The following is a 288358-nucleotide window of genomic DNA, read 5'->3' as shown; positions in this document are numbered from 1 at the left end:
GTCACAAACTCCCGGAGTTGGTTAATCTAAGTTACGTTATCATTGTCAACACTTATCTGCTAGCTAACATTCATCCTTCTTGTTTGTCCACTCAACTCTGAATAGCTTAAGTGATATCCATTCTCGTACATTCTGCCTTATACACCTTCCGAGTTACTTCAAAAAATATTTAAATTTTTTGCAGGATAACATTTCTTACAAAAATTATAACAATGCTATTATTAAACCGGAAATTTACAAACACCACCTACCGGTAACCCTCTTGCAGGATATCGAAAAGTAAATCAGGAAATCAGCCGAAACGCAACTGTTCATCATGGTATTTTATCTTTGGCCGACATACTATCCATCGTATTTTCTCGTTCGTTGTTTTTCTTCAAATGTAAATGAAAGTAACGGTTTCATAAGGTAGGCTGATTTCCCGGTATTTCGAGGAGAATGGAAAGAGCTGGGATCTCAGAGCTGTATTGCAAAAAAGCACCGCGAATAATCTCCAGAGGTCGACTACGTCCTGCAAATACTTCAGCCAAAAAGGGTATACTTTTCAATTTTGTTATCTCAACTGTATATTTATTATTTTTCTGTTTCGAAATTCACTTAAAAAAATACCAGTTAAGGGGAAAAAGTGTGAAATAAAATAATAACAGATAATTCTGGCACATTTAGATCAATAGTTGATTGTTTATGTGAATTTCTAGAAAAAGAATGTGTTAAGAACGATTATGAAGTAGATGATGAAGTTGGAGAGGATTTCGTAGTTCGAGGTGGAGTGATGATGAAGATCGCTGATGTGAACAAAGAGCAGTGGAAATCAATGAAACGGTTTTATATCGATGTCAATCGGTCTCAGATTTACCAGCATGCTGAAGCTCATGATAGGATATCACTAGGTGATGAGGCTAACTCATCTCGTGTTACAGTTGAAGTTTCTGCGTTACCAGGTGATGGACGGATGTTCCATATTTGTGATAATCTTCCAGGCAAGTTTTTTTTTTTGATCTAATAGTTTCATCATGTAAACTTTACAATGTGTAAAAAATTGAGTTCTCCTTGCTAGATAATATGTAAATATCTGATACTCTGTTGTAGTGTAAAACATTTCGTGAAGATCATGATACCTTGTCAGGACTAGCGCAAATTTTTTCAACTATTTTTGAATAAAATTTTCACCTTTTGAAAAACTTGAATACTCCATTATTTTAGGTATAGCAAATGAGGTGGAGTCGTATCCTTGTCGTCATTGTCCTAACCGTATTTTTTTAACTTCATTCGGCCTGGAACGCCATACTAAAATAGAACACAAAACACACCTTCCTGAGGTTTTGGAAGAAATATCAAGGATTCGTAACGAGTGGAAGAGGTACAGTTACCTGTTTGTTTTTCTGCAACGAATTGCCAAGAGCGGTGCATTCAATTTTACTTTGTATGGCATGGAATTTCTCCAATGCTGTTATTTTCATCTGGCTTTTATGTAATTTCTATTCCATATTCGACATTTTAAGGAGAGAGACATTTAAAGCGATAGCCAAAAAGCGACGTGAAGCGTTAAAGAAGACAAGAATGTTAACGGAAATTGTTAAGCGATCGCGTAAGCTTCCATACACTTTTTGTTGTGGGATCATTAACGAAGGATAGACCTTTATATTAGGTGTTAAATAATACTGGAAACTTCGAATTTCTTAAATTAACCTAGAAATTTAGATTTTTTAAAAACAATTAAGATTTTTTGGTGTTATTTTTTTAGAAAGTCTTCGATCCGAACATCATTCTGCTAATAGGCATTACACAGGTGCTTTGAGCTGTCATATTTGTGGTCTTAGTTTTGAAGCTAATTGTGAATTTATGATGAATCATTTTCGTGCTCATCGGAAAAATGACGACTTAAGACGACGATTATTGGCAAATTTTGGTCCTTCAGTAGGTTATATTTCACATTTTCTTTTGGTTTTACACGGGGCTTAAATAAATCGCATTATTGCATTATTTTTAGATTAATATGTATTGCAGTACGTTGCACGTTGTACCTGTTATCAGTGTCATTTGGTTTTTGTTAATGAGAAGAATTTGATGCTGCATAAAGAGTCATCACATCTTAGAAAGCGAAAGTAAGTATTATAATTCTTTAATTTTTTTATTTTCAAGTTATCCTGCTGCTGTGGAAAAGATTATAAAGTATTGATTCATCGCATTTATCAAGCTTATTAAAGTCATCTCGCACTTATCAATTGAAAACTATGTACAAAACTTCGAGATGAAGATATAAAACATTTTTAATTGAGGCAGTGATATCAGTACTATTAAATTGCAGACAAACAGTTTTGATCTGTCATGACCCATTTCAATGGAATTACTGCATTATTACTCGATAGATTATAATGACTGCAATTATTTTTGAATTTTCAATTAATGAACAGTAAGACTGGTGTCTTCTGACGTGAATATTGAGTTTGATTTTTTAGTTCTAGGAAGAGATTTTATAGCTTAATATAGATTCTATACATTCTTGTATCAGAAAAAAAAAATTTTTTTTTTCAGGTATGTATGTAAATGGTGTGGTGATGTATGTTTATCAGTGAATGAATTGAATGAGCATAAAAAAGATGTGCACGGTGTGCCGTGCAGTCGAACGGAAAAATTGCCCACTACTAGTACAATTAGCAATTCGCAAAAGAATACTGCTAAACTTAATGATATCGTTGCTGATGATAGCTTAGCAGAAAAGCAGACATTGTGTGGAAACGGTTTTGCAGATACTTCTTCAGGAAATCGTACCTCTATGCTAGATCAAAGTCCATGCATGTGAGCAAATATTTCAGATAGATCTTTTTTGTACAAGTTGAATGAACATCGCACTATTGGATTCTTATTCATTAACTTACATTGTTTTGACGCTTACAATATATATCTAAACATATTGCACATTATAAAAGCTGTTTAATATTTTCTCAAGATCACTTAATTCATTTAATTTAGAGCAAAGTGTAGTGAATGTGGTTTGACTACAGTGAAGCCATCATTGCTTATACGTCACATGCAACGTGTACATAATAAGAACTGCTTCTCAACGGTAATTGAAGTAAAAGGTTTACCTAACATTAGGGTGGATATGGATCGTGGAAAAGTAACTTGGTGGTGTTGTGACTTCTCTTTCGAAGACAGGTTTGTTTTCGTTTCTTGATAACTAATCAGAACTACTTAATATTTATTCATTTGTTTTTCTTGATAAACAAAAATGGATACTAGTTTCAGGCATTAATTTTTAGGTATCGTTTTATCCATCATAGAAAAACTTGTCATCAACAAATGCTTGAACATGGCCATTTGCAAAATTGTGCAGTCAGTGCTGAAGAACAAGCTACCATGCATGAAACAAATGACAGAGAATGCATGAGTACTGCACAAATAGTGCAATTGATTAATCAGGACGAAATTGAAGATGATGAGTTGTACGTTTTTATGGCAGAAGAAGACCTCGGTATTTTTCTTGCCCTTTCAAAATTCATAAATTTTCTTGAAAAAAAGATTTAGAACTGTCTAATAAGACATATGCAAGATTGTGGTAAATTAAATAATCTTTAAATTTTTACGGAGTTGGAGTATTTTTAATTTAATCTGCAACGAGGTGTTCGTTACTAATAATCTGATATAAACAATTGTTTTAACTGGTTGTATTTTCCTCATTTTGCTGATGCAGAATTTTTATAGTAACATTCTTGCTGTCTGGACTTATCATTATGGATAAACAAAAAAAAAAAAAAAAAAATGATTTAATTTAATACCAAATTAGTCCTTCCGGTTAAAATTTCTTATCATGTAATTCAGATCAGGAAGTTTACTGATTTTCAGAACAAGAAGGAGAAATAATGTTGCGAGAAATGCGAACAAGTGAATCAATGGTAGAGGGTGCTCAGACTGTAAGAGCTAAGGAATTTTTACAGTTGAGGCAGCAAATAGGAGAAAACTTTGATCGTGGCATGGTTAGTTATTGCAAACTTCGTAATTCAGAAGTGTAATTTTCTTAAAGATTTTACCATTTTAGCTATAAAATTTGAGCAGTACATTTTTTAGCAAATTGTTCTTGTTGATGTCGTGAATGATGCACAGCGACAATCTCCAAATTCCGGAGCGGAGCCAGCAATTGATTTCATCGCCAATAATGTGGTAGATAACGATGTCCTAAATTCGTTACTTATATCAAGCACACAAATGCCATCCACAGATTATAAATATTATTCCAGGACTCAATCAACTGAGTCAGATTTTTCTGTAGTGAATGTTCCCGATTCTACGGAAGACAAGATATTACACAATGACTTACCTCTACCATCGGAAAGCTTGATTAACGTTGAAACAAGATCTTCACCCACACCGACTGCAACATTTAGTCGAGGTAGTTTGATAGATAATTCTCTGAGTTGTCATTTTCAAGTTCAGAGAAATACCCTTAATGATTTAGCAGTAGTTCCCACAGTAGCGTTCCCATACAGCACACAACAACATAATAATAATAATGTAACATGTTCTTCCACGATAGTATGCCCTGAGTTAGATGGAACACCAAGAATTCCCCACCCATTACTATAATTAGTAATAAAGAGACAGTTTCACTACCACCCAACATTGGTTACTGTGCTATGGAAGGTTCAAAAACTAGCAATTTTTTGGTAAGGTAAAGTAATAAACCTACTTCCGTCCTGGATAACATCTCCACTTTGTTAAATTTAGATCCAAGGGGTACTCTCACGACAGCAGCGCAGCTAAGACACTGGTTGAGACATCCTCTTTACAGCATTTATCAACACGGGATGATACCATTTCGTCTTAAATTGGTCAAGATACCAATTCAACTGTTACAAGAGTACATAATTCAACAATATATAATCTTTCACTAGGTGAAGCCAATAATGCTTGATCGAGCAGTACGACGTGAGGAGAATTACTTTTTAATGATTAAACATAAAGTAATATATATCATTCATTAATTTTTTATGTTCTTTTTAAGTTTTAAGTTGGTATTAAATGCAATGATTCTTTCATTCAGTTTCCGTACTAATGAATTTTGTTCTAACATATATTCATCACACATATCACATATGGTCAATTTTAAGTCTGGAAATTCCAATCGCTTTCAAAATTGCGTGATTAGTTGTATAGTGAAGTTGCTGTGAAATAAAATTTGTATACATTAATAGAAAATCAATTTAGTTTTATTAATGTTTTTTTTTTTTTTTTTTTTTATGTGGTCTGATGACGGTACTCGCTATTATATAAACTATAAAATGAATAAAATTTTTTAAAGTTGCGCTTCCATGGCAGAGCTCGTATTTTCATGCAAGACATATTCATATATTTCAAATCAGTTTTTGGAATCTTTCTATTTGCAGCAGATGAGATATTCTTTAATTGGTAATCACTTTTCGTTTTTCCTTTTCTTGGTTAGGGATGGCTTTAAAAAAAGGAAAGGTAACTTATGAGGCAGTTTGCATTGCCTTCAATTTATTTCGGTAGGCAAATGAAGTATCGCATTATATAAAATTGAATTGGCCAGCTGTGTACAGGAAGGACATTTTCATCAATGACAACGTTATGAGCAACAAAAACAACAAAATATACATATAAACAAGTGTACAGAATGATCACATTTCACATTAAATATTTGCTGTAATACCCTGTTTAATTTTAAAATTCATGATAGATCATTTCTTTGCATTAAAAAAAAAGGATTGAAAGAATGCTAAAGCGTGAATAATATATAAGATTTCTAAAATGATGAATAAATAAATAAGAAGAGCACCTGAACTTCTTGTCAAGAAATGGGTCTTCTCATGAATATCAGATTTTAATCCAATAATTTTCTATTATTTAATTAATTTTTTTTTTTTCAATCTGAAGATTTAGTGGATGTTGTGAAACTAGTCAACGAAGCGGTAGACTGTGTGATAGAGAAAATGCTTGAATAAACCGCTTCGTTGGTTAATTGTCACGGTGACTTGGATGAATGCTCTGAATTTGTTTCATCTTCTTCAGCTGATGCACGCATTTGTGCTAATCGTGTTTCTTGTCGATAAAAATGCTTAAAATTTGCTACCTGAAAGGAAGGTAAGCAAATAATAAAAGTAGTTCTAACAAAAGTATCTAGATTAGAAATGTTAAATAAGTCAAAAGTTTTTCTTTTTTTTTCAATATTATCAAGAAAAGATTTATCCATTTACTAAGGAACACTTACAATAATGGGTACAGGTAGGGCAAGTGTCAACACACCAATTAATGCACACAAGCCACCCACTAGCTTACCGTAAACTCCAGTTGGCGTTAGATCCCCATACCTTAAAAAAAAAAAAAAAATGATTTCATTTAAAAGTAGCTTTCTCGAAATTCTCGAAAAAAAAAAAAAAAAACATCCACTCAAAAATGAAGAAAGTAAATACAACACTTATAAGAATGACAATAAGACTCAAATTTCCACTTTAACTATGTGTTAACACCATCACAATTTTGTGTAAACATTTCAAAAGTAGGACGAAAAAAAAAATGGTTAAAAGAAAAATGTTGTAATTAGGTATCAGATAATTTGCAGTTATTTTCTACTTTTTTTAGCCTAAGTAATGAAAATTATACTTTGAGCACAAAAAAGGTATAACATGAAAGAGGTCAAGAGATTCATCAACCATTACAGTTTTTTTTTTTTTTTTTTTTTGGATAATTGGTAATTTGATAAGATTATGTGCTACTAATATGAAAGCTTCAATAAGTAATTCTTACGAATAATTAATTATTAGCGAAATTTGAATTAATAAACATCAATATAAGAGATACATGCACAACATATCTCCTCCCGAAAAATACAAAACTTACCCAACTGTAGTCATTGTAACCTGAAATAAATTGAAATGAAAAGATGATTTTATTAAAATTTGTAACGATATTTTCAATTATGAAAGTTAATTAAAAGAATAAAGTGATGATATAGAATAGTAAAGCCTACCAAAACAAACCAAAATGAAGCAGGAATTGAGGTAAACTTTGTATTTGGTTCATTCTGTTCAGCAAAATAAACACCGCTAGAGAAAAGTACCAGAGCAATAACCATAAAAAAGATAAGAAGACAAAATTCCTGTATGGATGCACGAAATGTTTTGCCAAGGATTTGTAAACCAACTGAGTGCCTGCAATAGTAATTTTCATAAATTCAAACTTTCATAAATAAATCATCGCATTTCTTCATCTTTATCTCATTTCTAAATGCATTATGTTATCAATAATCGATTTAAATGATTAATATATAAATAGAAATTCATTCATAATAATAAATGAAAAGTTCAACCTGCTAAGCTTAAATATCCTGAATACTCGTACTAATCGTAAAACACGTAATACAGCAAATGACATTGATGAACTGGATTTAGTTGAATCCATCCTAAAACTTATGATATCTCTTTGATGAAATTTAACTTTACATTATAGCTTTTCATTTATCAATGATAATTTATGAGTGAAATTAATTGATGATTATTTTAAAATTATTCCCATAATTGTTGTTTATAATTTCTAAATGAAAAATTTTTTTTTCAAAAAATTCATATGTTTAATTAGCTCATATACTAACATACCACATTAAATTACCAAAAAAAGGAGCAATAGCAACGAAATCAATGATGTTTAGAACAGAGCGAAGAAAGCTGAACTTATTTGGACAGCTTATAAATCGTAGTAGTAATTCTGAAATGATGCATATTTCCCTTTTTCATAAAATAATAAGTTTCAAATTCAAAAGTTTTTATTTATTGAGCATTAAAACTGCTATTTGTATGAAAAAGTAATTAGCATGCAAGTCACTTAAAGTTTAAAATAAATGCCTAACTCAGAAGTTTAAATTGGCTTGAATGACGTTTTTTTTCTTTTTTTCCAATCTATGCACTAATAAAAGTTTTGTTTGTCTCATGAGAGAAATTTTCTGTGATTTAGTGAGGCAATAAATGGTCCATTAAAGGAAGAAATTTTCACTTCTAATCGACCATCTCGAAATCAATACTTACATTTTATATAAGTGCATTCTAAAAAATAAGTGAAAAATTTTTTCAAATTATTAACAACGAAAACAAGATTTCTTTTCTAAAAAATTGAAGCTAAAACTGTGAATTTATATTAACTTAGTTACTGCAATATATAAAATGTAAAAGAAATAATAACCAACCAATGGTAAACCAAATAATACAGAATAATTCAATGTAGAAAAATGGATTAGACCAGTCGCGTACGTCACCTGGATTTTCTTTCATTGATGGTAGTGTTTCCAAGCAAAATGATATTATTGAGCTAAAATCTAACTAAATTATCGAAATTTCTTCCATTGATATATGAAAGTGACCTTAGTATGATCTCTTATAAAGTTATAAAGCTAAAAAATTTGAATGGAAATTTTTAGAAAATTATTAAAATTTTATTAAACTTTCAAAAATACATACATGCTAATAACAAAAATAGACAGAAGCGCAAATATACGAGCGAATAATGAAGAATCTGGATATTCTACTAATTCCCATAGCTGTCGCTGTAATACATTTTGAGGCATTTGAATTTCTTTTGGTTTCTCGTAACCTTCACTAATCCAAAATTTTTCTAACAATTCTTCACCCATCTATAAAAAAAAAAAAAAAAAAAAAAAAAAATTAATATCATAATCAAATGCTACAAAAAATTAAATAAATATATTTGTATCTTATATTTTTGGTAAGAGTTTTAGATCGAACAAAGTTATCATTAATTATTTTTATTGAAATTGAAAACAAATGATTTCTTCTTTTTAACTTTCTGTAATTTTGGATTTACTTCAAAAAATTTGAGCTCTTTGACGAACATATCGATTGGTACCGATTCCGGCCTTTTCATAATACCGCCACTTTGATATGCATACAGTATTGATTCAAAACTGAAAAATTACAGTTAGTGTCATATCAAAATACTTTGTACCATTAAAACATAGTCATTTTTAATAAAAATAGATAGTTTAGTAAATAAGATAATGTCAACAAAAAGCTTTGTTTGTTGATTCTTATAACAAATGAAAATAAAAATTATTTTCAAAGTCTTTCAAAACATTTTACACATTTTTCAATGATCGTTCAAGTATTAATGCAAACCACTAGAAAAAAAAAAAAAAAAAAAGAAATTCAAACTGGAAAAAAGTTAACCTTGTACGATGCCGATCAAAAAAATATTCTTCATTTTTGGGATCCCAGAAACGATTTCGTTTGAATGAATTACCAAGCAGTGTTAATGGATATCTATCAATAATGACAATGAAATATATCCGTCAAAAAGAATTAAACTAAGTAAAATTAAGTTAAGTAAGAAATGAGATAGCAATCCTAAAAGTTTAGTACCATGCTATTACACTGAATTGAGAAGTAAATAATAACAATAATAATATTTATTATAATTAGTAGTACTTCTGAACTATACTTTTGGAAGAAAAAGAAATTCCACTTCTCTTTTCCTAAAAATTATTTTAGACGATTTCTTATTCCATTTACTATTATTATTACTACTACTATTATTATTAACCATTATTAATACTATTACTATTGTTATTATTAAATGTTATTAATATTATTATTATTGTTATTGTTATTGTTCGGTATTTCCACTAATTATTATTGAACATTTCCAGTAAATTTCCAGTGAACAGCAAATTGAATGAGGGATTGCTTAAAGAAATTCTTAAAAGAAATAAAGGATGGATGATGAGTTAAGTGGAATTTCTTTTTCTTTTAAAAGTACAATTCAGAAATGCTTCATTTTCCAATTCTACATAATGGCAATGGCACACTTTTAGGATTTCTATTTCATTTTCCTAATGTAAATTATATTAATATTTTGCAAACTTCTATATTTTAAAGTTGAAATTTTCATAAACTTTGAAAAAAAAAGGAAAATGCAAAGAAGCTTTATAATGATACTTTTAGACGGATGAAAAAATTTATGTTTAAATTATTTATAACTTCAAAAGCACCATAATTAAGCATGCAAGCTCTAATTCTGCTTTGAGTAAATTGGAAGCTTAATCTAGCAGAAAGATTTTGCAATTGATAAACATTAAAAGCACTTATTTCACTTACCTTTCTAATGTTGATTCATAAGTTTGAAACCTTAGACCAGAAACATTAATTGTAATTAGATTTCGCTCTAGTTGTTTTGCTGATGACGTATCATTAAACATTATATTGTTTGGCTAAAAATATTCATACGTCAACAAAGTACTATAAAACTAAATACATGGTGGAAAAAATGAAACGAAATATATGATAAATTATTAAGTATCCGACAAAGAATAAGGTTAATAAATCAAATTAATAGATTTTCGAAAAAATAAATCTTGATTTAAATTCAAAAAAAAAAAATTATTGAAGACTAGCCTCTTCTTCTGTTATCATCGGGAAAATAGATCCATTGTTTGGTTTTTCATCACTTACCTCCCTATTTGATGGTGTGTCCATGATGGGTGACCTGTAGAAGCTTTGATTTGATAAATCAAAACAGTTAGACTGCATGGAATATTCGTTCATTTTTTTTTTTTATCCCATTAAACAGAAGTATTTTTTATGAATTGAAATGGAAAATTTTCACCTAATCAACCAGGTATAAAATTAATGGTACTATCGAGATAATTTAAGTAAGATGAGCGTTTTGTTAAATCATTCTAAAATAAGAGCAATAAAAGTGCTTAAAAAAAATAGTAAATGAGTACAAATTAGTCTCTCAGTGAGAGAGGTAAAAATATATCTCAAATATATATTTTTATATTTCATTTATTATTAAGATATTTTATTAAAATACACGATGTGCTATCATTAAAGCTTGTTCTCATCAAACTTCATGACGAAGAACTTCCATATTTTTAAATATATCATCCTTGATCTATTTCTAATTATTATTAGATTTTTGTATTTCGATAACAAAAAAAAAAGCATAAATTAATAGATGGAGAAGAAATAAAATATAATAAATCTAATTAAATTAGTTTTGTTTGATTGAAATACAAATTATTATTGAATTGCAAACATATTACATTCAATGTATGATTGACAGCTTTTCGTTTTAGCAAATTAAACACCTAATTCATTATTGTTTTCTTTTTTGTTAAACATTTGATATTTGTGAAGTTTTTTTTTTTTTAAAATCAAAAGAGCAAATCACTAAATGAACTAACTAACAGCATTTAATTAACGATTTATTCCATTTTTGAAGTTAAATTTTTCCTGCTGTAAAAATTATTTTAATGACAAATTTATGGAAGAAAAAGTGACAAGAAATAAGGAATAAAAAGAAGGCTAAGAGAGCTTTTCAAAATGTTTTAGCGGATGGATAGATAGACAGATAGATAGATGGATGGATGGATGGATGGATGGATGGATCATGTATGAAACACACGCCGGCCGGGCCGGGTCCGGTACTCATCAATTGCAGCAGCTGGCGCAAATAATTGGCATTTGTGTAAAGCTTCAATAATCTCTTCCTTCTTTTAGTATATTCATTCTCTCAGCTTAACTTAGAACTAACATTTGCTTACATACACATACACACATACAACACATATATAATTAGATAGATAGGTAGATCGATTCAATTACAGGTGTGAATAGACTTTTCTCGATCTGAATATACCAGTTTTTGAGTTACCTTGATGAACTAAAATCAAATGTGAAGTAATCATATTTGATTTTAAAAATTTATCATCAAATTACTGTTACTGTTGCGAATTATTTCAGCTTAAAAGTTATTAGTTCAAATTAGTCAATCGGTCGAGAATTCATGAAATGTCAAGAATTCACGAAATTTTCTTGTGAAATAAACTTTTTAGAGCTAATGCTATATCAAATAATTATTCCTAACTCATATATTATATATACTCTCGTTTAAAAATTATTGGGAAAATTATGTTTTTTGATGATGCAAAATTAGAATTAATAATAGTATGTCATGGAGGTATCGTAGATTTACGTTAAGTTACGTTACGTTAAAAATATTACGTTTGAATTAAAATTTAGACAAGCTATTGTTTGTGTTACATACATATAGAGAGAGTAAAGTTTAAAAGGAAAACTAAATATGCAATATAAATTTTCACTCATCAGCATACAATTATATTAAATAAATTTGGATAGAAATATATAAATCTAATTTTCGTTTTATAAATCTAATTTTTTTTTTCATTCTGAATTCAAATTATGTGTAAAATTTTGGGAAGAAAAGTTAGAAAAGCTTAAATTTTGAAATAATTTATGAAATTTTTTTACAGAAATAAAAAATTATAACATTTCCTCTGTCTATTGTTAAATAAAATTATCTTACAAAAAATCAACCGAACGTGATCGATGGCAATCAATATCATGTAAATTAATGGGTGTTGAAGTTCGTGTTGATCGACCACTTCGACTGCGGTATTTTTCTGGATGAACATTGAGTAAATGTTCTATTTGCCTGAAATTCATTTCAAGAATATAAATTATCTTAAAGAATTTCTGTTATAGTTAAAAAAAATTTTTTAAATTTACTATATAAATACATCAGTTATTTCTTTTATTTTGCCACACTTTTAAATATTTATGATAGATCGTTTAGAGAAAATAAAAAATGAAAAAAGAATGGAATAAATTTGTAAATATTTTTAATGAATAAATTAATTCATACTAATTATGAACAAATAACAAAATTAGCTTATTAGTAAATGGTATTAATTTATAATAATATTGCAAGGAATTGTTGCTTATTTTTTCACTGCAAAAATAATAAATTGTATTTTAAATATTATTCATACATCAATTGTAACATACTACAAATTGTATGAGAATTTGTATGACAATTTTTTGAAAAATTTAATATTTTCATCAGAAATACAAATATCTTTTAAATATTTGAAAACTTTTTATTTGTACCTTTTTCCATGAAATCGATATTTTCCAAGCATTTCTTTAACGAATTGCCAAAATTCAATTTCAAAAAATTTGTAAGAAAAAAGAAAAACAATTAAATATTAATATTATTTGTATAGAACGAGTAACATTAGCCGATTCGAATAAAACAGCAAAATAATAATTAGAGATAGGTGTGATTGTGAACGTCTAAAAAAAAAAAGAATGCTTAATTACTAAATGTTCAAATATCTGAAAGACACACACACACACACACACACATTCAATGATATATGAAAAAAGACACTTTGCAAGCATTATTATCAACTTAAAATTATTAGCGTAAACGTCATTCATTGAATGAGAAATAGTTAAACGATTTATGTATTATTTAAAATTAGCAAAATATGAAATAGAAAAAAAAAATTTGATCATTTTAAAATTTAAAAATGAGTGCTAACATTGATATCATTAAGAATGTTGCTATTTGAAATCATTTGCAATCTCATTACTGGGATACACGGAGTATATATATCCAAAGTTATTTACTTGTCACGAATATCAAATTTATCATCAATGTTTTTCACTCTTTTAATTAATTAATTTTAATTCGTTAGCTACAGTAAACTTATTTTCACTCATATTTACTTCAACTTTCATCGAGTTATCATGGTAGATTAGCTCGATCTAATTCAAGTCAATCTCTAAGTAATTCCTTCTCTAACATTCATCATTCTAAATCTATTAACTTTGTTTTTTTTTTTTTTTAATCGAAATATCAAATAAAAATTTTCTAATGAAGACACTATTAAATTGGAAATACTTATATTTACGAATGAGAAATATAATAGCAATTAATTATGAGTTAGACTAATTATTCAAAAATGAAGGAATTAAAGAATTGGTACTTGAATAAACTGTTCACCATTAAACACCACCATTTTGACATTATATATTTGCATTTAAATTGAATTTTATCCTTTTTCGTTTTGTAAGATCAGCTTAAAATAAAAAAAAAAAAACACTTTCAAGAAATGAATTTGAGAGCCATTTATATGCGACAAGTACTGATCTATGCAATTTTAACCAAATACTTTCTACCAAACTTTTTTTTAATTTTACCTCTGCATTTTTAATATTTTCAAAATTGGAAGAAAAAAATATATAGTTAAATCGAAGAATTAAATCCAAGAAAATATCATTATAAAATCTGTAAAATTTACTTTCTCATGATTTATAACAACATTTTTTTTGCCATGAATTAGACATTAGAATAAATTATTCTGATTCCCAAACTTCTGTTTTTATTTTTGACAAAGAGAAGGAAGAAGAAATCAAAGAAAAGCTAAAAGTTAATTTCAACAAAAAAAAAGAAAAAAAATGCTTTTAGTTTGTACATTCAATGATAAGAAGTGAGGCAAAATGTTTCTTCTGATAGAATTAATAAATAACAAAGATTAGCTATTTTGTTCCGAATTGAAAAAATAATTTTAAAATGTTAAAAATAATTGAACAAACCTTTTAGTTGAAGGTCGTCGACTAAATAATCCATAATTTGACCCTTCTCGCACTGCAACAGCAGGCATTTAAATCCAACGAAATAATAATTCACTGTAAATTGATGCCATATATTCAGAGAAATAAAATTTGCTTCCACTTGCTAAAATTTTCTGGAAGACTTCGTTGTCGTTTACGTCTGATAGAATAGTTCAAAACAAAAAACGTTTTTTTGAAAAAATGAATTGATGGATTTTTTTAAAAATCGCATTTCAAATTTAAGCTTGAATTCAAGCATAAAATTAGTGGTGGCATAGAATGAGGAAAACAAGAAAATAATAAATATTCATTTTTCCTTAAAGAAAATTTTGATTTAGACTGGAACAAAATTAGCAGCTGTTAGCATTTGCCTTTTCTCAATTGATTTAAATTTAATTTTTTTTTTTGCATTGATTTAAATTTACGACAATCATCGATATTATTTACATTTCTTTAACGATATAAAAATAATTCAAATATGCATAAACCATACAGTTGTCTTTCTTTTTTCATAGAACTAATTAAATGGAATAGTATCTCAATTTTCATTCTCTCAAATAATTTTAATTAAAAAAAAAAAAAAAAAATTATAGGTTAGTAATACTTTAATACTTTAAGATAACGTCTAAATTTTCACAAATCTTACAAATGAATTTATTCCGATCTTATTCAAACGAAGAATGAAATAAAATAAGATTCAATAATTTGCGAACGTTATAGAAATTAAAAGATTCTGGGATAAGAAGTAAAATTCCTAATCTCAATACTAAAACAAAGAAAGAGCAAAAATTTGAAAAAGGAAAAAAAAATTCTCACCTTTGAAGATGAGAAACTTTTCTCATACTGATGACATTTTAGTTATAATAAGAAACGAACATTTTTTTTTTTTAATTAGTAATACTAATTCCTTGTCTAGCATTATATGATTATATTACTCTTTCCGGAAAAATCTGTCTTTATTTTAATTTCAACTTTCTTCTCCATATGAATTAAAAAAAAACAAAAAGCAAATAACGAGACTGAACTCAAAGATTTTTTTATTTTTTTATTTACCAATTACTTTTTTTTTTTGATTTACTAAAATTACTCTTTTTTTCTTTTAATTTAATTTACTTCAATTACTATTAAAGTATTATGTCTATGGTTAAACATTTCTAATATTATTGGTTTCAAGTTTTTTTTTTTTTTTTTGTTCTAATATTAGTTAAATTTTATATAACTGTTAGAAATTACACTTATATGCATTAATAAAATAAAAATGTCTGAAAACATTTTTTTTTAAATTTTCAAATTCTGATAAAATTATTGTTCAAAAAACATAACTTTCTTTTTCAGAACCTAAAAAAAAGTGAGAGTTATATGAATTTATCTTTTGAAAAGTTGACAAGTGACAAGCATCAGAAAACTTCAATGATAATGACAAGAACAATGCTAACTTTTAATTAAATAATTGACTTGCAATCATAATAATTTAATTTTTTTTTCTAATATAATTTAAAATGTCTATAAATATATTATTGAAATAAGCACTATCAAATTTAATTTTGCTTTATAAGCAGAAAAATAAAGTAATCACATCAATCGTAATTTTGTTTCATTATTTAATATAATAGTTTATGATGTAAACGCACATAAATATAAATTAATTTTTTCTAGCAGTCAGATAAGTTGGTTTGACAGAAAATTTCTCATATATTTGAAATTTGAAAATTAAGTTTATTTTAAATGATCCATTCTTACATGCCATAATTTTAAATTAAATTAAATACTATAATTGTAGAATTAAATTCTTCGTTAAAAACAAAACAAAAGTAAGGTGCGCTTCAAAGAACACACATAAATTTGGACAAATTCAAAAAGTATTATTGCAAATAAGCGGAAATGTTATTTGCTATAAATTAAATTTGATTTTCTTTTTTTTTTTTTTTTTTTGCTACAAATAATTTACCTAAATTAATTGGTAGAAATAAATTTGATATTCAACAGATAGATATGACTTAAAAATTAACATTCATCGCGATTGAAAGTTAAAAATTTGTCACCGAAAAATTAATTTCTTCAAAAGGTTGAAAAATGAAATCATATTTAAATCTAATTGTTACTTGTAATTTCTTTTACAAAAAAAAAAAAAAATTCAGTCTATGAGAAAGAACAAACTTGACAATAAAATTATTCTTGAAATTCTTTCAGTTTATTTAAATCAATTAGTGATTTGATATATGCCATAAAAAATCTAAAAGACTGTCCATAAATGAATTCGAAGAATATTATCCAAAAAAATTTTACAATATTGCAATTTATCATCATTGTGATAAATAAAAATTGAATCTGATAACTTTCACATATAATCTGAGACAGTAAAATTTGCAATCAAAGAGAAACATTTAAAAAATCCACAAAAAAATGAAAGAAAAAAAAAAAAGCTTTTACTGAAATATAATCAATGACTAAACTTATTTGCTATTAGAACCACTTCAATTCACTTAAATTCCACGATGCATGCAAATCAAATTTCCTCCTTTAACATTTTTTGAAAGAAAAAGGCTTAATAGCATAAAATTTTGTCGCAAACATTTTCCAAAGGACTAATTCGTTTAATTTCAAATATTTTTTTTACTATTATCCAAATGACCTTTTCATTACTGCAATTTAAAAAAAAATATCGATTATTAAAAGAAATAAATGTAGACAGCTTTGCTAATTGCATTGTTCATTAATTTCAATCAGTTTGAAATTTTAACTTTAAAGAATGCATTTTAAAATAATATAACAGTTATGAAATTGAACATAGTTATAGATCTACTTTATCAGTGTCAAAGTAGCTGCACTAATTGATATTTATAATGTAGAAAAAGTGATTAATCAATCTTTGAAATATAATTTTGTTTAAATATAATTTCCACAGCGATCTTTCATACAGTTAATATCAGTAAAACGAAGTGAAGTGATATGTGATAGATTTGCAATGAAAATTTTTTATGAAAATGAACTAGTGATATTCTATCAAATAAATTTATAGCACTTAATTTTCAAAAAAAAAAATTGACAAATAAATTTTTAAGATTTCTGATTTTTTTTTTTTTGTTGTTGCATAGACAATTTCAATGATGAAAAATCTGTTTAGCTGTGATAATGTGAAAAAGAAAAGAAAGAGAGAGATGGTTGGAAGTAATGAAAAAAAAAATAGTTCAGTGAAATATTTCAAACAATGTTAAATGCTTTTCGTTAACTGAACAATTCATACTCACATTCATCACTAAATTTTTGGAGTAAACATTTAAATCGAAAAGTTCAAAATCAAAGAAGCATTGATGATTGAATAAAAGATTACATTTTCAACTATTATATAGTTAGAGAAAGGAATAATTGAGAATTGCTTCCAGTTTCAAATTTATTGCTAAAGAGATTTAAATTAATTTTTAATTTATGTTTCTTAACATTCCATTCAAATCATTTTGAAATTTAAATTAAATTTTCCATACGAAAAAAATTTTTAATGAGAAATGATTGGAAAAAGGAAAAAAAAAAAGAAAGAATTCTTCCAATATTTTTTATTGCAAAACTACTTCGAATAGTATAGCTATTTTCTCTGAGTCAGTAACTATTGACCAGTTTATTGGTTATAAATTTGAAAAACAAGGATAGAATAAAGATTGCTGAAGGAAAATTATTGATATATTTCAAATGAGACTTTAAAAAAAAAATCAAAACTGAAGAAGGGATATAGAAACAGGAATGAATATACGGAAACAGATGATCGGTCGAGACGGAAACAGATGTGATCGAAGAAAGATGAAAAGAATGAATCACTCATGCAAGTTTTGTGATTTTAGTGAGATTTTCAACTGTACCTGATAAACATTTGTGTGTTGCAGAGATTTAGATGTCTTATCATTTGCAGTGATTTACTCTACAGAGAGAGAGAGAGAGAGAGAGGGAGAGAGAGAGGGAGAGAGAGAGGGAGAGAGAGCAGTTGTTCTGTTTAGATTAGATCGGACATTGAAGAAATTTTTCATAGATATATTTTAGCTAACGCAAAATAATTCCTGTTGAATTGGAAATTATTGCAATGAAGAATCAATCGTTCGTGTTTTTGAATTTCTCTGATGAATGATGCATGCAAATAAAGGAATAAGAAATGATGCAATTTTGGAATGAATAATTAATTAGTTTTAGTTGGAAAAGAAATTAAATAAATTTAAATTGGTTATAACAAATTTTACAAAAGCATAATTTTTTTTTTTTTTTTGGGGGGGGGGAGAGAAGTAAAAAAGTGTTAAATCTATCGAATTTTATTATATTTAAATCAATTCATAAAATTAAGGTTTTTAATCATCATGATGAAAGCTATTTACAAAAAAAAAAAAATGATAATCTTTTTTTTAACTAGAATTGTTCTACAAAAAAAAGAAAAAAAAATTGGCATTTCAATTTTCTCAGAGAATTGAAAATTTAGCATTTCAGAGAATTGAAATTTATTAGGAAAATTAAAAATCGATGAGATAATTTTAGTAAAATGCAAAGAATTACTCAAAATTAGGGAAATTTGGGCAAAAAAAAGTAAGAAAACTAAGAAATGTTTAGTAATGTTCCATAATTACAGAGAAACAAAAGAAAAAAATAGTAAAATTAAGGGTTTACTTCTTTTTGATAATTAATTAGATAATTAAGGAGTGAAAGAGAAGAAATAAATTATGAAAAAGGTACATTTCTACCTTGAATTTATATTTTGTGGCAAATAGTTTCACTGACTTATCCATCTTCAGAAATAGACTTTACTTTTTTTTCTTTAGTTAATTAATTCGTTTTTTTTTTTTTAGTTAATTAATTAGCATCCTATAGATCTCAAATATACAGAAAATACAGGAATACAAAACAAAATGGATGAATATTTTTTGCATACATCGGACCAAGAAGTAACAGATAGTTTGTATTTCTCGAGATGAGTCATCGATGACTAATTGTATTGAATTTTCTGAATATAGTTTGTGAAATATTCTCTGAGGAATAAAAACTGACTCCTAAAGATTTCTTTTTTTGTTTTCATGAAGAGCTAACTAACATAATAATTGCTTTATGTTAATAATAACACCAGAAAAAGGGTTTCAAATTAAAGTTTTGAATTTGTAATCATAGCTTAGTTTATTGGATATTATAATCATTGATGAGATGAATATATTCAATTGGATATCCTGGTATTATACAAAAAAAATAAGATAAACAATTTCTGATTTACAGTGATAAAGTGATAAAATGATATGTAATAAGAATTAGTTTCCAAGTTAGTTAAGAATGATACGAATGACACAAATATTAGTTCTTTTATAGCAAAAAAAGAGATCATTAATTAAGAAATTAAATTTTTTGTGAATTTTTAATTCCGATAGAAAGAAGTAATTCGTAAAAATGTGAAAATACTAAATCTTAAATAATCACAAAAATAATAACTAAATTTTGATCATTCAATCATATCTCATCCATCATATTTCAGTAGAAGAAATAAAAGAAACTACTGAAGGATAAATTATTAAACAAACAGCCATATGTTTTCAATTTTTCGATTCCAATGTTCAAATGGTCACTTTAGTGGTCAATAATCAATGATTACCAATAGTAATTAATGATGAATTAAAATTTATAAATAATTTATTTCAAAGTTAAAAGGCAATGAAGTGGTTGCATTAGTATCATCATCCACTTCTAATGAAAATTGTTAGAAAATGATTTTATTCCAGCAGGAGATGCACTTATATTTTAGATATTCAATAAAAGAATCACAAAATCTTTCTTTCTTTCTTTTCTTTTTTTTTTTTTTAAAAAAAAAAAGATAACCAATTTTATAGGCTCATACATCTGAAAGAGCACATTTCACTTTCAATTGAATGTCCACAGCTTTGGCAAAGAAATTGAAATTTTTGAAGAGACATTTTTTTTTTTTTAATCATAAAAGAGAAAAAGAAATGTTACATTTTCATAATTCACTGAAAGTTAACAAAGTGTTAGAAAGAGTAGAAAAGCTGATACAGTTCACATATTTCAAATTATATTTGTGTTTATTCTTACTTATTTAAAAATTTGTTAAATTTTCATCGATGATATTCTAATACCAAATCTAATGAGAGATATATCTCATCGCTGTTTTGCTTATTTTAAGCATTAAATCAGTTTGTTTACATCTAAGCAAACAATTAAACTACTCTATCAGGAATGAATTTGACTAGAAGAGTCTAACAATAATTATGTCTGATATAAAATTTATAAATGCTGGAATTCTATCTCCAAATAGTTCTAAATATTTCAAGTATTCTAAGGCTTATAGCCAAGTAAATATAGGATTATTCTTGTTAAATTCATCTATTAATGGAATATGATTGAAAAAAAAAATCTACAACTTACTTATAACTTCCCATTCAACATTACTTTAAAGTTTCGAAAAGTAATATCGCTTAAACATTTTTGTAATGTAAAATGTCAATTGTTCTTTTAGAATTTGTTTGGTGGAAAATTTTTAAATTTTTTAAATTTTGCAATGAAATTTTATAGTCAACGGACAACCATTCATTACATAGTTTAAGTAAAAGATTTTTTCTTTTTTTTTAAGATTTTCGAATAATTTTAGAATTAATTAAATTGCAGAATCGGCAAAATATTACATTTTATTGATAATAAAGAAAGAAGGGAAAAGAATTAGTTTATATTCTTTCACTTAAAAAAAAAAACTCATTTAAAGTTCAAAATTTCATTATGCATAAAAAAAAAAATTTTATGCAGCTTCTATAAATTATTTTTTTTTTTTCGTTTGTCAAATTATTATAGGTAATTTGATTTGCATTCAGTATTATTCGTATTATTGATAGATTTTTTAATAATAAATGAATGTGTGTGTGTATGTATGTGTTATGACAGAATTTTATTTTCATAATATTATTGATCTTTATTTCCTTTTAATTTTATATTTCATATTTATAATTTTTATATATAAAATATACCGAGAAAATATATAGTGCATAATTTATGAGGCGGCAAGAGAGCAATAAAAAAGAATAGAAAATTCGGAGGATAAGAAATTAAGGAATGCTTTATAGTTATTTTCTGAATATAAGAATGAATTACTTATGATCAACTAACTATCAACCAGGGAATTTAATTGTGTTTACTTTTTCTAAAATGCTTTTTTTTTTTTTTTTTTTTTCATTTTATGTTCGATTACTATTTGCATTTAATAAAATATTTTGCATACAATTCATATAAAACATCATACAAGTGCAAATGTTATTCTTCAGGCGCAAATATTCAATAAATATCTTTCGTAATTAAATTAAAAATTTGCTAAGTAAATAAACAGAATTAATGTATGTAATACTGAATGATATTAGTAGTACTATATGCCTAAGATAAAAAGTATTAGAAGAGATAAACATTAATCCTTTCTTAATACTTTAATTATCCATTATTTGCGAATCATAAAAAAATATTTCAATTCATTCTTCCTTTATTCTAACATAACTTTTTTATTGGTAATTTTCTAAGAATGAATTGTGGATGATAAATTCTGAAATGAAATTTTAACGATTCTTCTTTCTCTTTTTTATCTCCAATTATTAACAAATTCCAGGTTAATAATTTGAGGAATTTAAATAATGTAATGTTAGCTGATGTAGAAATGGAAAAGCATTGTAATATTTTATAGTTTTCAATGATGATTGTAATAAAAATTTTCTCAAAAACATAAAAAATTATTATATAAATATTCTGACAGAACTAAGAGATCACAAATTAAACATTTTGTATATTATTTCATATTTTTCATGATATTAATTATACTAATTTTGCTGGAATTCAGATTAAAAATATAAATATGAAATAGTTCTGCTTATAAAAATATGCCTGACACGGAAAAATCACTTACGTATTGTTCATCTCATACGTCACGTTTTTTGCGATAAATGCAACTATAAGTTTGTATTACTATTAAACGTAACTGTTAAACTAAAGTTTGTATCACGTAACTATTAAACTAAAACCTACACTATAAAAATAATACTTACTTAGTAAATATGATTCTTGGAAATAAATAAGTTAAAGTTTAAGACATGAAATTCCTTAAATGGATTCATTTTGACTATGAATGTTTGGCAATATAATAACAGTTGTAAAATGGTATCTTAAATAGTTTTAACTTTCTTCAAAAATAATAAAAAGATTCGGTTTTTTTTTTTTTTTTTGTAACTCCGTACCTTATTTAAAATAAACTATGATTAGAAGTTATTGTTAAAATTTAAGAGTGAATTATGTAAAAAAAAATAATTTAAATATAATTGGAAAATAAAATAGAGAGGATTTATAGTGCAAAGAAAGAGAAAATCTAAATTTTTATCTCATCAGTATCAATTAAATTCTCAATTTGTTGAGAATGCTCTGAAAAGAAGAAAAGGACAATTGTCCATTCCATTCATTCCATAGTGGCAATTTGCGTGATATTAAAAGTTTATCATTAGCTAAAGAAGTTTAATTACATGGAGGAATTAAGATACTATTGATTTCACAGTAGAAAGAAAAATTTTAACTTAACATGAAAAGACAAAATGAAAATATTAATTTTTAAAATTAAAAGCGTCATTCAATGAAAATAATATCATATCTTAATATTGTGAAATCAAAATAGATAGCAATAAATGAAGTATGAAAAATTAGTACAAACAATTAGTGTAATTATTGTTTTTGCCAATCTTTTTAATTTTAAATTGTACAATTAAATTTGTACTGATCTTATGTACCTTTTCAGTATGATCATAGGATCAATTTGTTGTGTATTATTCAGTGTTGAAAATACAACTAAGTGTAATTAATTAAGAATAGTTAAAACTACGTATTTTTTGTTTTAATTTAAAAATATCGCTTGCACTATTTATGTTTTTAAAATTTTTATTAAAGAATAAAAAAATATAAAGGACAAAAATAATAGATGGAGTAATAAGTTATAATCGTATATTTGCATTGTCCACTTCTTCTGTTTTAAAATATTTATTCAACAACATTTTTCTTTTTTTTTTTTTTAGAAATTCTAAAACATATGTGTCAATTTTCTTCATTTTCAATTGTATTATATTCACTGAAAGGAATAATCTAAACATTTATGAAATAAGAAAAATTCGTTCTAAAATTTTACTTAAAGCAATATTCCATGCAGTCTTATTGAATTTGAATTATTAAATTGTCATCAAAAAAATACGATTAATAATGAATGAGCGAAAAATGAGGAATTATTTATTAGTAACTTCTGTCAAATATGCAAAAAAAGAAAGAAGAAAAAGCATTATAATGTAATTTCCTACCTGTAATGTGAGAAAGTGAACATAATTTGATGATAAAATTTTGGTGATACCTTGATGACCTCTTTCTGAAATTCAAAAGGTCACACATCAATACATGAGCATAAAAATTAAACGATTAACGTAAATATAATAATGATTTCACCGCTGAGACCAACTGTTAGTTAGCTTTTTAAATTAGAAAAAAAAAAAAGAGAGAGAAGTGGGAGGAATAAGCGGTAATTACATTTAACATTAACGGAAAATGTAGTTCAATTCTTGGATAACTAATTGATTCCTCAAAATAAATAATATCCGTTTGAAGTTATATTCTTGAAAATAATTCGTTTTTTTTTTTTGTTATTTTTCAAATTTTTATTATTTTTCAACACTTTCTTCAATACTTTTTCAACATCTTAAAACATATTCTTTCGTCACTATAATAAAACAAATTTAGGTAAAAAAAAAAAAAAGCAATTCAGTAAAATATGTAACTTACGAGTAATTTGACAAGCACTGCTTTTAGCAAAATCTTTTTGCTAAGTAAAGAGTTTCCATCCAATTTAAAAAATAATTTTCTTTAAATCTCTCTCTCTCTCTAATAGTATTAAAATCTTCTCTAAAAGTATTAAAGAAGAAGCCATAAGCCAATTTAGTTTATAAGAGAGTTTTTTTTTTCTTTTTCAATCGAGAGAGAGAGATTCTTCCATTCAACAGAAATACATTCTTCAGTGGAATATTTTTAGTGCAAAATACTTACATTCTTATCATATTTTTACTAACATAACAGTATCTACAAGAAAAAGAAAAATCTCCTATAATTGATGAAAATTTTAAGATAATTAAGAAAATTAAAATAGCTCAAAGAAAATAAGCAAAAGTAAGAAAGGAAGTAGAATACAGTACAAATACGATTAGATCGGATCGAGATCTACCGGTGGAGATTAATCACTAAATAGCATCACTTTTTTTTTATCATCACTTATCATGCTTCCATATAATTTAGAATTTTCATTTATTATTATCTAAATATTATCTCAAATATATCGAAATATTTAAGTTGGTATTTATCATCTAAATATTATCTTTAAATATCTAAATCGGCAATTAATTATTTAATAATATTTTTTAAATAAAAAAATTTGATGCCATCACAAATTCCCCAATCATTTCTGGCTGCACAATAAATAACTAAAATTAACTAATATTTTGAGACGATCGCACATAAAATCGGATAATTTGGATGATATTATTTGGGAAAATTTTCACTAATCAAAATAATGTGATTATATATTGTTGGACTGGGAAATTTTCTTTTTTCAAAATAAAACCTCTTTAAATGATTATAAAAGTTTTAGTGAACGTTAAAAAGATCTGCATTGCTGTTCAAAAGTTGACATCTGTATACTGATGAGGACAAAAAAAAAAAAATTCTCCTAAAAAAAAAAAAAAAAAATTTATTTCTCGATTGCATTGATGAATTTTAATAGTTCAAAATATTTGCTAGAAATGGTGTGGTAAATTTCAACGAAATCTGAATTTAGAAGTGAATGAGAGTATAGCTAAAGTTTTTTTTATTTTTCTTCATAATGAGTAAAATTAAAGTGGTAGCATATGAAAGCGAAAATTTAGTCAAATTGAAAGCACAATAAAGGTATCAATCAAAGGTGAGATATAGTAGTAGTAAAAAATTCATTATTATTTTAAAAATTTATAGGATATAGGAAGATATGGTGAAACCAATTCGAAGAACGACTATTTTATTTTAAAATGATTAATACTCATTCAATGAAAGCAAAGGACAAAAAAGTGGATGGTTAGGAGGAAATCAAGTAGATTTAGAGAAATGGAGATCCATATTCAAAAAAGAAAGAACGAAAAAGAAATAAAAGGATTTAAATTTAATATAGAGTTATGATATATTGTGTGATGTTAATTAACGACGCGTCATTCCTACTTCAAATTAATTATTAATAAGTCTCAAATTTCTAAAGATTTTTAGAGACGAAAGCAATATATAGTTGTGTAGTTGGAAAATGAAATCAGTAATGGTTTTTTAGCAAATTCATTTTTTTCTTTTTCAATTCCTTTCCCGAAATTCAAAAACTGATAAAACACTAATTAATAATAATAAAATTTAAGCATAAACTTTAACCTACCTCTTGTGAATTGAAATATCCATAAAGTATTTTATAAATGAGAAATGTACGCAATTGAATGAGTTAAGCAATGCACAGACAATTCGACATTATTAGCACAAATACACAAAGCATTCACATAATAATACATTTTATATTTATAATAGGATGAGAGGAAATGATGAGGTTTTCTGGCTAATGATTACTGTCGGTAATGAGATGAAGCAGCATAGCTTCTATAATCACTTCATATCACACTAATTCTGAAAATGGTCATTACAAATGCACTTCTCAGCACTTTTTTTTTTTTTTTTAAACTAAATGATGAAATTTTATGTTTACTTCTCAAGGTTTTATCTAGATGTCATCATGATAATGATTACTGGAATTAATGATGATGATGGTGATTCGCAGAATTGATATCACTAATTGCATTATCCAAATTTAAATTTTCTCCAGGTGTCATCATTATAATGATTACTTGAATTGCTGATGATGATTGGCAGAATTGATATCATTATTTGCATTATCAAAATTTACAGCGAATATTAAGAATTACTTTAATTTTTAACCTCAATACGAAGCATATTTTTGATTAGGGTTTATTATTACATTAACTAGTTCCGCTAATGATACCATTTGTTATCAGTGAAATAAATATTCCAGAATTATTTATTTACATGAAGTAGATTTATACATATCATCTGGTTGATCATAAAAACTATAAATGCTAGCATCTGCTAATAATACAAAGCATGAAAGATTATTCTAGACCCTTACAATTATTTCAACCTTAAGCATTAACCGCGAAGCAAGTTTTTAATAACAAACAGGAAAAATGACAAACACTGAACTTCATGTACATAGCAAAAGATTTAAATATACTGGAATAATTCTAGGAAACATTTCTGTAAAAGAAAAATTATGATGATTTTGAATTAAAAGAAAAAATATTCAAGTTGGTTCTTAACTCAGAAGTTCACTAAGTGGAAGCTAATTTGAATAACTTAAACAACAAGCAAGTAGAAGAGAAGAAACTTCTTTACTAACTGAATTGCAAAGCTTATTCAAAACACATGAAAAGATACGACAAATCAGTGAAAAAACTTCAGTCATAAAATTGAAAGATTACGGAAAAAGACATTAATGATGAGTCGATATTAATAAGTTAGAAGTGTTACAACTGTAAAAGAGAGAACTAAATAAGTCAAATGAAAACTTCAGAAATATAAAGCATTTGCATACTTTCAGTTATTCTGTTTTCTTTTCAGCACCAGTGATCCTATAATCATCGAAAGCAACTGATAGCATCCAACCAATTACAGGACATACCCAATATGTCAAAATAAACCAAATAGTATTTAACCCATCACATCCTTGTAAACGTGATGAAGCAACTGTTGGATTAAGTCCAGGAACACCAACAAATAGTAACGCTGAAAAAGTTATAAGTCTATTTAATTGAATAAATTACATGGTTAAATAGACGGTGATCAGAGACCGTTTAAATTATTGCTTACTGTTTAACTGAAACTGAATTATGATTGCAAAATTCCTCCTAAATTATAATCTTCAAACATAAGCAGCTTCAATTACATATTCATTTATAAATTAATTAAGCAGTGAGTGAATCTATGACCCAAAATGAAATATATTTTGCATTTTCCACTGCAAATAGCAAATTTTGCGAAACATTTCTATACAATCATTTTTTTGCCTACCTGAAAAAAAAAGACTGTAACTATAGAATTTTTGAAATCAACACGGCAAAGATATCATACAAAAATAAAGAACGAACAAAACGTTAAGAGTGTAGATACAACGAGTGGAGCCATATATTTCTTGAAATTTAACGGAATGCGACAAAGAATACAGCGCATTAGAAAACAACCAATGACTTCAAAGCAGGGTACAAACAGGAATGACACCTGAAGCAAAAAAAAAAATATATACAAATTTGATAATTTTCATCATTAGATTCCACTTTAGCACTCTTACTGCTAAAAGAACTAAAAATATTAATAGAAATGTTATATTTGTTACAGATACAAACCACATGGATTCCTGAAACCCAATATCACAGAATTTTAATCCATATATTTATTCCATAATCTTTATGCAGATTAAATTGATTTGGTAAGCAATAAAAACCTGATCTCCTTCTAAATCCCTGCAAAAATCACATTCCCTTTCATTTTTAGCAAAAAAGTCCTTCCCATCCTCAAAAATGGAAGACAAGTTCAAAATTATCAAAATTAAGTTCAAAACTCTTAACAAAAGGAAAACCTTAACAGAAAAAAAAAAAAAAAACACTTTCAGTTTTTCGAAAGGTTTCTGATGAATTCTAACCTTATAAGTAAGTTTACAACTTGTCAGCTCGTAGAAAAGAACATGATCAGACAATAAATTCAACGACCAGTACCATAGGCTACGGGCTAATCGATAAGCCGAATAACCACCAATCATTTCGCCAGCTATTGTTACTAATAATCTCTTCAACCTGTAATTCTTATGAATAGAATGCTTGTTTGCTTATTCTAATCAATACGACCAAATCTACAAAGGTAATAAAATCATTTAGCTTCTGAATAACTTTACTAATACCTAAATAAAAATAAAACAAAAAACCAACGGAAATATTCCTTTATAGTACAGCTCAATTGGTACTAGTGGAGAGACAAACGCTTCTCGATTCATGATACTGCCAGAAAAAATTAGCAAAGTAACGATGAAAAAGAAACCCAACAAACCATAATGTCGAATAATCACCGCTGCAACATCAAGTCGTATAATTCTCTTCTAGTTCCAACACCTATAGATACTCACATATCGCATAACATATAAATACTCACATAACACACAGCACATGCTAGCCATCAACAATACAAAAAAATATTACCATTTTCATAAACGCAAGTACACATTTGTGCTGTTGCTATTAGTTCCATTAGGAAACAAAATAGTAATGAACCATTCGTTCCATATCTGAAAAATCATCAAATTAATACTTTATGATAACAAGCAGTGAGTAAGAAATGTTTAAAGCAAAACAAGAAATATTATTCATCTCTTACAATAACTATGTATATTCAATGCAGATTCCGGGAGAAAAAAAAACGCTACTTTGAAATGGCTACCAGGTAGAGAAGATGTAAACAACTTACTTGTCAACAAGCTTACGAGTTAATTCAGCAATTACAAAGACTGATAGATAAAAGCATGTAGCTATGACGAATGGATAGAAATTAAGTTCTAAGATTGACATAATTTACTTCCACCTGAAATTGTTATAATTGTGCTGGAAGAGTAATGAATAAGTGATTACAATTCCTTTTTCTCATTCGATAAATTGTTAAACAAATTCATGTCTGTTGTTCTTTTCATTCAAAGGAATGAGACTCATTTCATTTCATGTAAACAATTAAAAATTACAAATATGATCTTAAGATAACCGAACTACTAATATAATCTGAAAGATAGTCTAACATAGAGTAAAGGACTTTCAGGATGCTTATAATTTGTAAATTACAATAAAAAAAAAGATGAAAAGTGTTAACACAGATAAGACATCTTTGCATTAAGAAGAATAGTAGTACTGGAGGAGTAGAAAATTCTCTCAACTATTCATTTCCATTTTGGACTGCTCAAATCGAAAACGAAAACAAACAGCAATAAATATTCAAAACATGATAAAGTCTGGATCAGGTAAGTAATAGCAACTCGAATATAAACCTATGACATTTATTAATACCTGTAAAGCAGTACTGTCCTCGGATACTTGCGGGGATGATGCGAAGGTGACAAAAGACTGTTTGTCATGTGATCGATGAATGAATGTGTGTGTGTGACTCTTTGCTTCAATATTATTTTATATTCCTTTCTCCTAATCAAATTTTATAATTTTAAATTAAAGGTTATCATTAGTTCATCTCCTTATCACATATATCAGAAGAACGTTATATTATGCTAATATATTGTCACTTCATCATACCTGTGAAGTTGTATTGTGAATCTCTCTTTAAAAATTTATTTCTTATTATTAAATCTTAATTTTTGTATCAAACTTCTTTTACTGCCATTTTTTTTTCTTTTTCTGTGCTAATTTTACCTATCAGTAATCGAATTCTGGCTAATTTTCTTCTTTTCCGATAATACAAAGTTTAAGTAAATTTATTCTTTTTATATTAGCAGTGTTCATTTGAATTCCATATGTATAAAACTATTTCATTTCTTTGTACAATCGCTTCTTCAAGTGTAAGAATTTTTCTTTTGCTTCTGCTAAACTTCTGAAATTGAATGCTGAATTTTTTCTTTTATGCTAAAGTTCAATTAAATATAGAAATTTTAAATTGAAGTGAAATAACATGAAAATACGAATCCTTCATTCTTTGTTTTTCTGAAAAGAAAAAACATTGAATGTTACGACTTTATGTATGGAAAGATACTATTCTCAAGATTTATTGCTTAAAAAGCAGAAGATGCTAATTTTTTAGATTTTTCTTTGTTTTGTTTTTTTCTTTTATTTTTTAAGTAATTCAAAAATATTAAAGTCATTTATGAAAGGGAAATTAAGGAAAGGATGAGTCACCAAAGAAGAAAAGTGAAGTATTAATTGTGTAGGAGAAAGCACGGAAGTAAGTGCCCACAACATATATTCTATGCAAAGATTCCGGTTTCTAACTTAAAACATTGCCAATTATTACAATATTTTGGGAATTATTTTTTCAAAAATTTAAACTCAAAGTATTAAGAGGAAAAAAAGATAAAATAAGTCTTAAAAGATGGAATAAGTATCATTCATAATTAATAGCTCACATACAGAAGATGGAATAACGAAGGACCGAGAGTTCCCATTGCTTTGAGAGGAATGAATTCTTTAAATTACTAATCTCATAATTATTACTTTTACTTCTTGATAGAATTGGTGGTGCAAGATTTAGTTGCCATAAGAGATAGTATGTTCAGGTCTCGAAATAGGTTAATGATAATTGGTTTGTTTCACTTAATTTATCTTCTGGTTCATCTACCTGTATTGCTGGTTATTTTGGGTACTTGCTAGCTAACAGGTTGTCACTACCTTATTGGCTGTTGAAAACTTCTGGCACGTGCTACTACGTCTTGGCTGCATTTTGGGGATATTTTATATTCACAAACACAGATCAAAACATATTCCTCAGCAAAAATATATCAAAATAACATATTCCAATGAGAAACAAGGATTTTTCACGTTAACTTTTCTTTTTAGATTAGATAGCACATGTCTTACTTTAGGTTATGAAATGGTTTCTTTGTAGCTATGAATAATATATAAGGACAGGGAAAAGTTAATGGAAATATCATTGTGCCAGAATAAATTTACCTGGGATTTATTAGAAATTCACGATGAATCGTATTCTAACTCGACTTTCTAATCTAAGTATTATTAATTCTGCAACAAGCAACATGGTTTGACGGAATGCAACTTGTTAGATTTGATGTTAAATATATATATTTATTTATTTAAAAAAAATATTACTGTAAAAAAAAAAAACTATTAAAAGTATTAACTGGTTGACTGATTGATAGATGTAAATTTAGAAAAAGTAAGATGTAATTTTGATTCAATTTTTTTGTTTGAAAATTATATCAGCAGGCAGTCTCACTGACTCATTCATTTCATTTAACCTTATGTCTCCAAGGGTCACTGTCAAGGTCATATTGTCGTCTTTTGCTGCTGAAGCTAAATAATGTGATATTATCAGTGTATGCCCATTCATTTGTTCTTCTATAATCACTATTGATCGATGAAAGGTTGCTTTGGTAAATTGCTTTGCTTAATTACACTTCGAATTTAAAATTAGGCATCTAATAAAGCAATTCTTAGGTATCTAATAAAATTATCTCGTTATTTTTTATCATGAAAAAGACGACATTTCTTATTATTTCAACTTTAAAAATATCATAAGAGAAAAATTGATTTACTTGGCAAATGTAAAACTATATGCCATAAAATAATTGAAATAATTTCTTTCGAATTTTGAATAATGAGATAATCATCCTACCAAGATTTTTATTCCATACAGAGGAAAAAATAATGAAAGTAAAAGTTACTGAAATTCTCAAAAAAATTTTCTAACAGTGCTTTTGATTTATTAACAAGATTTTCTGCAAATATTGATAAGGTAAATGATTTAAACTGCATGATAAAAAAAGAAAGAAAAAGAAAATCCGAAAATAATTTGATTTATTGCAGCAACAAGAAATGGATTAATAGTATTGACTTGTGCAATAATTTTATCTCTCTTAGTATTATTAATAACAAATTGGAGTTTTTATGATATTTATGTGGCTGATTTCAATCATTTGGACCGATTATCGGTGGTTCAAGTAACTCGAATTTTCCCTCAAGGAGGTCCTTCTTTTTTTGCCATTTTTTTTTCGAAGGATTAAATTCTATTTCACTTAAATAACCAAATTAATTCTGCTTGATTTAAACAGGAAACTTAGAAGTGAAAGTCAATATGAAATAGATATCGGATGACAAGGAAATTATTTTAGGACTGGCAAGTGTACAAGAAAGTCTTATTTATCATAATTAAACTGCCACTTTTATCTCATAATTTAGGTGATGATGTAAAATTTGATCAACCTTGGGCTTTGCCAAATATAAAAATAATAGAAAGCATAGAAGATATCAATGAAAGTGAGCGTTATGTAATAAGTAACTTTTCATGGAGTCCAGGTATTGTATACTTTTTTGAAAAAGAAAAAAAAAATGCTGTTAAAATGAAAACATAAAATTGCATATTGCTGAAGGTTTAAATTGATATTTTGTTTTTTGTTCCTTTTTTTGATATTTTAATAAGTAATAGGTTGAATGATGAGAAGCAATATGCAGCAAAATTTCCATTTAAAAATTAATACTTTTCTAAATTTTTTCCTTTTTTTTTTGTCAATTTCACTGCAAAATTATGTTAAATACTGATAAAAAAAAAAGATTCAAAAAAATTTTAACAATATTAAAAAAAAAAAAAGCACTTCAGGATTGGGTAACTTAATGTTTCAATATGCATCTTTACGAGCAATAGCTGAGCGATATAATGCGAAGTTAATTATCCCCGTGAAATGTACATTACGACGAGGGTTTAAATTGGATGCTATTATAGTAAACAATGAGCTAAATGATGAGCTAATTCGACAGTACAGCTCAAGTAAACGTCATTTTGCTGTTAGTTTGAATGTTTAAAGATTAATCACTTTCATATCTTATCAATAAAAGACATATATTTTCCGAATTTTACAACTTTAATGACGGAATTTTTAAAATACAATGTATTTTTTTGTCATGCTGCAAATATTATGGAAAAGAAGTTGATGAGTTATTCGTTGATCAAAGCTTCGAATATATTTCGGGATATCTTCAATCATATCGTTATTTTCATCCACAACAGGTAAACTCATATTAAGCATCAATTCTTGAGTTGTTTTTTTTTTTGCTAAAAAATCAAGAGCTGAGGTGATTAATAATTATTTAAATGATTTATTTTGTCTAATTTGTACATTGATAGAATATATGATAAAAATTAAAAGCTATAAAAGATTTTTAGCTTTTATTTTTTATCTATGTTATATTATTGTTACTGTCAGTTACATCTTTTATTATTTGCCTTTACATATCAAAAATATCACAAATTAAAGAACTGAATTTAGGAACATTTGATTCACAAACAATTCACCTTCTTACCAGAAATTGTCAAACTAGCGGATGATTATTTGCAAGAAGCCAAGTATGAAAAACTTCATGCAAGAGTTACTGATATAATACCTGCAGATATCGATCTTAGAAATTATCCTGATCATGTGGATATCAATAAAGACTTTTATGGTATCCTTCTTTTCATCTTATGATAACAACTAATTAGCCTTCCTATCTTATGATAACAACTAATTTAGTTTTTGTATCTTATGGTAACAACTAATTAGTCTTCGTATTTTATGATAACAACTAATTAATCTTTGTATCTTATGATTACAAACTAATTAGTCTTTCTATCATATAACAACTAATTGGTCTTTCTATCTTATGATGACAACTAATTAGTCTTTCTATTTCTACTGCGAACTTCGAAGCACTATTCATAGAACCAAACGATTAATATTCAATGTTAACCATTAATAATAATAGGTCACGTATACGTTGGAATACATATACGACATGGAATGGACATTACAATGAATAGTCGAAATATAAAATATGGCCATACGACCATCACAAAAGATTATATCATTAACGCAATGAATTATTTCAGGTCAGTAAGATAAAATCAATTTGAGAGAAATTATTTCAATTCAATATAGAATTAGTACTGTAAAGTTATTATCCACATGCTAATATGTTTCTATTTAATTTTAAATAAATATTATTTACGAAACTTTCCACAAATGCAAAGACTGAACACATTAATTAGCTAAATACTGTTAAAAAAAAATTAATGATAGTTATTTTCTGTTATTTTTTTACATTTTATCATAATTCTTTTTGTATCTCATTTATGGAAGAATAAAATAGCATTTTGTGGTATTTAGTGATAAGCAAGTGAATCCTTGTTACTTAAAACTGATTTACTTTTGTTCTTGAATAGTTCAAAATTTTTGTGACTCAAGAACACTTAATTTATCATAATAATTAATATAGGTCGAGATTCGAGAAATTAATATTTGTAATAAGCAGTGATAATGAGCATTGGGTTAAAACAAATATCAATCATACTCGTAAAGGTTGGTATTTATTCGAGAGCTCTTGCTAGATTTATGTTCCAACTTCCTTTAAAAACTCATATTTCAATGTAATTAATTTGTTAGTAATTTTTTTACTTTGTGTTTTACTTTTTTTAGTGAATTAATCGAATGGCTTTGAAATATTTTCATCAAGTAACTACTAAGAAAAAGAAAAAAACTTCAAACTTTTCCATTTAGCATTCAAAATTTCACACCAAATAATGTCATTCAATCATTTGATCACTTAGAATTAATATTTACCAAAGGAATGAAAATAATTTAAGGTGAAATTTACATCGTATCATCGGGTTATCGAGAAGTTGATATGGCAACGCTTATTCGTTGTAATCACACAATAATGAGTACTGGTACTTTTTCCTGGTGGATTGCTTACCTGACAAATGGTACCACAGTATATTACAATAATTGGCCAAAACCTAATTCAGTATTGGAGAAAATGATAAAAAAAGATGAATATTTCCTGAATAATTGGATACCAATATCATAATTTTCTGTCATATATCTTTTCATATTTCATATTTTTGACAATAAATTTCACTTTCAGTTAATTAAAGGGAGAGGAATTCAATTTAAAAATATTGGTGAAGTTTTTGGTTGAATTTTTGGCTAAATTCTAAAACCATTGAGAGAAATTTTGTTTTTGTTTTTTTTTACTTCAACAAAGTAATCTTTTTATTTATTTATAAATTTAAGAGTTGCAATGTGGAGTTTTTCAACTTTTCTTACATTCTTAAAAATTTCTATCACTGAACGATAAATGAATATGCATTAGCATATTGCATTTGCTTTCTTGCAATTTTTGTACTATAATCACGAAACTGCCAATAAGCTATTTTATAAAGTTAATGAATTTTTTTTTTTTGATAAAATATACGTATGTGAGCTATTAATTACTTTTTGGATGTATGATTTGTTCAGGAAAGTTATTCTCATATTACTTTAATTTCAGAGTTCATTTTTTGTTGCTCTCATTACTTTTCTCATCTCTTATTAAAATGATGGAATTCCTCAGCTGCAAAATTTTAGTCTTTTTCATCAGGACTTATCTGAACATAAGTATAACATAACTAAAACAAATAAATTTAATTTCACGATTTATTTATTATTTTTAATTTTATCAAAATTATCAAAGGCGTTCATTCAATTATTGCAATGTCACATTTGCGCTGTTATGTTCCTTTGTTCGCGTTTTCTTTTATTATTTGCAAAAATTTTCATTGCATTTGAGCATTTTTCAGATACACTATCGAATTTCGAGAAATCAGTGTAACAGTTTTATTATCAAATAATGATAATTGCATAAGTAGTAGAATGATTTGATAAAAAAATCTCTTCAATCGATGAAAACTTATCTTCATTTCATGATCGACTGTGCAAGTAAACTGGAAGAAATCTTTCAGAGCGAATCGAGATGGAATTTATGGAAGATTACATTTCAATTTTTAAAATGGTCTCATAGTTAAAGGCGTTTTAGGAAATATATTCATAAGTTTAGAAATACATTCATTCATAAGTTTATAAAATCTACAAAACTTTAAAATATAAAACTTATAAAAAACATAAAACTTTCCACAACTTTGAACTGCCTTCTTTGTAAAACTCTCAAAATAGATGTAATTTAGACGAAAGTAATTATTTTTTTCATAATGAGAAACAGGTAAGTGTCATAGTTTTGTCAATGAGTCGTTTATTGTTATATTCTCAATTTCGAGATGATAATTTATGGATTTCCGTTATCTATCGATTAATCAGGTGCTATTTTGAGTTAAATAATATTTTTAGTTATTCATTTTCCATTTAAATAATAAATACTATTGCAATTCTACTACAATTGAATCTAAATGAATAACATTGAATTTTAGCGAATTAACAGTTTTTTCAAAAAAAAAAAAAAAATAACAGTCCTGTCTAATTTATTTTCAATTCTAAATATATTTTTTTTTTTTGCGAACTAAAATAATTAGCCATTTATTCATCTTATCATTATCACTACCAATATCACTATATCATTCCATCTTGGCATTTAAACGAAGTGATGGTAGATCCAAATCAGGCATTATGGGATCTACATTAAATAATGTATCATCTTCATCTTCCTGAATTTCAACTTTTATACGATACTAGAAATTTTTAAAAAAATGGAATTTGATAATTTAGTTATTTGCGGGATTGACTATAGCTAAAAGATATTACTTACAGCGATTTATTAATAGGAAGCAATCTGAGTGAGCACTGAAACAGACTAACAATTTAATTACTGTCACTAATAACTGCTAATTTTTTGTTAAAATTAAAATATTAACAATACATATTTTCTATATTTTTTGTTAAAATTAAAATTATTAATAATGATTTATAAAATTTATATATATTTTTTTTTTGTTGAAAGATGAAATTTAAGTTTTTGATAAAATGAATATATTAACAATGCATACTTTTTCAGTTTTATTTTTTGATCTCTTTTCAGTCATATCATTTGATAATTTCAAATTTACATCACCGCCTTCCTTTTCTAGGCTTACTTCTGAAGGAGTACTGCAAGCAGATGCAAAATTTAGCAAATGGCTTCTTTAACTTTAATTTGATTGAAGTTATCCCTCACTATATATCATTTCTTCTATCTTTCGTGTTTTAAATAATAGAGAGAATCTAGAAGTATCACAAGGATTGAATATTTCAACAAGCTTAAAAGTAAAAATTAACTGTGTTACTGAAGCACTGATTCCAGTTGAATGATAGTTTGAAATTTCAATCTCCGAGTTTTCAAATATTTCTTGATGAGCCAACTGATTTCCAATTGTCTTTTTCTTCTTCTTTGACTAAAATTGAGAATAGTTGATAAGCAAATTGATATCCTACAAGATGCATACAAAAAATGAACAAATTAATTCAGCAAAAGTCTGCCATTTTCACTACACAAAGAGATTTGTTTATTCCTTAAATTTTTGTGAGCTAAAAAAAAAAAAAAGCTGCCACTTACATTTATTTTTCATGAAAGTCTATCAAATTCAAATTTTTTCAAAAATTCGAAAAAAAAATTTCGAAAAAAAATCAAAAATCAGTCACTTCAAAAGCAAATTATAAAATTTTCATGAAAAATAAATGTAAGTGGTAGTAAGCACAAGGAAAGTTTTTAAAATAATTCGTCTAAGCATATACCGCTATCTGAATATAAAATATCCCCAAAATGCAGCCAAGACGTAGTAGCACGTGCCAGAAGTTTTCAACAGCCAATAAGGTAGTGACAACCTGTTAGCTAGCAAGTACCCAAAATAACCAGCAATACAGGTAGATGAACCAGAAGGTAAATTAAGTGAAACAAACCAATTATCATTAACCTATTTCGAGACCTGAACATACTATCTCTTATGGCAACTAAATCTTGCACCACCAATTCTATCAAGAAGTAAAAGTAATAATTATGAGATTAGTAATTTAAAGAATTCATTCCTCTCAAAGCAATGGGAACTCTCGGTCCTTCGTTATTCCATCTTCTGTATGTGAGCTATTAATTATGAATGATACTTATTCCATCTTTTAAGACTTATTTTATCTTTTTTTCCTCTTAATACTTTGAGTTTAAATTTTTGAAAAAATAATTCCCAAAATATTGTAATAATTGGCAATGTTTTAAGTTAGAAACCGGAATCTTTGCATAGAATATATGTTGTGGGCACTTACTTCCGTGCTTTCTCCTACACAATTAAAAGTGTTATTTCAGTTTCATCCTTGTAACAATAACCGTTTCAATGTTTCCGGTGGTATTTCCGTGCATTGAGCAGGACTTCACTCGTCGCATGGAACCGGTCTTGCGCTCTTTTGATACCTTCCCGTCTACCGATGACTTCCTACATTGCTTTAATACTTCACTTTTCTTCTTTGGTGACTCATCCTTTCCTAAGTTTTTTAATATTTGTTTCGTTGTCGCACCCTTTTGTTGTTCCTTTTTTCTTCCCGCAAATAAGCTTAATTTTTCCTTCAATTCTTTCTCCTTCTTTTGCAATTCGCTCTTTGTTGTCTACAATTTTCAAAACTTATGAAGTTTTAGCTTTATAAGTTTTTTAAAAAAAAGTTTTAAAAGTTTAAACGATGAGTCATTCGTTTGTGTTATACATTCAATGGCTATAAATACTAAAGTATTACTATCGCAGGTCAACCATTCTACTCAAATATTTTGCTATCAAACATTTTTGATTTATTTGATTTCTCAAACTTTACATTTTTCTAAAATTTGAATGCTGAATTTTTTGGAAGCTTTCATCTCTTTCCGGATCCTATCGCTAATTAACAAAATGTTATTTTTTTTTGATCGGAAGAGTAACTGATAAGTGCTGGTAGATGTTAAAAATCAATATTATCACTTCTATTAATATCACATGAAATTTTGCAAGAGACATGCTCTTGTTGAAATACACAGACCATTGTAAAATTCGTAAAAAAAATGATGAAGAATCGAAAAATTGGCGACAAATTGGATTGAATAACGCCTCACAATTTAGTTAATATAAAAATAATAACTGATTGCATTACTGCAACAATTTTATATAAAAAAACGAACACATTGAATTAGTTATATTTATAATTTACATAAAATGTAAATTAATTAACTTCAAACACTAAGAAATATGCAAATCTTTTGAAATTTCAAAATCTCTGTGCTATCATTTGAACTGAAAGTGTTTAAGTTTGAGAAAATAAAAGTATTTTTCACTGAACGTTTTTTGGCTTTAATAAGATTAATGCATCTCAAAATTATTATTATCTTTCATCTACTCACAACGAGTTGAATTGTTAAATCCTCCTATGGAAATAATAATTAAAATGAAATGGAAAAGTAGGATTGGAACAGTTTTTTTTTTTTTTTTTTTGTTTAAGTAACATTAGTTTCAATCAAATTTAAAGTCAACAAAAGATAAATCGTGGACGAAAGATATCCCTTCGGCGAAATATTTGTTTTCTAAAATTAGTAAGTGTCAAAAATAAAATAATTAATTTTTATTTGAAGGCACAAAATGAATGGATGAATCAATGGGCACATACATTTCTATAAGTGATAATTAAAAAAGTACTAGCACAGACAGTTTATTGAGGATTTGTTTAAAAGTTGAATTTTCATCCTATAAAAGATTTTATAAATTTTTGAAATCAAAAAGCCAAATTGACCGATGATTGCTTTTAAAATGTAACACTTTCTCATACTAAAATGAAGGATTGGCTAAGCTAAATTTTAATTTGTGATAAAATTCGATATCAATTTCGATTTTCTTTTCAGTATCACACCTTTTATATATATTTATATATAGAAATTATCTTATCTTGCTAAAAAGTCAATTTAAAAAGTTAGAATTAAAAAAAAAAATGGATTATGCGATAAGAGTAAAATTTAAGAGAACATTTGATGGAAATGGAAGATCATTTACTTAATGAAAAGATGCACATTAAATTTAAATAAGTTTTAAATTTCTCTATAATGCTTAGAAATTTTTAAGTTATAATTCTGTTTTAAAATGTATTTAGCGGATTCTTCATAAGAATCTATTAATTAATTAATCTATTAATAAGCAAACTTTTAAGATGAACTTTTGATCACTATTATGTTATGCAGAAGATAATATTTGTTGTTAACAGTATCAGTGATCAAAAAAAAAAAAAATTCATCTAATAGCAGTATGAAATGATCTTATTAATTCAATTCTCTGCAAATAGATTCTTTCAATTCATCGCTTTATTAATTTTTTTTTTTTTTTTTAAAAACTATCACAGTTTGATAATTTCTTATGGTGCCACCGATAAAATTATTTATTATTTATCGAATACTAAAAATTTTTTATTTTTTAAAAAATTCTATTTGCATTAAAATGATAAACTTTTCCCATTTTATCTTTTTTTTTCTTGTTAAAAAAAGGAAAAGTATTACTAATTCTATCTTGAAATTAAATATGAATTCAAGTTTTAGAAACAGCAAGACAGATCGCTTCCAATTGTGTTGTTGTTGTTGTTGTGCTTGATGAAACGATCACTTTCATTTTGGCAATCTCTTGGGCAGCATTAGTCAATAAAACTTTGTCATCCCTAAATTATTAACATTTATAAAATTCAAGATTTATCAAATTTTAACTTAAAAAAATTCTAAACTTTTAAAATAAGAAAGTATAATACGTAACTTTGATAATTTTGTGATGCATTTATGAAGTGATTTAAACTATGGCATAGTTTCATTAATTAAATTGTAATACATAAAATATCGAACCGTGCAGAAATTTCTTTTGAAATTTTATTTTTGTCGCTAGCAATACTGGCAGCAACAATAGTATCAGGCGCAATTTGTTTCCGCCGGTATGTTTCTTTGCAATGAACAAATAATTTATGCCGTTCCAAGTCATTCAATGTTTGTCCCCTGAAAAATAAATTTTCTTTTTAAAATCATAGTACTCTTAGTTTTCTTTTTTTCCTTTCTTCAATTTCTTTATTATTATTATTTTTTTTTTTTTTGCTATAGGACTACTACTATAAGATATTTCACTTCAACTCTTACACATTTGGCTGTTTATTCATGAATGCTTTCAAAAAAAGAATTTTTAAGTAAAATAATTACGAATATTTTTAAAGAAACTTATGATTTAATAAGCACTAAAAGATTATTGAAAATTGTCAAGTGTTCAAATATTCAAATGCACAATAATATTTCAAATAATATTTCCCTCATGTTAATGCTAATGAATTTTGAAGGAGATCTTTGAGAGTTAATAAAACTATATCAACTGATTGTCCATAAATATTGCTGATATTTTCATTTAAGAACCAATTAATTTCTTTTTTAATTGAAAAAAATTATTTGTGCCATAAATTAAATACCTAAAAGCACATTGTGAACATTGGAAATTTGATATAGTTTGAGAATAACGTGGAAAGTGTGCTCGCGTAGCAGCGGAAGTAACTCGGTCTACGTCTTGCACGTGACGGCTTATATGTTTTTCTAACATTGCCGGACTTTTTGAGACATGACGGCAAAATGGACACTTCCGTGAACCTAAAATGAAAATCTTTTAGTTGAATCAACTTATCGTATTTTATATCATTTAAAGAATAAACAATCAAAATAAAATGATTCTATTTAAATTATTGAAGAAAGCTAACAACTGATATTAAATAACAGAATCTAATCAATCAAAAACAAAAAAAAAAAAAAAAAAAAAAAAACGCTAATTATTTTTTTACAAGTGAAAAATTAATGATAAATACCCAAATCGATATTATCTGGCAGAGGAATATGATGTCGATAGTATTTATGGAAATGAATGTATCGTGCTTCACGTGTCCTAAATGGACAACCTTTTTCGTCACATTTAATAGGTGAATTACGGTGATATATAGTAACGTGATATGATACTGAATTATAACGACCGTAAACTTTATGGCATACTGTACACATATAACCGTTTGCTACCTGTTCAATGTATTTTTTATTACGACACCAACCTGAAATTAAATACATTGAAGGTTAAAACTTGGCGCTTTTGTGGTCAGTTTAAGCTATATCAATTTTTTTTTTTCGAATTATCAGTTAATTTTTTATTTTTTTATATACTAATTTTCCCCAATTATCAAAAAAAACATATATATAATATTTATATATATGAATTTTTTGAATTGTCAAAAAAAGAAAGCTTAAGATAAAAAAAAAAGAAAAGATTTTAACCTTCCTTATCGCTCGATGGAAGTAAAAGCTCATTGAATCGTTCCGCATTTCCTGTTTGTACCGTCGAAGATGATTCTTTTGATGATGCACTAAACAAAGAAATTGATTGAACACTAAGTCATCACTGTATTACGAATATTAATTTTGGAATAAAATAAGAAATTAACATATATCTTCCGTTTTCGGATTTAGTAACATAAATTAATTGATGAAAGTTGATTAAATGAACAAACATTTCCAATTTATAAATTTTTAATATTTATTTATTTAATACTCACACAAGCGTTTCATTGTTTATTAAATCATTTTCAGCACAAATTTTTGAAGATTTCTGAATTTCCTTTTTCATAGGTATCGATAAGCAATGTCGTTGTTTTATTAAATTAGTTAAATTTGAATTTGCTGCAAATTTCAATTTGATCTTAATAAATATTTCAAACTTGATTATAATGTTGTTTAACCTATTGCAGACAATTAAATTACTCAAAAATGAGCTGTCAAAAGATTTTGGCAAATATTTCTTTGTGAATCCTCACTTCCCATAGCATAAAATTAGATGTCACAAGACATAAAATAAGAGAATTATTAATAGAAATAGCTGAAATTTTTAAAGATGACTAAATATTCATGTAGGTACTGTTTGTTTATTTTTGTAAACACTAAAGTTTAAAGAAATAAATGCCCACGGGCCATAGCATTGTGCTGCCTTATAAAACAATTGCTTCCGTCAAAATGAATGGACAGAAATAATTTTAAAAATTCCGCCACTTGCATTTCTACCATTGGAATTTGACATATCCGAGATACTTGTAAAACCTGCAAGTATTATTAAAATGTACTAAAAATTGTTAAAAAGTAATTTGTTGTTGAAAAAAAGAAAAAGGAAGATTAGAAATCACACCTGAAACGGATGTACAGTACCAAATGAAAGCACTCCGGTATAAAGATACCGTAGAATAATCCTGAAAGCTTGTCCGGCATTGGCAGTAGTACCAAGATGAAGCTCAATTGTTGGTATATTTTGTAAAATGCCATTGTTTCTGTCAATTGAATAAGCACCATTGAGGATCAATTCACGAATGTGTAACGAAAAGAATGCTAAGAGAAATTTATTCGCTAATATTTGTTCTTCTGAAAATTAAATTTCATATTTTTTGAAATGAATTTTTCATTTTCTCATATTAGATTTTCTCTATTCCTTAAATTGTTTTCCTTTTTTTTTTTTCAACTTCATCCAATATATTTTAAGTGTTAATTTTTTTTTTTCTATTAATTTTTGAAAAGACCAAAGATTTTGCAAATTAAACAATTGAACGTTATGTTTTAAAATGAATTAAAATTTAAAAAAAAAAAAAACCATTTCTATAACCATTGGCCAGATCAATCGTCACAATACGTATACAAATATCATTGAAAAATGGTGGTTGCATAAATGCTGTGACAGCTTGTTGAAATTGAGCATCTTTTTCTCTATCCAAGCCATTGCCATCCGAACTGTCACACATATCTTTAAGAAAAAATTTATTTCCCTCTTTAAACAAACATTCATTTTTGTGATATTCATGAATTATTCTAAAATTTTGCATTCTTCTATTAAAACGATCAAAATAACTATAAACAGTTTTAATCATAGTCTGTAGAAGCGATGACTAATTCACTGTGAGATTATTTTTTTCTTTTGTTTTTTTTTTTTTTTTTTTTTTGATGATTTTTTAGAAACGATGGAATTGGAGGAAGTGAATTTAAGATTAAAACTAAGATTTCAAAATTTTATTTCTAAAAGCAATTCACTCGATAAGCTAAGCAATATTTGATAAATTTACATGCTACTATTTTATGTGTTCATCTACTTATTTACTTGCAATTTAAATCATATCATAATTCTATTAAAATTGTAAGGTAATTCTTCCAAATCTATAAAATTCGAAGGTAATTTTTCCAAATCATACAATAACATATAACAAATACCCAATTTTGAATTACTATTGGAGCTAAAATCAATAAAATATTGAACTTTTTATTAATTTCACATAATCATTCCCTCGAAAAATATCCATTAATAACAACAAAAAGAAGAAGAAAATGATGAAGTTTAAAGGAAATCTACAAACCTCAATATGTTAACTAACTTAAAATCAATGATTTTAAGTAACATCCTCAAGCAAAAATAAATGTATTTCCAAGAAAAAGAAAGAAAAAGACATTTTAAAAAAGTAGCTAAATATGGCGAAATTTGTTTTTAATTAATTTTCAACAACAACAACAACAACATGAGCAAATATCACGCAGTAGGACGAGCAGGTTTTTGCGACAAGAAAAAAATGAGCTTACTCTTTGCTAAAAAGATGTTTTCATTTTTGTTAACAGGAAAATAATTTACTTAAAAGAGAAAAACAAGAAAAATAGGTATTCAAGACAATTGTGCATTCTATCTATTTCTGTGTATTTTGTGCACATTTGGAAATAAAAATTGCCATAAACAAACTGTTCAAAAAATATTCCTTTCTTTGTCGCAGAATTCTGATTTAAGAATTGAAACTCTGCATGAAATTTCTTTTCTTTCTTGCACAAGCGAATGCAATTAGAATGATGATACTATTCTCGACAATTTTATCATTGTGATAAAATGATAGCGATTATTAATTAAATGCTAAAAGTTTTCGAGTGTTTTTCGAATGTCATATAACTCGTTGTAATTAAATTAATTTTAAATTATTGAATAAGCTATATTATGCTTTCAAAGTTTTATACTCACAACTTTGTAATATTATTTTATGAAACCAATTTGAAGTTAAAACAATGATAATACCATGTCTAAAAATATGACAAGAAGCTTAGCAGTAAAATTTTAAGAAATTAGAAAATGTATAACAATATTCTTTACTTAAATTTCCTTTTATTCATATCACTTCTTCCGTGTTTTGCATCAAAGCAAATGCTTCTTTAGCTGATTTTACTTTTTTTTTTATCAATTTTATCACAAAAAAAATGAGAAAAAAGTTTAAAACGACGCGTGAAAAGAAAAAAAAAAGCAATGAAAGATAAAATATCGGAATTTTAGTTTAACCCAACAATTAATTCAACAAATTGCAATAAAAAAAACCGTTATATTTGCTAGTTGCTAGTGTCCTACAATAAATTTTATTTCAATTCCACGTAAATAAAAAATATGTAGTAAGACGAAGGTAATAACAAGTAATTTATTTTAAAAATAACAATATTTAGAAGCTTATTTAATTGAGAAATCCAAGGGGTAGAAAACTGGGGAAAATAACTACTACAGAAAGGAAAAAATAAGCAATTAAAGGAAATTAAGGAATTAAAAATTAAGAAATGAGTAGAAGTAAGTTTTTATTGCACTAAAATTTTATTTTTCATTTCTAAAGAAATTGCAAATATTTCGAATTAAAACAAGAAACTTAAATAATCATTCGCTACAGTATTCGATAGAAATTTTTCATTATATTCTTGAATATTATTAGGCTAAAAAATGTTTCGCAAACAATCATTCGATGATATAACAATTTAAAGATGATTTGATGAAATGTCCGAGCGGTCAGCTTTTGAAATCTTTGAAAAAAAGAAGTTTCCATTTGCATGCATTCCCACCAATATTTCTCAATTCACCGCCAAAGCGCAATTATGATCCCATAAAATCTTGAATTTGCTTTTACAGTACAATTTTTATTTTTTACTGAGGTTCAAACTTATATTCCACTTATTCTACAAAATTCAATCTATATCCATAAAACTCGATAAATCTTTTATCATTTTCTCGTTTACTACTCTTCAAACACTTTCATTTTTTAGAGTTTCAAGAGAAAGTTAAATATTTCAAAACTGACTTTTTCAAAGTTAACTAAATTCTAGATGTTGTACATAAAAATAAGATTTTGATCAATCAGTCAAATTAACCGAATTTTTATAATCAAAATCTCTAAGTTTCTTTTACACGAAGTTAAGCTTGAAGTAATTGCTAAAGACATTCGAGAATTTAAACAGTTCAAGTAATTGAGCTTTTTGAGATCTTTAACAATTTTGGCAAGTCTTAGACTTGTTCTTGATGACAAGTATTCTTTTTTTTTTTCATTTCCAATCTAACATTGTAATCTTTTTTCTGTCAATTGTAATGTGACAGCTTTTCACAAAATTATCATTTCATTTTCATCCTTAGCTTTCGCATTTTTTGAAATTAAAATTTTTTAGATTTTTCTCTTCTCTACAAGAAATAAAACAGTCAGACAGAACGAAATATCAGAAAATGAACAAAAAAATTTCTAGGATTAGGGAAAGTTTAGAAAAAATGTATTGCGATGATAACAACTGCAGCTGCCAACAGCGCTTCCTTGCTCTCTAGCGCAAATGACAGCATCATTGTAAAGCAAGTACCGTACTCCAAGGCAAGCAATTATCATGTAAGAAGAGAGAAAGAACGAAATATTTCCTATATGTGCCAAATAATCATTGTGTGACCTTCTGGCAAGCCGGAATTCAGGCGCTGATCATTGGATGATATTTTGATATCCGAAAATAGTGAAGAAACCTGTGAAGAGCACAAGTTTATGAATCATAGACGAGAATTTGGATCGGATTGGTATCATCTCGATGAAACAGTAAAAAAAATTCTTCTTGATGATTGGATGAAAAGTGCAAAGAAACAATAATTACGCGCTCTTGACCTTTATGATTTTTTTTTTCTTTATTCAGCAAATGTAAGGTATGAAAAAACTACAAACAGTTGTAAATTGATTCTTTCTTATAATTTTGAAAGAATAATCTATGCTAAATGAAGCATTCTCAAGAAATGTCCTTATTCTCGATCACATTCATTAAATTAATTCGTCAAGAAGAATGAAATGTTTCAAATGTTTGTATTAGGTAATTAATTGTTTTAAAAATGAAAAAGAATTTCAAACTTTACCTAATGTTAGGAAATAAAGAGAAAAATATGGCCTGTGTTAATGTCATTAATTAAAGAAAACAATTCAGATGGAAAAACAAATTACGTTGGTAGTAGCACCTAGTAAATTCAGTAACGTCAAATACTAATTAATTAGATGTTAGTAAGAGTTCTGCTTCCTTAGCAAAACAATGAATTGCTTCACTCATTTATTTACTCAAATGAATAAACTAGAAAGAAACAAGTTTAAATCTCAAAGCTTACTGATTTTGAGTTAAGTAAAAATATCAAAAAAGAAAAAAAATTATAAACCATAAAAAACAAAAGAAAATAGCATAGTTATATTCTAATGATTATCAAAGACTAGAGGAGATCAATTGGTGATATGATAATGATTAACTGAATAAAAAAACGATTTCAATCGCAGTACCGGGATGTGTCTGCTAATGGAAAGCACTGCTTAATGAAGCAGGAATGCATCGCGCAGAAAATCAAAAGCGGCGGTATTTTACTGCGGTAGTAAACTTCGTAAGCTCCAAAGCCATTAATTCCATCGCCGCTTTTTCGTATGTTTTCTCGTTTGCTTATAACAAAGTACACATTGTGAATATCTTATTGTTATAACAAAAATCTACGGTAAACCTATATGTGATACAAAGGTTTTTTACCAATCAGAAGCTGAGAAAAAAAAAAAAAAACGCAAACCCAAAAAATTATTCCTTTTATCTTGCACTCAACCATTCATACCTTTTCTCAATTATATGGCAAAAATAAATGAATACAGAGCAAAAAAATTTTTCTCAATACACCCTTTTTATGGTCCTTTTCCTTTTTTTTTTTTTTTTTTTTTGAAAAGTAAGTATAGAAGGAATGGAATGAATTCCTGAATATCAAATTTTTCATCTCACTATTTTTGCCATTTCATTGGAAGAAGGGCTCGTAAATATGAGAATAAGCTAAATGATTGAATGAAAATTTTGAGAATAAGAATAAGCTAAATGATTGAATGAGAATAAGCTAAATGATTGAATGAAAATTCAAAATTTATGCAATTTATATAATACAATTCTCTGGAATTTTTATAGTTTTACATTTTAACAAACGAAAGATGCATGAAATTTCAGTGCAAATTACTTATTATCTCAAAATTACTTCGAATTTTTTTTTTCAGTAATTTTATCAAAATGAAAAAATTTGTGATAAAAAAAATAAATGACTTGGATATTGATATTCTTTTATATATTAATTTTTCTTTCTCCATCTCATATAGTAAAATAATATTTCAATTGTCAAAAATAATTTTGATAGAATAGGAGAAAAGATTAAAACTACCTATAAAATTAGCACTTGTACAATTGTTAAATTTTCCAGGTACTCTAATTAGCCTAATTTCATTGCTTTTTTTCTTTCTCTACCGATGTACTCTGTCAACATTCTCATTATCACGTTATCACGTTTAGATATTTAATAAGTCAAAATCAACGTATAAGAAAGTTTTTCTTTCTCAATTTATTAAAATGTAAAAATGTTTCAATAAGCTAAAGGAAATCAAGTTTATTATAATCATTTCGAGACTGATTGAAGTGGTACTGTAGAAATGCCATTGAAATGCCATTAGTCGTCGCACCTTTTTTCTTTTATTTAATCCAAAAAAAAATAGAAGAATGAAAGTCACTCAAAGAAAACATTTTCAAACATTTCGATAAGCTTCCTTTTATTATGTAAATTGTTTCATTTCTGTAGCGTAATTTTACTTTCCAAAAAAAAAAAAAAAAAAAAAAAAAAAAGCGAAAGTGTAAGTTATTAAAATAAAAGTAAGTTGTGAGCAAAACCTTTGTCCTATTTTTCGAGATGAAAAAATTCATTCAAAATAATAGAAATTCATTTGAATGTGAAACTGTGACGTTTCCAATAAATTTGTGATCATTTAGGAAACAAATCGTTGAGATGAGCTTAACGCAGACAGAGTGTAATTTTTTTTTTTTTTATAGAAAATAGCATGAAAAAAAAAAAATCAATCCGTCATTTTACTATCTGTTAATTACGTTTGATTTTAATTAAAAATTCAGATTGTCCAATTTAAATGCTAAATTATGAATGAATAAAATTAAGTGTAGAATAGATGTATAAATTTGTAGCAAAAATTTTAAATAAAAAAGCTACGAGGAAAAAAAAAAATTTTTTTTGCACAAATATGAATGCTTAATTCTGTGAAATGCAAAATGATAACAACGAAGTGAGAGAGTGTCCGAATAGTGGAGAAAATTTAGATTTTATTAAAGGAAATGCATTATCAATGCTTATATGAGAAGCATATGGTCAAGCAAATAGTTAAATAATGTTTTGATAAAATCAACGAAAAAGACATCTGCAATTTAGCAAAGGAGAAGAAGGCGTATCATCATCACAAGGAATGGAATTTATGAATGATTTTAAAAGCTGAATATAGTTTTGACTTGATGATCAGTGCAATTAAATTCTGTGTTGATCACATTCTGTTATCAAAATGATATATGAATTCTCTCGAAGCATCTCCTCAATTCCGTTATGACTTCATTCGTTTACTGATGTCTCATACCGGAAATGATTGTTTTTTCGTGATGCATTGATGATGTTTTCGTGAATAATCAAACTGTAGCATCGATTAGTTTTAATGAATTTTGATTTTGCTTCGGAAAGGAATAAATTGTGATGTGAATACATACAATTATTTTACGTTCTTCTGTCTATGTATATATAGAATTTAAAAAAGAGAAAAAGAATATTCGGCATAAATTGATAGTACAGCTTAAAATTCATTTGAAAAAAGTTTATATCTTAGATACATCTGCATTTTTTTCCAATCAAATGAAAGCTTTATTTTGGAGAAAAATCTAAATTAATTTAGCAATGACAATAAAATTTTGGTGTAGAATTTTTTTTATCACTTGAAAATTCATCAAATTTAAAATTAAAGAATTGCTATTATCTTTGTGCTTGGCATCATATCTAAGATTTCTGATGTCACCATTAGTGTATTTCATAGAATTGATTAAAAATAACTTTAAAAAAAAACCCATCTCTCTTTTCAACTAAATTTTGACACTGATCTTTACTACTTGCACATAATTTTAATGCAATTTTCCATGCATAAGGTAAATTTAAGAACAAATTAATTTAAGGATTAAATAAATGTCAAACTGTCATCTGTTGTCTCAAGGAGAAAAGCATTGAAAACAAAACTTTATACAGCGTTAATAATTTTATCCTTCTGTAACAAATACTTCCAAGCACCAAATAATTATTTATTGCATTTCTGTTAACAATATAAAATTACTTAAAATTTGCTAGACAAATATATTTTTCATCCATATTTGAGCTGTTAAAGATGTAAGCAAAGTTTCAAAGTAAACAAAGTTTCATAAGCAAATTTTCAGTAATAAAACTTAAAATTCTGAAGGTACTCATCTATCTGTCAAACAAAAAAAAAAAATATAAAGTCTGAAGTTATTAATATTACTGAGGCATTAATTTAGCTATGTAATGCTAAATGGATAACAAATCAATTTTCTGCTCAGCAAAAAAAAAGTTTCTTTTTCACATCTAAATTAATATTTTCATTTCTTTACATTTAGACGAAAGTAAAATAAACTTAAAACTGCAGCAATTTTCTCCAAAAAAAACGCAAGTATGCAAGGCTATTAGTTGTCGAACAATGAAAAGTAAAATGAAAATTCTTCAAACTTTCATTTAATCAAAAAATTGCATTAATTAAGAACAATTATGAATCATTAATAACAATTAAATTTATGAGAGAATGAGATAAATTTTCTGATAGCGATTGATCCACAGAACTGAAAAAGTGATTTTATAGATCGATCGATCAATTTGGAAAAAGGATAATTTTGCCATTAAAGAATTAAATCTAATTTACCAATGTTTTTTTTTTTCTATTTCCAGAATTTCAAGCGAAAAAAAAAGAATAAATATGTGTTCTAAGCTATATGAGTAAGACTGTGAATATATTTTTTTCTTTCATTTATAAATTTATTCCAATCTAAATTTTATATCTGAGCAACGTTTTACAACTTTAAACGATTCACTAAAAACTTTCAAAGATGGAAATATTTTGCATGAGAAAAAAAAGAGGTTTATCATATATGGAAAGTGAGATGAGCTATAAAAAAAGCAAACATTTGCTTGTGAAAATGCAAATTTTAAAGTTCCAAAGTTTGTACAGCTCAAATATGAAATTTGCAAATTTTTCTAAGCATAAAAGAACCAAAAAAAAGAGACGTTTATAGAAGCGAAAATAAAAAATGAATTAATTATTTGATATAATTTTCAATTCAGAATTTCAAATTATAACAATATAAACTATTACATACTTTCAAACGAAATTATTTGTAACTTTATCAACGAACTGTGATATAACATATTATTGTTTTATATAATCAAATAAGATTAATTTTGATAAATTATCATGAAGTAGTTTGACGAAGTAGAACTATCTATTTGATAAGAAATTTAAATTGAAAATGCACCTTTGACAAGTGAATTCATGTAAACATAATTCATCTAAAAGTTGTTTTAATCTCAGTTCTTGAGTTATCTCAATTCTCATTCATACTTTCATCATTTTTCATGAAATATTTTCCCTCTCAACTTCATGTGACAAATAATTTTTTCTTTTGGATGTTTATGAGATTTAATAAATACCTCATTTTAATGTGATACCCGTTAACTTCTAAACAATAACTCACATAGTTGAGCAATTCCGATGTGTCAAACTTCAAACTTCAGTTTTGTAAAATTTCTGAAAAACGTGAAACATCTTGTGAAAAGTATGCAAGATTAACTGCTTTGGTACCATTTTTATAAAAATTTGAAAATCCATCTATCGTCTTTATGCTTGAAATTTTATTTCCAGCAAGAAATTCTTGAAATCACCGGATACTTTAGTTTATTTATTATTTTACTATGTCGCCATTATATTATTATTTATTGTTACTAGAGATTATTATTAATGTAATAATTATAGTTATTATTTATTATTAATACTAATATTATCATTATTATTTAATATTATCACTATTATTGTTATTGTCACTTACTGCTATTATTATTCCTTTATCGACCGACCTACATTATCCATTATCGTATGCTGCTATGCTTAATTTGAGTTATTATCGAATTAGAGAACACTAAACTATAAAGTGCTGAATTGAAACTTTTCAAATAAACCGTAAATTCAGCAAAAAAAAATTTTTTCTGAATGCACTAGAACTTAAATCGATAAAGGGATAATAATAAATTTATTTATTATTTTCAAAAATGAAAAGAGAGATGATTAGTTAGACATATCTCTTTATTATTTTAGATGAGTTAATTAATAGTTTATTTGAAATTTCCTTCTTTCACAAAATTTACTTTAGCTTTTTTGTAGTGGAAAAGACAGTGATTAATTGCAAATAAATTAACCAAACATTCCCCTTCCATCTTTTCGTTGATACTACTTTCTCCTTTCGTTATTAAATTCAACTCGAAATACCTATTCTGTTCTAATCTTCCTTCGACCAAACCAATAATGAATTCATTACAAAAAAAAAAAAAAAAAAAGAAAAAAGAAAAACAGTTTTAGCTTATCTAATATAATACATAATTATCAGACTTTTGATATATTTTAAAGTGAAGTACAAGAGATTTCTAAGAGAAATAATTGCTGTTTAAAAAATAACAATTTGAGATGGATGAAATTTTATCACTTCTTCCATATAAATTAAAACAACAAATTTAGTAATGATAATAGCACAGTAATCATATACTTCTTTTATACATTAATCGTTTTTATTACCATCCGAAATATTGTTTTTATTGTTCATGCAATGATGATGGCTTTTACTTTTGGTTGATTGTAGATTAGCAGTGAAATCTGTTGTCGGTGGATACATCAGTAATGGAGTGGTAGCAGTTAAAGCACCCAGCAAATGTGACGAATGAATTGGTGACACATTTTTGTGAGCCAAACTGTTGAAAAGTGCTATGCTTGCTAATCTTCCAACCATTGGTTTAATTTCATGTGGTTGTAAAATACGCCGTCGCTTTTTCGGTAGTTTCGACCTAGGAGGAATTTATGAGAATATTGAGTGTTTCATAGATGAGAGAGAGAGAGAGAAGGAGAAAGAGATCATTTTATTATTCAATCAATCAGAGAAAAATAAAGAAATTAAAATCTTACCGAGCTTGAGCATGTGAATAAAACATTGCAAAATTGGAGACGATGACCGGAACTGGAAGTGCAATTGTTAATACTCCCATTAGCGCGCAAAGTGAACCGACCAACATACCCAAATATGTTTTTGGCACCTAAATCAATTTGACCACATTTTTTTTTTTTTTTGTTTTAAATAATTTTATTACCAAATTTGAGTTAAACAGAATTAGTTAAAGTGCATGTAATATTAGGGCTTAATAATAAGTAAGGAAATGAATGGAATTTCGATGAACGAAAATGGTTGAACTCACTTAGTTGACACTGAGATAAATTTAGTAGTTTATGCACTTCCATTAATAAAAATCAACAAAATTATACATTTTTATTAAAAAAAAAAAAAAACAAAAATTGTGCATTCCTAATTCTATGCACTTCTAAGTCTAATTCTAAGCCTAAAAACCAAGAAAATTATTTATTTTTATTAAAAAAAAATCCAACAAAGTTACACACTTCTATAAAAAAAATTATGCATTCGTAATTTTATGCACAGGTACTAATTATGCACTTTGATTAATAAAAACAAACAAAGTTATGCACTTCTAAGTCTAAGCCTAAGCTTAAGCCTAAACATAAGCCTAAGCCTAAGCCTAAACCCCAACACAATTATGCATTTCCATTAAAAAAACCAACAATGTTCCAAAAATGCCTACGAATATCGTGCATTTCCTCAGCGTAGCAAATTATAATCAGTTCAGATCGGAGTCAGGCTTGACTAAGTTTACTAGCATATGCAATTCTTTAATAAAAAAAAGAGCTTAGCGATTCTGATTTTCATATTTAGTAAAACAATTGACCAACTTTCATTTCGTCAAAAAATTCCTTTCAAATTTTGTTAAATTATTATTTTTTACGTAAATTCTGAACAGAATATCAAAAGTTGGGTAATAAAACTGAGTACTTACCATATCTCCAAAGCCAATTGTACACATAGTGATGATTGCCCCTATAAATATAAAAAGGTGACATTTCCAAAAAAATTGAACTTCGCTTTGTGAATTTAGGTTTGAGCAAATTTGAATCATATTTTGAATCTGTTTCCGAGAAGTCCTCTCAATTTTTTTACACTATTTAATAAGATATTAAGCAACTAGGATAATTCATTAAATTCTAGTATTAAATAAATAAACTTATGCTTTGTACATGGGCAATAATTAGTTTTATCCTGGGAAAACACAGCACACCACGTTTGACCGGAATGGAGTGAAATTGATTGTCCGGGTTTGTTTCTACTCGTTCCGCATAGTAAATCAATGCGGCGAATATTACTATACCAAGTAGTACAAAAAACACTCACACCATAGTCCGACCGGAATGGAGTGAAATTGATTGTCTGGGTTTGTTTCTACTCGTTCCGCATAGTAAATCAATGCGGCGAATATTACTATACCAAGTAGTACAAAAAACACTCACACCATAGTCCGACCGGAATGGAGTGAAATTGATTGTCTGGGTTTGTTTCTACTCGTTCCGCATAGTAAATCAATGCGGCGAATATTACTATACCAAGTAGTACAAAAAACACTCACACCATAGTCCGACCGGAATGGAGTGAAATTGATTGTCTGGGTTTGTTTCTACTCGTTCCGCATAGTAAATCAATGCGGCGAATATTACTATACCAAGTAGTACAAAAAACACTCACACCATAGTCCGACCGGAATGGAGTGAAATTGATTGTCTGGGTTTGTTTCTACTCGTTCCGCATAGTAAATCAATGCGGCGAATATTACTATACCAAGTAGTACAAAAAACACTCACACCATAGTCCGACCGGAATGGAGTGAAATTGATTGTCTGGGTTTGTTTCTACTCGTTCCGCATAGTAAATCAATGCGGCGAATATTACTATACCAAGTAGTACAAAAAACACTCACACCATAGTCCGACCGGAATGGAGTGAAATTGATTGTCTGGGTTTGTTTCTACTCGTTCCGCATAGTAAATCAATGCGGCGAATATTACTATACCAAGTAGCACAAAAAACGCCAGCAACAATAATTCCTGTAAACGAAATGACTGAAATGAATTTAGTGAGTTATTATTTCTTTATGAACAGTTCATTCTTTCAATGAGTTTAGGAAAGTGGAAGATGTCGAATTAATTTTATGAATTTAATTATGCGACAATACTTTCATTTTTCAATTTATTGCGTTACGCAAACATTTATAAATTATTTTAGTCAAATTATACTTGAGCAGATGCCCTAAATGTTTGGAACAGAATTTTAAGTCCCGAAAAATGTTGCGTCAACTTGAACAGTCGCAAAATTCGAATAATGGAAAAGAATTCAACAGTGTCGCGATTAGCGCCAGTTATTGTTCGATCCAGCGCCCAATCGATGTAAAACGATAATGTCGCTATTAAGTCTAAAAAAAAAAACTTAGAAATAATTGAAAACGAATATTTTAAATTTTCTTAAAAATCTATAAATAATTGTGCTAAGTACTCGTACCATTTTCAAAAAAAATAGCGGAAATAAATGCATAATTGTATTTAGAGAGAGAAGAAAGAAAGAATATTTTACCGATAATATTGACTGCCTGTCGGGTAAACTGTGATATTTTCGGGCAAAATACAAAGCGAATGAATAATTCCATTGTAAACCATATGTTACTGACAAATTCAATGTAAAAAAACGCTGGATGTGCTCTGAAATATAAATTTAAAAATAAATTTAAATTTTATTTATTTCTTTTTAATAGTTTTGTTATTATGCAGCTATCACTGGAATTATTTGTTCTTTTCTTAATGATTTACTGATTGATCGATACAAGTAAAACAAAATTCTCAATTTCAGCAGTTATAATTGAGCTAAACATTATAATCAAGATCAAAAACAAGATAAGTCAATTATTAGATCAAACTAAATGAATATTGATCTATTAGATGATCATGTTTGATCTTACATCCATCTCATCGATTAGGAACAAATAAATTACATTCCTTTTTGCTAGCCCAATAATTCAGCTAATTTTTAATCCTTTCAAAATTTTAATTTTCAACTCGAATTCATAGCAGTGTTCTAATCAAGTTCAGTAGTTATTGTTCATCTTTCTTCTTCACTTCTTCTTTGATTATATTTTATAAAATTGTGTATCATTGAAATAGCATCTCTATCAATAATATTGTGTGATTTGAACCTTTAAATCATGAAATTTTCTGATTTTGATTTTTGTTTCTGGATCAAGAATTCTTCAAAATGTTATGTTCACATAATCATATAGAAATCTTTCTCGAGAAACATATTAGAGCATTTTATAAACTCATAATTTTGAGAAAAATGTTGGAGTTGAAATTTTTGTATACCTTTTGAATGCTAGATGATGTAATTCAAATATGTGAAGACTTTTACCTTGTAGCGACTTTTGTTACAAGTAATGCATGAGTAGAATCATTCCTGAGTTCAATATCGATATCCGGAATACGGAAATTTGGATGTGTCTTCAAGCAGAAACAAATTATTGATGTGATCACAAAAAATACGGATATTACCGAAATCACCTGCAAATGTGTCATCTCATTTCACACCTTTGTAAATACTAATTACTTTAAGCATACTTTTACTTTAGCAGATCTGTATTTTTGTGTTTAAAATTTGCATTTGAATATCAGAACTGAATTTGCTGCGACATTCTTTATTCTTTGCTTCATCCCTTGAATTTAGCGTTACTCTTAGCAGTACTCTATTTTTACAATCCTTACTAAATATTCATAGTTTCTTCTTAGCTCATCTAAAGATAACTCTAGTAAGCCACAACAAATAATAAAAGAAATAATTGTTATCAGTTATAAAATCTTAGGATTTTGTTCCTAAATTGAATTATTTATTAATTAATTTGTTTATTAATAAACAAAGATCTCAAAAAACTAAAGTGACAATGTCAATAAATGTTATATTATCCCAAATATGGCAAAGCTTCCTTTTCTATATGAATAAATTAAAAATCAAACTTGTCGTCTTTGATAACAATGAGATATCTTTATTTTCGGAATTCCTTTCAAGTTTATAAAGAATTTAAATATTTAGTAATTAATTATGATCTCAATTATTCGTTTATTTCGGTTGGTTCAATGAATAATTAATTATTTTATTAATTTCTATGCCTCTTTTATGAATCTTCCATAAGTGCATGCATCATTTTGCAGGTTTGATAAGCTCTTGCATAATTATAAGAAAGGATTGATATGCGCATGCATGCATTCTAAAGATTTGATAAGCGCATGCATCCTCTGCAAGTCTGATAAGCGCATGCATTATTCGAAGGATTAAATGATAAAATTAAAATTTCGTATTTAGAAGCAATAATGATGTAAGGAATCATTTCATATTAAATTGATTCCTTAAAATTTATTAAAAACAGACTGCTATATCAGCAAAACTGCATATTTTTTCATTTATTTGCATTTATTTGTTAATTAATCGAAATTTTAACACATATTAAATTAATATACTTCTATTATACTTATTCTGTGCATTTAGATCCGTTGAAAGTAAGTAATAATGATTTCAATTCTTTAAAATATCAAATTCATTCTCTTCTTCAGTGCCATAAGCTTTTAACAAACAAACAAACAAAAAAGTTATCAACCACTGTACAAATGCATTAACAAGTAAACAGAATAAAAGCATAATTTAGGAATCTATAAAATCCCCAAAAACAGAATTGATAAATTGGTAATTGATTGATTTTCATAGCTGTATTCTAACTATATGTGCAAGTTTCATCTCTTATCAGTGATTAAAAGAAGATGAAAGACATCTTTAGATTTAAACCAAAATAAACAATTATCGAGAAAAAGCACACTTACTGACGAGAAAGAAATCAAAACGAATCTGTAAGCGGTGACAAACAAAATCACATTTAAAGCGCAAATGAAAAAAAAAAAACATTTTTAAATGGCATTGAGTGTTGTTATCGTAGAAATTAAATATAAAATGTATTGATTGATTTGTATAAGTAATTGATGACTGATTGATTTGTATAAGTAATTGATGACTGATTGATTTGTATAAGTAATTGATGACTGATTGATTTGTATAAGTAATTGATGACTGATTGATTTGTATAAGTAATTGATGACTGATTGATTTGTATAAGTAATTGATGACTGATTGATTTGTATAAGTAATTGATGACTGATTGATTTGTATAAGTAATTGATGACTGATTGATTTGTATAAGTAATTGATGACTGATTGATTTGTATAAGTAATTGATGACTGATTGATTTGTATAAGTAATTGATGATTCTCATTAATCCATCACTGGGCAATCATTAAGTTTTTTTTCAAACAAAAATTATTTGAGGAATGACTATAGGCTTCAGACCATGGAATTTCACTTTGGTGTTCGGTAACATTGAACTGTGTGAACGTCAGTGATTCTAAAAATGAAAATATACTTTGAATGAATTAATAAATTCATCATCAAAAAATCATTAGCAGAATAAAAAGCTTATTGAAGTAAAAAAGTAAACTATTTTTGATTACTTATAATATTTATGAGAATTATAAATAAAACTTGTAAATAATTAATTAAGCAACTTTACTTCCTTCTAATTGTGATTTCTTCATTGATTTAGGAAATATAAGTGATGTCTTAATTTCATGAGCTTGTAACACTCGCCTTCGCTTTTTTGGTAATTTTGCACGAGCCTATTAAAGTAAAAAAAAAAATCGATCAATTAAATGTCATTTCTAAAAATTGAAAAAAGATCAACAATCACTAATATATCACTTAAAGTAATTTTTATTTTTTTATTGCTTTTGGTTTTGAATTATTCAAAGCTTTCAAATTATTCAATGTTTTTGAAAATTTAAAACAATATGGATTGTGTTATACACCTCTTATTAGTTTTTACAAAAAGTAAAAGAAAAATTTTTTTTTAATAAAAAATTAAAAAGAAATGGTATATAATACATATTGCAAAATAATCCACAATTCATATTTGTCTTAAATCTTTAAAAACATCATTGAATAATTTAAAAGAAATTTAAAAAATCAATTTTTTTTTAAAATTCTTGTAGAAACTAATAAAAGGTATGTAGCATTTTAAAAAAAGGAAAATTTAAAACAATTTAAGACAAAATTAAAAAAAAAAAAAACTTACTTGTGAATGAGAGTAAAGATTGGAAAAATTAGCAACGATAACTGGCACTGGTAATGCAATAGTTAATACACCCATAAGAGCACATAATGAGCCAACTAACATACCCAAATAAGTTTTAGGTACCTGTAAATTAATGTAAACTAAATGACGAATTGTTCTTGAGAAATTTACAAACATTTAATAAATTAAATAAGTAGACGAGAGAGAGAGAGAGAGAGTCAGGGAGAGGGAGAGAAAAAAATCAAATGGAAAATGATTTGTTAATAATAATTGGAAAATAAAAGCAAAAAGAAAAAATCTCCGAAATATTTGAATGAAAATTTAAAAGTATGAATTTCATCTATAATTTCACTTTGAGATTAATTTTAAGGCAAATGAAAATAACATAACACAGAGAGAAACCTAATTAATTCATTTGAACTGTAGTAGATTTGACATTATACTAATTCAAAACTACTTACCATGTCACCAAATCCAATTGTGCACATCGTTACAATTGCCCTGAATGATAATTGAATTTTAAAGAGTGTATAAATCTGTCAAATGAAACGATAATAATTTTTCAGTGAAGGACAAAAAGAGATGAAATAAGAAATGAATAAACTTACCACCACAATCCGGCAGGTATAGAAGTGAACTGATTTTCCGGATTATTTTCAATTCGTTCAGCGTAATATACAAGTGCAGCAAATATAACAATTGCTAATAACACAAAAAATACAAGTAATAATAGCTCTTGTGCAGATGCCTATAGCAAAAATAAAAGATAAAAGTTAAAGAGAAAAAATTTTTGAAATATTTGAATGAAAATTTGAATTTGATGAATTTCATCTGTAATTTCACTTAAAAACTAGTTTAGATCATCAATATGGGATACAATCGATATTGTCTTTTTTGCATCAGTGCTAATTAGACGAATTGTTAGTAATGCTGAAATTAGTTTGTACTAAAATTTAATTTATGGAACTTTTAAATTGCCTTAAATGTTTGTATGAGTATTTTAAGCCCACTGAAATGTTGAGTTAGCTTGAATAGCCTTAGAACACATAATATAGATAGGAAATCGATAGAATCTGAGCTAGTTTGATCGCTTATAATGCTGGTCACCAGCCAATCCAAATAAAATGATCCTGTTGCTAATAGATCAACAACTGTTATCGGTGATTTGAAGAATCGTTGTAAAGATGGCGCAAATATCACACGAATAATCTAAAAATTTGCAAATAAAAATTAACTAATTTATTTGATTTTTACATGATATTCATTCAGCATTTGATAATTCATTAATATGAAAACTACCTTTTCTAAAAAACAAATTTTAATTTAAAATGACTAAGCACATTTCATACAGTAGATTGCTTTTGTTCATTAATTTCAATATAATCAATCTGATAATGTATTTTTTATCACAATCAAGCAAATGCTTCCTATCTTATCATTATTATCATATTATTGTTTATCATTATCACAAGCAGACAGGTAGATACTAATGCACTAACAAGTTCAATGCTAAAATATATATTGCATATGAGATCAATGTAGAAGAATGTAGGATGTGCACTGGTGCATTGCTTAAAGGTACCTATCGATTGGGTACCATCGCTACCAATTCCCATATTATAGGACACTGAAAATATTAAAAATTATTGCAATATAAAATATAAGCAAATGAGAGATTCAAATTTATTTAAATTGAATTTTATTATTTCTAAGTGTGATAGAAATTAGTTTAATTGCTCACTAAAATCTTTTTATTATAATTAAATTCTTTTTTTTTTTTCCTGAAATGCAAGAAATTTTTTGCTGACCTGTAATTGATGGTATCTGGAATGCAGGATGTGTTTTGAGAACAAATGAAATAATACTTGAAATAATGAAAAATACAGAAGAAGATGAAATCATCTGAAAGCCATTTCAGCACATTCATTTGATGATAACAACAAACTGTTAGAGAAAGCACTGCAGAAGTTAGTTAAATTTATCTAAGATAAGCATATTGCTTGTGAAAAGCTTGCATTATTCAAATTTCTTTCAATTTAAAACTTAAAAAAATTTCAATGAAATAAACTTGGAAAAATCATTCAGAGTTTTATTCTTTGTGATCTAAATAATATCAGTTGCAGTGTGAGCGTTAGCAACCGATGAATGATTTAAGTTTTATTATTTTTGCATTTAATGTAAGTAATTTAATTAAGCATAGTTCCAGTAAGCTTTCAACAAATATGTGGCATGCTTAGCATATCATTCAGCAATTTCAGACATGCAATAAAATAAATGCAACCCTTGAGAAATAAACAACAACAACAACAACAACAATAACAATAACATTTCTTTTTCACTATTACTAATTAAATTATCAAAATTGTACAAGGATGAGCAATCGATAAGCGTAAATAATTTTTGTTTTTTTTTTTTTTTTTTTTTTTATTGTTTACTTAAATAAAATAACTGAGAAAAAAAATGCCGCTGAAATATAATGAATTCAAAATTTCCATAAGTAAGAAAAAAACTCTTTGAATAAACTCAGATTATTTTAAAATATTTCATTCTTATGGCATATTTTTCTCTTATTTAGTTAATATATAAATTAAATTAAATCTACCTTAGCATACTGAGAAGACCAAGGTTCATCAAAGAGCGCCCATATCTGTGGTTTCAATTGCTGCCATTTTGATAAATTGCCTGAGTAATAATCATCTTCCCAGCCAAACTTTTTTGCAGTTTCTTCCTGGGTTGGTGGTTCGGCATCCAAATCTAAACCTTCGATAACTGCCAAAGTTTCTTGGGTATCTCTAAAAGCAATATTTTTGATAGATTTAATGAACCTGAAAAAATATATAGGTATATATATCTGATATAACTAATAAAATTATCTCAAATATTCCTTTTCTTCATTTTGTAGGCATAATTTTCTTTCAATCATTTTTTTCTTATATTTTATAGAAAATATGACAGAAAAATTTGGAGTATTTTGGAGGAGAAATTTTATTCTAAATTAAGTTAGCATTTGAATATTAATTACAGATTATCATTTTAAAACAATTACCGATGTTGTGTATAAGTCATCCAACAGCATGGCTCTACCTGATTTGCATCTAGACCCCAGAATTCTAATTCATCCTCGAATAAAGGACCACAAACATTGGTCGGATAATGTAGCTTTCCTTGTAGTAAACAAATTAATTAATTAAAAAAAAAAAAAATGTATGAAGAATGAACGAACTACAAATTTTGAAAGCATTTTCTAAATTTACATTTAAAAAATTGCTCACCTGTCCGATAATAATTTAGAATCATTGAAAAAACACCAGGATGACGATCAAAAAAATATTCATTCAGTACAGGGTCATAATTTGCTAAATTTGGTGTCAACCTAAAAATTAAGTGTATAACATTCGAAAAGATACTAAACATTTTTAAATTTTGCTTAAATCACATACTTATATGAATGAAAAATTATTACTCACATAAATTTGAATATTAAACATTTAAGAAAACCTAGAAAGTCTTGTAGCTGGAATTTTTTTAAGTACATGAGTATACGTTTCGTGTCGAATTCCTCCCACATTTAATATAACACGATGTTCGCAGTCCATTTAAAGACTGAAAATGAAGTAAATTTATCAGTAAGTGATACTATCATTTATCTAAAATTAATAGCATAAATTATTTTTTGGCTTTAAAAATGATTAATAAAGAAATATGTGAACAAAAATTGAAAGCACTAAAAATTCATTATAATTTATCTTTCTCAAAGAAAAAAAAAAACATATTTGAAATTTGAAGCAAATCTTTCTTACGAAAATTTCTAATGATGGCATCAATAAGACTATTCTTTTTTTTCGTATCTCAAAAAAAAAAAATGTTTATTTTATTTTATTTTTATTTTTTAATTCGATACCAATTAAACTGAAAATTGTGGCAAGAGTGAGTAATGCAAAAAAGAAAAAAAAAAAAACCCTACAAACTTCTTCGAGAAACGGATATTTACTTATTATTAGTTGAAATAGAAATAAACAAAATAAGATTTTCAGGATGGATGGAATTTTTATGGCATATTACTTTTCAGATATAAATTTATAGAAAAATAAATAATTCTGTGAACACTATGAAACTTTTATTCTTTTCTGAAAGGTTGCAATTTTTTTAAAACAAATAAAATGTTTTTGATTTCAGAGCTTTCAAGAAAAAATAAGAAATATTCTAATTAGCTATATAAGCAATTCTTATTTTGCATTGAAACACTTATTTTCAATGCAAATTCACTTACTTATCTATTATCAATAATCATAATAACTTTATCAAACAAATCTAAATTTTATATTTAATCAAGAAACTCCCCCCCACCCACAAATAAAACTGTTAAATTGATCTTATTTTAATTTTATTGCTTTTCTCAGTTAAATATACAAATAGTACAATATTAGCAGATGTAATCATTTTAACTTACAAAATTTAATGTAAAAGTTTTTTTCAAAAATGTGAGGCAATAAAAAGTGTTGTGTGAATGTACAATAAATATTATAATTTTAGCTATTTAAAATTTATTATTTTTCATCTTTTTTAATATAAATCTCTAATAATAATTACGCATGAAAAGTTCCGTTATAAGTGTTCTCGACGAGAAGCTATAAAATATTAATGCAAATAAGCTAACCAATGGATGGAACTATTTACTCGTAACAAAATTGGAATGGAAAAATTATCATTGAAATTCAAAAAATTGTCCCTTTGAGGAAAAGACATCACGGTGGTCCCTTTTGTTGCATATAATTATTAGTTGGGTAGAAAATATTTTTTAGTGCTTTTTTTCTCTCTCTCTCCCTTTCTCTTTCTCTTTCTGTTTTAAATGGTCGAAATTATATTTCATATTAAAATACAAACAAAGTAAATAATACATATAATTGTTGCAACTGTTATTGTCACAATATTTTGATGCCATATATAATAATTAAATCATAGAATTAAATTAAAAAATTTTTTTAGTCTGAAAATTTTTAAATTTATCACCGAACATTTGAAACTTCCAATGTTGTGATTTAAGAGTAAAGAATTGCGATTACTTTAAAAAATTTCTTACATAGTTATTTTCAAATAATAATAATACTTCAATTAAAAGCATACTAAAACATTTTTCTTTTTTCAAACTTCCCTTTTTCTTTTACATATTTTATTGATTTTTTATGCGCAAATGACTTGCCATTGTTAAAATTGACAAAACATTAATTTCAGTATCAAAAATAAACTCAAAAGTTCCATTCTAATCAATGTTTTAATTAAAATTATTGACTGGCACTGCTATACTACAAATTTTTTTTTTTTTTTTTTTTTAAAGCACACAACAACTTCAAATTATTTTCAACTTGGTGAATATATTAATTTAAAAATCGTTCTTAAAATATTTTACGAGCATTTTCATTTTTTTTTTTTTTTAAATAGTGAAAATGCCAACTAATTAGAAGCAGAAATTGTTTTCTGGTTCAAATAAATTGAAATGACAAGCAATAATTTTACTATCCTAGAAGCAAACTATTGTACCATAAGACAAATGCGCTTAACAATTTTTCTTTGCTTATAAACTTATAGAACCATTTATTTTCATGAGCAAAGCAAATGATACACAATGACAAATATTTTTGGGATATTTATTTATTTATTTTTTTCATTTGCTTTTTTCTTATTTCTGAGAAAGAAAAAAAAAATCATCGAACAAAATGATCAATAATTTCAAAAATTATTGATTAGTTCGATGAAATGAAGAACCTAAAATATCGATCATTCATTATTAATGACTATAATAATTATTGTAATTGTACTTATAATAATGAAAATAAACAAAAATAAATAATAATTTCATTACATTTAGGAAGAAATGGAAGAAATGAAAACAAATGTGACAAAATAATATTCAATGACAGATATTTGTGGACAAAGCCATAGAAAATAATTATTTTCAACTGCAAAATAAAAATGAAAAAGGATGGAAAGATATGTTTAATCCTTTATATCTATGCTGAAATTACAGCAAAATTGATATTTGCAAAAAAAAAAAAAAAAAAAAAAAAAAGAAAAAATTGGAATCATAATTTAGTTGTGTGTTCTTTTCAATATTTTCCTTTTATTTTCATATGATAAGTAATTTTCCGCACATCATATTAAATTATGTTTCTTCCAAATTTTCATTATTCATTTCGGCAGTTTTGTTTTTTTGGCTTAAAAAATTTTTTCTAAATTATCTGCTAGTTATAAAAAAAAATTATCAATATAAGAAATACAGTATTACGATATCGTCGAGTAATTTAGTGTTCTAATATGTTCGAGAATTTATTGGTATTTCAGTGCATTTTTTGTTTCATTTTGATTTTTTGAATGATTAAAAAATTTTGTAAAATATAAGAAAAAAAAATAGTTTGTTTCAACAATAAACAACAATTAAAAATTCCTCAATAAGTAACTATGAAGAAATTTTTAAAGTAGAAAATGATTTCAAGAAGGATTAAAAAAATTTTTTTAGCATTAAGTTTACTTTTCCTGTTTATGTCTTAATGATAAGTTTAAATGGAGCATCTAAGTACCGTTAATATCACTTGACCCCTCTCCTCCCCCCTCTCCCGTTTTTCCCTTTCTCAAAGTGTCTTTGGTCTTTTAATCAATACATGAAAATATGCAGGCGGAAAGAGTAAACAAAAATAATGGAAATTTATTATCGCATAAGGTTTTAAAAAGAGCGCAGCAGGCACTTCAATGAAGAGTGTACACTAAAGAATTTCATTTTCCGATTTTTCAAAAATAATTTCATTGTCTTCCCAATGTTTCAAAAATTTTAAAAATTAACAATTTTATCTATTTTCGAATAAAATTAAATCGGAATAATCAGCGAATGAGGAAAATGTCAATTTTGCATAAATATTTTTGTTATTCAAGTGTTTAGCAATAATTCTGAGAGAAGAAGTCACGAAATAATTCCGAGTGAAGAAATAAATTTTATAGTAGATCATCTCCTCTTTCTCTCTAGTAAATTATGTTTACATCAGTACTTTGAAAACAATTATATTCATTTTTAAAATTTATAAACCTAAAACAATGGAAACATTTTATCTGTTAAAAACTTAATTTCTTAATAATCAGCTATTATCAGGATGGCATTTCTCATATTGCTCAAACCTTTTTATGCATAACTCTAAAAAAAAAAGAAAAAGATAAGATAAATGATAAGTCAAGAAATAAAATATCTAAAAATTTGAAATCTATTCCAATCATCAAAGTCATAAATTCTTTAAATCTAAGAGTTAAAGAATAGTTTTATGATTTTGCTATAGATAAGAGACTAATGATGTCTGCTTAAAATAGTAATAAGACATACTAAGATTTTAATGAATCATTGTTTTGCAAAAAAAAAAAAAAAAAAAACTAAATTTCCTGAAGAAAATATGAGATGAAAGAAAAGATGGAAGAATTGTGTTTGTCAATGTAAAAGAAATAAACTATTCCATATGGGAAAATTTTTTTTAAATATTTTTTTTGATACAAAAATTTGTAATTTATATTATTACAAAATTAGTGAAAAAATTAGAATTAGTTATCACATATTAAAATATTCAAATGAAAATAATTTAATTAAAAAAAGAAAGGAATTATACCGCTGCTTTTTTCTTTGTTTTTTTTTTTTTTTTTTTTAAAGTAAAGCACTGAAATTTTAAAGTCTTTAATAGGAAATAAAGAGAAAATTTTAGGAAATCATTTTTTTTTTCCTTTTTTTCTTCAAACATCGTAAAAAGATTATTTTTCGTAGCTTTGAAATGCAAAATTTTAGAAATTACATTAAAAAAAATTGTGAAAATGAGAAAGTTGCAATTGAAAAATGAATGATTCTAAGATATATTATCATCTTTAGGATAAAAAATGAAATAAAAAAATAATTTAGCAGAATGTGTGCTGTTAATAAAATCTTATGAAGTAATCAAAATTCTTTTTTCTCGAACATTTTCTTTCTTTTTTTATCAACTAAAATTATTTAAAATCAATTTTAATGATATTTCTTCTGTTTGTAATTTAAAAAAAAAAAAAAAAATGTCTTTGAGTAAACATAAGGTATCATTTTGTCGAAGATTGGTGTGACGAATGAAAAAAATATGAATTGTGATTAAAATAAATTAATGTTTTAGTAAACAGTTACTAAACTGATAATTTGTTCAGAATTATTGCTTACACAGTTATTTTTTAAATTTTTTTTTTTCATTTTTGATTCAAAAAGCATATTATGGAAAAGTTATTTCGATATTTAATTGAATATTTGAATTTGTAAAAGATTTAATTCTAGGCAAAATTAGTTTTAAATATAAGGATTACTTGAGAAAAGATATAAAATTAATCTCATCTGAAGAGATTTAGGTTCAATTGAAATTTGCATATGGAAGAAACTGTAAAATTCTACGTTTAAATTTAATCAAATTTTTTCTATTAAAATGAAAGGAAATTTTTGGTTTTTCAAATAAAAATTTTTTAAATGTACTTTTATTGGTAATTTAAAGAAATAGCATTGAAAGAAGTTGTTACTTTTAAAATAAATGAACTACTGATGAAATAGACAATGAAATATAATGAAGTACAGTTCATTCGTACTTTTAAATATTAGCTATTGAAGCAGATCGGTGGTACAAATGTCCTCAAAGTTCTGAATGAAATAAGTTCAAAAAGATTAAATATTGGCTTAACTAACATTAGGCAATATTACTAGTCGACAGATTCATCGAAAGAATCTTACGATGGCGTTTTTGTCATTGTATGGCTTTTCTAAGCATTTATTGGCCAAGCTAAAAAAAAAAAAAAACTTTATTCTTAGAGTTAGAATAACAAATTAAATTTTCCGCTTATAAAATTCTATAAAAAAAAAAAACATTGGTTAACATTAGCTTATAATAGACACCATAGAGTATATAAAAACTTATTTGTCAAATCAATTATTCTTGGATGTATTTTGAGCAAAATATGTATATAAAATTTTTCTCGAGAAATTAAACTATAGCAAAAGACGTACATACAACTTTTCTCGAGAAATCAAACTATAGCAAAAAACTATTTGATAAAATATTTTAATGATAGATGCGCTATCTCTTTAATAATAATAACTAACATAATGAAACATCAAGAATAAGGAAAAAAATTTAAAAATTTAAATCAGTAACACGTGCAAAAACGAGAATTTCTCATATTTCTATAACTCTTTTTTTTCTTTTCGAATTTTTGTTCAATAAAAACTTTTTAATTTCTCATCAAAAATAAATTTTAGATTCTTACAAAATCTTTAATATCATTCTAATTCTTTTGTAGCTTTTAACTTTTTTTTTTCATTAATACCTTTATTTTGTTATTTAATTGACGCCATTATTAAAGAAAAAAAAACTCTTAACAAACTATTCACAGTGAAACATTTTTGAATTCAAACGCCAAGGATATCTTGAATTAAGCTGATATTGACGTAAGTGACGTAAGTATGAATACATAGAATAAGACGTATGACAAAAAACAAAATGCTTAACCTAAGTATGCGATAATTTTTCCTTTTTTCCCTCGTTTCAGCTTAATATCAAAGATAGTAACATTGAAATAATTTAAAATAAGATTTTAATTAGTGCAAATCGATTTTCTTACTTTGATATTGAGACGAATGACTGGGTGAATTAATTAATTAATGCAAAATTCACTCTGAAATAGTTGGAAAATGTAATGAAGCATTTCTATTCGATAAACTGAATGATTAGAGGAATTGCAAATTGAAATGTCTTCAGCTTACTTTCAAATTTTCAATAATTACATGTGCTTAAATTAAAGCGCAGACATTACAGCGGCAAAACTAGGCGCTAATTGGGGTGAATTAAAGTGTCAAACATTTGCGCTCATGAAACGCCATGAAAGGCATTGATTTGGTTGACATATGGAATATGCGACAACTCACTGTCAAATGAATTTTTATCTAGAATAAAGAGATTTTTAATTGAAAATGAAATAGTGGTGTTCTGTGAACCAAAGATTAATGGGTTATCATTTCTGCAGTTTATGAAGATTGAAGATAATGTCAAAGCTGCAACTCGAGAATTCATTAAAGCATTGTCATATTGATAAAAAGAAAACAAAATTTGATACTTATTATATTTGATAAAAAATATTTTGAGTATTTGAATGCAACTAAATTCATTTCAATAATATTCTTTTGTTGATTTTATTACATGAAGCAGAAAAGATGCTAATTGTTTACAATTAAATGTTTACAATTACCTTTGCAGTTATTGTATGAAACTTTTTTTTCATAAATCAATTTACAGAATTGTATTAGCTTCTAATTGTATTAACATTTATGAAAAGATTATTACAAATTATTCCGAAATTATTGAATAAAAAACAAAAATGGTTTTTTTTGTGAAATGACCTTAAGAAAGGTCAAACAGCGAAGAGAATTTAGTAAGCTGACCTTATCATTCATGAAATGTTATCAGTGAAATAATATTAAGGCTTTTGCTCAAAAAGAACTGATAATAATTCAAGCAAAAAAAAAAAAAGCCCCGTAATGTGAACTGAATTCATTTAAGTGAGAAAAAAGTAATTTTATTCCATTGAAATGATAAAAATGACGCAATGAAATTTCATAGTTACTGTCAAAAACCACTGAAATTTTTTTTTTTTTTGATTATTTATTGATTAACTCTCTTAAATTTACAATTAATTTAAATTAAGTGATTACAGGAACAAATTTAGAACATAATTTGAATGGATAATGGAATTGAATTTAATAAAGAACAAACTATTCCACTTAAAAATTAAAAAAAAATTTTTTAAAAAAATTAAAAATTGAAAATTTTTTTCAAATGCATCAAACAATAACAGAATATGTTTTAAGACTAAAGTAAAAATAGACGAAATCTACACATCAAAAAATCGACCTTGCAACCATCTGTTTCGTTTTTTTAAAAATTTAATCCAAAATAAAATTTATTTCTGTCTTTTTCTTGCACAGAAATTTTATTCTTATCGATAATAAATTTTCTTTTTTGTCATTAATCATTATAGAATTTAATTTTATGAAGGAAAAACAGAACTAATGTTTCTTTCGTGCAGCAAAACAGAGAGAAAAACGAATGAAATAGAAGGATCAGTTGTAATTGAAAGATTATCCCAGCAATGCCTTAATTCGATGAAACTTTAAAATAATAACAAACAATGTTTATTAAAGATTTAAAATTAACAACAATGTTTATTTTGACATTAAGAATAAATCTCCCTGACTTTATGGCAAGATTATAGATCATCTGGCATCTGGGCTTCTGTTGATTTAGACAGCTAATTCTGTGGCCCAGGATTCCTTCTTCAAAACTCTTCCAGAATTTATCAGCTAGTCTTTAAGTAAAGTATTGGTGATTACCAAATTTTCATTTAAAACTCAAAAATTAAAAAATGGTTGGATACTTTACAAAATTTATTTGTATAATAGTTTATGATGAATTCAACTTTTATTCTGATAGAATTATCTTTGAAATAGAATTTCCTCAATTTTCGAATATAGCCAAAGCGAAAATTTCTGCTTCTGCACCGATCGATTTCTGCTTCTCTTATTTGAGCACAAACTGAATTATATAAACAAGCAAAATAAAATAAATTTTTGCAAGGGATCGGCACAATTTGTAAAGCATAAAAATTTTTCATCAGAAAGATATGATAAATTTGGGAAGAAGAATAAAACTTAGAAATATCTTTCAGCTTATCATTAATTTTTACAACTAATACAAATTTATATTTCATAAAATTTCAAAATCTCTGGAAGAAAAACGAAGAAAATCGTTGCTTTTATTAGTTTCAATTTTTTAAAATGTTTTTTCTTTTTTTCAAGAAATATGAATTCATTGATTTTAATCGGTAATATCCAATTAATACAAATTGCAGGTGACAATGTTCATTAAAATATTTTCACTGATTTATAAATCGAAAATTTCTTGATTTGAAATGTTTTATAGGAAAGAAATTTTAACTTTATATTAATTGCAAACTGACATTATGTTTCTTTTACTTTCTTAGAGCTACCAAATGTATTTTTAAACAAGTTGAAATGATTTATTTGAACTTCTTAAAAAAAATATATTAAAAAAAAAATAATAAGTTTTTTACAAAAAAACGAAGAAAATTGACTAACAACTTATTGAATAAGAAATTTTATTCTCTTCAAATAATTAAGGTAAAGGTAGTAATGCAGAAATAAATTAACACCAGGTAAAACAAATGATTGATCCACTTATCGATAATTATCTTGAGAAGATCAAAATGGAATAAATAAGAATATCTGATTTCATATAGTAAAAAATAACTGTTATTAAGATTAGAATTTAAATAATAAAAAGTAAATCAATCAGAAATCAACATTTTTGGATAAAAGAAATTTTAGATTGCTAATTCGCATTTAAAAAAAAAGTTGAACATTGTATTAAATTAAAGCAGCCAGAACAGAATGAAAAAAAAAAATAATAATTCCATATATCTCGAAGAAATAAATGAATAAATAGAATTTAATACAATCCATTCGGAATCTAATTGTATCTGATTGAAATTAAAATTATTTCTAGAAAAAGTAAGAAAAAAGAAAATTAGAACATATGTAATCATCAATACATATACATATTAAAATTTGAAAAATTTACTTAATTAAGAATATAAGTAAGTTATAGAAAAAGAGGTTTATCCTTATGAATTTTTTCAAAAGCCTAAAATTATATTTATAATTGAAAAGAACTCATTGCACATAATTTAATTCTACAATTAATTTTATAGGGATAGTGATATTAAAGAGGAGAAAAATTTGAAAGGAATATAAAAATATAATTTCATAATTATTTTATATTATCGATGGTAAGGTAATATTTTTATGATTTTCGAATTTTCAGCATATATTTAGCTGTTAAATGAATAATTATATCAAATCATATCATTTTGTTTAGATTTTTCTTCAAAATATAACTTTGTTTGATGAAAATATCAATTAAAAATGACTTAAATCTTACAGTGGAAGCTATTTTCAATTGATATATTTATAAAATACGATTAATTTTCAGAGTAATGGAACCAAAGTGATGCAATAATTTTTTAATGAATTTCGACTTTAAATTTTCATTATCACTTTGGTGTTTTTAAAATTAAAAGTTAAAATTTCTGTAAAGCTAATTGTTTAAATTACAAAATGGAGTTAATTGCAAAATTGAAGACTTTTAAATTATTTATTAACAGAAATTACCAAATATTGTTAGTATATTTTTATATTAAATGCAAATGAGTACATCAATGTTAAACTTTCCCAAATTTATTGTTATAATTACAAAAAGATGAAAAAGAAGTAACTTTGATTTGGCAAAGTCAATTTTGAACAATCAGTCATTTTTTTTTAAAAAAAAAGATCAAAAATAAAATCAAAATGATCTAATAATTTTAATGAATTTCAATTTTAAAACTTTACTATGATTTCGAAGTTAAGATTTCAATAAAGTTAATTGTTTAAATCATACAAGTTGCAGAATCACTAAATCGAATTTTTTTATTTGTATAAAATCAATAAATTTTCATTTTAACAATTGATCAACAAAAAAATGATGCCTGTAAAATTCAAATTATCTTTGATCAAATAAAGTTAATTTTGGGGAAAATAAAATAAAGTAATCCAATAATATCGATGAATTTTAATTTTAATTTTGAAGCCTTATTATCAATCCCATTTCAAAATGTTTATAAGATTTATTGCTTAAATTATAAAAGTGGCGTTAACAACAAAATTAATATCTTTTGGATTATTTGTCACCAAAAAATTATTATTTTGATTTAAAATTTTTCTAAATCTATTTTTGTAATTATTAAAAACATTTATGTCTGATAAGAAACAAAGTTATTTTTTCGAGAAAAATGAGACCAAAGTTAGACCAAAGTTAAAATTTTTAACAGTTTTTTTTAGAATCTTTATTTTATAAAGTTTACTGTTTAAATTACAAATTTTAATTGAGCAAATGACTTTTTAAAAAATTATTTTATTAGCAGACAACTAGAATTTTCATCATACCACCTGGTCAGCAATTTTATGTTAAGTTCAAAATTTAGCATTGAAAAGTGGTAGTTTAGAATTCTTGATTAAATTGAGATAATCTAGAATTGTAGAGAGAGAGGAAGAGAGAGGGAGAGAGAATGACAATTCTCAATTTAATCAAGAATTTTCTTAAACGTTAAAATTTTTCATTAGAAAGGCAGAGAGAGAGAGAGGGAGAGAAAGAGGGAGAGAGAGAATTTCCAGAATTCTAGTTAAAAAAAAAAAGGAATCTCAAAATCGATAGTTTAAGATTTTTCATTAGAAAGAGAGTGCAGAATGGTACATTCAAAGTGATAGCACAAAATCTTAAATAGTCCAATATTTTGTTTTAAAAATATTTTTACAGATACAGATAGTGCAAAACAGATAGTGCAAAACTCTATAGTAAAAACAGAAGTTTTGAACTTTTGAGTTAATCCGGAATTCCGGATCAAACAGTGCAAAGTTCTATGGTACAAAATTTCATATCAAAAAGAGATAATCCAAAGTTCTTGATAAGGTAATGTATCAATTAAAAATGATTGAATTCCTGAATTAATTAATTATGAGATTATGCGATTAATTTAATAAAAATGCTTAATAAAGTCACAAAATGATAATTATTCAACATTATTTGATAGTTTTTTTTTTTTACACCAAAAATGGATTTTGCTTGGTGATATATTTTTAAAATTGATTTAAATCAATCAGGTGGCATCTTGATAAGGGCAGTGACAGATTTAAACATCACTGATATCAGAATGTTAATGAAATTAAAAAATGATACTTCTTCATCCACTTTATTTCATCGTTTTCGAATCAGATTTGATGTTATATATCAATCAAAAAAATTTAAATCTCGTAATTAATGTCACTGTTATTATTTGTACAATAAACTTAGTAAAAACATTAACGAAGTTACAAAATGATAATTCTTTAACTTTTATTGTTTCCTGTGTATTATTTCCCTTTTTGTAATTTTTTCTCCTTCACAAATACTTCCTCCATATTTCTGATATTTTCTCAATTAATAAAATTCACTTAAAACTCATTTTGATTAATAATATATTAATCAAAATTCACTTAAATTGTCCAGGTGATGTTTTTTTGATAAGCACAGCAATAGTTTTAAGTAATGTTAATTTGAAATGTTAACGAAATTATAAAATAATAATTCATTAATAATGTTTAATCATTTTCAATTCATTTTTACTCGAATTTACAGCCTTATTTTATTTTATAATACATTGAGTAGAAGTGAGTGAAATAATAAATCATTTCCTGTTTCTCTTATAAATTTAAATGATTTATCATAATAACTTTTTGAAATGATTGAGAGAGTGACAAATTGTTGATTCGTTAATATTCTATTTTCATATTATAAACCATCAAATATGGTCTTTTTTTCGTCTAAAATTCAGCATTTATAATAATAAATAGATTTGCTCGAAAATCACTAAATTATTTAAATACTTTGAGCTCATTCTAGTCGCCAAAGATCAAACATAATCTTTTTTCGTGTCTTTGACATTAATTTATAAATATAGCAGTAGATATATTCCAGTGTTAAATGCTAAATAAATGATAAATCATTGATATTATTTGATTGCTTTGATCACTTTATAACTTCAAGATGATTCTTACTGTTTAAATCCATCAGAAGTGATCTTTTCTTACGTAAATAACATTATTTATGATTTTTTTTCTTATAGATGAAAGGAAGGTACTATTTTAAAAGTGATGAAGGTTAATTTTCTTATGCTAAATTTATCATAAATATCACTACAGGAAGTTTTTTTGCTTAAGAATTAAATAAAGTGCAAGCATGAAATAAGTAATAACAAAAATGAAATAGCAACATGTGACAATTGCTAAAGATAGTCGTTTCCGTAATCCCAGTGCTGCTAGTTTGTTGTTTTGTTGCTTTATCATTTGAGTTGGTTTAGCAGATGTGTCACGAGAAAGTGTCAATTGTCGCATTAGTGATGATTTGACGATATCCACGTCTGCTAGACAAAATCTCAATTTAATTTATGCATAAACAGTATTTCGTATACTTTAAATTGTTGCTAAAAAAAAAAAAAAAAAAGAAATGAAATAAATTTAATATTATACTCACCGAAATCAATGAATTGTCTATTCGAAATAATACCAATGAATTGGCCATTGCTAGTATCGAGATATTGAGTAGAATACATTGGTGCTGTTAGATCTACTAGTAGAATGCAGACGAGATGTAAAAATGTGACACATAACCATAAATCTTCCAAGGTCAAAGTGCTTTCTGTTTTGTGATTTGATTGCTAAATGGAAATGAATTTGTAATTATTTGAGAATAAATTAGACGAAAGTGTTTACCATTCCACTAAAGTAAGTATTAAGTGGCAAAAAATCTGAAATTAAAGTCCATTGAAAGAAGTTTTTTACAGCGATTGTTTAGCACAGTATTGAACATTTCATCAAAATTTCAATTTAACAAAAATATTATGTCAATAATTTTAGCATCATTCTCGACAGTTCAATTAAATTACCATGAAAATAATGCACATTAGAGCAGATATTGTAATTAATGTATGTACTTTACGGCACTCGCATTGCGCAAAAATAACAACACAAAAAATGATTGTAGAAGGTAATATATTAGCAACCATAGATGAGAACCATAGTTCTGGATAGCTTATAATGATTCTTATTTCTTTGAATGTCTCTAAAAATTTTAAAATATTTTAAAAGAAAAAAACTAATAAATTGTGAGAAAGAACTTAAAAAGGATGCATTCTCTCTTCTTTAGTAATTTCGTGATGCTTCAATTTAATGACTTTTTAGATCCAATCATTCATGCACTAATTGAATTTCATTTTTGAATGAATTTTGAAAGTAGTTGTCAATCTGGGAACCAGTGTCAACCTTATTTCTGCAAAAAAACGATAAATAGGTTGTATCATTTTTAAATCAGTTGAATAAATCTATTTCTTTTGAATGAATGAATTAATAAATATAATTTTTTTTACGAATGGTGTACTTTGTCATTTTGATTTTTAAAAACTTACCAACATTGACCGAAACTTTTGAAATTTGTTCTGTATTACGCAAATCCAAAAAATCACGGAGAAAAATACGCTCATCTGAAGAAGAAAAAAAAGTAAAGTAAACTTGAAGAAAAGAAAAAGATATAGTCAAATTGTCACTTAGCTTTATTTCAATCCTTCATTTATAAATAAGTTTTAAGAATTAATTGAGAACCTCCAATATTTGATATGACAAACTCGCATTGAAATAATTCGAAAGGATGTCGCCAAATTTCAGATGAACAAAGAAGTTCCACAGAGTATCTGAAATATTATCGCACTCAGTGATATAAATATCAATAAAAAATAAAGTATGAAAAGAAAATTAAACTTTGATAGTCGTTTGAGAGTGTTAATTTGATTAATTATTAACTAAAACTCATTTCGATAATTTGATTTTTTTGACTCATTTTTAAAACAGTACAAAAATAGTATGATTTTTTATTTGGAAGTTTTTAAAGCACTTATCAAATACTCCATCTCAACATTATTATTACTTCAGTACAATTTATACACATTTTTTTTTCGATTCACATTTCAATTACAATAAATTATGAACCGGTAAAGTGCATCAACGATGCCAATCGATGGATCCAAATAGATAACAGTACTGATCGGAACATTAGGATGTGTTATAATTTCCGGAAGCCATGGATAATATTCCGGTGGCATTCGGAATCGATTTTTTAGTTCACGGATGACAAGTCTTTCATCGGTAAATGTAAAACCGAATATTATTTCCATGTGAACTTTGTTCTGTACAAATAAAATCTAATTTAAAAAACGAAAATATATCGAAATAACTATCTCATTTTCTCTTATTTATTTCACTATCGCTGTTTCCTTGTAATATTTCTCATTGCAATTTTAAAGTAAGGAACCATCCAGGTTAGTCTGATGGAAAAGTTATGTAATACTTTTACTGAATTTTATCTAGTAAAAAAACCTACCCAGTATCTTTTCACATTACTTTTGATTTTAAATGGTTTTGAAAAAATACATGATAAGGTTTAGTTGAAATGATTTTAAGATCACAATTAAGAGCAAAAAATGTCCCATTTATATTGGTGACACGATTGTTTTGTTCCTGTGGTCTAACTGATGCATAATAATACTTGAACTTTCGAGTTAATTCGCCATGTTCTTCTGCAGTCAATCTGTTAATTTTCAAAATAGAAAATAACTTTTATAATAAGAAATTTCTTAGACGAATTGCAACTTTAAAAAAAATCATTGAAATATCTATTTTAATTGTCAATTTCGATTTGACTTCTAACATGAAGCATCACTGATGCTTAATTTTAAAATTTTTTCAACCATATAGTATTTTAAACTAAAAGAAACTTTAATAATACTCAAAAAATTTTTATTTTCTACAATTACAAAGACGTCTACTACACCTTCTCATTGTTCACAGCTTAGTATGAAATTGATCAAAGTAAGGTAATTAAAACCTTATTAAAAAAAAAAAAATATCTTTAAATTTAATGAATGTGAGGAAATGATTTCAATCTTACCCGTAAGCAACGTGTAGAAAAATAAACGCTAAAAGATAGTTACAATCCATTGCACTGGCAAAATCCTCTATGAATCATTTTTGCTATTGCCTAAAAAAAAAGATCAAAAAAAAAATGATTACCAATTGAAAGTGTCAGAAATTGAAGCGAATTAAACTATTAGTCTATACAATCTATAGAATCAAGTTTCCCTGTCGCGACATTTCCATTAGATGCAAACTTTTCAAAAATGTCATTTCTCCTTGATTTTTTTCTTTCTCTCCTCTTTCTCTCCCTCTTCTTTCTCCCTTTCTCTCCAACAATTGAGACATTATTGTTCTGTAATTCCTTCTATTCCCGCAATGACATTTATACTTTGCTAGCGTAAATAAATGAATAAAGTTTGAAAAGTCGAGAAAAGCATAGAAATGAAATTTGAGAAACAAATAGGACTGACTGTCTTGCAGTTAACTAATCCGAGAAGTTCATTTAATTCAAAATGCTAAGACTATTTGAAACTTCAAATCTCTCTTTAATTATCATTTTGTTAGCTTCAATAACTTCTTCAAATGATCAGATTATCAAATCCCATAAAATGTTGTTTTCGATTTTTGCTTTCCCAATTTTTTCCTTCGATTTTAAATCATAGCACATTTCAGCTTCAATTTGACCATCTTTTCCGAGTGTCCATTAATCTCTGATTTAATTATTTAATAACAGTGATGCAGAGAAAGCTCTATGAATAAGTAAAAGAACTAATTTAAACAACTTTTAGATCCATTTCAATAACTTTTAACTTTTCAAGTACCTGTTTTCATTCAATTGCAATTTAGCATTCAAAAACATAAAATTCAATTACAGATGATTTTGAAATTATGCTCTTCATGATAAAAAAATAATGAATTTCTACTGAAAGTAAAATGTCTAACTTAAAATTAGGAAATGTTCATTGATATTTATAAACATATTTACAAAATTGATACAAAATTTATACAACATAATGCACTTATTAAAGGATCTCGGAGGGTTTTTAATATCTCGAAATTCTAAAATATTACATGAAAGTAGAGAATACTGGTTTATGAGCTCTTCACAAAATAATGTTTTTACCTTAATTGTTTACACGGCATCAGCTTCTCATTTAGTTGACTAATTGTAAATTGTCCTTGAATCTACAAGGTTAACAACTTTTACTTAACTGACCTCGTTTACGACCTATCAACGGGTAATTAGATTTGCTTGTAAACCAGGTCAATAGCTTTTTATTAGACTGATTACTCTTTCACTACAGGTCAACTATAAGCAGGTCACTCAAGTTCACCGGGGAGTGTGTGTGTCTATCTACCAAGAGCCAAGAAAGTTCAACCAAGAGGTCATTTCAACCAGAGGTCAGTTCTATCAAATTTATTGTACTATTGGTTCTATTGAGAAAAAATTTGTTATAATTCTATATTACTGCACATATTAATATCTATATTCAACGAATCTCTCTGAGTTCAGTAAATCTCTCCCAAAATAAAAATTTTTAAATCTTCAACGGCAAAGGATAGCATAATATTTAGAGGACTTCAAATTGATAACCTTATTGTTATTTTTATTTTAATATTTTTAACATCTATTTAAAATAAAACTTTTAATGAAGTTTTTTAGTATTGAAATGATTAAAAAAGTAAATTTTTAATGTAAATATTTTGATCAAAAGTAATAAATCATCATTTAACCCTGAAAGTAATAACTCATTAGTCATCTCTTCCACTTTGTCTGTAATATTTTAGAATATTGTAAACTTCTTCAAATTTAATTCTTAACCTTTTGAAAACTCCCAGTCTGATTATGGAACTTTTCACTTTATAAAAAATAGTGCTCATCAATCAAATCCTTACTAAATGACCATTTCAACCAGATTCTATTCAAACATTCCTATGAACTACAAGGGAAAGAACAGTTTGACGATCAACCCCATCCTCTATACTTCTCGATCAATATTTTATAACTTCTTTAAAAAAAAAGATTCAATCAATAAAGCCTTCATCACAACTATTTATTTATCTGTCAATAAAAAAACTTACTTTTTCACATGTAATAACTTTATCAACTTACCTATTTCAGTCGTAACCACCTGATATCTTCCATAAATATTTCTTAATTTGTACTGAATGCCTTAGCTTATGTTGTAAATTTCCTTTTTTGAGAATACTTTGGTTAGCACTAATATTTAATCCTAGCAGAAATTACTAGGATGTGAATATAATAACTTCGAAATATTGAAATACAATTTATTGACGAATACATCAAAACAAAAATACAATAAAATGATATTTATACAAAACATAAGTGTGTGTATACAAATATAGTGTAAAAGTATGTTTGTAACAAACATAAATTTTTAGTGGGTGCAAGGATTGGTATATGAACAAAAAAAGATGGCACAAAAGATTTAGCAGTAAGATATCAAATCAAAATTATTTGCATGTTAAACAAAGAAAAGTGATAAGTCAGTTAAATAATTCATCATACTGAAAATTATAATATATTTATTTTAATTGTAATTTGTGTGATGAGTCATTCGAGTGAGAGATATTTGTGATATAAATTATTTTATTATTTAGACATATTTATTATAAATTATTTCACAAAGTTTGCAACAAGTCATATAATTTCAGAAGAATTAAAGTTAAATGCTTTTCCCACTTGAAACTATCAATGGAATGTAAAAAACAAACTACAATTATGAAGTGTATTCAAAACAAAGAAAGTTAAATTCAATCATTTAACAAATTTAGTTGAGAGAAATTTAAATCGGCTAAAATAGGGAAAAGTTGTCGTTAGCTTTCTTCTGCAAAATGTCCAATAGATCAAATTGTCATTTGTCCGAGCATTGGAAGTTTTTCGAGAAGTTTGAAAAGCTACTTTCTAAGTTTCTTTGCTATCAAATGTTACTGGATCTGAAAAGATTTCAGCAAATTAAAACTTTTGAGAGATTAATACTTTTATGATTTAATGATTCTGTAAACAACAAAGCACTTGAAATGTATTGAAATTTCTGTTTAAAATCCTAAGTAATGTCACCAAAAAGTAATATCAACAGTTCTAGTAACCACTAATTATCGTTAAACTTTACTGAATTATATGAATTTTCATCGCTTTAATTTTGCCCATTCCTTGAAGTATGTCAAAGCAAAATATATTGAAATGAGATGGAGCATTTCAAATTGCATTTATTTTCTATAGAGTAATTATAGATAATGGAAGCTACTTCCATTGATGTTCCTAAATATGTATGACAATTTTGTGAGATACAAGTTTAAAGAATAAATAAATAAATTAAATCTGTTTGAAATTTACTGAAAAGTTCACAAACCTTGAAAAATTAGCAACAGCAATAATTGCAAATAATGTTTCAATGATTACTAAAAAGGCTTCTACACAAACAACAATAAATTCGATGAATAAAACATAACTTTGAAATAGCGCCCAGTAAATACAAAGCATTAAAGTAAGTGCATTGAGAAGAAGAGCAAATGATAAATAGCCGCTCGTTTCAGTAAGATTCCCTTTGCGAGCTAAAAGTAAATTTAAGTAAATTAAATGGAATAAAACAAACATTTCCAATTCAAATGATAATTAATGAATATTTTGTTTTTCAAATTGTTATGTAATATGTTAAGTATTAAAGTGTTTCATAATTTATCACTCAGTTCAATTAAAATTTAAACTGAAAAAAAGTTCATAAAGGATAATCGATGTTTACGTGGAAGAAAAGATGTATAATTGGCAGTATGAAACGATTTAGCTGAACTCGATTTATCCCTCAAAAGTATAGAAATATTTGAGCATTAAATTTGAGCAGTTAATTCTTCAATTTAAAACTCTCTTATAATTTTTGTAAACAGAAGAAGAAAAATGTTACCCCAATATAAACGCATCATTTCATTTGGAATGAAAAGAATGATCAGCAAAAATTCGCAAATTTTGACATTTGTCGCATATGGTAGTACCGATACTAAAATTCAGTACTGTTTTTAGTTTTAATTCAAAAATAAATAATGAATTAAAAATAGAATTGAGGGACAGTAAATTCCATACTTTATCAGAAATTTGATAATAATTGAAAAATTTAAAGTTGACTAAAAGTATTACATTAAAAGATATGCTAAACAGTTCTATTCTAACTCTTTAAGGGTTGAATGTATCATACAAATTTATGTTTGATTCAAATTCTTTCGAAAACTCAATTTGAACTTGAGAAATTGACAAAAACATTTCATAAATAACTCAGAAATTGATTAACTGTGTATTAACTACGACAGATTGAGAGAGCAATATGCTGATAAGATATCAATTTATTAATTACAAAACTAAAGATAAGATATGACTCTATTAATTTCAAAACTAAAGGTAAGATATCACTCTATTAATTTCAAAACTAAAGATAGGATATCAATTTATTAATTACGAAACTAAAGATAAGATATCACTCTATTAATTACAAAACTAAAGATAGGATATCAATTTATTAATTTCAAAACTAAAGATAAGATATCACTCTATTAATTTCAAAACTAAAGATAGGATATCAATTTATTAATTACGAAACTAGAGATAAGATATCACTCTATTAATTTCAAAACTAAAGATAGGATATCAATTTATTAATTACGAAACTAGAGATAAGATATCACTCTATTAATTTCAAAACTAAAGATAAGATATCACTTTATTAATTTCAAAACTAAAGATTGCTAAAGTAATTTTCAATTAAAAACGAAAAAAAATGCAACATTTCAAACTTCTGTCTAACTAATATATATTATATAAAATTTTTTTAAAAAAAAGCCATTTCACTTACCTTTGAAGAGATATAAAAGTAAAAGAACAGCAACGAAAATGCATGATATTGGACGATTAAGGTATAAAGTAAGTTGCAATGGAAGTGATGATCGCTGAAGAAAAGATTGTGTCATAGTTAAAAATTTAAAAAAAAAGATAAATGAATTTAGTAAAGTGAAATATACAAATGATAATAATTCCCACAATGCCAGAATAATATAATTTTTAAGCAAATCTATGATTTTCATGAGAAAAAAAAATTTGTTTCCTTAGATTTTTCAATTTTTTTTTTTTTAAATTAAGCGAAGACTCAATTTTAGTTAAGTACTTACCACTTCCGAATTAATCATCTATTGTCAAATAGTACAGAACCGGAATGCAACTGGAATCATTCGATAAGAATTTGTCTGACTAAAATGCAGGAATGAATTGACAGACTTTGTGTTGCCTGGGGCAACAACTAAAACATTGAGATATACACTTGAAAAGTTATGCAAAATTACTATCTTAAGAGTCATTCATTGTTTATGAAGGAGAGAGAGAGAGAGGGAGAGAGAGGGAGAGAGGGAGAGAGAGAGGGAGAAAGGTAATGCTAGCAAAATGAAAGTTAAATATATGAAACAAAGTATTTAAATTAAATTTCACTTCAATTTTTTTTGAAATAGTTTAAGATACGTGTAACAGAGTACACAATTAATTATAAAATATGATGTTAATTATCTCAAATGCAAAGTGAAATTGATAGTTTCTGCTTTGAGTTTTTAGTCGCATTTTGAAAACTAAAAGTATTCTTGGTATTAAAAAAAATGTAACTGGTTTGCTGTTAAAGATTACCTTTTTTTTTTCCGAATTACGATGAAATCTGTTATATCGGAAATGGAGAGAGAATTGGATTAATACTGAAAAGATGCGATATTGGAATTGAATTATGCTGGAGATCCGGAAGCATTCCGATTTTTAATTTGATTCTGGAGATTTCATGCAAATTGCTATTCATTATTTCTTGAAATAATTAGAAATTTTAGAATTTGATCAAATTATGATGAATCACATCAATGCTAAAGTTGCAGGGGAGAGAATTCACAGTTTACGTCATTTGCGTGAACGTTTCATTGACAATATTGTAACAACGAACAGAAACCAATCGAAAATTATAGCTAAATTAGCATAATAGCTTGACAATCTTGGCGTTACTGGTCGCAGAAGTAATTCATAAATTTGTTTAAATATGAGAGTAAAGTTATTATATTAAAGTTATTTTTTTGTAATCAAAGTTCAGTTTATTTTATATAAATTGGAAGGAATTTATAACTTGAAATTTGTTGTTTAATTTGAAATAAATTTAAGAGTAGAGAAACCTACTGATCTATCGATCTTCGCTTTTTTCCTCCTTTGCAACGTCTGTTTCGAAAGTATTGAAAAAGTATGAAAAATAGATGAAATGGATTACCAGTCAGTATGCATCGAATTGATTTCACCATCAATTCAAAATTTAAATTTCTATTTAAATTTTTGCAGCGGAAGAATTCACTAGAAGAGCTGATCAATGCTAAGCCGCATAAATATTTGAAAATTTCCAGTAACAATTACTAAAGCATTTTGGCCATCGGATTGAATTTCCATGAAAATTTATTATTCCAGAATTGGTGCGATTTTTAATTCATTACGAAAAATTTCACTTTGGAATTTTGAAATCATAATTAAAACGAATCTAAAATGAAAGTCATAACTACATGGTACCAATGGTACCAACAAATGCTTATGGATTCAATGGATTCAAAAAAAAATGAAAAACTTTTCAAAATCTCAGCGTTTTGTTTACATAATTATTGAAAATAACTATATTCATGCAAGTTCTTCATGTGATTTTGGTATAATTAAAAAACTAAACATTAATTCTCATTTTGAATTCTTACGCTTACAAATACTACAGCTCGACAACATCTTAAAATTTCATTTTTAAAGATAGGTGACAAAGAGAGGAGACAGTGGGGAATAATGAGACATACATACGAGCAGCAAAAACCTTCGTCACCACTGTCATTCAGTTAAACAAATGATGCGACCCAAAGGCAGAGTGACTGACATATGCGACATCTCGATTTGTTGATTTTTCTACAACTTGTCAACTTCCTATCCAATGTCTTTCGTGCATTTTTAATTTAATAAATTGTTTAAGGCTCTTTTTTTCTTCTAGCTTTTATATTTATCTTTTGTAATGTTGTTTTTGTGTTCCAAAGATTTTTCTAAAATATAATTTCAAAAACATTAAGTCATTCACCTTGTATCACTTATTGATTTGCTGAAAGGACGTAGTACACTCTTATTGATCATTACTTTCAATTCTTTTTATTTAATTTACATTCTAATAAAATTTACTTATATGTTTCGAAACAAAAAATTGATACTTCTTAAATTGTGCCTAATTTTCTTTTTTTTTTTTTTTTCAATTTTTTTCATCTGATAAACATTTATTTACGTACTTCGCTTTTCCTCCATGTAAAATACATTCATTTTGCATGAATAATTAATAGGTCTAAAATTTTTGATTATTTAAAGTTAAATTCCACGAACTCTTTGAAGTCATGTGCTATCGTTTTGCGTGACAATCACGTGACGTGTAACATTGTTTTCTTTATCATGAGACAATTATCAAGTGTATTCCGTCAATTATATCCTGTCCCTAATTATTAAATCTTTTAATTTTTGTCACAAAATTTTTATCATTGCTTTTTTCCCTGTTATTACTCTAATTTGTTTATTATTAATGATAATTATGAAGTGAAGAAGAAATTATACAGAACAGATTTAACTTACCTTTACAGTTGTATTGAAAGTAACATCTATTTATAGAAGTGCTGAGCCTTTCACTTCCATTCTTTTCATTTCTCATTTAAATTAAATTTCAACAATGGAATAAAATTTGATTTAACATCACCATACACTTTCCATTTTATTTAGTAATGAGCTTTCCTCTTATTTCGATTCTTTTCTCTTGTTATTTATGTTTAATTTCACCGCCATTATTTATATTTATCTTTAATGGAAATTACTAATTGTGTTCAATTTATTAGAGCAAGAAGAAAAATCCATTATTATTTTAAATTCATAATTTTTTTCGGTATTTAATTGAAAAGTTAATTTTTTTTTTTTTACTGCTCAAAACTTTCTATAATAGCCGAATTCATATTTGCTTCGTTTTACTAATCGAAATCTCATTTTAAATATATGCCAAGGCCAAAATGCTATGAGAAATGTTAAATATTTGAGTAATGGTAAAGGATTGATTGGCAATACCTTTTCATATCGGTTCTATTCATCATCATTTATTTCAATTATTATTCATCAAAGTTTGAATTAATCATAATTTAATTTATTTATGCTTATATAAAAATTCTAATTGCTATTTGTCACAACTAAACAACATCACAAACTAAAAAATATTACTGTTTTCTAATAAGCAATTATTTTGCAATCATTTAAAATTATTTTACTGATTATTTATTTATTTTAGTAGGGCAACCATAAACAAATGTATGTATCTGAATTAAGAAAAGTATTTAATTATTCACCAATGTCACACGTCTAAATGGTATTTATATTGATGCAAAACGCTTAAACACTTATTGATTATTGTTATTGAAAATATAATCACGTCTTATTGCTTGCGGAAACTTTCAGAAGTGTTTACACTTTTTAACTTAAAAGTATTCATTAGTTACTTTTCTTAAATATAATAAAGATGATTTAGCGATGATTTGATTTGATGGTCTAATTTCTATCGCATAAAAATCGCAATCACAAACTTTTAAATCTAACACACCATTTGTCTATCATAAAATTACTTAGCAGTAATCTAAAGTAATAATCAAGAAGTAAAAGTTAGTCATATAGCCAATGTTTATTTCCATAAAGTTTTTGTCCAAATGATATAATTTATTTTGACGGTCAATTTTTTCCTGAACATTCTTTTTTGTTTGACAAATTTTTTTTTTTTTTGTATTTTTATTTGCTTAAATTTTTACGAAAATAACATAATTTATCTATGACAGTATTAGTTATTTCCTATAATTTATCATCATTCTCCTATTTTTGCCATTTTTATACACAATGCAAATTTTAGGGTATCTATTTTAGTTTGCCCTTAAATTTGATTAAAATTTGGTTATTGTAAAGTATTCAGATCATCTAAACACTTTTTTTTTTTTGATAAATTTTATTTAAACAGAAGAATGCAATGATGGAAAGAAAAGTTGACAAAATAATTTTAGAAAGTTTTTGCTTAAGTTTGATTTCTGTTTTTTTTTCTTGAGATTCATATATATATATATATATATAAAATTTTCTATAGTAAATTGTAAAAACTGCAGTTATGACAATATTTGTCAAATAGTTGTAATATTTGCTAAAAAGACACTTATTGATTACCTGATTACCTTATTACTAAGGTAAATAATTATTCGGGAAAGTTTTAGCAACTCCAAATCTTTTTGATTTGAATTTGATCTTTTCCAGGATTAAAAAAAAAAAAAAAAAGAAATGGTCATCTTTCCTTTCCTTTAAATTATTAATCAATATATGATGTTTTACTTTTATCAATGAAATGATTTCTTAATTTATTCATTCTATCAAAATGTATTTTCTTCTACAATTACAATAATATTTTTGACCTTAAGAGAGTTTTTTCTTTGTATAAAAAGAAATGTATATATTTTCTTTCATTAATGTTAATGAAATGATAACAGTGAAAAGTAGTAGTATTGTATTTGTGTCAACCATATGTCAACTTCCACTTCCTCTCACCCTTCAAATATTATGTTGACAGTGTGGTGAATTGCTTTCAAATAATATTTTAAAGTGAAAATATATTCTTTCTGCAACAAAGTAATATTTCGAATAGAAATTCTTACTTTTTATTCAATGTAATAAATTGAAAATACTGAAAAATGTGTATATTAGTTGTGTTTGTTTTCTGATTCATTATTGCAATATACAAATATTGTCTATCTTTCTATGATTATATCAGCTTTTGCTTGTTTGAAATGTAATTATCTGAGTCACAAATTTAAATGCAGTTTTTTAAATTTTAGATTAATTTATCGAGCTTATCTTTTAAGAACCATAATAATATTATTATATTTGGAAATTTGATTTGGTAAAGATTCATTACTCAATGTCACTAACCATTAGAAAATGATTTTACTCAATTACTGCTTCCGATTCATATTGGACGATTTATATTTGAATAAACATTGAATTATGTTAATCTCGAAGAAGTGTGTAGCACAAAAACTCGAGTAACAGTTGTGACATGTCACCCCTGTGATTATCCATTGCGACAACTTCATATGGACATCAAATTTCAGTACTGTTTGAAGTTGAGAAATTAGTTTTTCTCAAGTTTCTTAGTGTCTTGACAAGTAACAAAACTACTTTTTTTAGAATATTTCTAGAAATTTTTTAAAAAAAATCTGCAACAACATTTTTTATTTATTCATTGTTTTAAAAATTGTTCTTTAAAATTCTGGTCATCCGAGCTTTTTTTTTTTTGAATCTCTTTTCGTACTCGGAATCTTCTTAATTTTTATAAAGAACTTTGCTTATCTGCATAAACTTAAGCTTTTAAACTAAAAAAAAAAAAAAAAAAAAAAAAAACTTACCAAAAAGAAAAAAGGGAAGACTGATGGACTTAAGAGAAATTTCCTAAGTTCTTTTTAGTAGAATCGGAAGTTAACCATTAGTTAATACTTTATATAGTACCTTTACTTACAAGCTAACTTTAGGAATACTTCATTCACATGGAAATCTGAAAAATATTCTCTTTCGGTAATTAGTTGCATAAGTGGCATTGGTACAACTCAACATTATGCTGTTTATTTTATTACAAAACTGTCGAATGTTTATTTATATTTACACTAAGAGATGGCTAATTCCTTTATTTGGTCTAAAAATTCATCCTAGTTGTAAATAAATTTTAACCATTTTATAGTGATTCTATGTTAAAATTGATATGAACAGATCAGAAAATCGATAGCTAATATTAATGGCATTTAAAATTTATAATTTTTCACCTGGAAATCTTTTTTTTTGGCCTTTTCCTGTTTTGCCTTCTCTATTTGCTAGTTCTGCTTCATGTCATTCTCTAAAATGCTAGGCCCGTACACATTTTTCATTTCCATTCTCGAAGTCTATTAATTTTCTGGCCCTAGATTTCCCTTGTTATCGCCTCAACTGTGCCAAGATGGCTGGCCTGATGCTTTGCCATAGGCCTCAATTAACCTACACTACTAATAGTTCTCCTTTTCTTCTCTACTTCTCATTTCATCAATTTCAAACCTTCCCAAATATATAAAAGAACCATTTTAAAGTTTTCATTATTCCATCAGTCTCCCTGCAATTTGCACGTGTTGCACATCTGCGCCTTCCGTTCTACTTTAGCACTCAATTGCATGCTTTTAAATATCTGTGATGCATGTGATAAGAGCTCAGTTGCTTATCTGTCCCTAACGTAATTTTCAAAGATGAGTTAGCTGAAGTGTCATCTGGCCTGCACTACGCATTGATTTTTGTTGCGAATCAATAAATGCAAGAAATGGGTGTAGGCCTTAAATTGCTTTGCTATAAAATTCTCACATGTATGCAGGAGCCCCTAGGCCAAGCATGCTTCCGTTGCTAGCTTCATATGGCAATAGTTTTTGAATCTGATCTGAAGCAATAATGAAAGCCAATCTTAACTTACACCGCAATAGGCTAAACCTCTCTGACAAATTTAGCCTCTTGTCGAAAGTCACATCTTATACGCTTTGCCCTTTCGCTCTTTCATTTTACCCTTAACGCAAACGTTAAGCTAGGCAGACATACATGTCCTAACACTTTTCAATTTGATGCAAGATAGATGTCCTCGTTTGTCATCACACACTCTTCCTCTTCTTCTCCATAAAACTGAAGACATACTTGTGGCAAACATAAATGCGCATACTCACTTTCGCCCGCTAGCCATAATTTTTTATTATTTAAATTATATTTATTTCATGCTATACAAATTTCTTGCCATTTCCTTTGGGAATTCAATTTCGCGACGGCCCTATAATTTCGCATGCACACAGGTAGAAAGGTAAAGATATGATTAATATAGCTCAGCTCCCTTGCAAGTGACTATTTAATAATTATAATATAATTAATTTCCATTTCAATGTTGCCTTCTTGACTAACATTTTGATAATTCTTACTAGTTATTCATCTAATTTGTATCAGAGAAATAATTTTGATGCCTTACAAAATCTCTCATTTAAATTTTTTACATGAAATCTGATAAGAAAAATGTTAAAGGTCTTAATCTAAAATATTTCAAGGGAAAAAGTAAATTCTAAGCTATTAATGTTTTGAAGCTTGTTTAAAGATTGCAAATACTTCCTCAAACAATGATAATATACGTTGAAATTGAAATTAATTCAACCTAAAAAAAATGAAATGCGCGAAAATTAGGGCAAATCGATGGGAATGTATGCTATTCGGAAGATGCTCGATATGAAATAAAATTCATTTTTTTAAGCTTTTTTTTTAAGTAATTTAAGCTAGCTAGGTTATACTTTACGCTAGTTGTTGTGGATGAAAATATTGTTAGATTTTTAGTCTAGTTTAAATTTTCATTTAATACAATTAACTTAATAGTTAATTTTTTATGAAATGAAATTGTTTCAATCTGAAATTAAATGCTAACTTATTCTCATCGATAGACTTAACGAAAAGATTAGAGGAATGCATCATTGCTATGCATATTTTCAAAATAGTTCAGACTAGTGCAGGGAATATGCTTGGGAAATAGTAGCTGAAAAGGACTAGTTCGATTAGCTTGGCTCAAATTCTCACATACTGCATTGGCCAATTGAATGCAATCATTTCATTTGTCCTTTATTTTTATTCTTTCTTTCTTTTCCAATACGCTAAATTCCGAATGTCTTTTCATTTCCATGGAGAGAATTTGGCTAACCATTTATGGGACACCTTTGCCAATGTCACCGAGAATAAAATCTTTAATTGATTAACGGCTAAGAGCTGTCTTGTCCTCGCTGCTAATTTAGTCATTTCGTTCCATTTTCATTTATTCGTTTTTTGTTCAGCCAAAGAATTATATTTCTTATTAACTTCAAAACAACCATACAAATGCATTAATTATAACGAGAAAGAGAGAGAGAGAGAGAGTGGAAATTTTTTGCTTTCTAAACTAAAATATAAAAAGTGATTTCTTTTTACGTAACATTTCGATGAAGAAGTGCAATGAGCTAAAAAATTCACTAATTAAAATTTTTAGTTTAGAAAGCGCAATGATGACTGACCATAACTCTTCGAGAGCATGGATGATGCAAAGAGTTTGCGTTATGTGCTAAATAACGAAAGCTATCGATGCTTTTCCTTCTTTCCTCCTTCCCTTCCAGCACCAACAAAAGAGCATTTACATTAACATTGGAGGAAAAGCAGAGAGAAACATTGGATGATAATCCGTTCATGTTTTTTTTTTTTTTTTTTTTTTTCAATCATTCATCAAAAAATGTTCTCTCCTTTCTCACATTTTTCCTTTAATCAATGGTTAATACAAAATTTCCGGTCATTTTTTTCATCATCATTCTATTAATAAATAACATTTCTGTCAAAAAAAAAAAAATAAAAATAAAATCGATATAAAACTATTATTTGATCACTATGATTCAAAAAAAAAAAAATAGTGCATGAGTGATTATTTAAAATAGTCATCAGTTATAGTTCCATTGAATGACGATGAATTGTTATAGTCATATGTGAATTGGTCACCATGACAATAAATGATACTTATTTAAGTGTCACCAATAATCTAACGAATGGTTCACTGTGAATCTCAAAAATTAGAAGTTTGGTAAATAAAAGCTAAATTTTTTTGTAAATTTCATGCTTGTCACATTATAAAATGATTTATATTGTTATCGTATCATTTTTTTTTTTCAACTTTTTAGGTTGCACTTACTTTCGCTTCTTTTCTTGCTTTAATTACTAAAATCGTTATTAAAAGTGCAGTTGTCCGCAGTGACATGCATGCATGCATGTTAATGCATGATTATTGCATTCTGAATGTTTCACTTCACGAATGATTTGTGTAATAATGGAGCGGAAGAATGAATTTGCTTGGATCGGACAGGTTAAATGATCGATTTTACAACCATTTTGAATTGATTACGTCTTCCCTTCCCTTCCCTTTCCTTTCCCGTCATCTAAGATATACTTCGGGGAATGCTGAATTGAGAAGAAAGACAAGTTCTGAAGTATGAGAGGTTGAAGTTGCTTCGGTTAACAGTACTTTTTCCCTCTTCCTTATCCTATCCATCAATTCTTGTTATTTTATTCCAGTTCAATGCTTTTATTGATAATCAGTAACTAAAGTGATAACCTGTTATACATATATTCCCTGTAGGAAAAGCGGCATTGAAATGTCGTTGCACATTTCCGCCACATATCATTGCAAATTGAATATGTTATATGTATATATAATATGTTATTCACTATAAACGATTCTTTTCCTGCAATTATCTTTAATGAATAATTTCATCGGCAATGGTTCTCAAAAGGTATATCGATTTTTTCTTCCTAAAATCGTAAATTTTAGCTTTCTTTTGAATAAGTATAACTGCGACAATTTCCACTTTTGCCTTTACGAATGTTAAATGTGGTGAATGAATATAGATGGATAGAATAATAATCGGTTGGAAGTAATTTTGTTCTTTTTTTTTTTTCGAGCTTGCAATTATTGGACAAATCCGCTTTGTAAGCCTTTTTTTTTTTTTTTTTTTGAGATATAAAAATCTTTCAGACATAATTTGAAGTACACTTTTAGGTTCAGAGCAACTGCTTAAACTTCTATCAAAATATTAAATTGAATGCATTAGCTAGTAAAGTACAATTTTGAGATAATAAACTTTCTCGCATGTATTTCTCCTATATAATACAACTTCACATCCTATTTCAATAAAACTAACTTCTTTCCCACTCTTCAATTTAACTTCAGACGTTCGAGCAACATATATAATTGATTTAATTTGAAATTTTAAACGAATTAAATTTTCAATCAGTTAAAGGCAGTTTTTCAATTATATTTATCTCTAAATTACTCTTTCTCTTGCATTATTCATTTGAAATCGTACAAAAAAATCGTCTTTTTTTTTTAGAAAAATTTCTTTATAAATTTTGGACAATACTTTCTTTTAAAAAGCAGATGATTTTTTTTTTTTTTTTTTTTTTTTTAAAAAAGATAATATATCAATATTGAGACGAAGTTGCATCTTTCTAAAAATATTAAGAAGATGCAAATTTCAAGAAAGAATATTCAATGATAAAATGTTTATCGTTCGTCGTAATCATTGAATATTTCACAACTACTATAAATTGAAATGGTTTTTAGACCAAGCAAAGACTATTCTCTGACTGTTTCATCAATGCCATCAAAAGAATTCCGTCCTGTGATACGATTGGTACTTCAAATTTTGTTCGGGACGATCCTTACTTCTGCTACATCTTCTCATCGTCATCGCGGTGAGCAACCAACTAGTTATTTCTACTTATTTGAGATAAAATTCATTAAAATCCATTTTCATCATTTTAATCTTTTTTTTTTCTTTGTAAAAATGTTTGAACTTTTGAAAAAATTCCGAGTTAATCATGAAAATCAGTCATCTTCAACTTTTCTTCATTTATAAAAATAAAATGAAAATGTTTTCCTTTAAATTAATTTCAATATTATGCATCATCTTTAACTAAATTTAAAATCTTCAACTTCTTATGAAGGCAATATTACTTCCTAAAATGATTTGAAAAAAATTTACTTGATTCTGTCTTTTTTTTTTTTTTTTTTTTTTTTTTGTAGTCTTACTTTTAATCCAATTCATTTTAGGAAGTGCGAAATTTTTTTTGAATTTTTTTTCATCAAATGCACTTGAAAAAGATGTAAAAAGTTGCAAAACTGATGATGCTTGTAGATCATAAAGATTGTCATTTCGTTGCTTACTAGAGTAATTAATTATTAAATCAAAAAACAGTTATTTATTGAAATGGCTGTTGTTTGTACGTTAAGATTAGCTCATTTAATAATAATTTAACAACGGAAAAATTTTCTGTAAATTTTTACTTACTCATAAATTTATTGACATACACTTAAGTAAGTGATCTTATTGCAATTCTAAGCTTGTACAGTAGATACTATCAAGTGAGTGCTTAAAGTAAGTGAAATAAAAGAAATCAAAGTTTTTTTTGTTCTTAGATATATTTAATTTTTCTTTTTAGCAAAAAAGAAAAGTGAAGGAAGCGAATTTTTCTGAAAATAAATTTACTATGAACTATTTATGATTAATTATTGCACAAATTTTCGAGTTAGATGCAACAAGCAATTAAATAAATGAAAAAATAAATATTTCACATATTGCTGCAATTGGATGCAATTGTGCAGTAAATTAAATTAATGAATTGTAATCTCAAAAAGTGCTGAAATAGTGCAGTACAAGCTTGAAGAAGATAAAGAAAAAAATTAGAAATAATTCACTTCCGTTTCCGTTTTAATTTCAAATAGTATTTCTTTCAGCTCCAGTAATCGATCTTGGCGGTGCAGATGAATTGGTTGGTACTGTTCGAGAAGATCGTACCATAGTCAGTGTTATTCCCAAATTAGACATTGTTCATGAAACTGGTAAGGATGAAAAAAAAAAAGAATCTTTTGAAAAGTTTTTGAAATACAACGGAATTTCATGTTAAATTTTCGGGTTTTAGTTTTTTCTTTTTTTCACTCTAAATTATACTAAAATTCATTTAGCATTTGTTTGAACAAATTTTAGTAGGTGTTGCTAGTAAATAATCCAAAGCACTTGCCTTGAGATGGCTAAAATCAAAGCAAAATACTAATTTCTTAAAAAAAAGACTGACAAAACATAACTTTTGATCATTTATTTTAGTGTGATATTTAATTAACACATTTGATTTTTACTCAATAAATGCTTGAAGGAATATATTTTCCATATTTCCAAAAACAATGAACTGTTTGCCATTTTGAAATCACTGTGAAATAACTGAACGAGGAGTAAATGAGAATAATTCAAACAAAATATAATTTTTATGAAAAGAGTTTTAGCTTTTTCAAATTATTAAATCATATACTAATATTACGCACTTCAGTGTAATAATTTATTTAGATTGAATAAAAATTTAATCAGTTTGATGAATTTAAGGTCCGGTATGTCGATATGAACTTACAAGTGAAAATTCCGATGATGTGCCATTTATAGTTGACGTAAGCGATGAAAAAGAAGGTTCAGGTATTGTACGAGTAAAAGATGACGTACATTTAGACTGTAGTAATCCACAGTATCTTCTTAGTGTGGTGGCAATTCGCTGTGATGATGATGCCAGATCAGAAAGGTTGATTTTTTTTTAGTTTTTCGAGAAGCAATTTTCAAATGAATTAAATTAGAAAATATCAATAATAATTAAATTATAAAATATCAATAATAATATTGATTATTCATTTCATCTTCTGTTTTTCAATATAGTAATAGTAAAGTAATATATAATAAAAATATATACTAATAGTAAAATTTTTCAATATAGTAATAGTAAAGTAATAAAATATACTAATAGTAATACTAATAAATAGTAATAAGATATACTAACCTTTTTTATTCTATATCAGAAGGATAAATTAAGTAAATTTGTTTAGCATTTATGTAATAGATAATTCATTCATTAGTTTTTCTTTTTTTTTTTTTAATTAGAAAATTGAAATTTATTGAGAGAGAATTCTTTCACTTAGGAAATTAAAGTGTACTCTAGGAGAGAATTCTTTTTGAAAGTTTTAGTGGGACTTTCCTCTTTTAGCTCACCCAATAAAAACATTATTAACAGAATACAAATAAATCTCTGAAAAAAACAAAGAAATATCAGCTAACGACACTTTTTTTTGTCTTGGAATTATAATTAAATGACACAAACAAATAAAGGACTTCTTGAAGTATTATTTTTTTTTCTTTTTGGTGGGAGGTAAATACAAAAAGGAAGAGAAAATATATTTTAATCCTTACTACTTTGCCACTGTTGTCAGATTTCTCAATTAAAATAAAAAATTTTTTTACTTAATCTAGTAAGTGATTTGTTTTTGTTTGCTTGTTTGATTAAATTTATTTTGATTTAATTATACAAATTTATTTTAATTTATATTTTAATTTAACTGTACAGACAGGTTTGTATTTTCTAAATTCACAAATAAAATGGTAGATGATTAAACTAGAAAAAATTTGTAAAACAAGTTAACAGGTTGACTGATTGTTATTCATGTTGAAACAATCTTCAATTTAGCATTTACTTCAAACTTTCTAAGATTTGAGAATTTAAATGATGCCTTTTAAAAGAAACAAGATAATCTTTCAATTTATTTTGATTTAAAAGGCTGGGATTTGAAATTAAAAAATATCATTCCAGCGCACGGTTACGAATTACCGTAAAGGATACCAATGATCACGTGCCAGTATTCTCACGCCCGTGGTACACCTTTAATATCAGTGAAGGTGAGATTACGTAGATATCGTGAATTATTTTTGAAATAAATTGAATCATTAATAGTCGATCAATTGTATCAAATTTTTTAAACAAATCCAATAAATTCATTAAATACATAGAAGTGTTTCTAAAGCAGTCGCATTTCAGGAAAAATTTACAGCGAATTAGCTCGATTGCAAGCAACTGATAAAGATTGTGGCCATCCTTATGGACAGATATGCAGATATCAGATCACAAATGCATTGGATGGCTTTCCTTTTGCTATCGATGATCAGGTTGGCTTGGCTTGGCTTAGCTTTCCCTTTGATATCAATGATCAGGTTGGCTTGGCTTTCCCTTTGATATCAATGATCAGGTTGGCTTGGCTTTCCCTTTGATATCAATGATCAGGTTGGCTTGACTTGTCCCACTGTTTGACCATATCTAGTATTATGCAGTCGGTGCAAAAACTACTTAGAACTTCTAGGAACATTTAAAATCATTTGCTGTTTAATGCTACCTTATCACTTGCACCTATCCCAAAGAAAACTACTAAATCCGCAAATATTGAATTCAAGTTAAAAAACAATATATTTAATACATTTATAATAAAATAAGACTAAATCACAATTTCCCACATACTATGTTTTATTTTTTCACCAGGGTATTCTACGAAATACACGACCACTTAACTATACCCAAGCCAAGTCCTACATTCTAACAATTGTCGCTCACGATTGCGGTATGCGTCAATCCAAATCAACTCTTGTCACTATCAATGTTCACGAAGCTTGTGTAGATGGTATTCACGGTATCCCAGAACAAGTTACGTATATTCCTGGGTCAGGAAGTGTCCGGATTGCGCCAAATGCACATGTCGTCACTTGTGCGGAAGAGCAATCGTGTACTTTGGGAAGTGTAAAAAGTATTCTAACACTGCAGACTGAAAATTTAACAAACGGATGCGATCGCGATGAATTTGTTCCGAATGCAATTCAGAATAAGTAAGTGAATTTCTGGTTTAAAAGAGAAAAGTGCTAACAACCTTCAATGAATTCAGACTTGATCGTTTTTCTCCTTGTTTAACTTTCGATTATGATTGAATAATTTAAGTTATTGCAAATTACTGAGATATAATTCTCGGAATATTATCATTTGCAGATGTGGAATGGATGAGTCAACAATTGCACTGTTAGCAGCTTCTAGTGATAGCGCAACCGATAACAGTGTGACAAATGACAAATACACCTTTGATGGAAAGTCAACTTCTGTGATTGTATCACAAGAAAAAGTGGATGATGTTATTCCGTTGAAATTTACACTAACCTTTTCGATGAAACATGCTCGTGGAAGTATAGAAGAACAAGCGCTTAAACAAACAATCTTATGCGAAAGCGATTATACAAGTAAATTTTTGTTTATACTTTCAAGAAAATATGAATACTTTGTTGAGTAAGTAAGATGCAATCAGTCATAGAAAAGTTAGTGATTTTCAACTTTTACATTAATTTATTAGTAAAATATTAGTATGAGTAGAGGAATTCAAGAATTTGATAGCACTTTTTTCTTGATTGTATTTATAACTGTAATCTAATTTTAGACATGAATCGTCACCATTTTGCTGTTTATACACGTCACTGTAAGTTAGAAATGTTGATGCGTCGAGAGAGTAACGCTGAAGCTGCATTCCGTGCTGCCGAATGGCGGTGGAGCATTCCGGAAGTTTGCGACAATCGTTGGCATTCATATTCCATCCTGTTTGCATCCGTCGATACGGTTAATTATTACTGATTCTGATTAACAATTAATTTATTTATGTAACAGTTAGACACCACTGAAAGAGAAGTAAAGATAAAATAATTTCCTTTTAACCATCCTTCATAGAATATTTCATTAAATTTAAAAGAAAATTCATCTCCTCTGCTTCACCATCTCTTTTTTAAGGTTATCATTTTTTTCTGCTTTTCTTATTTTAGCTGTCAACATTTAGGTTGATTTATACATTGATGGTCGTAAATTTATTGCTACAAAGGAGAATCCCGAAATATTGGATGATTGGCCATTACATCGTATCAAAGAAACGGTTAGATGTTTTAATATTTAAGTTTGTCACTAATTTTTGTTTCATTTTTTTTCCACTTTTTTTTATTTTGCTATCGGAATTTATCTTTCATCATATACTTAAATGTTAATAAAGTCATATATATTTTTCAGAAAACTCGATTAGTTATTGGAGCATGTTGGCATGGTCGTAATCACATAATGTCACAATTTTTCAAAGGTCATTTAGCTTCCATTTATTATTTGCCACATAAAATTGAACAACCGCAAGTTCTTCAGTGCTCGCATCAGTGCAAGGAGAAGCTAGAATTTAATGCCATTGATCAGTTAGTGCCAGGAGAGGTTTGTGTTTCAATTAAATTTTCGGTATTTAGATTTAAACTTAATCAAATTTTATCTGTGCAGATGAAAAATCAAAGACCCGAAGCTCAATTTTGAAGTAAAAATCAAAAATATATTAATAAATAGTTTTCAAAATTTCTTTTTTACAGAATGCAATTTTTGCTACGGATTCATCATCTTTCTCCTTGAAAGCTAATACTGCTGAAGATTTGTCACTGTTACTTCAACGAGTTACATATGGAAATACGAAAAATTTACCAACACCTGGATATCGTACATTCTTCATCAATACAACTGTCCTATGCTCCAATGGAAAAACGGTTTGTTAGCGAAAGTACTTTTTAATTGAAGAATCAAAATGTTTAATCTTTTATTAGTATAATTGCATTTGAAAAAATTTCAATTGCTTTTTTTTTTTTGTTTCTTGAAATTGTTTACATTTTTCACCTTTCATTTCAGCTTACCCTTAATCCCAGTAAAGGCTCCATATTCGTCCAGCATGAAGCTGAACCTGTAATTTCAATTAGTGGATTATCAGTTGTGAATAGTGATCAACATCTCGTAAAAACAGGTGCACCAATGCTTCCCGAAATTAAAATAACTGTAACTCAAAATATTAATGGAGGTAAATTTCAGCTTTATTATAAATTTTCTGAGCTTGCGTTTGACATTCCTTGAATATTTTATATTACATTGGTACCAATCTTGAGTTAATTGTAATGTTCCTGTTAACTTACAATCGTTTTTGAGCTGCACGCTTTGCGTCAATTAGGGATCGACTTTACAGCGTCTTCCCTTTTCATAAATTTCATTTCGATTTGTTCTATTATGGATGAGAGAAGTTGGGGACACACTGCGAAGTTATGGTGAAGAAGTGATGAAAAAACGGTAGCGGAAAAACTATTATACAATGAAATTTTTTTTTTTTTTTTTTGTTTTTTTTTTCAGAAGAAATTGAGCGGACAAGCGTATCAGAACTTGACTGGTGTAAAGTTCATTTAAAGCCATCACGAGATATGGATCTCGAATATTTCTCATCTCCAGCTTCGTTAATTGCTGCTCTTCGAATTGATTTTGAACATGATAAACAAGTCAAACATCATTTCATCCATAAGCAATGTTGTTTTAATAGTCAGATGAGAATGATATGAACTGAACTAAACTGATGAAATAGATTAATGCATTCATTGACTTGCTATTATCTTCAAAATTATTGAACTAAATTAATTTTTGTAGAGGATCCTATTCCTTTAAATTTTTTCCTTTTTTTTTTTTTTTTTTTTTTGAAAATTTGACCATAAAATAGCTGATTTTTGGAAGGACTAAATGACTTCTTTCATTATTTTGACTTAGTTTTTTTTTTTTTTTTGGAAATAGAGAGTTAGGAAATATATTTATGAAAAATGATTATGCTTGGATTTTTCAGGGTATTTTACTGAAAGGTAGAGAAAAGGTGAAAGGTTATCGAGAGATTTTGTCAAAAATTCACTACTTTAATACACGAGCTGATTCATATTCAAGAAGAATTTATACTGTGCAATGTGCAATGAGTGGTGGTCATATTCTTAGCAATGAATTTCTTGTCACGGTAAGCTTATTAGAATGGTTTAGGGTCTGGGTTTAGGTTTAGGGTCGCTGTAGAATCAAGCATTAAGTTCAGATATCTCGAGCAGATGAAAGAAATGGAAATTGAGAATTTCTTTTAGCAAATTTTAGTTAGATGACTTAACAATTAATTTCTAATCACAGTAAATCATAAAATTTTTTAGAATTTATCGTAAAATCAAGATCAATGTTTTAGGTTTTGCTGAACATTTGAGAAACGGGTTTTCTGAAGTTATCATGTAGTGGTTAATTTATCAAAACATATTCTTTGTTTGCTTACTTCAGTTTTATCATCAATATACTTGCCCATGCATATGTTTTTTTAGGGAATTGCTTAATACTACAGTGTAAAATAAAAAAAAAAAAAAAACAAGTAAATGAATTAGAAATAGAAGAAAAGACTTTGTTTTTTAAATCTCGAAACTTTTTTTTTTTTTTTTTTGAGACCTGAGATTCTGTACTAACAGAAAACTATCTGAATTGGCTTCTCACTTATTTTCTTTTTTTTTTTTTTTATTTATTCACGAAATTTTTTAGCAGATGGCTCAAATCGTATAAGTTTTATTTAATTTAAGAAAATAATAATTCCTTACTCGCCTTTGTATTTTTTGTATTTATTATCTTTCTCTTTACGAATAATTTTCGGTTTGTTCTTATTAGTTCTCCTTTCTTGTCTTTCTCATCTTCTCAAGAAAATTATTATTTTTTTTTTTTCTAAACAGATATAGAAATTATTGCAAATTAACACTGATGAGGAAGAAATAAGGACTGTTAGCAAGAGAGAGCAGAGTCTGTATTTAATAGTAATAACTTTTTAAGAATATTACATGGACAAAATTTATCAGACAAAGAAAGATCCATCATGTAATCGAAGTAAACATGTGCATTAAAGACGAGCAATATTTGATTCAAACTAGTTTTAAATCTTAGCTCTTAAAATTATGAGATTCGTTATTTCGATTCAATATAAACATATTTATACATTAAAATAGAAAAAATACCTGCAAGAATAAAAAGAAAGAAAATGGTGTTGAATTTAGATGAATATCAACACATCACTGCAATCAAGTGAGACACCAATTACTGAAATTCTGGATGATGATGAAGAAATTCAAGTGGATCCTGCATTTGATCGAATCGGTGGAAATCGACTGCAGAATTTACTGGAAATGGATTTACCACGGCCGAAGGCATTGATGTCACATCATGGATACGGTGTGCAAGGTGCTATCGCAGGTAAAATATAGTAAGGTTTATTTAAAAGTCACCTGTATGACAAAGATAAAGTTTTTATTGCAATTTAATCTAGTAATATGCATCTACTTCCGGCATCTTTAAAGCTACTAAAAAGTAGAGTTTTTTTTTTTTTTTTTTTTTTCGGTGTGTTTAGTTTTATATAATAAATTTGCGTTGATATTTCTGTGATTGAAAGGTTGTATATTATTATTAGTTTTATATGTTCCATTATTTTTGACTGGGAAAATTTTTGCTAATTTGAACTACATGGTTATAGAATTTTCAGGAGGAGCAGTTGCTGTAGTTGTTGTTTTATGTGTTGGTTTCCTTCTGGTTATGCTAGTGATTGGAGTACTTAAAATACGTGATACTCCACTTCCTTCCAGACGACGACGAAATCGGCGAAGCACTGTAACTTTTAGTTTAATGTAAATTTTTTGTAGATTCTTATGCTTATTATTATTGGAAATTATTTTTTTTATAGGAAGGGGCAATGGAATGGGACGATAGTGGTATGAATATAACTGTAAATCCATTGGAGGAAGTTGACAAAAATAGCGCTAATTTTTCTGACGAAGAAAGCTCCGATGGTGGAGAAAGGTAATTTCATAAAAAATATTGAGTATTTATATCTGAACTTTGAAGATTTCTATTAAGACTGTTGTGTTCTGAGTATACATATGAATAAAAAGTTATGAAAAAACTCATATTTTTGACATTCAGATTCTCAAATTTTTTAATTATTAATCTTGCAATTTAAAATTCGTTTTTTGATCTTCTAAATTCATAAGAGTCTGGACTTTTTCAGGTATTTCTAATTTTAAATAAGCAATTCAACAATATTTCAGTTTTCATGATGAGGGTCTGACAGAAGATGAAGATGCTGGGCATGTACTTCCTCATGTCGATAATGGTGAGCTGCATTTTTCCATTTCTTTTCTAGCTTTCAAATTAAAGAAAATTTTAAAGAAAGCTTGCAAAAAATGGAATGAAATATTTCTTAAAATGTTTGTCGTGCAAAAGTAACAGTAACACCTCAAAAATGGATATCATTCTCATTTTATGTTATCCATTTTCATTTATTTCTTCGATTCAGCAGAAAAAAAAGAGAAAAAACTCTACATTACTGCTTTAAAATTTAGCTATTATATTTACAGATTAACTTTTCGCTGGCCGAAATTTCTAGAAAACACAATCTTGAGATCCTCTATTTCTTTATCAATATATATTTTCATTTTAGAACGACAGAACAGAAGTTTGGAATGGGACGACACGACTTTAACAAACATTTCACGTACTTATCGCGTATAAAAAGATGACTTACAATTAGTCAAATTATATTATGCTAAACATTTGATCTGGTTTTTTTTCAGTGTCTCCAAACTTTTATTAAATTCTCATTCATTCTTCAGAAAGCAACTTCTTTAGCAATTACTATGTAATTGTTCCTATTATATTCTCATTAAATTACACATAAGCGAATGATTTATTATCGTTTATTAATTCCAAAACTTGACTCCTTCATCAAATCACTCTATCCAAAGCATTTAAAGTAGTAGTTCACATTGTGTTTATGTTTGTGCGTGTGTGCCATCTCAATTTAAATGTTCGTTTTTCTCAATTCAAAAAAACATTGGTTTTCAAATTTATTCAAAACGTAGACTAACATTCTAAACCCCAAACAAACATAATCCGTTTCTGCCCCTTAAAACATAAACATATCTTGCTGCAATCACGAGAAAAGTAAAATGCTCCATGTGGAATTGTCCCTTTATCTGACTAAACTATGTTTATGAGGAAACCCTAAAATATTTTCAACTTAAATAGTGAACTATACTAAGACTTCTGTACTTTTAGTGTCTATTAAAATATTCGATGTGACGAAAATTTCTAAAAAAGATATTCATTTTTCCCTTCAATATATAACATTGGTAACTAAATCAAATCAAGACGGAAATTTCTGTAGATTATAAAATCTAAATTAAAGTTACGAATAGAACCAAAAATAAATTATGACAATACAAAAACACATTAAATAAGATAACAACGGATACAAAAGAACATTAGCAAGAACAGGGTACCCTAGCTGACAGCAACCCAATGATATTTGATTACAATTCTATAATGAAATAGAATAGTAATCAAATGCAGCTATAATAGTTTTTAGTGATGAATACACGTGGTGATTTTCCTAGTTCTTTTTTTTTTTTTTTCATAATGTGTTATTTCTTTTATGTGTACGTATACCATGTGTTTGTGATTATATTTACTGCTATAACACATTTTTCTATTATTATATCCTTATTAATATTCGACGTTTACATCACAATACTAAAGTGAAATTAATCTTATTATTTATAAGTTAATAAGGTTTCAAAAGAGCTGGATCAGCTATATACAGGGAAATAACTAATTGAATGGAATGTATCACTTACGCAAACGATGCATTCCACTTATTGATAGAAGTTGCTGTGGGCATTGTAACAGTAATTTTGATAGAACTGAAGGGAGACGGACAATAAGAGGAGAGAAACGGTTCAGTATTGCGGTTCAGTATTTTTCGATAAAATGAAAGAGATAAGGAGCATTCAAAACTAATAATTATCACAGGATACAAACATAATTGAAATTTCAGTTCGGCACTACTTCTGCTTTCAATAGCGTTAATTTCCTCTCTTTCTGAGCGAAGTTTATCTGGAATTACTGATAATTGACTCTGAATACCAAAATTGTCAAAATTTGGAACAGTGAAACGGAGAAAAGTAATGCAAACCTTATCACCAAGTGATAACGCCATTCCCTGACTTTTGGCACGAATTCGTATATGCCCTATGATCGAACTATCTGGATCAAGGGGACTGGTTTTTTCTATAGAAACATTGGCCAATGCGTCTTCTCCGAAGATACTATGTGCACAAAAATTAGCAGCCAAAAAGCCACATTCACCTTCTGAAATTCACATGACGTTATCAGATTCGTGTTTTGCTCACAGACATGCTTATATTCATTAAAAATCCCATAATTCAGAAAAAATGACAAAGCCATTATAGAATCATCACTTAAAAAAAAAAAAAAAAACGTAAAATAATGGCCAAATTTAAAAAATACCTAATGCGGCATCAGTGGTCAACAGTTTCATATTCGTAACAGTAGACAGATGTGTTAAGAATGTACGTAAATCGGTGATTGGTGTATTCACGTTGACCTAAAAAAATAAAAACCAAAAATCAGATACAAATTTGCTAAAGCAGAAAAAGTCTCACAATTATAAAATTTGTGCTACTAGCATAAAAAAAAAAAAAGAAAAAATGCGTTCAAACTTTATTTTCCCATTCAAACTCGGCCCACATATGTCGAAATTCAGTGTCCGTACAATTGCCTGGTACAATATAATCCATGATATCAATATGTATATCTTCCAGATAAACGCAGTTTCGATCAGATGTTGACCCACGAACATCATAGGCTATAGTCGAGAAAATTACACCATTTTCCGTAGAAGCAACTTTCACGGTAGCCTAAAATGAACTCAGTAATAACAGAATTTATTTAAAAAAACAGAATACAAAACGGCATTGTAATAAAGAAGTAAAAGTTTTCAACAGTTCAAAAACCTGAAGTGATCAACTGCAGAATCTCAAAATTGAGTAATCATTACATAGTCGATAAAGATATCAGTGTTCACTAAACCAGTGCTTATTTATAAAATAACAAATTATGAACCGTAAGCAGTAAAGTAGGCAGTACTTTGAAAAAAAAAAAACTACCTTAATGTTGGAGAAATCACGCGGTGCTAGTGTAAGAGGCGTTGGCTTATCGAGCAGCTTGATATCACCAACTGTTGATAGTTCTAGGCAAACATTTTGAAGAGTATCATTTGTTTGATTAACAATAAGCACATCAAGAACGATGTCGTACTGATTTACGTTGATATATGCTTCAGCATAAACAGGATCCGAAAAACCAGCAAGTTGCTTAACCTGAAACGAAGTATGAAATAGATAAATAATTAAGAGGTAATATGCTGTAGTCCATTTGAAGATAACTGAGAAGAAACTAAACACCTAAACACCCTTCAAAAATATTTCCCAAATTTGCATCAAGATCTATAAGGTCCTTCAGATTTTTATCAAGTTTGTACGAAGAAATATATCTTATAAAATAAAAGCTTCATGGAAACAGGAGCATAACAGCTCGTAAACTGTGAGATAATTTCCATTAATTTATTCACCTTGCCCAACTTAGAGGAAGCAAAATCGAATTTGGGAGATTTTGCAACAGTTCCCAGTGCTTGCGATAATGAAAGATCGAATAAATTTTCGGTTCCGGTCACTCCGTCACCAACACGTGGAGCCAGTTGCGTAAACGAAATTGTACGATCTACCTCCACTTGGATAGTTCTACAAATAGCAAACTGTTATAGCAATGCAGCTTTAGCAAAGCAACATCAAAATTATTTTCAATTTTTTTTTTTTTTAGTTCATTATTTCAATTTTAGATTATTTCAATTTTTTTTTTTTTTTTAGTTCAAACTTTCCGAACAAGGAGACAGCTAGTAAATTAGCAATTTTATTATATTCTAGCTTTTTTTTTTATAAAGCTCTAGTGAAAATAACTAAAAGAAGTTGATACTTGTTGAGCGTCTTACATTCGCATGAAAAATTCCACGACTAACACGAAGCACAAACCTGTTTGTTGCTTCACTTTCAAAACGTTCATTTTTTGATTTTGATTCCAACATTAATTCAAGACTGTCGCGACATTTTTGAAGAAAAACAGCTTCTGCATTAGGCCATTTTTCGCATAAAACTTTGACCGACATACCCAGACTGCAAGACTTGATTTCGGTGTTGGAAAAATATGAATACGTATACATATATGAACGAATTATGTAACAACGTTTGCAATAAATCATAGAAATAGCACAACAATTATAGAAAACTACACTTAGAAAAAAGAAAAGAAACAACTATTTAAAAAGAATGTTTAGCTTACTGATCAAGATCATCTTCAGTTGCATTTGTCTTCGCAAGACCACTCTTCCCAAGACTGATAATTGATGCAATCATGAATAGTGCTTCTCCCGCAAATGAATTAATTTTGTCAGTTTTATCTAAAAATTCATTAAGAAATTAAATTTCACGATTTTCTATAAATCAAATGTTAATATTTCTTTCAATTTCATTCTGCTTTTTTGCAGTATGACAATAAAAGATTTATCTCTAAAGACAAATGAAAAAATTGAGAAACAAACCTTGCATAAATTTGCTGTAATTAAAGACTAGTTTGATTAGAGTAGTTGCAAGCGATGAAGCCAAGAAAAAGTTCCCATTAAGAAGAAAACGACGTAACAAGGCTTTATTTTCCGTTATTTCCGTCTTTACGGCCGAAAGTGCTGACTGGGTAGCATAAGTGCCATCGGCAGTTACAAGTTGTCGAGTCTGCATCACAAAAAGAACTAATTACACTATGTATGAATTTATTTAGTAAAGCAGAGTTACATATTAAAGGAAAGTATTTCAGTTACCTTCGAGGTCACATCAGCTGTTGAATTTTCGTTCTTTCCATCTGTGATTTCGTCACCACTGGCTTTCTGCATTTCCTTTTCCACAATAGGTAATTCACCAAATGACTTTCGAATAAACTGCATTACTTTCATTACTGACTCAGCTGATTCGCAATATTCACCCAAAATCCATAATCCCGACCGAAAAACTTGCGCACTTTGTACATTTCCAAATACATCCTAAAATAAGATATGTTCTGTTCAAAAAGTTTCCGAATGTAAAGTTTAGCATGTTATCATGAAATGGTAAACTACCAAAAGCTGTGCTAAAACAACTGGGCGCAAATGTGGTAATCGTTGAACAGTTTCTCTCACAAACACCAAAACGTCTTGCGCAGCATTTTCGCTATCTTCGGAAAGAAATTCCATCAAAACTGGCAAAATATTTGCTGCGACATCTGGAAATTTGACTGTAGTGGAATGCAACGTTCGCACAAGCATTTGTCGATATCGTTCTGCCTCTTCCGCTGTTCCATCCGAAGAACGACTAACTTCCTAGAATCAACATTTATCAGAAATACAGACAACATATTACTGGTTAATATAAACGAGAAAAGCAAATTAAAGGAAGCTGAGGTACGCAAATAAAAAAGCACCACTAAAATTAGATGAGTGAAATGATAATTTTTCTATAATTTATAAGATAAAAAAAATAATGGAATGAGACAAATAGTGATAATTTGACAACTTCGTCTAAAAATTATATATATATACAAATTATCACTATATTATATATATATATCAGACCAAAGAACGTTGATACATAATGCTGTGTAGCGATCATGACCAGAATAATATTAGATTCAGAAAAGTAACCTTCTTCAAATACATGACCATTTCTTCGACATTACGTGAAGATACTAGATCCAATGCAAGCTTTAGTGTCTTCTTACGTACTTCAAGATCCGAAGCTGACAATACGCGTAAAATGTCCATTACTAATTCACGCAGCACTTTTTCACTAGTAGGAGAAGACAGCAACTCCACCAATCGATCCAAAACAATTAACTAAAACATTTTATCTGAATATCACAAGAAGACAGATGCGTTATTACTTTCAATTTTAAAATAATAAAAATTCGGAAACAATAGAAAATCAGTAAGTCTTCAGTCTAATTCATTTGACATAATGCATAATACAGTGTAACAGTAAAATTTTCTCTACAGTAAGCAGATGGGTGATATTAAAAGTTATAATGAATCCAATTTCTTTTAAAGAACCTTGACATTATTGTCTGATTCCTTAACGATAAGATCGATATAAGCTGATGCAGCAGCTTTGATAGCAGTAGGAGCAGAGCTTAAAGTGATAAGTGTACCAGCTGCCTCGTATTTTACTGCTGGAGATGAAGACTGCAAGAGATTATAAACACAACGAATGAAGCGTGTTCGTTCTGGTGGATTTGCGTGACAAACCTTAAAAAGTTTGAAATATGACATATAAAATTTTCAAGACAAGTACTGAAATATAAACAATAAAGCCAGAAACCCAGAAGTAAATGCAGTGATGGAAATTTAGACAATGCATAACAAAATAATCTAAATTACCTTGTAAATGAGTTCCACGATTATAAGCTGAAGAATATCGCCAAATGTAGTAACTTGGTCGATTACTTCAGACAAATAATCTAAAGCTCTGTTTTGGTCAACATGAAGAAGCATCATGAATGCATTTCGTTTGCAAGACGCGTCTTGTTCACTGTTCAATACGGTCGATATCAATTCTGGTGCATCCGGAATGAGGAATTCGAAATTACCTAAAAAACATAATAAGATGAAGAAATACAGCATTTAAGATAGGTGTAAAATATTTCTTGAAAAAAATGTCGATGTTTCAACTAGTAACTTGAAACATACGGTAGATGGTGAAAATGGCCAAAACAGCGTTGCGTCGAACATAAGCATGACGATGTTCGAGACATGAACGAATTGCAGGCATAAGAGGCTCCAGAAGTTCCGGTTCACGAAGTTTGCATAAAAACCTGTTGCAAAACTTTCCCTTATACAAAAGTAATTTTTTCTTGTAAAAAAGAGTATAAAACCGCTCTTTTAATATACTGATAATAATTTTATACCTTTCTAATGATGTTGAAGCAAAATACTGTCTAAAAAGATATCACAGTCATGCTGGAGATCAAGATCTATGAAGTTTTCTCACTGTTTTAGGTCTTACTAATAACTTTTAGAAGTTATAAACTACTCATTGATGCGTCTACTGGTTCAATATACAAAGGGATGACATGTGAATGACAAATAGCCACGAAATTTTGAAGGTAAAAGTAGGCTCTGATTATCAAAATATACAAAAGCAAAAAAATACTTTACGAAAAATACGAAAAAGAAAATGCAAGATAAAAATATACCTCAGTGTGGATCCTCGAATAAATTCATTAGGATGTTGTAAATCTTTGCGATATGCATCACATACTAATATCATTTCATGTAGTAACTTACCATCTGATGTTGTCTAAACAGTTTTCGTTAGTATTAACAAATCAAACATTAACATCTTAATGTCAGTCCAATTTATAATTGATATTTCGCAGAGAAAAGAAAAATTGTGATATTATAACCTCGTAGTCTGGTGTTTTCCTCTTTCTTATATTAAATTATATATCGAAAGAAGAAAAAAGTATGCTTGACTATACACCGCAGGAAGAAAAAGGTACGCTTGAGATAATTAAGATAACATTAGTCCCGATTCTTCGCTACCATGATTATCAGGGTCACTTACAAAACTTATCTACTGAAGATTAAATAAATTTTTCAAAAAGACTCTCTCAAGACTCATTGTCAAATCAAACCAAATAACTCGTCCACCATTAATAAATCGCTTTCCATAAAATTTTGTTAATGCTCTCCAAGTATTCAAATTGATTAACGCGTGAAGAAAATGCAATTTACCTTGGGAACGATTTCAAAGAATAACAGAAGTAGTTTCTTGATAGTATGATCAGACGTAGGTAAACAGAATCGAATCACTTGCATCATCATACCCTGTCCTACCTTTTCTCCATTCATTATCATCATAATCAGCTTCTTCAATGCATCTGTTTTCGTCTTAATATCACCTGTAGTCAAAAAAATAATTTTATGATAAAAAATTAAAAAGTGATGACTTATATTAAAACCAATACCATCATCATCTTATCGGTAATACTACTTCATTACTACATAACATTATGAAAAAATACTTCTACATGCTATCACATATGTATCATTAATTGCTCATTATTATTTAAAGAATATAGCATGCATAAAGATCTGAAATATCAACCTTTTTCGAATTTTTCTTTTAGCTGTACTTCACTTGGTATTTCAAAATCGCTCGGTACATGAATCAACGTATAGCATGGTAACTCTCCTGACGACATCGTTATTCACCACTGCAATTAAAACATACTACTTTCAGCTGAACTCTCCAATGTAACGTCTGAAGTATGACAATTGTATGTGACAATCTGATATCGAACTCAGCTATACTTAAAAGACTTATCCAGTGTTTCGAATTACAATATGTGCTGTTGTCACTATTACCATTAATTATTAAATCATACAAAAAAATTTGATAAATGAGGAATGACACGAGTCTGATGTGATTCGACGTGTCAAAATATTTCAGCAAATAGAAATCACCAATTCGGTCACAATTAAAACATTCAATTTTGGATTAGTGAAAAAAAAAAGAACTAAACCAAACTATCAAACTCATACAAAAGAAAACGTGGCAATAATGCTGCTCACACTCTTATGAAACGATTCAAGTCGTAACGATAACGCGTCAAAAAGAGTCCAATTGCATGTAGAAAAAATGGAATATGAAATTGCGTGTATGTTACGTTACCTTAATAGTTGGGTACGTGTGAGATTTTTTTTGTCTCGGAGCTTCACGCTATAACGACACTTTGCATCTTCTTCTCCATTCACATGCTATTTTCGCTTGCAATGCTACCCTAATTGGATCAATTATTTGGTAATGTCCTGAAAATTCTACTACGCTTGATATTTGGCAGTCTAAGCGTTTACATCTCTCATTTAATAATTTGCTTAAAATTGTTGAAATTGTAGCTGTGATACTGATACTGGGATAGTTTATTGAATGTGTTGAGTGTAGACGGTCAACAGTGATTGAATGAATGGCAACTGCTCCAGCGGAATGTGTTTCTGTAAGTTTCATAAGTTATATCCATTCTCGAATCATATATGTCTAAGATATGTAACAAAAAATTGATAGATGGATAAGCACAATAAGAATAACAGCAATTTCCAACACAATTAATCATTATGTCTATCATAGAACAAATTTCATTGTTTGAAGATGATAGAATCGGTGTAAAACTAAAGAAATGACTCGAACACAAACCTGCAAATATAATGTTTTATTATTTAGATACCATCATTTAGCTTATCGTTGTTTAGATCGAATCAATGTATGTATATTTTGGGACATTGAAACTTCGAGTAGTAAAACCCACTGTTGTGCACATAAATCATATCATAATCTGTGTTTATAATGTGAATGATGCGCAAAAGTTTTCCATACAAATTGCCTCGAAACATATCTGTAAAGCATTGGTAAGATATTGTAACCTTCATTTTTCAAATTTCTCACGGAAAAGTTTCTCATATAAAGTGGTGGTAACTGTATAAAAAACTGAAACTGTTGAGAAGCATTAAGTAGAGGTTAGAATTATTAGCTATTTTCAGTACATCATTGTTTGTCTTCACTTACTTTTTTTGATATTTGTAGCTTTGTCAGAGTGGCCAACATAAAGCGATAGCTTTTTTGGTTAATCGATTCTGCGCTCACAAAATTCGAGAAACATTGCACATCACATCAATGCCAGAAGCAACGATCGGAAGTAATGCTCCGTACTTCGATCCAGAAAGTGCACGCATCTGTCAGAGGTATATTTTATCAGCATTGATAAATCCTTAAATTGGGAAAGATTTTGAAGGGAAGCTTGAATAATTATCACTTAAAGCTTGTTTGTTTTGTTAGTTTAATCTTAAAGATTTTTTGTCTCCATTTTTAAGTTTCTTTGCTTTTCTTGTCACCACTAGCATTTTTAGCGTTACGCAGAGTTACTAAAAATTTTTGTTCAGGGCTTTTTTATATTAAATAGTGAAAGAAAGAATGGATTTTAATCAGAGGAATTACAAATTCTCTATAGTTCACTTTACATTGCTTTAGCATAAAATATCAAGTTAGGTCATTAGGAATCGAAATATTTTGTTAATAGATTACCAGTTTGTTCAACTTAATATGATTTTTAAAGGTATATATTGGTTGATATAGCAAGGTGTACCAAGAACGATATGGATTTATTAAAGTGGGTTTTGCGCTTAGTAGGAGAAGCCAAATTGCTTTTCAAGGCTCAAAGTATTGGACAGAGTGTACTTATGAATGCATCATCAGGAAACTTTTTTGGTGATTTTTATATTATTTGATTTTTATTCGATTATAAAAATGTGAGGCGTTCTGTACTAAGATTTTATACTGGAAGTAAAACATTTTGAAGACATTTAGATGATTGTTGGTATAGGCTTAAATTGCTGTTTTTGCAACTATTAGTCGAACTTTCTTAAATTTAACGAAATGTTCGGTTTTCTAAATATGTATATTGCACAGGAGATATGGATGAAAATGATTTCGTGACTCTGATACGAGATATTGGACTGAATGTCAGACAGGTATCGGGTACTGTACCGAATTTTGCATCACGTCTTATTGATAGTAATGCATGTAATGTCAATTCTACAGATGTCCTCTCTCAACCGTCACAAATATTTCTTCACAATCAACCGCACGTATATATCAACAGTCGACGCCCTCTATCAGCTGTAAATTATTTATAAAAGAATTGAGATAGTTTGAGAACTTTATGCAGAGTTTCAGTAATTGTAATTTAAGAAACATTTGACTATCTAAAGCTTGTTTTGCTATTACAGTGTTCAACGACAAAATTAAAGTATTAAATTAGTAAAGTACTATGTTTCGGAAACTTTAGATCGAGAAAATGTGTTATCGTCAGACAGTGATTGGCCAATCGAAATTATAAAACTACATATAGAGAAATAATATGTGTTGGTAATGGCATTTCAGACTTCTTGCAGGAGTTTATCGTATAATTTACTTAGTTCTAACTGTGACCAAAACCAAAAAGTTTCATCAATGAAATTTTTGTAGGTTCGCTCACAAGAAATTGCCAAACTACCAGATGTTCAGGAGCTCAGAGATATTACATATCATCAGTCTAATCCAACATGTGCCGTGCAGCATCGTCCGATCACTGTTAACATTGTGCGTGTAGCACAACCTCGACATAGTTCATCATCTTTAACTTCCTCTCCTGGTATACATGTAAGTCTTCATCTCCTTTGATTTTTTTCGTTTCTTTTTTGGATAAAAAGATCTATCACAATTCTTGTTGATTCTCGTAAGAAGAAATATTTCCAAAGTTTTTGAGAACCGAACTTTCTTCGGTCATTAGTTAACCGTATTCGAATTCATTTGAACTCGATCTTTGAATAAATGCTACACCCATGATCTTTTCTGAGAGGGTTTAAGGACATTTGATTTCTGTTTTGAATAGTTCACTGAATCAGAAATCTGGGCCGTAATCTAGTCAAACATGTTAAGGTGTTTCACAGACGTAATTCTGCTGTTGCTGAGCCAGTGATGCTACGGAATACACGCACTGTCAGTCGATCGCCATCCAAAAAGGCTTCTGTTTTGATGCACTCGGGTACACAATTACAAACCATCAAGCAGGAGCTGAATGCTTCTGAACTCTCTTTGAATGCTACACTCAACAAACCATCAACCTCACGTTATGGGATGCCATCAGAAGCGAAAATGTCCACTCAAAACTCTAAACGAATAGTACATATTATTGATGATGAGGACGATGAAGGTGGTCCTGTATGTCTCTGTGCTATTTGTAGAAACATAATAATGTTCATTTTATTTTACAAACTGTAAAAGTGATAAGTTTCATTCATTTTTGAGGATCGAAAACGTAAATCTGAGATGGTTTTGTATATTTAATGCGAAAATCGTAGGTGTTTAGAGTAGTTCTTAGAGATTTTTACTTAATTTTTTTCATGTTGTTTGCAGTTAACAAATATTCCATGTAGAGGTTCTGAGATAATTAAATAATAGGGGATTCTCGACAGTTTTTAGCTTAATTGAAAATATCATTATTTAGTATACTTCGTTAGTGTAGTTTTCTTTCCAACCAATAAATTGCACAAACCAACGATAGCTTACTATGATCTTTTTGCATCGAATGGGTGACAATTTCAACCATCTGTGGTTACGTTTAACAGTTCATTTCAGTGTAACCATATCAGCATAAAGTAAGCATGTGATTTGGTTAAGCATGATTCATTTCTTGTCACCAAAACTTATTTTTTTCGAAACAACCGTATTTTTTTTAGTTGAAACTCGCAAAAGGACCAAAATTGGATTTGTTATTAAATTATCCTCGCGACCAGCCAACCATATCAATTCACTATGCTGATGTGGAATATTTGAGACCAAATGAAATGTTAAATGATACAATCATAGAGTTTTATTTAAAATACATACAAATGGAATTAGTATCATCAGAGAGGTAAACTAATAGCTTTTTTCTTTTTTCCACTAATTCTTTTTCACCAATTTTTTTTCACATTTATAAAACATCGTTTATAACAAAGCTGCCACAGTCCCAGGCTTTTATAAATTTATAACTTTTCTAGGCGTCCATCTATTTTTATATTCAATTCCTTCTTTTATTCGCGGTTAACACAAATGCCAGCTGCCGGTTCCAGTGTAATTCATACCACTTTTTCTCGCGCGAAATGGGTTAGTCTATTAGTAAGAAAAGTGAACCGTTATATTATTATGACTTGTAGTTCAGCTTGTTTATGATTGAAAAAAGAAATAGTGGGCATATGACACAGATTATTCATAGTGTTGAAAGATAACGATGAAAATTATTGAATGCAAAACTCGGACAAAACCATTCTAACATTAAAATCATTTTGTTGTTCTGAGAACAAGAGTACATTTTGTGCTTTTTAATATACCATTATTTTAAGAAAATATTCATTGCTTTTATTTCATTTTTTCAAATTACTTTTTCAAGATCGCCGAGAATTATAAAGGAGTGCGAACATGGACAAAAAATGTGGACATTTTTAACGCTGATTATATTGTTGTCCCCATTGTTGAAGATATCCATTGGTTAGTTGTGTCTTTTTAAGGTTATCTGAACTAACTGTAATTTCTTATCCCACTTACTTCGGTGACAAATGTCCTTGGGAACTGTCCGTGAGAACTTTGCTTTTATAGTTAATGAGTAATGAAATTACATTAATTTATTCAAAAAATAATGAGTCAGTTTAAACTTGGAGCTTGTTTCAGGTCAGCTCTTCATTGTTCAAATTTTTTTAAAGTTGTTAAAGCAGCATATTCCAAATATTGATGCTACAAATTATTTTTACTCTCAGGTATTTAGCCATAATCACTTTTCCTCGATACGCTATTGTTAATCGTGTGCAAGAAGCAACAAATGGCAAGGATGATAATGTTATACCGAAAAGGTTAAGGAAAACATGTATCATTTTGCTGGATTCGTTGGCCGATGCTACAGATATAAAGAGGTATAAATGTGGATTTTGTTTCGCTAATTATAATTTATTTAAATTAAAGTCCAAATAGAACTCAGTAAATATAATAATAATGGATAGAGTCACTTAAATAAATCGCTTAGATGATTTAGGTAATCATTTTAACTTAAATACAAGTGGTCTTTAATTTTGTTGAGATTAATTTGCAGGAAATTAACTGTTCCCGTTTTGAGACAATATCTTGTTTATGAATATGAAGATAAAAGGAAATTAAAGGATGGGGACACAAAGTACTTTGCAAAAGAATTGATTGAAAAGGTGACGTTTTTGCCCACAGTTTTAAATTTGTGGCACATTTTTGGTAGTGCATAGTTTCAGATCTAGTTTTTCTTTTCTTTTTTTTAGGTTATTAAAACTGTTCAAATGCTTTAGATTGTGCCGTTTCCTGTTCCTCAGCAAAGGAACTATACAGATTGTGGATTATTTCTGTTAAAATTTGCCGAATGTTTCTTGCTGAAACCACCGTTGGTAAGTCATTTTTGGTTTTAAGCAGTATCAAATGATATGGCCATAGTGTTGCAAAAATATTTCTTATTGTGAGAAAGCTTAAGTGGGAATAGTTCATGCTGCTATTTCTAGGTTCATTTATTTAAGGAGTATTTAAATTATATATTCCTGCCAGTAATTTTTAGAGATCTGAGCGAAGAAGTTTCGAATTCTGATAGCGGGACACAGTGAAAAGGATTCATAATATTTACAGTGAAAAGGGAATCACTGTGATAGGAAATTTTTTACAGGATTTTGTTTTTTAGTTTATAACTCGGAATGATTCATTTCGACGATGGTATCCAAATTTTACAATCAGAGGCATGAGGAAAACTATTCTTACGAAGTTAAAATCAGCATGTGATGAAGAAGCATGGCGAGCTTACGAAGAATACTCTAGAAATCGCGATGTAAACAATCAATCGGTTGAAGACATTCTTCCGAAACAGTCAACCTTTAGTCGTTCACGTTAGTTATCGAATATAAAAGCAAATTAATTTACATTGTTGATCATTTTTGTTTGTTTGTTTTTTTTTTTTTTTTTTCTATAGGCTCTGTGAAATTGAGAGCTTCATCCACAATGCGGTGAGCTTACTGTTGGAATTTGTGTAAATCAAGGTAAAATTTGTTTAATCTTTCTTCTTTCATCATTTCAATTTTGATCACAATTTCAGCATCACCAATGCCGCGCCGACGAACAGCAAGTGCTGGAGATCATATAAACTGGAATGGACATTTTGAACGCGGACGGTCATTACCTGCTCGCATTTCTTATTGATTCTTATTCGTCTTTCTAGTTTTTGTTTTTTATTTTGTTTTAATGGAATGGCAGTGCTAAGGATTAGTTTTCAGCGTATCAGCTAGCAATTATTGTTTAGCACGTTTTCTGGATTCTGGATTAGTTATTCAAAAGTCCAAAAAGTTAACATTTCAAACAGCAGTCAGGAATGTTCAAGATTCTTAACTTATTTAAATTAAGGATCTTAAAGCTGTATACAGAAGGTTAAATGTAAAGAAGCAATTTATTAATAAAAGCAATAATAATTTTAAATTTAAACAGTGTATCGCGAATGTACATTACCGGGTAACTATCTGAATGAATCATAAATTATTTAAAAATTGCAATATAATGATTTGGAAATATAGCGTTTCAAAATTATTGAAGAAATAATAGAAAACTGCTTATATTGCTGTTTGGAATTTTAATTTAATTGTCATTGTTTTCTCTCTATTTATTAATGGATGCAAATATTGGCCTAAACAACCAGTGCTAATCAAAAAAGTTTTCTGCTTCATGTTTCATTTATTATATTCTACCTAATGATTTACCTAATGAATGAGGAGCACAAGACAAATTGCTATGAAAACTGTGCAATTTTTTTTAATTCGATGATATTTGTTCAGTATTTTTGGAAGTGTTTAATTTGTACAACGTTGGTGTCAATGCTCTAGTAGTTTTATGGAATGCATTAAACCATTTTTGATTTGGCTTCTACAAAGTTTTTTGTTGCTTCTATAAGAAATGTGATATGAAGGCAATCAATACTGTTATATTTTTGTAGAGAAACTCGTTTTTCTAAATTTTTCAGATGTTTTCAAGCTTTCACGAACGTTTCAAATGGTTCAAGAAAAACGTGAAGATAGAGAATTATGGAGAATGAATAAGATATAAAATTATTGATCTCTATTTCTCCTTATTGTGAAAAATTAGTCTCATATTTTAGATTGGAAGTAAATAGCTTCGCATCAGTGCTATCGTATTCAAAGTGCTATATTTCGGGTTATTTCTATTTACTCTTCCTAAAAAAAATAGTTTCTTTTTTCTTCAGAGTAACTTTTCAGGATTACTTCTTTCGTCAACTTATCTTCGGTTATTCATCATGTCTATTATGAGCTATAGTGGTGGTACTATTTTGGCGATGGCGGGGAACGACTGTGTTTGCATTGCTTCTGATTTGCGACTTGGTGAACAAATGACAACAATCGCTACGAATATGAAGAAGGTAATTTTTTCAGTTTTTTTGGTATAAAATATGTTAATTCTATAATTCCTCACCTTTGTAGGATAAGAAGGAAGGCAAGTATAGACTGAAAATTTACTGGATTTGAAGTTGAAATTAGTTAACATGGATGAAATCACCTGCCTTTTTAATTTTTTTGTATTAAAATTTGATCCTTTTATATTGCAGGTGCATAAATTGGGTGAAAAAGTTTATATTGGTTTAGGTGGATTCCATTCAGATGCTAAAACAGTTCTTGACAAAATCACTTTCCGGAAGAATCTATATGAATTAAGAGAGAATCGAAAGATAAAACCTGAGGTAAGTATGGAAAATCTCAAACAAATGTGGCATTTAATCATAACACGTCCTTGGAATTATTGAAGATATTGGGTAGAAGAGATGGTTTTTGATTCTCAGTGGAGGTACTTTTGGATTTCAGAAAGCTTGACTCAGTCTATCAAATTTGATTTTTTCTAGGTAGCAGCTGTGATGGTATCGAATCTGTTATATCAACATCGCTTCGGTGGTTATTTTACGGAACCACTGATAGCAGGACTCGACCCGACAACCAATAAACCGTATATTTGTGCCATGGACACCATAGGTTGTATTTCTGCCCCTAACGACTTTGTTGCTGTGGGGACCGGAACTGAATATTTATTAGGCGTCTGTGAAGGTTATTTTGTTTTATATTATAATGATTATATTTGACCTTTGCTAATCATATGCATCATCTTGTGGTAAGCATGAACTTATGCTTTCTCCTCATATAGGGTCGATTAAATAACATAACTTTGCTCCGTGAGTTACTATACTTTTGCTAAGGTTAAGTAGAGGATTTCAGGCTGTTTACTTGAAAATCATTCATGAGAATATTGTGGTTTTTCAAATTTGGTGGAACTTCAGGATTCTGGAAAGAAGGCATGAATCCTGATGAGTTATTCGAAGCTACAGCGCAGTCAATGCTATCTGCAATGGAACGTGATGCAGCTTCCGGTTGGGGTGCGATCGTTTATACAATAACTAAAGATAAAGTTAACATAAAAACTATCAAAACTAGGATGGACTAAAGTAAAAAAAAAAGATTGCCCGATTTTCCTTAATTTGCATTAAAGTTCCTAAAACTTGCAATGTTCCATAACTTTGTTCATTATTTCCAACAGTAAGGGCTAAAACTACACTTTAGATGCATACACAATAGCCAAAACTTTTTAATTCGGGCAGAAAATTCAATACTTGCTTAATTGGTACTTAAAACAGAAGGGAATTTTTTAACACTGTTGTTTGGTTTTTTAATTTTTGTAAAGATTTAATTTTTGTGCATCAGTAAAGATCTATTGTTTTCATGATAACACTAAATAAATCGTCCAGAAAGAGGATTCGTAGAACCAGTTTAGCGACAGAAAAATATAGAGTAGTTCAGCACAGATAAAAGCCTAGCGAACACTTTTCTTACTGAATTATTTTTGGCAAAATCATCAAGCTCATTCCTTAATCACTATAAGCCCAATATTCCAGTGCTGTAGCATTCTACGACAGCAATCACGTAGTCATTTGGCCTGGATATGGGTCGGGTCGATTTTTTCGCATCAGAAACTGTATTTTCCTTCGCATATCTTCATTGATGATTGCCTTAGAAATTTCTCTCGATAATTCATTCCGTTGCATGTACGGTTTTCGGTAATATCGTGTTTTTCGTAAAATATCCAGCAAACCTTCATTGTTCATTAACCTGAACTGGAATATAATTACAATCCACATCATAAGAAACAACAGTGGTACAGAGTCACCAAAAAACCATTCAAGACACGTGAATAAACAATGAAGCTTACTATTTTATGCGATTATTTGTCAGAACACTATAGAAAAAAAAAGTGTCTATAATATTTCAGAATCCTTCAACCTGGTTCTCACCATTTATTGATCATATGAATGTGAAGCATAAATTTCCTATATAATAATATATCTAATAAGCGAATTTTAATATCCTCAGTAAGTGAAAGAGGAAAACCTGTTAAGTAAGTGAAAAGCAGCTGTGACATCATTATTAACGACGAGAACCGTCTTGTTGAGAAATCGTGGATGGGCGTGATGAATATTCCAGAATAGTTTTATACCGAAAGGTTGTTTTAATGTTCCCCGCCAACATCGTACCATCCTGAAATTACATCGCAGAATAAACAAGAATTGCAAATCCTGCTGCATGCACATCTAAATGCAATTCTACTTCTTTCATCACAACATGCAGTTGAGTTACGATGATGGTCATTACGCAAACTTATTGGAAACTCACTTTCACATCTGTTTTAGTATTCAGGTGAGAGACAGATGTTTTCGTAACATTACAAAATAACAATTTAGTTCGAAGAGATTTAGGAAGATATAATATTTGATAAAATCTGGAGTATTACTGCATAAAATAAGTTCAGGAAAACATACAAAACGATTGAAACTACGCTGAAACAGGAAATCTCTGAATAATTTCAAGATTTTTCATAATTATTTTTAATTGCTTAATTGCTTATTTGAACTTTTATAGTAATTATTTGCCATTTTAAGACTTAATTTGGATTTAGTTCGTATCTTTGCTTATCAATCTGACTGATATGATATTAGTATTGATAATTTTATAGCCTAAGGACTTTCAATTCTGAATACGCGTTTGTATTCACTTTTCACAATGTATAAATATTTTTAGAATATTTATTTTTAGAATATAATTATTAATTCTTCAACAAATGATAATTAGGAAATTGTAACTTAATCTTCATCCTTTAAATATAACAGCATGAAAATGTTTACATGTATATCATTACTTCATGCTATGTAGTGCCATTTACCGATACCTATGTTTACATACCTTTGATCATCCACTTTTTTAATCATCAAAACATCTATTCTTCACCGTTTACTACCTGTTTTACTATTCATTCATTCATTATTTTCAAACTAAAACATTTCGTTAATATTTTCATTGCGCTAAAATCGGAAGTTCACTGTATGTAACCATAGGAGGAAATATATGTCGAGATTAGATTAATTGAGCATAAAATATTTCAATGAAATTTATCACACTTTCTTCTTCTTCTCAATTTATTTATGTATTTCTTTACGATCGATTGCTTTGATTGTTTATTACGCTAAATGATGATGACAAATGATTGAGTGGTAGAAGTGAAATATATGTGTGCTAAAAGACGTTGTTTTAACATTCGATAATGTAATTCATTTGCTGTATAATTTAGATGTGATAGCTTATTCCTCTTATTTCAATTAAAATCATTTCAATTTTATGTTTTCGAATTTATCACTTTGTAAATGATTAATCTCATTTTGTTCCCATTCTCTTTTCTATCAGTTTATTATTACGTCGAATCATTTCCACTTCTATCCATTCTCTACTTTAGTGGTATCAGAATGATTTTTAAAAATGAATTACATTCGTAGCTAGGAATGTTTGATTATTATTTTAGACAGTTTAAACAAAATGGCGAATAATAAAATGAAATTAATCCACAGATTAATTCTAGATTAATAATCCTTTTGATGTTTAACTTAAATTACCTCTCTTATCTATCACTTCAACCTATTATTAAAGCTTTTAACATTTTGATCTGGAATGTAGGTTACGGATTTTACACTTCAACATCCCAATGAGATTTATTTTCCATTCTTTCACTGATATTTTTAGCGAATAGTTTCAGTTTTTTAAACATTTCCGCAACTATGAATATTCATAAAAACCTTTTCAAAATTCTTCCAATAACGGTGGCAATAGCTTTTAAACTATCAAATATTGCCTCTAAAAACAAATATACTTTAGAAAATTTTTAAAGTACATCCTTTATTAAAACAATCAGTGTTAAGGGAACATTCCAGGCCTATTCATTACTTGAGCCTCACTTTTACCTCACAACTTGTCTTTTTTCTTCCTTTCCTTGACTTCTCCTTATAATTTAAAATATGGAACTCACTATGATAACTAGAAATTTCATCATAGGATTTTCCACCCAGAACTGTTTTATCTGAATGTGGTGACATGTGACACGCTTGAGACATGAATTGCAACCGATATGGGCCAGGCCATATATGTCATGCGCCTAGCATGACCACTACTGCTAGGCCATAAGCAATATCTAAAGTTTTGGCAGTAGTGATAGATTTGCAACTGTGAACATAGACAACAATGTGGTAGCCTAGTCCCTTAGCAGGCCTTAAAGGCTGCCCAGCTTTGATGAGGCATTGTGGCTCAGTTCATTTAGTATTTACAATGTGAGACCTTTTCGCTCTCAGTCCTCAAATTCCTGAAGTAGAAATTCTTTGTAATGAGATGATTTAGTAAATTACATTGCTGAAATTTGCTTTTCAGAAGTCAATTGGTTAATTAATAAAAAAAAAAAAAAAGAAGGAAAAGAAAGAATGGAAGAGTAAGTTAATTGGGAAAAAATGTGTCCATTAAAAAGACTTGAAATCAAGGATCTAAATTGGGCACGAAAAAAGTTGCACAAAATTGATTAAAGCTTGAATTTCTACATTTATTGTTTTTCTATGGTCTTATTATGAAGTATTCGAACGAGTAGGTGATTTGGTGAATTGTTCTGACATAAAATTCTTCAAGTTTATAATTTTTTACTAATCAATTGAAAATAATCGTAAGCAAATTTAATGCTAGCATGTCCTGAATAAATTAACTATTTTGCTTCTCTCTGCTAAACATGTTGGACATATTTCCTTTAATTAAATTCATTTTACTTCTCGACTTGTGGAAAATTTTGCACGGCTGATAACATTGTTGGGAAGAACTGGCTAGAAGATGGTTATCCTGCCTTTGCTTAATTTTATTTAAAACTCTTTTAAGAATGTAAGAGTTACTTGCAGCTTTAAAAAGATACCATATAAGAAATGAATCAATAATGTTTAGTATTTTGGATTTTATAAAAAAAAAATTGCGATAATCTATCAATGAATTCCATTAAGGTCTGTGTACTCTGTTATGATTTTCCATTTTTTTTTTTTTTACTCAGAAAATTCACTCTTTTCAGGGATATTAAAAGAAATTCTGAGAAACTCGCTCTAAATTGACGCTATCAAAAAAAAAAAAAAAAAGAAAATGATCAAATGGTGGCTTCTGACTTTGAACGAAATTGAAGAGAAAATTTAAGGAAATGGTTGAGGTACTTAAGGATAAGTAAGTTGTGCATATTTTTATTTCTGAATCTAAGGAATCTCATAAAAAAATGAATCATTTGGAAGCGAATAATTAGGTTAGATAAATAATATTTAAGATTAAGTCAACATTTTATGATTCTACTTCCAATATTTTCATGTTTATAATAAAATAATGTTTTCTTTGCTTTAAAATTTTAGTAAGATTGTAAAATTGAATGAATTAAAAGTAAAAGCAGTAAAATGTTATTGCATTTAAGTATCTTTAAAAATAATGCTTTTTTTTTTTTTGATCAATTGAAAAACATAAAGGTAAGCAATGAATCTTCTTTTCTGTATGAGGAGCAAAACATTTGAAAAGATTAGTTTAAAATAGCAAACAAACATCTGTTGCTGCATTCTAATGTGCATTTCAATTAAAATTATTGATTTATCTACTCTTTTTTTCCAGTATGTTTTTTGATGTCTTTGCGTTTTCTTACTTTTCCTTAAGTATGAAATAATGCTGAAGTATAAAAAAGTAATGTAATTAATCAAGTTTTGATTATTTCTTACACATTAAATAAACTTGGTTTGATTGTTGAAAAATGAAGTGATATATGGATGTGACCCAGCTATATGACATTTCTGCTAGTGTAGATTGAACAACAATTATAGTAATAGGTAGTGCTAATTGAATATTGTATTTGGCTAAATTAAATTGTAATTATTTGTACTATTCTATTGGTCTAAAAAATTTACACTCAATTTTCAATTCATGCATAAATCCTTAAGAGAAAACGATATTAGATTATCCTTTTGAAAAGAAATCGAATAGTCAAATGCATTCATTTGTTTTGCCTCTTTAAATTGGTTCTGGTCAATATCTTAAGCACATGGTTCATTTATATGAATGTAATCTCATAGACATCTGCTCCATGACGACGATAATATAGTTCCTCTTATTTTATTTAGTCTTTTAATTATTATATTTCAAAAAAGACTAATAATTTTTCCACTATTTTTTACTGCTACAAATTAAGCAAGTAAATGGGTCATTCATTTTTTTTTTTTTTGATCTCTTTTTTATAATAATCTCAATCATTTCGTACTCGAATCATTTTAACTATACGAGTAGGATACAATATTATTATTTCTTATTATGCAACATTAACTTTAAAAAAAAAATGGATTGCATTAAAAACTATTTTGTAAATGTTCCAAAAAAAAAAAAGAAAATCTTTTTGCAAAGTTATTTGTCTGTGAAAATAACGATAGTCATTTGTTAGTTAATCTGGTAAGTCTTAACTTAGTGACAGATATTTCTATTTCATACTTTGATTAATAACTTCTAATCTTTAAAATTTGCAAAAGTTGATTCTTTTTTGAAACAAATTTTGTTTGGTTTAAGGAATGAAATCATCTCTTTAAAGCAGTCCAAAATATTTACTTGTATATCGTTTACTTCTTGGAAATATACTGAGAAAGTAAATTACATTTTTATCGCACTAAAATTTCCTCATTTAAATATAAGCATTGAATTGCTCATTTCATTCTCAGTTTCATTTATTTACTCAATAATAAGAGGGAAATGTTTGAATAGAAAATGACATTTAACTTCGAGAAATATTGCTTTTTTTCTGTTTAAAATATTTTTTTTTTTTTTTTGTCTGCAGAAATGGGCAGCATTGATTCAATTTGATCAATTTTTTTGCCCTATTCATGACACCCTTTCCACATTTATTTTTCCATATGGTTTTTTATACCTTAAAATACCTTAACTACCTTAAATACAACAACCAGTTTTTCCGCTTTATTGTTAATCTAATATAAATTAATTTAGTAGTCTGTTCAGGGATGTGGATTAGTATAAAATATGCTGTACTTATGTTAAATCTTGATATGCATTAAATTTTGATCTATTTGATCTATTGATATTGCTAGGAATGAAGTTTGAAGTTTTCATGGCACTCTTCAGTTCAACAAAGTGCGTTGGTATATTCCATTCCAGTCTTATCCATTCAGATTTAAATTAGTTATTTAGTAATTCACTTTACTTTGCAGTATGCAAGAGAAAATGTTTTAAGCAAAATTATTTGCTATTTTAATGAAAATGAAAGATCAGAAGCAAAAAATTTCTTTTTTTCCTCTCAACATAGCTTATTTATTTGAATTACATTATTAGTGTGAAATAGTGAAACCCTATGAAAGTTACCTATTTAAACAATGCTATTAAGAATATCAATAATCAATAATAATTAGTTATACTGTATCAAAAATGAAATGAATTAAGTTAATTGTAGCTTAATTCGATAATTTTGCAAGGATGACATTTGTCCTATTTTGAATATTTTGTTCTTTTATTAAAATATTGTAAAAAACTAAATATTGGTAGAGGTGTGAGAATCGCAAAAGTGTTTTTGTAAGACTTTCCAGAAATTTCAACACTGTTTGCACCTTAAATAACACAAAAAATCAGCCGATAGATTTGCATTGTGTGAAAACTTCTTCCTGTTTCTTCCTTTATTTTTTGTTCCTTGTATTGTTTGAAGTGATTATTTCCGTAACGTTCACAAAAGTCAGTCTGAAGATAAGCAGTGTTAATTTCAGTTCATATATTGGAAAAGTGGTAAAATCCAATAAAAGTGATAAAAATTCCAAAATTTCTACAAATAAACACAAAATGATATATTTTAAAATATTTACTGTTAAACAACAATCATTTCTCATTATTCCCTGTAACAACTGATACCTTTTCGCATATTTTGTCACGGAACAATGTCACTCGTTACAAGGTAAGAAAACTTTCACACTATGAAATATCTGACTAAATAACTTCAATTATTATGCATTTATCATCTAATGAAGCTTAAATCAGCAGGGAAGTTCTTTTCTAAATTTATTTTTCAACATTACTTACCTTCCAATGTAATAAGAGAAATGCACTATATTTTTCGCTTCCGAAAGTTAGCAATTCAATATTTAATTATCGAAATACAAATAAATATCGTAGCATTTTTGATTTCCTCAAATACATATCAATTTAAAATATTTTTAACTTTTCTTTTACCTTTCTCTCTATTTCATTTTATATCCATCTCTCAAACTCAAAATCACATTCAGAAGTCAAAAACACGTGAGAATCTGTCACCATTCCGTTAAATGAGCGTTCTCGTCGAGCTGAAAATAGTTGTCACCAATATCTCTCATCTCTACCTCTATACTATCTACTCGTAGTCTTTGACATTCTCAATTTCAGACTAAGCGTCTATTTTCCAATCTTTTCATTACTAATTATCTTCCATAAATATGTTCTCTTTCTTGTTGTTGTACATTCTGTCTCGGTAAGAGCTGAACTTACACCTGGGAATTTATTCAGGCTATTCAGGCAGGTGTTGGGTTATACGGTGGACTGTTTACAAATTCACTGTCAGTGAACTTTAAATACTCATAGTTGGATTCCATTTCTATCAGTGAATATTCAAACAAAAAAGAAAAAACAATTTGGACAATTTTCACCATATTTTATATTTAATATTATTTTCCATACTTTACTTCTTGCATTAAATTCTTTTCCTGCTTTGTAATAATAAGTGATATATTGCAGAGGGAAGAAAAGAATGAAATCAGGCACCTCTCGGTTATTCGAACTTTTGCCAGATCCGTATGACATTTCGCAGAGACGATTTTTTCGCGTTTGTTTGTTTACCGATGTGAAGAATGCTTCCGAATTGAGACAAGCACTAGTTGATGGATCAATCGATGCTGCTTTGATCAAACCTGAATTGGTAATCAATATCTAGTTCAAACTTAGTAGCTAAATTAATTTGGTTTAATGAAATTTGAAAGAGCAGCTGATCTTTGTTTTCAGCTAGTTGTGAAAATTTGTGCCGACTCAAAAAAAAATTGTTATCGTTTTAAGCTTATGAATGCATGAGTTGAAAAAAAAAAGACAGAGCCATTAAAGATCTTCTCAATCTCTAAATTTTGGTAGCTGGCAAAAGCCGTTGAGAAAGATCAAAGTACTTTTAACATAACAAAACTTTGTGATACAGCAAGAACAAGAGAGTTTAATGTTTATTGAATTCGTAGGTTATTCAGTTCATAGTTCCATTGGTTGATCTATAGCATGTCGATCTGATCTTGTTGTTCATGCACCAATTTTATTATCTCGGTGCACTATTTGACTTGCGTTGGTCTTCTCATTTCCTATAATTCTTTAGTGATCTAGTGTTCCGCTTTAATTAATCTAATAACTGTTACTGCTTCAGTATTGACTATAATGTTTTACATAAAATTTTCCCTTCATAATCCAACTACCCCTTACTATCATTATGACAGCTTTTTCTTTTAATAAAGACACTTAACAACTGTTCTAGTTGCTCATTAATTTTTATTGTATAAATAATTCTATTCAAAATAGAATAGAAGCAGTTTGCACCATGGCTGACATGGTTGCTGCTTTTCCGATTGGCATTATCATAGTTTTTGTTATAATTATTTGTTAAATTCAATTCAGCAACTCAAATATGGGCCACGTTTACCTACTGATTAAAGTTAGCGTATCGTTGTAGTACGATAAGATTTCTTTCTAATTGTATTGCGTTACTGAATGTAGTTTTGCTGAGGAAAAATAATGGAAAAAAAAGATCCTTGTTTCGATATTATTCGTTTTAAACGGGACGTTTTTCTAGGTTTTGGAGGTTTTCACACTTTTAGCAGCAGCAAATAAAGCTGTTCACCAAGCTGCACATAATCGACTTTCAGCGCGAACGCTTCATGCTGAACTGATATACTCTTTATCACCTGACCGTAATGTAAGTCGCTTTTTCTTTTTTACTTTTTCATTACGATTTTTTAAGGTGAAATTGTGTCAGTCTTTTTTTCAAATTTTTTGTTAACATGAAGGCAGTAAAAGGAAAGCAAAGTTTCGGGTTAAGATTTGGGATTTATAAAGCGTTGTGAAATGTTTCCGGATTTTAGACATTTTAGACACAACTTCAATTTTATATTTGTTTTCACATTGCTTATGTTTTGGTGGGTATTATCGTTTCATACTATTTAATCGGAAATTGAAATATATTTGTAGATATTAGAATCATTATTAACATTTGGAATTGCGGAAGAAAGTCGTAACCTTTTGGTTGGTATTTTTGACGACGAAAGTGGTGAAAAAATGGTTAAAGTGGCAAAGAAAATTGATGGCAAACCAGTTCCGATGACCATATTACCTCAGTTGGCGGATTACGAGCGTATTAAAAAGGTTGGATGAAGATTTGAAATTTTATGTCAAAATTTGTTTCGGCAACACTTTGATGATCTTAGGATGTTTTTTTTTTTTTTGGAGAATTTCGGTACATTCAGGTAACAATAGAAGTCATTATTTTGAGCACTTTCATAACAACATTCTTCTTTAAATTGAATAGGAGATTTAAAAGAGGTGTGAAGGGCTAAATCAATTTGTTAAGTTATTATAAATTACTAGATGTTACTGTTAAGGCAAAATAAATGTTATTTATTTTAATAACTATTTAATAGAATTTTTCATTGTTGAATGCAAATGAAGAATTGTTATCAAAACTTGGAAACTAACTTCTACTATCATTCCGTGATTTGATGTTTTTAAAGTAATGAGAGATGGAAACTTCTAGTTATATAAAGTGAAGGAATCCGAATACAACGAAGAAACAATAAGTGACGCAATAATAACCCGAATTGCTACCAAAGATTGCATTTAAAATGCACTATTTCCTGCTCATTGTGTGCTCATTGTACGCTTCTTCAATCTATTTCAAAAACACAATTGGCACATCGCTGTGAATCAAGTTGTTGTTTTTCTTTCAAATATGTCTTGGTTTTGATAAAAATTTTTTAATTTTCTTTTCACTGCCAAATGTTAGCGCTTTTACTAGTACTGTTAGTTATTGTCTAGTGTGTGTTTCTTACATTTCAGTTATGATACTGTTGTCGAGTGATTGAAAGGTAAAGTGAAATTTAAGAATTCAAGAGTTTTGAAAAGTTTTTGGTAGTGTAATTGCATGCGCATTTCATATAGCTGCTTCATGAAGTTCTCTCATCGTTCCATGAATTATTTATTAAGTGGAAAGTCTTGCACTTGTAATATGAAAATTGAAAGATAAAAATTATTTAGAATCTTTTTCCTTTCCAGTGTCTTCACTTCACTGTTAAGGTTTTGGGAGTGTATCAAGCATATGACAAATTTTTCTGATCCTTAGAAGAAAATTACTAGATTATTGTGGAGAGTAGTATCACAACTGAATACATATTTTGAGATTAATGCTTTTAAGAATGTGATTTTTTCAGTTGATTTCTATGCCAGTTTTAGCATATTTGTGTTGCTTCATTTATTAAATTTCAAATTCAGATAGAAAAAAAAAGTTCAGTTGGTATTAATGCGAATCATTCATAAAATGCCTTTTGAAAATATGTTTCTAGTCAAAGTTTGATTATTTTAAGAAGTCGTTTAGATGATGAAGAAGTGTAGTGAGTAAGAATCAAAATTATTTTGTTATTTAGAATGCATAATATTACTGATTATTTTAACCAGCTGCTTTACTATCCTATCACCAATTAGATTGCATCTATCAGTCAATCAAGTCACTGTTATATGTAAACTATTCGGTTGTAACACATAATTGTGTGTTTTGCGTAATCTCGTTTCCGCGATATTCAAAGTTATCTGTGATTTTTTTTTTCAGTTTTCTTTCATTGTTTATTTGTATATCGAAATCTCTTACTCATTATTTCCCCTTTTTCAGTTGCAAATATAGTACTCAAAAAAATTCATATCAATCATAATTTTGTGCATTTTTTCTTCTTTGCTATTTGTTAGCATTACATAAAATATTGTATGACCAATTTGGGATCATGATAGATTTCATTCGTTTATGGTTTATCTGAATTATTTAAGCAATGTTGAAAATTTGATTTAATATTACTTTTTTTACGTTACTCATACTGTCCTTGTAGATGTTTGTGATTATTTGTAATAAATATTTTCATTTCTTTGTCTGTTTGAATTTTAATCTCTTTCGTGCCCTCTTGTACCCATTACTTTCCTTTCTCCGATTGCAAATATAGTACATACTCAAAACAATTCACACTAATCGTGATTTTATATATTATTTTCAAGCGTATTCTATAACTGAGCTCCTAATGCACTGATTTCTTTTTTTCCCCACTTCATCACGAAGTAATAGCAATCAATTCTAATTGGAAATAGACTTTCAAAGCAGGAATACCGAGATTACTCAAACAAGCAGTGCATTAAGTCTCAAATTGAGAAAGCTATCGGGATGCTTGCTGCTGTTATTGTGGTGCAGATTTTCTCTGATATATTTACCAACATTCTTGGTTCTTTTGCAAATTTGATATATTGCTAGTTTGATTTCATTTCGTCCAATTTGTCGAATGTTCTAGCAGTATGATTTATCAATTTTTAACTATGTCACAAAATTTTTCATCATATTTCAGTAATGAATCCAGTGTCTGAAAATGAGTATACACTGCTTAATTGCAAAACAATTTGGATATATCTTGTAAATAAATATTATTTATTATCAATTCTCAATGATTTAATGAAATTGAAGCGTGATACAGTTAAAAGGGGTCTTATTCAAACTCGAAGACCATTTAGCATAATGTGTCTTTTGTATGTCTCAGCTGAAATAGTCCGATGGGTATTACAAAAAAAAAAAGGATTTTGTCTTCTAAAGGAAACTAAAGCATTTTGCATATTGCATATTTAATATAATCGTTTTATTAAAAATGTTTATACATGATAGATGCATAAAATAATTTATCTATATATATATATATATATCGTTACATTTATCTACTGATATTGTAATTAGCCCTTTAAGAGTAGTTTTATTAACGGCAACATTTTCATTCAATCTTTTAAAGTATCCTTAAATCGTGAAAATAATGCATAATTATTCAACTACTGTTTTGATTGGGATATCAGTAATAATCATGATAATGATTACATTTTATCAATAGTACGTTGAAAAGTGCATTAGCTTACAACTACTGCATATTATTCAATTTGATGTTTTTTTATTTACACTATTTTGTTATCAACATAAGCGGTAAAATGTTGGTAAAAACGGCAATCAATCGACATACATGCAAATAATATAAAAAGATTAAATTAACATTTAATTCATTTAACAATATGTGCAAGAATTTTATTCTTGTATCATCATCAAGATTTTCTCTATCCTTGCAACTGTGATATTATATTTCATTTCAAAATCATTTCCTAGGACTTTAATACTGTTAATAAAATAAATTAATGGAACATTCATAAGAAGAACCTGTTTTAAAATGTTTTATGATTTAATCAAGTTTAATCAAAAGTACATTTTTATCATATCATATCATATCAGTGAACATGTTTAATTATTTACTTTGTGCAAGGTTTGTGTTTAAACAAAAATGTTGATCAAATTTGTTCATTGCACATTCTTACTGTTTATCTCATTAACTGCAAAAAAGCAATGTAATGTTGCGAAAAATTTAATCGGTCGGCATTCTTTGAACTTAACATTATCCATCATTTCTTGAAGGAAAAATTGCCGAAATTTTCAATTGAAATATTTTGAAGCTACTATTTTTACTCCAACGTTTTTTTATACTCGAACTGAATAATTCTGATAGTCTGAATATATAATCTTTATTTTGCTCTGCTATGAAAAAAAATTTTTTCTTTTTCACATTCAACAAATATTAACGACAAAATATAATTTCTGATCTCTCAGAGCAAAAGAAAAAAAAAAAAAAACAATGCAATAAATATACTATTATTACCTTTCACATCTATTTTGGGGATTTTTTGGAATTTATATATAAATCTATTAAATATATATTGACTTTTTATTCGCCGCCGACAAAAAGTGCAACGATAGGAAATAGCCGAGTAATTGTTACGACTGGTTTTTTATTTTTTTTTATTTTCTTTTTTGCTTTTTTTCATTTGTTTTTTTTTTTTTTTCAAACATATTTATTAGCGTATTTGCATTTCTTAGCGTATTTAGTGTTAATATATTTCAGAGTTAAACTAGAATAATGCAATTTCTTCATGCTGCTTTGAACACATTTAAAATTACAGCGGCACTTTTTAACTTTTTTTTTTTAAAAAAAAAAAAGAAAAGAAAAGAACTAGTATCATTTCTGCCGATAACGCTCAATGATAACTGACTTTTCTTTAGATGTTAATATTATTTATATTTTACATGGATAACCGGAATGTTATCCTTCTAGTAGATACTATCGAAACTAATACCAAATATTAAATATCATTCAGTAAAATTACTTAAATTGATTGTGGAACCATTTATAGCTTGTTTAATTCTACTCACATCGATATTTTAAAAGAACAATCATCAATTAATCTTTTAAATCTCTCAAAATTATTAATCACTTTAATATTTTCATTCTATTCTAAAAGATGCAAATGTTAGCAATTGGTTGCTTTAAAAAAAAAATAATTTCCTAAGAAGCATTCATTCATTATATAAAATATGTGTAAGATTTGCATTATAATTCCACAGTTGTGTCACTTTTAGATCACAAATGCACAGTATTCAATTGTTAATTGTTATTGCAATTCTGTTACTGGTAGAATGCGATGAACTTTTACTTCTTCAGGCGGTAATTCTTGCATATTGAAATACTATTAAAATGAATTCATTTTTTTAATGTGGAATAATTTCAAAATACTGTAGCAGGGGAACTAGGTTGTATTCTCGAAAAATACATATAAACATTTAGAGATGTAGTTATTCAACAAAGGATTCTTTTATGCTGCAAATCATTTCACAATCAAAAAAAAAAAAAAAAATCAGCTTTAAAAAATAAGCTTAGTTAAAAAATGAATCATAAAATATTTTTGCATGGATAAGTGATGATATATATCATTTAACATTAACTGATATCAAAATATTTAATGATATTGTGATGATTTTGTTAAGAATAAATGGCTAATACATCTTTTCTTTTCTCATTGTTTTTGTTTTTTTTTTTTTTTTTTTTTAACATTTCAAAATCTGAGCAAATCATTTCTAACCAAAAACTGTTTGTTCATCAAAATTATGACAGTATACTATAATTTCTCTAAAATATTAAGATCTGGAGACATGGTGATCGTTCACCTATACAATCATGCAAAGGTTATCCGATACAGACACAACATTGGCCTCAAGGAAAAGGACAGCTTACAGCGGTAAGTTATATTATTATGGTATTGATAATTGGTATTATTTTGATTTTTCCTTTTTAAATTATATTTACCTTATTTTGATTAACTATATAATATATTCAGAGAGTGGTGGTGGAAAAATACAATTCAGAAATGCAATTTCAAATCCTAATCAAAGTAAAGTAGAGAGAAAAAAAAATGACACAGATAAAGAAGTAAGATGAAGGAATGAAATTGATCATGAAATTGAAATTAAAACCATTGAAATAGTTAGCAATTTTGTTATTGCTAATTTAATTTTATAGGAGGGAATGGCACAACAAGTTAAATTAGGAAAGATTATTTACAATCGTTATGTTGACTCACTTAATTTTCTCAGTCCATATTATGATGCACATCAGGTATATTATTATATTGTTTTGAAATTTGGTGTATTATTGGCACTTTCAATCAAATTTTTTTTTGGATCAAACTTTTATGGAAAAAGAATCTATGTATCATGCAGATATTCTTTTTTTTCTTTGCAATCAGTCTTTCAAAAGAATGAGTCAATTAATGAATACTCAAATACAATTACTTTAAATTTTTCAATTCCTAGAAGAGACGTATTTTGCTTGAAAACGCAAAATTATATTGTCTCACTTCAGATATACGTACGCTCAACGGACGTGAACAGAACTTTAATGAGCGCTATGGCAAATTTTATTGGATTTTACAATAATCCATCTCAGAATGAGCGCATTGGTATCGACTTCCCGAACGCGACAGAATGGCCGCGCGGTTTTGTCGCAGTCCCAATACATACAGTTGCTGATGAAACTGATTACGTTAGCATACATTTCATTCAGTGTATTTTCTTATCATATTTTATATGCAATTGATAAAGCTAGTTAATAATCATTGAAAAGAATTTTTCGATAAAAAAACTTTGTTCTTCTAAATTTCATGTATTGATTTTTTTTTTAATTTTCAGATTTCAACAAGCAAACAACAAAAAAAAAAAAAAAATATTAATAAAATTTTAGATAGGAAATCCTGATGCAAATTGTCCACGACAAGAGTGGCTCTCAAAAATGGTACAGCAAACACCTGAATGGAAAAATTTAACGAAAAATTATGTGGTATTAAAAAAAAAAACATATGAAAAATAATTATTATTAAGGAAGCTATAAAATGTATTTTTTCTTATAAAGTATAATTTTTGTAATTTCTTTTAAAATAATTTGGAACTGATGCGAATATGAATTATGTACGAAAATAGAATAATTTTGAAACTTTCAGAAAGTTTTAAAAGAATTGGAGACAATATGTAAACAATCAATAGCACTCACTGATGTATGGTTCTGTGTAGACACATTTTATTGTGAGGTTTGTGTGAACGTTCATTTCTCATTTTCCTTAATTAAGAAAACTTTGAAATAACTATTTAAAGCAATCAGGAAAACACATAAGACAAGCTGTTTTGATGTTTGAGTGAATATTTGTCATCAAGGCTAATCATGTTGACAATTATCATGATTATCGATGAATAGCTTCTGAATCTGAGTCCAAATAATAGAGTTTACAAAATCCGTAATCAAAAATATTTAATGTTTACAGAAGGCTCCTTTTACTGTAAAAATATTATAATTTAGTTTTATTCTATCTATCTCATTGCTAATTTCAGACAGCTTTATTAATTTTTTTTTTTTTTTTTTTGCCAGTACTTTGTTTACATTTTGAAATTCAAAATTATGAAAATGGTTTAAGTAAGGAATGTTACACAAATTCAATGACTGTTTAGAAATTTTTTAATAATCTTTTTACATTTTCATAGATGAATCATCGGATCTGAATGTTAATCATTTCCATTAGATAAAAACAAATTTTCAGAAAATGCATGCATTTACTACACCTGTTAGCAGTCTTCTATACGATCAATTGGAACAATTAAACAATGAAATTCAAAATTATGAAAATGGTTTAAGTAAGAAATGTCGCACAAATTCAATGACTGTTTAGAAATTTACACGAAAAATTTTATTGCAAAGTGACAATTGAAATAGTAAATTACAGATTTACAACCATTTGAGGAAGTTGATTTCAAACATGAAATTGGAAAAATTCGAGGTGGTAGTATTCTTTGGTCAATGTTGAATCATTTCGACTTGAAGGTTAAAATAATGCGTAACTGAATTTCCATTTTTTAAATAGTTTAATTATAGATGTTAAGTTAATGTTGAAATTCAACTTAACTATTTAAGCATCTATAAATTTGTGTTTCACTTTCAAATATTTCACTTTTATTGTGAATTACAGCTGCATTGTTTGAAATCCGAAAATTTTGAAAGTGCTAATTGCACATGGATGAAGGATCTCAAGTATTATGCATATTCAGCGGTAAGTTAAAAAAGTATATTATTAATTTTAATAGCATCACCTTGAGAACAATAATATCTTAGCCAACTACATGCAATTGTAAAGAATTTGAATTGACTAATATTTTGTTCCACTAAACTCCAACTGTCATTCCTAGTTGTCTAAAATAGGTTTATCTCTGTGACGCCAAACATTTGACTAAAGATAGATCAGACAATTTGATTAGTAAGTAATCTTAGAATTATTCTTGTTGAAATTTCCAAGCTATATGCAAGTCTGAAGTGCTTTTCGAAATATTCCTATATCATTTGATAGAAATGATCGATTCAAAATAACATAACAATCTTAAGAAAGTATATGTAAAATAAAATTAACGGTGTAATTGAGAATCAATAATAAAATCTAAAAAGCATTGGCACTAGTTGAGAAGAGGAAATAAGTCAAGAAAAAAGATGGAAATTCTTTTTTTTTGTATTTTTATATAAGTATCAAAGATCGGTTTATATTTTCAATTAAAGATAAGATCATTTTCCTGAATTATCATTCCTATTTATGATCACTCGCTGAATCATCACTTTTTTTCCTAAATTGAAATCATCAATAACTTGAATTTACATAAATAATCTCTAAATAAATAAATAATCTAAAGCATAAATAATCTCTAATGCTATTTATTTCCTTCTCTAAAGCTATGCATTTGAAAAACTGTTCAAATAATTCGTAAACGAAATCTTCTATAATGCAACAATCAGAAAAAGTAAAATTTTCTGAAAATTTACAGTTTGAAACTATTGAAAATTAAGGAAAAGTTAAACATTAGATTATTTCAAATGTTATTTTCATAGCATGATACAACACTAGCAGCATTAATGTGTACTTTGGATGCTAAACATAAAATTTTGATTAATGGTGGATATCCAAAATATTCAGCTGCCATGTTCTTTGAACTCTGGAATACAACAAATGGACCAGGATTGAAAGTATTTATTGTTTATTGTTTACTATTTGAAATAACTTCTGCAGAAGTTTTTACGAAACAAGATTTTAGGAAAATTACCTGATCGATAGTTTATTGTTAAGATTAATTCTGAAAAACATTAAGTGAGTAATTTGTCATATTTGAGTACATTGAACAAAGTTAGCCAGTCATTTTGAAGTAAGTATAAATTAAAAATGCAATTAATCCAAAATTTTTTTAGGTCTATTATCACCGCGATTTCACTGAAGATCAGTTAGAAGACGTTACTGATTTACTTGACCGTTAGTATCTGTTTAATATTTATTTTATAAATTTTATGAAATACCTCACTGTATTAATGTCTTTTTTCTTAATGGAGTTAATTCATGAAACAAATGACTATAAATTATAGTTTTAAAATGAGAATTGCCTCCTTTTAAGTAACTGTGAAGTTCCATTTAAATTCACTTTAAATTAATTGTCTATTAAATGCATCTATCAGTTTAGATTGCTCAGAACATATGGACTCGAATGGTTTCTGCAATTACGAAAAATTCCGCACTAATGGAATTGTTTATTATCCAGGAAATGAAGATGAAGTATGATTTACCAAAAAAAAAAATTTTGTCGTATGTGAGAGAATATTTTCAGAATAGACGGAAGAAATTTTAAATTGATTTCATTGCAGTTATGTCAGGATACAAAATCCAAGAGAACATCTTTCAATCCAGATGAATATGAAACAAAAGCAACTTCAACAGTAACACTTGCTCCTGTTGCCTACATTTTATTACTTTTACAAGTCTTTATATCTTGAAATTGAAATTTCTTGAAATTCTTTTTCTCTCATTTCCCATTGGATTACGACCACAAAAAAAAAAAAACTTTTTATTTTTTGCAGCTTTTCTTAGCTGTAAGAAAAACGTATTCCCAAAGAAAATAGGGAATACGATGAAATTAAAAAAAAAAAAGACTATCAAAGAAGTCGTTGAATTTGGTCAAAACATTTCCATAGAAATAACGGAGATGAGCCCGTTCTCAACAAGCTATTTCACTTATTTTCTTATATTGTTTAGGTCTTAACGTTTCAAAATGTTTTTCTGAAAGTTATGAATTTTACTGAGTAGGAAAAACTGTGAATTTTTTATTAGCACCTGTTAAATGATCAATAAAATCTCACGAAATAATCGAATAATCTGCACAGTGTACAATAAACAAAATGTAATCAAAATTGATGATAGCAAAAAAAAAAAAGAAGAAAACAAAGTTAAAATTCAATGTACAGCAAATTTCAAAAAAAAAAAGCAGAGAAAGCTTATTGGATTGAAAGCACTATTTAAGCATATTGGTAAAAAATGATTTTTTGAAACTGTTATTGGAAATAACATTTCGGTTTTGAAATGAACAGCATCTGTTAATTTGAAAGATTCTGGCATAGTAATTAGAACAAGGTGTTTTGCTTCACTAAAAATGAGTGAAAATAAACGGAAAGGAAAAAAACTCGCTAACATCAACAACTTGTTTCAATGTTTTCATTAGAATTCGGTTCTTCGGAAAAAAGAAAATAACCAGTCGCTTCGCCGAATACAATCCCAAGTATTATCCAAACATTAAAAGTCATTGCGATAAGCATTAAAGTATAAGCCAGAAGTATTTGAGCAAAATATAACGATGACTGCACTATTCGGTAAAACGTGAAAAGTTGTTTCAATGCCCGAAATCTGTAAATCATGCTTATCAAAAAAGATCTTGCAGCAATATTACTAAAACACGCATTTGCATCAATTTAGCGTAAAATTAGCTAAATCTATGAAATACGAAACTCTTTACTTCACTAAAAATGAGCAGAAATAAATAAAAACAAAAAATTCGCTAGTATGAATACAACCCCAAATATTATTTAAACAGTACTTGATTTAAAAAAAAAAAAGGAAAAAATAGTCTAATATAAATTTCAATTTCATGAGGATTGATTACTAGCTAAAATGCTCACTCATGGCTACAGTCGACGAGTTCAATGTCCAAACAAAACAATGCTGTGAAATACGCAGGAAAACTCAGTAAAAAAATCATCGCTCATCAAAAAGTTTGCAACCGAAACGAAAGTTAAATATCATGTTATTCTTTCTAATAGTTACACAATTTTTTACTATAATTCTTCTGTTTGAACCATATTAAAAAACTAAATACTATTTCCTTATCAATCTTCAGTGACAAGCTTTTCTAATTGCAACTGAAAACTTAAACCTACCCACTAAATCCGAGAATTGGCGAGTATGAGATCATTTCAGTGCTCACACTGTCAATGTGTTCCGATGACTCTCGAATGACAATGTTTGATTGAATACGTCGATTCTGTAGTTCAACGGCACGATTTCGAGCAAAATATAAACGAAGAGCTGCAAGCAGAAATACTAAATCTACTGCACAAGCATTTCATCAAGCACAGATAATTCTATGTATGAATATTTCTTCCGTTTAGATAATTCGTAAGGCGTTGAACTGAAATAGTGTTATAGTAAGATACGTGAAATCTAAGGCATGGAATTTTCATCGTTAATATCGAAAGAATGACAAAAGAATAAACATTTGGAGTTTATATCCTAAGGACAAAAAGTATACAATTTACGTGACCAGAAGCCATGATTTCTGTTATCTTGATAAAACAAAATATGATTCATTTAGTTGATTTAATTATTAAATATTCAACATTATTTATATAAATTTAATCTGAAAAGTAGTAAAGCAAAATAGATACCTTTAACTGCTTCATATAAGACGCTTAACAAGAAAACGATAAGCACAGACACGGACAATCCTGAAATCAAGAAGTACAAAAAAGTAGGACTGACAGAGGTAAGGAGTTAACTTATCTGTGGAAAAAGTTACAATAGCCACTAATGAACTTACCACAGAAGACTTATTAATGGTTTCACCCCATTCCACTCCATTACCAATGCTTACGTTCGTTTCATTCATCTTTATCCAAGTCCTTCCTGTACTCAATGGCGGAAAATTTTGAGCCATAAGTCTACTTCATAAACAATGGTAAAATGCATTCGCTTAACTGCTGCTAAGTTTTTTCCCAACACAAAAATAGCATTCTGATATTACACAATGAGAAGAATAGTAAAACTGAAAATTTTGCCCTTGACACTCTTTGACTTGTCACCCTTTCAACCTTGATATCTAGTGAAAATGAAAATTATTCATCTTCTCCAAACAATGAAGTTGCTGCTTATCACTTGTACTGCTTACTTCGATAGCTACAACAATCTAATCGATCTTAGCCAGTACTCTTTACTATCAGTTCAACTGATCTCACGTACATGATATAAACAAAATAACAAAGTATTACATTTATTGTAAGTCACTGACGTGTAAATAAAACCAAAATTTCGCCTATTTTTCTTCAGTACATTGGTCAGATGACTGAGCTTTTACTAATCTCTGTTCACACACACATAGTTGTAGCCATCCTTCATTTCAGGCTACTCTTTAATCCTGAAGTAAAGAGCAGTCTGAACTACTCTTTAATTCTCCATTTCAGGCTACTCTTCATTTCAGGCTATTCCCCATTTCAGGCTATTCTCATTTCAGGCTATTCTTCATTTCAGGCTATTCATCCAACAGAAAGGTATATGGGAAATAATCATATAATGAAAAAGAAAAGATAAAAAAAGATGATTTATGTAGCATAATAAAAATAAATAACCAACCAAGGACCGTTCCGGTCTTCCAGAAATTGACCAGAATGAATTCGTGCTTGGTGAAATGAAGGACCATCGAGTTCATCCACAACGAGTTGTTTCTCTCATTGCTCACTATCTGATTAGTGGTCGAAGTTATCAGTCTTATCATATCATACAGAAAGGTCATTCTCGAGCACACGTATCTACAACAAACTCTATGCCATCACTCAACACACAACCGAAGACAACAACAAAAGTAAGACATAAAGTTGAAACTAGCAATAGTGTCACAGCACACGAAGTTTAGTAGTAAGCAGGCGGTAGTTTAAAGTGAGAGATTTCATAATTAACTGAAATTGCAAATATCGGAGATTTGAGCAGGGATTTTAAAATGAGAAAGACTGAATTGGGCGCAAATGTCGAGGACATAGCCAATGAAGATTATAATTCTAATATGTTTAGGATGTGGTTATGCTTAGCAGATATGTAATTTATTTTAATGCTGGGGCGGTAAATTCAGGAATTGTAAAAGTGATATTGGTGAACTGAGAATTGCAAAGCAAATGAAATGCTATATGAAATTCTCTTGTAACTTGCAATTCATCTAATTTGCAGTTTGCAATTCTTCTGAATGATGATGCATTTAGATCAGAGAAGAATTACTACTTCAATTATTATCTATGACTAAATCTCTTTGTTCTGTATTTTATTTATCGAACTGACCAATAATTAAATTTGGAATACGTGCTTTCAAGCGTGTTAATGACATCTGTTCATCTGCTTTTCAATGTCGAAATTTGCCAAAAGATTCTTAAAATTTCAATTCAATTCGAAAAACACATAGCTATATATGCAAAATTGAGGTTTGATAAACAGGGTTGGGTTATACTGCTGTCACTATCTAATCATATATTTCAATATTTAATCTTTTACGTTTACACGTGAACTTAGCTAGTTTTAAACGTAGAATTAAAGTGAGTGATTATATGATTACATTTTTTATGTATTTCAGTGTGATATACTGACAGAAGTGTTGAAATTTTTGATCGGTCAATAGCTGAATGCTTAATGTTTGCTTACTGTGCGACATTTGCAGAACTGCCACTCATATTTGAATGCTGTCATTATGGATGAGAGAAGAGATCTCCGCCTTTCTCATATCCATAATAAGTTGTCACATTGAATTTAGTTCGTTTGGCTCAGTTTCGAGGCATTCATTCTTAACATTCACTTTGTTTTATCAGTTTAAGGATTACGGTAGTCGGTAGAACAATTCAACAATAGTTGACGAATTTCAACTTGGAAGAATTTGTAGCTAAGGAAATAAATTAAGATAGTAGTTGACGAATTTCAACTTGGAAGAATTTGTAGCTAAGGAAATAAATTAAGATAGTAGTTGACGAATTTCAACTTGGAAGAATTTGTAGCTAAGGAAATAAATTAAGATAGTAGTTGACGAATTTCAACTTGGAAGAATTTGTAGCTAAGGAGTAAGTTTTTTTTTTTTTAGATTTATGATGAATATTATTTTAATAAAGGCGTAGAATAAATTATTATTTATTTTTTCATCTATAACAAAAGCTACTTCAGAATCTGCAAATGTCTTCTATCCCTTCGGTGAATCAAACAACTCGGCTAAACATCAATTTACGTGAACGTTGCCGTATGCATGATCTTAATGAAGCATTTGATGATTTGAGAGTTATATTACCTTATGCCAATGGTACATCGGTGAGAAAATTGTCTAAAATTGCCACTTTGCTATTGGCTAAAAATCACATTCTAATGCAGGTGCGAATCATACAGTTTCATTTTTTTTTTTTTTTTTTTGTTTTGGAAATAACTTAGGTATTTCTTTTGCAACTTTCAAATAAATATGTGCAATGAACACAATGCTTATTATTCAACTTTACAGCTCAATTTACAATTTTTATCTCAATTTACAGCTCAACGATCTCTTAACTAAAACTTTTGATATACTATTGATCTTTCATTCTAGCCGTATAAAGATATAATCTTTTGATGAATTCACTTTCGTTTCTCAATCTCCTTCTTGATTCGTTATTTTCCTAAGCTAAAATCATAAGTGTACGTAATCCTTAGTTTTCCTTTTTTTTAAATGCCAAAACTTAAAGTCGAAAGATGATACTTCGTGCGAAAAAATGCGCTATTTATGCAGTTGAATTTTGCAGGCAAGTGCAATCGAAGAAATGCGCCGCATAATTCATCATCTTCAACAGCAGCTCCTCAACATTTCATTCAGTTCTTCTGACATGCGGCCTTGATTTTTTTTTGTTTTTTATTTTTTTTAAAATAATGTTACTGTATAATGGTATTTCAGTCAATGTAAGCATCTCTCTTGGATGACTACTAAATTTCATAGAAATTAGTCTGTATACTTGGCTAAAAGTGAATCAAAAAAAGTGTAATTTAGTGGAGATTTGAGAGCTTATTTTTGAAAACTGAAATTAATGCAGTGATAGTTAAATTGTTATACCTTCTTCAGAAAGTTTGAAAGTTTGATTTTTTAATCTTTGATCAATTGGGAAAACAATATTCATAACAACTGATTTCTTAGACATCAGATGCTAACCGACACTTAACAATTGGCGTCAGTCGTTGCACTGTTGCTGCTAGATTTTACACATACACATAAATTGTGTTACTTGTAATCTCATAGTACCACTGGTTTGTTCTATTTGTTTAAGTTATAGAATTTTGATCAGTAAGATCGATTAGAAGAAAAACAAAGAAAAATTGAAAATGAGCAGAGGAATTCTATGGTACAACACTGATATTAAAAAATACTGAATTAATGTTTTTAAAAAGCATAAAGCACTTTTGGTTAAAGTTTTTGCAATAAGTGTTTTTCATTTCAGACAAGAACTTTGGTATTAGTTCTCTGTTAAATGATAAAAAATGAATATTGAAAATTGAGGAATTAATGGATTTTATATGTTCTATCCCAGAATGAACTCTAACTCTAATTTGACTTCTTCACACTTCTTCACTCACTACATTCACGCATATTTCTTTAATTTATTTCTTTCAATGATTCAATTAGTTTTATTTCTTTCCTGCATGTCTTTGTTTTTTTTTTTTTTTTTTTAATGTATTTTTGGCACTTTCTCAATTCCAAGATTTACGAATATTGTCTGAATACTGTCTAACAAAAAATAATTTTTTTTTTTTTTTAAATTTTATACAATATTTTTGATTAGTCTTGAAATGAATAAATCTTTCTTTCATCTGGAGTATAGGTACACAATTTAAGGTTGTAGAAAAAAGAATGCTTAATATCGTTAATTAGAAACCAGAAAGCAGCACTGTTTTCGATTCTCTGATATTAAAGGTTGATTTCATCAATTTATATTTTACTTTTGCTTGATACTTGTTAGCATGAATAATATTTCGAGTAATTGGAAGGCAAACAGCAATTATATAGCAATAATGTGCTGATACCAAAATTGCTATTGATAAAATGGCTTGAATAATTACTATTATTTACAGCTAATATATTTCAATACTAATATTAAAATATAAATATAGATGATGTCATGAATTTGATTTAAATTAATGAAATTATTCATTGCATTTCATGCGACTAAATTTACAGAAATTGCTTTATGTTAAATCTTATTGAAAAATTGGATGACCTCATCTACCTTACATCCAACAATTAAGTTTAACTGTTTATTTTAAATTAGGCAGAAAGGCTGTGTAGGCTGTTCAAGCAACTAATGATAAGTTACAAAAGTGATGGAAATAGAAGAAGTTAGATTTAACTGAATTAAAGAAAAAACAACTAAAAAATTTTCTGACACATAAGGACGGACTTTATTGAATTTAAAGTAGCAAAATTGTTAAATTTATAATCTTCAAGATACTCATTATTTTAAACAACTTTTAATGTGCACATTATTAATGGTTCTCATTTATTATGATACAGTAGAAGAATTGGATAAGAGTGAAATAGAATGTGATACTTGAAAGATATATGACTTTATCCAGATTCTTTCAAAGTATTTACTTTGTAAACAAATAGACAAAGTATAAGGAGTAATTAATGATTTATAACTGTGATGGAAACACAGAAACAAAAACTATGAGTGATGGAAGGAAAATTTCTTCAGGATTGCATTGGATACAATCAAAAATAAAATGAATTGTTTTTGAATGAAAGCAAGCATTCAAGCAGTGGAATGTCAATAATAAAATATTAATTAAATATTAGACTGATCTATTTTTTAAAAAACAATAAGGCTTCATGGCTTCAATCAGTTACATTGCAACTAAATCTATCATTTTGGTCAAATTGATCTCACCAAATTTTAAATATTTATTCTTGCAAACCTTCTGAATTATAAAACTGTTACTGACTTTATTTCATTATTCATCCAACTGAAGGTGAATTTGCAGCTTAGATTAGTTATTTAAATTTAATTTCCATAATTTTTGAATGTTGTTTGGACAAGTTGCTTTTTGTCAAATGAAGCGTATAAATTGACGATGAAGAAGATGGGAATTATGAGCATCGATGAATATTAATTTAAATCAAATCAATTTATTGATATTTCCCGTTTCATAGAAAGCGTAAATTATGTTTGGTAAGCAACGATTCAGTCAGCTCAGGTTTGCACTTCATTTTCAATCAATAAGGTAAACTTTCGCTGAATTAGTCGAAGTTGTTAGCTAGTTCTACCCTCCTATCTCTGTCGAAATCAATAAAAATAAAAAAAACAAAAGTAAGTGAACAAAAAGACAAGTAGAACTTCTAAAGTCTTCATATTTCATATCAGCCAACATACCGTATTTTCCACTCTTCCAAGGATTAAATTGACTAGAAAGAGTGAAAGAGAATTTTCTAACTTTAAATACCCATAAAAAAAAAATTTTTTTTTCAGTGAATAATTACATTTAACTTCACACTCATTTAACTTCATACGCACAATGATAATGAACGTTGGCTTTAGAGTCTGAAATGAATGTTACAAAAACATTTGTAATTAATCTTTTCTCTAACACTTTATTTTAACTCCATTACGGCATTATACGATGGTCTTTCTTTCTAGACGGCAATCCCGACGATGGCACAATGCTGTTACGGCAAAAGTATTTCGATCACCAGAAGTTACCATACGTTCAACAAATTTGGATGAAAAATTGCAAGAAGTCGTTAAAGAGGTCAGTAAGTTAAAATTAAACGGTAAAAGAAAAGAACTAAATAATTGAATTCTATCAAAGCTTATATCTATCGATCTTGATAAATTTAACTAAAGGTAAACCATAAAGAACAAATACATAATGGATATTTAGTTGGCTAAAGTTAAAATAGATTTTCCATCGTTCTAAACCTTTATATGCAACAGTATTAAATTTAATGAAATGAATTGTGTGGATATCTCATTTTTGTAAAGTTATTCAGGAAAACAAAAATTGAATTCAGGTTGTAAGGAAAGCGTTGGGTCATTGTTCGACGGAAAATGAAGTCGCTTCAACAATTAAGAAGCATTTCGATGAATTGACAGGACCATGTTGGAATTGTATAGTTGGAAGAAACTTCGGGTCACATGTGGAATGCACTCTTTATGTACATCTCATTTATTCCAGAATTTCTATTATTTTGTACAAGATAGATTAAATTTCTTTTCCTCCACAAATTTACTGTTTTTTTAGGAAGTAATTTTGAAATATGTAAAATGATTTTGTTTATTTATCTATTAATGAAATTGGACAAACATCCATATTTCTCACACTTCAGAGGGACTGATAATTCTGATAATTTCATTTTGATAAGAACTGATAATTCATTTTGAACCAGTTCACGTTTCTCATTACCTTATATTTTGCGCAAGTGTGTGGATATCTGGATTGGCCACTGTGAGAATGATAATATAATAACATTCTGAGTTATCATCGTCAAACTTACTGTCAGGAATTTCTGATTTCATTTAAAAAATCTAAAGTATGAAAATCTAAATGGGTAATTGAAATTAAAATAATAAGCCCAAGAAAAAAGTTTTTGAATTTTTTAGTATCTCACCTATTCAAAATATATAGTTACTGATGATTCAGTTATATTTGCAATGAAGAAAACTTTTAAAAAAAGTTGAATAAATTCTTTATTGATTGCTTTCTTCTGCAGTTTCATTTTCCTTTTTTATTTCCTTCTGTGTTTTCTAATTTTTGCTATTTTATCATTACTCATTAGTAATGTCAGCGATTGTCAGTACATAGCTCTAATAAGCACATTTTATTTTTATCATTACCTTTCTTTCTAATATTTAGGAATTTTTTAAATGGATAAAAGATTCTAAAGAGTTATTTGCCCTAGTTTTCAGTAATTGTTTTCAATTTTTTAAATTCTGGACTGATGTATAGAGATTTATCTTTTTCTGTCTTTTCCCTATTTAATAACTTCTTAGCATAATTTTATTCATTTGTATTGTTGAAAATTCATAGCATGGCTAGTTAACTTTATTGTAATACTTGTCCCGTTTACTGTTAATTTAGCTATTAACCTCTGACTATATATTCATGTTTCTAAAATTTACCTCTTGTATGTGCTATGACAAGATTACCTTGTAATGTAAACAGAAGTTAAAATTTTTCTTTAGAAATATATTACTTAATGTCATCTGTTTAAAGTATGACATACTTTGAATTTTAATGAGCTAAGTCAATAACAAAATATCTTATACTTACTTCACATTCTTTTCTTTTTCTAAGAATCCTTTTTGATCGTTCAGTCATTGAATGATTTGTCCGTGTCATATAATTCTTAAATTATATTCTAGGATTTGAGGAAAAACTCAAATTCTTTTATCGATTTCCAAATTGACAGATAGAGTTTTAATTTCTCCGTTCAAACATCGCAATATTTTGCTTTACTCTTTATCAATCCAAAATTAAAAAATTAAATAAGCGCATTAAGGAAGAAAGTGTCTCATTTGTTAAAATACTATAATCTCAATAAATTGTAATTTGAAAGCAGTATAAAATGTTAATGAAAAAAGGCAGATCATTGATCCGTAATTGATTTTATTTCAAATTTATCAGCAGATACTGCTTCGTAAGCAATTCTTCTACTTAAACAAAATTTGAACTTATGAAATTTGCTGGCGATAAGTTACTGATAACATAGTTGTAGTTTCGGTAAGCAAGAGAAATTGATTAACAACACTGACATCAATGTTAAGCGATTTTAATTATTAACAAAGGGATATCATTATTAAAAATAAAAATGATAACGACATGTGTATGTGTTAGAGTCAAAGTTACTACATTAATTTCTGAATTTCAAAAAAAAAAAAAAGAAAAAACTGAAATGCTTCCATTATATTTTGAAAGAGAAAATGAAAGAAAAATTATTGTATTTAAACAAATTTGAGCAAAAAAATCATTTCTTGAAATTTTGAAAAAACCTGCTCGAAATTATACTTTAAACTCTACATCAATATCATGTTTCCATGCAATTTCATTAAGAATCTCATTCACTGATCGTTTCTTAGTCTCGGGACAATAAAGTATGATAAGAATAAGAAATATGATAGATGGAAGAATAAAAATTAAAATCGAATATCCACCGGTAGTTGTTGCAAGTGGATAGAATCCAAAATCTAGTACTATTTTAGTAAATGATTCAATCAATGACAGAATCGTAACTGTACGAAGTATCATACTTTTTGGTACCAATTCAGCTGAATAAAATCTCGATATGGAACCAATACCAAGTGATGTTGCAAATAATACCATCGATACACCTGTTAATGTTCCGAGCTGAAAATATGTTTATATTATGAATAATTTCAAAAAAGACACTTCTTGTTTGACAAATAAAATCTCGAAATTAATGAATAGATCTCTGTTTTGAATATAATACACTTCCGAAAAAAAAAAAAAAAAATGCTTCATTATTTTAAAAATTGTGTTACAAGAGTATTAACATGTACTAAAAATGAAACCTTAGCTGTTTCACCAACTACAACAGAAACCATTGTCATTGAGAGAGCTAATATGCTAACGAATTCAGATATGATCAACATCGGTCGTCGTCCAACACGTTCAATGATAAATATTGGTATCACTGATAGGGGTAATCTGATAACTGTATTAGCTAGTGATCCCCACTACAAGCATTTCATTGAGTAAAGCACAATTATTACAACAAATGTTTTAAATTAAGCAATAAAAGATACCACCAAATTGAATATTCCATAATTTGTAAATTATCTTCGTTAAAACTGTTTGAAATGTTGCTAAGAGCAGCAGCTATCCACAAGAATTCTTATGCAAAACGTCCTTCTTCTTAGGCCAAAAGATCCATCTGATTATTTATTTTCTTTTATTTTAATCTATAGCAGAAGTAAAACCTTAGTAAAGTATGCTTTACTAAATTTCAGATACTCTGTCATATTACCATTTAAATAAAATCTCGAAATTAATGAATAGATCTCTGTTTTGAATATAATACACTTCCGAAAAAAAAAAAAAAAAAATGCTTCATTATTTTAAAAATTGTGTTACAAGAGTATTAACATGTACTAAAAATGAAACCATCATCAAGATAGGTAATGAAATATTTTAAGACCTGGGAGAATGTTTTTGACCATTTGCCCAAATTATGATAAATAAATGTATTAAATGATCGAATAACTCGCGCTCCCGTAAATACGTAAGCAATCTGAAACGCATTACACGTCATCATAAGATTAATGTCAATTATTTTAAGATTTAAAGAAGTTTTTAAACATAGAAGTTTGCAGTTTTCTTTTCAAAAAATCTAAGATAATGTAGGTTCATATTTGATAATAAAATTAAAAACTAATAAAACTTCACTAGATTGAAGTGTCTACCTTGACCATAATTCCGATCCAAGCTCCAAATCGTATAACAGATGAAGATGGATCATTGGCCTTCCATGGCATAAACATAATTTCCAAACCATTCGGCTGTCTTCTATTATCTACACCTTTTTCCTGCTCTTCTTTCCTTTGACCGTCCTCCTCATATTTTATTATTTGTTCATCGATTTCTATATCGCTTTTTAGGCCATGATAGGCACGGATTGCAAGTGCAGCCTGAAATTTATTCATTTCGGATTACAAGTGCAGCCTGAAATTTATTCATTTCGGATTACAAGTGCAGCCTGAAATTTATTCATTTCGGATTGCAAGTGCAGCCTGAAATTTATTCATTTCGGATTGCAAGTGCAGCCTGAAATTCATTCATTTCGGATTGCAAGTGCAGCCTGAAATTCATTCATTTCGGATTACAAGTGCAGCCTGAAATTCATTCATTTCGGATTGCAAGTGCAGCCTGAAATTTATTCATTTCGGATTGCAAGTGCAGCCTGAAATTCATTCATTTCGGATTACAAGTGCAGCCTGAAATTCATTCATTTCGGATTGCAAGTGCAGCCTGAAATTTATTCATTTCGGATTGCAAGTGCAGCCTGAAATTTATTCATTTCGGATTGCAAGTGCAGCCTGAAATTGTTTCATTTCAAAAATTATTTAAATGAACATTTTGTTGACAATATAGCACAAGGAATAAGGGTTTGTCATTTAGATTTATTATTCGATTTACCTTAAAATCTTCTCTATTACTCAATTTGACTGAAATGATTTTAAGTAGTAATATAGGTAATATTAGAATTAACATTTTATGCATTTACAATAATAAAATTTGATGGTACTTAAGGAAAATTACTCTATCACAAGCTTTAAACAAAACAACAGCTTTTGGAGTATTTGTATTTTATAATCTGTTACACACTACTCATTAATGTCAATTATTTTAAGTTTTTAAACTTAGAAATTTGAACTTTTCTTTTCAAAAAAACTAAGAAAAATATTAGTTGCATCAATCTTAATTATATTATTTGCAGTCTTAACCAGTGTTAGCAATTTTTCATGATAAAATTGCAAAAAGAGCTTAGCTCAAACTTTGAGCGAAACTGAGCCATAAGCTTAGGCTTAGCTTAGCAATAGAAAAAAGAGGTTATTATTCTTATGATACAGAGGCTAAATCAAAAAGATTTAATCGAATATTTTCTTTCCAAACTAGAAAATATGGCATTAGATTTGTCAATAATATTTGAAATCAAAGAGATTTATCTAATTCAATTAAAAAAAATCAGCGCTTCTAGTTGTAATACAGCATAAAAACAAAGCTAAAGCATTCAAAAATCGTAGCATAAAAATTATAAAAAAATTGTGAAAGGCAAAAAAAAAAAAGAAAAAAAATAGAAAAATCAACAATGAGAGAGAGAGAGAGAGAGAGAGTCAAGTTGGTTTTGAAAATTGTTCTGAACGTGTAAGAACTTATAACTTTCTACAATCAAAGATAATAGATCACAGAATCAATGCTTGAGGAATTTATTGAGGTATTAATTTCATGTAACGAAGCAGAAAAGATTGATTGGGAAGAGTTAATACTTATACGCTTATATCAAAGCAATAAATAGTAAAAATAAATTATCATTTTCTAATTTAGATTTAATCCCAAATTTAAATATTAATTAGAAGATTTTAGAATTGAAATGAAAATTCTGTTTGCTTTGCATGAAATAAAGAAAAGGCAAGAAAACATAAAGTGCATACAGAAATCAATTAGACCTAATATATTTTATTGAACTCGGCATTTCATCTTTCAAAATAAAATTTATTTGTGGCAAAGCTGCAGGTAATCCTTACAAAATCCATTTAAGTGTCACCTTTTGCCAGTTGATTAAATTGATGAACTAAGAATGAAACATACTTCTTGTCGATTATGAGAGAACATTAGCGCATACTGCGGTGACTCATGCATTAGGATAAATACTACCAACGAGACAATAGCAACAGCAAGAGGTACCACGAACATAAATGGCCATATGTCGGGTGCTGACAGTGGTACTCCAACTAACTGTGTTAATAAGTTACCTGCAGGATTTATATATATTGAAATACTTTGATACTAATTAAATAATTTTCAATTAATAAATCATCTCTCTGACATTGAAATATTTTTAAACAATCTTTTAAAATTGTACAAGAAAAGACAACCACTGATGCAAAGACTGAAAATTTTGAAATTATGATGTTAATTATTATACTGCCAATCTGTCTCAAAAAATTGGAACAGAACTGGCTAATTTTTTATAGGCTTATTTTCATTGCTTTTCAGGAATGATAAGGCTAACTTTTATGTTTAACGATTGAGAAAAAAAAAGTTACCACAAATTTTAGTTCAAGACGAGAATTTTGAAGTGAATATGCCTCTGAATTTTTTTAAAAACAAACAATATTAAAATAAAATTGGCTGACCGACTGTAGCAATTACTTCCTGCCAGGAATTGACAAATCCTCGTTGCATTGTTGACGCACTTTCTACAATCCAAACGGTTTGCACAACAATTGCAATACCATTTGCTGTTCCCCAAAGGAAACGACCAACTACCAATGTTTCATAGTATGGAAAACATAACTGTGTCAACGTTGAAAGTAGTAATGCTGAAAAAAAGGTATTTTCTAAACTATGAAATTATCAAATATTAATCTGGCCATATCAATCTAAATAAATAATTAGAAATGAAACATTGGCCAAGAAAATGACTTAATGAGATGAAGTAATGTTGAGAGTTTTTATTGATGTGACAGTGTAGCACACATAATGTCAATATTTGATAATCTGTGATACTCTTATTGATCGTAAAATTTAACATAATTACTGCTATAGCACATACCAGGAATAGAAATAAGACATGAAATGATAGCAGTTCGACGACGACCAATTCGATCACAAATTAAATATGCAATCATTTGACCAACAATACCAGAAATAGGATTTATTACATTGATTAATGACCAAAGAAAATCCAAAACTAATGGATCGATTGGTTTTCCAGATCGTGCTATTGTTGACTCATTAATGAACTAAAATTTGATATGGTTGAACCGTTAACTGCTTGAAAAAAAATTTTTTATTTGGATTTTTAGCAGCTTTTTTTTTTAAAAAAAATTTTTGAGAAATTTAAAAAGTTAATTGATAAACATAATATAGCAGCACTACCTGTTGTATTTCCAAATATGGCTGATTCAATATAGACAACAAATATGCTTGTTGAAAATTTCCATTAAAACATGCAGCTAGCGATAAGGACAACAAGTATGGTGGTAAACCCATATTAAATTCAATTATCACTCGTCGAAAAATTTGTCGGAATTTTTAAATCCTTTAGAAAAGAAAATTTGTGAACAATATGAAATGGATAATGTGAAAATTTTTTCGAATTAACGTTCTTAATGATTCTGTATCATATTAACCATTTGCTTCAGTAAATTAACTGAAAAAAACTATTTATAATGACAAGTCTCAGTAATTACTGAAACTGATCAAAAATAATCAATTTAGAAATGAAAATTAGCAAAGTGTAAAAAAATTTATTTGAGTAAATTTTTTTAAATTAAAAACAACATAAAAAGTATGAAACAAAAAGAAATAGATGAAAAGTTGAAGAGATAGAGCAATCACATTTGGGTGAAACATGAATTTCGTGATCAAACATTAAACAAATAATTACTACTCAATGTGTTTGAGAAAATTAGAAAAAATTTATGGAAAAAAGAAGTGTAATTTAATGTCAGTTATCAATGAGTGCTTTGTTATTCATTTATTTATTTATTGTTTGTGAAAACAAACTAATTAGTTAATTTGTTTTGTGAAAAAAAAAAAAAGTGAAGTTATGCTATATCTGATCATGTTGAACAACAAATCAACCAGAGAATTATAAATCATTGAACTAAGCTGTGAGACCTTTTTTTGTTGTGAACTTTCATTTTAAAAGGTATAAATTAAGAGAATATAGCTGAGCAATAATTTAAATTAATTAGTCAAGCAATTACATTTGTTAAAACAATCAGTTTCTATTTAATTGAAGGATTAATTTAACATATTTATTAATTTAGTAAAGCCAAAAATTTAATCAAACTTTTATTGCTTGGCTAAAATTATTTCTACCTCCTAAAAGTATTTCAAAATTGTTAAATAAATACGCTGATTTGAACATATAATCAAACAAAATCTGAATTAGCTTTTTCATTCACATATATATATTTTATTATTTATTTATTTTTTTTTTTTTGAATTTTTTTGTAAAGTAGAAGAAAGATATATTTTTGGACTAAAATTTTTCAAAACTAAAATTAAGAATCTATAACATTTATATAAAGAAGAAGACAAATAGTTTCGCATGCACTGTTAATGAAGTATATCTAACAATAATTAAAAATAAAAAGTACAACAAAAAAAAAAAACATTAGATGTGTTTATTTTGGAAAGTATTTATTATAATTACTTTATTTAAAGTTTGAATTTATTATTAGTAAATGCATCATTTTCATTAGTTATGATCCGGGAAACTTTGTGCAAAGTAAGATGAAATTAAAGAAATAATTTTTAAAACCATTCTTTCGCTTCTTTTTTTCAGCCTTTGAAAATTATATTTGATGAGATGAATGATAAGATATCTGAAAGTAGGAAAACATATAAATTTCAGCAAAGAAAAAGAAACATTTAACATTGTATTTTCTTAAAATCAAATTATCATATTATCATAAGACATATTGATCTACTCGTTCAGAATTGAAATGATAATTACAAAACGGAATACAAAAAGGTATTTTATTACAAATAATTAAACTATCTACGATGCCTTGCAGCTTCTGATCTTACCTAGCAGTGAATTTAGCATGATGTTTTCAAATTATGCATCCGTATTATGCTGCAATTCATGTGTTAAAACATATTTGGTATTATTTTTGAATATTTATTAAAATAAAATCATAAATGAATTAAATTAAGGTGCACTAACTATCAGACTGGTCCAGATTTTTAGTTTACAAATAGTTTAACAATAAAATGTAGTGAGAAGCAAATTTTTAATACCTAAAATATTTGAGCTAACATAAGAAAAGAAGCATCTTGACTATATTGTAACATTTTAATATGAAATACTGCATTTCATGGATTTTTAAACATTAAAGTTTGTTTCGGAAACAAACACAACAATTAACTATAAGAGAAAGGCTAAGGTAAACAAAACTTCATATCTCACAATTTGTTAGTAGAAAGAATCATTGCACATATTGATATGTATATGATTTCTGTTCTGCTTCGAAAAGTTTATGTTTTCAAGAATTACAAGTGTCTTAAATATATTGATTATATTTTAAATAAAGTCCAGTATGATGGAGGCAATATCAATATATGAGTAAAATAAATTTTTCATTATAATACTGTATTATCGAACCCATAATTTTTAATCAGTTCAAAAATTAAAAGTTCGAATTCGAATTTATGCTAGTGTTTTCGCCATCTGTCCCAAAATTGTGATTATTAACGGCTTAAGTATCGAAATGATTTACACCTGAAAAGATATAAGCAATGAATGGGATTAAGAATACCATTTACTGAAAGGTAGGAACTCCATCTCTCATCTAAGTTGGCAAGAAATACTATTATGCTTTGAAATTTCCAAGAGTTCAATTCTAAGAATGTAAATTTGTACTTTCATTAAAGAACGAAACTAAAATCACAATTATAAAGTGATTAAAAATCATTAACATATAATCACAGATCGCTGTGAAAGGTACTTTTTTTCCTCTAAAATTTCGATAGATTCAAGTGTGCAGTTTATCTCTGCAACTGCACTATTCATTCACTAGTTCACTTTGAGTTACCCAGAACTTTAGCTAATGTTTTGGTGAATCTTCTTCACTCCAAAAATTTCAATACTATCTCTACCTGATAATATTAGCCGCATTAGTAGTATTTTATTAATTTATATCTTACCAGATATACAACATGAGAAATGAAAAAAAGGCAGATCCAAAAAATGCGGGGAGCCTTATCAATTGACTTTATTTCGTTCGGTTTTTGGCAAATTTTAATTAAATATAATCTCATAGTAAAAATTTATTTGAGAAATTTATTTGGAAATATTTAATTTATATTTTTTAGATATAAAAAGCATGAAAGATACTGAAAGAAAAATGGGTAAAATCGACATTTTCACAATAGTGCAAGGTGTTTTAAAAATATTGTAATAAATGATGACATTAGAAATTTTCTTAAATGCAGTTAAATTTTTAAGAATTTATTAGCCATTTCACTATTTGATAGAAATTTAGCAAATCATTAAAGCGAAGAAAAACGTAGAAAATATAAAAAAGTGATGATTTACATTGAAAATTGTACACTTTTCTTCAATACTTCACTATTTTTTGTGTTATTGTATATTATTTTTAGTTTATGTTTATGACAGAGAGACAATAAATATAATATAGTTATTGCGAATAAAAGGAAAAAACTCTAATATAAATACTAAAGCTTGTCAGCAAGTCATCAACATTCGGCTTCTTATTAATCAGTTCTTTCTGTTTGAATAATCGAACTGATAAGGAAAATTAGTCATCATCGTTATCAGTAGCACAGCTTGCTCAACACTACTAATGCTTTTGCAAAAATGATAAACTTTTAATTTGGTCGTTTTGGAGATGTCGATAAAATAATAGAAGTAGATGTAATGATAATAGAAAATGTAACAGCATAATTTAATATTTTCAGCAATAGTTTTCTTCCAAATTGCTCCTGAAAACATTTTGAACTTTTATTCAAAATTTTTAAGACTTCAAATATTTCCAAAATCAAATTAATTTAGTTCATTCCTCTAAAAAAATTTTAAGAAACTTTCTCAATTCAGTAATTTTATTTTGTATTTGTAATGTCAGTGTGCAACAGAATAATGAAATGGTTCCGGAAGAAATTTAAAAATTATAAATCATTACTTAATAAAAATTCACCAAAAAAGAAAAAAAAAAAAAATTGGAGTCATTCAGATATAGTGAACTATCAGTAATTCTTAATAACTTTTGTTAATAAAAAACTGATCTACTAAACTTCAGCCACACATTATACACTTCTTAATCTAAAATCCGTATGCCAATAATTCATTTACTTATTTCTATGCAATAAAATTTGCATCTGGCAGATATTGCAATGATTGTTAATTGAATTTATATATATATATATATATTTATTTATTTATTTATTTACTCATTTATTTATTGTTTATCTATTTAATATTTATTTATTTATATGTGTTAAAAAGAATGACATTGAAACATCATAATTATCATAAGAAACATTACACTCATCTCTGGCCGGAATATTCGAAAAAACATTCGATGAAAAATTGACTTTTCTAACCGTTTTCAATTGGTTGAATAATTTGAATTGATTAAATTTACTGATGAACATAATCTATTTTGCTAAGAAATACATCAAAATTCACTTACGAAATCGATTTGTCGTTCAGATACAAGTCACGTGAAACACGTGGAAGGTTCCTAGGACTTCAAGTAAAAAATTGAGGTTCTTTCGGGATACATTTTATTTTTCTGACTAAAATATGACATGTTATATAGAAGATAGCAATAAAATAACTTTAGATATTCAGTTAAATTGGAGCTTTACTGGAGAGTTTTAATTTTTGCTCAAAATTTTGGAAATGTCAATAGCTGAAGTTAACATTGATGAAAACTAGATTGTCTCTATGCTCAGTCAACTAACCCTAACGCATTGCTTACCAAACAACATTCACTTGAAAATAGTAAAGGGTAGGTAGTCTTGCAGAAAAAGATGAAATTAAGTTATTCGAATTTGATGACAAAATAGTTGACAGAATGACATAATTATCTCAAATAGTTGCAAGAACTAAAATCTGTAAAAAAAAGTGCAAATTAAATTAATAAGAAAGAGCAAGAAACATTTGAAGTGTTTTAATGAGAATTCTAATTGTAGCTGTTATCGATATTAGTAATACCCGCAAAATAAATATTAAATATGCTAATGTTAATTACTTAAAGTAATTTCATTAAAGTTACCTGTTTATCAAAATAAATCCACATTTTAATGGGAATTCCTTGGAGAGGAATCATAAGAGATGTCGCTCGACAAATTATCCCCTTACTCTGATAACGAATTTCGGAATTGAGCTGTGCAAAGAAATCCGTTTTAAATGCTTTCTGCCATAAGACAAGGATATATGCAAGACATTTATTTGAGACAAAATAAATAAAACAATGAAATTTAAAAAAAATAAATGGAATCGAATGAATGAATGACAATTGGATTTATATGTACATCCAAGGATGCGTCACACAGACTGGTGCCCAGCTATAATAGTTGTGCATTTAACAAAAAAGCCGAAAGGAATGGAATCTGCAATAGGATGATGCATACGAGATGAAGAATTGACTGAACAAACAGATTCGTTAAGTGTAAATTCTAGTAGATAAATTAGACTAAATCAATGTCAGCGAAATAATTTTGCTCCGAAAATTCCCAAAGCTAATCAAAATTTGATCTAAGGTTTAAATAGCATTTCGAAAAATAACAAAGAAATTCTTTTTTTAAAAAAAAAGAAATCATGGCATGAGTTCTATATAGCTCTGTTACCTACACAGCTTGGATTGGATACACATTCTTACTTATTGTTTTTGCACATCTCAGATAAACTATTCTTAGGACAAATGGATACATAATGTGTTACAGTTTTTTTTTTTCTTTTGATGACTGATATAAGTAGTTGGTCTTTTACTGATTGACGTAACAATTATCAGAGAATATCACAGATGCGAATAGAGTCGATCGATCGCTATGTTTTTCTTCTTTATTGTTCATTAATGATGGAACAGAGTTAAACCAAATCGAAGTGCACTCTTAATCGAGTAATTTAAGTAAATAAAGAGAGTTGTGCTATTCTAGTCTTTTATATACTTCGAAACATTTTAATCGTTGAACATAAGCCCTGTTATTGCATTAAAGGGTCTTTTTTACATTGTAAGTTATTAGATTAGAAGACACTTGGTAAATGATTCATTATTTTAGATATGGAAATACTTAATTTTTTTTTTGTTTGATAAAGCAAACAGAAATATTATGAATTTACTTTGTTTATATTATAAAATATTTCGGTTACGACATCTCCGACTGAAAGAAATTAAAATTCTTAGGGGTAGCAGTATAGCAACAAATATTTTGCTTGAATTTGTTGTTTTGTTGCATTCCTAATTTGTGCAGCGATAAGTTCTTGTTCGTCGACTTTCTGCATTGATTTTTCAAACATTACTCACTCAATTTTTGAATTTTCTTCATTGTTATTTTTTTCACGGTAGATTTTTTTTAATTTCGTTGTGGTTAGTTAATTTCTTTTTCTTTTAACCATAGAGTACTATCCACTATAATTTCCAAGTTTTATAGAAGAAAGTTCTTCTGCTGTCACATCATTTGGATTATGTTCACTTGGAAAAAATGAAAGTTTCGCTTTTCGTGTATCTTTTACTCGATTCTGTATGAATTTAATTGGATACAAAATATTCAATTTAGTGCACATTTGGAGTCCGGCTATAAAGTTATTGGTGTGTAAATTTAATTGCTTTCTTAAAAAATTGCCAACTACGGCAAGTATAGTTAATCTAATGGAACCCTTAATTGGGACAATTTGAGACTTAGCTAAAACTTTTGCTGCTTAAATTCCATAATTTAACTCATAGGGTTGTTGAATATACCTCATTTTGTGAAGTTTGTTAAGGATCGAAGTAGTTCTACAACATTTCTCGGCATTTATATAAAAAAACATTTACATATATTTCTTTGCCATTTTCACTTATTTCAATTTTATGAATTATTTTTCTTCCAAAAGTTTTGAAACATTATGTTGAGTTGTTAAAAGACTCAATGGGTTATATTCAGAGGCTATAAAAAAATTGTCCTAATTCAAAAATAATTCAAGTTTGTAATTTCTAAAGCAATTTTGTTACATAAATTTTTAGGTGATAATTAATTGTAGCTGGAAGATAATATTACTTCTTTTCTGAAGCGATAATGTTTTATATTTTAATAGAACAATTCTTAGCTTATCGAAATTTTGTTTTGAGTTATAACTTTATCAAAGTCTTGCTTGATATGAAAATAATAAATAATCCATATCGAACCACACTTTTTCAGTTATACTGGAACGTCATTGACTTCTAATCATTTCATATCGCTGAAGCAAATCAAACGTTCATCATAAATACTTATGTTCATCTGAAGTCGTTTGACTAGAGTTTTAAAAAAACGTAAGCCATAATTAATAAAACTTTTGATTCTTTTCATGGTCAGCAGATTTGATATCTTTTTTTTTTCTAGTGACACTTCTTACAAACTGTTCTAATGTCTTTTCATCATCATGGATATCATATTATTCCTGAATGCCTATGAATTCTTGTTTCCAGAACTGATTTACGACTGGAATGCTAATCACATTAACCAAATATATTAATTTGGTTTCTATCGTTCCTGTATCAGAACTGCGCATTTTATTTGCATATCGCTCAAGTTTTTCAGGAAACTAGATTTGAGCTCTTTCTAGTTAGACAAGCTAGATGAGTTTGAATGATTAGCTTCAAACAAGATAAAAAGCTGTCTGCAGTAGCTTTTTATAGCATTTAATTGACCGACATAGATAATAAATTATAACCGTTTAATTTAACTACTCAATAGTTTGTTCATCAACTACTACTTTTTTGTATCTTTCAATTCTTATTGCAATTGCTTTTGGGTTGTAAGACAAAAAATCGATATCTTATTACCAAATGAGGCAAGATTCAATTCTTTTGTTTCTTATAGATTTAATCCGTTTGTTACATCCTTGAATATAAAAGATATTTGCGAACCGATATCAAACAATGTAAAGGTTTCTTCTGTTTCTGGCATCTTCGAATTGATTATTTTAATTTGCACACGAACCTTTCGTTCAATTATTGAATTAGTTATAGTTGTTGAATCCATTTTTTCTTCATTAGATCCAGCACATCATCCCGATTTGCTGTAACGTAATGAAGTATTATGAGAATCTTTGCAATTTAGTGAGTCTTATATATCTTTAGAAATCATTTTTATGGTCAACTTGTGACTATTTATTTAATCTGCTTGACAACAGCTAAAGCAGAAATTTCTTCTCTAGTGCTATATAGGATTTGGTTTGGCTTAGTTGTTGACTCCTAATGAAGTAGTTAGGAATCAAGTTTTCAAGTTTCTACTTCGTCTCTTTTGATAGCTTTTCTTTGGAATAACTGTTGTTAATAGTCTTTTAGCTCTCCGCTTAGATACTAAAATATTAAGTTGGAGTCATTCATATGCATACGACTTTTAATAGCTCCTTTCATTTGTTAATTTAATACTTTTATCCTCGTTCATTTCTGCATATTTATCACCTTTGTGTGGTTGCGATTTCTGAGTATTTTGTTAGTTAATTCGAGAGTACTAGTGTATAGCTTGAAACTAAAAGAAATTGACCGCTCCTCTCATCCTTCCATAGTTGCGATTTCTAGAGGACACAGCATATTAATAGAGCGATTCATTTGAGTTCCTCGAGGAGTGCGCTTCTTATTCGTTTATCCTGACTCACTCTGAGTTTCATGTGCAGCGTTCGTTTCGTTTAGTATTACTATTTCTCCTTCAATATGGGCCCTAATTCTGCGCCTTCAGGTGATATGCTCTCTCAAGCTAGTTAAATATTCCTTCATCAATGTTTAAATGATATATTCCTCCATCTTTTTAAAAATATAAATTCCTTCATCTTCATTTAAAAATAAATATTCCTTCATCAATGTTCAAAATGTATTGAGGGTTTTTTACGCACTGGACCAATATTTGAGAAGGTTTCTCTTATTATCTAGTCGATAAGGAGTATATTCATGCTGATAATCATCTTTTGCAATTGGACACCTAAGTCACCTAGTTTAGAATTTTTGTAGTCGACTTCTAGATTTCCATATTCCATTTTCGTTGTATAAGTTCCACTTGGTTATATCTTCTATAATTCCTTCTGCCTGAGTTGTTTAATTAGCATATTTACAGTTAATTCGTAATCGTCTTCATTGATTCGGTCTTTTCTCAATGAGGTTTGCAACTGTCGTGAAATTTAGTGCCAGATAATTTATTGTCTCAAACTTGGCGTTTTGATAGGAATTTCATGGAATGCCAAGGATTTTCGTGTTTTTTTCTGATTGCTCGATCTTGCTGAGGCAGGTTTGCACAGAAATTTTCATCGTTAGATAAAAATTCCCTTAGATTCATTGAAGATGGATTTCATTTCCGCATATTTTTCTAATGCATCCTGTGTTCCATTTGATGATACAATAACATTGTCCACATAAAGGTTTCTCTTTATTTCTGAGGCTAATTCACTATCATGAATTTCCAAATGATAATTCAGGATAGCTAATAGTAAAAACGGGAATGATATTACTCCAAACGGAATTCTAAAACGGTAACATTTTATATTCCCGTTGGATACCCTTCCTTTCTTCTGGTTCGGTCCATGGTTTTAGCCAAAGGAATAGAGTGCAATTTCTCTCCGAAGAATGTAGTTCTATTTGCAAAAATTTCTTTTCATTATAAGCTGTAATTACTCCTTTCATCATTCGAAAACGTAATATCTACAAGATCTGAGAGGTTAATTGATCCTCCATATAATACTTCATTCAAACTTTTCATTCCCTTTATGTGTGCTCAAGCATCGTACACAATTCTTAGCTTGGTGTAGTCTTACCTGGATTACGAACATCATGATGTGAAAGGTAATGAATGATTCCATCTTGATTCATTTGTGATTGTACTTCGATTATGCCAGAACAATTACAGTTGATCTTGCACTATTTTATCATATCCTTGCAATTCCTCTTTATGAGACTGAAGTCGCTTTATCAGTATTCATAAACGATTAACGCATAATCCATAATTATCGCTCAGTTTATCTTTGCATGGTTTGCATGGCCAACGTACTTCTATCTCCTATTTTGTTTAGTGATACTCTTCTTGAATTGTTCTAGTGCTTCTTCATCATGTTGTATCATCAGGTCGATCTTGAATGCCAATACAGTCCAACTTCCAAAACTGGTCTATATCTGGAGCACGATTATCTTGGAATATCTTCGTTGCGAAGGTGTTACGACATAATCCGTCAGCATAATTGCTATGATGGGAGCAACTTTGCGTGCAGTAGAGTGAATCCTGATTTCAATTGTTTTTCATGTGGATGAAGTCGAAAAAATAGTCAGCTCCTATGACTACGTCAGGTTGTTTTCTGTAACTTCTAAGACTGTAAATTTCGTTTTTGCCTGCTACTTCAACCACTTGAATCAATTTTCAACAATTCTTTTTCTGACTTCGTGCTGTTCCGCGTTTCTTCTCTGTCAGCATTTGATTCAACGACGTCATTTATCTTCTTCGAGAAGATTCAGTAGTCTTTTTTTTTTGTTGGTTGTGCACTTTCAATTATCGTTGCAGACATCCTAGCTCGTGGCAGCAAATATGGTGTGAATTGTGAGGAATTTTTTATTATTTGTAGAGAGAGTTGTTGTGAATTCAACATTTACAGAAGCGTTAATTTGCACAGTCAAAAAAATGTAAAGATTCACAAACATTGTAACAAGATTAGAATGGAAATTTGTTAGATAAAGATAGCAACATACACAGTAATGTTAACATTTATTTATTTGCTATTTCCTTTTTATCAACTGATTAGAGAGGTTTTTAAAGATGTGGAAAGTGGGTTTAACTTAGCAAACGTAAATTTATATTTAAACAGATGTACATTTACGACTTGAGGTTTAGATAACGGATTCATTCGTTCCAAAATGGGAAATAACAGAGGAATAACGAACTGATGCAGAATGATGAATTATTAGAAATATTCTAAACATTTAATGTGTAACAATCTCTTTTCGGTTTTCCGATTATTTATTCTTTATAGAAATTTTAGAATTATCACAGAATATCCAAATTAGAGTCTGACCGTAGACAAGATACCAGGATAAGTCTGCCACAGTGAATCCATAACTGGAAGCAATGAAAATAAATCTTCGATACTAGTATAAACTGCAGTGAAGACGTCATGAATTACGAATACTTAGTTATCAGAATATTAACCAACTCAACAATAGCAAAGATGACATAAAGTACCAGTCAAGATTGCTTGTTACTGAATTCAAACTCCTATTCCGTTAATGTTACTGAATTCAAACTCCTATTCCGTTAATAGTAGGGACACCCCAAAACAGAATTCGTCATCCAAAAATATCCATGAAGTTGCCATTTCGATCGACGTCCATATAACTCGGAATATGCCACGAAGGTACAAATATCCGTCTCAGAAGGTCGGGAGGTGAACTGTGATCTGTGGTTGGGTTGATAGTTGGAAGGCTGTTGCTGAAATTGGGAATAAAAAAGTTTGTGGTTAAGGTGACAAGGTTGATAGAACTGTCAAGAACGAAACTGTGGAAGTGAGCGGTTGACTGTTAAGGTGGGAAGGGAAATTAAACTCGTCGCATTCCATATAGCTTGTAAGTCTATAATCAAACATCATTTATTACAGGGAAAAAATGATGAACTCTGAATTGTTGGATAAGAATTTTGGAGTTTGTTTCCCGGAAGAGTTAGATGGTGCGTTGGATACACAGCAAGGTTCTGCAAATTGTTGTAAATTCAATCGATGGGGTTCACTAATTGCCGTTGGCAGTATCGATGGTCGCGTGTACATTTTCGATCTCATAACCAAAGGAGTCGTTAAAGTGATTCTTGTAATATCATCCAGAAGCAATACTAACTATTTCATTTCCTTCTAAAATAATTATTTCTACGATACTTCATATTTGCTATCATTCATCACTAGCCATTATTTCTCAAATCCACAGAATCTGATCAGTGCTTTAGAGTTGGGTTTGTCATGGTTATTCTATCACGTCATTAAGTTGGTCCCGTGATGGACGTAAATTATTAACAGCAAGCAACGACTGGTCCGTAGCAATCTGGGATGTTCTAGAAGGATCTCGAATTGAAAGACAAATTTATGGCTCTCCTGTTCTTTGTGCAATGTTCAATCCACGGTTCGTTATCCTGCATCATTCTCCGTATTATTTTCTGTCTTTGATATCCTTGAATAACGTAGTCCTGTTACCATTCATGTTGAAAAATAAGAACTCGCATATCTGCTTTCATTTGGTTCCTTTTTGCAGCAACGACAAACGCATACTGGTTATTTATTTAGGTGCTAATCCAGTGCTCTTGGATTTGGAAGCAAAACTACAGACAGAAGTAAATTTTTTTGTGTAAATTTCGAGCTAAACATGAACAACTTTCCAAAAGAACCTGTAGATAGTTAAGAATTAAAGTTTCTAATAAATTTAAAGGAAATCACTCCTACAATTCAGGATGTCCACAAAAATGTTAATCGCTGATCAACTTCCTGTGGTGGTGATATTCAATCACAACGGTATAATTTATTTATAAATTGGCGAGAACGGGTTAGCTTGTCTATTTTGTCTTTAGATAAAGTTTCCTGAAGAAATCGATGATCAATCTGGAGATGTTACCGTGGGAACGTTTGATCGTAGAGGAAAATACATCGTTACCGGTAGTAGTAAAGGTCGCATTGCTTTTTACAATGCCCAGACATTAGAACTGATCACATTCGTGAAGCAGAATGCCACACATCAGGTAATTTTCCTACCTTTTTGGTCAGAAAAGATAAGGTTTGATTAAATTCAAAGGGTGTTGGATGTTCATATCCATTCAAACTCTCTGAATAAATTTCTGATGGAATTTGTGCCAGTCATCATTGCAAGCTTATAGTTACTGTCATTAGCTAAGAGTACTTATTCAAATTGTTATGTATGCAACTTTCTTTTGTGCTATTTTCAGATTAAAAATATACTGCTTACACGTCGTGGTGATTTCCTACTAACAAATTCTCAGGATCGTATTATTAGAACTTACAAGTTGGATGTTTTACTTAAAAAACATCATGGAACTATTGTTGAACCATTGCAAAAGCTTTTAGATATAATCAATAAAGTTTGTTTTTGTTTTGCTGTAGCTTTTGAAGTTTTTTGGATTGTTTTATTTTACTTCCTTAAATGATCTTATTTGTGTTCTGGAAGCTCCCTATACTACTTTTCTAACAATTAACTATAGGGATAGTAAAAATACAAAAATTGTTTTATTGGGAGTACGTTTTCTATTAAAAATGTATTCCTAATAATTTGTTAAAACGTGGCAAAATACCAGTATTTTCTTGATTCAAATATCACTAGTATGGAGAAAGTTAGAATGTAAAGGCTCACTGTTTTAACGTGTTTAGCATTGGATTAATTTCTGACAAATAGAGTTTGGAATTCTGAAATCTTTATTTTAAAAATTTGACTGGAAATATTTTTATGCTTCTTGGAAAGCAATATGTGTATCGAATGATGGTGATTATATTTGTGGCGCCAGTACTAAGGCACATTCGTTGTACATTTGGGAAAGAAATTCTGGAAGTTTGATCAAAATGTTGCATGGCACAAAGGTAGATATATAAGTTGAACATAATATCACTGAAACGACTGCTTGCGGTTGAGTTTCTTAATTTTCTGAATAACGAATGAGTGAAATTAGATGACGCAGTGAAATGCATATTGAAATAACCCATTTAGTATTAAACTTCTATTTTTCTATATTTTTAGGGTGAGACCTTACATGACGTGCAGTGGCATCCGACACGCCCCATCATACTTTCAATTGCTAACGGTCTTGTTTCTGTATGGACTCAGGTTAGTCTTTTTTCTGCTTTCTATCTGATCTTTTGACGCTTATTGAAAATATCAGAATTTCTAGGCTCATGTTGAAAATTGGAGCGCCTTTGCACCTGAATTCACTGAACTTGAAGAGAATGTAAAATACATCGAGAAAGAGTCGGAATTCGATTTGGAGGATGAAGATGCGGATGAGCCAACTCCACAAACTTCCAAAGTTCTTACTTTGAAACAGATTCTTTAAAATAGATTTTTTAAATAGATGGAAAATAAGTTATGAACTGTTGCAAATTTTAGTGCATAGATTCTGGATTATATTCTTTTTTTTTCATGCGCAGCATATTAAGAATTTAAAATGATTGTCCTAATTAGGAAGAGGACGACGAAATTGTTGACGTTGTAACTCTTAAACCAAACGCTGTTTACTGTAGTTCGGACGAAGATGATGATGGTAGCATGTATGTCACTGATTTAACTGCTAAACAAGGCCCACTTTGGTTTCTACCAATTGCACCCGAAATCGAAAATCCAGAGGAAAACCCTGCATCATTATTCACAGGTATTTACTTTAATTACTTTGCCACGTTGGAAATTTGTGTATATTAGATTTTAGCATTTTGATTTTATTCGTTTTTTTCTATGTATCATACTGCCTTCATTCAGAAACAGAAGAAATGACGAGTACGCTTGATGGAGAATCTTATCCAGGTTCTATTCAATAAATTTTTTATTTTTATAATTTGTTTGTTATCTTCCATTTACACAATTTTCCATTTTTCCATTTTATTTGAGTATATGGATATACAGGTTTGAAATATGAAACTAATTTCGCTCCTAATTATGTAAATATATTGTTTTCACTTCAGGTAGTCGGAAAAGGCCCGCGACCTGTACTGCTTCTAGTGTTATATCGATGCGCAACTTGACCAAACAACGAAGGGTAAAATGATTAATATTTCTGAAATTAAGAAATTCTATGAATTCTTTGTGGTGCCATATTTTTAGTTCCTGAAACTGCTTGTTTATTTCTTGTTTCTTCTTTCTGTTGTGTCTTGGCAATATTGTACATAATAACAAAAGATTTTAGTTTGAAGTTCGATGACAACTGCTTCGAAAAAAAAAGAAAAAAGAAACGGTGCTGGGAAACATCTTTTGGTATTAAAATTAGTAGTAACGTCAGAGTGTATGTAAACCAGATTCGTGAAGTAGTTTTAATTTTAACTTCTACTTTATGGCAGTTATTTCTGATGTTTCTGAATGTTGTGAATAAGTATAAATCATTCATTACCGCCGAAACAAAAAGTGTTTGTTGTGTATATTAATTTTTAACTTCAAAGTTTTTTCCTACTGCAAATCTACATGAAAAAACTGAATTGTGTTGGATGGAAATACATATACATTTAATTTATCGTGGAATTTAATGTAGGCAAATCTTAAATTGAATTTTTTGCATCTGATGTATTACAGATTGATGAAATCGAGGAATGGGAGAATAAGAGAATAAGAGTTTTATATGCTTAGAAATGACTGTAGAATACATTATATCGGTATTGCTATTGGTAATTTCTACCATAAAACTGAAGACAACAAAATTTTCACTTCTTTGGCCACTATTTTTGCTAATGTATTTATGAATTGAACCGGGTCACGGTTCATTTCGTCCATTGTTTACGCCAACTCTTTGTTACATCTCATTGTACCATTTTTTCATTAATTTCAACAATCCTTCTGGAGAAAAAAATTGTAATTGCAGTTGAAATAAATTCAGACTCTATTCGGTTCTTTTAACTTGTGAATTGTGAATCTAAAAAAATCTAGACCTTGGTATGGTGTGGGTTTTCTTGTTACAGTTCGAGATTTTCTGCGTAGTTTTGTTAAAATTTTTTCTGCAGTTTGACTTCTCCCCATTTCTCCTCTCCCAGTCATAGTCACTTGTTTTTGATTGCAAGCCGCATTTGATGTTTCGATGGTTTGTCACCATAAACAAACATGAAAACTGTTTTCCACGAGAAATATCGAAAGTTAAAGAAGGAAATGGCACAACATTGTTGTAAAATGTATTTAAATGGCTGCCAAAACAAAGTTTCACTCAATTCTCATACAAAGATTCAAAAAATTAAATCACAACAGAATTTGAAAGCTTCATTTTGCATCTTTTTTTGATTAAAAGGAAATTACATAGCAAATTTTCTGCAATTCACAAGTGCAAAAGCGGCATTTTTTATGAAGTCTTCTATTTTAAAATGATATGCTCTTGGACAACAACAGAGTTCCCACTAATATTTCGGAATTTGCATAGTTTTTTGTTCTCAGATTTTCTACAAAAATTATTTTAATAAAAGTCGTGAGTTTGGACTGGTTGTTCCGAACACTTCAGGTAATTTATTTTTATTTTGAGGGCGATCTCTCCATTGTTCTGCGTTGATTACAAAAATTTTGGAATTGACTTTTGAAAATGATTGCTTTCAAGTTAAGTTATATTTCACTTAGTTAAAATTTTTTTTTTTTTGAAAACTGTTTTAGTTTTATAAGCTAATAGTTACAATTCTAACTGCCATTTCTAATTATTAATTATCATAACATAATTTCCAAAAAAAAAAAATCATTCTGTTGTAATCATTACTAACTCTCATGATCAATCTCGATGTATTTTTCTTCAACAACTTTTGTTATTCATCTCAGTTTTAAATTGAATTTGGATTCATGAAGTCAAATCTGTGGCAATCTTTGAAGAATAAATGCATTTACGAAGAATCAAATTTCTACGAAGACTGTAAGATGATTTCTTGCTGAAGATTTCAAAATATTTACTTTTTATCACTATTGCAGAATAATGATAGCGGTGAAAATTTTCAAACTTAAAAAAATCTTATATCCTAAAAAAATGATAGTTGCAGTTTTGACTTTAAATTGTAAATATTGATGTTTATAAATTTTTATCTTTCTTCAAAATACAACTCAATATAACAGTCTTGAAATGTGTTTAAAAAGTTTTGAATACATTTACCGGAAGTATTAAAATACAAGGAAAATGACAAAATATGGATTAATTCGTTTGAGCAACTATTGAAATTGATGAATGTTTCTCACAATCCCGTTGTCTTTGACATGACACAGAGGTCAGTCAGGTGACATTTGGACTGAATCGCTAAAATATTTAACTGTTTGCTTACAGAACTAATCAGCGACCAGTTGATGGGATTTTTTCCACTATTCAAGCTGTATTTGCAATTGCTGTAATCAGCTTTCAAATGTGTATTATCATATATTTGGTGGAAGAAAGGAACTATGAAATTTATGAACCAAGAATAATATCGAATAATGCTTTTCACAATAATCAAAATAGAAATAATCGAACAATTATCGTAATCACACCGACATACCTGAGACTTGCACGACTGGCTGACATGACCAGGTGAATTATCTATCACTGATTTCAAAACTGAAAATGAACACGAAATTGCTTGTGTCGTTTTTAGCTCATAATTAATTCAATAATCAAGTAATTAACTTACTCCATACATATTTTAGTAAAAGGAAAATTAAAAATCCGTTCAGGAATTAGGAGAAACTAATTGTAAAATCTTTGACAATAAAATTTCTTTCTGCTCCTCATCAATCTCACACTTAATTTAAGCAAAAACAAAAATTATCAAATACGAATGTTATAGCTTTTATCCAAGTACTAAATTAATTGTAGGTTATCACAAACACTGATGCATATCAGCCAGTTAATTTGGATTGTTGTAGAAGATGCCACGCATATATCGTTACCTGTAAAGCAATTGTTGGATCGTAGTGGTCTCAACTGTTACTATTTAGCTGTTAAACGCCGACCTGGAATACCAGGTGTGTAGTTTAATACTAGGATAAGTTAAAATGAGAAACTAAATGAAATCTATTGTTCAGTAGTTTCATCTTATTCTTCCATTCTCAAATTTTCTCCACTTTTACGATCCTTTTTTTTTAATAAAAATATTTCTTTTCTTTTTCATTCAGTCTTTTCTTAAATGATAGTATTTAATTTTCAAAATTGTTCTTTTTATTAACACTTTATTAACTATCAAGAATTACAGCACGTGGTTGGACTGGACGTGATGCTGGGTTGAATTTTGTTCGAGAACAATTCGCATCGTTGGGTAACAATGCGGTGGTTTATTTTGCTGATGATGATAACACTTACGATATTCGCCTTTTCAATCAATACATTCGAAATGTTGAAAAAGTTGGTGTATGGGCTGTTGGTATGCAATCTAATTTTTATTTTCATAAAAAAATTCAACTGAATTTATTTTCTTCTCATCAGAAAATAACATCAAAAATGCTAAAAAAATCAGATCAGATAATTTTTTTAATTAAATATACATATACTTTTTTACTAGTTTTGAAAGTCACAGCAAAAAAAAAAAAAAATTTATCTTTATTTTTAGACTTTAATATCAGCTGTGATATGGAAAAGTAATTAGTGATTTAAATAAATTAATAATGAATGTAAATTTGCTGTTTAGTAAAATTGATTAAACCATATTCACTTCTTATTTTCAAATGGAAATGAAAGGACTTGGAAATATTCCTTAGAGCCAATTATTCCTCTATTTTCCTTTTTCTTCTCTTCAGAAAATATTGACTAGCCCATTTAGATTCATATTATTTCTGCACAAGAATTCCCTCAAAATTTATTCAATGCTAGTTCTGTTTGCAGGTTTAGTAGCGCATAATGCAGTCGAAGCGCCGAAAGTTCTTAATGCAAAAGTTGTAGGCTGGCAAACAATTTATGCGCCTAAACGTAGATGGGGTTTTGATATGGCTGGATTTGCTGTAAATCTTGAACTGCTTTTGCAGCATCCGAAGTAAAGTTTTAACAACTTATCCTAAGGTACAAAGAATGAAAATTTTTACCTTTGTGTAGAACTGCAATTTTATTAGAAAGTTTTAAATGAAATGATTTCCTATTCTGATTAAGACAACTTTAGTTTTTGCATTCTTTATGGAACACGTCCGCTTATTTCTCTCATTTCTTTGGACTTTTTCTCGACAACAAACAAAGAAAGTGAGGAGGAGATAAGTGTTGGGTCACGTCAATATATGTATAATTGCTGACCTTTTGCAGAGCGGGATGGAGAGTAAAGTGTCGAGAGTATTCACCAGAACCATGTTTAATGAATCATTTGAATGTAAGCTTGAATGACTTAACACCATTTGGAATAGAATCAACGCCACGTGATATTCTCGTATGGCATACTAAAACCACTGTTAATATCAAAAGTACAAAAACATATGGTTATAATATTGAAGTAAGCTTTAAATTTTCATCCAAATTTTATAAAGCTTTTGTTAACATTTAGTACGACAGAATTTATTAAAGTAATATATACAATGTTTAAAAATGAATCTAACAACTGATTGTTTGAGGTTCCGTCCGATCAGTTTAGGATCAGAAAAATGCATTGAAAAGTGATCAAGCGAAAATTTGGAAGTGAATTTAAATTTGGATAAAATGGCTATAAATGAAGTGTTTAAAATCTTTGAAGAAAAGTGTAATTTGGAGGACTAGAAATTAATAAAATAATTCATTATGATTGATGATTTCTGGAAAATTGAGAATTAAAATTTTAAATTTTGAGGAAAATGAAAATTGGCAGTAAGAGTTTTGTTTTTTAATTTAACATATTCATCAGATAGCAAGTTGCCCTCGTCATAAAAATTTCATAATGTTATTTTAAATTTTAAAATGAATAAATTTCTTATTTATAATTATTGTTATCTTGAGAATTTGTGGAAAAAATATAATATGAAACTGAATACAGGAACCAATGCTTTGTAAATCTTTTAATGATTTTCATAGAATTTAATATAGTTTTATGTTTGTGAAAAGCTTCAAATTTTTGTTTTTCATTATTTTATTACTATCATAATTATGATTATATGAAGTAATATGTGAACAAATGACACTGAAAATAGTACATTTAGTAATCATAAATGACATATTTCATACTCTACATATCATAAACAATTTGTATTTTTAATTTATTTATAATGCCATGAATTTAAATTTTTTATTTTTCACATTCATTAAAAGACATATTGTTACTGTTAAGAGTGACATTTCAATATATTTTCTATCGGTTTACTATTATCATCTCTGATTATTAATAGACCAATAAAATTTGTTGATACGTATTTCTTTACCAATTTCATTACAAGAAAGTCTTTTTAGTAATGATATTTCCCAATAACATAATTGTTTTTGTTTTTGTCACCAGTGATAGATGAAACTTTGAAAGTGTAGCAGTTGATTACATAAAAACTATCTAAATAATTACAAATCACTATTTGTTGTAGACATTATGAAAGCACTGTGTTTATCATTAATATCAGAATTCTAAAATAAAATTAAATTTGTCTATTTTGAAATGCAATATATCCTTTGCCAAATATGCATTTGATTTCAAAAATAATCTTGCCATGATGAATTCAAATTCTTATCCGTGCAACAGTCAATAACAATTACTTTAACGGAAATCTGTTTACATTCTGAAAAAAAGCAATCAAATTAAATTGGATAGTCCGGAATGTTACTAACAGAAAATGACAGGAAAACTACTGCTCTTTTTTTTTTTTCTAAATTTCTTTAAGAAAAACAATTTGTTTTGAAATTAACCATTGAACAATACGCGTACCATTGAAAACTTTTAATTTCAGGAAAGAAATATTTATTGTTTGCATCATTTCACATTTCACTTTTTACAGTTACAGACTTTCAGCTAATGCATGAATACTTAAACTTCGATCCAAACGTTGTCGAGAATATCTGTTCGCTAAATTTGATGATGAATAGTAGTTAGCCATTGCACTACGTTTTCGTCGTTTCGTATTACTCCTGGAGTAAAAGTTTGAAAAATCTTTCAAAACTGAAGAATAAACAAAGAGCTAAATTGAGAATTAATTCAATCGCTCAATTATCACAATTGATAATACTACTGTTTTAATTTAAGTAGCAATTTTGTTAAAGCTTTATGCATCAAAATTAAAAACAGTATCATAAGTTAGAGCCTTCTTTACTTTTCACTTTTTCAACTTTTATATGAAAGTATCTTTCAACTCGATTATTCTAATGCCATAGCATTCGATTTAATCTCAGTTATTGTTTCAGTTATTTTATTATAGGATAGCAATCATCAAATATTGCATTTTCTAACTTTAATTTGCAAGAGGAACTCTGATTGACAATGTTGAATCGTATATTATAGTGATATTTAAGGCTTAACATTACGGAATACACCTTTAAATGAAATATATTTTTAAGGCTTTACCACTGGACAGTCCCACTTTATTACTTTTCCCTTCCAAATCTTTAATAAGTACTGGAAAAAAGTAAAGGAGGATACTGTTAACTACTTTAAATTGCATGTCATTTCTCAAAAAGTACGATAAATTCTTCAGGAAAAGAGTGATTCTTCGTCCAATTCCGAAAAGAAACAGAATATAGCTTTGTACAATAATAATACGTGCCGGAAAGGTTTATACATATTTTAATATTAATTTATTAACAGAGTATTTCTTCTTATCAAAACTATCACTGAAAAGCATTATTGAAAGGTAATAAATTCATTCCTGCTTCTATAGTAATTTTAGAAGCGAAAACCTGATCAGTTCCCTGAGATCTCGATTTAACACGACATAGAAAATCCAGTTCAATGCGGAATTCAAATATGTTAACCAATTTGCCAGTATTAAAATCCACAACACCCAGGCGTGTTCATTAATCCTACTTATCGTTCGTATCGATACTAACACCAGTGAACATGTCTTAAATTTGAAATTCTTTTTTTCCTTTTTAATCAAATTTTTGAATTTAGATTTTCATAATGAAAACAAATTCGGTTCTTTGTATTTAAAACAAGTAAACTAACATTTGGTTGCATATAATATTGAAGACTGTAATAATAATTAATATTTCATTAAAAAAAAGTTACTTCAGTAGGAATCACCGCAATGAAACAAAACGGAAGCCAACAGATCATATGAAATACAGCCACACGTACAATGGAAGAAGTCATTTCACGTACGTATCGTGGCTCTGATAAATGATAATGTTTGCTATTAGAACTTTCTGATTCTAAAAAAAAAGTCTAACAGTGACGTTTTAAAAATTTTAACGTTTTAAAATTCATCACATATAAAAGGATTCATAATGAAATACACTTTTGAAAATTTTTAAGTCTAAAAATAATCTTCACTTTACAATTTGAAAGTTTTTACGTCTTGCTTTTCGTCTTGAAAATTTTCGATGCACATGGCGCACAATTTCAGCATAATTGGCGCTTATAAGCATCACTAATAAAATAAAACATGCTCCAACAAGTAGACCAGTTAATCGATTCCATGCATTATCATTACTAATGCGACAATCCCATCTATCCGAGGTGACATCGATTGTTTTCATCGTAAATATTATTGGAATAAGAATAGGAAAGCATAGCAATAAAGGTACTGCTGGGAAACCTCGATAAAAATGTCTACGAATCTGAAATTTTCTCATTTTCGGTGCACATACTTTCCAAGTCGTTAAAATTATTTCAAATTACAATCTGAAAAAGTAGACAAAATGAAAAAAGTTTTTGAAAATAATCAATCGATTAGTTCCAAAAGTTTGAATTTTATTTTTCTAAACTATTTTATGTCGATTAATGATTCCAAATTTAATTTAAGACCAAAATTTCCAAAAAAAAAAGAACTATTTTAAGCCTAACTCATCGCTTAAATTCAGAATTCTTAAAGCATTTAAATTAAATTGAAATTATCCCGTACATTTTGTAAATCATTAAAATAAAAGTAATACCGAATAAATTCAATTTCCTACAAAAAAATTGTATGATACCTGATTATTAAAAGGTTTACGTATTGTAATATATCTTCCGATACTGATACATGCAATGCAAAACATGGATAGCATTTTTGATAACTGCTCAATGAAATACAATCCTCGACAATTCCAAATTTCTTTAAAATTCAATAATTGATTATGAACTAATTCAGAAAAAAAAAAAACATTTCTACAAAAACATTTATTAAAAAAACATAAGTAAACAAAGTTTTAAGAAGAAATTTATATCACAGAGATAGATCATATGCAGGATATCTCGAATTACACATTCAGTTTCCTACATTACTTTCACTTGATAAACAAGCATTTGTTTATCAAGTGAGAATTAATATAATCTGAAATGAAAGATTAACTGATTCTTTTTTTTTTTTTTTTTTTTTGAATCTCGTTTCATTTACACTTATTATGTCATCTCAAATATCCTCTAAAAATTTTAATTTGCATTTAAGTACGCGAACTTTTCAACTTACCAAAAGTTAAAGTTTCATCCCAAATGTACACAATGCGTAAAGCAAGCGAACAAACGACAATAAAATCAACAAATGCCAAAACAAAAATATGGCTTCTTAGACAATCACTTGGCCGTCTTAGCCAACCATTTGTTTGAGGTCGTATATTACGTATGACTGAACAGATAACCCAAAGATTACCAATGATACCTATTTTCATTGTTATCAGATAAATTGCCCACAGAGTGTATAATTGCCACATGCTATATCTAAAAGTTTTCTACACGTTTTTTAAGAACAATTTTTAAAAACAATTAATATTTCAAGTGAAATAGTACAGCATAGCTCTTACGATGACTGTCCACTGATCGATTATGATTGAATTTGAAATTTTATTTTCATTGTACGGTAATTTTTGTACTTCTCGTTGTCACATTTCTTGTTAGCAGAGATAGTATTAAGCGGAGAAAATTTAGCTAAAATAAATTATCCAATAATTGTATCGTAAATCACCGAAAAATAGAGGAAATTTAATCGTTTCTGCATTACAAAGAAGCTATTCAGATTTCATCAACGAAATTATCATACAAATATTTGTTCTACAATGCAGTTTTTTCTACAATCATTTTAAATTAAAAAAAGTTTGACTAAAATTAATGATGCTCAAAAAACTGTTTGTTGTAGCAGTAAGTAAGGGATAACAAGACCTGCGAACATAATCAGAGAAGTGTTTAGAAATGATTTAAATAATTGGAATTAAATGATCTTTATTGATAGCAATTAGTACAATTAATTTTTTTTAAAGCCAACTTTTAAATTTAATTATGAGCGTTAAAATCAAAAAGTAATACTGCCACTGCCAACAGTAAAGCAGAAAAAAACACTGATAACGCTAGGCGGTCATCTTAGTTCTTGTTAAGAAAACTCTTCCGAAATGCTTGCTGTTTCCAAATCCAAAAACGGAATATTAACTAGAAATTATAGATGGCAGAGTAGTAAATATTGTAAAAACAAAAAGTGTCATATTTGTTTTCATTTTGAAACTATCTGCACTATTTGACTTGAATTCCTAAAAATTTTAATAAAATTTGAAGATAGAGAGATTTGATTTTGATGGCACATTTAGAAATACAAATTTCTTATTAATCAAGTCAAATAAAAAATGCAAACTGATTCTATCCTTTTAACATGAAGGACGACTATCTTAAAAAGTTTTATGAATCTTTTCTGTTTATTGTTTTTTTTTTGAAACAAAGTTTTATGAACAAACATTCTATTTAATTATGATCCGGTCAGGAACTGGATCATAATCTAAGATTGACATGTTATTTTGTCCATTTTAGTTAGAGAATTGCTTTGTGATAGAAAATATCTACAAGTTTATTCCTTTCTGTTGAATAGTAATGGCAATAACAAATGTAAAGGTCACACGCATCCTTAACATTTTGAACTTTTAACCTTCCCAATTACCTCCTCAAAACTTTTTTACATTTAGGTAGCTGTACAACTGGATGGAATTACTATGGAAATGACCATAAAATTGTGGTACATCTAATAATTTGTTGTTATGAGTCTTTATTACTTATTTTAGAACCCTTATGTTGCCACAACATAAATAGGGTCATTCAGATTATTGATGGTCACAAAGATATATCTGTTTTGTTGAATTCTTCGATTCTTTTTCGTTTTTTATAGTTCTATGTGGTAAATTTTTAAGAAAATATAATTGGATGAAAGTAAAAGTAATCGATCTAATTTACTCAAAATTGGCCACCTGACAAAAGTTAATCTACTTTGTTAGGGTTAAAGCTTAAAATCTTGAGGAAATATTTGATCTCTTGTGACAAACAATGTTTGCTTACGCTCACTGAAAAAAGAAATTAATAAGTTTTATGAATTAATCCTTGAATTCAAGAAATATTATTGCTATAAAATCTGAATATCTGTTGATATAAATCTGTACTTTTCGATATTTTAATCAGTTCTTACAGTATGGCACTATATTTAGTAACATGAAGCTTTTTGCAGTCAAAAATCTTTTAAACTATTTGGAAAATCAAAAATACTAGGGTGATTAGTTCAAAAGAAGTAATTAAATATTTCCTTTCAGCTCTTAAGTTTTCAAAATTATGAAATGGTATGAAAAGGAACAATTTGTTGGTGATCTAATTATATTGACATATTTATTTAGTCTCCAATGTATTTCTATGCACAATTTCATGCATAACTTAAATTTGATAGATTACGTAGTAACTCAACGAAGCTTTTAAATTCAAATACAGCAAATTAAATTCCAAAGTAAAAGTTCCATAATCTTTTAGTGCATTATCAACAGTTATCAATCAGTACTATCGAATAGAGAGTTTATCGATTATCATTTTTCAATCTTTTCATCTTTGCTAAAAGTATCTTCTGTAGATCATTCTTTCATCGCAGACTACAATATTTTAACATTTCAATTTCAGAGCACAAAGTGAATATGCTGCGATCATTCATTGACGAGGAAATTAAATGTGCATTAATTAGAAATTAGTTCGTCCATTTCAAAATTGATAAAAGAACCGCTTATAAGAAGAAATACTCACTATGTGTTGTATTTAAACCTATAAATTAAATTTTTAAAAATGTGTAACATTTAATACTTTAGAAGATTTGGACTTAGACCTTTTGGCTCATTGCACTTTGACATTTCGACTTTTCGTTCCGTTTACCACTTCAGTTTTTATTAAAAAAGTGAGCATTCACTAAATAGTAATTGGATTTTTTTCATTTAAATTTTGTGTTAGAGAATTTGAGCAAAAAAAAAAAAAAAATAAACTTTAGTAGCGAAATTTTTTAAAAAAGTAAACGTCTTTTTTAGAAAATTTATATTTTAATAAACTTGAAATTCTGGCTGAATTCAACTGATCAATAATTGTTCCAATGCAATATATTCTGAGATAAATGATAAAAAGTGAGGAAATAGTTGTGATAATGAAGTGATAGTATTACTATTGGTTAAGTGATAACAACACCACCTGCATTAAAGAGAAAACAAATTTATGAAACACTTTTGCTCAGATTATTTTAACCAAATTGTCACTAATACTCGTTTTAAGCTAAATAGCACATCACAAACCGGTTTATTTTATTAAATCTTGAAGATGTAACGATTGTAAGATAAAGATATTTATCAGCAATTAGAAGGAAGTGATAACGAGCTGATAAATGGAATGTGGTTAAGAATGTTGATAAATGAAAGTGTAAATGATGAAGTATTTCGGATTCCATTACTGCTAAGTGTAGAAAATGAAAAAAATTTTATTATACAGAAAGGGAGAGATAGCATTCCTTTATCATATAAGAATTTCAATAAATTTTATAGGAAAATTAAAGACATAAGAGAGTTTCAATGAAATTTAAGTAATTCAGTGTTTTAATTAATTCAATATATTCAATTAATTCGACCTGTTTATTCAGTTTATTTCTGTAAAAATCTGTCAGAAATAGAAGAAAAGAGATCTGAAAGAGAATAATTTTAAGCTAATATTCTATTATAAAAATTACTATTAAATATAGAAGCTTTAAACTAAACTTGAATTTTTCTATTCATAAGTGATAAATTGAAAAAATTTTAATTGAACAGCAACAAGTTGATCTCTTTGCTTAATTGCTTATTTGGAACTTAATTAAATTAAGAAATCCAAAGTATTAAGAAGTTCAGTCATACAGATTATGATGAATTGGTCCAAACCAAAGCTATTCTATATGCAATTTAAATGATAATCAGAAGAGTTTTCTGTACGATTTAATCAGGAAAAAATATAATGCACTGTTCAATGGTTTCAAAAAGAAACATTGTGACGGCTAATACTAAACCTTGAATTAATATAAAATCTATGCAAAACTTCTCCAGCCATATGAATTCTCAAAAATAAAATTATATAAATTACATGATTAATTAAAACCAAAAATTAAGTATTAAAGTAGATTAGAACAATATAAGGTAGTGTTAAAAATTTTTTGATGATAGTTAAACCATCGAAAGAATAAAATAAAAGAGTGATAAGAAGAGAGCAAGAAAGAGGAATTTAATTATGGTTTCATAAAGGAAAAACTGGAAATGTAGAGGTTATCAAAACACTATGTTATCAGATTATCATTTCTACATTTCTAAAGAGAACTATCATCTTGTCGAAAGAAAAAATTTAGAGAGAAAAATTTTAACTTTAAATTCTGTGAAACGTACAGAGTCGAGAAAGACGTACGTGACTTCTTTATAGTTTATATTCTTAAGTAGAAATTGGATTTTGAGTATCAAATTTCTACAATTCAAGAAAGAAAAATAATTGAACTTTGGATATGAGAATTGCAAATTTTTGCATTTTTTGAAAAAAAGTTTTATTATTTGACAGAATTTTTGTGTATATCATTATTTGATAGATATTATAAAGCAAATGACAGAGCATTTTTGGAGAATTAACTTAGATTTACAAAAAGGTACAAAACCTCAACATATATATCGAGAATAATTATTTACTATTTGATTCTTATTCCAAAATAAATGAAAAATAAACAAAAAATACAAGTGGAAATATCGATCTAAGAGTTAAACAGTATATTGTAGTAAAAGAAAGATCAAATAGAATTATGAGTTAATCTTGAGTAATGAGAGATCATCTTCAGCCAATAGGCAAAATTCCTTTGGTGTGAAAAGAAGAAGGATGGATCAATTTTCAAAAGTTTAATTTTTTGGTTTCATTTTTCCATTATACCTTATATTTCTAATTTTTTTTCTTTGCTCATACTTTTTTATATTCCCTTCCCAAACAAAAAGATTTATTACTTTAGGATAATACGATTAATACTCCATGTTTAAAATTTATATATATATATAAGTAACACTGATTGAGTTCAAATCTCTAAAATTGTTTTGAAAAAATCTTTGAATAATTTATTGTAAAACAAAGTTTTTTGAAAAATTTTTTCAAATGACTATCAAAAATGTCATTAATGCATGAGATTAGATTATGATCAAAGCATACTTGTAAACAATAATAACAGTAACTGTATAAGATGATGATGATGAATTTAAAAGCAAATTATCAATGACCTTGGATATTTTGTGCTGCACATCAGAGTACCTTATTGTAGGTTGGCAAAAGAGTAAAATGATGTTGTCGGTCGGTTAGATGTTACGCATCTGCGACATTATGTGACAGAACGTCCCTGAAGCATTCATTCTCTCCCATCTTTCTCTTCCAAATTGGCAAGTAGTGTTGGCTTTCAAAACATAAAAAATCCTCTTTTCTTTCTCCACAGTGCATTTAATGCCTGATAAAGAAATTAGCGCAATTTAACTGCTCGGAATAATAAGTGCCTCCGTAGGCGGCGGTAGCGTCCATTACTTGCGGAAATCTCAACATAGTACATGCGGATGCCAAATGCTTTAGTTTACTTGCGGATAAGGAAGTTTAACTTAAGTCTACTGCCTTATGTGGGTCTTAATTGATTACATAAATAACTCAAATCTTCGTTGAGTTGTTCATAATAGTTGAAATTATAAGATTGTTTCAGGATTGAATACGGATTGATATGGCTCAACCACTTCCGGAATAGAGTTAAAATATTCAGTTAAGGATTACCTTCTTCCTATACATGAAATAATACTTAAAAAGATTTCACAATAACATTAAATAAATTAGTACTTATAAGATAAAAACTGGCACTATTACATTTATAATAGTGCTTATTGCACTCTTCTGCTAATTATAACTTTCACAAATTTCAATTGACACAAAAATGCTGCAAAAAGAAAAGTTTTTATCAAGTGGAAGAAGAGAAATATATCATATCAGTAATTTTCATGATAAGAACATATCACCCGAAACTGTTTATGGAATACAAATCAATGATATCCGACATATTTACCAATTTAAAATTTTAGCACCATTTTATCTAATCTAACATGTTGCGATAAGAAAATTTAAAATACATGTGCAAGTATATAAATGGATAAAATTAAATAATATAAAAAATATTCACAGTAAGGTAATATTCATAAGAGCCTTATAGAAAACAATACTTATTTAACAATTTCATTTCCGTAAAATTATAAATGATAAATTTAATAATACTCAAAGTATGGAAATGAAAATTGGTGAACTCAAATAAAAAAAAAAAAAAAAAAAGTAATCGGAATTCATGAAAGAAAAGAATGAGCAAAATAAATTAATGGTAAAGCCAGGAAGAAAGAAAAATAAAACAAATAGAATAAACAAAAGAATTTTCCTTTCAATGAAAAGTTAAAAAAACAAAACTAAATAAAACGAATAGAAGATAACAAAGCTGTCAACAAATTATGATCCAAAATTTCTATTCTAATTTCTTCGAACTTTAAATAGTGATTTTAGCAAATAGATAAAATTGGAAATACGATATATTTCAGTTTGAAATGATGAAACTCAGATCATTTTTAAAAAACAATTCACCATTCTTAAAATTTTATTCCTTCTCAGACCAAAGTTGTAGGAAGTAAACTTAGTTTTGTTTTGTTAAATTCAGTATGACATACTTTTGCTACTAATTGTATCATTTAATTTTAAAAAGTGAATATCTTAAATTTTGAATTAACTAATTTAACTTTATACCGATAACGTAGCTAATTTCTTCAATAGTGTATCTTGTAAATACTTTAACACTTTGAATTATTCCTGGTATTACATTTCACCAGAAGTAATGTCATACTTGAATACATTTAAAGTAAACAATAACAACTCATAAATCATTCATAATCTATCACAATTTGGAACCAATTGTATGACTTTTTTGTGAATGATGAAAAGATATCAGTGAATAGGGTTGGAGCTATCACTTTTGAATTGAAACCCTTAGCATTAAACTTTGAAATGAGTTTAAGTTAATTCATTTTTGATACTTTTTCAGTTTAAATAGCATTTCTAACAAACTTGGAAAGTGATTTTGCAAAATTTTGGAAAACCTTAATTAGCATATAAGCAATTATGTAGACTTACCTGATGATAACTTTTTCGATTGAAATTTAAGTGTGACACAAATTTAACATATATATATATATATATAAATGATGTCATATCGAATGAATGCATGTCAAAATAGGAAAGCTATACTTTTCATAAAGGAAAAATTAATTTTATTTTTCCAAATATAATTGAAGTCTCCGTTGAATGAGTTCCTTTGTTGCAATATTACTGTTAATTCTATTTAATATTATATAGATTTAATCTTATATAAATATTCAGTATTACATATCGATTATATAAACATTTAATATTATATTAACTTGGAGAAAAAAGGACTTAAGAACAGGTAAGCTGGGTCAGCAGAAATTTGATATTTTTCCTGATATTGACAATGTTGACAATCTCATATAAAAACTTCAACAAGTTAAGATAAATTAAATAAGGCAATAAAAAGGACTTAAACTTAAAAAAAATAATTACGACAAACAATTTTGACAAGTAACAAAAAAAAAAAATAGTAATAATAATATGAAAAATTACAACAAACTTAGACTTAAATTATACCAAATGTTTATCCTCAAAGTTTATCAAATAATAAAAAGAACAAAGAACGAAGCGAAATTAATTTTTTACTAAAAAAAGAGATGAAATTTTCATAAATTGAAAAACAAATTCAAAATTAGGTTAAAAACGGAAAATTTCGATTCGAATTAAATGGTAATAATACGGTGAAGTAATACTAGGAGCCATGGCGAAGTTCAAAAGTCGAAAAAAAGGAACAATAGATTTTGAATAAATATTAATAAAAGTAAAGCGATACTGAAAAAAAAGCCATAACAGAAGAAAGAATTTCAATTATTTTTAAATTCGATTCTAGATTACAATATCTATTGAAATTTGTCATTGCTGAACATATTTTTCACAATTTATAACGGTTGTACGTTTATTATAACAAAATTTTTTGCATAAAAATAATAATTACGATAAATCCGATAAGCAAAACAAAGATTGCAGTTTGCAAAAGAATTTCATTTTTTAATGCTTCGTATGAAATGCTTGGTACTTTCGCAGATTTTCTTCGAGTTATTTCGTTACGTTCAAAAATCACAAACTGAAAATATTTTCTTAATTATTATTTTCATCAAGTTTTTAATTTTGATTTATGAATTTCCAATTTAGATTATTGCATATTATCATATATAATGCAAGGTAAACAAGGCTAATTGTGTTGGATCGATTAATGTTTCTGCTTGTTTTCACCTAAGAATATAGTTGCCATCTTGGTATTTCTATAAAAAATTTCCAATTTATGCAAATTTTTTTCGTTTCTTATTATGCCTGGCAAATTCTAATGTATTACTAAAAATTTAAGATCCTAGCCATCTTTTTTTTAGAACTGAATTACAATGATAATCTCTTATCATTTTGACTGTAAATTCATGAAATAATAAAATTTTATTTTATTCACTAATCAGTCTTTGATCCACTCATCAAATAAGTTATCATTAAGTTAATGAAATGAATTCATTTTGATATGAAAATTTCGTGACCTGATCAGTATGAATATCTAATGTGAAACGAGTGAAATTAGTAGAATTTGTCTCAGTAAAAGACTTCCGTAAAAGAGAATTCATTGCTAGCCGGGATTCATTCAGGAAACGTTTTCGTCTGTAATTCGTAGAGAAGTTCCGTTTATTGGCATTAAAAACATCTCTGCAACTATTGAACTCAGTGTTCTCTGAAAAGAAAACAGTAAGTGGAGAAATCTTAAAAACCAATAATTCAAACATTTCCTTATTTTTCATTTTTATATTTTCTGTAATTCGTAGAGAAGTTCCGTTTATTTTCAAAATTCCAAAATCTGAAAATTTTAAATTCCAAAATCTGATTTAAGCATGCTAATTTACTAATTACATATTTAAATTAACTGATCACTTGGTCATTCTTATTATCAAAGTTTTTTCATCTTTTATCAAATAAAATATAATGATAATTCGATCTATTAAGTTTGATAAGCTTTTTTGCATACTAAATTAGCTATAATTAACTTATATTGTGCCATACCCTCGCATAACGATTCGATATTTCGAGGCAATGAAGATTGCAAAATATTTGAAAGTACAGGAGAAGGAGATTTGGAAATTGAATGTTTAGAAATTGATGTTAAGGTCGAAAGATATTCGCATTTGGGTGGCTGAAAAAAACAAAAACAAAAACAACAAAATATTAAAGTTTAATATTTATCTAATAAATCTTATATTTTGCATTTATGAATTAGTCAATGTTTGTATTTTTTATCAAAGATACGATAGAATCGCTGTTTTTTCTTTTCCTTTTTTTTTTTTTTTAAATTAAAATTAAAAACCTTTCCATAGTAAATTGATATATTTAGAAAGTTTATATTCTAAGAAATAATATCACTACAATTATGCTAGAATAGAATGTTAAGAAAAAAAAAAAGTGAAATACCGAAATGCCTTCACAGCCATTTTGCGCTTTAATACAAAGTGCCACTTTGCATTGAAAACGAATAGTAAGTTTATCGACAAATTTGAATGCTGGTATCACTGAATATGCTACTGTGAGACTATCACTATAGTGCAATGGATCCATTAATGTATGATCTGTGATACAACTGAAAATATTTTTAATCAAATTAAAATCATCACTGATCATATGATCAGTTCCTAATATGATAATATGACGAAAAGTTGTAGTATTTTTGAGAATTTCGGTGAAAAAAAAAGTTTCATAGAAAATTATGAATTGTATAGATAAATTTAATGTAAAACGATGTAGTTTATTAAAGCTTTTTTTTTTTTCAAGCTATTTCCTGATGGAATATGAAAGTAATATTTGTGAAACTACTGATAAGTAAGTTATTCTTGCTTTAGTAAAAGTTAACATCAAAAGATTTCACTGAACAAAGAATTAAACGAATTTAAATTTTAAAATACGAGTAGGAATCTGTAAGTTAAGTAAATCAATGTTTACCCTTGATTATCGACAAGCTGGAAAGTGTCACTATCAGATTCATAAACGAAACATGAATGAACAAGCATGCCGTACTCATCTGGAAAAATTTGCAAGTTTTTCAATTTTTAATAAAATTAAAGCAAAAAAAAAAAAAAAAAAGAGCTCCTATCCAATTATGAAAAATAAGATTGAATGAGATAATACGGAAATATTTTTTGCATAAGAGTAGATGGACTGAAAATAAATTCTATTTCATTAATTTATACTTGAAAAGAAGACTGAAATTGACACAAATTAAAAAAGGAAACAAAATTTTAAAAAAATTTGTTATAAATCAGATTAGATCAAAAAGAAAAGTAAATAAACCCTAATGACCACTCATCAAAATCTAACTGAAATCATAGAAATTGTTCAATCATCATGATTAAATTCTCTGCTATGATAATTCTAGATGTCGGTATAAATCATAGCAAAAGCTTATGATATTCAAGAAACCGGTAATTTCAATTTACCTGATTCACAACTCCATTTATGAATTAGCCGATCGCCAACATTTGCATATTTTATCGACTCACCGTTTATTGAATTTAGCACATCGTATGCACAGTTAGTCGTAATTTCGTTTTCCAATTCTGTCATCGTTAAGCCACTGATTTAAAACAGAAATTTTAATCTTACTTCAAACTCATTTTAATTTAAAATGAAGTAAAGTAGATGATAATAGACATCAGAACAATAAGTCCAAATGATTACCCAATGCTTTCGGATTCATTTTAAAAACGTATTTAACTCTAAATTATATTATTATACTTTTTTCAAATTTTTGAATTAATTAAATTGTTTTTATTTTGTCGAAACTGACGATACCATTTGCCAGTGATCTGTAAATAAGTAAATAAACCCGGAATTACAGCACTCTCCGATCTAATTTACCTGATTTGCATGTTTGGATCGATGACAGTTTCATAGAAACAGCTAACACTATAAGCTCTATATGCTTGTGTAAGAAATAAATAGTGATACTGAACGATGATAATTACCTGATAACTGATACCTGATGGTTCTCGCTGCAAGGATGATAAAACGGTGATAATTACCTGATAACTGATCGTTTCTTGCAATTGTTTAATGCTATTCCATTAAAAGTTATTTCACTCTATTCATAACTTAATTTTCTTTTTTTTTTTTTCATTGCGAATCATTTGATTAAGTTAAAAATTGTAACTCATATTATTTATTTTTAGCAAAAAAACTTTTTAGACTTTTCCGCCCTAAAATAAGTACTTATTACTTCTACCTCATATTTCACATGACAGTCACTTTTGTAGAAAACGTTGAAGTAAAATGAACCAACAGTTGGATTCCACGTATAGTCTAAATGACAATTTTCATACATAAAGGAATCTTTCACATAAATATGTCCGTAAAATGGCTTTTCCAGTTCGAAACGTAATCGTAAACCGTCCGTAAAACATTCCTAAAAATTAAATGATGACATTGTTGTCTTAAATTTTAGATTTGCTAATTGCAAGATTTATATCAGTAGGCTTTTTATTTGCGTAGATTTTGACAACAGAAATTAGCTGATAGATTGATTATAAATCGAACAAAAGAAAAACATAAATTAAAAATTTAACAAAAAAAATTTTTGAAATCTTTGTCTAGTGATTTTTTTGAGAAGTTAAAAACCATAAGTTAACGATAAAAGTGATATGGACTTTTATCATCGACCGATTTAATTAACATATATACGGTACATCAGTTTACGTAGTAGTAATAGTACAAGTACCAATAACATATACAGTTACCAGTGTTGGTTCCTGTTCTAATGCTCGTATCCGTTGTGATAGTAATACGATAAAGAGAAATTCCGGATATTGCATCATTATTGATCGTATCAGGAATCGAAAACAAGTGAAATTTAGCAATATTTTGAAAGAAGGAACTTATCGTTGGGAAATCAATGAAATGGTACCCATCAAATTTGATCCATCAAATAATTTGAAATTAATTTAAAATAAAAACCTACTCTGTTACTATTCTTTTAGAATTTCGCTTATAGAAAAGAGAATGTTGGTGTTTAATCAAGCTGCTCAATTCTCCCTCTTCTGGCGCTGATTAACATACATACATTAATGAACCTTCCACCTTGGCTAAATCGAATAGTATCCCTCTCTCTCTCTCTCTCGCTAATAATTTTATATGTATAACTTTGATTTGTGGAAATAGTACTAAAGCGCCTGTCAAAATGTTCACCTTCGAATCTTCAAGATAGCTAACCATTAATACATTTGCGCCACTTCTGTGAAATATGGGATAGAGAATGAGGAATGAAGAGAAAAACAAATCGGAAGGTTAATATCACAAAAAACATTATAAATTCATTGCAACAGTCTGATAATAGCACTTGACTTTTGCGCATCTTTTTGTTTGCCGAAATATACCTCTGAACTTTTAATCGTCGTCTATTAATTATGGATTGAAAATTGTTTAGATATTGTTTTATTGCTTCAAAAGAAGTGAATAATTTCTTGCAGTTTAACTTTGTGGCGAGAGTAATATATTTTCTTTTGCACGCTTTTCGCATTTTAAAATTGTCGAGAATGAAATGGAGTATTCGTTTCTGTATGATATGAATATTTCTAAAGTTTCCTGATGTATCACTGATGGCGCTATTGTCAACATGTTTAAACCCGCAGGATTATTCGGACATTGATTATTTGGAAAACAAGAAATAAACAAATCTGTATTATGTATTTAGGTTAATTGGTTTTGTATACTACACCACCATCATAAATATTTATAAATACACTGAAAATTTTTCTTTTAATTTAAAAAACAAACAACGAATTTGAAGTAATATTTCTCTTAAAGAATTTGCCATATTTCGTGCACTGAAGTTTAGGTTTATATTTTGTTTAATTAGCAGAAAGCATATTTTTGAATTCTTCGTGAAATAAAATTTATGTGGGATTGTGATCAAGAACAGAATTTGATCACTTATCTTTAAGTAATCAATGAATGTTCTTTTTTTTTTAAATGAATTCTAATGAAACCTTTTTCTTTAATAAATATGTTTGGTATGATTTGCATATTTCTTTAGTATTCAAATTCTCTCGATAATTAATTAATATGTGAACAAAATGTAAATATTCTAAGCTAAATTAATCAGCTATGTTAGCTTATTTTTTCTCTGATTATAAAGTTTAACTTATTTTTTTTTTAAATATTCAAATAGTAAATAATTGTTTAATTCAAAGGATGATATTTCAGTGATTTTTTATGAAAATATATCTCAAATCAAAATGCAAATATAATTTGTTCCATTGGAACTTGTTTATTGGAATGTAAATTTTGAACTTTTGTTTACATCAAAATTATTTCCATAAAAAAAATATTCTATCAGAAAACAATCAGAAATGCTGAAAGTTGAATAAACAATTTTGTGATCAGATTTTGAGAATTTCTAATATACAATATTAAAAGTGAAAATTTATGCAAATATTATGTAGGCAATGAATTATTACAAGTATGTTTATAAAAGACCAACAAAAATGACAAAAATTAGGTCACTAAAGTTGAAAAAAAAAAAACTATTTTTGTAGTCCAAAACAAATAACATATTTATTTTGTGTAAAACGTTCGATTCTTCACGAAAAAAAAAATAATTCATAAATAATTTACTTTCATTTCATTTTTTCATTCTCATTAACATTGGCTAGAATATATCTTTCCACTTTTTATTATTGTATTTTTAATTTGATTATCGATAATTTGAAAAATGGTTTCTTTTTTTTTTTTTTTTTTTTTTTTATGGAAAATAACAGCAAAAGTTCAACACAAACAGATTCACTGATTTTTTTTATTGCTTCAATTTAAATTCTTCGAACCCAAGTTTACAATGAACAAATGGAACAGTTGTAAATCATACTGTCATTTTATCATTGTATCATTCAATTTACTTACTAAAGATACTATCGGAAGAACTTAAAATTATAAAAGAGAAGAAATATTCAAAAACGAAGAACGAATATAAACTGTTTGAAAGATTTGTTTTGTTAGATATATGATCGCTACATTCAGATGTTATAAATACTTTGGAATAACAAAGTAATTTATTAATGCTATATAAGTTCATTAGAATTATATTTAAATGAAGCAAATGGGATTATAAATGAATGATTGGAAAAGAATTTATTCAGTTTTCCAAAGAGAAAATTTTGGTTTTGTTTACGACTTTTTATTGTTTAAATCATTAATTAAATCAATTCATTACAACAAATTCAAAACAAACAATCAATAAATTTGATGGACTAACTTATTTTTTTTTTTTTGAATTAGGATATAATCATTTATTTATTTTGTAAAAAAAAAAAAACATTTAGTCGGTTTCACTTTTAGCGAATTATATTATGGAATAATTCAATATAGATAGCATTTTATCTTTCGAGTTTACATTATAAATTCAATAATTTACAAAAAAAAGAAAACAATAAGTGAATAATGATAATATAATATAATTTTTATTGTTTATAAAATATTTATGAAAGATTATTTTATATGTATGTTTTTTTTTTTTTTCCAATATGTTAATAAATAAAATACTACTCATTTAAATTTTATCACTTAACAGGGGATTTTGTTTTAATGCAAGATTTCTCCTTTTTTTATTGTAATCATCTGATGCATCAATCATCATTGATTCATTTCATCATTAAATAATTCCTATCAAACAAACAAAACTTCAGAGTAATTTAAAATTTGTCTTACTGAGCTACCATATCAAAAAGTTGAATCCTTTAATGGAAATTTGAAATTTATTGCAAATAAAATGAAATATTGTGATGCAAAATGAAAACAAATTATTTTAGAATCTTTTCCATTGTTTAATATAATTGTTCATATTGGTAAACAAATATGTTAGTAATAATAGATCAAAATTTGAAATGGAACAGCTAAACTGGACATCGATAATAAATTCTGTAAAAATATTACTATAGAGATAGAGGATGTCAAGAAATTTCGGTTATTTTTTTCGTTTAGAAACTGAATTGAAAATCAAATTTCTAAGCGGAAAGAACTGATAGCTAATTCAATTCTTTCTTTAGTTACTCAAATAAATGAAGTGAAATAGAAAGAAATTGCTATTGGTACCGAAATAAACCATCTTGTATTAACAAAATCGTTGAATTTAAATGTGTAATTGAGCCAAAACCAAGCAATCAATGCTGACCAGGTCATCAATGCTCGTGAAGCATTCAAGAATATTTCCTGAAATTAAAAAGCAGCAAATTTTTAACATCGAAAAAATCTAATTTCTTTAACACAATTAAAGAAAAAGGAGAAAAAAAAAAAAAAAACATTGCTTAACGATAATGTAATGCTTAGCAATTACAGGTTAATTAATAAAATATGCTATTAATATGCTAAATATCTTTCCTAGCTTAGTTTTGATAAGCTCCAATTTAAATCAATGTTCGTGAAATGTTCAAGAATATTTTCTAAAATTAAAAAATTAGAAAATTTAAATTCAAAAGAAATTTAAAAAAAAAAAATTCTTGAGCATATATCTTAATGAAACGGAGATTTTGAATAAATTCCGAATTATTTTTCAGGATGATTTGTTGCATTTACAGGTGGTGATTTAATAGCTTGTAACTTTTCCATCTGGTGTACTTCTCGCCAGGTACCCATGCGCAATATTATAGAACCAAAGCCAAACAAAGTTGCAAAGGTTGTGAGTAATGCAATTGCTTTATAAAATAAAAAAGCAGGTAAACATAACAATAATATTGCTGTGCAAATTAAGCATGACTGAAATGAAATTAGAAAATTTATCAAAAAATGGATTTAAATTTTAATTTAAAATCCATCAATTTATTACACAATAGAAATGATGTTAATTATTTGTGCTTATTGTATGCTACAAATTTTTGATAAGATTAACTAGTTCTATTTAATTATTGCATTCTCAAATAAAACAGATAATTGATAATAAAAGAAAGCATACTTCTTCGAAAATAAGTAAAACATAAAGGAAATACAGAAGAAAATTCAGGAATATACTACTCTTTGACCCACAACAAGTCATACTCAATTCTTATCTTATCTAATATGAATTTATCGAGTTGTATCCTATTTTATAATTTATAATTTCACTGCTAAAAATGCAAATTTGATATCTTTCCTAATTAAAGCAGAAAATTTTGAGTACAATTTTATGCTTAGAAATTAAACCGATAAATCTGTTTTACATTGGATTATATTTGATTTCTGTCTATTATGAATATTTATTTGCTTTGATAGCTTTACTATTAAACTGATCAATTTTTTTTTTCCTTGTTTCAAATATTTCAAGAATACTTTCTTATCTTTTTGGTAATGAATAAATATTTATTCACAAATTTTTAAAAGTTTCATTTTTCCCGGGAAATGGGAAGAAGAAGGAGGGAGAAAAGAAAAGGGTAATCAATGATCTTTAAGATTTTATATGATCATAGATATGCCTCCAAAACAGAATTATTTCCTTTACTTTCGAAATCTTAAATAATCCTACTCGATGTTTATCACTTCTTCTGATACCTATCATTCAAATAAATAATTTTTTACTACAAATGTTACGAGATCTATTCTATCAATTATTTCCTGGTGCTACTGTACAACAAATTTTTCATAATATTCAGAATCTTAAACAACAGGTATACTTCTAAATTTAACATTATCTAATTCTAATACATCTATTTCTAATTTATAATTTCAGTGATATCATCATAAATTCCATTAGTACTCCAGAATTGATTAACTTTTTATAATCGCATGTGTTTTTTTTTTTTTTTTGCTATTGTTGTTGTTGTTGAAATAAATTAATATATTATTTATTACTTTTTTTTATTTTTTTAAATTATATATTTTTTCTAACTTATACTTTATTTCTGTAGATAATCTCAGCACAAGTTAGACTAGTTATTCTGAATGATGCAAACTTGGAAGAAAAACATTTAGTGCTTGCACGAATAGCTGCATTACGAGCAGAACTAGAACAACAAATATTTTTTTTTATTGTTGCAACAAGAAATGATGAAGTGCCGATTTATCGTAATTGGCTAGAAAAGCAAGATACCACTAATGGACCGTTATATGTAAGGACATTGTAAGTTATTTATCATTTAACTTTCTTCGAGATTCCTTTATAATTTTTTCTTCCTTTTTTTTTTTTTTTTTTTTGATAAATATAAGAAATATAAAATCTCTTAATTCATTTTTAGATATATTGTTTTGAGTGCAATAAAAATGTTTTAAATATTTTATAAAAACTCTTCTTGCAAGCCTTTTTTTTTTCACATATTTTAATTGTCATATAATAAAATGTTAGCAATTAAAATATTCGGATAATTTAGCTCTTACATTGATATAACAATATTTGCGGATCACATAATTCATCGATCATTTGATGATTGAAATTCTTTGGATGCTATCTTAATGGTGCAAGTTTGAATGAGTCTAGTGAATTTTAAAGTCTCCAAAATTTATAAGAATTTAAATCATAGATTTCCTATTTCAGCAAACGATGGCAAGATGAACAGAACTGGAGACCTAGCTTGTCATATCCACCCTACCTTCAAAATCGATCTACTTTCCCGTTGTACCTGAGATATCCACCTCTAGCTCCACCTCTACTTCCACTTCTACCTCCAGCTTCACTTCTACCAGCTTTACCACCACAACAACCTTTACCAGTATTACCAGCATTACCACAATTACCACCACTACCACCTCCTAGGATGTTTTTTGATGACCAACAAAGTCGACCCGGTATAAGTTATAGGTTTTCAGATAGAGAAGCACTGAGAAATTTCAATATACCATTTCTGTTTAAGCCAACGTCAATAGTTTATCCAAATGTTATTGATTCCAATCTACCGATACAACTAAAATTGTCAGAACTTTCTGCTGATTTTAAACTGCAATTACAACTTCCTTCTTCGGAGAACGAAAGTTCTGATGAAATGTAAATTGATAGGATTAGTAGAAGGAAATGAAGTAATAGACCTTAGTGATATCATTGTAACTTTTAGAACTTAACAGTAATGGTCATAAGTCATAAGTCACTAGTGATATTAGTTAGTGATAAAATTGTTCTATGATAAATGAATAACAAAAAATATTTACAACTTTTATACGATTATTTCAAGCGATACTATGTGCGCTGATATACTGATATGATATACCATTTCGTTTGATCTATATGTCTTGATATCCTCCCTATTTAGTCATTTTTACTTCATTTCCTTCTCGCTGTGACAGTTTTTTTAAATTTTACATCTTGCACTGAGAATTTCAAATTTATAAATAGATATGAAATGATCTTATCAGATGGATATCTTTTTGTCTATGATATTACTCTATACAAAATGCTCAGTAAGTTATTTTACTAACAATACTTTGTCATGCATTACATATTATCAAGATCTTTGTATTTAATCATCAAACCATTACAATACCTCTAATTTTTTTTGAATCCTTAACTACAACTCATTGAGAATCCAAATTAAAATTAAAAGTGAAAAGTTCTTTTTTTCCTCAAAAAATCTATTAAACTGAGGGCTAATACTAATTTGTCGCTGCCTAAAAATTTTGATAAGAAATATTCTATCAAAAATACTTATTCTATCATACCTTCGTATATCATTTATTCTTTACTAAAAATTATATTTTATCTTAGTCAATATGAATGTAATCGCCATATGCCGTCGTATATGAATGTAATCGTATATACTAGTCACATAGGTCTAAAAATTCATATACATAAATTTTTTTTAAAAAAATATGACAGGTTTGCTACAATTTTATATTGTCGAAAATAATCTCAAATAATCATATAAGTACCAGATACTATGATTGATCAACATTGTAGGTACATTAAGATCTACTTTTTAAATCTCCTCTCATGTATTCATGTGCTCTTGTTCTACATTCATTTCTGCTAACAAAGTGTAAGCTTTGTAATTGTTGAAGGAATTTGAAACTTTCTCATAATTGATTTTATTCCCTGATAATTGTTGTTTATCCTACTTGCCAATGCATAATTATTGACTTTAGTCAATAAAATTTCAAGTCGCTTATTATGCTTCAATAAAAAAAAAAAAAAAAAAAAAAAAACCGCTGTATCTGTAAATCAAGGGAAACACCCTCTTTAAAAAATTGAAATTATCAAAAAAAAAAAAAAAAAAAAAACAATATCCCCCCAAATATTTAAGACGCATTTTCATGGAAAAATCGATATTGTATTAGATTTCATTTTCTCGTTTTTTTTTTTCTAGTATTTCAGTATTTCAGATTTCCTTTTCAAAAATCAAGAAAGTTTACTGTTGCATATTTACAAACAAATACAATTTTTTATCAAACACCCATTAATTTTTCTAAATCTTAAGATGATACTGCATAAACGTCTGATTATTACCTTCCATCTCCCATATAACCACAAACAAAACGTTGTTTCAATGAAAAATGAAAAAGATAGTTAAACCAAGATTGTCCATGAAATGGAACAAGTCTGATGAGATCAAAACTTACATGGAACAATGGACTTACTCGTAGTAAGCGAATAAAACATGCCAGAAAGAGCAATATACAATGTGATCCAAATGCCATCTGTGGTTAATTACAAATTACGATGATAATTTTTATACAAGATTCACAACTTGCAAAGATAGTGCCATAAAATTTTGAAATATTTCTGATTTCAAGTTTATTTTCCTTCTATCTATCACAAATACTTACGAACTATGAATCTATAATTTGAAATAACTGTTGCAATTCAAATGCATTTCCATACTATGGCACTTCACTGCACTGGTGTAACTAAAAATGTTAATCTCTCACAAACCTACTTCATTAACACATGATTCTAGCAGTAACTAACCATCAATTCAATTCTGAAACAAAAAAAAGACCCTCCTTCAAATTTTTACAAAGGCATACATAATAATGCCATTCCTGATGAGATACCCATAAATAAACAATATGAAGAGGTTAAATGAATAACAATGAAAACAACTGCAACCGCTTATTCACTAAATATATGAGCAGCTGGAAACTAGAAAGAAATAAAATTTCTATCATAAATAGAATGATATGCTGTACTGCATATTAAAGTTAACTACAAATACTTGTACGAACTATGCTATAATGGTGCGACATAGCACAAAATTATGGACTAAAATTGATATCAGATGTTGGTACGGCAAATGGCATACAAATCTGCATGATTCATCTCTCAGAATGGCTACCAAACTTGTTGAAGCTGTTGATTTCGACTTAAAATTGAACGTACATCAGATGCAAATCGAAGTGCATCCAAAAAAGGTAATAATGCTAACAAACATGTATCTGTAGGATCCGAAAACCAAGATCGTATTGGTATTGCATTTTCTGAAATATTTAAAAACCTAGACGAGTTTGTATAGAAAATTTAACTTTTTTCAGTATAGTTTTTATTTTTTTGTTTTGCCACTGATTTCCCTTTCAGTTTTTCGTGAATTAATTCCTGTCCGTTTTTTTTTTTTTTTTTTTTTTTTTTTTTTGTTCTAAATTTTACGCCTTATATTTTGGAAGCCTCCGCTTCATAAATGTAACTGTAAAGCACTTATCAAATTATAAATAATAGAAGAAGGCCTAGTTACCGAATGATGCCTGAATATGCATGGGGCAACAGAATAACAACTCAGCAACCATTATATTTGCTGCTTAAGAAGTTTTTCAAATAAAAAATTGGTACTCTAACAGAATTAAATATAAGGAAAAAGTTATAAATCATGAAAGTTATAAATCTAAAGAAAAAGTTATAAATCTTAAGAAATGACATTCTATTGTCCATACAAATACACATTATTAAGAAATACTGAAATCTGCAAACTTACGAGGAAACTTCCTATATGCACTGGGAGAATTATCTAATATAAATATTGATGAAAGATCGGCATGTACAGCAGAAAGATCTTTTGTATATCCACCATAATCCATTGTACAATGTTGCCTAAAATATCAGAAAGAGATAATAAACTGAAAGTGAATGAAATTTTAAACTGAAAATATAAAGTCTGATTATGTTATTATAATTTATTGGTAAAAACAAACATATATTAAAGACATAAATATACTGTTTCAAAAACTTAAAGTAGATTCAGCAGCGAGAAGTAATAACTAAATAAAAATGGCCCGGAATCACGCATACCTGAAATAACGCCTTTGCAAGATGCCTTTACCATTATCAAGTTTGTCGGCCACCGAACTCCCATAAATTTCCATGGACGCAGTAAAAATAACTAAATCAAACCACTGGCTAACCATCGAAAGAAAATAATCAACATGAGGTCTACAGTGCACAAAAAATCGGACTGGATGTCGGTCAATATTCACCTGTAATTACAGCTTATGATTCGACGCAAATTACAAAAGTTAATAATGTAACCTAACTTAATTCCATCAGAATCTCCCAATTTTCCAATTCCTAATGGAAAATATGGAGAGAGTTAATGTAACAAGAGTTATACTGGACCTGTGCTGAATTTTTCAAGGCGAAACCGAGTTGGTACAAATTGCTAAAGCAAAACGATTTGTATCCAGAAAAAAAAAATAAAATAAAATCATTCAGATGAAAGAAAATAATGAAATGAAAATAGATAATCATAACAGTCAAGGAACGGAATGGATGACTTAGAAGCATCTCAGTTCTTTGTACAACATATATTGCTAAAATTTCTGACTGCTCTTTTTCAACAACAGAAACTATTTAACTAAGATATTTGTAATAAATTAAAAAACTATTACTCAAACCATGAGTGAATAAGATAAGCTTTACTCGTAACACAAAATCGGGTGGTGTACCGGGTTTAACCATAGGACGTATAATACCGTCATGATGTGAGTGTATTAGTGTTTCATCTAAATCAAGCACCAAAATTTTCCGCTTCACCACGCCTGGAAATTTTTCGCAGATTGTAGAAAAATGAATCACAAAACCTCTTTAACTATTAAATTTCATTTTCAATGCACCAATCCCACATAAAAGGAAGCAACAGGTAACAGTGATAAAATAGTTCCATACTTGTAACATCAAAAAGAGCAACGAACAAAATAAAAGTACAAATTAGAACTTACTCAATCGATGTGCCGATAAAGGTGAGAGAGGAACGTATTCATAACGAATAACTTGACGTTTTCTTATCTGAAATGCAACTATAATTTCTGAGCAGAATTTGAAAGCAATCATTTACGCGCATATTACACATTCAGTAATTGAAATACCTCCTTCAAAACTAAATTTCGTCATCATTAACAAATAACTACTTTGTATGACCTATGGAATAACTTTGAAAAACTTGATATTGCATCAAATCCACCTGTGCTATACCGATGTATGAGAAACTATTGCTATAATAGTCTCAATATTTGATGAAACAAGGTTGAAAACCTACTAGCTAGACAGTTTGACCGACTAAACTAATTTAATGAGCTTTATTTGGCGCATTTCAAAAGAACGAGCAGTATCTGCTGAAAAGAAAATTTTAAATAGTAGCTAGAACCAACAACTTCTGCTTTTAAAATATACTGGGAAAGCTCTCTGTACTATGCTGCTTAAGCGAGGAATAAATGTCACTTTGCCCCATTTCAAGTATAGTTTAATCGATATTCGTTTCTTATAAATCAAAAAATCAGAACATACATTGCGGTACTGTCTTCGAATGGTATAAGTGATACAATTGAAAAGACCCAAAGCATAAAAGCAAAAGGCAGCTATCAAAGTCTTCACGGCACGCATCAAAGCATTTCGTCCCGCAACCATACTGCCATTATCCCTTCGACGTTTCATAATTCCTTCAAATATGACAATAAATGATGACACAAACCTAGACGACACCAAACTGTCACACTCTCCCAACTTTCACAAACGGTCAACTACTATCCCACTTGATGCCCCACTACCTCCGGATAACACGGATAATCTCTAACTATTTTATAACGCGGCAACCAGAATGCAAATAACTTATACCTTACGTTGAATTTTTGAACAGAGATATTGGTGATAATCTATGATTGAAAATTACTCTTTCAGTTTAGGCTCTGCACGATGAATCACAATTTGCTATAAAGAGGAGGAATTTGTAGTTCCTTGATAGGTTAACAGTTAACATATCACTTACTCTGCACTACTATGCTTTCCTGAGCTATACATAATTTTAATCTGATTTCAGAAAGACTCTAATAGAAATTTCAGAATTTGATTTTTTCTACTTCTTGAACTGTCTTATACTATCAGCACTTCAATATCCAGTAATCTTCTCATATTCTTTCGCGAACACACTTTTTTTTCAGTATTATTCGCTTTGTACTTTTTATCATCAAATTTTATTATATGTTTTGTTTCTACTTTTTTACTACTTCTCTTTTATACAGTGAAAGTATGCAAACTTATTGCTATATTGAAAGTGGCAAAGAAGCTAAAATGATATTTGGATGGGAATTTAGGTAAAAGTCATTTAAGTAAACAACGTTCTATACAACCATTTCCTGAAATTTACTTCAAATTTATCAAATTCAACGCTTGGATTTATTTTCTTTCAGTCTTCAAACGCAAAAAGTTAATCAATATTTTATGTAAGTTGGGAAATTTTCCCTAGAATTTCCAGATTAAAATGATTAGTTGAAGCAATTTGCAAAGAGCAAATGATTTGAAGACAATTGCAGATTTATTATTATTATTATTATTGTTATTATTATTATTATCATTATTATTATCATTATTATTATTATTATTATTATTATTATTATTATTATTATTATTATTATTATTATTATTATTATTATTATTATTATTATACAACAGCTTTCATAATGCGGAAAAGGAATATAATATGAAATTAGAAAAAAAAATAAAAAAATAAAAAATGGAACATTTCGAAATCTGAAATTACATATAATCTATATTTAAACTATATAATCTATACTTAAGTTTGTTAACTGAGTACATTAAAACAAACTTTGAAAATATAGAAATCAAAATTAATGAAGCTAATAGTGTAACAAGAAACATAACAAATCCTAGTAATACAACATTTTGTATATAGAAATTTGATTCAAAATAAATTGGACGAAATGAATTGAAAGAATATAAATTTTAGCTTCAAATCATCAATGAATTCTGCTATCAATCGAATTCTATTTAGATTGGGAAAGTATTGAAGAAATTTATGATAAATCAAGAAGGTTGATGAAGGGATTGCTGGATGATAATAATAATGTCAAAAAAAAAAAGCTTATTCATGTTAGCAGAGAATCCCTAAAAGAAATTCAAAAACTGCTCAATTCAAAAAAAAAAAAAAAAAACAATTTTAGATAAATTGATGAATTGTTGCTAGCCAAGGACAGGTAGAAAGATTATTTCCTATTTTTTCACAAAGCACACAGATAGAATGAATAGTGTTAGTTGACATTATTCAAATTGAATTTAACATTTAAAAATAGCTGAAGTGAATGATTGAAATACATATTATTGACTGATTAACTAGAGATATAAGTTGTCTTTTTCAGGTTTTCTAAAGATAGAAGTTACTTTTTTTTAACATAGTAAATTGATTATTTCATAAAGTTAAATATAATCAAAAGATTAAAGTTAACAGCATTAATTAGTGTCTTTGGAATGTTCGAGTACATTCTTACAGTACCTTTTGTTTTTCAATCAGATAACAGTACAAGCCTTTTTGAGCTAATAGCTGAATGTGATTACCACATTCTACAACTTGACCATCTTTTAAAACAATTATTAAATCAGCATTTTGAATTGTTTTCAAACGATGAGCGATCACAACACAGGTTCGACCACGACGTGCTGTCTCCAGTGCTTCTTGTACCATCTAAATTTGAATTCATTAAAAAAAAAAAAAAAAAAACTTCATAAAGGTATTTTTTTTAAATCGATCAAGAATTAAATTAAATGGACATTCTTCTCATTAGACTTTTAAGATATGTTTTACATTACAAGTGCTATACTTTTTCATTTTCACTATCCAAAGCGCTAGTAGCTTCATCAAGAAGAAGTATTTTTGGATTTCTTATAATTGCTCTTGCAATTGCAATCCGTTGTTTTTGACCACCTGACAAATGACTTCCTTTTGAGCCAACAATTGTATCGTAACCCTGAAAATAATTGAAGTTCAATCATTTTAGTTACAACATCGAAAAAAAAAAAAGTCGCATCTCTAATTTTTTGCTCTATAGCGATAAAGATTTTCAGTAATTTTAGATAGAGAGAATAGTTGATTCGAATTAGAAAACTCTAAATTGGACTTCGGTCAAGCTTTTGGTTCTACTTTCCAAAGATATATTACTTAAATATCAGAAAGCCTTAACTTTATTTCAATATTTAACTTTTGCGCCTAAAGAAAACAAACCTGCGGTAAAGTGACAACAAAACTGTGAATATTGACTAATTTCGCAGCTGCTTCAATTTGTTCCTGTGATGCATCATCCAAGCCATATGCAATATTGTCTCGAATACTTACATTAAATAATGTTGGTTCTTGGTCTACCAATGCAATATGTGATCGAAGATATCGAATATTATAACTTTTGATATCGTGACCATCGATAAACTTTAATTTAATTTACTTGAAATTATATATAATGTTGGAAATCAAATTCTTTTGGAGCATTTTCTGTCTTTCCAATTAGATTTGTTTCTTAGCTAATTTCAAGTAATTGATTACATAATAATGTTGCTTAAAAATCAGTAAAAGATTCAGTCTTGACAATTAACAACATTAAGTATTTAGTGCATTTTCAGAAGATCTATGCAATATTTTGAGTTGTCACACAGATAAACTAAACAAAATTTTAAAGATTTAATTTTCATTTTCCAATAAAAAAAAAATTCACCAAAACACCATCAGTAACATCATAAAATCGTTCCAGCAATTTAATCACCGTACTTTTGCCACAACCACTTGGTCCTATTAGTGCTACCGTTTGACCATACGTTGCAGACATGGAAAATTTTCTGAGAATAGAATTTTGACGAAACATTGGATATACGAAACAAACATCCTTCAGATAAATGTTTCCTTTAATTGTCTAAAAAGAAAAAATTTTGCGAAAAAAATTTTCCCGAAGAAATAATTAACTATTTTTGAAATCTAAGAAAAGTAAGCTATTTTATATGAATATTAATTTGCAAAATAGAATTTCCGATGTTTGGAAGAAAAAAACTTTTAGCTCATAAAGTTTTCAATTCTCATTTCTTAATAATTTGAAATAAAAAGTCATGCATTTTAGTATATTCATCATTTATTTGCAAAATTAATTGTTGAATATTAATGAAGTAATGATTACAATTCTTTTGCTTAAAGATTAATTAAAAAATTAAACTACTATAACTGTTTCCTTCAGTTAAATGCAACCGTTTTTCATCAAATTTGAAACTTTTGTTTTATTCTAATTGGAAGATGAATAAAAGATAAAATTTCTGGCACCTGTTCAGATAAACTACCAGCTTCAGATAAATTATCTATAAGTGGAATTTGATTTTTGATATGGAATGTTAGACTTGCTGAAATGCGAGCTCGAACGTATTCCGATAAAAATGATGCTGCCGCAAGTGCAGTAAGTGATGCCATATTTAATGCTTCAATTACCCTATACAAAAATGAAAATTAAAAATTTTTATTTTTTAAAAAATTTTTTCATAGATATAATCATTCTCGAAATTTGTAAGCAACAAAAATGTAAAAAAATATCAAAATGTTACTATTACGAAATAAAATTTGTAACTTTGATTTAATGGAATTTTTAGGAAAAATAAACAATAAATATACAAATTAAATTAATTAAGTTGAAAAATGATTAATTAGATAGATTAAAATGTTTGCTAAAACTTACTGAAAAACAATGTATGGTTCAGACCATGAATTCCGTACCAACCAAAGACCAAAAAGATAGGAAATGGCAAAGTTGGACTGAACAAAACTATTGGACAGTGCGTAACTCAATGCTTGCCAAAAACCTAGAGTATAAGTATAATTTAAAAGTAACATTTAGGAAGAAAACTTAGAACTTAATTAGATAATTTCAAATTTATCATAAAAATTTGCCTAAAATCCTAGAATTATATAAGCATTCAAAAATAATTTCAACTTAACGAGTATTTTCCCACTCATTTTCCAAGGTTCAGGTGTTAACTATTAAAAAGATTCTTGTTGGAGATTGTTTGAATTATATGAGTTTGTACTAGATAATAATTTAAAAAAAATTTTTTTTTTGGATTTGAATTTAATTTATAAATAAATAAAATAATGACATGTGATTCTAGTTAAAAATAAAAAATATTTGAATTAAATTTATTAGATTTAAATAAAAAAATTTTTTTAGATTTCAATTAAATTTAAATTTATAAATAAAAAAAACGACAATACTCCAAATTAAAAATGAAAGTAGTGAAACTGCAAACCAATAGGATATAGCATGCAATTAGACGAATATTGTAACATGCAGTATGCATCTTTCTATCTTATATCGTACATGCATGCATACATGCATGCATGAAAAAAAAAGTGTAAATCGAAACCTCGAATAACCGCTCGTTTATGAGGTTCCTGTAATGAAAAGCAATACGATTCATATATTTTCGGTTGCATAGTTAAATACTGCACAGTTCGGATATTTTCGATTGATTCGGAAGCTAACTGAAAAAAATTTTAGATGATAAAAAGAATTAAATTGGAACAATGCGAAATTATAGAATTTATGAATTGTTCAAGGAATATTTAAATCGTCAAATAAAAAAAAAAAACTGTGTGAAATCCGGGATTATTGAAAATAATATCCTTCAGGTTCCGGAACTCTTAGAAAATTATATTATAAAGAAGACTAACACTAGTAGCTCTTTCAGCTATTTTAGCATCCTTTTGGCCCTGAATTTTGAGATAATGCGAAAGAGAAGTTTGCAAAATGACAAAAGTTGCACAAATAATAACACCAATAGATGCCATTTTCCAACTAAATGAAAATGCTACAATTATACCGGCGCAAAGTGAAACAATTCCTTGTAACAGTTCCGCCAATCGTTGATCGATTGCCTAGAAATTAGAGTTTTGAAGGGATCAAGTTACATTCAATTTTGTATGGATTAAGAAATTTCAGATTATGCTATTGTACTAAATTTTCAAGGAAAAATTCAAAAGCGAAATGTTCTAATATTAATTTTGGAATATAACTTCTGAAAGTTTTCAGTCAATTGAATGAATGAAATTTTAAACTCTGCCATTAATTTTCTGAGAAAAAATTTTTTAATAATACAGCTTTGATATTTTGAGCATCAGTTGCCAGAAGTGTTGTTAATTTTCCGATTGAATGATGTTCGCTGTCGAAGAATGAAGAATCTTGTCGTAAGATATTCTAAATAACAATTGCATTCAAAAATTGAGAAAATCAATTAACTGCTTCTCGAAATCTCGACAAAAATAAAATTAACCGTGAAAACTGCAATGCGAAGTCTCACTGAGATTTTTTCACCAGCAATACCAAACAGAGTGCCAGAAGAAAATGTCGAAAATCCACCAACAATACCCAAAATAAGGTATAATATTGCATTCAGTGCAGTGTCTTTTATCATTTTATCATTGTCCAACGAGGACAGAGCCTGAACTGATTGAAAATTAGTTAATTATCAATGATTAAATTAGTTAATTATCAATGATTAAATTAGTTGATTATGAATGATTAAATTAGTTGATTATCAATGATTAAATTAGTTGATTATCAGTGATTAAATTAGTTGATTATGAATGATTAAATTAGTTGATTATCAGTGATTAAATTAGTTGATTATGAATGATTAAATTAGTTGATTATCAGTGATTAAATTAGGTGATTATGAATGATTAAATTAGTTGATTATCAGTGATTAAATTAGTTGATTATCAGTGATTAAATTAGTTGATTATGAATGATTAAATTAGTTGATTATGAATGATTAAATTAGTTGATTATCAGTGATTAAATTAGTTGATTATCAATGATTAAATTAGTTGATTATCAATGATTAAATTAGTTGATTATGAATGATTAAATTAGTTAATTATCAATGATTAAATTAGTTGATTATGAATGATTAAATTAGTTGATTATCAGTGATTAAATTAGTTGATTATCAATGACTAAATTAGTTAATTATCAATGATTAAATTAGTTAATTGTCAATGATTAAATTAATTGATTATCAATGAACACAACTAACTATCAATATACAAAACACAGTGAAACATTTTTGAGATCATAAACTTAAATGCATCATCCATTTTTGCTTTTTTCGTTCAAAAATCAAAAAGTATTTGCAAATGTTGAACTCACCAAGAATGTCCGACCGTAGATAATAGAGAAAATCGGCCATGATAAACCTCTCAATATTGTAAATATTAAAGCCACAGCAATGATCGGTAATTCCTCAAATATAACTTTTTTTTAGCATTCGAATTAATTTAGACTAAAATGTGAAATGAAATAATAAGTTTGTCCTTACCTTCCCGGCAAACTTTAAAATATCGAAAATCGATGCATTTTTAACTTTATCACTAATATCTTTGTAAGAAATCCTGCAAAAAAAAAAACAAATTTCTTTATTGAAATGATTGAAAAATGCTAGATTATGCTTCTAATTAACTGATAGATAAGCTTTTTTTTCTTTTTATCATCAAAGCTTAGTAAATATTTTCACTAATCTTTTAGAAGTTCAAGAAATCATTAGCTTGCATAATTTCAAATATTTACTTCTCATTTTCACAATCTATTTCACTGATATGTGATTTTGAAGAAGCATTTGATTTTCGAAAGTATTCGTTTCGATGAAGCCATTTGCTGATTCTATTACTATCACTTTCTTCATCTATCCTCTCATTGTTTTCAAACTGATATGACAAGGATGACTCATCTGAATAAAAGCTGATAACAAAGAACACAAATCAATGAATCATTTTGAATAAAGTATTGAAAGGCATCGGCAGATTCTCGATGGTTTTAAATTTTGATCAGCGATTAACTTAGTTTATTCAGTTTTTTTTTTTTTTTTGATTTTTCCTTTATTAGTTTCACATTGTGTTTGTTTACTTTAATTTTTGAAAAGATATAGATTTTTTAGGCGATTAAGATTTTAAGGAATGATGTTGCTTTCACTTTACGTATTAGTATTTCTTTAATTGGTCATTTTTCAACCAAGTTTAGTGAATTTAAGTATATTAAATTTAATTCACTATTAGTACTCCATCAATCTATTACTCATCCGAAAAAATCTATATTTCCTGAGCATTTCTTACTACAAAATGTTTTATACTAAAGTGTACCATTTATAAATTTTATTTGGTGATAATTAATTGCCAAAAATAAACTAAAAATTGATCAGCTCACATACCACTATCCACAAATTCAACATCTCCTCTTCCTATTTCCTGTGCTTGTACATTTTGCCGATAAATTCCATCCAGCGCTATTAGTTCATCATGTAAACCACTTTCTATGATTTTACCATTTTTGAAAACAATAATTTGATCAGCATTACGTATTGTTGACAAACGATGTGCTATTGTTATTGTGGTACGTCCAGCTCGTACCTTTAATAATCATTTGTAATTGTTTAATTTAATCAAAATGACCAATCGATCACTTTGAAGAGGTCAACAGAGACGTTTATTCTCTTTGTAGATGACATTTCGGCGGAACTATTCTGTCTATCATCTATCTACCTGTGATAAAGGTTTATTTTCAGTATATTTTACTGCAGTATTGAAGAAATTAATTATATTTATTATTTATATTATATGTTTTTTTTTTTTTTTAGTAATATAAAATTCTTGCTTTGGAGTGGTCCAACTAGTCCGAGTTATATTCATTTGTCAATTCAATGCAAATATCAAAGATTATACTTTTCTAAGATTTCTAACTAAGGTAAAAAAAGGATGAACTAAAGTAGAATCAGCTAATCCTTGAGCTTACGTAATTAGGAATAACGAATAGATTAATTACCCGATCAAGTGCCATCTGTACAGCAACTTCACTTTCCGAATCCAATGCACTAGTTGCTTCATCGAATAGCAAAATTTTCGGATCACGAACTAAAACTCGAGCAATAGCAATTCGTTGTTTTTGACCACCGGATAACTGTATACCACCAACACCGATTAATGTCTTGTAGCCCTAAATGTTCAGGAAAGAAAAGTTTAGCAGAAAAGCCTTGAATGTTTATTATCTATCATTATTATTACACAGTATTATCAGGAATGTGCAAAAGTTAAAACAGTTTAAATTAGTGTAACAAAACTTTAAAACAATTTAAATTTACTTTTCACTTTAAGAAATTCCGGAACAATTTTAAAACAAAATCATGCACATTTTTGCTCTTCCAACAAATTTGTTAGGTTAAAAGGTTTCAAAAGTAAAACATTTTTAGTACTTTGCATTAAAGTAAATGTACATTATCAAAAATTAAAGAAACTATTAATCACATTTTTTCCTAAATTTAAACTATACATCTATGTTTATCAAAAAAAAAAAATTAATTTAATTTGAAATCAACTAAAGCTAACTTTTGGTAATTTCATTATGAAATCATGAGCATTTGCAATTCTACAGGCTTCGATTAATTCAATCTCGGTCAATGCTTCATTGCCCAATTTTAAATTCTCCTCCACTGTTGCAGCAAATATTACCGGTTCTTGTGAAACAAATCCAATTTTATTACGTAACCATTCAATATTCAAATCTCTAATTGGTACACCGTCAAGAGTAATCTAAAATTCATTAATTTGATCGCTAATATTATTATATTTCACTTTTAAAAACATTCTTTATGATATCATAGAAAAATATTTTTTTTTTTTTTTTGGTCAGACAAAAAGTTTTTGAAAACACAATAAAAAAGTATATTGTTTATTTATTTTACACTTTCTTCTGGTTTTGAGGAATATTATATGGGAATAAAACTAACTATTCCTGCTTGCTGTTCATAGAATCTTAATAATAATTCGATTATAGTTGATTTACCGCAACCGCTATGTCCAACCAAAGCAACCGTACTACCTGCATTCACCTCAAATTGCAAAACGAAAAAGTTGGTTACTGATAGAAGTTTTTCATCTTCACTGACCATTGATTTATACAAATTAGGTAATTGAATAAAAAAAAAGAACGACGGGACATTTTGAATCAATTTGGTTACAGCAATTATAATTTAAACAATTTAAGCGTTTCATTCTCTTGGTATATTTCGTTATGCTTAGAATATTTTAGTTGTCTAAAACGGTTTAAGATCAAATTGTAAAATTGAATTTAAATCATGCAATTCAAATCAATGAATGTAATTGCATAAGTTGTCCGAAATATAATAAAGTGGAATTATAAATGTTAACTAAACAGTTAGAGGAATATTTGAAAAATAGATTGTACAAATTCAAAACCGTAAATGATGTGTTATGCAAAATTTTAACATTCGGCCGACTTGGATACCAGAAATTGATATTATTAAGTTCGATTCGACCTTCCACATGTGATGGAATTAATCCATGCGGTGACATACAATTGATATTTGGTTCCTAAAAAAGAAAAAATTACTTCCTTTATTCACCTCAGAGAGAACTATGCATATAAGCACAAAAATAGTGAAAATTATAATTTTCTAAGTTATTTCAATTGATTTTTTCCTGAATTTCTTCTACACATTTTGTAGAACCATTTGTTTTTATCTTAAATTTCAAATAATTTTATTATTTACCAAGTCAATAATTTCAAATATTTCTCCAGCAGCAAGTTTTGCAGCAGTGAAAACACCAAGTTGCGGTATTGCTTGACCTAAATGAATTGCGCCAATCATTATAGCCCAAAATACCGCAAATACAGTGCCTGGCGTAATTTTACCTTCGGTCACCAAATTTGTACCATACCTATAAATTTTTTGAGGCATATTTGTATAGTAGGTAAATTAATTTAATATTCAATATTATAATTAAGGAGCAACAGTGATTCATTTGAACTAAAAGAGAGCATTAATTTGTCATCTTTCAGTAAATTTTTAAAAGTTAGAAAGTTTTAAAAATTTTTGATTTATGAGATATTTAGCAATTATGACTTTTTTTTGTCAACATTTTCGAATTTTATGATAATTTGATGATACTTACCAGAAAACAAATCCCATAGAACCAAAGATAACAAAAATATAAAAACCCATGAAAATACCAGTAATAAGCACTCCTTTTATACCAATTTTTTGCGCATAATTCAGACGATCTCTGTATCTAAAACTATTCACTTTTTCATAGCAATTTTGAATTTCAAAACTAATCTTTGAAAAATTGAAAGTAAGAAGTGATTCACGTGTGATTCACGTGTTCATTATTTGTCACTAATCCATTTGTCTCATTAAGAAATAATTAAATATGTTTCAATCATTTTGAATTACTAGCAATGCCCTAATGGTTATGTCATGGAAATTTTAAAAAACCAATTAAAAACTGAGTGCGAAAGGACAAATTTTCATTTTATTAGACAAAATTGTATGTAAAAAAAAAAAAAAAGATTCAGTCGTTAATCACAAAAAAACAAGAAATACCTCACAACTTCAGCATACTGTGCATTGAAAGAGGTAACTGTTCGAATGTTACTGATAACTTCATTAGCAACAGCGCCCGCTTTGTCATATGCGCGCATTTCTCGACGTGTCATTGTTGATAGCGCCTACGGACACAATACACTTATTAGATGCCTATGAATATAAGAATTTGTTTATATTCCGAAGAATATAAAAATTTTGCAGTCATTAACTGGCAATAGCTAATTTCTGCGCTATCACTTATTTTGATTACTCTTTACACGATTTGTAAAATATAACTGAACTTAGCTTAAAATACAGCTGAACTTGCCTTAAAATATAACTGAACTTACCTTAAAATACAACTGAATTTACCTTAACATGCAATTAAACTTACCTTAACTGATCCAAACAACAGTATTATAATAAATGGTGCAGCAAGCAGTATCAATAAAGTCATATTCCAGCTAGAAATGAAGAGAAGTTTTATTTTTTTGAGTGCTATTAAGTGTGAGAAACACTAACTATTGAAATTCGAGCATTATTTATTGATAAACTGGAATTTTTATTTAATTCTACCGTTCTCTTTCAAAGATTTGACTAGGCAGAATAATATTATGATAATATTAGTCAGATTTTTAGATCATTTAGCATTGGTCAAAATTATTGTAATGATTTCACCTATAGTAGAGACCGATGATAATGCCAAAGATAAAATGTGTAGAAGCTTGCAAAAGAATACCAAATTTGTCTCCTATACCATCCTTGATTCGATCTATTCCACTGCAATTACATCAAATTTTAAATCATAATTAGATCTGTTTTTTTTTTCTGATGGGTTTATAGTTTTACTAAAACCTACGCTGATAATTTATTAGTAAGTACGCCAGCTTCATTTTTATCATACCAAGCCATTTGTTGCCTTAGCAATGCAGCAAAAAATCTTTTTCGAATTTCATGAGCTTGACGTTCACTTAGAGTAAAGAAGCAACTCATCTGTAAAAGATAATTAAATTTTGATTAGATATTAAATGCGAAAATTAATTATAGCGGTGTAAATTATGTGGATACTAAAGGAATTGCTTATTTTATTTAATTGAATGAAATCAAAATTTTCATTAAACATAACAAATTGAAAATTGAATAACATATTTATAATATATAATTGTGATCATTTAATTCTTCTCATTTTTTTCGAACTTTTTAGAGATATTTGTTGATTTAGAAGTGAATATTGTAAAATGCACTTTGATAAGATTTAAGATAAACAACAATGAACTAACTAACCGAAGAGAATCTGATCAAAAATAGAAGAGTAGCAAGTATTGCATAAAAGTACACATAAGTAATCACCGAGTGTGTATATACCTCCATATTGAAGGTACCATTTTTAAGACTTACTTGACCAGCTATTAATGCATCTGTCATTCCCTGCAGTTTTTTTTTTTTTTTTTTTTTGAATAATAATTTAAAATGTACTGTCATTTCGTGCATCTTTGTTCTTTTAATGTTAGTTTAAAGATCAAAATTTATTCGTCACATGTTTCACTGAGCATAGCTCAGAATGAAATTAAATAAGTAATTTTAAAATTTGTCGATAGTAATTTTCTAACCTATAATATATTCCTTCTTTGTTTTGAAATTCATCAAACTAAACTTTATTCTGAATTAATGAATAAAAAGAAAAAAAATAGGATAGTTGACAGTTTCCGATTTAATATCTTTGTTCAATATTTTAGCAAAGGTTGGAAAGCTTCTTATTGTAATTCATAATTTACCCTGAAGAAGACAGAGCTAACTGGTGATATGGCTCCGTTCACTAGTGATAATGTGATACCAAACGCAAGCAAGATGTAATCACGTCGTTCAGCATATCGTAGCTGTGAAATTTTAAATATTGATAAGATAAGAAATAAATGCTTTATCGTCAACTCATTTTGTGGTTACTTGTCAGTGATCCATCTAATGTATGTGTATTTGTATTACATAACAACACCGAATGAAATTAAAATTTTCAACACAAATAGCCAAATTAGGCCACTGTTGTATAAAATTCAAAAAATTTTACAAATTAATAGAAATAAAATTGATGAAACGAAATCGCGAATAAACTTTTCTTGGTTAATTGTAGAAGCCAGCCATTCGTTGAACAATTATATTAGACGAAAATAGATTATGATAGAAGAAATTAATTATTATGTGTTAGGAAATTTCAAATGAAAGGAAAGAACATTTCGAGGGTAAAATTTATTTTAAATTTAATTTTTTTTATTTCAAAAATTTTTTGATTCTAAGATACTTTTTGTAAGTGTAAACAACTTTCAGCCATAAAATAATAATATTTGTATGATCTAAATGGATAAATTTGATTAATAAAGCCACAAAAACTAACGATCTCAATGAATGAAGCATGTCGAATTAGTTTAGTGTCACCATCGAATTTATTTTCCCAGCTCGATTTTTTCTCCATTTAAATCTCTTCCGAGCAATGTTCAGCATGAATTTGATGCAACCGCGACCTGGTTTAAAAGGGAACAAAGTTTTCAGTATAATCAAAGTTAAATTTCTGATCAGATGGGCGGTAATTGCAAGTCAAAATCTATCATTTGACGCCGTAGCATGAAGCACAGCGATAGGAGTAGCATACTCATTTTACATCACATCTTGACAGCTATTTAATCACTAAATATTTGAAAAACAACAAAAAAAAAAAAAAATAGTAACTTGCACTCATATATGAAATGGATTAAATTAATTATTAGTATTGAAGAAGTAATGTAAATTTTGATGAAATGTTATTAAAAATTTGAATTTAACTCAGGCGGAAAGTGATGAAAGGAGTTAAAGAAATACCGCTTTGCTAACAAATTCAAGCAGTTCTCGACTTGTGTAAACAAATCACATTTTTCACAATGGCTAATAGAATTCACAAATATGTAATTTCATTTCAAATAGTTTAAATTATTAGCTAAGAAAGTGATATTATCACTTCCTTCAATGTATCACTTTTTTTTAACCATAATTCTGTCATCTTATTGCGCATTTCAATTTCTTTTCGCTATTTGGTTACCATATATTGTGGATAGATCGAAAGAGAGAGACAATCAAAAATGAATTTCATAGAATATTTCGATTCGCAATTTCTCATTAAATAAATCCTTCTTAACTGCATCGAAGATTTTCGTCGATCCTTTCATTATATCTAAACCATATCACTTCCATTATCAATTCTTCAACAATTTTCGAAATTAGCTGCTACTGAATTCCTTCTTCACAACAATGCCATCTGCGAAGCCGAACAAAGATGGAAGGCGGTGACGCTAAAACGAGTATACGAATGTCAAAAGGGAGAATTGCCGTGTCTGTCATCTACAGTTTACACAGTATCGCCATTTCTGGTCTTTTTCATGTGATCGATAAACATGATCAGTAGCAATTCTTTATTTTGCTTTAATATAAATCTCATAAAATGATAATTAATTCCAGGACATAATTGATATTTCAAATAATTCTAATGAAAGCAAGAGCAAGGCTAAAAGTTATGGTTTAGAATTTGCATATTTAATAAATTATCAGTAAATAAAACTCCATATCACCATTAATTTTGATTCAAATCATTTATTTTCATTTCTCGGATTTGCAGAAGAATTTATTGAGTTTTAATTCTTGTATTAGAAATAAACATCTGTTAACTGTAAATGAATCTCTTAGTTATCCTCTTCCTTAGCATAGATAGCAAATTTGCTTTTTATAGTTTATTTATGCATTTTACGGATGAAATTTCATAAATTTAAGCCATATGAATGCATTCAATTTCAAGAATTCTTCGGTGTTTGCTTGAGCAATCCCTCACCATAATCGAAAGCAATCTTTTCTTCATCTGTTTCTTTAGGTTCCCTTAAGTTGACATGTAGACCTGATCATAAGAATATCATTAGAAAAAAAAAAAAATTTAATGAATAAATTTTATAAATAAAGAATGTGGTCCAAGTGCTAAATATTTTTGATATTTTTACAATATGTTTGAAAATGAAAACAATTACCAGTTCCCTCTTGTATGGGATTCAAAAGAATTGGTTGATAGATTGAATCATTTTTGTAAAAATTTCTATTTGCAGTCAACACTGTTAACACATCCTTTGGTAAGCAGTAATCGCAATTCGGTAATTTCGAACCGGATTTATGCATTTGTTCCAGGAATACATTTGCCATGGAGCTTTCCGACTTTTTGCTTTTCGTTTCCATAGCATTTGCTTCTTTCCTATCTGCATTCACATTCGAAGGCGGCATTTGAGGCGCTGTTGACGTAGGATTACTCGATAAGGTGGTGGAAGTTATGGAGTTGCAAGTGTTACTCGCAATACACGTTTGAACTGATGTTGTTACTGGTGATTTGGTTGCTAGAATATTCCCTAGTGAAATTAAATGCAATTCGCATTTACAATTTGTAGGATTCACAAATTTCATCCATCTCAAAAATATTAGTTTTGAAACTTGAATCTTTTTTTTTTCTTTAAATCAAATTGTGACTTATCACTAAAACAAGAATCAAACTTTATATCAGCAATACTTATTTTTATAAAAATATGAATGATTGGTATATTTAACGAGAGTTGACAGAATACTGTCACTTAAATGAATACAAAAAATTCTTGCAACATTAATGCTGTAAACCATGAAACTATTCGTTGTCACCATTCCACCTTCTACTGTATGTCTTCTAGTACTAATGTCCTGATTGGCAATGATTGATTTCGCTATCGTCACACCACAAATTCGATCTGTCAACTAACTTATTTTCGACGAATTCGTTTCTAATTGACGTTCCATTGTAAATTTAATTGTGTTGTTTGCCTTTACACAATCACTTATCATCTGTAATCACTATTCTTGATAATTTAAACGAATAAGTGTAATTAATAAATTTATTTGAACTATTTTCATCAACAATTAGTCATTTATCGCTTAGAATAAATAATTAAGTACCAACTCTGATGCTAAATAAGGTAAGATAAAACTGTAAATGAATGAATATAAGCATCTGATGCATCCTTCTGATACAAATCTCGACATTCAAACTATATCAATATTGATAACGCTAATCATGACATTGATAAACAAACCTGTTTGGCGACATATTTATTCGAAATTGGTTTATTGTTTATTTTGACCAATATATCACCTGGTCTCAGCATTTTACTAGCAACACTACCATTTTGTACCATACTAATAACTATGCGACCATAACTATCCTAAAGTTCAAAGGTATCCATCTCATAATTATGAGTAAAAAAAAAAAACAAAAACAAAATGCTACGTAGATATCTGCATATATTTATTTCCAAAAATCTTTATTTGCCATTCCATAAATATAATTTGTAAACTTTAGTGTTTTTTTTACTTCTCCCTCTCTCTCTCTCTCACTCACTCTCCCTCCATACTACTGAAATTGTTCCTGAAAGATCAAAGATATTACAGGATTACTCATGATATTTCAGTATTTTTCAGCCTATTACAAACTTCATCTTAAAAAAGATAAAAAATGAAGAAGTTACTTCATGAATAAGAATACCCAAAGGTACATCAGCTTCTCTCCAATATATATCAAGCTCAAAACTTTCCCAGCCAGATCTTGGCATGGGTAACATTTTCATATGACTGGAATACCATTCTTTTCTTTTGTATTTAATTTTTATTTTTCGTCCAGTTGCTGCACGTATTGCTTCGATAAACATCGGTGTATTCTTTATTGGCTGTAATGATTTATACTTTTGTTAGAAATATTCGAAATTCTTTAAAGTTAAGTTTTCTTTTTTTGATACATCTCACTTGTATTGATGTAACTCAGTAAAAGAACAATTCGCAAGAAGAGAAGAATATCTCCTCTAATAAATTAATATTTAAACTCGAACTTTATTATCGACTGCGATAATTGTATCATTAACGAACAGTTTGCCAAGCATTGCTGAGCATGGTAGAAGTTGCATTATTCTTGGTGGCGTTGTTTGTGATAAAACCACTCCGACAGCCATGTTTGGCTTCACGTAAATTTCAAATGATGATTCATTAGTTGCATCTGATGGCTCTTTTCATAGATTAATGAGAGTATTAGCAAGTTCAATTGAAAATTGGCTTAATTTTTATGAATTTTAATTAGTATAGTTTGATTCGACTAATTCAATTCAAGTAACCATGTGAATTAAATATATTTTATTCCATTCTTTACTCACCATCAATAGCAGAGGTTGTGGATGCTGCATCCATTTATATATTTATACTCTACCACCACTCTTTAGCAAACATATTAACAGTGAAGAAAGAAATATCTATCAGTTATTTTTATTTTGAAGGAATTAATCAACAATTTACATAAAATTTTTATGCAAATTTCATGCAACTGGAAATGGATATTTTGATTATCATTCCGGACACATTTAACAGTACACATATGATAAAATATCAGTATTGTGAAATCCCAATTTTAAAATCATAATTGATCAGCTTAAAGTGTTCTTTTAAAAACAGGCTAATTTACAATCGCATCCGCAACCGTATGCACAGTGATTATTCTCTTTGAACCAAACAACCATATGTTCACTATGTCCACCGTGACCACATAAGGCACATACTGTTAGCATACCTGGAAAACATGAAATCAACCACCGAAATATGCGTTTAGTAAAAAGCAATGAATCGTAATAAGAAAATGAACTGGAGCTACATGCAAAGAAAAGCAAACTTTTCGAATGCTTTACTATTTTTGCTTTTAAGCAAATATTCGCAAAATATATAAAAAGATAAATACTCATAAAAACTATGCATATTTGTTTTTTTTTTTTCTTTTTTTTGTCCTTCCAATCTCTTGAAATCATACCATGAAAAATTACCGAGTACAGGAAGTTGACATAAGGAGCAACGGAATTTCCAGTGGATGTGACATTTATCACATTTGAAACGCAGCAATTTGTTATTACATTGAGGACATGAGCTTTGAACTAAAATATGGAACTTTATTTTCATTCTCGAGAGGAATAAAAAAAATCTAAGAATTAGTATGAAAGATATATTAAAGTATATCAAACTCTATAGTAATCGTGATGTGATTTCCATTAGCTATATTCTTAGTTTATTTTGCAATCTTATAGTGCAATAGTGAGTTGATGAGAAGAAAGAGAATTGAGTGTTACTTATTAAGTTATAGTTTACAGAAAATTTTATTTCTGAAGCCTTTCAAATTTTGTAAATTTCTTCTATTAACATTTTATGCTACCAGCTTTATCACTGTCATATCCTACTAGTAATTCAGAAATTTACCCTGTAGTGGCGCTGAATAAGGTGCAGTCTCACTATATTTCATAACTTCAGCAGCTTTTGAAAACATCCTCCACCTAAACAGTAAACTAGCGTACTGATGGCGTACTTCATCGAATTGATCATTGGAAAGAGGATCTAAGAGACTGAAAGTGACATTAATTAGTTCTCACTTCCAAATTTCTAGCAGTAAAAAAATCAAAGAGAAAAATAAACATGAATGTAGCATTCGAAGAACGAAATATTTCATACTTTTATAGGAAACATTTGCATTGTGAGAATCAGGTATTGTAAATAAGAAAATGTTTCAAATGTTTAATAGAAAGAAAGCTCGGCATTGTCATAATTATAACAACCATTCTTTTTGTTAAATAGTACAAAGCATAAAGAAAATATAGATCAATCTTCAGGCTCGATTTTAAAAAACATTTTCACTAAAACACTTCATTTATGGATGACTTAAAATAAACAGAACTTTAAAAAAAATTCCACGTTGGCACAAACCTGTATAAATGAAATTTATTTTTAGTTGCACTTGAAACAGAATCCTGTTCAGACTGTTCTACAGTTTCCGACATCACTGATTTATGTGATATTCGATGACTAGATGATATCTTTCTGTTTTGTTCTGAAAATTAGAATCAAAATAAAATCAGTCTTCACAGATTAAAGTGGAGATCTTATCTTATTTGAAAATAAACAAGCTCAATTTTCTTTGTTTTGTTAATCTTTATTGTCTGCACATCATGAAACGCCTAACTTCATAATCAATAGAATTAAATTAGGTTGGAAGAAAAACAATGAACGAACTTTTGAGGTTCTGCATCGATCGATGACCAATTAGGGCATTCTGAAATAAAGAAGGAAATTTCTTCGCAGCTTTTGATACGGGAGTTGTTAATGATGGTTGTTCTCTTATATGTAGTCTAAAATGGGAATATATATGCAAAAGGAACAAAAATAATGTAGAAAATATTGGAAATCTCGGAAATATACTGAGTGACAGAAAAGAATTTGCCAAAAATAAAATTCAGGACAGTGTTTTCCTCCAAATTCTATGATTTCTTTTACAATATTAAACTAATATTAATATTAAACTATCTTCAACCTTTACAACCAGCTTGAAAACTAGTTTAGCAAACATTTGCAACTTCGACAAGCTACTGTTCTTATCTAGAAAAATTACAGCAAATTACTTTTCGTTTTCTTGTTGCATGATTCGAAAGTTTGAATCTAATTTAGCATTCGCATTGATTGTGCTGCATACCGAACTATCCTGCAATTGCAAAATTTATTTTAAAATAGCGAAATTCAGATGATTAATTCTTAGTGATGAGAGAATGTTAGAGCAGCTAAAAAAGCTTACTAGCAACAGCTTTTGATTTCAAAAGTTCTCGAAATTGACATAGCGTGATGGAAAAAAGAAAAAAAACCAATCACAAACAGAAAATCAATAAAAAAAAAAAAACAATAAAAATTATGAAATAAAAATCAAAAGATGACCAGACCAGAAAAGGAAAAACCCCAAGTTTAGTAACTGAAAACTCCTACATTTTGTTCAATAATAATATAGTATTATCAGTTTCATGACTTTCTGATGCTTTCTTCTTTATATCCTGATCCTATAAAAGATAAGTCATAGGACTGTTTTTCTAATTATTTCGTCATTTCTTGTAGAAATGTAAAACTGTCATTTCTTATAGACCAATCTATCAGGCAATACGCAGAACCATAACAATGCTATTACAGTGTCAATTTTTGACTATGAACTATTTTCAAGAAACTTTATTAAACTATTAGAAAAACAGTGCTATGGCTGCCAAATAACACCAGACTTCTGCATATTTTGTAAAACCATAAATTTTTAAGACTTTATGTCTTCAGATAGATATATCACTATGCTAATTTCATATTTTTCAGCTTATTGTCACTACAGACTCTAACAAAAAAAATGTATTTTGAACTTACAGGACTTATGTCATAAGTACTAAGTGAATGTTCATGGTGGGCAGCATACTTCGGAGTAGTTGATGACTCCATACTACTATCTATTTCAAAACACCGTTTGTATCGCAAACCTAAGACGCAAATTATCACTGCAGCAGTTTGATAATCATTTATACGCGCAAAGTAATCCAATCTGAAATATCAAGGCTGGAACAATCATCCAAAATATGTTTAAATTACAACAAAAAACAAAAGGTTTTTTTACGGCATTCCAAATCTCAGTTTTGAATAGAGAATGTAAAAGATATGGAGAAAAATTTACAAACTATTAATTAATGAACGCCCGAACGGATGCACTGCTACAGCCATACTGTCTTCTTCAGATATATTTTCCTCCGATGAATCGAAATCTAACATGTTAGTCATTGTTATGCACTGATCAAGAGGATAACGTTTACGCCAACTGAAATTATTTTGTTAACTTAAGATGGTATCTGAAACAATATCGATCATTTTTCAATAACAATATGTATGAACAGATCTAAACTGTATTGTTTCTATCATTCACATTGGCCTGATTGTTTGTCTCAGGCCTACCTCGGTCAAATCTAAGATGCTGGCACAATCAAAAGGAAATGTATCCCAAGAATATAGAACTATTATTCGCTTTACGTAGATTTCGAGTATTTTTAAAGTAGAAATAAAAAACTATAAACTGTGGAATCTTTTTCGTGTAGAAGTGAAAAAAAAAGCTCGTTTGGATGCTAAAAAATAGGAAGGTAAAGAGAAATGAAAATGAAATAAAAAAAAGTTTAAAAGTTAGAAACTGGATTTATAAAAAGAAACAGATGGAAACTCCACGACAGAAAGTAAAGTTAGTTACAAACTTCGAGAAATTTTGAGATAAGAACTTATGAAACTTTAAAGCAGAAAACATGGTTACCTTTAGAAATATCCCCATAAGATGCAAGTCTTCTTAAAATATTGAGAATAAAAAAGTTACAAAATTTTATTAAGGTCTGTTTCAATAAGGTCATTAAGGTCGATATAATAATAATAATAATAAAAAACCAAGGTTAGACAAATTTAACCTTGATTTTCCCATTCGTATGCATAGCTCAACGATTTGCCATATGTTTTCCAAATCTTTGCGTCCTACTTCCTCCACTACTTTCCGATTCCATAAACATAATTCCAATGCATTAGCACCAATAAGCCTAAATATATTCACTAGCCATTGCTAAAACATTCTTATGTAAACCTAAAGTAATTTTATGTAAGCTTCCTCGAAGTAATAGGAATAGGGGTAGTCAAGTTAAAGAAATTTCAAAATTATTATTTAATTAACGCAATAAAATGATTGAAAAACAAAAGAACAAACCGATATTTACGAGCAAGATCTTTGCTAACTGACATGAGCACTGATACATCATAAATAACAACCACAGATACTGCAGCACAGCCATCCAGATTATGATGATCTGGAACAAGAAAAATATTAAATTAAAAATAAAATTAAACAACAGTAAGTACAAAAAAAAAAAACAAAGATAAGCACATATAACAAAATCGTCAATTTAACATATAAATTCAAAAAAATTTCAAAAATAATATACTAATAAAAGTTACCGTCAGCAAGAACATTTGTCCCTGAATTACCTCGACGACGAAATGAACGAATATTTTGCGTACTGTTACATATATTACTCAACACTGCCAATGACTGCAAATAACAGCTCTATCTTGGTGATTTCTTGATTTATAACTTGTTCCATCTTATTGGAATACCTCATTATTAACAAACACACTTTAACATACATTACTTGTACGCATCTCTAGTAGTGAAGATGTTCCACTGTTTGCAATATCAAATTTTTGATGAAAGAAAGCCATGTTACGGGAGAAAAACGGAGTACTCGAGATCGACTGGCACAATGGTGAATTACATTTCTCGTTACCATGAAAATTTTGCAAATGAGTATGCATATCGTCCAGAGCTGCAATTTACTTTCAAAATTAACATGATGTATTATTCAAGAGTCAAGTAAATTTGAATTTAAATCCGAAAAATTAGAAGATTTTACAAGTCTAAATATGAATTAGAGAAACTGATAGACTCTTTACTATAAATGTATACAAATTTTATAACTATCCTATACTACGTAAGTCTTTTATTCCCTTACATATTTAAAACACAGTTCGAAATAATTCCACACAGTTTAATACAAATATATGAAAAACAGTAACTAACACAGAAGCAACTCATGTTTGTAATCATCGAGTGAACGAGGCGTACTGCTAATATGTCCATCATCAACTTCATGTCCATCATCCAGAAAACTGAGCGCACCTTTCTAAAGTGATTTCAAATGATGCATGAAATGAAAAGGTCAGGGAAAAAATTTCGAAAATAAAAGAACCTTCGAAGAAGTGCCTTTTAAAGTCTGCGTTATCCGTTCTGCAGAAAGCCAGAGTGATTCATCCTGAAAGGAACTTTTACTCGACTGCATACGTCGCATCGCTAGCTCATTTCGCCCAAAGATAACCAGAAATCCTTCAAAATGATATTCATAACTATCACTAGCAAAGCATTTGTTTTTATCAAAGCTGGACTTCTAAAAATACAACTTCCATGAGTAACTGAAAAACTTATATTCTTCGAAAAAGAAAGAGCAAACCTGAGCCATTAAAACGTGCTCCACATGTGCGAGGAGATGGTATCCAACGATCATATGAAGTTGAAAGTAATGGTGATGATAGCGTACTGAAAAGTGAACTGAATTTTACAAAACTGGCATAGCTTCTGAGCTAAATGAGGATTTTTCTTTTCTCGCTGTATATTAATATTTGAAAATGATGTAAAATAATGCAAACATTAACAAAATTGATAAGTTTGAGTGACAAATTTAAAAGATTAATAAATTGAGTGACTCATGGAATAACATAATTATTTCTTAAGATTTACCTTTTTGGTAGAGGAGAGGAAATGGTTCCAAACGTGACACTATGTGAGCCATTTTCACTTGAAGCACTGTCACAAAATTGGACAACATTTTCTGGGCGTTGTGGGATATCAAGCGACTGAGGAGTAAGAGTCTTAAAAATGTAAGTTATATATAATTAATTAAATAAAGGAATATGATTTTAAAGATTCATATATTTTTCACGTCTTTCATTCCACTTTTCCCAAATTAAATTTTTTAGTACTAATGTAACAACGAAGTATCCATAATGATTTTTATTCAACAGAAAAAAAGCATACCTCCATCGAAGCTACTATTTTAAGCAAATTATGTAAGACAATAGGTAAAATTGGTTCCTTCTCCAAAGACATATCCATGATTGACGTTTCATCCGATAATTTCTGAAAAACAATACTGTGTTTCTCACAAAGTGAATTTTTGAATGATTAATTTGGAAAACATGAAGTCAGATTGAATAAACTCGTTTTTTTTTTTTTTTTTTTTTTTACGCTCTCGCACTTGATACAGACAGAACAATATTTAGGATGTTTGATGAAGCTTCAAATATTTTATTCTTTGAAATAATGAATATGTCACAAAATCGATCAACTGTTCAAGAATCAACCCACAAAACTTCTCATATTTTCATAAAAAAACTGAATTCACCTTAACAATAGTTTCCATTTCATTAAATGACAAATAACTTCCTTCATTAATAATCTGGATAATTACATGTGTGAATCCTTCCATTCTCTCCTCCAACGACAAGGCAGCTTTAATTTGAAATTTTAAATCTGCATTTTTTTTCCACGTTATTAAACTGTGCTTGTCGTCCAGCTAAACTGGGAAGAAAAAGATAAATCGATATCCAATAAACCATTTCTGCTAACAGTAAGAATTAAATATTATATCATGAAAAGTTTTAAGCTGATTCCGAAAAAAAACCTGCAACTTACTTGTTGAACGGTTAAATCTTCAGTGCACATACATCTCAAAGGAACCAATTCAGCTATTAGAACATCTACTTGTCTAGGCACCGTTAAACATAGTCCATTTTCGATAATTTCTATCTTATTCATCATTAATGATCGTTTATTCAGTTTACTGGTGCTGCCTACAAAATAAATTTCATTGCCAAACATCAGATATTTTCCAAAATGTCTCAGTTTCTCAATGCAAAAAAGTTCGTGTAATTGTGTAAAAACTAAAATAACTCAAAGATTCATTTTCTGACACTTTAAACACAAACGATGAGTTTGTGATTGAATGCTTAATAAATAATGAGAACGACAAATATACTTTTACCAGAAATAGTATATAACATACCAGTATTTGTTAACGGAGTTCGTATTTTTGTTTTCGATTCTTCTATTTCTTCATCAAAAACAAACGCATTTTCGGTATTTATGCCAACTCTTGAACAGCAACTTTTTTCTACTACTTCTTCAGACTGTAATAAATTATGAATAACGTACGGTTCTGCTACTCATTTCCCGATTTCTCATTAATGTAGAAATATCTAAGAAAAACGAAATTTTCAATAATTACTAGATCTTTAAACAGTGGCAAATTGTATTTTCGTAATTTGCCATATCTTGATGCTGAATATAAGCAACTATAAGTTTGCCTCTGCATGTGAAATTTCTGCCAACACAGGTCAAGTAGAACATCATCTTCACACTGAAAATTATGAAAACTTCTTAAACTTCTTTTATATCCTACATTAATTGACCAGAAATGGACTCAGTAATAAATAAAGAAAAAAAAAAAAAAACTAGGTAACTACAGAAAATATTTTGGAAAAGTTTTAATACTAACTCCAATTACTTGAACGATCTCAAGTGTGCTGGTCTTCCATAAGCTTAATGCACAGCTTTCCTCTAATTGCCCATACATTGGCAGCGGTATTGATGCGAACTCATTTCCATCACTCTAGATATGCAAAACATTCAAATTAATTCAAATATATTTGTGAGACGAATATAATGAATATAGAAAAATTAAGAAACAGAATTATTCACGCCTTGTATATATCTAAAGCTGTTCTTTCAATTTAATTTGATTTTGTAGATATCTTTCAACGGATTCAATCCTGCTTACCGAAAACTTGATTTTCCAAATTGGAGCCGGTAGCATTCCCAATGAGTGTCGCGGCTTGGTCAGATCACTACTATTCCACATCTCAATTATAATGACGAAAATTAAAGCGTCTTGAATTCTAAACTAAATATCGTTTCTCCAGCCCAATACTATCAGCATTAGATCATTCTATTTTCTGCTAATGAAGACAAAAAAAAAAAACAAACGACTCAGTGACTCACAGATTTCCTTTTGAACAAAGATCACATAAAATAATAAAAAAAATTACTTTAATATATCCGTCCAGGCCAGCGGTTAAAAAACATGTTGCGGTTGTCGGATGCCACATAACACAAGAAATTTTTTGCATATGAGCTGAGACAGTTTGCACAGGTAAACTTATATTCTATAAAAACAAGTTAGGTTTTCTCTAATTGGTAGAATTTTTTTCTACATTATTCCTTAGCAATATTTCATTCCGTTTTTCCTTAAAATCAAACTATTGAAAAAATCAGTGACTAAGAATAAAGATGACTACTAAAATAATATTACTATTCTTTATATGTTAATTCATTATGCTGCAAACTATTTTGTTTCATGAAATAAATAAAAGTAAATAGATCTTTTATTTTCAACTCTAACAAAATTAACATATCTAGCAGAGTACTGTAAAGGCTATGATCTGTTTGTAGCCAAAGCATACAATTCATACAGATTGAGTTTACATTCACCGTTAACATATTCAGTCTTTTAACTTACTCGTTTATCCCATAGCCGTAGATCAGTACCGTGAGAAGTACACAGTGAATTAACTGATAATGGAGCCCATTTCGCCTGCTCTGCTCCACCAATAGTTTGTATTTGCAAACAAGGACATCGTAGATCTCGTAAATCCCAACATTTCACTGCATCGTCAACTGAACATGATAACTGAAATATACATCAGTTAAAAATAAGAAACTTCAGATAAAATCTATATATGAGTTTTAAAAAGAGACATCCAGAACAAATAAAGAGACAAATTTCTTCTGAAAGAAGACATACCAGAGAATTAGTATCACATGGACACCAATCAACGTCTGTTAAATTGAAAGGATGAGCACAAGTAGAATCTAGTAGATTCAAGCAATCAGAGTTCACAGTAAAGATATCGAAAAATTGAGTAGACTGAAAAAGTGAACATACTGGAAGAAAAATTATTTCCAATTTCATAAATGGAAAAGATATTAGAAAAGGTTCAACATAAATACTTCAAGATTTTGCGAATAGTTACCACGCAAATGATATGACTACCAGAGGTATCGTTAAGACGTTGCCAACGTATTATATGAGCACTGTGTCGATTTGTTCTGGTATTTCGTGGGATTGCTGAATATTTTTCGCTTTCCACAACAGACACGGATCCAGGTCTATAATCAGAGAATAAATATAGAATCTTTATTATTTAATAAATGCTACAGAGAAATTCCTCAATACAATGCCCAACAACGCAGACTATACCATATACAGTAGTTTCAGAATTTGGGAGTTTGCAAAATGAGATTTCAAAAGTCCTGTGAAATACTTCGAAACTTACGATCCAATGCACATATATTTCTCGGTAAAATCATTGTCAAGTACAGTTGCCTAAAAGTATAAAACTTAAGTAACTTTGGCCTAAATGATCATCGAAAAAGTTTCCGAAACGATATAATTTCTGAATTTTTTTTTTTTGCATTTTACTTCACTTCTTATTCCTCATTGAGAAAATATTTTTATTACTGAGTTTCATATTAAAGTATCCGGTTAATGCATTTCGAACCTATTTAAGAAAAATACGCCACTTCGCAACCATAAACTGAGGATGAGAAATCATTCAAAATGTGATCTTATGAAAATTTCCAGTTACAGACTATTAATATGAATGACTTGTACAGCTATCTTTGAACTATTATTTTCGAAAAGAAAACTTAGGATGTAGGCTGCACAATTGTATTTCATCTAATGATTTATAGGAAAAATAAAAATCAAAGTATAAAAGGCTGAAAACATTAAAACGAACATTAGATTCCTTATATGGAAGTTCACTAATTGAGTAGATAGTATTCATTGACAAGGCAATAAAAAAAATTCAAAGAATTGTTTTAAATATTGAACATATCTCTTGATCGAAGCAAAATCTTTCCATACTGAAATATATTCAGTGATGAATATGATGATAAAAAAAATAACAGTGATGAAATGATTAAACTGCAACAAGCGTTAATGAAATAGCAAATGAAAAACATACGTAATCTCGACTTCCACTATTCTATTTAATTGCAGATCTAGAATATAAGAATTTATAAGAAAGCGACTTATTCGTAATGACAGAAAAAATCTCCCAAAAATTTATTCAATATAAAAAACATTCATTGTAATAATTAGCAAAAAAAAGAAGTTATAATTGTAAGGAATTTATTTTAGGACAAAAGAATTGCTGTCCATTCTTTCTCTATGCCGAAGATCCAACAGGAAACATTTCAGAAAGAAAGTAGAAATAATGAATACCAGTTAGTATAACTGTGGCAGAAATTGTTAGCGGCGATACCTAATTTTATAAAACTAGCTTTTATGGAAGTTTTATGAAACTTTATGACGTACTATTAGTTAGTCTTATTCATTAAAATAAAACAATTTACATCACTTCTTATTATTGCGTTGGATGTAAACCCAAAAAGTAGTTCAAATTTAAATTTTCATGGCTTCATTTCAAATTCTCATAGAAGCTATAATTTCGTGCATACAAAGAATCCACAATTATATTGATAATGTAACATCGATTTCTTATTGCAAGCATATAATGCAGGATTTGATCTGTCAGCCCGTTCATCGCGCTCAAACCTGAAAATTAAAAATTTTATTTCCTGGAAGCACTCAGTTATAAATCTTTCTTTTCAATCAACAAAATTTGAATATTTGCAAAAACTGAATTAGACCATTACCTAAAGTTTTTCTTGGCAATATACTGAATAATTGAATCATATGGTAGTTCGATAGCACCCTCAGCTTCTCCATCAGCAAAATGAAAAGTAAGCGGTCCAAAATTGATCCACAGACCACCTTTTTTCAATATCCTTCAAAAATTCAGCAATACATTAGAAAGAAATTACCATTTCTCAGCAGACATAATAATTTGAATAGGAGTGAAAAAGCATGTTACTTATGAATTGTATCAATATAATCGAGCACATTGATTGCAGTATCGATAAAAAAGACTGTTACAACAACATCCCATCGCTCTTTATCATTTTTCATTGCTTCCAGGAAATCACCAGCACACATTGAAAATTTATTTGGTCTCTAGCAAAAAAAGAGTTAAATATTGAAGTAAATCATAAGCATTTGCAAGAAAGAAGCTCAAATGTCTTTTTTTCATTTGTAAAAGTGAAATGAAAGAAAAGAATCGGAGTTTGCAGCTCAGAGATTACTAAATAAGATAAGATTATAAAATAAATAAAACTAGAAAAAAAAAAATAAATAAATAAATAAAAAACATAAAATAAAACTAGAAACATATAATAACTTACATCGTCAGGCATAACAGGACACACATCTGGGAAGCTTATTGATCTTAACTGATCTGCGTATGACCAATTATTGCATGTATCCAGCACGAAAGGATAAATCTTAAATTCATTTGCCTGGAAAATAAAATTCGGCAAAACTTGAAAAGATAATTCGAAAGCAAATTAAAAGACAGACAATTCAAAATACCAAAATGTGCATTTCAGCTAGGATATAAGTTATCGGTAGTAAATTTTAGAACTAATCAAAACATATCCTAACAAAAAAAATATAAAAATAAAGAAAAAAAAATTGGATAAAATGAAAATACCTGTTTGCACTTATTCAGGATAAAATTTGACGTAAGCAACATTAGAATCGAAAATTCATTTCCTTGGACAGAGAATCCTTCTGCAACAAGCTCCCAAACTAATCGTCCCAGCCCAGCGCCCGGAACCAGAACTTCGACGGCTGAACGATTTTCTTTGTCCGGAAAAAGTTGACGTAGAATTTGTACCGTATCGCTGTAACAACTTTCCCGCTCGATTTTACCTTAAACAGAAATAAGTTTGTCGTTTTTTACAGTGTTACAATGCAGTGAGCTGTAAATTCAATTCAAAGTAATCATTACCTCTGAACATATCAAAAGTGATATCTAAGAAACGAGCAAAAGCTTCATGAAAAAGGTTCATAGTTTACACTAATTATTAGTTACTTATCAATTATCACCAATAATTTAAGGTAGCAACTAACTGTTAGTTCTTTAAATCAGTTGAAGATTGAAATGGTGTATATACGCACTATTTAGACTATAATTTCCTATACAACGGTTTATGAAAGCAATAAGTATATTTTTAAGAAAAAAAACAGTGTGAAGAAAAAATATTAATCATACCTTCACTACTCCAATCCCTCATAATTTGTTTCAGAGTACTTCTCACTTTCGACATGTAATGATCACTGGATGGCCTCAATTGCGTCATTTGAGCAGCAGCACGTAGAGCAAAATCATCTCCAAACATACTTATTCCGCATTCTATTATTTCCCTCAACACCCTATAAGTAATCATCCTTAAGCATAACATAATAAAAATCAGTTGATAATTAAGCGAGATTTTCGGAAACTTATGTTAAATATGATGACATCATTCAGCAACAATTCAGAAAAGACAAAACTGAAAAATCAATTTAAAGTGGAAAAATGTCTTATCCAAGATAATTGCTTCACAACATTAAGAGTAGTTATAGAATTCACAAATCTCTACTTTTGATTGTGAATAATGCATTCTTTCATTTTTACAAGATGATACTGATATGCTGGAGAAAGCGCCGCCTGTTGGTCTTTTGAGAGTTTTCTGGAGAAAAAATACAATTAGAAACCAAAACGAAAGACTAAGACGAACTATAAAAATAAAGATCTAACAAATAATATGTTGACAAAAATTTATTTTTTTTTATCACTGAGATAATTCTGCTTGCTGTCAGTTTAAGAAAAAAAAAAATAGCTGATTTTAATGAATCCTTTATTCTAATGATTAGTAAGCTCATGGTAATTTATACCAAAAATAAAACCAAACCTAATCAAAATAAAGCGTTTTGCTATGGTGTTTTCTCTGAGAGTAACAATATTTTGCCTATTCAACAATCAGGAAAAAGGATTGGATCTAATAAATTATCAACAGACTATGAAAGATCGCAAAATGTCAATTAAAACAGTTTAACATAATTGGAAAACCTACTGGTATGAGGAGATACTCATTTGAATCCTGGTAATTCCATATCGACGGTAGAATAACATTGCATTGAGAACTTTCTCTGTGGCAATAATTTCATCATGTTCATTCTGTGAAACTGATGTACTTCCTTCACCTACATTATCGCGATTTTCTACTTCATCACATGAAATCTGCAATACAACAGTAAGAAATTTGTTAATAAAATGACCAATTCAAAAGCAGACCAAGAATTTCATTTACATTATAAGCCTGATATGTCGATACGGTCGTGTAGTAAAGAGTCCAGATAATATCCATATTTAATAACATCCATTTTGAAGCACAATACTTCACATAGCAGGCAGAAGATTAGAAATTACTAGCATGAAATCACTTTAAAATATTTATAAAATATTGGTGTTTCTGTCGACACTCTAATTTTTGAAATTCGATATGCATTATCATAAAAAATTTGTCTATTGAAAAAAATTTTTGTAACATTTTTTAGCTAGAAGGAATGCAGTGAAGAAAAGAATCCACTATTTAAAAAGCTGCTTGCAAGCTTACAGTTCCTGCAACGCCAAAAAAAAGAAAAAAAAAAAACCAGCACCTCTTCAACTTCAGGCTTCAATTCCTCGACTTTGTCCATAAATAACAGTGAAATGCAGAAAATAACCTAACTGAAACACAGATAACACCCAAGACTTTTTTGATCTGTTAACTAATTAAAATTGATGATGTAGGAACAATCACTGGAGAAAACCTATTTTCACTGCCTTTTTTGCCTTTCAGATACTTTAGTAGCCATTTACTATTACGTAAATCATCCTATTGATGTTTCATATCAGTAAGAGAAGCGTACTACAATAAAGATACATTTACATATAAAGTGAAGGTGTAGATTAGAAACAAGACATGAAAAATGAATCTTTATTTCCATTTATTTTTCGCATTTTAAATTGCAATAAGCTAACGGTAGTCAGTGGCACTAATATTTCTTTAGCACTATACATTAATTTTAAGACAGCACGATCTATAACAAAAAAATTTTAGTTCTGGAAAGCTTACTTTAACACCGATTGCAATGCCTATTAAATTCAAAACGTTCATACTTTATTTTTATGCTGCACTAAATTCTACCGATAAAATCGATGAATGATAAGAAACTGACATTAGCAAAACTTATAAATGATGTAATTAAGAAGTGAATATTTGCATACATACATAATAGAGCAAAAAATTCTTTGGAATCTAAATATCTTTTGTTCTCTTTTTTTCTTTTTTTAGATGAATTTGATTGTTTATTTGAATACGAATGAATAGTTTCAGGAGCTCTCGATTCAATTACGAAAACAACCGCTTCTAAGCATGCTTTCTATGCGTAAGATATGGATGAGAAGAACTAGTTATTTCCATAGGATCCGGAGGATCTCCTTTCCATTTACTATAAACTTTAAATACATCATGGCCAATGGTTTCCGTATTCCACAATTGTAAACCACGTGGCAGTATAGTTTTCACTCCTCGTTTCCGACCTGAAAATTCAATTAATCGACTGGGAACAAAACTAAATTTGAAATGTTGGAAAAGGAGTAAATTTGGGAAACCAAAAATGCATTTTCAATTAAATTTAAGTCTTCAACACTAACCTTTAACATAATCTCCACCAATAGCCATTTCTTCTACAAATGATAACACTTGATGCTTAGTCTTCCAGTCGCAACGCCGTTTCCTCATACGACAATGTTCATATCTGAATGTTAATTTGTTTGTATAATTATAAAAAAATTCCCAAATTTAAAAAATTTTTTCAACCACTCTCTTTGTTTAAAATCATGTAGAGGAAGATGTATAACAATAATAAGAAGAAATCTGAATACAACATGAACACGACAGAATTTAAATAAAAAACTTACATCCCAATTACAAATGGATCGCAATTAATATGAGTTCGAGATAATCTTATGCTAATGTGTGGATTATTTTCTCTGTAAAAAAGAAAAAAGTTCATTCGAAGATCTGCAAAATTAACAAAATTTTATAAAAATTGCTAAGATTTTATAAAGAAATCACTAGAAACAAATCTCGTAACTATTTATTATTCTTACAAAAAGGTCGTTAAAGATTTAGATGCTTAACAACCCAAATGTTTCGTGGTACATTATGGCCTAAAATTGGGACCATATGAGTTACGAGCCAAAAAGATGACCGGTTGCCACTACGTCAGACGTCCAATTGAAAAAACTTCTTTCAATTTCCCACATAGTGACAAAATTTGATTAACATAGTAACAAACCTTATCAGTGGCAAATACTCCTCCACAAATTCTTCGACACCTTGACTTCTAAGTTTATTATGAGTCCATCCAATTTCTAGCCCTTTGCAATGTTTCACAAACTTTATCGTTTTGGCAGTAAAGCCATTCTGTGGTTGCATACCACGTAAGAAAACTGACATGGTGAATTCTCTCTACAGCCTTGATAAAGAAGTGCAGTGAATAAACATTCGGAACCTTCAAATGAACAATTTATCAGAAGCAAATGGAACGCGTGACTTGCCGAATTGGACCTTTCCTTCAAAAATAATTACTTCCCTGAGGTAAAACTTCCAGCAAAACTGATACTTCGAAGCAAAACGATACAGTTGCAATGGAATATTTATTTGAAATTGGGCAGGACAACAACGGTCTAACACCACTTTAACCAGACAAATTGGAGGAGCAAATAACCCGTAAAAAAACTCTGAAATCTTGAAAAAAAAAAGGCTAAAATTCAAGAAATAATGAAAAGAGTAGTGCGCCATGAACTGTAATACAACACAACTAGCGTTACTATTTCTTTAAAAGACAGAGCTGGTTTTAAAACAAGATGAAGATAATTAAACGTAGGGAGAACTTATTTAAGCTAGCTTATAAGCTATTTCATGAAACCCGAGTTTAATAAAAACTCATAAAAATACAAGATCTTACAAGGAATATAAATCAGCATAAAGAATATCGAATTGAAAAAACTTTTTGAAGAAACTGGATACAAAATTCCTTTTGTCTACTCTAATTCCTTCATAATAAAGACAATGGAAAGAATATCTTCTTGTCCAAATTGTAATCAAAAGAAGTTAATACAGCAAAGTCAGTACGGGATTTAGATTTGAAAATCAATCACTAGCATCCTCATTACAATTTTCATGTTGTGGTGAGGCATCTTTTCTGTCTCGTAAATTACGATACAAAACCATATCATTTGGCATTTCTTCACCAAGTTCTTTCAGCAGCATTGCGCGAAACTTCTTATACATTTCAATTTTACCGTTCATCTAGAATAAAATTTGGATAAAGGAAAAAAATAGGCCTTCAATTTCAGCTTGAAGATCAAACACAATTTTTTAGAAAAATCAAAACTTGTCACCTCTTTATTCTTGTTCAACGTCCTTTCTAAACACTCTTTTGTATAAAGCTGCGGATTTTTTCCTTGATCCAAATATTCAAGCAGTTCCAGAGGTATTTTCACATCCATAAATTGGTTCTTTAAGTGGTCCAGCTCCTACATAAAAACCCAAGTGTTACTCTGTTGTATATCATTTTCAAAAGCCCGGTTCGAAAAATTAACCTCAGAACATGAATTCGAAATCATTATTAATAAGTTTACTAGTATAAGGAAAAAAGTTGCTTACATGAAGGCCAGATATAAGAGTATGTATTTTCTGATTTAATGGTTCTTGACTTCGAGTTGAGAAATCACTCGCAATTACGCCCATTTGTCGTGCATTCTCCTAGAAAGCAAAAGATGTAAAACATTGTTTATCTAAATAAATAAAATTGAATGGACAAGTTAAAGACCTGAAAATTTTCTAAAGTTTGTTCCAAATGATTGTAACGCGTATCAGTTGCTGTTTCTTGTAAAATTGGGGCATTTGACATTGATCCCATTAAAGATGGATCCATTAATTTTCCTTTTAATTCTGAAATAATTTTAGTCACAAACTAACTTCCGTCGCAATAAAGAACATATGGAACCTAGAATGTATAGAGAAATTCAACTGTGAAAACTGTGAATTCAGAACAGCCTAGGAACAGGCAATGTTAAAAGGAAACACTGAAACAGTAGCTTGTTTGAAAAGCAATCAGAATGGATGTAAATGATAAATAAAGTTTTTTTTTTTTTTTTTTTTCCTTTAATTATGTCTAGAAAATCGCAGAAGAAATATACAAAAGCGTACTTGAGCTAGTTATCGGCGGTTTGAGAACCCTTCAACAAATCGTCTTTTGTATTCAGCACGTCTTTTCGAAGTTCGTTGAGGTCGATATCATAAATTTTATTCTTTTCAAGATTCTGTTATGACAATTGCCAATTAATTCCCAATGTATTAAGGAGAAGACTTGACATACACTGAAGACCTTAATAAATAACAAAAAAGAAATTACCTTTTCAATGCAATAACGATATGTTTCGTGCAAACGATCGCAGGGATTTGAAACCGTCAAAGTTTCAGCACTAATGAATTTTTCGAAGAAATCAGAAAAACACTTGTCGTATGCCTATAAACATGTTGCTAATAGAAAATCCGGAAATACTGGTTGTCATTGCAACTGCTATTATCATTCTTCAAATAATCAATGATCATTAAAAAGAATTTACGCGATTTTCATAAAAAATATATTTTTGTGGTAATATGTATGAATTTCAAGAAATACAGTAGGCTTAAATATAGCTATCTATTAAAACACAGCGTATTGTCAAATTGTAAAGGACTTTCATTCTGGCTTAAACTAGAATGAATTACATATAAAATAAAAATTTGATCTATCGAATCAATAGGATAACTTATGCTCACATTCGATTCTAAACTACATAACCCTTTAGTTAAATAGTGCATTCTCAGTTAATCAATTCATCTAATCTAATCTAAGTGCTTCTAAACTAATCAGTTGAAATTTTGAATAAATTTAATGAAAACATGCAATAACTCTGCATGTGGGATGCAATCAAGAAGCTAATGTATCACTGCTATTTACAATTACGGAAACGTAAAACGAGAAAAACACTTAACCTGTTTCAGCTTGTCACACTCCGGAAAGATGCTTGGCATATACCGTTCTGTCATACCTCATTCACAGTGATCGTCTACCTGGCACTTCTCCTACCTGTTGTTACCTGCAGTAGCATTTTCAAGACTAACTTTGACACCTCAACTCAGTTCTTCAGAAAAAGAGAAATTCATTTCACTCTCACTACACACCTTGTCGTATCATTGGCAACTTGAGCTAACACCTGTCACACCGATCACTGCTAACGACCTAAAAGGTCAAAAGGTGAGGTCACGGATTGGTTGAAAGATTGATAGTCACCACTAACTAAATTCATTCATTTGAAATAATCTTATCTGTCTCATTCATTTTTCATAAATTTCAATGCACTGACTCCTGCAGATCTCTGATTCTCTCCATTTGCGTGATATTTCTCGATTTGTTATTTTGAGGTTTGAAGTAATAAATGGAAAGCATTAAGAACGATGAAATGATAAATGTGGAAGTAATTTGAACTCAATGTTTATTATAAAACAATTTGGCCATCGCTTGTAAGTATTTATTGGAATAAGAAAATGAATGAATGGATTTTGCTCTAAATTATTGTTTTTGAGATCTCTTTTTAGACTGAGATTTGCCAGCTTGTTCTCCGATTTTTAATATCACTTAAATAATTCAAACTTTGGTAATATTCTGGTATTCTCATTTGTGATACCATAACTCTTAATATTTGACTTATCATATCCGTTAACTTATTTATAAACAGAAAAGTCTACAGTAATTTGATGAGAATTTCTTTCCAGCAGCGTCAGCAAGCCCGTGATAACTCTTTGCACTGCAAAGCTAAATACAGCTCTTCCTGAAGGTCTACGCGAATTCTTTGATGAGCCGGCAAATTATGGTAAGGATGAACTTGATGAGAAGAGTAAGCCCGGTCGTCCATGGAGTAAGGATGAATTAAGATTAAAATCAAATTCTGATCTTCATAAATTATGGTAAGAAATTCAGATTTTTTGTCACATTGTTCAACTGTGATTAACTTTCTGCCTTTTTAGAGAGCTAAGGAGTTTATTAGAAGTTTATAATTATTAGTAGTTTATGAGAAAATTACTAAATTTCTCTTTGTTGTAGGTATATACTGTTGAAAGAGCGCAACATGTTGCTAACAATGCTGGAAGCTAGTGTTCAGAAAGCTCGTCGTATGCCTAATCCAGATCGAATTGAGAAAGTTGCCGAGGTCTTTTTGTGAATGAAATTTTTCATTTTTTTGTGAACAAAAAAATCAGTTTCTGATTTCTCTCTTAAACACCCCAAAAGATTCGAAAAAAAAAATTTGGAATTCTTGGAAAAGTTTATAACAGCTAACTTTTTCAAGTCTTCGGTAGTGAAAATATATAAATGTTGTTTTTTACACTTCAGTCTTATAGCAAATAAATAGTCACCTTTTGTTCCAGAGCATGCATAACCTGGAAGCAGTGGTACATGAACGTAACGATGCCTATTTTCGTCTTGAAACAGGAGATGGTGCAGATCCACCTATGCGAACTGTGACATCTTTTGCAGGCTTTACTTATCAGTTTGTATTATTTTTCTAGTTTTTCAATCAGCTTTTTTTTCTTTTTTACGCTATTACTAAATATATTCCAGACAAACTTTTCTTCTGTTTAGGAAACGTGCTACAGAACATCTTACTCCTCCAAATGAGCACAATGAAAAAGAATATGAAGTGCCTTATCTTGACGATGATGCGTATTTAATGCAAAAATTATGGGCTGAAAAAGAACACGCAAAGCAACGTGATGCTTTGGATGATGAAGTAAGGCGAAGGCGACTTACCAAAAATCAGGTAAGGAATTTTTGCGTTTTTTAAAATATTTTTTTGTAAATCAGCATGAAAGATGGTATTACTTAGTGTTAATTTATCTAGAAAATGACAACAATTAGATCAGATTTAATGCGAATATCAAATGTAAATAAAAAGTTCATTGCAGGTGAAACATCGACGCTCAGCCCGCTCTTATATCAGTGATATTTCTCAGCTTAAAGAAGTAAAAGAACTGGTCTCTTAGTAAAAATGTTGTAGCTTATATTACAATAAATTCCTTACAGTTTTTGTTATTTCTACATGATATCATTAGATTCTGCTGTTGCGGATGTCAGAACGCAATTCGATTACACTCTATCAGTTTTATATTCTGCCTGATTTTTACATTTATTTCCATAACATAATTAGCATTGTGCTGGAAATGTGGGTTTCCTTTAGACACACACTAAATTGATTTTGGTTATTCTTCGTTGCCAACCTGAATTGTGATTTCTGGGAGGATTCAATAAAGCCCAAGAAACCGGGAACTACACATTTCAATCCAAATGGGATTCGAACTTGTTCAGTATGAACCTGATATGCATCATATGAAATGTTCTGCTCCTTTCAAATACTCTTTTATTCCAAGAAACAACGATGTGTCGCACCTACTGAAACATCGTGTCAGGTTGCCGTGACGACCGTCATTCACCTTAGTCTATTTGTGTTTTATAAGTAATTTTCATATTATTGAATATACCTCCATTCTGTACTCACTGGTGAGCTAGATTGATAAATTTAGCGGAATCATGGTAAGTACCAAGTTTTTGAAATATACTTACTCTTTTAAATACCTAAAGAGAATTTTGTAAAAATTAATTTAACTAATTAAAAAAAACTAATTTCAGGTTGTTATTGCCTTAAGGGTAGTAAGATTAAATTGAGAGTTTCAAATAAATTATTCCTCCAATATATTGCTTAATGTTCCAGAAGCTTTAGCCAGTTGATAACAATATTGGAATAATATTCACACCCATCTGTATGATTACTTGTTGCAGTTGTTATCCAGACTTCGACCGACTTGGAAGAAATCGGAGCAGAAATTAAAGGATAAAAAAATCCCAGAATTGGATGAGTTCCTCTTAAAGCGCGATTATACCGGTGCTATGTCGTTATTACAGGCCTGCAAAGTTTTCTATGATAATGAATTTATCATTTAAACATTTCCGGAGAAGGTGTAAAATGGTTTAAAATGATGTTTAACATGTGCGATCGAAATTATCAAATATTATAATATTAATGATTGAAAATAGTTATTCCAATTACAAAATTAAGCTTTCTTTAAAAAAAAAGAAATTGCAGTTTCAATCAAAAGACATGAATACTGATGAGTTGACAGAACTTTGGTTTGGACATTGTGCTTTTCACGCTGGCGAATATCGGAAAGCAATATCGGTCAGATGATGTCATAAAAAAGAATTTATAGAAACAGAATCTATGAGTAATTTTGAGCATAGTACTAAGTCTGAAAAATATAACAGCCACTGAAGGAAGAGTTAGCTTGAAGTGACGAAGAGAGTTGATATTGAAGTGAAGAAGTTGATTTCTGCAGAAGTCTGTAATCACTGATTAATTTCTCTCCGGCATCGCAATAATCGAAATATATGAATTGTTTTAATTAAAGTTTTGTCCTTCAATTCAGACAAATTCTTTTTTTTTGTGTGTGTGTGTGTTTCTTCTTTTCTTGTTTAAAAAATTTGTTCTATGAAATCTTTGTTTGGCAAATTTAGATATACGAAAGAATGCTAATTAGGAAGAATTGTCCACCGGAAGTAAATGTTTATATTGCTTGTTGCTTCTTTTTTCTTGGCTTATGTGCAGAAGCTAAACAATATGCAGAAAAAGGTAATTGGAATTGAATAATTTAAATTGAAATCTAATAATATGCAAATGTTCAAATCCTAAAGATTAGTTAGTAAATGAATGATTCTTGTTATCACAAATGTTGTGCTAAATGGAAATAGAGAATGTGAAAAAAAAGAAGAAAAAGAATTTATTGTAGCTTATTGAAGTGATTTTTACATGAAATGAGTGACTGAAAATGAGAGAAAGTTTCAGCAAGTTAAAGATACTTAGTCATTTTTTAAACAATATCTTTTATCTTTACTGTTAAGTGATAAGAAAAGATAAGATCATATCTTGCATTTGCTTTAATCACTGCTAATTTAGGTCCAAAGAGTGCACTTCAAAATCGTTTGTTATTGCATCTAGCATATCGCCTAAAGGATGAAAAGCAATTGCTAGTAAATCGTAATAATCTACAAAGTACTGCTGAAGATCAGTTATCACTTGCTGCAATGCATTATTTAAATTCACATTATCAGGAAGCTATTGATATCTACAAAAAAATTCTAGCTAATAAAAAGTATTTTGTTTTAATAATTTAAAAATTTATTAGTTTTTAAATTTGCCTCGCAATAATTTATCTGATTTTAAAGTTTTCAAATGTCTAATGTGCGAATAGATATTGCAATAACTTAATAATTATAGCTTTATTTTCAGAAATTTTATTGCATTGAATGTCTATCTTGCTTTATGCTATTATAAGCTTGATTATTACGATGTTTCACTCGTAAGTATCTAATATTAGAGCGTTTGCTGAAAGTATATAGTAAGTGTTTATAAATGATTTCAAAAATAGAAAGTGTCGCGATAGATCAATTGGTTTAGCTTTTTAAAAATTCTAAGTGCATTTTTTCTCTATCATTCTGTAGTACCTTACAGTATTTTTTTTTTTTTTAAATCATATATTTTATTTTACAACTTTTTCATTTTATTTATCTAGAAACACCTTATAAATAATATTGGATGTGCAAAATTATCAAATTTTATTTATACCTTAATTTCTTATTTGTACTATTATTTATTTATATCTTAATTTTCTACTTATACCTTTATTTATACCTTTTCTGTAATTTCTATAATTTGTCTATACCATAATTTCTGTAATTTGTCGAAAAAATTTATATTGTTTGAAAATGCAGGAAATGCTACAACTTTACTTGAACGAAAATCCGGATAGTGCGATTGCTATAAATTTGCGAGCCTGCAATCATTACAAATTATATAATGGCAAAACTGCAACAAAAGAACTTCAGAAGTTAAAAAATGTGAAAGTTTCGACTTTTACATATGTGAAGGATCTCATTTCCCACAATACGGTTTGTTTGCTACTTATATGAATAATTTTTTTTTTTTAATAATCTTTCTTAAATTTTAAATCTTTTAATCATTAAAACAAAATTTTTCTTGAACTTTCTTAAACATCCACTTGTTTAGGTCGTCTTTTATGACGGAAATGCAGCACTTCAAGTCTTTCCACCATTAATGGATACTTTGCCTGAAGCAAGATTGAATTTGATAATTTTCTATTTAAAAAGAGGTAAATTTTGATTCTAAATTCACCATCAATGAATATTTACCTAAAGTAAGACTGAATTTGATAATTTTCCGTTTAAAAAGAAATAAATTTTATTTTGATTATACATTTTAATTGTTATCATCTCATTTTTTGCAATAATATATTTCTGTAAAAAGAATAGAACATTTTATTTTGCTTAAATTATTAAATTAAATTATTCTTTAAATGCAATTTTCTTCTATACGTTAGACATTTCGGGCTAGAATTTTAATAACACTTTGTTTGGATCTGTGTTCGAGATTTGTGAAAATGATTGAAATGTTTGTGAACAGAAGGAAAATTTGAAAAAGGCTGCAGAAAAGAAAACATAGGAAAAAGGAAAGGATATAAATAAAAGACAAAATAAGAAATTTACTTTATTAATAAATAATTTTTGCAATTTTTCTGATATGATCTGAGTTAACGTTTATAATTTTGTTGCTCGATGTTAAAATTAATGTAGAAATCGAAGGTTATTAAATCGAATTGCATAACATATTGATATATAAATTGAATTAACAAATTAAATGAGAATGATCCATTAGAAGAGGTAAAATTTTGTTCACAGCTATTTTCAAAATTTTTCCTTTGCAAATCAAGCATAAAGTCTTCTTAAAATTTTTAATGATTAATTTTATAGGTGAAATAGAAGAAGCATTTGATCTGGTAAACAATATGATTTCACAACATTCAATTGAATACCTTCTGAAAGCAATTACTTACTGTATCATTGGTTATCAAAAGAAATCTGTAAGTTCTAATATTTTATTTGAACTTTTAGATTTCAACCGGGTGTGCTTCATATTTCATCTCAAGGAATTAAATTTTATTTCAAACTTTGTTTGAGAAAAAAGTTTCCATTTTTCTCATTATGTTTAATTCTAATTACGGAAGAAACATTTGAACGAAGCGCAAGAATATTTCAGTATAGTTGGCAAATCGGCTGCTGAATGTGGTATGTATGTTTTATGAATTGTACTTTGAAATTTTCAAGTCTTTCCATTTTTAAATATAATTAAATTGGTTCTTATGCGTATTTTATAAGTTTTTTTTTTTAACAGATACAATTACTGGCCGACAAGCTATGGCGTCCTCTTACTTTTTAAACAATCAATTTGACGAAGTGCTCGTTTATTTGGACTCAATCAAGGTATATTTATTTGAATCCAATTTGAATTTAGCTTAAACTTATTTGAATTCAAGTTTTAAAGAGTTGTAATATGTTTTTGTATGTTTGTATGTTTTACAAATTGAAAAGAAAAGATTAACATATCTATCATTTTCCATCCCTTTTTAGACTTATTTTCACGATGACGATACATTTAATTTCAACATTGGCCAAGCTTTATTAGCCTGTGGTAATAGCTTAAAAGCTGAAACTAGCTTATTGTTGGTTGTAGACGAAGAATTGAGACTAAAGCCAGCATATTTTCTTAGCCTTGCTCGTGCTTGTTTGTTTTTTCCTCCTTTCTTTTCACTTCAAATATTACTATATTAATTTTCTTATGTATTTATTATTCTTTCTCTAATAATTTATCTTTACGTTGGAATTAATTAGGAAATTAAAATTATTTACCGAAAAATAGTAGGTCGAAATTGTTTGCATCTTCTACGAGCTTTTTGTTTACATCAATGATTAGTTTGAAATTTGAAAAATATTTGTAAGAGAAAATTGTAATTTATGGTTATTTCGATTTGACATCGTTTTTAGATATTCAAAATGGTAAGAGTGACTTAGCTTGGGAAATGTATGGAAAAGTGAAGAATTGTGATGATAGCTTTCAACTATTATCTATAATTGCGAATGATTGTTATAGAGTATATCTTTTTGATTGTTTTTTTTTTCAAAAAAAGAGAAAAAAAGATTTAAACAAGATATATTCGCATATAACAGTAAGAAAAATGGGTAGATGTTGTTGCAATTTAAAATTTCTGAAATTGGACATTATGTCAACTAAAATTAGTAATAATTAATAGAGATTACCAATAGATATACTATGATAGTTATTAAGATTGGTGATTACTTGTACTCAGCAAAATCTTTTGATTCCATGGAGATAACTGAACCAAATCCTGAATATTGGGAAGGTAAACGTGGAGCTATTATTGGAGTGTTCAAATTGGTGGTAGAACAAAAAGCGCCACTGTTAGTATCTTTTTTTTTTTTAGTTTTTTAATGTTATCTTAAAATATTGAAGAAAAAAAAAAAAAGAAAACAGAAGGCAAATTTAATATATGCAAAAGTTAGGGAAGTGAAATTAATTGCGAGCAAAAAAATGGACACTCTTAAATTGCTATCATTGATTAAATTTCAACAAACTTCTGCAAAAGTAGAAGAAAAAAATGAACTTTTTTGGTTTGTCTTATTTTTGACATCTCTAAATAAGCAATGTAATATTTCATTAAAAGCTAATTTTGTACCATTAATTCTCTACTTTAAAATGTAATAAAATGCTATTTAGACACAGCTTATAATCGCAAATCCTCTTAAATCTCACTTTTGTCTAGAAATTTTCGCTTATCTTTAAGTGTTCATCTAATTGATGATAATAAATTTATTCATACTTTTTATTGAATGGAATCAAATTTCAGTAAAAAGTATATTTTAGTGATCATCTTCGTGAAGCGATGATTTTGTTAGAAAGGAGTACACATCCACAGGTTGAATATATTGCTAATATCATCCGAAAATACATCCGAAGAAGTAATTTGAATTGTGATTTCTAATTGTAATATTTTGTGACATATTCAAAATTGTATTTGAACAATTGGAATTTGAAAATAATCCTGTGTAATTTTGTTTTGTAAAATATGTAGACATACAAATTTTTATTCGAAATTATTCTGGCGCTTATCACAGACAAACAAATTGCTTCATAACAGAAAAAAATAAAATAAGTATTTAAATGAAATGAAATAATTCAATATTAGTGTTTTTTTTCTTTTAATTTGTAGCTTTAAATACCGCATATCTCGCAATATTCAAATTTTTAGTCATTCATTAAAAAAAAAAAAAAATCATTTCTTATGAATGAATTCATTTCTAGTTGCTTTTAGAAGATTTTTCGGTTTGGCTTTTTGCTTTGACAGCTGCAATTTTTCTTGGCCGAGTTACATTATTGGAAAAAATTCCGATACAGATGTTTTAAAAACAGTTTTGAAGAGAAATAAAAAATTATTACAATAGTCTAGCTTCAAAAGTAGCTTGAAGACGATGGATAAAATAAAAATACAGCAGACACTTTTCAATTTTTTAAAAATTCATCCTAATTTATTGAAAACTTGAAGTTATATTCTATTGTTTGGAATTTCTAACTACCCTCAATTTCATTTTTTTTTTTTTTTTTCAAAAAATGTTATCTTAAATATTGAGAGAGAAGAGCAAAAGACAAATTTGATATCTATAAGATAGATATCAAGTATAACTTCCGAGAATATCAGTAGAATAAATTGGCAACGGGCAAAAACTACTCTTAAAACTTTAAAAAAAAAAATAATACTTTGTATTTCAAAGACAATTTTTGTCTAGATTGAAGTTTATGAAATTTAAATTAAAATATATTTAAAAGATTTTCAGAATTCAACTTCAAAAAAATTTGAATGCAGAAAAGTGAAAAATTGAACGATGGTAAAAATGCTAATCTTGCGCAAACTTCTGCTAAGAGCGCTAAAGTCGGAATGGATTTGAGGGCTTCTGAGAATGATCCATGCAAGCAGTAATCATTTCAGTTTATTTTTAGTAATACTATTAGCTGATGATAATTATATGATAATGGAATGATAACAAAAAAAGTGATAAATTCTTGATAACAGCACAAGTTCCAAGAATATCAGTTAGTATTATTCTTTATTGTAGCAATACAATACTTATTTAAGCATATTTTATCGATTGTGCTAGAATTTTAATGCCTAAAATGAAATACCACCAAGACAACGAAGGTAAAAAAATAAAGGAAAATAAAAAAAATGTATTTAATTTTGAATATAATAAGTATATTGTTCATCCAGTAGAATATTTTCATTTTTATTTTAGAGTCTTTGCTAATCGATCAGTATATCTTCAAAAAATTCGATATTATGGATTTGATATGGATTTCACATTAGCAAGTAACTGAATGAGTAGAAATTAAAAATTAAATATTGAATTGTTAAATTGACTTTTTTTTTTTAATGAAAGATTTAAAAATTTTTTCATCGAGCTTAATCTGCTGATAATTATTAGATTTGATATGAATTAGATCTTGCAATAGAAATATATGATTTTAGGAACTTTTTCTTCATTAGATCACTAAACAATTCTCGAATTCTATGTCACAATCTGATAAGACATTTTAGTGTGATTTTAATTCAATTTTATATTTGATTTTGTGTCAATATAAATATTTTTTAGTTTACAAATCACCAGAATATGATATCTTGCTCTATAGCAATATTATCAATCGTTTGATACTACTCGGTTATCCTGAACAATTACGTTGCTTTCCATATGAACAAGATTTTGTTATTCGTGGTAATTTCTTCAAATAAAACTTGAAAAACAATCAGATATCAATGAATTACTAATTATCAATAAAAATTCATTTCATTAAGGAGATCAAAGACTATGATATCATGCAAAATCAAGCATTATTGCATTTTTGGACTCGTTATTTTTTGATATTTTTTAATTTTACAAGATTAGCAATTCTTTATAGGTTTATGGTTTGATCGAACTTTTGGTAATTTGCTAAAAGTTGATGGATTTGGTAACATTCTGGTCGGAATACATGGCTATAATTATCTTCGTCGGTGAATTCGTAGCTTTTGTTGTTTTATTCTCAGTAATCGATATGCAAATTTTCTTTTTTTTTTTAACTGCTATGGAACTGATGTAGCATAAGTAAGTAAAAAATTAATTAGAAAATTTAACAAATTGTCATAGATCGGATATCAAGAAGCATTATCCCAATAAATTCATCTCATTGAGACATTTGGAAAATGTCCTGGTGATGAATTCATTATTTGATATAGCTCATACCTATGTACTTACTACACTTATTCATTATTTCGACAATCACAAAAACTATGAAAGGTAAAACAGAAAGTAATTATTTGAAAAAAAAAGAAGGAATTTTTTTAATATTTAATTTGGCACTTTTTTTTATTAAATTAAATAAGAGATGTTATTAATTTAGAAAGAAAATATTGCCTTAGAAATCTGATATACTTAGCTCATTTTTTTTTCAAATTGCAATTATTTCTTTGTAATCATTTTCTAATTTCAGTATGTGTAGCAATGAATTTGATATAGGTAGAGATGAATTTCCAGATAAATAGACACAAAAAAAAAAAGAAAATTAAATTGAATTAACGGAACTTTTATTCTCCATCATTTCATTTATATTTATTCAATGAGTTATTTTCTTAGCTGTCTAGCAATTTAAAATTATTTTATTCATGGTTATTTAACAAATACCACTCGAAAAATAATCTTTAATTAGATAAATTTTTCCGGTCTTTAATTTTTTTTCCGTTATCTTTGATAATAATATCACATATTTTTTTTTTTTTTTTGATAATAATAATAAATTACATATTTCTTTCATGAAAAAAAAAAATGTTTAACGAATGATTTTTTGAAAAGTTAACTAATATATTATCCATATGCAATATATTTACATCTTCGTTCAGAAGATATGAAGTAGTTATATTGAGATTCGCTAAATTTTCAAAAATTGCATTCGTAAAATTTAATTTCCGGATTTCCTGATGGATAATTATTTCTCAATCAATTTAGTATGTATTTAATGCAGACTCTTCATAAGATCTATTTGAAAAAAATTTTTTGATGATTGTTAATGATTCTTCTTCTTCTGAGCAAAAGAAACTAAAGCGAAGAATAGTGTTTTACTTTGGCAGAAATAATATCTGAAAGTTAACAATTTACTAAGCAAAAGTGATTTGTTAGTTTAAAGACAAAAATAACCACTTGTTTATTAATTTCTCTCATTTTGTTAAAGATATGATTTGAGTTCTTTGATCTATCTGTTGTAAAGTCCTTCTACAAATTCATTGAAATATTTAATTTGCAGAACCAGTGATGGCACAGGTGTTCGAAACGGTGATACAATAATATCCTATAAATCGCTTGCTGAAGATGTTCTAAGCGCCGTCAATTATGTTCATAATGATGTATGCATTTTTTGATTTTTTAGCGTTTAAATCATTTTTAAAATTTTTAACTCTTTTATTAATGCTTTTGTTTTTTTTTTCTTTGCAAATACTTTGATAAATTTTGATAATTTTAGGTTACCTGTGAAATTAAACATTTTAATGAATTTTTTTTTAAAGTCTCAAATATGGCTCTTACTTAAAACATATTGTATATAAATGTATTACACTAATTTTTTCATTTCAATATTAAAATTTAACCATTTTTGGCTTTCATTAACATTTATTGTTTTAAGAGCTCACTAAAAACTGATGTTTTGCAAAATTTGGACAAATATATTATCAAAGATAATCGAATCAAACCGCTTCTGCAATTAATTAATGCTCATGGAGGACGAACATTTCTCCTAACTAACAGCAATTATAGTTATACTAATGTTTGTTTAAGTTATACTTATGTTTGTATTAAGTTATACTAATGTTTGTATTAAGTTATACTTATGTTTATATTAAGTTATACTAATGTTTGTGTTAAGTTATACTTACGTTTATATTAAGTTATTTTCTGCGTTTTTTATTCCTATGAATGATTGTTTGTAGTTTTACAAAATTTTATTTTTTTGAATAATATTTAGGGAGTATTAAGCTATTTGATTGGATCGGATTGGACATCATACTTTGATGTTTCAATTGTTGATGCAAAAAAACCATTATGGTTCATGAAAGGTACCGTTTTTCGACAAATTGACACCGAAACAGGAACGCCTAAAATTGGAGTGCATCAAGGATTACTTAAAAAGGGTGATGTTTATGCTGGCGGTATGTTCTCTAAATAAAATTATTTGTTTATTTAAACAAAAAAAAAAATTGTCCATATTTTTTCCAAAAATTATTTTCATAATATAAACATAATTTTCATGGTCGAAACAAATTCAATATTCAAAAATTTAAGCTAATTCTTAAAGTAATATTTCCTTGTGGCTTATTTAAGCCTTACTATAATTGCTAGCATACTTCAACTGTTATCATCTTGAAGAATGAAATGTAAATTAAATTATGAATTAAATATTTTAAAAACTTTTCCATTTCAATCAAAATTTTTGGTTAATTTTTTTTTAGGAAATTCAGATGATTTTCGTCGACTATTTAATGCTCGTGACAGAGAAGTATTGTATATTGGTGATCACATCTTTGGTGATGTACTTAAATCAAAAAAAACAAAAGGTTTACTTTTAGTCTGGCAAGATAAAACTTGTGAGCTTTCTATCAAAGTAATAGTAACCCGAAGTAATCGCTAATAATATGAACATACTCATCTTTATTCCTTCATTTGACAAATTTAATATAGAAATTGATTTAATATATTGAGTTAATTTATTTAGTTTCACTTTATCTGCTATTTATTCTTTATGCTTTAAACTTCTCTTCTAGTAAATACAATTAGTAAGAATGAAGTTGAAATATCGTTGAATTAGATATTACTGTAACGAAATTGAAATGAATTTTATTAAATTGAATTCCATTGAAAAGGATGGCGTACATTTCTTGTGATACCTGAACTAGTAAAAGAAATATCCATTTGGTCACAACGGCATGATTTATTCGAAAAAGTGGTCGAATTAACTAAACAAGTTGAAGCGATGTACAATCAAATAAATATTACTTCTGCTCAGTCAATTATTCAAGAAGGAAACATTCAAATTCGGGTAGTATAAATAGCAATTTATCAATTTATTCTAAATTTCTTCCTATCTACTTTTCTCTAATTTTTGAAATACAGAAATTTAAGCATGTTAGACTTGTTATTTCTTTTTTACAGGAAAGAACTCAAGAAATGGATAATTATTATAGTAAAATGGGTTCGCTATTTCGAAGTGGACCACGCACTACATTTTTTGCATCACAGGTTAGGTTGAGCGATTGTTCGTTTTTTTTTTTTTTTTTCAAATTAAATTTCAAATTTGCTTTTTAAAAGAAAAATGAATAAAATTTTGATTGATGAGTAACTATTTTCAAACTTTTTTAATTTTTAGGTGGAACGATTTGCAGATCTTTACTCTTCCAGTTGTTATAATTTACTTTACTATCCACTTTTCTACTTTTTTCGTGCTCCAATGACTTTAATGCCACATGAAGTGAATGCCGACAAATGTATTCGCGAAAAGAAAGCATCGTTAGCATCAAGCGGAACTAGTAAATTAATTAAATGTTGTAAAATATGATACTTTTTAATAAATTATTTTAGTAAATTAATTTAATGATGGCACTTTTTTCCCCCTGATTTTATATTAACAATTTTTATTTAAAGTTTTTTTTTTTTTTTTTTTTTTTTTTAAAAAAAATAGATTAAAGTAGAAAATTGTCTCATCACAAATTATTCTTACTTTTCTATTCAAAAAAAAAGTCAAAATTTGTTATTATATTATAGGTCGAAGAAAAAATTTTCATTCAGGAAAGGATATTGAAACAATACCACATGTTCAGGATGATACTGCAGCAACTACTGAAGAAGAAATTTTAAATGAAGTGAACAGTGATGAACAGACATCTTCAGAATCACAATAATTTGTTCAAATTTTCTATTTTTTCTAAACTGATTCTTTTGAAATATTCAATATTAAGGGTTGATAAAACTGATATAACTAGTTCGATTCAATTCGATTAACTCATTTTTTTAGCTAAGGATGAAATGAAGAATAAGTTTTGATGCATAGAACAATTATACACTCAGAATATGATTTAATTTCCATACTTCATCTGTACTTTCGACTTATTTCGGCCAAAAATTCAATGCCTATTTGAAGTGATAGGTTCAGCTTTTACCTTTGAAATGTCAAATAACTTATGTTAGCCATCAAATAAACTATTCCATATACTTTTTTGATGAGAGGATTTTTTCAAAAATGACCGAATTTGGTGAAAGTTTTAATTCTTCATTCTAATACATTTGGTGTTGCTGCTAATCCTAATGTAACTTTTTAATAAAATCATTTTTTTTAATGCAACTTTTTTAAATTGATAACATGTATAAGATAGGGTAAGCTAGTTATTGTATCGAAATGTCTGAAATTTGCGAATTTACCTGTAAATTAATTGACAAGTCAACGCGATACATATATATATATATATATATATATATATATATATATATATATATATATATAGACTTGTCTACATATAAATTATTATGGTTCTGAAGCAAATCAGTATTTGCTATCTGTTTTAATGAAATATTACCCAAATGTAATTGTTTATATCTTATTAAATTGCATGTTTCATAAATGTTAAGCAAAAAAAAATTAAGAAAAAATAAAAATAATAAATAAATATTATGCATTAAATATTGTAGGCATTGTCATCAATAAATCAAAACAATGGCAACATTTAGTGAAATAAAATCTTCAACCAAAAAGTTTTACAAATTGAGACCATTTTTTAGTGACGATGATGTATACTCCAAATTAAACATCTTTATTTAATAAACACCACTATCAAATTCGCAATTAAGTTATCTGAGTGTTGAATAAATGAAAGTTCAAAGTTCAAACAATACCTATTCTTACTATTTCAATAAAACCGTTACAAGAAAAAAAAAATTGTTAAACAACTACCTATTCTAAAGTTCAATCCTCTTGTTAATGTCAAGAAAGGTTTTTTTCTTTTTTTTTTTAAACAGAAATATTTATTTTTTGGTTCCACAATGAAGAACGAAATTTAGTGTTAGTTGACATACCTGCAAGTAAACAACGACACATTCAGTAATATTGCATCGTCTGTTGAAGTGATACAATTCTTCATTATTTATTGAGCATAATTATAACATTATGAGATGAAATAAAATTAGTAATATAGCAAAGAGAATTTGAAAAACTAATTCATTTGTTTATCAAATTATCAAAAATTTGTGAAACTAATTTTATATTTTTTATTTTTATATTTAAATACTTCATAAAGATTTATTTTTATCATGATTTAAAAAAAAAATGTATTATATTAAGCTAACATAGAATAGAATTCACAAATGAGGACTTTTTTTTTTTCAATTCTACGAAAGTATCTGTAGCGCACAAACATTAAGCTTTTTTCGCTCATTCTTTTTTTTTGCCATTTCAGTTTTCATTTTTTAAATTCCACGTCAAATAAGTCATTGTTTAGACCAGCAAGTGTCTGCAAAAAATGTCACAGCTTTACTTCACTTCCTTTTAATTTTCATTTAAACATTAGAAAAAGAAAAACACATCTGATAGAATCCACTAATAGATAAACTATTGATTAATTTATGAACTATTAAAAAATATCATTTTTTTTTTCCCCTGAAAAACCACAAATTCTGAAAAAAAATAGCCAAAAATATACATCTGATGATAAACTTTGAGGAAAATTTAATTAGTTTCTAATTTCTTTCCCTAAGCATTTTTGTTGGAATAAGTCGAACATATTTTTATCGTTAAGCTATTTCGAAAGATAAATCATTGCTCAAATTATATTTTTCATCAAAATTGGACAAATTTGACTTTTCCAACAACTATAATCGATTTTATACAGAAAAGATAGTGAAACTACGTAAAAGGGAAGCTTAGCATTTCTAATTTCAAAAGTTTTTAGTATGAGACAGAGAGAATATTAATTCATTTAAATCATTTTATCAATTCATTTACATTCATCAGTTCTAGGTTCGTTGATCAATAAAAATTAGTAGTATCATTTCAGGAAAAAAAAACTGAATTATACTTACCTGATACTCCGGATCTTCAGCTTTTGCCTTTTTAAAACCAGTCGGTGCTTTTATAACTAATTTCTTTTTTGGCTTATGATCATTTTCCTTGCCAAACAAATCTTCATCATTTAAACCAGCAAGTGTCTGAACATGTAATATTAATTATTTATTTTATTTATGAAGCAATCATCATTTTTCAACATTTTTATTTTTTTTGCTTTTAAATTATCTTAAAAATTTGCTAGCTAACAAATTCATTATACCTGATATTGCGGATCTTCAGCATCTGCTTTTTTAATTGCTCTTGGTGCTTTTATCACTAATTTCTTTTTCTAAAAATAAAAGTTAATTGATTATGTACTATTCCACTTTTTCAAATGTTACATCCTTTTGTCGAACTCTTTTTGTCTAAATTCAAAAAAAAAAAAAAAAACATTTAATTAAACATATAGCTACTTGAACTGAACAGATAACAAAAATCTTATTGCATATATCCTTTCCGAATAATTTATTAATATTTTTAAGTATACTTTTTAAGAAGCCAAATACTTTTAAAAACAAAAAATACAAAATGAACAAATACCGATAAGACCTTCTCGTCATTCTCTTTATCACTTTCCTTTTTTTCATTGTCACTTCCTTTTTCCTCTTCCGCATCCTTCTTGTCCTTCTCCTCCTTTTCTTTCTCACTCTTTTCTTTCTCACCTGATTTCTTTTCCGGTTCACTGTGGCTTCTTTCCGGTTCACTAGTTTTTTTTACATGCTCATCTTGCTTCAATTTTTGCTTCCAACTTTTTGTTATCTTACCATTCATTTTTTCATTTTCCTAGAAATTTTGACCGTTGATCCAAGTTTTTTTCATACCGAATACTAAATTCTCAAACTTCACTTATCTTTTTTTCTTTTTTTCAAAACTGAAATTCCATTTCTCTATCAAATTTATTTCACAATTTTAATTTTAATTCCTCAAAATAACTGTTATTATAGTATCAACCAACGATGCACATTTTGATTTCTAACAATAGCTTTCTCTTTAGATTGTTGGACAGGAAGAGCTGGTACGGACAGCTTCTGAAATTCATTTTTTTTTTCCGATTAAATAACTTTCTCTTGATGAGCAAATATTTTCGAAATAAATTCCGAAATAAAATAAATTTATTCAGTTACTTCTTCAGTTAAAATATTTTCGGATCGCAATACTCACCTTTTTCTTCTTCAATCGACACATCCGTACCTCTCCTTTCTCAGCAAACCATAAAATAAATATACTACAGTCAAATGACCGATCACCACATTAATACAAAATCTACAAAAGTGACATTGCTATCTCTTTATATGTCCGCTTAATTATGCTAATTTCAATTGTTTATTACACCATACAATGCTAATCTCAGATAGACATAAAATTAGTGAAAGCTAAGAGATGTAGTTTGCTTGGAAATAAAAAAAATTTATTTCCTATGATTGCAGTGCATACCTGCAATCGTTTACATCACCTTTATTTCAATCATTGTGTTCGTTAGATTTTCAATTTTTCGTACTTATTCTTTTTTTCTTGTGCACACACAATCTTCCTTACCTGTTCATCTCCATCCAGTCTCCCTTACCTGTTCATTCTCCATCATCACTAAGTACAATATTATCTTTTATAACCGTTTTCTTATCGTTGCCAATAGAATTTCATGTTCTGAATGAAATGGAGATTATTGCAGACGGTTGTGACTGACAATCTGTAGGTTAGGAGTGCATTCATTCATTCAGTACTCGCCACTGACCACTAACCACTGACACTGATTACAAGGATGGGATGTGATGCCAGTTCAGATGATCGTATTCCTCTTTGCACTCTCTGTACTCGACAGTTGAGAGGACCGGAAGAAAGTGGTAATGTGGAGAAACCGTTCAATTGCGCTCTTTGTTTTGGTGTACTGGATGAAAAGTTTGCTGACGAAGTGGTAGCCGAGGTAAAGCTTTCTTTTCCTTCAAGTATTACAAAGCATTTGCGCATTGATTTGTAAATCTTCAGACTTAATTATGAATTAAAATCTAATTTAAATCAAATTATAAAGTTGGACAAATTTGTTTGATTATTACAGCAGATTTTCCACTTTATTTTTTTGAAATTTTCGAAAAGCTGCTTAATAGATATGAAAGCTTCTTTGGCTGCTAATTAAATGTTTTTGAAATGCTTGTTGTGTTTCTTTCAGGCAAAGAAAATATATGAGAGCAGTGGCTATGATTCGAAATCATTCCTACTTGCAATCAATATGCCTGTTACAGCGATTCTTCGCGAATCATTATATGAACTTGTCCATCGGGATTCTTCATCAAATGGCACTCTTTCTATGGTTCCTTTCAAGTTACGAATTGTCAATGCCTATTTGGAAAGAATTCGTGGTGTTCGTGGAATTTGCTTTTTATTCGCTTTTAATATGTCTTTGTTATTTGCATTCTTTTATTCAAGATATATACTTAATTTTTTCAATATCTGTGAATCATATTTAATATGTAGAATTTATTCTAAAATCCATTATTCTACTACTCTATTATGTACATTTTTATATGTTTTTCTTATTGCAGGCTACCGGTTTGTCACCATCACTGAATTCGGATTTAATTCTTACTCTTACATTTATGAATGATGAATTTAACAAAAGCGATGTTGATTATTTGGTAAAGGAATTCCCTGATGATTTCCAAATATCACGGAAAAGACTGAGATTTGCCAATATGGATGATACGCTCTTATCAATGTATACAAAAGTACGAATTGCAGGCCTGATACACAAACTAAATCGAGAATATGCATTGTATAGTTTTAGCTGTTTATGTTTTTTCTAAGCAATTATGTAGGGCTTATTCGATGTGGATTTTTAAAAAAAGTTTTTGGGGAGTTGTGAAGAAAATTTTGAGTCCAGTTCATAACTTTCGGACATTTATTTTGTTAATTCAGAGCAATCATGAAAATAACTTGATGCTATCTGAAGCAAGTTTTTTATAACTTAATAAAGAATAATACACCTCGTTCATCCTATTATTATTGTATGTGATAGTATTCATGATTCGTCTAGATCCTAGAAAAAATTGTATTAATCTAAGCTAAGATATATGCATTTAAATGCGAGAATTATATAGAACTTCCCTAGCATTTTATACCTGGTCTACAATGTTATGTAACTCATATCTCTTTATTTTTTTCTCAAAAAGATCTCTACTTTAGTTTTGCTCTGTACTGTTTATTTGGTGATTTAAAAAAAAAAATAGATTATAGGAGTTACAAGATGGCTTCACCGTCGACATCATGTCATTATACAATTTCATTTGAACGTAGTCCATTGTTCATAGCTGGACGATATTGCAAATTTTCTAGAAACATGTCTCAAAGCCCATGGTCTGCTTCAACTGATATGAAGAAAATTATTGGACATTCAGTAAGTTTACATAAAATATTAGAGAGAATCTGATAATTTTGAAAGTTTGCATATGAAATTCAAAGTTTTTTTAAGGTATCGGAAAAAGTTGGAGCGCCATTTGTCACAGAAACTGGATGTGATGTTGCACGTTTTATAGCTTCAGGGCGGGAAGATATTGATGTGCGAATGCTTGGTAACGGAAGGCCATTTGTATTGGAAGTAAAAAAATTTTTTTTTCTTTCAAAAATTCTGAATGTATATAAACTAATATCGTAAATTGAATATGATATCGATTCTTTTCAGTTAATCAATCCCAAGAGAATTTTTCCGTTCCAAAGGAATAACCTGAAGACTACATTGAAACGTTTAGAGGATAGTATCAATAAAAATCTTGATGTTAAAGTTCTTCCCGGTTTGAAACAAATCACTTCAGACCAAGCATCTCTAATAAAAAATGGCCAAGATGGTAAGCTATTTTATCAGTTTTTATGTGCTAGTAGTGTTTAAAGAAATTAGATTTGGAATATATATATATATATATATATATATATATATATATATATATATATAGATAGATAGATAGATTTGGAATATATATATACATTACAGACTTTCGACTTGAATTATAAATTTCCATGACCACTTAGAACTCTTTTGTTTTAGAAAGGCGAAAATTATACACCGGTTACTGTTGCAGTACAAGGAAGCTTGATGATCTCGCACTGAAAAAACTTCATCATAAAGCACCCATTGAAGTGATTCAAAAAACCCCTGTGCGGGTGTTGAAACGTCGTCCTTTGCTCGAAAGACGAAGAATGATATTTTTCATAGCAGCACTGAAATTGGATGATTATCACTTCCTAATCAGGTAAGTGGAATATGCTTACTTTATTTAATCCAAATTGTATGCTGTGCAATAGTTGAAATGCCCACTTTTGAAAAATTGAAATGCAGCTTTATCTACTGTAACCACAGTTAGTAATGGTATACTTCTTTGAAAATGGATAATTTCCATTTTTAATTCCGGATAGGCGGAAACTCTTTTACGTAATTTTATGTAAGGTGTAGTTCTAGTTTTTTGTTGCTTTAACGGAAAACACTACCACAGTTCTAGCCGTCTGGGACGTTGTGTTGATTGAAAGTAGCAGATTTTCGGAATTGGATTTTTGTTTTTGATTTACTAGAATTATATGTTTTATTATGCCAAACTTTTTGTAATGAAATTGCTGTAGCTGTCATAATAATAGGTTCTGCAAATGGACAAAAGTTCATTATTATGATGAAAAGATTCCTGAAAGCCCTTAAAGAAGTTTCAAACAGTGATTTCACTATTTTAGAATGGAGACACAGGCGGGGACTTATGTAAAAGAATTTGTGCACGGTGATTTTGGTCGAACTCGGCCATCATTAGCAGATTTATTAGGAGTAGAATGCGGTGAAGTTGACATACTTGAACTGGATGTTGAAGGCGTTGATATGGAATGGCCACCGAAGTGAGGGAGGTATCTCCTCACACTGTTATTTACCTCTTCATATAATTAATTATTCGTATATTTACTATTGAGTACTTATATGTTCTAGTTTTTAGAAATCTTTTTCTTTTTTTTTTTTGTTTTGCTATACTGGTTGACTGAATGTACTTGTCTGTTCTGTCCATAGATGGTATTGTAATTATCAGGCCATTACCGTTATAAAATATGGGTTTGAAACAGTGTTATCATCGATGTAAAACAGCGTTCAGGAATGTTTTTTTTTTTTTTTCAATTGATTTATCATACACTTATTCCGAAAAAACAATTTGCAGTTCTAATTATTTCTTGTATTAATAAATTCTTGTTATCTGGAATGTTTGGCACACAAAGCGCTCAATCGCTGAAGCATTTTATTATATTTTCAGGTCATGAATTTTATTTTTACCAGCGGCGAGAGTAGAGTCTTTATGCTTCATTATAATATAGTGCAAACGCATGACTGACTATTTGTTGTGAAGATTTCAAGGTGAATCCGTGGATTGAAATGTTGGGAGGCTTTGTTGCACTGTTCTTGAACAGTTCATCAAAAGTGGAATAGCACTAATTTCAAAAGCGGAATAATACTAAATATATGCAGGTAAGGTGACTGAGGGAGGAGGAAAAAGAGAGAAGTGGATATGGCTCCGCTGACGGTGATGATGGTGGCCGAAAAACCGATGCTTGCAGAATCCATTGCAAAAATCCTTGCCGATGGGAAAGTTGAGAAAAGGAAAGGTTAAAGTCATATTTATTTTGCTTTTTTTGCCACTTCTTTTCTTATACGAGTTCTCTTCTTTCGTTTTAGACCTATTTTAAAAGAAATATGAAATTTGTGTGTCTTTTTCGTTCATTGCTATTGTTTCTATTTTTTTTTCTTTATTCAAAATATTGTATTTTTGAAGGTTGGAACAATGTTTGCTCGGTTTCTGAATACTGTGGACAGTTCCAAGGACAGTCAGCTATATTCAAGGTAAAAATTATAAAAAGTATTAGTTAGGAATAAGGATTACTGATATATGTAATGATATAATATTTTTAATCATTATCGATTATTATTCATGTGGCAGATGTTATTTTATGCTATTAATCATAAGACACTGATTCCATTTCTTTCTGTAACTGAATTTAAAGTAGGGAGTGCATATTAAAACTGGATTTCAGGTAACAAGTACTTGTGGTCACATTATGTCTCTGGATTTCCCACCAAAAATGAATAATTGGGAAAAAGTTGATCCAGTTATGTTGTTTTCATCATCAACTGCGAAAAAGGAAGCAAATCCAAAAATGCGAATGAATGAGGTAACTTATTTAAATATATTTGCGTGTTTGCAGTTGTCGATGTCTCTTGAAATATTATGCAAGAATTACTAATAATATTGATCTCTGTTTAAGTAGAGGGAAGAGAAAACGATAGGAGAAGATATGAGGAGGAGGAAATTTAGAAATTTATTTATCAAAGTTAGTTTTGCATCGCTTCTTAAAGATGCTTTCTTTAATGAGCAAGAAAAAAAAAATGAGAGTTTTTGGAATTAGTAATTCTCTTTAACACGAAGCAAGCTTTTGATGTTCTTTACCTTTTAACAAAATTATAGTATCTCGCTTCGGAAGCAAAAGGTTGTGATTTCTTGGTCTTGTGGTTGGATTGCGATAAAGAGGGCGAAAATATTTGCTTTGAAGTTGATTTCTTTTTCATTATTTTTCGGAATTAAGTATTTGTTTATCTTTATAGTATTTAAATTTTTTCCGACTAAAATAGTCTTATAGCATATTCGTATTCTCTAAGTTCAAACTGCTCGGTCAGATAAGGGGTATCTTGCCAATCTTAGTTTTTATATAAGGATATCACTGCTTTTGAACTAAAAAAAATTTTTTTTCGGGCCTGATTGGATTCATTAATAAATATTACACATTATTTATTTTTTCGTTACCTTTTGAAGTAAAATAATGCAAAATTTTGCTATTTTTAAAATTGACAGGTAATTGAAGCAGTCAGAAATTCAATTAAAAAGTCAAAAACAGGAGATATTATGGGAAATGTTTATCGGTATATTTTTTAATTTTCTTAAAATGGAAAACTCCTTTTTTGTGATCTTTGTTTATAAACCGTTTCCAAAAATTTTTAAAATCTTATGTAAACTGAAGGAAACTATTTTTAGGGCACATTTCTCAGCCATCACTGCGAAAGATATTAAGTCGGCAATGCGGAATCTTGGTCGTCCTAATATCAATGAAAGCTTGTCCGTTGATGCGCGTCAAGAATTAGATCTGAGAATTGGTTGTGCCTTCACACGCTTCCAAACACGATATTTTCAAGTAATTTTTGCACAATATTCCAGTTTTTATTTTTTTTATTTTTTAATCATTTACTGATTGTCGTTAGCAATATTTTAATTTCTGTATTTCTTAAGTTAAGTTTTTTTAGTGGTATACTTAAAATTTAATATAGTTACATGGACTGGCAGTTTGCTTAACAATTTTTTACATGTTTCAGGGCAAATATGGTAATCTTGATAGCACAACCATATCTTTTGGTCCATGCCAGACACCAACACTGGGATTCTGTGTGACTCGTCATGATTTGATTACACAGTTTAAGCCAGAGCCGTACTGGATATTAGTGGTTCATTTTTCTAAATTTTTTTGTTTTTATTTGTTTTGAGAATAGGCGGATTGATGTTTTTAGAGGTAGTATTATTTTAGTTTTGATTTTTTGGGATTTTTTAGGTGTTAGTACCTTTTAAAGATTGTATTGCAGATGGTTAACATATTTTTGATATGTAGAAAAGTTTAGGCAATCTTCGAAACTTCGGCGGGTGATACATTAAAACCAACTCATGTCAGAGGTCGTATATTTGATAAAGATGTTTGTCAGCTGTTTTTTGATCGAATTAAAGTTTGTTTATTTTTATTTCTTCGAATGTTATTTTTTATGTGGTATATAATTTTACTGTTAATTTTATTGGAAGATTTTACCATCTTTCATATTGTGGTTTGCTTGGATTTTCAGAAGCAGAATCAAGGTGTTGTTGTTGATGTGATCAGTTCGGAGTTGCGGAAAGAGCGTCCACAAGCTCTCAATACCGTTGAGTTACTAAAGGTCGCTAGCAGTGGCCTAGGTCTTAGTCCAACGCAAACTATGAGTACTGCAGAATATCTTTACACTAGGGTACATTATTTCTATTTTCCAATAACTTTTTTGAAAGTTTCTTTTAAATGATAAAAAGAATTTAAAAGCTGTTTTAGAAAATGGAGTTGATTCTTTCCATATTCTAATTAGCGAGTAAATAAATTATGGTTAAGACCAAAAAACATTATATCATTTTCATACAATATTGTAGTGCTCATTGTAGCTTATTTTTTGCTTTTCAGGGTTTCATAAGTTATCCACGAACGGAAACTACAGCATATCCTTCAAATTTTGATTTTTCTGAAGCTTTGCGACACCAGCAGAATGATAGCCGCTGGAAGGATATTGTAAAAAAGGTTATTTGACTTTGATCAGTTGTTATATAGTTGACTATATAAAAGAAATTTTTGGTATATTTATTTAAAAGTTTTACAATGTTATTTTTTAAATTTAGTTGTTATCAGAAGGAATAACAAAGCCTCGTAATGGTGAAGATAAAGGTGATCATCCGCCGATATCACCTTTGCGCGGCAATGATGGTTCACTCACCGGAGGTTAATTCTTAATTTTTTAAATTATAGGATCTGCTAATCTCTGCAGGCAGTTTGTAGATCCAGTAATATTGGTGAGAAGTTAAGACATTGTCGAACTGATAAATAACGCATATAAAAATTTCTTCGTAAATTACTAGATTTTTTTAGATGCTTTAAAAATATATGACTATGTTACACAGCATTTCATTGCCACACTCATGCAGCCGTGCATATATCTTGTCAAGAGTATAAAGTAAGATTTAATTTGATATTTATATCTTCTTTCGTTTATTACTTCTTAATTTTTTATTGCTCTGCTATTTCTTAATATTCATAAACGATATATTTTTTCAAGAATCAATATCGCGAACGAAATATTTATTGCAAAAAGCAAGTGTGTTATCAATTTGGGTTACACAGAAATTATGGTATGGCAGAAAATTGAGGAAGATACACAGAATTATAATATAGTTAAAGGCTCAAAGCTCAATTTAAAGTAAGTTTCGATTTTGATAGTATTTATTCAAGTTTTGATATTATGTATTTATTAATGGTGTAGTTGAACTTTCTATCTCACTTTTATGATAACAAAAGTCACAATAGAGAAGTTGATTTTTCACATTGTATGAAAAAAAAAGAATGTTGTTTAATATTATAGTACAGTTAGAATTCAATTTTTATTTCCAATTATCGTTCTTTGAAAATGGGTGATTTAAGAGATGCAAAAATATGTGAGTATGCAACAACTCCACCGGATTACCTCACTGAATCAGAATTGATCTCGTTAATGGAAAAGCATGGTATTGGGACGGATGCATCTATCCCTGTCCACATTAGTAATATTTGTCAGCGGAATTATGTTACTGTTAGTTTTATCAAATACATTTATCAAATATACTAGATAATTTTCATATTTCTTTAAGTTCAAATTTCAACTTACTTACAATTTCTTAGGTTGAATCTAAAAGGCGTTTAAAACCAACAAAATTAGGCATTGCACTTGTACATGGCTATTGGAGAATAGATTCGGAACTAGTATTACCTACGATGCGGTCCGAAGTTGAAAGTCAGTTAAATCTCATTGCTAAAGGATATGCCGATTTCTGCTCTGTAAGCGTTTAACTTATGCTATCATTTGCAGCCAAAGAAAAGTTTATGAGATTGAAGCAATTGTGCGTAGCATGGAGAATTTGCAAGATTTAGTGACTCTTGAATGTCAATTTTAATGATTGATGGATCCTTTACACGGTTCCATTTATTGAATGCTTCATGTCATTCTTGATTTCTTTCTACCATAAAGTAGCTCAATTAATTAACTTCGTTGATTTCAAAACTATTATGTTCATTTGTTTTGCTTGAAAGAATTTGAAAACTCTTGAAATTTAAAAATGCGTCTAAGCATAGATTTTAATGATTGAAATGTGCCGCTCAAAATGTAGTAAAGAAGCAGCGATGGTCGTAGTGTTTCGACTAAAGTCTTAGAATAAAAAAGTTAATAAAGCTTTGTTGCTGAATTTTTTTACTATGTGCATATTTGTAGGTCAAGAATCATGTGCTCGAAAATTTCCGCCTTAAATTTATCTATTTTGCAGAAAATATTAGTCTCGTGGACTCTCTTTTTGAAGGTAAAAAGAAAACAATATTGTTTCTTTTAAAGATGAAAAAGAAAATAAACAGTAATGAGTCTAAAATTGACAATACAATATAGTTAATAGAGTCAGTGTTCTTCCTTTAGCATTCTTAACCCAAATTGAAGAATGTAAGTTGAAATATCCTTTTATATGTTTGTTCAGATTCATTCACTTCACTTGCCGCTTCGGGAAAGCCATTTAGCAGATGTGGAAAATGTCGACGTTTTATGAAACTTGTCGCTTCCAAACCACAGCGTCTTCATTGTCCAAATTGTCAGGTAATTAAGCAAAAATGTCGGTTTATATTAACGAGACTTGATAAAAGAGATGGTATTGTTTATTACGCTTTTAGGATACATATTCATTGCCTTCTGCTAAAGATGGATTACTGAGACTTCATGGTGAAAACAAGTGCCCTTTGGATGATTTTGATTTGATTTACTGGCAAGGTCCCGGAGGTGAACATTTTTTTTTTTTTTGAAAACTTGAATTATTTTGTTAAATAATTGATTTTAGCATATATGTATATTCCATTTTTAAGGCCTATTTAAGGCTATTATTACAGGAATTTAAAAGAATGCAAACATTTGAAGAGTGATTAACGCTCAATAACAGAGAAAAATTTTTGGGTAAAGAAATTAATGACGAAGCAAAAGTTAAAGCAGACGTTGTATTTTAGGAAAATTATCGATGTCATATGTACTTTGTCCTTATTGTTATAATAATCCGCCGTTTGAGGGAATGAAGAAAGGTTCAGGATGTCACGAATGTTGTAATCCTGTGTGTCCTCATTCGTTCCTGTAAGTTGAGAACAACCATCTATCACCTGCATAATGTTTAGTAAGCAGCAAATAATATTTCCTTACTGCAGCTTCTAGGTTTAAGTTGTATGTAAAAATCGAAACTTCTAAAAGTTGAATAATGAATCGAAAATTCTTTTGTACACAAAAATTTATGCCTTCTGATTTCTAGAACGCTGGGAGTGGTTCAGTGTCCACGTCGATGTGGCGCTGGTCATGGAGTTTTGGTACTGGATCCACAATCTGCACCAAAATGGCGTATTTCTTGCAACAAATGTTCTGCTGTTGTAGGTCTCTTCGAAGGTGCATTGCGCGTTAAGGTTCTTACCAAGCAGTGTGAAGATTGTGGTGCACAACTGTTTTTTGCTGAATACAAGGTAATCTTATGCATAACATGGGGTCAAGATTTGTTGTTAAAAATCGAATTTTTTGTTAAAATTTGTTAAAAATTGAAGTTTGTTGTTAAAAAAAATCGAAGTCAAAAGAAAAAGAAATTCTGTATCCATTTTTAAAGGGATTTGGTCTAAAAATTGTAACTATATTGTTTTGAAGGGATAATTAATTTTTTTATTAAAGCATATTATGTAACAGAAACTATTTTTATGAATGGTCTGTTATGCAATAGCTATGGAAAAAACTGTAACATTTACAGGATAAGTCACCTTTGCCAGAGGAGAGAACCACGTATAGGGGATGTGTTTTTTGTGATAAATCTATTTCACATTTGGTGAATTTTAATCATGCATATAGTGCGGAGCAGCCTATTCAACGGCAACCTATTAATATGCGACAAAAACGCGGTAGAGGTATATCAATGAAAAGCCGTGGTCGAGTTACATCAAGGAGATAATTTGGTGACTTTATGAAGTATCTCATTATGTTTTATATGCAGAAGAGTTAAATTCTCAGTTGTGAACTATTAACTGATGTGATTGTGTTTTACTTTCCATTTTTGCTATTATTCATTGATTTTTTTTAATTTTACTTGGTTATTAAATCTAGTCATTTTCTCGTTTTTTTTTTTTTTTTTTTCGTTAATGTAAACCCACTAAGTTAACCCTTTTTTGTTAACATAAAACGTAAACCCATTTTCCGAGTTCATTGTATCTCCCATTTTAAATTGAGATTGAGAATTATCGACAACTTTTGTTGTTTTGTTATTTCTTCGTAGATACTTCCCATTTCTCTCACACAAAAAATGATGGAACAATACAGAAGATAATTTGATGGGTTTATTTTTGATTTTGATTTATGCACTTTTTCAGCTTGTAATTTGTTAGCAAACAAGGAAAGGTTTTTTATTTATATATTTATTTATTTTTTGATCCTCTTACATTTTGGTATCTTAATAGTCCTTTTTTAAGGATCGTAGTTTTATTTCTTATCTTTATAAACTTCCTGTATTCATAATTTTCATAGTATTTATAATTATTGATGATTAAATAGACACTAGTATCTTTGTTATTCCTCACGTATTTCTCATATTTTAGACATTATCTAAAATCTGGCACGAAGCGAAACATTCAGCTATGAATGTTGAATATTTTCGATGAATATTTTAAGATTTTGGGCAGAAGCATGCTGAAGTATAGTCGTGCATATTCTTTGCATCTGCTGTAATTTCTTGAAAGATTTTCTCAAGTGCCAAAAAAGAAACTTATTCGTTTAGTATAATATTCACAAATCATTTTGCATATTCAACAAACAGCATTGAGATATGAAAGAACTTAGTTTGGCAGCATAAAAATAAAGTCAATTTGAGGCGATATCACTTGCATTTCATTAGCTTTCAGTTGTTTGTTTACAATATCAGAGAAAAGAAAAGATTGAGAACCATAAAAATCACAGTAACAAAAATGAGGCAACACACACAAAATAGAAACTACAAACTATAAAAAATTTTTAATCATTAAAAACTGAGAGAAACAGAAAAATGAAGTTTAAATTTTTGAAGAATTTTCTTTTAGATAAGAATGTTCAAATAATTTACTGTACAATAGTTAAGTTCCATATCAAAAGTAAGCTTAAGTGAGCTGTCTATCAGACATTTGAATGTTAAATTTCTTGAGAATCACATTTCTACTTCTCATGGTTTTCAATTTTCAAGATAAAGCAATCGGCAGAATGTCAAAAAAGAGTAGGAAGAAGAGGAAGAGTTGAAAAACTGGAACGATATTTTAAATTATAGAGGGAAAAAAAAAAGAGAAAAGGAAGAGACAACAAGCACACAAATCGTTCCAGAACCAGAAAGACGTCGGTGTGAGAATTACGCGCATTTTAAGTGTAAGTAAATTTGAAATGAAAAGATAAAATCTCAATTCATGAATGATTGAGTAGTTAAGTTAGCATGTAATGCTTCCTCTGGTCTAAGCTAGTCTGGCTTACGATATTTGGCCATTATTTGTTTTATTTTGTTTTTTGATTTTTAATTTTATATTTTGAGTTTAAGCTTAAGCATTTTAATTGTTTAAGCTGAGAAAAAAAGAAAAAAATAAAAAACAAGGAATAAAAAAAGTCAGCAAAATAATTTCCCAACCTTTGTTATTCCTGTACTTTTAAAATTTATAGCAAACAGGCATAGATATTTTTTTGTTATCAAATAATTTTTGGCAATTAAATCTAATTGAAATTGAGATAGGTAAGTCCAAAGTATTCAAAATCTACATATTTCCATCAAAGTTGCTGATTTTCTTTAAGAAGTTTTGTTGATTAAAAATGATTGTTACAATGAATAGAAAAAAAAAAAAAAAACAATCGATCATTAGCAATAAATTTAGCAAAACTATCAATTAATGAAAAGAAACGAAATATATTTGCAAATTCTAAATTAGATTTAATTAAAATGAAGTTGTTTCCTGTAGCAACATCAATGCATCAGTAGCTTCCTTAACTGGTGAAGTAGTAAGCGGAGAGTGAAATCGTTTCTGATCTAACTGCTGCTGTGCTCGTTGCGCCATATTTATTAATCGTGCTGCGCAGGTTTCTCCAATTTCTTCAGGAATGCCATTGCTGTATTCCGTAGTTGGATACCATTCCAGAGTTGTATCCATCATATTTCCGGTACTGGAATAACGTTGTGTTGTTATTCCTGTTCCTGCTAATGATGGTAATACCAATCTGTTCGATTCGTGATATTGTCGTTGATGTTGTGGTGCGGATGCTAAAGCAGTTTTTATAACGGAACGGTATTGCTGTTGTTGTGGTTGTTGTGTTGGAAAATGCCGTTCGACAGAACCGGATGTTACGGTTGTTATTCCTACTGCCGAATGTGCTTGCTGCACACTTCCTGTCAATGATAAGTTGATCGGTTGTGATATATCACGAGGTAATTTTGAAGTGTTCGAAAATGTAGTGCTAGGAAGCGGAACAAACGCAGATCGACGTTCCTCAATTGGTAACGGAGGCGGCAATGGCACTGATGTGATCTGAAAACATCACCAAAATAAGAGTATAATGTAATCAAAGGGATTTTATCAGTGGAATTTGTAATTACTTGAAACTTACTTGAAAATTTTTGCCTGGTGGTGGAGGAGGATTTGGTCCAAGACTTCTGTAATAATCATCTTTGTTCATCGTTGGCCAACAATCAGATCGAGATAAAGGTAGCGTAGCTGGTGCACTTAGTGTTATAGCTGATCTATGATTGCTTTCGCGGAAAATTTTCGATGATACCGGCACAACAAACTCCGTTTGCTATATTTATATTTAGCAATCACATTCATCTTTATAAGATTGCAAAATTTTACAAAAAAAAAAAAACAAGTGAATATTTTGTAGAATATGAAGAAAGAAATAAAAATTTAAATTTGAAGTCTTTTTCAAAATATTTAAATATGAATACTTTATTGAATAATAATTTATCATACATTTTTGTTGGTACATAAAAAAAAAACAGTCACAAACCTGAATGGGTCTTTTCAAATTAAGTCGTTTTTTCCATGTGTCACGATATTCTTGTTCCCATTTTCGAGTATGTTGTTGCAGAAGTTCTCTTGTTAGAGGCATAGCTGGTGCTACTGTATCGGTAGTAACCCTAATTCATTTCACATACATTAATGTTATTCGAATTTTGTTGAAATATTATGATTTTTTTCTTTCTTTAATAATAAGAAAGTTCTTTACCTATTGTCATCCTCTTGTTCCGGTATAGGAAGTGGACTTTTTGAATCCTCTGATGGTGGTAATTTTGGTGATGAAACATTTTCTGGTGTCGATTCAATGGTTGATGTTACAGCAATATCTCCTCCATGATGTTGACTTTTCAGTAGTCGATGTACATTTTCCAGACAGTTAATCTAGAATCGAAATTTTGTAATTTTTAAAATTTCTTATTTACATATCAAATTACACTCTCTTTTTTTTTCTGATAGCTTCTTTTGGAAATCCTTTATTAGCTACCATGATAGTCTGAATAAAATAGTGCAACAAAAAATTCTAATTTTTTTTTTTTTTAATCTTATAAAAATGAGAAGAATGATTTATACAGTTATAATACCTGATTGTATGTCAAAGGGATAGCGTTACAAGAATTTGTTGCGGAAAGATCAGTTGGATTAATTGGAGATCGACAAGTATCAACAACGACTGGTGTCAAATTCTTTAATAAATATAATAGTTTATATAAATTGAGGCAGTGATTTATTTTTCAAAGAATTTTATTACTGTTTAATTTTAAGAATAACGAAATTACATAAATTATGCCGAACAAATGAGATATGGTTATTACCTTATTTCCGGAATTTCCGGCATTTACGACGAATGATTCGATAAGATTATCAATGTAAGTGCCAAGATGTGTACTTGATGACTTTAAGTCAACTGAATTTGAGTTCTTTTGATGCGCAATTGGTGCCACTTTGTACCTTTCATCTTTTGTCACTATTCTTGGTTCCTAAAACTAATGATTAGAAAATAAGTTTTGTTTGTATGGTTGTTACCTGTTTATATGATTGCAATTTAATTTTGACTCTACAATACAATGAATATACTAACAGTAATTAGTAAACAAATTAACAAGTAAAATTTAGGAGAAAAAATCCAAATAAAAAATCAAATGTATAATAATAAGAAAATTGGATGAAAAAAAAATTCTTGTATTGTACAGATAATTTTTTATGATCGATTTTTAATCAATTTTTGATTTATTCTAGGAAAATAGTAAACACTAAATTTAATAATACTTTAAAATTGCAATAAACTAACTTTATTCAGTATAGCAGTAATTTCAGATTCAATATTGCGTATTGTTAACTCATCCAACGGAGTAATAATACGTGGCGCACATGGTTCAGCTAACACATCCGCATTTCCTATCGGTTGCTCATTTAAGGTATGTCGTCCGATTACACTATCCACTTTATGAGTCCACGGATTCCAAAGTGCAAACCATTCCGAATTTGTGTGAATTATACTACCATTAAATGCAATCCATCTTAGACGACGTTGACGGACTATTTCGTTTCGTTGAGTGCTCACTAAAAATACATGAATATAAGCTATCATTAATTTATTTCAATTATTTTTCAAATTATCTTTTATCGATTATAACGTAAGTTAAATGCATAAGTTTGTACTTACAAGTTGCATGTATCTGCTTAATTTGTGCCATATCATATGGATGTAAAAGATGTAATATTGAATGATTGATCACTTCACCTGGCAAATAACCAATGTAATTGGCTGCTCTGCAAATATCATCATTTCTCATTTAGATAAAAAGGAGAATTTGTGATATTTTAATCTTGATAGATTTTATGATATATTTTATTTTTAGAATAAAAAAAAAAAAGGAATGAAAAAGCACTTACAATGAATCAAGGTAAGTAAGTGAGCATGAACTTGTATGACGGGTCGAGAATACAAATGTACTCAATGTTTTTGATGGACCAAATGCGCTTTCTAATTCTAGAGCATGAATATGAGTTGATACGATACTTCCATGATCGGAACGCTTATATTCACATAGCAATTCAAAAGCTCCATTGCTAAAATTTTACTTATAGTTTTCATTTAATGATGCAAATTCAATTTATTGGATTATAAATAAGGTACACTGTTAAAGTTTATGTTCACAAATATGTGACTTTTCTCTTCTTTTAGCATATATTTTCTTCCTTCTCTATTAATTCATCACATTAACGGCAGAGTATAATATTAGTAACTTCTTATGTGTAAAAATTTTAACCTCAATTCTTACTCTTCCCAAAATTGTTTAACTTTTCACTTACAAAAAGGAATTATTCAATATTGTTTCATCTTTTATATCATCAATTCGATCATTTTAGTTAGCTCATAAAATTAATCTGTCTCTTAATCAAATTTAAATTTTATTTTGACTTCTTCGAGAAGAAATCTAAATTGCATGAACAGGCCGGATTCACAATGACGGACAGTACTTGTCACTAAATTAGATATTCGTATAATGTAGGGAAGACGGAGTGTCAGGGAACGGAAGAATTGTGATAACGGATGATTGGAAGTGATAGTTGGTGATCGTCGGATACTGGTAGAACCAGGTGTGTGATCTGATTTCCGTTTGATGTACTTTCTTTTTCACTACACAAATACGAATATCATTTGTAGTTCTTATCATCCCAACTGCATTCTAATTTTATCATTATCATCCCTATCAGTTTATAAGTATCTTCTTGCAATAACCGCGTAACAATATTACAAGTATAACTATCTCAATTGAACATTTATTTTTCAAAATTTTTGAAACTTCAGAAGGTACACTATTATTCAAAACCAATTCACTTTTTTTTTAAAATGTTTAATAATCTAATTTCAAAGAATGCTCTCTTATTGATAACAAATCATGTTTTTATCTTTTCTCGTCCACTTGTCATCTTCTCATTTAATATCGCTGTTTTGTGTTTAAAGTTTGAAATCTTCCCAAAATTTCATCAACTCCATTTCAAATCATTTAGTTTAACTAATTCAATACTTATAATATTAATTTTAACATTTCAATTGCTTTCATGTACCTATCAGTGATATTATTATCAGCATTATATACTTTCATTACTATTCTTACAGTACTTATTTACATTACTTTCAGTACTTTTCTAATCCATGATATTGTTTCTTAATTAAAATACAATTCATCTACTTTTTTTTTAAAAAAAAAAGATGTAACGATGTAAATACTATTACAATGATTTATTATTTACTTGGAAGAATAAATTATTATGAATTTTTAGGACTGAATAGATTTAAACTTATGCAAAGGAATATGGCAAAATCTCCGAACTTTTAAATTTATTCAAATATTTAAAAAATATAATTTATTATGTGAAAAAAAAAAAGAAAAAGTTATTATCTCATTGTGTCCTGAAACCATTATATCATCGAAAACAAAAAAAAAAACAATGAGACATTAGATTTTTTAACAAAATAAAATTGAAAAGAAAGAAAAGATTAAATTACCCGCCGATAAGACGTGTAAGAATTTTCTTTTTCTCGATAGAACCATTATATGCACCAGCAAGTAATGCTTGTCGCCCATAAACTGCTAACAAATCCAGAAAAGATGATCCACAATGTAAGCCCTAGAATTTACAATTAATTTAAATAATTACAATCAAATATTTTATATTATTTATTTTTTCTTCCAATCACTGCTTAAGTATTTGATTGATACAAAATTGAATATTTCAAAGCTCATTAAAATGTTTTTGTTAGTTACTTTTTTTTGATTGTATGCATCTAATCAAACTGGAAAAAACAATAGAAAAAAAAAAAAAAAAAACATTGAAATATGAGATTAAATTTAAAAAATCCTATAAAAATAGCATTAAGACATACATCATCAATGTTGCTAATTTCCTTTGAAGTTACTTTCTGAAAATCAGTAATTCGACCATCTGGTAGATTGATATTTGCAGAAAAAATATGTCGGCGAGTAAAATCAACGTTTGGTGCCCAGGTATCATCGCTAATATGTGTTATACTATCGAGCGGTGAATCAGGCCAAGAATGAGGTGGACTAAGGCCAGGATTAGTAATTTCAGCATATAGCGGCGTCGTTCGTAACTTAAAAGAAATTTTTAAAAAAAAGAAGAAAGGTATGATAGTATTTGCATGCTACAGTATAAAGTATGTTGCTAATTACATTAATTAAAAATATTCTTATGACAGTTAAACAACTGTTAATTATTATTTTGATTGTTTTAATGGTAAAAAAGTTTTAAAATACTGTCGAGGAAAAGTATAAATTTAAATCATAACATGAGTTATGATTTAAAAAACATTGGGTTATCTTGTAAATAGCTGTGCAACAAGTGATTAAAATGGATCAGTCATTTTAAATGAATCTTTCAACATTGAAAATAGATAGATTTTAAAAAATTAAAAAAACTAAAAAAAATAATAGATAGTATATTGAATAAAAATGTAGCAGAAAATCATAATTGAGCGAAAAAATCAGAAAAGTTAGCCTGGATTATACGTTGATAAATAAATTATGGAAACAAATTTAAATGGCAAAATAACTAAAAATTGAATCAGAAGAAATTGATAAGATTTGAAAGTATTTAGAGAATAAGAAAATGAAATTGACCGGATGTGAATTTGTATCAATAAAAATCAACAAACTGAAGTGACAGATCACAAAATTGATCGAAAAAAAAGGTACCAACCAATTCGATGGCTTTGTCGAGTACATCGATAGTTCCTAGTTTTTTTTCTGGACCAACCGGTGGTATTCTTTCCGCAATTAAGCGTTTAATTTGGCGGATGTAATGCTGCAAAATAAAATTATTATTGAAAGAAAAAAAAAAGAAATTTTCCGAATCATAAAAATGGGATCCTTTAATTAATGGTATAAAATGTAACTAATTAAAGTGAATTGTTTCAAAAAAAAAAAAAAAAAAGAAATGCGAAATTGCTTTCGTTGCTGTTTTATTTACTTTTGAGTGTCAAATATATTAAATGTTATTTTGGGGATGACACTTTGTTCTAGGAAATTTTGCAATTTTTTTTTTTATGATGTGATAATGGATAATTATAAAGCCAAGAACACAAGGCTATGGAATAGAAAAATAAGAAAAGCTTTAAGCTTGTGGCCTTGCATCTTTTGGGAAGCAAAATAAGAAAATAATAATTTGCATATATGGGAGAAAAAAAATAGGGCAAATTACCCGTAATTACTGAGAATATCAGCATAGAATGCTATCAAAATTATGTTGTGTTAATCAATCAGTTCAAACCGTTTCAAATTGTGATTTTTTGTAGTGACAATCTTGAATCTTAAATTTAAACAGGTATTTTGTTTAAGCAATGTTTATTTGACTAAATTTTTATTTCGCAGTAACACTTCATCAAGGTCACTGAACTGCTGTTGTATGAATTCGGTTGTACTTTTGACCTCTCAGTATGAAAATATAAGACTTTGAAACTTCTTCGTAAACTTATATTATAAAAATTCATTGATAAAACAAATTTTACTAGAATTATACTCTTAACTATATTTAAAATTGATCAAAATTTTGAATAAAACAAAATGATAGAAATTATATAAAGCAATGAAGAAGTTATATTTATTTTATTTACTACAATTAGGTTCTACTTTTCTCATTAATATTTTTAATCTTCCCACCAACTAAATTATCATTAATTTAAATTATCACTAATCTAAATTTGTACTGCAAATGAAAGTAGGTTAATAAATTTAGATTTTAATGAAGAATTTAATGAAGAAATTAATGAAGAATAAAATGCACTGTAAAGGAATAATATGTCATACCTGTAAACGTTTCCGCCGAACTAATTTAGAAGATTGAAGCGCAGATTGATTTGCTGATGGTTGTTGCGCAGATTGATGTTGATGCAACATAAAGGATTTGAATTTTTAGCAATGTGACATCAAAATATATGACAAATTGACAGAATATAGTGATGTACACTCACTGCTTACCACTACTATCTTTGATGTATTACTAGAAAAAAAAAAAAAAAAAATTATTTAAAAACAATATGAAATATGCGATGCTTTAGATACGATTTAAATAGTAATAAGACTTGGAAGGAAGAACTCCTGAAAATACTTTCATTTGATGAAAATTTTAACTTTCCAAAAAAAAAAAAATCAATTTATAGAGCAGTAAGTCGTGACTGAAAAAAAAAATACCTTAAACAAAAGATTATTATGTAAAATTGAATCGAAAAATTTTTCAATTGTTAGCAAACAATGATAATGTAAGTTTATTGTTTACTTGATAAACTTAAACTGGAAAGAAAAGTTGAAAAGAAAGCAAAAGTTTGCACAAGGAAAGGCTATACTAGGCTAAAGAGAGAGAGAGAGAGAAAAAAAAAGGCAAATTTTTAAAAACCTAAAAACCTTCAAAATCAATTCTAATTTTTTTTTTTAATTTTACATATTTAGGTAGGAAATCATTTTTATCCAGTATTAAAATTGTTTATAAAAAATCTCGAAATTAAAAGAAGTAATATATATTTTCAGATCATTTAGGATAATGATTAAAGGAACCAATATCTCTTTTTAATTTTTCTTTTTTTTTTAACTTATAATCATTTAAAAAAATTAAGAAAATTAAAGCAGTTGTTGTTTAAATTGTTATCCTTCAGCGTCTTTCGATAAAATTATTTAATTAAAAAAAAAAAAAAAATCAAACATTCAATGTTTTTGATGCTTAAGGGAAAAAATCAATAATCATTTAAAAATGTTCACTGGTAATTCAGAGCGAAAAAATGGAATATTAAAGTAGAAATTTAAATAATTTAAAATAACGTTTTAAAATTTAAGCTCACGTTGCAAAACGTATTAATGCGGACGTGTACTTGCATGAATAAAAGCTTGCAGCATAACGTTTAGACTATTCATACTCATAAAAATTACTGCAAATTCTTTAATCTTTACTAAATTCTATCCAACTTTAAATCCTCAAAATTTTCATTGCCTCTGAAAGACCAGTTTAAATGTTTTAAAATTTATGAATCATAACAGAATATCATGACAAATTTAAAAAATAATTCCAGAATATTCAATAGCATGAAAAATTTAATACTAACAAATTTTAGAACATGTAAAATGCTCAGTTAATCGTAAGTAAAATCTCAGAAGAGAAAATGAATGAATGATAAAATGCACTGATCTAAAATTTCTCTTATTATTCGGTTGTGACGTTCGTTTCCCTTTATTGTTAGAATTTCAATAAATATTTGAAATAAAAATCTAAAATTTTAAACTGGAGAAATTTAAAATTAAAAAAGTCAAAGAACTGTCTAATACTATAATAAATGTCCAACGATTAGTAATAATGCTAACTATTAACAATTGTTCACATCGTAATGATACGGTGTGTGTATTCGATGCAATGTTGACAAAATATGCAAATAGAAAGAGAGGATTTGGTGACAATCCATGGTTACAGGATGAGAAAGGTACCTAATGGTTGCAGGAAAAAAAAAAATGGAGAAAGAAAGGGTCGAGTTGAGTCCAAGAAAGGTTAAGAGGAGAGAGAGAGAGAGAGTGATTGAGTGAGACTTTATTCTTCGTTCCTTTAAAGCATTCAGCATTAATAATGAGAACTATGCCTGAAATGGTGCCAGTGGCACCAGCCTAACGGTCGCTGACCGGTCGGTTGATCATTGGTGTGGTTGGTTTATGAGTGTCAATGGTTGAGCGGGTGAGTAGTGCAAAATGAAGGCGAGACAGGCTGGGAGTACCTAGCACGACAAGGAAGCTCGCCCTAGTTCCGTTCGTTCAGTTCAATTTTGTTCAGTTTAGTTCAACTACCACTACCACCCACCCTCTAAAGCACTCGTCTATACGTCTCTCTTTTGTCACCTCCCGGTGCAGAGGGTGCAGTGAGACAACAGGAAAGAATGAGGTCCTTCCCGTATCGGTGTTTGGCACTGTCCTGTATCCATCTATCTACTTGTGTGGCTACCCGCAGTAGTAGTAGTAGTAGTAGTACGAAGCTGTTTCAGCCTGGCACAATGTCCCGGTTTTATTATTCCCATCTTCTCTCATATTTACTCTCCATGTTTTTATAATTTTCATGGATCCTACTTTTGGGTATGCACAATACCAAAATTTTATCCCGGAATAATATCTGGATAAATTTGTGGTACCACTCTCTCCCTCTCTCTCTATTATATCTCTAGCACAAAGGAAAGAAGAAAAATTCATGACATTAAAATTTTAAAAAAACTGAAAAAATTTAATATTGATGAATATATAATATTTTATTCTAATAATAACAAAAATTTATGAAAAGGATGAAAAAAAAAAAGAAAAAAATTACCAATTTCGTTAGATCTAAAAGCACTGAAGTTTAAATTTATTTTTTTAAATGAAATAAGTAGAAGATCAAAAATTACATTTGTTAACAAAAATGACCAATGTTGTTGTCCACCTACACATTGTGACAATTAAGGACTGTGAGCTGTTCACTGTTCTGATAAATGCATGTCAGATTAAGATTGATAGTCTTTTTCTTTTCTTTTTCAAAACATAATCTTTGCTATAGCACTTTTTTTTTCTATGACAAAATTCTGCTATCAAACGAATAATACTAAATATACTTAATTTTTGGATGATTTCATGAATTCTTATTGAAAACTATGAAATGATTAATTTTGGTATAATTTGTTGCTTTTAGTTTTCAAACATTTTTATACTAAAATTTATTGTACTAGTTAATACTTTGTCGTAAAAATTATCTTAGTACTGAATGTTTATATTTTTTCAAAACTGAAATTGCTATTACAAGCAATGAAATATAATTTGATTAAATTGAATAATTGATATTCTGTGACAATGAACATATCAAATATTTAAATTTCATCAATTGACATATTTTCTAATTTTGATATTAGCTATATTAAATTTTTTAAAACTATTATCATCTGCAAGAAAGCCTTTCTTCACCATTCACATAACTATAAAGAGTGAGTTTAAGATGTTCAGCAAACTAGGGAATTTGCTTTACAATTTCATATAAAAAAGTCAATTTCTATTAATTTTTTGGTCAGTAATAATAATAATAATTATTATTATTATTATTATTAATAGTAATAAATAATAATAGTAATAATAACAAATAAGTTAAAAATAGTAAAATGGTAACAATAATAATAAACAATAATAGTAATAACAAATAATAATAATAGTAATAATAAATAATAATAATGGTAATAATAAATAATAATAGTAATAATAACAAATAATAATAATAATAGTTAATAGTAATAAATAATAATGATAACAACACTAATAACAAATAAATAAGCGGAAAATTATTATAAATAATCATCTGTAGTTTACAATTTCAGATATCCATTATTGAAGTGTAAGTTTACCTTAATATCTACCTGATAAATGCTTCTACCTCTTTAAAATATCATTTTTTTTTTGTCTTTTACTTGAAGAAATGAAATAAAGATAATCTACTGTAATACATAAATTAATACATAAATCTCCAGTTCTTTTTTCAAATAATAATCAAAAAATCGACCAGTTTCGTCCTCTTTCACTGTTGTTTGTGGTACCAATCCGTACCGCTTATTTCGCCATCCATATAACAGCAACAAGTGGGATAGATATAACCAACAGTCATTTATTTTATTTTGAAAAATTACAACAAGCTTTGCCAAGTTCAAAAGAGAAAAATGGTTTGAATCTTAAAATGTTGCAAATTTCATTGTGTAAACAAAAATGCTGAAATTTTTAATTCTTAAATTATCCATTCGTACAGATTTGTATAGCGATAACTTTAATGTTTAATGTAGTAATTAATTTTTAAACCAAAATTTTAATTATCATATAAGATTTAGGCATTTTACCGAAACTGGAATATTGCAGAATAAAATTATTTTGCAAACTCTATCATTATCATTGGTAGATCAAGAACAAAAGTGGTTTGATATAAAACCGAAGTGTAAAGAGAGAAAAGTAATTTCTAAATTCAAAAAAGAACAAAAAAAAAAATCAAGTATCGAACAATAAGCATGAATTGGAACATTGTATTCGAGTAGAATTACACAAAAAAAATACCAATATATTCTTGAGAAAACTGTAGATTATTAAATAATAATAATGATAATAATAATGAACTGATAAAGACAATAAAATTTAAGATTTCATTGAAGTATGAAGTGATCAGATTATTTGTAAAATCTATGGGATAAAATTTATAGAATAAAATTTGTGTTTTCTATTGCTGTTGTTATGACAATAATATTAATTTAATAATCCAACTGCAAATGACCGTTATCCGAAAGATATCATTCAAGTAGAGAATAGGGAAGACGAAGTTATTGTTGTTGTTGTTATTGCTATTGATGCTGCCTGTGCCAGTGGTGCCAGTGGTGCCATTCAAATGTTCCTCGGTTGCTTGCCACCCGTTGAGAGCCACTCTTCTACCAGACACCTCCAGACACTCATATACATTTTAGTCGAAGGAAGTAATTAGACAGCACTAAAATGCAATCCAGTAGCAATGCAAATTCAACTGATAATATTTGGCTTGCTTATAGCATACATTACAGGTAGCACTCAATTCAGGTAGATATTGATATTATTTATTATCATTGCTGTAGACAGCACAAGTTTAGGAAATAATCTAAGTGTTAGTATGCAGATTATGTAAAAAATTCAACTTCACTAAACTTTAGTGAAATAATGAGTAACCTGTGAAAGTAACTTCCTTTCATCCTTCCCGCTTTTATTCCAAATTCTCACTTGCTGCCCATACCGCCGCATTGATGATGCATAGAGTTCGTTTGATATGTGTTATCATTTTCCATTTTCTACCATATTTAATCCTGCTCAGATGTTTAGCTAGTTAATAATTTTCATATTTAAAATTTTACCAATTATTTCACACTTTTGTCAATCAGTAAAAATTATGTATTTATTGTCACTTTCTATGTCTATCAACTAGCAATCATAATCATTCTGCTCGATTAAGATATTATATGATATATCTCTGAAATGATTAAAGGTATATCTCTGATATCATTTCAGAGTGCAGTTAAATCTGAACACGGACAGTGGAGTAATGCATTATTTTAAATAATTAAGTGCTATGCATGGGAGCAACAAAAATCTTGAACACTTCAAGAATTTCAAATCTATTCAAAAAGCCCAGCACATTTTTATGGTTTGACTGAACAAGTTATTGTATGCAGTTGTTAATCAGCAATAAAAAACAAAATTCCATGAAACTTTGTTGTATGTTTCAAATATACTGCAGTGATCTGCTATAGAGAGATACAAGGCGGTAAAAACTGGATTAGATATATCTGGATTAAACTTAGCGACATTTCATCGCTTACTTCAGAATTTTTTTTTCGGTGAACAGATCAAGCTTCCTTCCATTACAAGTATACTCCTTTCACTGTATACAAATTTTCATGCAGCATTCAAATGTAGTTGCTGCACAAAATTTTTTTTTCAAAATCTTCTACCTGAACAGATACAACAATGAGCTTTTATTTTAACATTAATTTTTATCATCCAATTCTTTTTAATGATGATTTCTCGCTGAACCATACTTTTTTTAAAATGATAACATCCAGAATGATCAGAAAGTGCAGATATCAAATTTTATAACAATTGAACAAACAACATCTACAACTTCTCACAAAATGATACGATCCACAAAAGTTGTTTTTGGATGGTAGATAAAATGATTTTTACGATACCGTTCTCTCCTTTTGTGAATGGGATATCAGGTTTGGCAATTCTTCCGGTATCTAAAATGCCAAGTTAGAGCAAAATACAAAAAATCAACAAACTTGATAAATCTAGTAGCTGGATTAAAATACTTAAGACAAAAACCAAATTTCTCGATTTCCGGAAAAAATGCTCCTCCCAATCATCTCTCCCATAAATGAAAATTTCAAGAATTAGTTATAAAAACTATAAACCACTGGTTTATTTGGCATTAATATTAGATAAGAATTCGAAACAGTGAAATTAAAAATTTACTCTGTGTCCAAAGTGCCTCACAGATAACTGCTCCCTATCAAGCCACATAATCTTCTGTTTGTGCTGATTTACCATATCATCTGTGCAACGATCGATCATTTCGGTTGTAAGTACGCCATCTTCAGAAGCATATGCAGCTGCCTAAGACTTTAAATGCTATAACTAAATACCAATATCCGACTTCTAAAATTCGACATATGAATTGTAAGTAATATCCTTCTCATTCTTTTACTCCCTTTAATTTAAAATAACTTTATTTTTTTACTTAAATTTAAAATTTTGAAGAAACTTCCCAATAAATATAATCTAAATAACGAAACCAACATTTCTACAAAATTTAGCAAACTCATGTCATATTCACAACATATGTCAGTTATAATATCTGTATTTAACATATTGTTTATTAACCACCTGCCAACCGATGACAAGCTTGGAAAGCTGCCGACCACTCATTCCATCTGTCTTCTGTGCGATATCAGTGCATTTTTTGACCCAGTCAAAGTCTGCTAACTTTAAGCGTGCTTTTTTAGAACCTGACGTAGCTGGTGTAGCAATGTATTTATTAAAATACTGCAAAATGATACGCTCACGTTCCATGGGACCTGAAGTTTTTTATTACAACTGAAATAAGAAACTGCATCCTTTATATTATGACATCAACACAGGTAAAATTCTATACCATATCCATCACTTATAACATCAATATTTAATCAGTTTTTTGTATTGAAATATTCCATTTTGAGACGCTTGTTCACGAATTAACAAAAAGCCAGCTCTTAAGAAATGATGAAATAAAATGCATTAAGAGCAGAGATGTGATGAATTCGTGATGATATGGATATAAAAACACAATCACTGGATTTTCTTAAAGCAGTTCCTTAAAAAATGCAGAAAAACGCTTTTTTGATCTATTTTATTCTGTGTTGTTTGTTAAAACATAGTAAAATAAGATAACTAACATACCGGGTAATTTGAATTCAACTAATTCGTCCAATCGATCATTCACGGCCCAGTCAAACTGTTCCGGCTGATTTGAAGCAACAACTAACATAAATCTTAAGAATTAATGAGTCTTAATGAGTCAATAAGTCTTAATTACTGAGTCCAAATGAACAAAAATTTTTAAAAGTAAATTAACTGTTCTTTAGCTTCCGTAGCCCAATAGTTGTTACAAAAATCATTCGTTAGAAAAAAAAAACTCACTTTTTAGACTGTTCACCAGTTCTAAACAGAAATGCATTTAACGTAGCGCGCATACTCTCACTTATTTGCTCGGTTGCTCTCTTACGCAAAAATGCATCAGCTTCATCGATAAAGAGCACCAAACTAGAAGAAAAGATAGTAAAAAATGATCCACACAGTTTCCAGCTTTTAGCACAGAAAAACTTTATTTAGAGTACTTAAGTTAATCATCTACAAAAAAATTTAGAAGTTTCTAATGAGCATCAAAATTACTTCATTCTTATGAGTGATCATAAAAAGATAATGTATAAAAATAAATCCTTACCCTTTTCTCGTGTGTTCAGCCCAATCAAAAACCTTGTGCATCGCAGAAACGCCATCATGTCCCAAAGGTGCCACATCACCACCAGTCATAACAGCATAATCCAAGCCCGAATGATGAGCTAAACTCTGGAACAAAATCATGAATGCAAAAGCTTATTTTATCATTTATTACTAACAATAGAATCACGATACAAAGCTGAAAAAAGCAAAAGTTCTAGCAATTTAGAAGATCAACAATGTCGTTATAGTGCGAGAGAGCAATGCCTTATTTTGATCTGTCACTTTTATACAGAATTCAGTTTGTTTAAATTCAAACAATCAAATGTAATTATATGTTAATACTATTACCAAAATGTTCGGACAAAACGAGATACATGTGTGTGTTCAAATAATGTTTCCATTTTTTATCTGATGTTAAAACATACCTTGGCGAAAAGAGTTTTGCCAGTACCAGGTGGACCATAAAACAGTATGTTCCGGAAAAGACCATGATTCCGTTTTGTATTTCTCGTAGTTATTGCAATATCTCGCAAGTGCGCTTCCAACTCGGGCTTAAAAAATTTCTTTCCTTAATAGTAGAAATAAAATTCATTATTAAAGTTCATTTTACGAGAAAGTACTTACACTTAGAATGATTCCTTTCAAAGGATCATCCAGAGTTCGAAAAGCGGTTCTAAATGTCTTGATTGGATGTCTGAACAGTTCTGAGAATGTTATACGAGAAGTATCTCGAACTAAACTCGGTTTTCCCCATCGAGATTCAATCTGACGAGCTACAACTGCTGTGCCTCGTTTAGCGCCGTACATGCCAATAGCAAGCGCAGTTATACTAGCAACCTGTACAAAAATCAAAATTATTAATTCTTTGAATACGGCAATAAAATGCACTCTGTAACATAAACTGACGCAATACATTCCTTGATTTTTTATTGATGCATCAGATGTCGTCTCACCATTTAATTATAAATTAAAATCAGTAAGAAAATCAAAAAATACTAACAGCTGAGACGATCTTTTTTGGATCGTTCAAAAATTCTTGTAGTCCAGCACCTAAGACTGTTCCAGTGGTCCTGCATATTTTAAGCGTAAACTATTTTAACTTTTTTGTGAAAAATTTTAGATGCACTACAGTAACAAGAGGTTTTCACGATCCCGAAAAATTCATTAAAACGCATTAGAAAATAGCATAGAGCCGATAAATTAAACTATTTCATGTTCATAACTGCTGAGTTGACGGTTTAACACCTCAAGTGGAAAAACATGTCTGTTTTTGGATTAAATGACAGTTTGCAATAAATCACGAATGTCGATGGAGAAAGTAAAACAAATTAATTAACTAATGTCATAAATAAATTATAACTCTGCTTGTAGTGACTAGAGGAATCTTTCGCTCATATGCTTAAAATACCAACTTAATTTTCTCAATCGTTGTTTTTCTCCGCTCTTCTTCAGATGCACGTAATTGTTCCAAATTAATATCACGATTTTGGCGAGCGGCTTTAGCTCTAGCATTAGTTTCAGCTTCAACCTTTTCTAGATCATATTTATGTTTTAAAGCCAGTTCGTGTTCAATGGTTGCTGAAATAGTTTGTTGTATGCGCTAATAACATTTTTGAAATCCATTTGTTGAAAGCTCCCAAGTTTACTCAAAAAATATCCAAAAAAAAAAAAAGATATTATGATATATCGATTCATCAATCGATAATCTGGGATATGGCGATGAATGAAAAATCCATACGTGATTGCAATAAAAATATAGAATAGATTAACAGACCAGGACAATTTACGAAAGTTACACAATTTGAACGAATTGGAATTGGATGCAATAAATGTTACCTTTCCTTATGGCTTCCTGCTTACGCACACTTTCCTCCTGTTTCTTTAGATTTTCAGCTTGCATACGCGCTTTCATCGTTAGCTCTTCCTCTTGTCTTTTACGTGCCAAGTGATCTTGATGCTCTGCTCTCTAAAGGTTTTCTTTCCAAAATATACTACGGTTAGAAAAATGACACTAAGTCTCAAAAAAAAAAAAAAAGATAATAATAATAAATACATTCCAAATCTCTATTTACTTACAGCACGTGCATGTTTTGTTTCTTCAACTAAAGTTTTGCGTCTTTCTTCTTCTGCAACACGTATCTGTTCTGACCGCTGTGCTTGTATCTGTGCTTCTGCTTGCTGCAACATGTCAAAAACCAATAAAATAATTAAAACAACAGAAATGCTATGAAATTAAGATGACCTAATCAGCAAAGTTGAAATTAGTCGTTCATAAATATGGTTTATTATATTGTCCATGAAAAGTCATTCAAGTCCATGTATATCGTTTTCTTGCAAACTTCTCAAACTATTATATCCTGAATATACCTTAGCAGCTGCCTCATATTCTTTCTGTTTCGTAAATTCTTGCAATCGTGCCATTTCAAATGCTTCCTTGGCATTTCGAGACATTTCTAGCTGTCGCGCAGCATCAGCCGCACGTTCCAGCGCTGAAGAATCAAAAGAATACCCTTTTTGCATTTGTGTTTGTACTCCTGCACTACTTCCTTTCGAAGCATTTTCGCTGGAATCTGAAATAAAACTAATTTTGGACATTTCATTTAAAAATCTACTTGGTTATTCTTCTTATGCGCCCAAGTATCTGCAAAGTCCCAAGGATATCTTGAAATACTGTTAAATGCAACCGTAATGACGTCTCCTATCAGAGTTTCTGGAAGACTTCCGAAATATAATACAGCATGAAAGCTGTTGAAATACTGCGTAACCAATCTATATGCTGGTTCCCTAACAGAAATAAAAGTACATAATCCATGAAGTTAACTATTCCAAACACTGTAGCTCACCAGTAGCTGTCTGTAAGATATTTTTCGAAGACCTTTCTTGTGAGCCTAATCCAAGTATATCAAAGAAACTAGGCATGGTGCACACCTGGAAATACAATACTGAATTAAGATATCACTAACTTATAGCTAGTAAACATGTCCAAATGATAAAAGTAATAATTTAATGGGGAAAAAACCAATGAGTTTGGTCCCTTTTTTTTATTTTTTATTACCGCAACATTTGGTCTAATGAATTCCTACGTCAACACTACTAAATAAAAGTGTTATGATAACACATATCAAAAGAAAGTGGCAAAATCGTGGTGAAACTTCCGCAAGGTGTCCTTGATACAACAGGGTAAAAGTGAAGAAAATATTAATTTTATTATGGTCTGATGACGAAATATAATAATACAGTGAAGACAATCAAATTTAGCTCATTCATTAAAATACACCGAAAGCAAAAACACATTATGCTGTTTTTTTTTTAGTTTATATTTTTGTACTCTCTTTCCACTCCAACGTTCCCTCCCTCTTATATCAGGGAAATAACGTTAATCTATAGATCGCTCCTATAAGAAAAATATAAAACTTATTATCACATATAAATAAATACAGAATCAGAAACTGCAACGAACTGTACAATCAAAACTGCGCAGAAATGTTTTGTATTACAGCTAACAAGAAGTCTTTGTCAGGTGCAATCATTATTTCGTGTTTTCTTGTTCGTAACCTCAAAAATGTGAGATCATTTGAGCCATCCAATTCCCGGATAACACTTTTTGATTTATCGCACAATTGATGCAGCAATATACAATGTTGTTGTGTAGCTTCATCATCCAATGTTGATCGAATTGCTCGACCTATGAAAGTTAAAGTCTAGGCAGTTAAAGTTGTGAGATAAACTGAACAAAGAATGAGGAGAAATGATAAGGAACTGATAAGCCCTACCGGATGAGTCCATAACGATAACTCCAGCAACATTCTTTTGGCTCTGAATTCTCTTCAAAGTTTCCTCTACATCTGACATTGCTTCAGCAGCTGCAAGACATGAGCACTTAGCAAATAAGAAATAAGCTAACTAAATGGAAAAAAAGGAGAATGACAAAAGTATTGTTGTGTATGAATATAAATTTCTTGTACCAAGTAAAGCATACTCTTTGCAAGCCTCAATCCTCTCCCTTACTTCATTAGGCCCTTAACAGAGTTAATGTCCCCAAGCAAACAGCCAGACAATCCTAGCTCGTTGCATGCAACTAGCTATGATATAGGTTACTTTGAATAGGATTCAGTCCAATGATTGTCGGTTGTAATGGAAATAATTAATTGATGAATGCGATAGGCGGGCGTGCAAAGGGTTCAACGTGAAGATTCAGCGTGAAGATTCGACGTGAAAATTCATATTCATTGTTTGATTCATTGCTTGTTCTGGAGGGACTCTGTACGCATTAAGTTAATCCATTAAAGAGACACTACGCGTTAACGTAATTCACCGCGCAGTCTTTTTTTTTTTTTTTTTTTTTTTTTGTTTTTCGCAAGTTTTAGAATAACAACGCTAAATTTTTAAAATAACAACACACAACAATAAGCTAAATTAAATTCGAACACTACTGAATCATCAGATGAGCAATTCGAAAAAATAGTAGTTGCAGATATAAAGAAGATTTGAATTTTTTTTTAAAATTTGTGGTCTTAAAAATTTTCAACATTCCGCAGAATATCTTTCTCATAGTATTTATCTAAAATGCTTAAAAAGAATTATGTGACATACTAGAAATATATGATAGAAACATTTCCAATTTTTGCATTTTTTAGCATTTCGTATAGCACATTTGAGATCCCATAACTGCAATGCTATTTAAATTATCCTTTGCAATGCCTCTATATCGTACCCTCACATCTTCTCCTTATCAAATAAATGTCTTTTTTATAATGAGCAGTTGTTACGATCGTTGTTGTTTGTATTCGGGAATGACAGCAAGCACAGGAAGAGAGTGTAATTAATAGAGGGAGTAAGGGGTGAGGAAAGACAGAGTTAACTTTTGGAGGACTCTTTCTCTGCTGTGTCGCCGTCCCAGTGCAAATTGAGTTCTGTTCGTACTGCTTTAAAAGACGGGGAATAGCTATCACAGCAAAATTTTTTAAGGGAATCAGTTGAATATGTCTGCTAGAGTTTTTTCTAAATTTAACTAAAGGACGAATGAGTGTTGAGTTGAATTAAGGGAACAGTTGAAGGAGATCCTAGTGAGATTAACACATTTTGGAATTCTTCAAAAATTTTGTTACTTCTCTGAGCTGCTATATGTTAATTCATTTTTTTTTAGTATGACAATTGAAACACAATTGAGGAAAGTTTCGGAAACATTTTGTAACTTCCTTGATTTTCTTTCCCTCTTTTCGAGATATTTCGTTGATATAATTTGAGAAATGACACATAGCAGAAACGGTACTGCCATTCATTGTTTTTTTCATACTGTCGAATTTTATTCTATAAAAATTTTAAATTTCAATTAAACACATTGTTCACTGATTTGAAAAATTTCCAAACGTTTACTGTAGTTTGTTTTATGATATTTTCCTTCCATAGCTTCTAATATGTTCTGCAAATTGCTTATATATTCCATTCATCTTCACTTATACTTTATTTCCCGCAAAATCCAAACTTTACAATTTATAGACAGATGTGTTCGACATCAAAATATTTCGTGATGTTGTGTTTAGTTGCACAAATAGACTGTCGTATTTTCCATTTTTTAATTTTACCTTCATGCTATTAGAATTTCATTCCTGTTACTGTTATCAGACGTTTTTGAAGGATCGCGAAATTTCTTAATTAGGAGACCATTCCGTTATATTCGATCTATATTGAACTACACATTATAATCTTCCTTCAATTTGTTTTTTTTTTTTTCTAAAATATACCTTATTTTGACATTGTTTAGCTATTGATGCAAAGAGGTTTTCAGCCCAGATTTAGCAGGTTCGCTTGACTGGAGATTTCGATTATTGTAATAATTTCCAATTGCTTTCTTAATTAAATTGGTTAACAGATTTTATTCAATTTATCCAAGCGTAACGCTGAATTTTAAAAATAATTTGAATGTATTTGCCTGATATTTCTCCTCTTCTGTTTATGTTCGAGATGCATTATATCTTTGGGAAAGTGTTTAGAATAAATTATCGTGAAGAAACACACCAGTTCCGGAACTATTCGTCTAATATTTGTAGCTGCCTAATAGTCTTCCTCCTTTCTTTATCTTTCGTGTCTAATCATAATGCAGCCCTAATCTCTATGTCATTGGGATACTAATTCATATTTTTATTTCAACTTCGCGTGTCATATTAATTATGTCCCACACTGTTTACCTTCTTTGCATCCATTTTTCTCTTTCTCCGTGTTAAAATACTCTTCGAAATACGGTTTCTGCTATTTGCGAGAATCAAAATTTTCGAAATCATAACTACTGTGTGATGTGAATGTCGACAACTTCTTTATTTATTTATTTTTAAACAGCTTCTTTATCTTAAAACTTAAAACTAGTAAGTGTTAGATGAGAATAAAGCAATAATTTCGTATCGAAATATTGCAGACATTTTTGTTATAGTTTCCTTCTTGCAATCAAGGAAAATAATTTCGTTTTTATTTCCACTGATGCTCCTTTTTCCGGTTTGTGTAGCTATAAGCCGTCAGGAAATATTCATTGCAGTCGAGATTTGCAGATGGAACTGATTTTAACTTTTTGCAAACTCAATTTTTTGTAATTAAAATATCTCATTTTCTGCTTATTGTATTCGGTCCATTTTCTGACTATGTATGATGCAAAAGATTGTGTTGGTAAAGACTAAATGGAGTACTGAATTTCAAAATGTCTGCTGAGTTTACAGACAATTGCTAATTGTAAATAATCATATTCTGTTTTTTTTTTTTTTTTGCTCAAAGCATTGAGTAGCATGAAATTATTGATATATGAATAATTGAAAAGTAGTTCGGGAGCACCTTGTTTCCAACTGCTTGCTTTTCAATACTGCAACATCGTTTTATATCTTACATCCTACTCGATTTCTCAACAAAGACCGATATTACTGAGAAATTATCAACCTTATTATGAAGCAAAATCATAGTAATAGAAATTGTTGTATAAAAATATAAGATGCTCAGTTAGCTCACTGATTAAATTGTCTTCGGAGGAGGAGGGATTGTCTTGGGAGAGGGGCTTGTAAGCTATGCTTGCAATTCGTATATACTGCGGTAAGGCTCCCAAAGCAGACAGGTCTCAAATGTCCATGGACAGGACAGACTGGCTCATTAGTTTTGGGCAACCATTTTGAGAGAAGGACAACTCTCTGACCTCAAATTCGAACTCCTGCAAAACTATTTGTCTACTAGAAACAGATCTGTAACCAAAGGGTTTCGGAACCAGTTTCGCGCACTCTACGTTTCACCTAAAAAAACTTATTGCTCAGGCTCGGAAGACATGTCCGCATTGAGGAGAGAATGAAAGGTGAAAGGTGTATTAGAATTCAACTCCGTGTGCTCAAGACTTTGGTTGTTTGAGATAGATTTCAGAGATGACAGGCAAGAACAACATTGGTTGTTCTATGGAGAAAAGGACTTAGAAATGGTGACATAACTAGATTCTACCCGATTGCATTCTACCCTCCATTTCCAGGCTAAATTCGGATTCCAAGTCAACAATCTAATCCACAAACCAGACTTGCAGACCATCTCATCCCATCACATACACACACACATTCCTGCAGCACTTTGGCAACTCATCAAGAGGAAACTATCGAGGTATCTATCATTTTGCTTTCTACAGATTGTAAAATTTTTGCGATAATACTTCTAAATAGATTAGTGCCCATTACTGCAGAAGCACTTCTACCTGAGATCAGAAGACTGCAAGAGAAGTACAGAGAACACAGAACAAAAGACTCTACATGACCTTTGTTGACCTCACCAAAACACTTGATCTCATGAGCTGAAAAGATTTATGGGAAATCTTGAACGTCTAGTCACTCTCTGAGTCTTTGGCGCTAATCAACGGCGTGAACCAGGGTTGCATTCTCGTACTGTCAGCGTGCTGCTCCAAAGAGTCACGGGAACTCTCGTATTTACGGGAGCTCTCGTATTTACATTTGATATCGCAACCTATTCAGTCTCAGATATTGAACGCACCTATCAACTTGAACACTATCTAGTGCGAGACTGCTCTTTGCCAAACGATCGTCCTTCTGCAAAGATGGAAACGTCCTTGCAACGTATAATTTTCTACTTCGCAGAAACTTTGAGCTTCTTGAACTGAAGGTCACTATAAAGAAGACAAAAGTTCTGTACTAGAGGATTCAGAAGTTTTCTTAAGAAATTATCAACAATAAACAGTTGGAGAAACTGTACTTGTACGTATCTGAATTATGAGTCATTTAGGACCAGCATTTACGGCTCCTTGATGCCTAGGATGATGATGCGGAAGTGCTACTGAAGTTGTCTCTACGTCATCCTAAAATCACATTACACTGATCACGTCACCAATGTTACTTCCCTTGAGCAAGCATCAAAAGTGAACTTAGAACGCAACTGTGCTCGCTAGATGATATCTTTACAATGGAAGATTATTATCGCCTTAAAATTATTCTCTATTGGTAAGCTTCGCATTTGCAACCACAACAAAAAATGCGTTAAAGCTACAAGGACACTTTAAAATAATCTTTCAGCCTTGGGCAGACATATCGACTATCAGTTAATGGTCTCTTCTGGCTTGCAAACATCCACAGCGCTGCTTTCTTTTTTTTTAGCAAGTGTATGGGTAGATCATTCATTCACAAATCTTTCCCAAAGCTGACCATCATTAATCAATTGCAAATTTCAAATAAGCATTGCACTATACAACCAATAAAAACTCTCCTCATATCATATCGTGAAAATTCGATATAATATATGGTGCCACTTCACTTTCTCTACAGGTCAAGAATGCCACATCATTCAATACAAACTACTACTACTACTACTACTACACTCTTTCTTTATTCTCGATTTGCTATGAGCAATTTAGACGGGTTTAACGAACTTCTTACTCTTTCCTTTGTCAAATCACTCTACCTTTGGCTCCCCCTCTTCCTCTCTCCTAAAGCAACAACAACACAGTTATAGTAGTAATATCAGTAGTAATAGTAGTAATAGTCGGTGGTGATTGCGGCGGCGGTGGAGGCGGCGGTGGCGGTGGCGGTGGCGGCGGTAGCAACAACTCCGTCCTATCTATCCATTCATCAGTCAGTCCAGTCCCTCCCTTCCTCATCATTCAATAACATAACATCTCGATCGATCTCGTCTGTTCTATTTCAGTGGCGACACAATTCATTTGGTGCTGCTGTTTATCTTCTGGCTGCAATTGGCTCTTATTTCGAAAATTTGTTCTTGTCTTTTATTTTCACAAGCAATTTCACCACTTTTTAAGTTATCAATGCTTGCTTGTTGTCATCTTCCTTTCTTCTCCAAGGTTTTTTTTGAATGGGAAAAATGGAATTTGTTTTTTTTTTTTGATACCTATTTTAACAAATGTTTGTATATTTAAAGGACATTGCTGTTTAGTACATTAATCCAATAAATTGATTATTTTTCTTATTAGTTTCATTGACATATCTATTTATAAATGCAAACATGGAATAGGTTGAAAAACAATTTTTGAATGACCGATTAATATCGAATGAACATTTTCAGTTCAATTTCATTTCGTTTCATTTCAAATTACACAGTTAGCATATGGGTATC

General features: G+C 28.4%; 48 protein-coding genes and 1 non-coding gene across 68 annotated transcripts; 20 read left to right on the top strand and 29 right to left on the bottom strand.

Annotated features, from left to right (window-relative positions):
* Nucleotides 1–438: 438 nt before the first annotated feature.
* Bm11233 (Zinc finger, C2H2 type family protein) lies at nucleotides 439–4892 on the top strand (the record flags this gene model as incomplete). The annotated part of the gene is made up of 12 exons (XM_043078408.1): nucleotides 439–535; nucleotides 699–980; nucleotides 1204–1360; nucleotides 1503–1588; nucleotides 1745–1917; nucleotides 2008–2105; nucleotides 2536–2799; nucleotides 2974–3159; nucleotides 3264–3475; nucleotides 3847–3977; nucleotides 4069–4390; nucleotides 4726–4892. 12 exons carry the CDS (start codon nucleotides 439–441, stop codon nucleotides 4890–4892), a joined length of 2175 nt encoding a protein of 724 aa, XP_042934342.1.
* A 1088-nt stretch (nucleotides 4893–5980) lies between these two features.
* Bma-shk-1 (potassium channel protein, putative) lies at nucleotides 5981–14497 on the bottom strand (the record flags this gene model as incomplete). 5 transcript variants are annotated; one of them, XM_043078405.1, is made up of 14 exons in its annotated part: nucleotides 5981–6088; nucleotides 6227–6326; nucleotides 6856–6875; nucleotides 6986–7166; nucleotides 7325–7417; nucleotides 7611–7719; nucleotides 8195–8316; nucleotides 8466–8638; nucleotides 8809–8929; nucleotides 9192–9284; nucleotides 10119–10231; nucleotides 10473–10506; nucleotides 12352–12480; nucleotides 14430–14497. In XM_043078405.1, 14 exons carry the CDS (start codon nucleotides 14495–14497, stop codon nucleotides 5981–5983), a joined length of 1464 nt encoding a protein of 487 aa, XP_042934339.1. The 5 variants fall into 5 exon arrangements, with proteins under 5 accessions (XP_042934339.1, XP_042934338.1, XP_042934337.1 ...); XM_043078404.1 differs by having other exon boundaries at nucleotides 8830–8929; XM_043078403.1 differs by lacking the exon at nucleotides 6856–6875 and having other exon boundaries at nucleotides 6996–7166; nucleotides 8830–8929.
* On the top strand, nucleotides 6218–6331 carry Bm15540. The gene has a single exon (XR_006227929.1). It is a non-coding gene; the product is annotated as an Unclassified non-coding RNA Bm15540 (non-coding RNA).
* A 12650-nt stretch (nucleotides 14498–27147) lies between the features above and the next one.
* On the bottom strand, nucleotides 27148–29161 carry Bma-aqp-10 (putative 30.5 kDa protein ZK1321.3 in chromosome II, putative; the record flags this gene model as incomplete). 2 transcript variants are annotated; one of them, XM_043078401.1, is made up of 6 exons in its annotated part: nucleotides 27148–27332; nucleotides 27695–27824; nucleotides 28246–28396; nucleotides 28529–28667; nucleotides 28796–28881; nucleotides 29061–29161. In XM_043078401.1, the coding sequence occupies 6 exons, from the start codon at nucleotides 29159–29161 to the stop codon at nucleotides 27148–27150; spliced, it is 792 nt and encodes a 263-aa protein (XP_042934335.1). The 2 variants fall into 2 exon arrangements, with proteins under 2 accessions (XP_042934335.1, XP_042934336.1); XM_043078402.1 differs by lacking the exons at nucleotides 27148–27332; nucleotides 27695–27824; nucleotides 28246–28396 and having other exon boundaries at nucleotides 28662–28708.
* Nucleotides 29162–31679: 2518 nt separating this feature from the next.
* Bm1704 (Uncharacterized protein) lies at nucleotides 31680–35161 on the top strand (the record flags this gene model as incomplete). The annotated part of the gene is made up of 9 exons (XM_043078400.1): nucleotides 31680–31695; nucleotides 32129–32287; nucleotides 32501–32617; nucleotides 32919–33107; nucleotides 33130–33326; nucleotides 33586–33760; nucleotides 34061–34184; nucleotides 34571–34653; nucleotides 34938–35161. 9 exons carry the CDS (start codon nucleotides 31680–31682, stop codon nucleotides 35159–35161), a joined length of 1284 nt encoding a protein of 427 aa, XP_042934334.1.
* Nucleotides 35162–36680: 1519 nt separating this feature from the next.
* Nucleotides 36681–39096, bottom strand: Bm1068 (Uncharacterized protein; the record flags this gene model as incomplete). 2 transcript variants are annotated; one of them, XM_043078398.1, is made up of 5 exons in its annotated part: nucleotides 36681–36770; nucleotides 37110–37209; nucleotides 37378–37493; nucleotides 38417–38692; nucleotides 39094–39096. In XM_043078398.1, 5 exons carry the CDS (start codon nucleotides 39094–39096, stop codon nucleotides 36681–36683), a joined length of 585 nt encoding a protein of 194 aa, XP_042934332.1. The 2 variants fall into 2 exon arrangements, with proteins under 2 accessions (XP_042934332.1, XP_042934333.1); XM_043078399.1 differs by lacking the exon at nucleotides 39094–39096 and having other exon boundaries at nucleotides 38417–38473.
* Nucleotides 39097–40619: 1523 nt separating this feature from the next.
* On the bottom strand, nucleotides 40620–43878 carry Bm11330 (Zinc finger, C2H2 type family protein; the record flags this gene model as incomplete). Its single annotated transcript, XM_043078397.1, has 9 exons — nucleotides 40620–40746; nucleotides 40925–41071; nucleotides 41530–41704; nucleotides 41917–42153; nucleotides 42374–42462; nucleotides 42652–42775; nucleotides 43060–43189; nucleotides 43275–43504; nucleotides 43731–43878. The coding sequence occupies 9 exons, from the start codon at nucleotides 43876–43878 to the stop codon at nucleotides 40620–40622; spliced, it is 1407 nt and encodes a 468-aa protein (XP_042934331.1).
* A 9211-nt stretch (nucleotides 43879–53089) lies between these two features.
* On the bottom strand, nucleotides 53090–57042 carry Bma-shw-1 (potassium voltage-gated channel protein Shaw, putative; the record flags this gene model as incomplete). Its single annotated transcript, XM_043078396.1, has 7 exons — nucleotides 53090–53372; nucleotides 53491–53618; nucleotides 54429–54469; nucleotides 55401–55527; nucleotides 55717–55892; nucleotides 56051–56175; nucleotides 56879–57042. The coding sequence occupies 7 exons, from the start codon at nucleotides 57040–57042 to the stop codon at nucleotides 53090–53092; spliced, it is 1044 nt and encodes a 347-aa protein (XP_042934330.1).
* Nucleotides 57043–59062: 2020 nt separating this feature from the next.
* On the bottom strand, nucleotides 59063–63233 carry Bm3375 (conserved hypothetical protein,hypothetical protein; the record flags this gene model as incomplete). The annotated part of the gene is made up of 11 exons (XM_043078395.1): nucleotides 59063–59182; nucleotides 59638–59760; nucleotides 60099–60138; nucleotides 60246–60385; nucleotides 60682–60846; nucleotides 61137–61264; nucleotides 61446–61539; nucleotides 62240–62429; nucleotides 62684–62801; nucleotides 62910–63010; nucleotides 63136–63233. The coding sequence occupies 11 exons, from the start codon at nucleotides 63231–63233 to the stop codon at nucleotides 59063–59065; spliced, it is 1317 nt and encodes a 438-aa protein (XP_042934329.1).
* A 12275-nt stretch (nucleotides 63234–75508) lies between these two features.
* Bma-lgc-33 (Uncharacterized protein) lies at nucleotides 75509–78361 on the bottom strand (the record flags this gene model as incomplete). 2 transcript variants are annotated; one of them, XM_043078394.1, is made up of 8 exons in its annotated part: nucleotides 75509–75735; nucleotides 75846–76029; nucleotides 76258–76433; nucleotides 76777–76851; nucleotides 76970–77058; nucleotides 77354–77550; nucleotides 77795–77951; nucleotides 78312–78361. In XM_043078394.1, the coding sequence occupies 8 exons, from the start codon at nucleotides 78359–78361 to the stop codon at nucleotides 75509–75511; spliced, it is 1155 nt and encodes a 384-aa protein (XP_042934328.1). The 2 variants fall into 2 exon arrangements, with proteins under 2 accessions (XP_042934328.1, XP_001896417.2); XM_001896382.2 differs by having other exon boundaries at nucleotides 75509–75732.
* A 3277-nt stretch (nucleotides 78362–81638) lies between these two features.
* On the bottom strand, nucleotides 81639–83470 carry Bma-mks-2 (Uncharacterized protein; the record flags this gene model as incomplete). Its single annotated transcript, XM_043078393.1, has 4 exons — nucleotides 81639–81853; nucleotides 82201–82293; nucleotides 83140–83233; nucleotides 83453–83470. Coding segments are annotated over 4 exons (420 nt in total), but the record flags the coding sequence as incomplete, so codon positions are not given.
* Nucleotides 83471–84046: 576 nt separating this feature from the next.
* Bm14124 (Uncharacterized protein) lies at nucleotides 84047–84555 on the bottom strand (the record flags this gene model as incomplete). Its single annotated transcript, XM_043078392.1, has 2 exons — nucleotides 84047–84088; nucleotides 84483–84555. Coding segments are annotated over 2 exons (115 nt in total), but the record flags the coding sequence as incomplete, so codon positions are not given.
* An 8980-nt stretch (nucleotides 84556–93535) lies between these two features.
* On the top strand, nucleotides 93536–103217 carry Bma-casy-1 (Cadherin domain containing protein; the record flags this gene model as incomplete). The annotated part of the gene is made up of 19 exons (XM_043078391.1): nucleotides 93536–93677; nucleotides 94720–94824; nucleotides 95360–95549; nucleotides 96606–96691; nucleotides 96831–96958; nucleotides 97326–97666; nucleotides 97824–98068; nucleotides 98263–98438; nucleotides 98653–98745; nucleotides 98877–99065; nucleotides 99215–99385; nucleotides 99525–99690; nucleotides 100014–100156; nucleotides 100492–100653; nucleotides 101711–101906; nucleotides 102193–102317; nucleotides 102391–102506; nucleotides 102755–102819; nucleotides 103147–103217. The coding sequence occupies 19 exons, from the start codon at nucleotides 93536–93538 to the stop codon at nucleotides 103215–103217; spliced, it is 2910 nt and encodes a 969-aa protein (XP_042934325.1).
* A 1320-nt stretch (nucleotides 103218–104537) lies between these two features.
* On the bottom strand, nucleotides 104538–110846 carry Bma-copb-1 (coatomer beta subunit, putative; the record flags this gene model as incomplete). The annotated part of the gene is made up of 18 exons (XM_001896384.2): nucleotides 104538–104600; nucleotides 104680–104855; nucleotides 105015–105111; nucleotides 105227–105424; nucleotides 105674–105886; nucleotides 106138–106306; nucleotides 106595–106735; nucleotides 106902–107019; nucleotides 107161–107347; nucleotides 107434–107652; nucleotides 107728–107967; nucleotides 108289–108480; nucleotides 108694–108888; nucleotides 109021–109229; nucleotides 109330–109454; nucleotides 109836–109939; nucleotides 110377–110543; nucleotides 110750–110846. The coding sequence occupies 18 exons, from the start codon at nucleotides 110844–110846 to the stop codon at nucleotides 104538–104540; spliced, it is 2910 nt and encodes a 969-aa protein (XP_001896419.1).
* A 495-nt stretch (nucleotides 110847–111341) lies between these two features.
* On the top strand, nucleotides 111342–111571 carry Bm13243 (Uncharacterized protein; the record flags this gene model as incomplete). The annotated part of the gene is made up of 2 exons (XM_043078390.1): nucleotides 111342–111445; nucleotides 111541–111571. Coding segments are annotated over 2 exons (135 nt in total), but the record flags the coding sequence as incomplete, so codon positions are not given.
* Nucleotides 111572–111608: 37 nt separating this feature from the next.
* Bma-ulp-2 (Ulp1 protease family, C-terminal catalytic domain containing protein) lies at nucleotides 111609–117415 on the top strand (the record flags this gene model as incomplete). 2 transcript variants are annotated; one of them, XM_043078389.1, is made up of 15 exons in its annotated part: nucleotides 111609–111638; nucleotides 111892–112047; nucleotides 112223–112380; nucleotides 112752–112903; nucleotides 113237–113316; nucleotides 113663–113836; nucleotides 114116–114397; nucleotides 114916–115091; nucleotides 115219–115324; nucleotides 115608–115705; nucleotides 115972–116124; nucleotides 116301–116409; nucleotides 116524–116619; nucleotides 116904–117105; nucleotides 117312–117415. In XM_043078389.1, 15 exons carry the CDS (start codon nucleotides 111609–111611, stop codon nucleotides 117413–117415), a joined length of 2076 nt encoding a protein of 691 aa, XP_042934323.1. The 2 variants fall into 2 exon arrangements, with proteins under 2 accessions (XP_042934323.1, XP_001896420.2); XM_001896385.2 differs by having other exon boundaries at nucleotides 113105–113316.
* Nucleotides 117416–118517: 1102 nt separating this feature from the next.
* On the top strand, nucleotides 118518–119710 carry Bma-pbs-3 (proteasome subunit beta type 3, putative; the record flags this gene model as incomplete). 2 transcript variants are annotated; one of them, XM_001896386.1, is made up of 4 exons in its annotated part: nucleotides 118518–118640; nucleotides 118827–118958; nucleotides 119118–119316; nucleotides 119547–119710. In XM_001896386.1, 4 exons carry the CDS (start codon nucleotides 118518–118520, stop codon nucleotides 119708–119710), a joined length of 618 nt encoding a protein of 205 aa, XP_001896421.1. The 2 variants fall into 2 exon arrangements, with proteins under 2 accessions (XP_001896421.1, XP_042934322.1); XM_043078388.1 differs by having other exon boundaries at nucleotides 118827–118962; nucleotides 119122–119316.
* A 472-nt stretch (nucleotides 119711–120182) lies between these two features.
* Nucleotides 120183–120797, bottom strand: Bma-mrps-21 (28S ribosomal protein S21, mitochondrial, putative; the record flags this gene model as incomplete). Its single annotated transcript, XM_001896387.2, has 2 exons — nucleotides 120183–120372; nucleotides 120652–120797. 2 exons carry the CDS (start codon nucleotides 120795–120797, stop codon nucleotides 120183–120185), a joined length of 336 nt encoding a protein of 111 aa, XP_001896422.1.
* Nucleotides 120798–123805: 3008 nt separating this feature from the next.
* On the top strand, nucleotides 123806–129523 carry Bm6162 (1810034M08Rik protein, putative; the record flags this gene model as incomplete). Its single annotated transcript, XM_001896388.2, has 5 exons — nucleotides 123806–123828; nucleotides 127393–127573; nucleotides 128480–128602; nucleotides 128875–129048; nucleotides 129437–129523. The coding sequence occupies 5 exons, from the start codon at nucleotides 123806–123808 to the stop codon at nucleotides 129521–129523; spliced, it is 588 nt and encodes a 195-aa protein (XP_001896423.2).
* Nucleotides 129524–133382: 3859 nt separating this feature from the next.
* Bm2418 (Histidine acid phosphatase family protein) lies at nucleotides 133383–138140 on the top strand (the record flags this gene model as incomplete). Of its 3 annotated transcripts, XM_043078385.1 has the most annotated exons (13): nucleotides 133383–133460; nucleotides 133936–134031; nucleotides 134313–134408; nucleotides 134655–134834; nucleotides 135033–135128; nucleotides 135289–135375; nucleotides 135880–135973; nucleotides 136063–136160; nucleotides 136306–136386; nucleotides 137211–137345; nucleotides 137565–137625; nucleotides 137831–137922; nucleotides 138012–138140. In XM_043078385.1, 13 exons carry the CDS (start codon nucleotides 133383–133385, stop codon nucleotides 138138–138140), a joined length of 1323 nt encoding a protein of 440 aa, XP_042934319.1. The 3 variants fall into 3 exon arrangements, with proteins under 3 accessions (XP_042934319.1, XP_042934320.1, XP_042934321.1); XM_043078386.1 differs by lacking the exons at nucleotides 133383–133460; nucleotides 133936–134031 and having other exon boundaries at nucleotides 134319–134408; XM_043078387.1 differs by lacking the exons at nucleotides 133383–133460; nucleotides 133936–134031; nucleotides 134313–134408; ... (3 more) ...; nucleotides 135880–135973; nucleotides 136063–136160 and having other exon boundaries at nucleotides 136354–136386.
* A 693-nt stretch (nucleotides 138141–138833) lies between these two features.
* On the bottom strand, nucleotides 138834–141118 carry Bm4563 (Ctr copper transporter family protein; the record flags this gene model as incomplete). The annotated part of the gene is made up of 4 exons (XM_043078384.1): nucleotides 138834–139044; nucleotides 139575–139722; nucleotides 140082–140141; nucleotides 141043–141118. The coding sequence occupies 4 exons, from the start codon at nucleotides 141116–141118 to the stop codon at nucleotides 138834–138836; spliced, it is 495 nt and encodes a 164-aa protein (XP_042934318.1).
* A 1496-nt stretch (nucleotides 141119–142614) lies between these two features.
* On the top strand, nucleotides 142615–143300 carry Bm7228 (BETA3 protein, putative; the record flags this gene model as incomplete). Of its 2 annotated transcripts, XM_001896391.1 has the most annotated exons (2): nucleotides 142615–142806; nucleotides 143208–143300. In XM_001896391.1, the coding sequence occupies 2 exons, from the start codon at nucleotides 142615–142617 to the stop codon at nucleotides 143298–143300; spliced, it is 285 nt and encodes a 94-aa protein (XP_001896426.1). The 2 variants fall into 2 exon arrangements, with proteins under 2 accessions (XP_001896426.1, XP_042934317.1); XM_043078383.1 differs by lacking the exon at nucleotides 143208–143300 and having other exon boundaries at nucleotides 142615–142863.
* A 2315-nt stretch (nucleotides 143301–145615) lies between these two features.
* On the top strand, nucleotides 145616–146656 carry Bm8648 (Dynein light chain type 1 family protein; the record flags this gene model as incomplete). Its single annotated transcript, XM_001896392.1, has 3 exons — nucleotides 145616–145647; nucleotides 146088–146199; nucleotides 146462–146656. 3 exons carry the CDS (start codon nucleotides 145616–145618, stop codon nucleotides 146654–146656), a joined length of 339 nt encoding a protein of 112 aa, XP_001896427.1.
* Nucleotides 146657–148449: 1793 nt separating this feature from the next.
* Nucleotides 148450–153183, bottom strand: Bm6945 (Major Facilitator Superfamily protein; the record flags this gene model as incomplete). The annotated part of the gene is made up of 8 exons (XM_043078382.1): nucleotides 148450–148794; nucleotides 148980–149144; nucleotides 149606–149698; nucleotides 149871–150095; nucleotides 151777–151940; nucleotides 152325–152510; nucleotides 152744–152933; nucleotides 153070–153183. 8 exons carry the CDS (start codon nucleotides 153181–153183, stop codon nucleotides 148450–148452), a joined length of 1482 nt encoding a protein of 493 aa, XP_042934316.1.
* Nucleotides 153184–164489: 11306 nt separating this feature from the next.
* Bma-rbbp-5 (Uncharacterized protein) lies at nucleotides 164490–167781 on the top strand (the record flags this gene model as incomplete). Its single annotated transcript, XM_043078381.1, has 12 exons — nucleotides 164490–164678; nucleotides 164821–164993; nucleotides 165123–165201; nucleotides 165436–165603; nucleotides 165808–165960; nucleotides 166334–166453; nucleotides 166611–166697; nucleotides 166762–166896; nucleotides 167052–167238; nucleotides 167343–167387; nucleotides 167546–167619; nucleotides 167767–167781. 12 exons carry the CDS (start codon nucleotides 164490–164492, stop codon nucleotides 167779–167781), a joined length of 1425 nt encoding a protein of 474 aa, XP_042934315.1.
* Nucleotides 167782–169930: 2149 nt separating this feature from the next.
* Nucleotides 169931–172130, top strand: Bm2923 (Glycosyltransferase family 43 protein; the record flags this gene model as incomplete). The annotated part of the gene is made up of 6 exons (XM_043078380.1): nucleotides 169931–170094; nucleotides 170380–170528; nucleotides 170756–170923; nucleotides 171382–171529; nucleotides 171790–171973; nucleotides 172092–172130. 6 exons carry the CDS (start codon nucleotides 169931–169933, stop codon nucleotides 172128–172130), a joined length of 852 nt encoding a protein of 283 aa, XP_042934314.1.
* Nucleotides 172131–173429: 1299 nt separating this feature from the next.
* Nucleotides 173430–175635, bottom strand: Bm5653 (G-protein coupled receptor, putative; the record flags this gene model as incomplete). Its single annotated transcript, XM_001896396.2, has 5 exons — nucleotides 173430–173559; nucleotides 174325–174488; nucleotides 174656–174798; nucleotides 174942–175206; nucleotides 175561–175635. The coding sequence occupies 5 exons, from the start codon at nucleotides 175633–175635 to the stop codon at nucleotides 173430–173432; spliced, it is 777 nt and encodes a 258-aa protein (XP_001896431.2).
* Nucleotides 175636–184500: 8865 nt separating this feature from the next.
* Bma-cutl-12.3 (Uncharacterized protein) lies at nucleotides 184501–187857 on the bottom strand (the record flags this gene model as incomplete). Of its 2 annotated transcripts, XM_043078378.1 has the most annotated exons (8): nucleotides 184501–184733; nucleotides 185060–185189; nucleotides 185465–185630; nucleotides 185990–186068; nucleotides 186484–186620; nucleotides 186905–187038; nucleotides 187269–187448; nucleotides 187780–187857. In XM_043078378.1, 8 exons carry the CDS (start codon nucleotides 187855–187857, stop codon nucleotides 184501–184503), a joined length of 1137 nt encoding a protein of 378 aa, XP_042934312.1. The 2 variants fall into 2 exon arrangements, with proteins under 2 accessions (XP_042934312.1, XP_042934313.1); XM_043078379.1 differs by lacking the exon at nucleotides 187780–187857 and having other exon boundaries at nucleotides 187269–187367.
* Nucleotides 187858–191083: 3226 nt separating this feature from the next.
* Bm1146 (Uncharacterized protein) lies at nucleotides 191084–192062 on the bottom strand (the record flags this gene model as incomplete). The annotated part of the gene is made up of 3 exons (XM_043078377.1): nucleotides 191084–191242; nucleotides 191606–191785; nucleotides 191982–192062. The coding sequence occupies 3 exons, from the start codon at nucleotides 192060–192062 to the stop codon at nucleotides 191084–191086; spliced, it is 420 nt and encodes a 139-aa protein (XP_042934311.1).
* A 523-nt stretch (nucleotides 192063–192585) lies between these two features.
* On the top strand, nucleotides 192586–193983 carry Bm8650 (uncharacterized protein; the record flags this gene model as incomplete). Its single annotated transcript, XM_001896397.2, has 3 exons — nucleotides 192586–192669; nucleotides 192910–193121; nucleotides 193533–193983. The coding sequence occupies 3 exons, from the start codon at nucleotides 192586–192588 to the stop codon at nucleotides 193981–193983; spliced, it is 747 nt and encodes a 248-aa protein (XP_001896432.2).
* A 2273-nt stretch (nucleotides 193984–196256) lies between these two features.
* Bma-cnep-1 (NLI interacting factor-like phosphatase family protein) lies at nucleotides 196257–198842 on the bottom strand (the record flags this gene model as incomplete). The annotated part of the gene is made up of 6 exons (XM_001896398.2): nucleotides 196257–196402; nucleotides 196891–197006; nucleotides 197205–197389; nucleotides 197832–197950; nucleotides 198131–198197; nucleotides 198696–198842. The coding sequence occupies 6 exons, from the start codon at nucleotides 198840–198842 to the stop codon at nucleotides 196257–196259; spliced, it is 780 nt and encodes a 259-aa protein (XP_001896433.1).
* Nucleotides 198843–200685: 1843 nt separating this feature from the next.
* Bm11309 (P-glycoprotein-like protein, putative) lies at nucleotides 200686–212064 on the bottom strand (the record flags this gene model as incomplete). Its single annotated transcript, XM_043078376.1, has 27 exons — nucleotides 200686–200883; nucleotides 201020–201166; nucleotides 201421–201621; nucleotides 201905–202099; nucleotides 202498–202660; nucleotides 202904–203027; nucleotides 203589–203706; nucleotides 203896–204099; nucleotides 204320–204418; nucleotides 204495–204662; nucleotides 205373–205465; nucleotides 205542–205614; nucleotides 205790–205949; nucleotides 206427–206625; nucleotides 207038–207208; nucleotides 207598–207801; nucleotides 207999–208100; nucleotides 208468–208602; nucleotides 208782–208950; nucleotides 209185–209301; nucleotides 209616–209740; nucleotides 209992–210061; nucleotides 210276–210377; nucleotides 210457–210590; nucleotides 210882–211025; nucleotides 211373–211474; nucleotides 211987–212064. The coding sequence occupies 27 exons, from the start codon at nucleotides 212062–212064 to the stop codon at nucleotides 200686–200688; spliced, it is 3795 nt and encodes a 1264-aa protein (XP_042934310.1).
* Nucleotides 212065–212100: 36 nt separating this feature from the next.
* Bm14125 (Uncharacterized protein) lies at nucleotides 212101–212912 on the top strand (the record flags this gene model as incomplete). Of its 2 annotated transcripts, none has more annotated exons than XM_043078374.1 (2): nucleotides 212101–212175; nucleotides 212847–212912. In XM_043078374.1, the coding sequence occupies 2 exons, from the start codon at nucleotides 212101–212103 to the stop codon at nucleotides 212910–212912; spliced, it is 141 nt and encodes a 46-aa protein (XP_042934308.1). The 2 variants fall into 2 exon arrangements, with proteins under 2 accessions (XP_042934308.1, XP_042934309.1); XM_043078375.1 differs by lacking the exon at nucleotides 212847–212912 and adding an exon at nucleotides 212442–212534.
* Nucleotides 212913–213409: 497 nt separating this feature from the next.
* Nucleotides 213410–215858, bottom strand: Bm14708 (Uncharacterized protein; the record flags this gene model as incomplete). 4 transcript variants are annotated; one of them, XM_043078372.1, is made up of 7 exons in its annotated part: nucleotides 213410–213510; nucleotides 213638–213994; nucleotides 214388–214469; nucleotides 214718–214846; nucleotides 215150–215347; nucleotides 215507–215679; nucleotides 215825–215858. In XM_043078372.1, 7 exons carry the CDS (start codon nucleotides 215856–215858, stop codon nucleotides 213410–213412), a joined length of 1074 nt encoding a protein of 357 aa, XP_042934306.1. The 4 variants fall into 4 exon arrangements, with proteins under 4 accessions (XP_042934306.1, XP_042934305.1, XP_042934304.1 ...); XM_043078371.1 differs by having other exon boundaries at nucleotides 213770–213994; XM_043078370.1 differs by having other exon boundaries at nucleotides 215507–215670.
* A 251-nt stretch (nucleotides 215859–216109) lies between these two features.
* Bm12153 (Uncharacterized protein) lies at nucleotides 216110–225484 on the bottom strand (the record flags this gene model as incomplete). Its single annotated transcript, XM_043078369.1, has 28 exons — nucleotides 216110–216234; nucleotides 216482–216589; nucleotides 216909–217051; nucleotides 217410–217533; nucleotides 217716–217831; nucleotides 218102–218181; nucleotides 218874–219045; nucleotides 219175–219315; nucleotides 219944–220069; nucleotides 220234–220333; nucleotides 220482–220575; nucleotides 220671–220849; nucleotides 221104–221206; nucleotides 221273–221406; nucleotides 221531–221616; nucleotides 221818–221948; nucleotides 222115–222216; nucleotides 222482–222652; nucleotides 222772–222929; nucleotides 223142–223265; nucleotides 223364–223495; nucleotides 223634–223747; nucleotides 223916–223996; nucleotides 224184–224300; nucleotides 224654–224824; nucleotides 224939–225061; nucleotides 225168–225303; nucleotides 225471–225484. 28 exons carry the CDS (start codon nucleotides 225482–225484, stop codon nucleotides 216110–216112), a joined length of 3405 nt encoding a protein of 1134 aa, XP_042934303.1.
* A 1157-nt stretch (nucleotides 225485–226641) lies between these two features.
* Bm6660 (RIKEN cDNA 2410127L17, putative) lies at nucleotides 226642–229783 on the bottom strand (the record flags this gene model as incomplete). Its single annotated transcript, XM_043078368.1, has 9 exons — nucleotides 226642–226756; nucleotides 226858–226989; nucleotides 227076–227215; nucleotides 227443–227556; nucleotides 227751–227971; nucleotides 228315–228475; nucleotides 228685–228774; nucleotides 229159–229325; nucleotides 229745–229783. 9 exons carry the CDS (start codon nucleotides 229781–229783, stop codon nucleotides 226642–226644), a joined length of 1179 nt encoding a protein of 392 aa, XP_042934302.1.
* Nucleotides 229784–230496: 713 nt separating this feature from the next.
* On the bottom strand, nucleotides 230497–231570 carry Bm5685 (putative 19.4 kDa protein T09A5.5 in chromosome III, putative; the record flags this gene model as incomplete). Its single annotated transcript, XM_001902751.2, has 4 exons — nucleotides 230497–230669; nucleotides 230784–230887; nucleotides 231051–231122; nucleotides 231431–231570. The coding sequence occupies 4 exons, from the start codon at nucleotides 231568–231570 to the stop codon at nucleotides 230497–230499; spliced, it is 489 nt and encodes a 162-aa protein (XP_001902786.2).
* A 717-nt stretch (nucleotides 231571–232287) lies between these two features.
* Bma-mdt-10 (SD24044p, putative) lies at nucleotides 232288–233074 on the bottom strand (the record flags this gene model as incomplete). Its single annotated transcript, XM_001902752.2, has 4 exons — nucleotides 232288–232446; nucleotides 232539–232673; nucleotides 232804–232902; nucleotides 232970–233074. The coding sequence occupies 4 exons, from the start codon at nucleotides 233072–233074 to the stop codon at nucleotides 232288–232290; spliced, it is 498 nt and encodes a 165-aa protein (XP_001902787.2).
* A 280-nt stretch (nucleotides 233075–233354) lies between these two features.
* Bm5687 (SD24044p, putative) lies at nucleotides 233355–234234 on the bottom strand (the record flags this gene model as incomplete). The annotated part of the gene is made up of 3 exons (XM_043078367.1): nucleotides 233355–233462; nucleotides 233555–233668; nucleotides 234181–234234. The coding sequence occupies 3 exons, from the start codon at nucleotides 234232–234234 to the stop codon at nucleotides 233355–233357; spliced, it is 276 nt and encodes a 91-aa protein (XP_042934301.1).
* A 442-nt stretch (nucleotides 234235–234676) lies between these two features.
* Bma-mrpl-47 (39S ribosomal protein L47, mitochondrial precursor, putative) lies at nucleotides 234677–236226 on the top strand (the record flags this gene model as incomplete). Its single annotated transcript, XM_001896403.2, has 6 exons — nucleotides 234677–234708; nucleotides 234961–235152; nucleotides 235289–235394; nucleotides 235612–235733; nucleotides 235826–236003; nucleotides 236149–236226. 6 exons carry the CDS (start codon nucleotides 234677–234679, stop codon nucleotides 236224–236226), a joined length of 708 nt encoding a protein of 235 aa, XP_001896438.1.
* Nucleotides 236227–237338: 1112 nt separating this feature from the next.
* On the top strand, nucleotides 237339–242148 carry Bma-dyf-13 (cytosolic purine 5-nucleotidase, putative; the record flags this gene model as incomplete). The annotated part of the gene is made up of 11 exons (XM_043078366.1): nucleotides 237339–237416; nucleotides 237752–237866; nucleotides 238191–238386; nucleotides 238524–238593; nucleotides 239006–239182; nucleotides 239301–239403; nucleotides 240483–240571; nucleotides 240719–240872; nucleotides 241133–241314; nucleotides 241434–241567; nucleotides 242031–242148. 11 exons carry the CDS (start codon nucleotides 237339–237341, stop codon nucleotides 242146–242148), a joined length of 1416 nt encoding a protein of 471 aa, XP_042934300.1.
* An 873-nt stretch (nucleotides 242149–243021) lies between these two features.
* Bm16934 (Uncharacterized protein) lies at nucleotides 243022–248136 on the top strand (the record flags this gene model as incomplete). Of its 2 annotated transcripts, XM_043078364.1 has the most annotated exons (13): nucleotides 243022–243137; nucleotides 243455–243528; nucleotides 243812–243931; nucleotides 244116–244209; nucleotides 244343–244492; nucleotides 245493–245592; nucleotides 245868–246008; nucleotides 246207–246390; nucleotides 246691–246795; nucleotides 247102–247277; nucleotides 247391–247477; nucleotides 247605–247764; nucleotides 248000–248136. In XM_043078364.1, 13 exons carry the CDS (start codon nucleotides 243022–243024, stop codon nucleotides 248134–248136), a joined length of 1644 nt encoding a protein of 547 aa, XP_042934298.1. The 2 variants fall into 2 exon arrangements, with proteins under 2 accessions (XP_042934298.1, XP_042934299.1); XM_043078365.1 differs by lacking the exon at nucleotides 244343–244492.
* Nucleotides 248137–249687: 1551 nt separating this feature from the next.
* Nucleotides 249688–251516, bottom strand: Bm8651 (MNN4 protein, putative; the record flags this gene model as incomplete). Of its 2 annotated transcripts, none has more annotated exons than XM_043078363.1 (6): nucleotides 249688–249738; nucleotides 250307–250432; nucleotides 250552–250620; nucleotides 250872–251114; nucleotides 251294–251359; nucleotides 251493–251516. In XM_043078363.1, the coding sequence occupies 6 exons, from the start codon at nucleotides 251514–251516 to the stop codon at nucleotides 249688–249690; spliced, it is 579 nt and encodes a 192-aa protein (XP_042934297.1). The 2 variants fall into 2 exon arrangements, with proteins under 2 accessions (XP_042934297.1, XP_001896441.2); XM_001896406.2 differs by having other exon boundaries at nucleotides 250881–251114.
* A 574-nt stretch (nucleotides 251517–252090) lies between these two features.
* Nucleotides 252091–255198, top strand: Bm6653 (Uncharacterized protein; the record flags this gene model as incomplete). Its single annotated transcript, XM_043078362.1, has 8 exons — nucleotides 252091–252252; nucleotides 252502–252687; nucleotides 252869–253064; nucleotides 253553–253719; nucleotides 253795–253920; nucleotides 254005–254158; nucleotides 254365–254569; nucleotides 255039–255198. 8 exons carry the CDS (start codon nucleotides 252091–252093, stop codon nucleotides 255196–255198), a joined length of 1356 nt encoding a protein of 451 aa, XP_042934296.1.
* Nucleotides 255199–255850: 652 nt separating this feature from the next.
* On the top strand, nucleotides 255851–262153 carry Bm6649 (DNA topoisomerase III beta-1, putative; the record flags this gene model as incomplete). The annotated part of the gene is made up of 21 exons (XM_001896408.1): nucleotides 255851–255947; nucleotides 256115–256182; nucleotides 256374–256511; nucleotides 256805–256888; nucleotides 257189–257256; nucleotides 257369–257525; nucleotides 257704–257832; nucleotides 258004–258105; nucleotides 258220–258378; nucleotides 258582–258695; nucleotides 258794–258893; nucleotides 259041–259125; nucleotides 259228–259368; nucleotides 259590–259737; nucleotides 259827–259982; nucleotides 260413–260497; nucleotides 260666–260781; nucleotides 260856–260961; nucleotides 261183–261303; nucleotides 261476–261680; nucleotides 261956–262153. The coding sequence occupies 21 exons, from the start codon at nucleotides 255851–255853 to the stop codon at nucleotides 262151–262153; spliced, it is 2577 nt and encodes an 858-aa protein (XP_001896443.1).
* A 1987-nt stretch (nucleotides 262154–264140) lies between these two features.
* On the bottom strand, nucleotides 264141–271138 carry Bma-lin-42 (uncharacterized protein; the record flags this gene model as incomplete). Its single annotated transcript, XM_001896409.2, has 13 exons — nucleotides 264141–264728; nucleotides 264808–264996; nucleotides 265207–265336; nucleotides 265426–265598; nucleotides 265799–265900; nucleotides 266030–266194; nucleotides 266506–266777; nucleotides 266881–266987; nucleotides 267111–267287; nucleotides 268732–268853; nucleotides 269110–269337; nucleotides 269943–270047; nucleotides 271049–271138. The coding sequence occupies 13 exons, from the start codon at nucleotides 271136–271138 to the stop codon at nucleotides 264141–264143; spliced, it is 2448 nt and encodes an 815-aa protein (XP_001896444.2).
* A 5828-nt stretch (nucleotides 271139–276966) lies between these two features.
* Nucleotides 276967–281686, bottom strand: Bma-atad-3 (MGC68616 protein, putative; the record flags this gene model as incomplete). Its single annotated transcript, XM_001896410.2, has 14 exons — nucleotides 276967–277026; nucleotides 277262–277402; nucleotides 277673–277863; nucleotides 278225–278316; nucleotides 278465–278587; nucleotides 278769–278893; nucleotides 279193–279318; nucleotides 279392–279604; nucleotides 279768–279837; nucleotides 280180–280345; nucleotides 280604–280733; nucleotides 280844–280945; nucleotides 281135–281337; nucleotides 281611–281686. The coding sequence occupies 14 exons, from the start codon at nucleotides 281684–281686 to the stop codon at nucleotides 276967–276969; spliced, it is 1818 nt and encodes a 605-aa protein (XP_001896445.1).
* A 548-nt stretch (nucleotides 281687–282234) lies between these two features.
* On the bottom strand, nucleotides 282235–282619 carry Bma-dyrb-1 (dynein light chain 2B, cytoplasmic, putative; the record flags this gene model as incomplete). Its single annotated transcript, XM_001896411.2, has 2 exons — nucleotides 282235–282452; nucleotides 282541–282619. The coding sequence occupies 2 exons, from the start codon at nucleotides 282617–282619 to the stop codon at nucleotides 282235–282237; spliced, it is 297 nt and encodes a 98-aa protein (XP_001896446.1).
* A 5095-nt stretch (nucleotides 282620–287714) lies between these two features.
* On the bottom strand, nucleotides 287715–287888 carry Bm8652 (Formin I2I isoform, putative; the record flags this gene model as incomplete). Its single annotated transcript, XM_001896412.2, has 1 exon — nucleotides 287715–287888. The coding sequence occupies one exon, from the start codon at nucleotides 287886–287888 to the stop codon at nucleotides 287715–287717; it is 174 nt and encodes a 57-aa protein (XP_001896447.2).
* Between the last annotated feature and the right edge of the window lie 470 nt (nucleotides 287889–288358).

The sequence above is a fragment of the Brugia malayi genome (assembly GCF_000002995.4).
Source record: "Brugia malayi strain FR3 genome assembly, contig: Bm_v4_Chr2_contig_001, whole genome shotgun sequence".
In the NCBI taxonomy this organism is placed as follows: domain Eukaryota; kingdom Metazoa; phylum Nematoda; class Chromadorea; order Rhabditida; family Onchocercidae; genus Brugia; species Brugia malayi.
This window is presented reverse-complemented; position numbering and strand designations above follow the sequence as displayed.